Genomic DNA, 288,358 nt, shown 5'->3' with positions numbered 1-288,358 from the left:
TTATTAGGTTCGCCTTCAACTTTATTTGACATTTTCCGTAGTTTTTTCTTCTTACATAGGAAAGGAAAGAAAAAATGCCATGGGAGGAAAGAAAAGCTACACAGCAGCAGCTTGACGGAATTCTTGCCCCTTTCCTTGGCAATCAGTTACAGCAAATACAAAATAGACAAATGAAGTACAGAAGTGCAAAACACATCCACAGCTATACATATGCAAACATATATATTTAAAAAATGCATTGACCCGCACATCTGGGGCGTAGCCAGGGGAAGAGGGGGGGGGGGGGGGGTCTCATGCACCGGGAGCCACATATCGTAACGCAAGGAGCTCCATCCGAGCACAGTTTCAAGGGCGTTTCGAGGGCGAGCGGGCTCGTCGCGGCGTCTCGAGGAGGCCGAGGAATCTACGGAGCGCATCGATTTCAATTCTGAAACTTTATGGGTATGAAGTTCTCATTAACTTTTGACGCGAAATGTGTATTGACATTTCCAAAGTCGTGCTTTACATTTTCAATTCCGGAACTTTGTGCGTTTAATGTTATAAACATTTGACGCCAAAGGTGCATTGACTTTCCCAAAGTCGTACATGGGACCATAGAACAAGCCAAGCCAAATCAACACACTGTCAGACAAGTTGACAAAGCACGCAGCGAAGTCCGATGAGACGAAGCGTTGTGGTGGTTCATCTGTGCCATCATGTCACAGAAAAGACTATCAACATTTTTTTTTCACCTGCGCCAAAGCATCCATGTCGAGACACTAAAGCCAGCAAAGGTAACTACGTTCTTATTAATTTTTCTACTTTGGCCTTTATTCGCGAGGACACATACAGCATCTTAAATTTTATTTGCTCTCGCTACCCGCGGGCTGCCGGAACCAGCCAGAGTGCATGCGTTTTTTCTCGAGTTGCCCCAGCCATCACGCGGCGAATTTCGATGCGCGTTTGTTTTTCTCTGGCCGAGTGGATTTTCGCATGGCAGAGCTTTGGACGCTTTATTGCTAGCAAACGAGAAAAAGAAACAATGGTCGCTCGCCACCATCACTGTGGGGGCTCGACGGATTGCAACGCGTTCGTTTGAGCGCAACCTCTCCGGAAAATTTTGTCTCGCCGGTGCATGCGTGTGGTTCTTTGTGGACCAAGCGTCTCGCGTTTTCTTCGATATTCCTTCGGTAGCCACACTAAGTGTCCAAAGTAGGCTTTCTACTGCGGCCAACATGCTTTCCTTGCGTTTTTTTTTCATTTCCGTGCCCCCGCCCCACAAAAGAAAAAGACATTGTTGTGGTGTAGCAAATTGTCGCATGGTGAAAGTTCAATTTTGTTACTTCTTTTGCGGAAAGTAATGGGCCACGGTACGCTACAGTTGCCGGATACTCTTATTATATTATTGCGATAGCAATTAAGTGGACGCTCCAGGCGCATTCTTGCCGTCGCCGTCATGTTCCGTGTAAAGTCCAAGGGCGATATCATCGTGACCGCGCGATGCATGCAGTCTGTGCGAGGGAAAGTGTAAGGGAGGGGGGGTGGCATGGGTGAGCATACGATAGTGGCTCAGTCTTGTGTGCGCAAGGGAGAAAAGCGAGGAGAAAGCGCGCCGCCTTCTGTCGCGCGCGATAAATCAGGGGGAGTGGTGGGAGGGGGCACTGTGATCTGTGAATCTGTGGTTGCGCAACATGTTCATTTGCGTTGCTTGACGCATTATACACAGTTACTTTTTCTTAGATAAGCATATTTGTTGGAGACTGACGGTTTTGTGTATGCGCGCAGCGAACTTTGTTTTAGTGACGCTTTTTGCCCTTTGTCAACCTGTATCTTCGCATTTCTCATGTACGAGGGCGACTCAAATGAAGGCGAGCCAACCCACCCCGCGCCATAATGGTTCGGTTCATTATGTGCGAAGCATGCGCGTAGCACAGGTGCATCTCTCATTTACAAAAGTGACCCGCAGGTGTGAGGATAAATGTTCTTTAACGCTCTCATACACTGGGTTGAACATGGTTTCGTGACATATTGGACACTCCAAAAGTCGAACAGCGTGATGTTGGGAGGTTTTTGACACCTGAAGATGTTTGTGAAAAACAAATTAGCCGCCGTATAGCCGCCGTGTACGTTGAACATTGCATTTCATTGGCCACTCTGAAACGTTGGAGGAAACGGTTCAAAGAAGGACGTGAAAGTTGCGAAGACAATCCAAGACCAGGTCAAAGCCATCGTGCAATCACCCCCGACACAATTGCAAAGGTACATGAGCTGATTAGACAATAACGGACGATAAGCTTCGATCAGCTGGCAGAGCTTGTGAACATCAGTCACAGTTCGGTTCACACCATAATTCATGAGCATTTCGGTTATTGGCTTGCATGCGCAATGGATGCCCAAGATTTTGAACCACCGCCATAAGACGGAGAGGTTCGGCGCTACCTTGACTCATCTGTCCGATACCACAATGAGGGTGAATACTTCTTGTCTGCAGTTAGGACCGCGGACGAATCATGGTGCCACTACTACAAGCCTGAAACACGACGGCAAACCTTAAAGTGGAAACATTCGGACTCACCACCACCAAAGAATGCAAAGGCCGTCATTTCCGCCGGAAAGCTGCTGTTGACTTGTCTTTTTCGATCGTCAGGAGCCATCACTGACCGAATTTGCTAAAACCTAGATAGACTATCAATCGTTTCCAATATTGTGAAATGCTGGATCGCCTGCGTGTCGCAATGAAGAACTAACAACGTGGAAAATTTTTGAGACCATACTAGTATCTTCTTCTATGAAAAAATACATATTTTACTTGTGTTGACTGTGCGTAGCGTTCAAGAATTCGTTTGCAGCATTTTTGCTGCAATGGCAACGCAGTTATTACTAATGTATTTGATCGCTCGACAAAATCTATAAGGAGGAGGTCGAGCTGCAACGTGATCCCCCACCCCCTCAACGCGAACGAAATTTCTGGCTACGCCACTGCTGCACATACATAAGGCTCTTCATGCACAATCGATAGACATATGTAGATGCATGCGTTGGCTTAAGCTATACAGGTATTTATTGTGAAGTATTGGCATTATCCAGCGTTACATAAAAAAAAAGATGTGGAACATAGAAAGAGGTTCGAGACATGGTAAGCACAATCGCAAATTTAATTTTTATAAAATTTTACCTTTATATATTAAATTTGTTTTCAGCGTCTTTCTTGTAATTGTGTTCAACTCAGTATGAGAGCCATATAAGAAGTTTAATGTTCTCAGCACATAGTTTTGCAATCGCTTCAAACCGTAATACTTGAGAAAGGCCACACCCACTTATATCGGTTTCTAAATTCCTACGACACTCGCGCTGATTCAGTTAGGTTGCACAAATTTCTGAAAATCGTATTGTTAGATCAAAAAAAATTTTTTTTTTTACTTTTCAAGACCAGGTTATATTCAGAAAAGCGTTCAATAGGCAACACGTTAATGGCGAGAAATATTTCGAGTGTATGTGCATTAAATGAAGCATTAATAATATGCCGGATCGCTTTATTTTACAGTGTTTTCAAACTATGTATGTTTGTTTGCGATGTCGCATCCCACACCAGCTTACAGTAATTAACACGTGGTAGGAACAGACCGTTATATAATAAGAGTTTTACTTTACAAGGCAGCATGTGTCGTAATTGGCAAAGTATACTACATCTTCTTGCCAGGCTAGACATAATACGTTCTACGTGTGCATTCCAAATTAAATGTTTGTGAAAAATTACCCCTAACGTTTTTTAAATTATCAACTAATTCTATTCAATCTACGCCGAGATAAAGAGCAGTGTTACAGATTACGTGATTTTGCGGTGGCGTAAACAGTCCAGCCGTAGTTTTGTTTCTATTAATCGCTAATGAATTTGAATTACTACAATTTTTATAATAAGTTTAAAGTCGTGTCTGCTAAAGCTAAAGATGCGCAATGCCAATCGATCGAGGAAGAAAGAAAGGATAGTATCATCGGCGTTGACTATGAACTGTGCATGCTTACTAATATTTGAGGTATCGTTAATATAAGGATTAAATAGGTCCAGCTACACTTCCCTGGGGAACACCTTGTGTTAATGTTGTTACTGATGAAAGTTTCGATCCAAGAGAGACGCACTGTTTTCTCTATTGAAGATATGAACGCAAAAGTTTAAGGGAGATCCCGCGAAAGCCGTGATGCTCTAATTTTGCAAATAGGGTTTCGTAGTTAATATAATCGACGGCTTTGAAAAAGCCTACGAAAATGCCTAGTGTCAACACTTTGTTCTCAAAATTATTAGGAATTAATTCTTTCAGCGTTAGCAGAGCCAGCTCTGTAGACATTCCATGCCGGAAGCATAACTGCATATCTGATAACATATAGTGTACCTATAACAAAATGACGAAATTCTCTTGCAAATGATCTTTTCTAGGCCCTAAAAAAGCAGAGTAAGTAGAGATACCGTCCTATAATTTGTTAACTCGTTCTTGATGCCGGACACAAATAAAACGATCACTTTCGCGTGCTGCATTTCCTCAAGAAAGATCCCTCTAGATAAACAAATATTTGAAAATATGAGTAAGCGCTTGCAACAAAAAAGAAAAGTCGAGCACAAATTTAACGGGTCGAATCTCACGTACATTTAAATCGCGCGATGTGCTGTTCCATAATGACATAACAGCCGAGTGTACCTCTTCTACTGTTATAGGTTCGAAAAATGCTGTGTGTCTGCTTTTTTTTCTGTTTCTTTTTTGGAAAGGAAGTCGCATTTACGTCATGCGTGCTTAAGAGGAACCGTTAGCTCGGGCCCAACTCCGACGCGGCCTATTCAAATGCACGTAAAACGCAAAAATGTTTTTCCGAGATAACCGCTGGGCTGATATTAATGAAATTTGTTGCATTTGAGAGAGAAAGTTAAATTCTAGTGACTGTCACAAGCGGAATTTCGATTTAGGGCCTGAATTCTGTTAAAATAATTTTCAAAAATTCGAAAGTTTCACAAAAATAGAAGCACGACGTTTACATATTAATACCTCTGCATCAAGAACAGATATCGCGATTCTGTAAACGGCACCCATTAGATCATTCAAAGCGGACGAATTCCATGCGTCATTTTATACCTCACGTGAATTCGTTACGTTGTGTACAAGGGTTCTGCAAAAGTTCTATTTTCATATTACTAAATTTTTTTCAGATTCATGTGTAACATATCAATTTTGTCCGCTTTACATGTACTATTCAATGCAATTCACAGAATTATGATATCATTTTTCATTGCTGAGTGACATAGTTGTAAACGTGATAGTTTCGTTTTCTGAAAATTCGACACCAACAGTCACTAGATTTTAAGTTCTTTTTTTTTATGCAACCAAGCTCCTCAAATTTGGTGCACTGGTTGCCGAAAAAAACTAATTCTCCTTTTACATGTATGTTTTTAGATAGGAGCACCCGAGCTAAAGCTTCCTCTTAAATTTAGTGACGTAAAGTATTAGTTAAATTTGTCAGCTAAATCTTCACCACTAAATGTTTTGTTATCAACTGTTAGCTCTAACTCTTGCTGTAATGAGATTCGGGCAGTAGAAGTTTATTTACTTCGCGCCACACGACATCGCTCCGAGTTATTGCTCTATTGAAGACGTTTTCAAAACGTTTGTTCTCAGCGTTACCGAGAAATGTATTCACAAAGTTTCGGTTTTTTTTAAAAGATCAGCAGCTTTCCGAGTCTTCACGAATTTTGTATACAGCATTTTTTTTTTCGAGGATCATTCTGAGGCATTCATCTGTAAGCCATGGCTTTCTAATTTTTTTCGATTTTCTTACTTTTTTATACGGAAAAACTGTATTCGTAAACGTTTAGAAGTGTTAGAAACGTTTAGAAGTTGTAACATATTCATACGCATGAATATGTTACAAGCTTCATCTGCTTCTGTGCAATCAAGCGCAGGCTGAAACTTATTTTTTCGATTTCTATGCGAAATTATTTTAGCGTTTTCAGATTAATTAACTGAATCAGAAGTGAGCAAGAATGATGCGAGCTCCTAGATGCACGATTCACTTTACGGAACGTATACACGGATGAGTTGTCGCCTATGTTTCCTGCAATTACACCAGACTGCAGACAACTGTCTGGCAATTTGTGACTAACAAGTCAAGCCAGCTCTCGGACCTGAGCTGCATGTGGCTGCTGTAATTACGTTTCTGCATACAGCTGAATCCTGGAGAATACGCAGTCTGCGTGACTTCGGCACATTTAGTAAGATGTTAATATTGAAATCACCGCCACTCACAAGTCGTTTCAATCATTTGTGCACACAAAGCACAACAATCCTTCGAAAAACGTGAAAAAAGCTTGGAGATATGCATTCCAGACTTAATGCTTCATAGTCTATTGTCAGTGCAGAGTAAATTGGAAGCATGCTACATGAAATTCGCGGAGAATTGGAAAATCCCCGAGTAGCGTAGTCAACTTAGCAGGGCAACGCCAAAGCCACTACGCCACCACGGTGAGTGCTTCGTTATTAAACCTCGAAAAGCGCTTCGCGACTCGGATCACATTTATATATCCATGTTTCGGCACTTAATTTTATGACTGCATTATGAAAACAGACGCTTTTGGGCAATCTTGTGACGAGACACGCTGCTACAGCGAGATGAAAGCTGAGTTTCTGAACGTGAGAAAGTCACTGAAAATCTATTTCAAGTAGCAGTGTCAGAGCAAATTACCATTCTTTAAAAAAAGAAGAAAGAAAGACCGATTTCCTTACAGTCGCCATCTTCGAACACGCATGCAATTTCGGGATAAGTTTTCGGCCGCGAGAAACGATGCCACTCATTCGTGAAATGCAGCTAGGCGTGGCAAATATGCTTCGACATCAGAAAATTTCCGGTTGGTCGCCTGAGTGTACACTCAGAAAAAAATGACGCTCTATCATAAGAACCGCGCTTGTTTCCCTATTACGGCCTCTATAGGCGCTGTTTAGGGATGCTCCAAGTTGTATAACACAAAGGGCAGTGCATTGCTTTTTCAGGCCAGAGGTGACTGCCTGAGGAAAAAAAAAATTGGCGGTGCGCCCAAGGTAATTGACGATGTTAATACGATGAGAAATCTATCTTGTGACGGGTGTGCAATTCGCTGATGATATGTTTTATTTTTTATGATGAATATTATGACGATTAATGTGATAGTTATGATGATGGGCGTAATGAGAAACAGCTGTGATATCTGCAAGTGTATTGTATCTATTAAAGAGCTTGACGCGCTACATTTAATTGTTACAATACATTTTCGCTCTATAAACATTTCTATATATACATTTTCGCTATATACACATATGTGCACACACTTCAGGATGAAGCGTCGATTGGTTCACCACTAGCAGCACTGGTCGAAAGCGCAACATCGTCAGGTAAAACAGCCGTTCGGCTGTCGGTGATGGCCTCGACGAATAGCTATTGCAGTGAAGTTACGTAGATGAGGGGTTATTGCTTTAATACATTTAATAATAATAATAATATTTGGGGTTTTACGTGCCAAAACCACTTTCTGATTATGAGGCACGCCGTAGTGGAGGACTCCGGAAATTTTGACCACCTGGGGTTCTTTAACGTGCACCTAAATCTAAGCACACTGGTGTTTTCGCATTTCGCCCCCATCGAAATGCGGCCGCCGTGGCCGGGATTCGATCCCGCGACCTCGTGCTCAGCAGCCCAACACCATAGCCACTGAGCAACCTCGGCGGGTTTAATACATTTAAGGTCACATACCTTGGCGCATCCATTCGAGCACATATCTAGAGGCACATAACCAGTTAGCCAAGGTGTCTACTACACCAGACAGCAGCCAGGAGCAAGTTGTCTATTCGGAGGCACAGACCCAGTGGTCCATGCCTGCTCGGCAACACAGTAGCCAGAACATACCTAGTGGCCAAAGCTAGCACACAACTTGGGTCACTGGATATGTTAAAGAGGCTCTATATGGACAGCATACCGTAAAGTAGGTGTAGTGAACAGGTAAAGTGTATCGATGCATCTCGAGGCGCTGGTGCCAAATGAGATGAAGGACGTCTGAATCAACACCCGCAAGAATATCCTGTAGAGCATGCGGCCGTGTCAGAGACCCTGAGTTAGGTCACCAACCTCGCCGGTATGCAAGTCCGCTCTCATTTTCTGCCCGGCAAGGAGGTCACCAATGGTATCAGCTGCAATATCGAGAAGGCCATTATCAACGCGGATTTGACGATACTCATTAAGTCTGTTACAGGTGCAGCTGTTATTACGCTGTTATTATGCACGAAGCCACGTCCACGGTGTAATATAACGTGAAGGTTATAGTACATGGCGAATTGCTTCCGTCACAGATCTCAAGGACGGCCATTTACGGCATACAGTTTGTCTCTTCATACGAGGACTACTCTAGTGCAGGAAGTGCACGAAGCTTGGACATGAGTGCAGTTTGTGCACAACCGAGACGTAGTGCGAGAGCTGCTACAGCTTCGATGTCATCGTTCTGAAATACTTTGTCTCGGACCCCTTGGTACGGCTTCCGAGGAATGTCCCATTATTCAAAAAGGAATAGTCATATTGAAGCAGATGGCGCGCAACCACTCGTATCACGGAGAAGCTGCTGACGTTAGAAAACAACGTCGACAAACGCTCCTTTCGCCAACATTCACCAAGGACCTACACAGCTTCTATTACGCGAATGACACGCCCATTATCGCCACCTCCTTTGTCACCCAGGCCAACTAGACGTGACTCTAAGGACAAGGATGCCAAGAACAAGGAAGCTTGGGAGAGTGCGGCTGCTGCTTCCTGGCCTACACTCCACGATCCATCTTCTACCTTGCAGGGGACAGCGACAGCACGGAACTGCCCATCAGCTCTCCAGAAATTGCCAGTGCAAGATAGGCAGATCGTTTTCATGCTGCAGTTACTTGTTAACGCTCTTCGCATGCTTTATATTAGGCTGCGGGCACCGTCAGCTTAAAGTGCCTTACATGTACTGGGCGCACTTCATCAAACGCTTGCACGCCTTCAGCAGGCATCATTGCTCTTTGGAAACGAATATCGTTGGTCCTTCGCTGTGCGCCTGGCCGGCGCAGACAGTGATGAAAACATTCCTGCAATACCACAAGTGGGCAGGTCTCTGCGGCCCTTTCGTAGACTTGCTGTTCACCTTCAAGTGTGCGCCCAGTTAGTGCTCTCTCTCTCTTCCGCCCTTTCCCTGTGTTCACTTCTCCCAGTGCAGGCTAGCAAAATGAGCGTGAATCTGGTTAACAGCAATGTCTTTCCTCTCCCTCTCTCTCAAAGTGAGTGAAGTTCCCAAAGAGTGCTAGTCGCATTAAAACATACATAAGCAGATATTCGCCACAGGATTATACTTTAGTGTGTTGCAGAAAGTTTCAGAGAAGACTCGGCACATTTAAATCGAGTGCCACGATATTCACCTAGAAGTATAACCATAGGAAACGTCCACCTGCCAGAAGCGCTGGGGTTTAAAGCTGACCAGCGCGGGTCAGCAAAAAACGATTACAGCATTGGTGAAAAAAAAAAGCAGGACGGGATCGTCACAGGCCTCCATTAACCTTACGGAATACAGCATAGAGAGGCAGACTTCTACAGTACGATATGGTTACGCGTAAGGAACTAGCACGGGCTAGGCGACTATTTGTCGTCATCCCGATTCAAACGAAACGTACGCGAGGAGCGAATGGTTGGCAAAATTTTGATGAATTGCATCACAGCTGCGGCAGCCTCTGACGGGCTATTCTTGTGGGATATCTCGCCATAAAAGGTTTCTGCCTTAGAATTTGAAAAAAAATGCTGCACGGCCTTCTTGAGCAGCTGGAAAGCCGGCGAGAGAGGGAGGCCAGAATCCCGCTCCTCGCCGATGTTCCGAACTGCTCGCCAGACAAGCAGAACATGACAGCCTTTTTGATGCCCTAACATGCTATAAATCAGCGAGTCCATGAAACGGACGTGTGCAAGCGTACCTACGTGTTCAGTAATGAGAAAAAAAAACTTCAACGTTAAATGAGTCGTTGAAAGCAGTGTTGGCGTATAGAGTGTTGAAAGGGAAGTACGTAATACTTGAGACGCTAATTAGTGACCGAAAGCGTGCAAACGCAGAAACAAAGTGTGCGAAGCACGAACGTCTTTTACCAGAAGCCTACACAGCGCACGTCTACATCTCGAAGAACATTCATCGCATAGCTGTAGGTAATATTGAAAAAAATATACAGGGTGTTTCAGCGAGCATTTTAAAACGTTTTGAAAATTGCTTGTGGCAGACGGCACAGTTCTAGTCTATGAGCTGCTCTACACAAAGAGGCGGACATTACTTGCACAATAAATGGAAATTCGTAAAGGACTAATCGACAAGAATTCGCTAATTAAGTTTTTAACTAATTACCCTATGGCACATATTGCAATTTACAAAGGCCCCATTGCGATATCTCCCGCAACGACCTCGCTGACGAAGCTGCTAGGAAAGCACACGAAGGAGCAACCCTTGTTTCTGTACCTTTATCGCGGACTGACGCGGCCCAACACTTAAGCAAGCTGGCGCACCGCATGACATTGGAGAAGTGGCACACACCTGAATTCACCCAGCATCGATTGCATTCCCTCGATACACGTATGCAACTGCGGCTGTTACCAGGGCTTCCGCGTAATGAGGAAACAGTGCTGTGTCACTTATGCTTGGGCATCGCATTCACCAATGCATATACGTTTTTGATTGAAATGGTTGACAGCGCCGAGTGCAATGCCTGCGGTGTAGAGGAAACTATAGAACATCTACTGTGCTGCTGCCCATCTTTTGAAAATGAAAGACATGACCTCTGCACAGCTCTCAATCAGTTAGATAGAAAGCCGTTCACCTTGAACAAGATCTTGAGACCATGGCCTCGCATATCGCAGCTACAAAAGGCCACAAAAGCGCTGCTGCGATATTTGAAAGCTACCGGTTTGAGTCAGCGTCTGTGATCCTTACTGAGGATGTCCGAGTGGACTTTCTCTTCTTGTTTTAATCTTTCCGTCCCCCTTTCCGTTTCCCCAATGTAGGGAAGCCAACCGGGCTCAGTCCTGGTTAACCTCCCTACCTTTCATTTATCATTTGTTCTCTCTTTCACCAATTCTAGTGGGTGAGACTGCAAGGCATATCCACTTGAAAAGAATTGTGCAGATGACGCCATTTACGAAATATGCGCGGTCAAACATGCGGTAAAAATGCACAGTTGTTCCATTTACTTCCTTAGCAAAACGTCGTTTTATGCATAGAAGCACCAAAGTAACTGAATCGCCAATGCCTTTCTCGGGAAAGCTCGGGAATTAATACCTCGAAACTGGTGTCATCCTGAGAATTCGTTCCAAGTGGATCCGCCTGGCGAACTCCACGGCTAGAATTTGTAAACTGCAACATGTGCCACAAGTTAATTAGTGAGAAACCTAATTGGTCTTTTTTGTTAATTCGTCGATTATGCATTTCATTTTTTTCCCAAGTAATGTCCGCCTCTTCGAGTAGAACAGCCCATGGACTAGAATTGTGCCATCTGCCACAGGCAATTTTTTTTTAATGTTTGAAAGTGTTCGCTGAAACACCCGGTATATAAATCAAGCTGGAAGGCACCGTCATTCGCGAGAGGACTGAACAATTTATCGACCTAAAGACCCAAGCGTTCGCGCTAAGCGCGAAACGAGGTCCTCCGCAGCAGAAGAAAGCAAAACATGGAAAATGGAATCTTCGGCCCCAAAATAACCCCGCAGTTTCCGTCAGACCTCCCAATCTGATGTCGGAAGTAGAACCACCAACCAGACTGAAACTTCGGAAAACGTTTCGTTTCATGATAGACAATGTGGAACAAAATGTTGCTCCTACTGTGTTCTGTATAAATGCCTTGACGCGCTGCTGCTGTAATTGCAATACATGCTATTGAAGTAATGTTCTTGCGGTGTCCACCGAACTGAAATTCTGACATGTTATACGCTTGTGAACAAAGAATAATAAAAATATTAATAATAACATCGCTTGCTCAATCTTTACTAGTAGATTGTTTGCACATGGCCGAGCAGGTAGTGACGACTGACGACCGGACAAAAATCGCATTGAATATAAAATGCCCACGCTGGTTATCTGTTATGCGACTTAAAGGTTGACATTGCAGGTGGTCTCTCTTCAACGGGAACACAAACTGAGAAAAGATCAACAGAACTCCGTTGCGAACTAATTGGTGCGTGTATACATACATACATACCCTGTATGAAAGCGGAGACGACCAAAAGGAGGCAAGACAACACTAAGGAGGCAAAGTGACGAGAAATACAACGGAGCTTTTTTTTCTCTCTCTCTGTCTGTCCTTTCTTTCTTTTTTTGACTGGATAGATTTATGACTAATGTAGCTCAACTGGCTCGCATAACGTCTGGTACATAATGTGCAGTAACGGTACGCTAAAAGAGTCCAACCAAAACCAAGCCCCTCTACCTGACGACGCTCGTCTTCCCTGCTCGCTGAGAAAACGCAATGCTAAGTTTTGGACGACATGTGCGCGCTTATACGATCCCTCGCGTTTGTGAAACGTTTGGCGGCGTCAGACAATTTTCGGAGAAGCAACTGGTGATTTGCATGCGTGGTTTCTCAGCAGTGTGTTCGGCTTTCCAAGCATCGCGAAGAATAGTAACAACAGGACTTGACAGGTTCACCAACAAAGTACAAACTTCGGCTGACCGGTGTAGCATAGTTCAGATGCGGGGGGACCAGCACTTCGGCCAAGTATAGAGAAATGAGCAACAGAGAGGAATTGAAATTGTAATTTTTATTGCATATGCTATAACTAAATTTAGGTATGAAATATATACAGAAAGAGGTCTTATAGTAAAAAAACTGTAAGGGCGAGACGTCCTGTTAATACTTCCAACAGGAAAATAAGATTTGTTGATGTATTACACACGATTAAAGTACTAGCCTATATACGTAATAATAAAACATAGGCATGAAAGAAAAGGAAAAAGAAAGATACATGATATATATAATAAGTCAATTTTACGCATATTGGAAGAACGCGCGCAACTCGAATTTGTTTGAACTAATGGCAGAATATTCTTTAAGCTTAGTGGGTAAGAGGTTCCATAGTGAAATTGAGACAATGTTTGCGGAGAATTTTGCATAGTTAGTCCTTGGTTTAGGCAACAAAAATGGTAGGCGACCCTAATCTTTGACTTAGGTGTCTCTTAGTCGCACTCGCCCCTCGGCGTTGGTGTTTAAGCCAGCGAACGCCTTTCCCCTGGCACGATATGCGAGCGACGAGCGAGGGAGGGCGAGGAGGAAGTACAGCGCGAGCCACCTGGCGGGGCGTAGCCTCCTGGCAAGCGGCTTGCGCGCCCTCTCCGGTTCTGACGTCAGAGCATATAACGAGCGCCCGCGCGCCCGCAGCTGTTGCCAGCAAGCGAGCAAACTAGCGAGCAGGTGAGCACCGGGAGAGGAGAAGCGAGAGGCGAGGGAGTGACGTCACATCCGCTCTGCTAGGCAGATGTTCAGTCTATGCCAGGAAACGGCTTTCCATTAATTAGCCGGTTAAATATCAAGCTACCAGCTTGTGTGTGACCTAATTAGTGACGTCATTACTTCCGCTTTCTATTTCCGGGTTTTCAGGAATTTCGCCAAAGTCGTGCTCCACGTGGCGGGTCTCTAGAGTCTGCGATTCTGTGCTTTGGTGTGCGGTAATCGGTGATTTCTAATTGAATCCAATTTTTCCAGACACTTCAGTAACTCAACTTGTAACTAAACTGATGCTCTGATATTATATCGATAACCCATAAATTTTGTGCTGTACGATTTTTTTTTCTGATTAATTTCAGTTTCGTCCCCAGTCGTCTCAGGAGGTGAACCGGAAGTTCTGCGTAAGAAACAAAAGTGTCACTCGATGCCCGTGCCACTAAAAAGTTATTCTGTGCGACATTGTGTGTGTTGCCGAGATACGAGGAGTGGATCCTACCGGTGGGCGGAGCGCTTCGCATCCCTGGAGTCACCCCAAACGTTTGCCAGAAAACCCGGGCTATTAGTGCACTGGTTGTAGATCCGGCTCTTCCCGTAGCGTCGCCTTCCGCTTACAAGACACGTTACTCTTTCCCCTTCCTCATGTTAGGCCAAAGAGTGCCCCTTCGCGAAACAAAACATTTCATCACCCAATCAATCAATGCGTGGTTGCTACATATGCCCTACACTGTGGAGAAGATATTTACAGACATTTGAACCGATAACTAAATTGACCGTTTAATATACTTGCATCTCCTGCAACATAAAATGTTGCAGTGCTCTCTTTTTAGTCCCTTCCGTCCATTGTGTTATCGCGAAGAAAATTTCATCGAACACCCTATCCGTTTGCCCAATAATGCCTAGATTTTCCCGTTGTCCTTTTGAGCCTTCACAAATGAGAGACGTCTAATTTTCCCGGGCTCCCAAGTTTTATAGCTCCGAAGTCCGTATTGTTTGTGCCCTACGCCGTTGCGTGCCACGAGTCAAAAGGTCAGAATGCTTTACTAATATCACAAAAAAAAACCAAGCTGATATTTCAATATCATCCGCGTGTTAAGGGACAGCAATGGGTGCGTCTGTTTCTATGCGGCGCGCCGGTGACAGTGCCGCATCATGGGGAGGGAAAGCGGAGGGAGAGATGGAAGACAGGCGCTTGAGGAGATGTAGTTAACATCGCTTGTGTTCCGCTCACGATTGTTATTCCGCTTCCCTTGATTAAGAACGCGCGTACACAGAGAGGTGTCGGTGGGTTGACATGTCGTCCTCTCATCCTGACGGCCGCTTCTCCTAGCACATCGTAGAGCCCTTGTTCGAGTACTCCGCTTTCTCTTGAGCTCGTTGCCCAGCAACTGTTTCTCGTCATTTTTATTTTTCTCTCTCACCTTCTACACGGATGAGCCCCGCTGTTTGTGTCGCAATCGCCTTTCGCAAGGTCGCGCTCCCGTCTGATTCGCCACCTGCCAGCTGTCACCCACCCCAAACCAAAACTCATGCACATTTCAAGGCAAAGAAAACAGGTCAGCGCTCCGCTGGCTTACGCACACTGCGTGTTTGCGATTGGTCGTCGCACTTCTCTAGCGTGGCGACATCAGCAGCCATGGAACGAGTGCGCTTGATTTTGAATGTGTCCCTATGCCCCATGGCAGCTCCTCTTCTCGTCCGTACGGTTTCCTCCGCGTCGCCTTTATCGAACGCTCCTTTCAGCCAGTTTGCGTCCGGGCGTTCTTAATAAAGAAGGTAATGCTCACGAGCCTTGCAGCTTTGCACTCTGCACTTGTTCTCGCCTGAATGACTTTTCTGCACGCGCCTCCGTCGGAGGTTGCTCTTTACGAGGGCCCTGTACTGTCCCAATCACAGGAAGAAGATATGCCTTGTCCACTGCTGCTCTCTCAGCTGCACAATAACCGGGGGATCAAAAGCGTAGGAGCAGAAAGAAATATAAATAAATATATATATATATATATATATATATATATATATATATATATATAATACTTGAACTAAATAAGCAATATATACGGGGAAGTGGACGTTCAAGAGAAGAGAGACAGAGAAGCGAGGAAGGAAAGGCAGGGAGGTTAACCAGACTTTGTCCAGTTTGCTACCCTAAACGTGGGGAGGGGGATGGGAGAGTGAAAGAGAGAGAGACGACATGAGTCTTAATCGCACTTTCACATGCAGTGAGCTAGGTGAGGCATATCTGAAGTCGGGCATTCACGTCTGTCGTCTTCAGGCAATGTAGAAGAGCTCGAATGGATTTAGGGGTTCATGAGCTGTGAAGTCAGACACCCGGTATCCTTGCTTCTGTAAATGGCCTATCGTCCAGCCTATTCAATGTACACTGGAGAGTCTGCCGTAGTTTATTGAACCGAGAGCAGTAGCCCAGCAGATCGATGGGCTCCTCACACTTGCACTTTGCGTACATGAATGTGTCCGACATTCCAATAGGATAGCTGTAGGAGTTAGCGAAGGCTACTACTACCCACGGCCAACGCAGCAGTGTTGCGTCACGTCGTGAAAGGTTTGGTGGTAGTTGCAGTTTCAGTGATGGGTCGAGGCTGTATAAACGACACTTAGAGTTCTGTGGTGTATGCCAGTAACCTAACGTGATGGTACGAGCGAGACTGCGAAGCTCTCTTGCAGCGTCGACTCTGGATAAAGGTATAAGGAGTGTCGGCGCTCCAGCCTGGCACGCCGGGCAACGTCATCGGCGAGGTGACTACCAACGATGCCACAACGTCCCGGCAGCCACTGAAAGATTATATCATGTCCTCCTCAGAAACGCAATGGCAAATTTCGTCGGTTTCGGACACCAGTTGGTCGCAATTTCCATGTCGTAAACTTCGCAGGCTTTAGGGGGCTGCTTTCGGGTCACAAAATATTGTCCATTTGCTAGGTGGTTCTTCTTGAATGTCTTCCACAGCAGCGCTAAGAGCGACCAGTTCGAAACTTGTAAATGTTGTGACGTGTTAAATCTTAAACTTGATGACGACCGATTGAGATGGTATAACAATAGGGCCCGTCGAATTTTGCGAGACGGAACCATCCGTGTAAACATGGATTCGGTTAGCGTATGAACGATGCAAAAGTTCCAATGTGATGTGCTTGAGAGCCGTGGAGGTCTGGTTAGCTTTCTTCGCAATTCCTGGAACAGCAAGGTACACAGGAAGCTTTTTCAATCACCACAGAGGGGATGGCGTGTATGCGGGCGAGTATGTCAATGACAAAGAGTGCTGGTGAGCCGCAACTGATCTGGAAAGCGCTACCTTCGGTCTTTTCTCACGCAAGCGAGCGTGATGGTGGTCAGGAACTCTGGATATATGGCGAACATGCGCCCAGAGTGCGTAGACAGCTGTATAAGTCGTTATTGAGTGGTCTCTTGCAATGGCAATGGTTGCTACGGTTGAAGCACATCGACGTAACCCCAGACATGCTCGAAGGGCTTGGCCTTAAATGCTCTGTAGGACACGGATGTTAGTTTTGCTAACATTGGACAGCACTGGTGTGCTATATCGCAAGTATGCTAGGAAGATCATCCTGTATAGTTGAAGCATAGATGTCACTGACGTGCCCCACCTTTTAAAATTAAATTATGGGGTTTTTGCGTGCCATAACCACTTTTTGATTATGAGGCACGCCGTAGTGGGGGACTCCAGAAATTTCGACCACCTAGAGTTCTTTAACGTGCACCTAAATTTAAGTAAACGGATGTTTTCGCATTTCGCCCCCCATCGAAATGCAGCCGCCGTGGCCAGGATTCGATCCCGCTACTTCGTGCTTAGCAGCCCAACACCATAGCCACTAAGCAATCACGGCGGGTATGCCCCACCTTTTATCGGCGCGAAACATTAGTATATGGGCGATAGAGGTAAGCCTCTTCTTCAAGTGTGAGATGTGGGCGCTCCATGAAAGGTCTCTGTCAATAATAACGCCTAATAATCGGTGAGATTTTGTGTGTGAAATTGTTTGGTGGTCGATAGAAATGGGTTAGCAGGTCAAGGGCTTGTGGGTAAAAGCGACTAAGGCGCACTTCTCGGTCGAAATGCTGAGGCCTTGAGCAGGCAGGTACGATGTCATGGTCACTGCTTTTTGGAGCCATTTACGCAACTGGGGCCGTGTATCTGGCGATGCCCAGGTGCGCATGCCGTCAGCATATATGGAAGGGTTGACAGTGTGTGGTACAACCTCAGCAAGTCCGATGATTGCAAGGTTGAACAAAGTGTGGCTGAGAACCCCGCCCTGCGGGATGCCACCGCATGTGTAATCGTCAGCGGATCGGCCATCCGCACTTTGCACAAAGAAATACCCTTGAATAGATAGCTCCGAATCTACCGAAACATTCGTCCACCAAATCCATTATTTTCTAGGGCATCAAGAATGGCTTCATAGGTTACATTATCATGGGCGCCTTTCACATTGAGGAAAAGCGCAACCGATATACGTTTGGGGTGCTTTTCTTGTTGTACCGACGTCACGTGGTCGATTATGTTGTCAACAAAGGAGCGGCCTCTCCTAAATTGAACCATGGCCTCGAGCTATACATTGTGGCGCTCAAGACAACTCAAGGCGCGTAAGAACCATTTTTTCCATTACCTTACAAGCACAGCTGGACAACGCAATGAGTCGCTAGGATGCTAGGTGAAGTGGCGCCTTTCCAGGCTTCAGCAGTAATACCAAGCTACTGGACTTCCACAGTTGATGAATGACGCCACCATTCCATGCCTGGTTGTAACATTCCAGAAGTCGACCTCGGCCATCTCCACCTAGGCGGCATAAAGCGGCGTAGGTCCAGTCTTACCACTCTGGCCCAGAGCAGCGTCCAGTTCCTGAAGGGAGAAGGACACATTTAATTCTGGGAAGCGTGTCGCAGGAACCTCACCCATAATTTCGCCATTGACGGTGACCACACTACCCGCTAACTTCAAACAGAAATCTTCGACTATATCAATCTGCGAACGGCCTTGATGGAGGGCTGGGGTGCAGAATGGATGCCGTTGTTGTGGAGACAAGCCAAGGCCGCGCACCGTCCTCCACATGATAGACAGTGGCTTGTGAGGGTCAAGTGATTCGCAGAATGTCTTTCACCGTTGCTCCTCCAGTTTGTTCATACGACGTTGCAATTTCTTTTGTATACGTCGAGAGTCTCTAAGGTCATGAATTGACTTGGTGCGCCTGTATCGCCTCTCGGCCATTCGAATCCGTCGAAGTGGCTCAAGTTCCATGTCGGAATTAGTAAGTTTTCTTGTGCACGTAAAAGTGTACTTAGACGTTTCCAGGACACTTGTGTATGAGGTCCTCAATACTGCAGGCAAGACCTTCTATGCATGCCTCTTCTACCTTTGTCTTATAGATTGGCCACTTTACTTGTCGGGAAGTAAAAAAGGAGGAGGTGCTAAACCCTGTGATACTAAGTTAGGTCGGAACCATCGAACATTTTGACCAAGACGTCGTGACACCAAACTCAAATCCAAGCAATTGTTATAAGTCGAGCCACACAAGTACGTGGACTGCCATCATTCAAGAGGCTCGTTCATGGTCGGAAGCAAATTCCACAAGTTTCCAGCCCATGCAATCAATTCCGGAGCTTCCCCAAAGCAAATGGTATGCATTAAAGACATCAGTTAAAATGCAGCGTTCAGGAGTATCCGTCAGGGTGTATCGTAGTCGGTCGCCCTCGAACCGACTAGATGGGGAGATGTAGGCGCCGATAAGGGCGAAGGCCACTTTATTCTTTGTAATGCTGAGACACATATTGGTTTTCATCATGAGGTTCCACCAAATGAGTAATGTATAGTTCTGTGTGGCTGTAAACAATTACTTTGCTGGATTCTCCGCACGTCGATGCCATAAAAGCTTCGTACCCAGAGGGACTGATCGCTTTTGACACGTTGTATTCACATATTACCACTACAGTAAATCGGTTGGTAAAAACGTATTGACGAAAACATGAGATCCGTGATTTCAGTCATCTGGTACTCCACTAGATTATCGTCGCACTACGCACTCCATCACGGAGTGAAGGTGGTGGAAGACCCATTGTGCCTACGCAAGATTTACAAGCACTGAGATCAGGGCATCCAACACTTGCTAACACTGTTGGCGTATACGCCAACACTGTTGGCGTATTCGAATTGCCCACAAGCATGCGAATGACATTCATCAAAAACTTGAGAATCTTCACAATTCGGCGGTCATGCTCTGTCAGCTCATATGGGTGAGGTGTGGAACATTGTGGTTCCACTCGTTGTTGCAGTTTATCCGCAGGGCTTATCCTTGGCAATGGTGGCCATGCTTCATCCACGGCATTCTTTTCAGCTGCTGCATTATCAATGCGCGGGTTAGCTACATTCTTCAGCGTTGGTGGAGTGAAGTCGACATCAAGAGGCTTTGCGAAATGTATATTCTCTGTGCACCGAGCTGAATTCCGTGATGAGCCGCTGCGACGAGAACGATGTCCCCTGACGTCAGCAGCTGCTTCTCGATGAGTCGAACAACCCCTCACCATTTTCTTCGAGACGGAGAGTCCCCGCTTAACTTTTGGGCATCCTCTGACGAGGCGCCGTGAGGCCCCTGACAGTTTGGACACTTATAAGCTTTAGCCTGGCAGTTGTCTGCAGAATGTTGTGCTCCACAACGGCAACATATCGTAGACTTTCCACGGACGGAGCTCACGCAACTGAATTTCTGGCATTTTCTGCACAGAAGTCGCCTGGGAACAAAAGGCCGGACAACATGTCGGAATTGACCTACCTTGGCATGCAACAGAAGTCATCCACCTTTAAAGATGAGTTTTGCACATTGGGGAGACGAGCCACCTAGAGTACTTGGGTCCCATCGTTGGCAGGCTTAATCAAAAGTGGCAGATCCTCGCTTGAGATGACCACATCAATGTCATATATGATGCCTGTATAAGCTCTTTTCCCAGCGGGATGATGGCACGAAGATTCATGCCACCGAGGACAGTGACAGCACTCGGAGAGTTTAACGCTGACGCTTGAGTGACGTCTACCGCAACAACATTCTTCCGAGAGTTGACTCTGACGTCCTCAATGCCATTTGGCAACAGTGTCTTGAGCTCAACCGATGCAACTTGCTTGTTGAGGAGCCTCATTTTAAGTGGAACACTGTTCCCTGTTCGACGGGAATGGAAATGGAGGCGCCCGCACTTCCACCAGACTTAACGGCGTCCGTGTTCGGAGCCTCAAGGAAGCGGAACTGCCTATCGAACGATAGCGAGGCTACCCTGATAGACTCGACCGAGAACGATGACAGCTCCGACGACGACTATGTGACTGTCCTGAGCCAGAACGCAAAGCCGCGGATGCTCAGGGCCTCTGTGGACAGACCTACCATGAGGGCTCAAGAGAGTTCACCGAAGCACACCATCCTCTTCTTACCTGCGCTACCCTCGAGAGTAGAGTTTTTTGAGGTAAGAAGCGCCTGCCCCAAAGATGTTAAAGTAGGGATTCAGGATAGCATTCGGGCAGCTGCATCGCGGGAAAAGTTTCGCGAGCGCTAGCTATAACCTAGATAACCCAGGCGGAATCTCTCTTAGATCTTGCAAACTTACTTGAAGATTGTTTACCGATACCTATATTTGCTTTAGAACGCTGCACGTCCCGAGCTTAAATTCAGCTGCGGTGGTCTGTGAGCTAGTACGCATTTATAAAAGGGGACTTCCTGTTAAGAAAATTAAAACTTTCAAAAATTTATGACCCTCCCCTCCCTCATCTTATCAGAAGCAAGCCACGGCTAGGAAGGTATAATGTGATGTTTCAGTGGGTTCTGCTCTGTCGTTATTGCACCACCAATCACGAGCCACCGGTCATGGGGATAAGGTAAGCAGAGCGCCGTTCGGATTACTGAAGATAAGCGAAAAGGAAAGTAATTGCATAAAAACGTTACACTTTGCTGGGCCCTATAGTTCCTGCTGTTACCATTGTTCACTGAAATGCGCACAGTTGGGCTATCGGCAAGAAGCAAATCATTAGTTCGCTACCTGTGCACAAAGTATAGCAACTGGGTACAGCACGTCAGGCATTTTGCTGGGCTAACATCTCCGGCTCTCATTCAAGTTTTTCTTTCGTGGTATACCGCTCTATCATTGCCGATACGGCTAACAAGAATTAATCCAAGTTACTTCCCGTTGGCAAGGTCATCGTTTACACAAATTGACGTTCTGTGACTAGAAGGGCTTCGCCAAATAGATAAATGCTGATGGCTACGTCGCAAACGTAAATTTCGCTGGGTAACTGTTAACGACTTGTGGTGAAAAAAAAAAGATAAGCATATTGCGCGCAATATGGTGCCTCTTTCTCGACTGCCGTCACCCAGGCGTACACATATCAGCATTAAACAAATATTCGAGTCATGAGCAGACAGTGCGTATGGGCAGGAGAGAGATAGAGAGAGAGAGAGACAGAGAGAGAGAAATTACCGCCATATAGTCCCGCAAACACCCAGAGGCGCTGCCAGCATTCGACGAACTAGTCACGATTTGCGAAGTGCAGCGTTGCCGAGAAGGAAAGTGACCCAGGCTCTTTCCTCTACTTTGTAGCTCGAACTGAGCATATCTGGCTGAGCATATTTTTTTTTTCTTTTCCTCTTTGTTCTTTTTCCTCTAGTTTTGTTTCAGGGCCAACACAATGACCATATACAGAGTTATCTATGTACGTAGTGCCCAGCAACGCACACAAGCCCTTGTACTTATGCGGGCTGACTACTATTGCACTGATTTGTTTTGGAAAATTAATTAATCGATAGATTGATTGCCCCCATTCACAAAGCTGGGGAACATCACGGCTCGCTATGAAGTCACCACCCAATATTCTTTACAGCGCGTTGTAATTGCCATCTTATCTCTCTATTCTAGTCCTCGATAATTTAATTCTGAATCCAGGACAGTTTGTTTTTGCCATCGCGCTAGCAGCACTTGTTCCGGTAATTAAAGTGCACGACAAAGCGGGATCTGTGCGGAGCTGCAGTGCAGGCTGGCAGTGTAGCGCAACCAAAAAAAAAAAAAAAGAACAGCTCTGATCGCGCCCGTGCAGAGGCGCCGTGGTGGGTGCGCGCCGGTCGCGGCTAGAGGCGGCGAACAGCGCACTCGAGAGCCACTTAGAGCAGAGCCAAACCCTCGGCGCTGCTGTTTGCTGCGAACAGCCAGGAGGTCGACATCGCCGGAAAAACAAAGCCTAGCGGAGAAACACAGCGCGCGGAAATCTCGTTTCTGCCTCTGCTGCTGCTTCGGCTCGCGGGGCTCTCGTAGACGCGGCAAAGCAGCAGCGCTATGGCCTCTTGTTTCTTTTACGGGCGCGTCGTAAAATAAATCCGGCGGCGTGTACAGCCGCGAGCTGGAGGCGGCGCGCAGCAAATCGATAACAATCGCTGCGCGCACCACCGGCATGACTCGGGCTGGCTGTCGGCGCGCGAGAGGAGAAAACTGGGGTGGCGATTTCCGGCCGCCTATGTACGACACTCCGCGCACCGCGGTCCTACCCGCGGTGCAAGTTGCAGCGTTTTGCATTATCACTACAAGCGGTCGACAATTGCGGCGTGATAAAACGCGACCGGTGACAAGTTTTAACAATAAAGGCAGGAGGTCCGATGCAGGGGATAGGCTAGGCTATATCCCGTTTCTCTTCCTGTCCCCTCGGACAAATTATCGCCGCCGCCACCTCTCGCGCTAGCATTACAGATGCGACCGATGAAATGCGGATGCTATCCTCTTGGCTGATATAAATTACTGATGACGCGCGGATTGACCACCTGCATAAGCTCCAGCGAGTAAATGTGGTGTGGTATTCACGGTGCCAGAAAGAACTCATGTCGACCTTCTTTTTCGTGTCGGTTAACGCCAAACGTTATAGAAACATCGAAAAAAGTATAGCGCCTGCTTGCGTAATGCCCCAACCACTGGCACGCGCCGGAAAGCTTCGGCGCGCGCCGAAGGGTCAAATGCGTCAAAGCGTCGGTCGGAAACGCGGCGAAGCGGAACGTCGCGCAGCGATTATGTCTACTGCCGATGCTAGAAGTTTGCCGACGCGCGGCGAAGCTGCGCCGGCGTGCACCAATGAGATGCTGCGACGAGTCGCACGCGTCAACCAATCGAAGGCTGCGCAGCCTCCGGCTGCTATGCCTGTAATGGCCGCCCAAGCGGAGGCTCCGGCATCAACGATCGTCCGAGTTTTTTGGACGCACGACGCGCGCGACAGTGTTCCTGAAAGACAGTGTTGTAATAGTAGGCCGACAACGACACGACCGACCGACCGACGACAGTGGGTTGTGGCAGTGCGACGTGGATCCGAAGCGACTTCGAACGACGCCGACTAATCCAACCTGCCCACTGGGTTCCGCCGGGCTCAGTGCGATCGTCTGCTAAAACAGCCAACCGAATCACGATTACCGCAACGTCTGCGCTTGTTGTGTGTGTATTTTGTTGTGCCCAAAACGAATGGAAACATGTTTACGAGTTCCGAAGTCTGGATAATCAGCACTCGCCTATCGCCGATGTTGTTTACGTTACGCGTAGGCCTAGCGGGTCCATCGAGTTCGTAACTGACGAGTGAACGAGGCCAGCTAAGAAACTCTGTCGAAGGAAGTGAATTTTCAGGTCCGTTTGGTGCTGCTGTAATTTAAAATATGGCACTCCTGACTTCGTGTGATGTGTGATGTGGTGAATGAACCGTGTGGAAGTTGGGTTGGTCAACCGCGGCGTGTTTCGTGTGGTGTCGGTTGACTCAAGTGTCACGGCCAAGCTCTGCGCTGTTTCCAGTGGTAAAGATAACTTCCGAAAGCGAAATACACTAGTAGCCGAACTATTACAAGTACTTACATAATCAGCTGTGCCGCCTGTTTCAGCTGACACTGCGCTCTTCTATTCGGCATGTGAATCCAGTTCAGTACAAGTTCACTGTACTCATTCACTCACTTCTTTCTAGTGCGTCCGTCTTTTGGGCTAGTTGGGCATAAATTGCTCGTGTAGCAATCAAGAACACTGACGCACTGAGGCATACGTGACAATGCAGTCATGTTTGAGTCAGTGTGTCGTTATAGTTGAGCACTGCAAAAAGAAATTATCTGTTTGCAACGTGTGCCCTGTGTGCAGTGCATAGCAGGACCTGCATCATGCAAGACCTATGCGTGTAGCAGCGTATACCACGATTGCTTCGATTCCCGCTTCAGAAGCAGCAAGTACTGAGTCAATGAAACTGTAATTGAGTTTTTATCTCACTTTTTGCTTATGAAAAGTGTAGATGGTGTGAGTGCATTGTGGGGAAGGTGAAAAGGTGTCGTCAGTGTTTTGTGCAGTCAGTATGCTTAAACTGCTGGAATCCCTTCAGCTTCTACTAAAATGTTTCTTGCTGCGATACTATAAATTGTAGTCAGGACAAAGATCTACTCAAAACCAAGTTACTCATGCATTTGCGCAGAATGTGTTTGATTAACAAGTTAACGCTTCCACAACAACAATATGCCGATGCACAGCATATGTGCTTACAATAAATACATTCCGTAAAGGTGAACGACTGGGATCAAACTTTGTAGTAGCACCGTAAAAAGTGCCGCCATGCGTATCAGCCACAACGAAACTGCTGCACGTCCAACCTTCTTCCTTGGAAACACTTCTATAAAGACTGTTCGGGCCCTTCCCATTCTGGGTGTAGCATTTAGCTGTTCTCTCAACTTTTCCGCATATGTCACCAGCACTGTATGTAAGCACCGGCCCTTTCTTGGGTTTGTGTCGCGTGTCTCCCTTCCCTGATGACCTAAGGTTTTCCGAGCACTCTACACTTCTATCATTCTGTCATGACTTGAGTACTGCTCATCAGTATAGTTCCCGTACCAAACTCGCGACGCTAACAAACTCAAGCTTGTTCAGCGCAGGACAATACGCACCCTTTACTCCCGTCTTTTCGGTTGTCACAAGCTCATGCCAGCCTTCGAGGATTGCCTCAAACCCCTCAAGTAGCACACCCTGCAATACCAGTGCAACATTGCACTAGTCTATACTACAGGGTGCTTGACGACTCTCTGGACAGCACTAATATTTCTTCAGTTTGTCTGAACAAGTGGTCAGCACAGTCTGAGCCCTCATCGTGCCTCTATGGCCCGACACCACAACTCCATGATTATATCTGGCATGCAGAGCTTTCTCTCCACCCCCCTGACGATTTGGATTCTCCTTCCTTGGAACCAGACTGAATTGGCACTCGTGTGTGTTGTGCACTTGTGAAATGTGTGCGTGTGTGCCGTGCTGTGTTATTGAGCAAGTGTGTGTGCACATGGAGAGGAAGGAAGTGTCTTCTGCATACTGCAAATTCCTGCTCTAGATGGCTGGTTATCAGATGCTCTAACATACAGGCATCAGCCTTCTTTTTAGTCTAGTGTGCCAAGTTACCACTAAGATTATTATTGTTGTTATTATTATTATTATTGTTATTATTAGAATCATCACTTTGACCACGTTGATTGTGTTGAAGCCAGCGTGACACATAATTCAAAATATTTCTGGAGCTTTGTGGGCTCTCCCTTCTAAAAAGAGTGCCAAAGATGTACGCCTTCTTCATGAAAATAGTGGTGTTGTCTCGAACACTGCTGATGCCTTTGCAGAACATTTCTGTTTGCTATATGGTGTGAAATATGCTTCAAGTAACCTTCCTTCTCAGTCTGGCGCAGTGTATGCTAACAGTCAATGAAAACCTCGTTTCCAAGTATATGAAGTGCCTTAAACTTTGCCTTAAACTTTCCCTTTCTTGTGGTGCTGATGGTATTTCCTCCACAGAGCTTAACCCTTTGAGACGCTGTCTACACAATTGGGCACAGCAGGAGCGTGCATCAATAGCAAAAGCACTGATGAAAGTAATGGTATTTAAAATGTGTTTCGTACATCTTGAAATACTTATTATTGGAACTGTGCTGCAATTTTGAATAACGTGCAGAATGTTTTAACAAAATGAGTGGGAAGGTAGACGGCTGGGTGTTGTTACTCTGTGTCAGTACGTTGTATGTAGCGAGTTCACTTCTTTCATTGTTTTTTACAATGTCGTGCACCAGGCATAATTGTCAAGTGGCTGGATAAGTGCTTTTCAAGCTTTTCAAAACAAGATATAGTACATGTTCTCATATTTTGTGTTCCTGTAGTGAGTTTTCGCATGGAGTCGAAATTTTGTAAACTTGACAAAACTCGCTAAACAATTGAAAATTCTTAATATTTGCTGCAGCTGTACACTTCTACGATTCTGAGTATGCAAGAGATGTGTTGAAAGGAACTTTTCAATCAACGGGATAAAGTGGTGTCTGAAAGGGTTAAGACGTATGGAAGCATACTTGTTCCTCATTCTCACAAGCATCTTCAATAGTTCCCTAAAGTCTAGTACCTCTTTTAGCACTCGGAAGGTAGCATGAGCATTGCCCATGCACAAATCAGGTGCTGGATGTGCAGTTACTAACTGCCGACCTATATCTATCCTTTTCAGCACGTCAGGTGTTTGAATCGATTCCTCGCTTTCTGTTAGTGCTAAGAGCATTTTAATAAATGAACAGCATGACTTTGTGTGCCGACAACTTAAAACTATTTCAGACTGTCAACAGTGTTCACCACTGCATCGACTTCCAAAAAGACATTTTTTCACTCTCAAACAGGTGCAGAAAAAATAAGTACGCTTAAATGCTTCCAACACTATGGCATTAAGTTATATGCACAAAACGCACCATGTGAAATTTTGATACACCCTACGTGATGCTCCACTCCTTAGGGTCGATGAAATGAAAGATCTTGGTGTGTACTTCAACAAAATGCTAAGCTTCTCTTCACATAGATAATTACACTAGATGCCCTTCATGCTCTTGGAATTGCTTGCCGTATATTGCATGATTTCCACTCACCTGTTGTGTTTCTGAAATTCTGCTGTGTGCCTCCAACTACTAGAGTATGCCTCTGTAGGAGGGGGGTGCAATGAGCAAATCTAATTCTGACCTCATTGAACGTATCCAGAATAAAATGATGTCTATCTTCAAGCACCACTTTTGCCATTCTGGCAACCACAGTTGAGCCTTCTCAAATATACTTCAACTCGCACCTCTAGATTCAAGTCTTAATTAATCGCACCTTTTGTTCCTGTATAAGGTGGTCCATGACATTATACATTCCTTAAAGCTCGTTAAGTGCACCAGTACAAAGGCTCTCTAGCTGTTCCTGGGCACTACAATGAAAATTTGAATGATTGATTATTATCGTAGTATGAAACTGTGCTTTTTAAGTATGTACTAGTATACTATTTTAGTGCAGTAGCTTTTGTGCAATTAAAAAAAGGGCATGAATTAAGAAGAGAGAGAGAAAATGATAAATGAAAGGTAGGGAGGTTAGGAGGCACGATGGATGCTGACCTTGTTAGAGAAGGACGCCTGTGGTCGTCGTTCTGGCATGAATTAGGAAAGTGCAATAATATGCTATGTGCCTGATCATATGCATTGTGCTATTAATTTCTTCTGAGTTTTAATAATGGCTGGCTACTGTATGCAGTTTTGTGCAATAAAATATGCCACAGCAATTATTGCGTGCCTCGCAGAACGAATTGAATATATCTTTCTCAGTCAAGACATCATAGCAGGCTGAAAACAATAAACTGCAATTTTTCTTTTTGTGGTGACGAAGTGTATAAATTGTGAAAATAACCTGTTTATATATTTCTTATACTATGCAAATGAGCTGCTCCCATACATGCGAATAAGTGCTTCAATAGTATGACTTGCAAAGGGCAACGAAAGACTCCTATGAAAACCCTCTAATTCTCAAGCTTGTATTATCTGACGGTATGTCATTTCGTTAATGTAAAGAAAGGCAAACTTGATATGTGGAAACCAGTTACAATAGAACATGGCCCTTACACTGTGAGAATGTTTTGTAGCAATAAACTCAATGTGAAGGCCTCCAGATGCGGTGTTGATGCATCAAAACAACCTAGAATAATAGAGGTGCTCCATGGGCTAGATTTGGCAGAATCAAGAATTGGGGGGAGACAAGATACGAATTACATACATTTTAGCTATTCTAGTTTTTCTTTTTTTTTTTTTTGAGTGCTACAGGTGTTTCAATTCTGTTTTGCTGATTTTCTCAGAAGCCACTTTTTCACGTTTCTCTCATGCACCAACAAGCATAATTATATTGACACGGATGCTTTATCTGTATCCGGTTACCGTATTTCACCGGCTAAAAAATGTTAAAACGTTATCGCTCGGTGCAGGATGCGCCTGAACGTATCGGAAGTTTCGCGAATGTTATCGATGGTTCTGTCTGTTGTCGACGAACCTTGCTAATCTGATTGCACACGAGACACGAATTGTGTTGTAGTTTCTGGAAGGCGCGCGGGCACCAGCGAATAGGCAGTAACTTTCGACGACTGACGTATGCAAACCGACGCGCTTGACCCGCAGATGAGATTTTCTACGATTGCCGACATTGCTCGCCGCTATCGTTGTGATTGAGCCGGCACTATTTATTTACCGTCACTACTACGTGGCAATATTTCCAACACAGATTTTTTTCAGTTATACCATTGCACGCCTAATTCTTACATAGTTGGCTGTGCAATAAGCTACCAAAAAATGAAATGGTACAACAGTTTTTGATATATGGCATCGTCGTGCAGGTGTTTGCAAAGCGATCTTGCAGACAGACGACGCGCGAGCGCTGATGTCGATATTTTGTACACTATTGTTACTTCAAAAATAAAAACGAACTGTTGCGGCAGGTGTATATTCATTATGCAAACGTGTTTTTTGTATCTAAAAGCACATACAGATCACAACCTTATTGTTTCAAGCTTAGTTTACAGCAGGCTGTTTTAGGCCGGACTTTGACGGATGAAGACGGAATAGTCCAGCAACAGTGCGCCGCAGCCGAGGAGCGAGCTTCGGCGCGCATCGGAGCTTGTCTCCAGTGGTTGCGCGTCCTTTCCCTCCAGCCGAAGCGAAGCGACGCGTTCGCTTGCCAGCGCGCGCCGAAGCTTTCGGCGCGTGCCAGTGGTTGGGGCATAAGGCGTTTTTTATTATTTAATGCTATATTGTGAGGTTGTACCAAATGACTCGTGACAGATCACTCCTGAGAATAAAGTAGAAAGTGAGCCCGTGAGAGTGACCTAAATAGGTCGCAGCTTGGTATGAAAAGCGTGCCATAACCGATCGCCAGAGATATCAGTTAGTGGTACACGATTGAAGCGCGACTAGGTGAGAGGGGGACAAACACTGAAACTAGAAAACCTATGTGAAAAAAGAAGTCCGAAAATTTTACATCAGAATACTCTCATACGAGCAAATATTCAATCTCAAATATTTTTGCTACACTAAAACACCAAATGTTAATTTTTCTTCTATTTCACAATTCATGAGTTCGTTCTTCGTGACCCCTACGAACTAGTGATTGGCAGTTTTCATAAAAAAGCGCTAAAAACGAAGACGAAAGAACACATACGACAGGACTGGCTCTGTGTTCCTTCGTCTTCGTCTTTAGCGCTTTTTATGAACTCTGTCAAGATGAACCAACTCGCTCAAATCAAGGTATTGTAACCAGTGATACTGGCTCAAGACTTGGCAGGACTGTGCAAGTCAGCTATTATATCGTGCGGAACGGCGTTGCTCACTTGAACGCGGCGATTTCATCCGAGGTTGTTTTTCTTTTTTTTTTTTTTAAGTGAGAGCTTTACTGGGCCGCGAACTTGCGATTTCGCCGTGGCAGTGCTCCGAGGAGGCCCATCACGTCACAACGCGTGCCTCGCCGCGGATACTTCTCTCTCTCGCTCGCTCGCTCCCTAGTCGCTACTGCGCATGCGCCACTAGTAGCACCGAGCCACAGGTGTTCCGCCGCTGCGCAGCGCCGCGCCTTTCCGCTGCCGCCGATTGGTATGACGTCACACCGCGTTCCTCGTCGTTGCGCTCGCCTCCGCTGGCTTCGCCAGCTGCGTCGCATGCCTGATAACATGTCGGAGGATTGAAAAGGAGAGCTCGCGTGCGCCGCAACCACTGTTGAGGCGGCAGTATGGATGGCGACAATTCTGATAAGCAGGAGGAGACCTCGGAACGTGATGAAGAGGAAACGAATCGCCCAGGAAACAGACGAACAGCGCGCCGAACGACTGGCTAAACGCCGCAACATAGCTAGACAACCAGACTAACCTGGACTTGCAATCAAGAATAACCAAGGCTAACCATGCTATGCCTTTCGCTACGTATAGCTTTCGCTACGTATATCCTGGCATAACCGAGCTAAGCCACTGCCAATTTTTTTATTATTATTTCCTTGCGTGTTTGTTACAAGTGTGGCGGGCGTTTCAGTACAAATTTTGTCTGACCTAGCGCACGGCATTCATTGGCGAAAGGTGTGAGTAAGTATTTTGTTATCGTGCAAGTTCGCGCTGTGGAATCCGACGGGCTTTGTCTCGTTGTGACGATAAATGCGGAACGCTCCGCGAAAAAACGTCGCGCTATGTTCGTTCACTCTCCGTAACACAGGCTCTGAGTGTTCGACAGGCAGCAAAATTAGTCGAATGTTTTCTAAATGATAATGTAGGCCAATGTTGTCTTGTCGAATAACTGTTGGATATGAATACATGTTGTCGAACGGAATTACGAATGATTCTGTGAAAAGGTTTCGCATATGTTGCTATATATCACGACTGTGTGCTGGCCATATTACTTTTCATCCACTGAAACATGTTTTGTTTCGTCAATTATATTGGTTGCATTATTCTAGACCAATAAAAGTGAAGTTGCTTTAGAAATCTCTGTGGCACTATCATTTATTCCGGTCCTATTCGCTCACCTTCCTAAGAAACCTACTGGAGCAATTGCCGTCAATAACAGCCTAATTATGTTCACATTAACACATACGCCACTCCTATAGCTTAATGACACGCTGACGCTTCAGCTGAGGCGAGTCACAATTCCGCCTCAAAAAAAAAAAAAAACTGCTGGCGTAGCGGTCGAAATGCCTGACGCTAAAGAAATTCAAACATTCGCGCCAAGCAGCAAAAGATATTGACGTCACTACCATTTCTGGTTGTGACGTCACTCTACTTTTTTAAATTTTTTGCTTGCTATTAGCTGTACCCGGATACGTAGACGATGACGGTTGCAACGAGCCGCCATTTTCTTGCCATGTGGGCTTCTATGGAAGCTTCGCTACCAGTTTACGTATGCCTTAGTAGAGGCGGCATCGTTCAACAGGCACAACAGGCACGTTCATCACCGCCTCGCGACCTGTTTAGCAAAAAGTCTCGCGTGTTCCCTGATGAACGCACGCACGGTGTATTCTGCGACCTACGTAATAAGCTAGGAACTCATAATAGCGGGCGTAAGAGCCGCAAATGTCACAGCCGTAGTTGCTGCTGAAGATTGCATCGTCGCTTCTTTCTGTATGTGACGCAGCGAGCGAACAGCCTCGTTCGCTTAGTGATGCGTCATGCCTTGAACGCCGTGATTCTGTGCTTGTCTCTGCTGCCTACACTCGCCATAGCAACAATAAGGCACAAGCACTTTTTGTTCTAAGAACCTGTCCAATTTGTTCGCGTGCAAGCGATGGAGGGACCCTGTTCCGACTGCGCCGGCATATGCATCGAGCGCAGGGGCCGCGGAGCTTTTTTTTGCAGAACGGAAAGGGCATAGTACTCTGCTCGTCGCGTTCCTCAGCCTCTACACTTGGGGCGCATGTGCGAATTCGTGCGACCAGAAAAATTGCTAATGAGGTTACCGTCCAGAACAATGGCACACAAATGCCGATCCGAGGTCCCTTAGGGGTCCTCGAAGGCGTTTCTGTACCTTCCGCACAGCCCACGAGATTTTTTGAGGCCCGCTTTTGTTTGTTTGTTGCTGTTTGGTTGCTATTTGTTGAGGGTCGTCAATGCGAAGTAAGGTCGTGTGAGTGCAGCCCCACTGCGGCGGTTATGATTTATTCATGTTACCTTTCTATTTATTTCGGCACCTCCGCGCACTTGAACGAAACGGGACTAAATATACAATCTTGCGCTACTGCATCAATACGCATGACTATAGCTCAATTAGGTGATGACAGGCTATCCAGAACAGTTTCCGCGTTTGCGGATCGAACGCTTCCATTGCACATTCACAAATAATTAGCGTCGCCCGTGTTATTTTTGCTTTCGTAATATATTTCCCCGTTTTCCCTCGGGCTCCCTTTCGCCGGTGTGCAAGGAGACCTCGATGCATTCATCGTCGAGCACCGCTGGATACTGAACCATTGCTGAGCGCGGCACTTGATCTGCGCGCCCCTCTTGACCGATAAGCAGTGATCGTACAGGCCGCAAACCATACATCACTCGGCAGAAGGCGTTAGACCCGCGTGTACAGCATAGGAACAAGTGCGGAGCAAGCGTATCATTAGTCTGAAAGCTGGATGCTTCCGACCCGAAGCTGAAAGTGCGCGACAAAAGACAATGGAAAGACCTTTCCGCATTGTGGCGAAACGAAGTCCAGATTAAGGCTGCGAGTGCAGAACTAAAAAGGTCGAAAATAACGTGCTCAGTTTGATTCCCAATTAGCAAGACAACAAGACAAACATTACGAGCCTCCAGATTCGTCTGACTGTATTACTTATGCCTAGACAAAGTCGTGAAAAAAAAAAAAAGATGCATCACGTCACAGGCATAAATGTCGTTCGTCACGTCATCGCCTCATAATCAGCTTGCTTTGTCCAGGAAGTGAAATTTGTTAAGGAGAGCTGCAACCAATGACGGATGATGCAAGAGTCGTTTGCCGAAGAAGACTGCCTGTGTTTAAAATTAAGAGCGGCAGCGTCGTGACTAATATTTAAAAAATATCATCCTATAAAATGCAGGGAAGAATATGAAATTAATATATGGGGTTTTACGTGCCAAAAACACTTTCCGATTATGAGGCACGCCGTAGCGGAGGACTCCGGGAATTTTAACCACCTGGGGATCTTTAACGTGCACCTAAATCTAAGTACACGGGTGTTTTCGCATTTCGCCCCCATTGAAATGCAGCCGCCGTGGCCGGGATTCGATACCGCGACCTCGTGCTCAGCAGCCAAGCACCATAGCCACTGAGCAACCACGGCGGGTAAGAATATCAAATTATCGAGTTCAACGTCCCAAAACCATACGAGAGACGCCGTAGCGGAGGACTCCGGAATAATTTAGGCCACTTGGGGCGTTCTTTAACGGACACAGAGAGGTATACGTATACGAATACAGCCGCCGCGACAGAGAATCGAACACTCAGTCTCATGCGCAGCCGGACATCACAGCGACTCAGCCACAGAAAGGTGAGGAAGACGACACGAAATGAGAAAAGTAAAAATGCCCTATTACTTTGAGTTTACGGAACAAAAAGAGAAAAATACTGTGGAAAGCCAATCCCGGCTGCTATCCAAGAATGCGTTTAGCATGCTTTGTAAAGTGATCTTTCGTGGCACTACGTCGCATTATGCATTAGGAGTAGCGCTCCCTTTACCACCGTGCCTACCCATACGCGGGAGCCAACCGGAGCTTCGAGCTCCACGTCTTCAAAAACCAGTTCGCAACCCCGTGCAGCGTCTCAAACAGCAGCATCTGCGTCTTAGACCAAAGGCGCAGCGTCTCTCAACGACAGCGTCTCCAAACGTATACCAACGCTGTTCGTATCACCGGTACGACCACATGGTGGTACCATAACCACCATGCGGTTTTTCCCACTCTGTTATACTGCACTATGTTCGAGATCGGCCCGCAGAAGCGGTTATACGGTCACAAGGAAATCGCGGTTTCTTCCGAAAGAGAGCGAGACGCTTTAAAAAAATATGTCGCTGCAACGAATGTTGTGTTTGTTTTTGCGCATTAAACTGTGATAAATCGCTTTTTCCATCGGCCACGTCAATCAATGCTAAGCCAAACCAGATTCCAACCAAAGAAACGTAAGAACTTGTTTGGTTTGCAACGAGGCACTCATTTTTCCATTCTTTCGCTCCTCGTCATTGGCTCGGACGCCAGTGCGCCGCCATTATTGGATAAGAAAAGAGTGGGAAATAGATCCTTACAAAATAATGCTTAGGAATTGAAGTCAACTGCTGACGTGGCAGCGCCCAGTAATAAATGAGCAGTTCATCTGTCTATCAATTCAGCGCTCTGATGTCCTGACGCCTTCAAATCTTGATACGGTCAGGGCGTTGCTTGCTGTTCGAAAATGTCAGGCGCAGTGGTCCTAAACAAGTGGCGGGTGGCACTGCAAAGACGAGCCACCGATGAATTGCTACGCTAGCAACTGCGGCGCTCGGCCAAATAGGCTAAATCATTTTGTATCGCCAATCGAGGGCATTTCAAGCCATGCTAGAAATCCTAGAAGACATCACACAGGCTAAACTTTTCCTCTTGGAAAAATACATATTCTTTAAATTGCAAGCACGGGACTGATCACGAGTGCTGCGTGCTTCAGTATATTTCTCAATCAGGGCCATTTTTTCTTTTCTTTTGCTGAAATATATTTACACCGATGTATATCGTGGAAGAAAACATCATAAGCGAATAGAATACTGCGCTATTTGTTGTCCCTAAGCGCTCGTTGGCAGCACCATGCGTGTCACTCGATGTAAAGGCCACAATAACCCCCACAGCCGCGGAGGCGGCAAGTTTAACGGCACTACAAACCGTAAGAGCGATGCAGTTGCTTTTTACTACGTTCAAACTACGGTCCAATCATTATCAAGGCGATCATAAGCTGTATCATTACGCTGTATCGTTACGTTAAACGCGGCTGATCGTTTACGTTGGCATCTCAATTACTCATATATATCAGGACAGGCAAATTAAGTCGACGTCTACAATGTCAATCAGTGTCTGCCAATCGATGTCTGCAGTGTCAGCTAGGTTGCACAAATAAATATTTGAGAGTCGACGCACGGCAAACACAAATAGACAACGCAAGCAGAGGGGCCACCACAGTTCGCAAAGCAGCGGCTCCCAAAAGTATACGTCGCTTCTGTGGATTAGCCGTCGCTCTAAGCGGGAATGCCGGAAGTTCCAAGAGCGGACAACGAAAGCGAAAACTTGAACATTCATTGGCCACCTAGCTTCGTCGTAGGTGGATCCATGTAGCAGTTGTTCGGCATCTCAACAAGTACGTTGGTGCCTGTTTCGATTGATCGCTCGCAAACGCGATAGGACGCTTTGACCGAAGACCTCTAACAGAGGAAGTTATATTAAAATGCCGCCATCACAAGCCATCGCAGCAGAGGGCGACGAGGGCACTCTTGCAGTATTTAAGGGCTACAGAATTGGACAAGCGGCTGCAGCATGAAAGATGTTCATAGTGCTGCAAGTGCTACTGTGCTGTCCGGTGACAGTGTGCGGCGACAGTGACCAACTGTGATTGTATGTCTGTGCTCCTTTCTTTATCTCTACTTTATTATCACTTTACCTCCCCCTCCCCTCTTTCCCCAGCGTAGGGTAGCAAACCGGATCCTCCCCTCTGGTTAACCTCCCTGCCTTTCCCCTTTCCTCTATCTCTCTCTCTCTCTCCTACGGCCCATAGGCTGAATAAAATGTTTGCGCTATTTACGTTTACGCGTGCATTTCTTGTGAAATATCTGCGCATTATGTACGTAGTCTGAACTTAGCCTCACTCGTGACAGAAACATCACATCATTGCGGTACCAGCGTGCTTCACCCGTGACCACTCAAACGCGCTCTTGCGACGCGTCTGGATTGCTAGATAAATTAACAGGCATGGTGTCACGCACGCACAAGCAAACGTGAACACATCTCACTGGATGATCGCCGAAACTCGCTTTTAAAAAACTTGACTGAGAAGTGCGGCAGCAGCAGCGAACGAATTGACCTTCGTGCTGCCTCTCTCTTCAACATGAACTAAGCGGCGAAAACACAGCGCACATGAAGCTATCAGTACCTGGTGCTCTCTGTCCCCATCGCAGATGGTTTTCAAATAGGGCACGCGCTGCTGCGCCATACGAGAGTCCTTCCATTTTTCGAAGGACTCAAAAAAATGGAAGGACTCTGGCCATACGCAGCAGCCGCCGGAGTAGAACGCCCACCCTCGGTGCCTTGCGCGCAACCGAAGACGGCGCGCTTCCTCCCCCCTTTTCTCCTGTGTGCGCATGAGACGAGTCGCCATCATTGGCTCACCCTCGCGCGCTTTCACTCGCACATACAGCATACGGCGTGCAACGACTGTTATCACCCTTGGACTTTATACGGAATGTCACGGCGACGGCGATGGCAGAAATGCGCCTGGAGTATCCAGATAATTCCTATTACAATAAAACTAAAGAGCGCTGTGCTGAGACAACCCGCATGTTGTTGTCCAAGGACCCCAATCTTTGATGGTGAAGTATCCTCAACGCTCGAATCCAATTTTAGGTGGCCGCCATTGCTAAGTAAACGGAGGAAAGAATACGGCGAACAATTTTACACTCCTTCGCGAAGTCATCTAATTTCGAGCCTCCTTTTTGGGCTGTTTGCTGCGTCTTACGAAACGTCTTCCCCTATTTGTAAGACGGCAATAAGAGGGAAAGAACAGCAGGGATTAACCACCGCACCGAATCGCGACGTTCGCTCGCCTTCACTGGCTGAACGTTTCGCGCCAGCGGGCGCTTTTGCGGAATCCACTCTGTCGTGCCTACCGTTTCATAAGACGGAAAGCACGCGCGAGAATTGCTCGGAAACGGCCCCGTCCCGTCAGCTTCAGCTGCGAGACGAGAGGCAAGGCGATGTCGGGAAGGGGATTTAGATGGAGCCGGCGTTGCTAAACTGGGCTGCAACATTGGCGGCAGCAAAAAGGGGCAATGCAGATAAGTTGGAGCGAGCACAATATGTGCCAGCGCCTTTCTGCAGATAACAATAAGGGTTAGGAATCACAATATTCATGCGGCCGTGAGCAAAGTTTAAGGAGTAATCCTGTCTTTCTGTTCCAAGCAGTGGTGTAATTTTCTTTGTTCTTCCAGAAACACATTTCTCAGCAAATTGCATTGGGGGCGTTTGCTTCAACATCGACATGGCCCGGTAAGCTGATTACTTCGGCCGGTTGGTGCATGATTCGCGAAGGCCTAAGATGACAGCTCAAGGATAGGACGCGAAGCAAAGAGGATAAACAAAATGCCAACTTAAAACACTTTATCGATGGGGAAGTGTAAACATTACAACCCAAGCAATCGTGTATAACTTGAACGTAATGAACATAATTTCCGACAGTGAGAAATCACTCCGAGACGTCAACAAGCTCCTTATCAAACAGGATTGCCGACGTTCCGCTGATGAGTGTATCTCCCTACCTTGTTCTTCATCAAGTATGCCTGATATAGTCCACTGTTTAGTCAAGCAACTATATATATATATATATATATATATATATATATATATATATATATATATATATATATATATATATATATATATATATATATATATATATATATAAGAGTGCGATATTCTTTCACGGGATATTCCTGATTCACAAAGAACGACAGCAGACCATGATTGATCTTGTTCTTTAATGCGCTTGCATATCTTTCACAATGATTGCCGTCGGTGGATTGCATGCTTCCCTTGTGTTCCAATAAATGGTTCTAACTTGGGGCTATGTTTGCCTTCCATTCACTTCCATATGCTTGGGCGTTAAACCTTCGCTAAACAAAGCTCGGAGCTACGGTGTTATTTAATCGGACTCCAAGATGTTCCTGTTGTAGCCCTGATTGGCTCGACTGTTTTATCAGATCCTCTTGGTATATTTCTTCGTGTCCCCTGGCTTGAACTTATTCTCTCCCCTAATAGTGTTCCACTTAGGACAGCACCTTCTGAATACAGCAAATTTTGCAGAAACGGCCTAGGGAGTCTTCAGTTTCCAAAAGGACTTTTACCAGGACCAGGAAAATAATTGCACTGTTCAACTAGGCAGGTTTTCTGTTCAAATAACAGTTCAAGTGCTCTTTACTATAGCCCTCGGTCTCGCAAATAGCCATCGTAAACACTGCGTTCGGCATAATGAAGGCCCTCAAAGTCTGAATTGATTGATTGATTGATTGATTGATTGATTGATTGATTGATTGATTGATTGATTGATTGATTGATTGATTGATTGATTGATTGATTGATTTTTTACACCACAAAGGAATGCTTAGGCTAAGCGATACGTCGTACCGAAGTGGAGGGGGGGGCGCCGTAATAAATTAGACTACCTATGGATTTTCAGTCTACACTAAAATTGTCTAGAAATGGCGCTTTTGCATTAAGTCCCTGTAGAAAAGAACCCACGGAACCTTCAGAAACATAACATTATGATCAACACATCATCGCGACGACGAAATGCAATGTTAAGGTAGTGTTGCGACCGCCGGACTGTGGACGTCAGACTTCATGCATCGTGTTGGAGTAAGAATTGCAAGCCTTCGCCATACACTGAGGACCTATTTCAAAAACAACGTTTATCTTTACATTATGCTCCAATATGCACACACAAGAACATAGGAATGACGATGAGAAGCGTTCAAACTCAAATTGCCGATCTCTCAACAAAACATTATATATATATGGAAGAGACGAGGAACTTTTTGGAAGACTTACTCAACGTTTTCGGCTGGTGGACCAGCCGAAAACGTTTAGTAAGTAAGTCTTCCAAAAAGTTCGTCGTCTCTTTCCTGCGTATGTTACGTCGGGTCCTGCGTGCTGAACTTCGAAGAAACCATATATATATATATATATATATATATATATATATATATATATATATATATATATATATAAACACTTTCCGGCTTCCCCGTCATGTCGTCTTCCTCGATTTCCGATTCTAGAAAATAGACGACATCTGCGGCCAATTAGACGCTAGGAAGACAGATGATGCCATTTTTTGGACAATCTGGAGGTCTGCAGCAATCTTCATCCGAGGAGAGCTTGACCCAAAGCACATGCAACGTCACTGAACCCGGAAGGAGGGAAACACACCGAGGACCTAGAATATCCGAGATCGGTGTGGCAGTTTGGGCCCGTTGGTATTCCGTACTTGTCTTGTCCCAGAGACAGGCAGGGAGAGACAATAGCACACGCACGTCATCGACTGTAGAGCCCGTCCCCCTCTCAGTTCACGCGCTTTGACTTGTTACGGGCTTCGCAATTCACTTGCCCTCCTTGACTTGGGCTTCTTGTAGCAGCTGCATTATCTCCCCACGACAATCCCTTTGCTAGCAGCTGCACCTCTCGTGGTTTGAGTTTAAAGGCGAAAGTCGTCAATCAACCGCCGCATATTCGTGCCCCGTGATGTGGGTCAGTGACTGATACCGAGGGACCAACGCACGATCACTACAGTGGCCACAAATTATCCGGGAAAATTAAAGCTGAGCGTTGAGTCATCGATACCCATATATGGATAACGCATATTATTTTTCTTCAAAAGAAGAAGGGAACGTTGATATGTTGACGTGAAATGTTAATATGTTGACAGGCGTATTACTTTAGAAGACATACGTGTAGGAAAATAGCTCGAAGTCTCGACATGCTACTGTGGCAATATAGTTTTAAAAAATCACAGAAAACACTGACTTCCGACTATTGCTTTTAAGATCCCTAGAATAAGAATAGAACACAAAGAGAAAAAGCAAAATGTATTTCGCCACAGTTCCCCAGCACATGATTAAGGACCCTTCTCTTGAGTTCCATGAGTTCTCAACACTGATTTCTTCACACATTGAATTCTCTCATGGTTTACTTCAACCGCAAAAAAAAAGCAAGAATAAAAGCGAAAATAAAAACCTCACTCGCTTTTGTAAGAGCGCCCGAGATTATATCCGAACGCACGAGAACGTGCGCGACATTAGGCGGTCCGAAACCTTCCGAACGTTCCGCAATCGCCTCTAGCTCACTGTAAAAGCTGACACGGAGCTTAGTGAAGCACAATGCCCGGCAGCCTCCTCCATTGTGGCGATGTTGTCATCCTTGCGCAAGTCGATGGACGGCGCATATGGAAGCTCGACCCTCGGACGGCCTAGCACAGGGAGGACGTAACGCAAGGTACGGCAAAACAAAAGCTGTTTCTGCAGAAACGCATCCAGCGAACAAACTTCGCATTCTCCTGCTGCCCCTAGCAGCGGTGGCACCAACTTAGCGTCTGAAGCACGGCTTGAAACGGCCAGGGCGTAACGCTGGCCGCGTAAATCACTTCCGCCTGTCGCCTCCAACAACGCGTGTCTCAGCTGGAAAATCATCGCCGTTATACGCAGAGCGGCTATGCGGGCGTTGCCCGCAGCTGTCCACAAAAAAATTGTGCCCCCTTGTTAATCCTCCGTCCCTTTTTCTCTCTCCCGGAACAACGCGGAAAGAGCAATAAAATTGCCGGTCCTGCGGGTGACACTGTAATTGCCGTCAGAGCGCGCGAGTCAGCGCGCGACACGGCTTGTTCGCTGGATGCATGTACCACCGCGAGCGGCGATTCAAGTGTTGGATAGAACCCGCACGCTAATGACGAAAACGATGAGGTCATACTTGTTCTGCGCGTTTTAGAGCGCAGCTCTTATGGGTGCCCATTCCTGCGGCGAGCGTCGGCGTTGTTTCGGCGTAACCGAGTGAACGAGCGCCGCGAAGAATGACAGCGAACGCGGAGCGCAGCGGGAGATGAAAGAAAGGCGTTCTCGCAAGACAAGGGTGCAGCGGAACCAGGAGGCAGAAAGCGGAGGAGAGGAGGGGAGACGGGGAGGCACATGCGCTGAGTTGCTGGCGGCCTAGGCAACTCAATGCAATGAGGATATAAATCCCATTTATAAACCATATAAATCGAAGACAAGAATACTAACAAAACAAGAAAAAGGAAACCGCGAGTAATTTTTACCAAGGTGTCTAGAGTATCATGGTTTTTAAAAAAAATCGACTACATTGATGAGTACAGAACATCTTATTATAAAGCCATACCAAACCATACGTTGGATGATATACATTGGAACACTGCATACATATCGCGTACAAATACCGTAAATAAAAGGAAGACAGGCAGATACAGGCAAGCGATGTTTATCACTTTGTGAATAGCCCAGCAGCGCTAAGTGAAGCGTTGAATGATCTGATACCTCGGCGATGTTAGACGGAAGTGAGTTCCATTCGTTTACACATAATGCTAAAGGTGAATTTTGGAACTCCTTCGCCAGGCCGAAAATGGGCGTTACCTTGTGCGCATGATCGAGACGGGTTTAAGTAAGAGGGGCTGGAAAATTGTGCCATTGGGCGAACGATGCGTTGCTGTGGTAAAGTGCGGGAAAGAACGATAGGCCGAGTATGTTGCCTGCGCATGACACGTGTAGCAGGTTCTGCTTTTAGTGATGAAACGCTTATGAAACGTGAATAGGATGATGGGACAAACCGCGCGGCTTTATTCTGTACCCTTTCGAGCATGTTAGTAAGACCTACCAGTTGAAGATGTCATATGATAGCGTATTCTACAGAGCGCCGAATCAATTAATTGAGAGCGCGCAGTCTTATCTTTATTAGCGAGATGCAAGCGTCGTTTAAGGAAGCCAATTTCTTGAAAGCATTAGTACATGCTCGATATGAGCAACCCGGCTGAAATGGGAAGTATGACGCCCAAGTACTTCAATGATGTGGACTTTTTCTATTACAGTGTTATTTCTTTTATAAGAGATCGTGAGTGCTCGGTTTTTCGACATTAATTTTCATTTGCCAATTACTGCCCCATTCATTCAACCTTGAGAAATCAGACTGCAGTTCTACGACGTCGGCTGTGCAAGTTATTTACTTATAAATTACAGAATCGTCCCCGAAAAGACGGATTGACGAACATATGCCAGATGTCATGTCATTCGTGTAAACTAAAAAGAGGGCCCTGCACGTTCACTCGTGGCACCCCAGATGTTACTCGAGTCGGATTAGCCATGTAAAGGTTAAGTTCAACTGACTGACACCGACTGTTTAGAAATTCTTTGATCGATGGAGTCGTTCTCTCACCGAGACGCATATTACGCATTACGTCGATTATGGGGAACGCGGTAGAAAGCCTTTGAAAAGTATATGAAAATGACATCGATGTAGACGGGCATATGTAGAGCAGTGTCAGGTTTGCCAAAAGTTTGAAAAGTTGTGTCTGACATGGTAATTTTTCGCGGAAACCATTCTGGGTATTAAGAAGTCAATTGGTACGGCTGAGATGACTCATCACCTGCGAGTATATGAAGTGCGCTGGTATCTTTCACGAAATGGACCTAAGTGACATCCCCCTGTGGTTGTTAGGGTGATTGCTGTTTCCAGATTTAAATTAAATATAGGTACTACATATGCAGATTTCCAGTCGGTCGGTATACAGCCAGAATCAAGGGATTGCTGGAAGATTGATGTGAGCAGGTTAGCTGAATGATGTCAGGTTAATTTAAATAGTTTGGCGCTGATGCCATCTGCAGCAGGACTGGTTTTGTGTGGATGCCGACTGATAGCGCTAGCTACGCCGTGTTCCGTAATTAGCATTGCTGCGAAAGGGTGTGAAATGGACAGCTGTGACAGCAACAGCGAATCATTTAGTGGACATTTGTTAGTGAATTCTTCAGTGAAGTGTTTATTAAATTTTTCGGCACAGTTCTTTACCGGTAAAGTGATGCCGCCTTCCCTCGTCAATACCGGTACATCGAGTGGATACTTTTAGGGTTCAGGATATTCCATAGTTCTTGGAGGGTCCGTTTTCATAAGAATAGGGAGCGTATCATTAAAGTATTTGTCTTTAGCTTGGGGATGACACTATTTGTTATAACAGTAATGTTTTAATAATCCGCAATGAACCTTCGCGCTTTGGATGGCGTTGCGAATTTGGTTATTCCGTTATAGCTAGCTTCAAGTTAGGTTCTAGACGAATGACTACGATAGAAGAGCTCGGCGAATAGCGTTCCAGATTCTCTCAGCCACGTTTGAGGACCTTTTCTTGGAGCGACGAGTATAGCCAAGATGCCAATCAAAGCTTGCCGTATCGATGGCAAATTCAGTCCACAAAATCGATTTCTATTGCATTCTGAAACTTGCATCCACAGTACTGTATCACCGTGATGTAGACACATGCTGTTGTTAAAAGCCACAGCTAGCGTATGCTTCGACAGGCATCTTGGAAAGAGAAATTGCGTCATTGTCTCCGCGAATAACGTGCAAGTACCTTTAACGTCTATCGAGCACGCATGCTGCAGACGACATTTTGAAAACTCATGCTGAAAAAAAAAAGGGGGGGGGGGGAATTCATGGGCCGTCGGTCACCGAGATTTGCTAGCGTGCTTACATCGCATTCCCTGCTTTACTGCAATACATGCAAGCCAACACACATCTACGCCTGTATGCGTGCTGCCACTATAAATGCAAATTCGCGCTGAAGCGCCTCTTTCAGAAATATCGCATCCAGAGGCATGTCCACCTTTGCTCAAAGCCGGTGAGTAAGCCAAAGGGTGCCTCTTCTCCTGCCGGCGGCATTTCTTTTCCTCAGCTCTCTTGTGAAATTGAACATGGCGCGGCCCATACACGAGAGCTGCAGACTTAAAAGGTTAGGCGACGAACCGTAAGTTGTCGTGTTCGGCAATGGCAACCGAAAATCCGCGTTCTCCATATGCTACCGACCAAGTCCTGCCCGGATTAGCATGACGAGCGCGCACTGGCACATTTTGTTTTATGCCCTCTCCCACACCTTGTACATATTTATCTTCAATGACGGAATATATATATAAACAAAAGATAAAGAAGGTGCAGAGCCATTTTTAGTGGTCTTTTGGTATCGTGAGGGGAAAAAAATCAAAAAGATCGTTTTAAGGAGACCAAAAGAACACCTTCGAGAAATTTTCATTAATAGAGCATACTTGTGTCGTGGGGAAATAAAGGTTATTTTGCCAGGTTTGTTTTCTCTCGCGCCGTATTTGGCCATGTATTTTCCCTAGCTGCGCTTTCAATTTATCTTAAGATTTACCTTAGCAAGTCACCGTCCGCTCACACCAACCTTCAGGGCCCGAAACAAATTCAAAGACAAGAGGTTCATAGCAAGACGGATACGAAGTAATCAACAATGATCGAACAAGTAATTTCGCTAGAGCTAACTGTTCATACTCATATATATATATATATATATATATATATATATATATATATATATATATATATATATATATATATATATATATATATATATATATATACTACAGTTTTACGCGGCAACACCACGATGTAATTATGAGGGACACCGTAGTGGGGGGTCTACGGATTAATTTTAACAACCTAGAGTATTTTGACGTGCACCTGAATCTAAGTATATACGAGCGCTTTTGCACTTCGACCCCACCAGAATGCCGCCGCCGCGGTCCGGTTTGAACCCGCGACCTCAGCAGTACAACGCCATAGCCGCTAGGCTACCGCGGCGCACGGTTGACCACTTAAACGGACTAAGTTATACGCAGAAAATAATGTACGCGATGCCTCGGTTTAAAGCGGAACGCTTGCATAAGTGGAGAGTGAAAATCTACAGACAGCGCAGCGATAACTGACACTCGGCGTGTGTTTACGACATGTAACTGGCAGACGCGCGGTTTTGGCCGCAGGCAGCATAGGTAAACAATAAAAATGCAGTCTTCGGTAGCGGCAAGCTACCTATGGTGCGTGTACTTCGACAGTGTGTGGCCTTCTGGACTTTCGAGTTTCTCAGTGCACTTGTGAAATTGAGATGGCGGGGATGGAGCTTAAATCTTAACCAGGGTGTCGCGAACCGAAATAAAATATCGGTTTGGTTCGGGTTCGGCGCGCTCCAATTTCGTTTCGGTTCACTTCCGGTTCGAAGAAATAAAAATTTATTATGGATCGCGAACCGGTTCGCCACACTGAACCTGTTCTCGAACCAGTTCCGCACAGTAAATTTTATCCTGCCACATATGGTGAATTGCTGCAGAGTGCTATCGACTTGCATGGCCGTATCACGTGTGCAACGGCTTTGTCAGGAGGTGGAAGAAATGAATTTTCTGGCACGTGAGCAAAAAAAAACGATGTTTCTTAGATAGATCAAAATGAAGTTTAATGCTGCACAGATAAAGCAGCCATGCATGCACATAAAGACGGTCATCTTGGGCAGTCCCGTCGCCAGAGGATGTGACACGCGGTGCGGTGCCTCGACGCGTCCTCCCTCTGTCGCGCTTTTACTTTGATTCTCATTCGTAGCGAGTACGGGCAAAACGATATAAATGTACACGGCTGAGCGAATACCAAAACTTTTGAATCGAATCGCGAATACGAGTACTTGAGAAAACCGACCGTCCAATGTCAAATACAGTATCGCATATTTCCAATTTCTGAAAACGTAATGTTAAAAATTTTGAGGAGACTGTACTGGAACATAAGGCTTGTTTACATTATTCGGTACATGCGCACCGTGATACAGTGCGATCACATCTGGTGTACGGTGACCCTGAAATTAATAAAAAACATGGATCCCAGATTCATGTAGCCGTGTGTATAAGGCTCACTGACAGCAAAGGACAATACTACAGCAAGGTGCATCATATTAATGGAATACAAACATGACGAGATTGGTCAAATATATGTTTATTTGCCTAAATCGAAACAGTGAATTCTTCGGCTGCCTAAGATGAGACATGCTTGCTCAAGGACTGGTAATTATTATGCATAACTAAACTCCTCCGTGTGTTTGTTGAGGAACTCGATCGTCTGTACAACAAATGAGGACTTGCTTAAATAAATAATAACTCCTATGAGTCTTCGTTTGCATCAGGCTATCTTGCCTGTATACTACAAGGACTGTTGTCGTCCCTTATAGTATTCAAGCGAAACAAAGATTCGACAACTTCGAATAGTGAATTCTCGAATCGAGACTACTCGATTTGTATTAGAAATTTCGAATACTCGCACATACCTAGCCTAAAGTACTAATCTTGCGAGACGTGTAAGCTCACGAATTTTTGAAAAGCAAATTCTCACGATCGCGGGCAAATTATCGTAAGAGCTTTTTCCCTTTTTCTTTTTTGTGAATGCCGCATTGCAATTTAGGGATATAACACTGCAAACTAGAAACGAGGAAAGCATTGTCGTGAATATATCAAACAATGAAAGACATTACGTCTAATGTACTAGTATAGCGCATGCGCAGGGATTACAAACGACAATACTGAGGTAAATTGCCCTAAGGATGCAGTGTAGATCCGGGTGTATCATCATCATCATCATCATCATCAGCGTGGTTACGCCCACTGCAGGGCAAAGGCCACTCCCATACTTCTCCAACTACCCCGGTCATGTACTAATTGTGTTCCATGATCCGGGTGTATAGATGCCGACAACGCGAACAGCGGTCGCGCTGCTTCCGTGCTCGGTCCTACTTTACATATTATATATATATATATATATATACACACACACACACACACACACACACACACACACACACACACGTTCGAAGCACGATGCGCGCTACTTAGGTAAACTTCTCGCATTTCCGCTATCACCGCAATTCTAGCGATAGCTTTATTGAAAGTGACCTATTGAAAAGCAGCCGAGGCACCTTAATAAGAATGAGTAACCACGTCATTATCAATGACCTGCAGTTTACGAATTGGCTGCACAGATACGGAGAAATGTTAATGTACGTATCAAAAACAAAGTTAATTAGTGAGCGCGCCTGTGTCTGCATGAAGGAGGCTTAGCTTCCACGCCTTGACAGTAGCTTAGTTAGTCTTTTTTTTTTTCATCTTCGGTATATATAACTGGACTGGTGGTAAGAGAATTGACAAAGCGCGTATTCACATTGGATCACCTAGATTACAGCTCCAAATTTCTGTAAGAAAATAGTCAGAATGTCACATTTCTCTGAGTGTATTGCTTTTTTTAAAAAAGACCAGGTGAGGATATTGACGCATCTGAACCATTAACAAGGCCAGCTTTTGCTAAGCATCGCGAAAATATTTTTACGCAAGTACACTGAACGCACCGTCTTGCGCTGACTAAGCGCAAAAAAGAGAGAAAAGAAGAAAAAGAGTCCGAATCGCGTATTTTGTGCCCCGAGACTGATTTCAAAAACCTAGGAGGTTAGTGCTCTGCTTGGCGGCGCCAAACATTCACTGAAAGATAACGCGCAACAAAAGCACATTTCTCGTACCGTTGACAGCCGCTGATTGCGGCGCCTGAGAAGGTGACGGTAATTATTATCGACGGCAGTGCTATTCTTTTAAGAAGCCGTGAGAATGAACTAATTGGTTCTCGAGTACACCGTCTTTTTTGCGTTCAGTGTGTCCTAACGTGTGCGTTTTGCGGTGTACCTAATGATAATAGTGAGCTGGCCGAACAGCCGAAGTTGGAGCTTCAACAGAAGCGGTCATCTTGCGGTGCCCTTTGGCGTGGCACCATAGAGTTTCGTGCAATAATTACTAGAGAGAACTCCGACGCTAGTGTCTATGGGAGATGCAATCGGGACGTTTCAGCCAGCATGGTAAACATGGGAAGTACGTGGATTTGCCTAAACTTCGTCTTTATAGCTTCAAACGGCTTCGTGACAAAGTACTGTGTAATAAATAAATAAATAAATAAACATTATTAGAGCTGTCCGGCGGCAGGATTCGAGCATAAAAACTCTGGTACTGAAGCCCGATATTGAAACCATTACGCCAAGGACGCATGCATCGACGATCGGCATAGAACTAACCCCCTTGTGAATTTCTTGCGGGCAAGTCAGCCCGTCGAGACGCTGGGCGCGTTTCGATTTGGCTACCTTGACAGGCTGAAACGCTGCGATTAGTAGCAAGTGTGTTGTGGTGTTCGCAGATAACTCTGCACTAAGAAAAGTATACATTGCTCTGAAATTTAGGACAATGAAGGCAGATAAAGCGTGCAGTAAACAAAGCCACAGAAGCGTCTGAATCCACAAGCCCTAAGAGCAGACAAATCCATGTATTTCCCATTACATGGTGGCTGCACGATCACAGCGCCAGGGTTCCCTCTAGTAATTACTGTGGGAAACTCGATGGCGTCGCAAGTGAGGTGACATGTCGGGGGCGAATACCAGCTAACCCCAGCCAGGCTACCCCATCTTAAAGATATGATTGCCATTGCAACAGTGTTGAGCAAGTGACCCCCCACGCTTCTTCTGATGCAACTTTGCCTCCTGTTGGCGATCGCTGGGACCGTCAAGGCGAAAACGTCTCTCGTCTTATACTTGCGTCACACCTGAACGAGTGCCTCACGCTATATTTTGCGCGTTAATTTCTGGAAGTATGTGCAAAGGGAAATCTGGATTTAGCGTTTGCAGGAGTAAGGCGGGTTGACCAGCTTGGGAATACACTGCAAATGTTGTATATGGTGGTGAATGTATTAATTGAACCTCTTATGTGGTGGATAGTGGAAATCTAACATAAAAGCATTTGTCTTCTAACCCCTTTTACATTTCTTCTTCTCACTGTAACATGCCATACAGCAGTGCAACAGTGCAGCACGAGGGCCTTCTAAGCATCACCCACATTCGATTCTCGGAGCTCTGCACAAAAAACAAAAATCTTGTTGGTATCCAAAGTAACTCCCCCGTGAATAATGCTACTGTCCGCGATACCTACAGGTAAATTAAGCGAAACGTAAGCTGAAGATTTGTATTTGTTCAGCGCGTTAAACACTCCTCTGCAGTAATGGAACATGCAGTGCATACAACAAAACGAAAGCTACAAAGAATACGCTGACATCGAAGCCTACGATGAAGTGGAAGATAGTTTTATGCACTAGCCATGATGGTGAAGGTTCATCTTAAGACGCTTTGATCAGAGAGCACTTTAACATAATATCGCAGAACACGATCATATTAAGCCAGACGATTCCGAGCTAAGTGTGAACGCCATCAGGAGGTTTATACCAAGGTCACACGAGACACTTTCGATCGCGATCGATTCTGATTGGGCTAGACCACGATATAAAGTGCCCCTTGTGACACCGGTATTACTTTAAGTGAGGCTCTTACAAATCGTACTTAAGAACATCGAAAAACGAAAGCGGAGGCCCTCTGGCAATTTAGTACCCGTTCATCTCGTACTATCAGCACGTAGTATAAGCAGAGAAAACGAATCACTTCTGGATGGAGGAGATGGAAGTGCGTTTACTATGAAATTTACATGACATTTATTTACTGTGAGGGCTGGTCATCTTGCCACGAAAAAGAATCATGGACGAGGAGAAAATAATAAAGGATCAGAAAATGTGCAGTAAGAACCAGCGAACAAGACGAGAAGCGCGTATACAAGCAACGAACAAACATATGGAACTTTACACTTGGATGTAGAGCTGAATGAACGTTTTATTAGGTCATAAATGTTACAGTAGTGCTGCTATCCCCACCAGCGTCCTTCCCGCTGCGTCGATTACTAGCCAACGCCAGTCATCGCTGGACACGGCGAGCAGGATACCATAAAGTGATCTCGGTTTTCTTGTGCTATATCAATCCGTACAACTCAATAGTTATCGGCGAACTCGTTCACTACTAGCAGGAACTTTACTAAATGCGGAGTAGTTATAACAGGTCCATGCTGTGTCAAAATATGCAGGCACCACGAACAGCTAATGCAAACTCAACTGATGCCATCAAACCAGCGAGGCAAAGCCACTTTTGTGCAGACTCTGCACTCTAGACTGACGGGATTTAACGCGCAAAAGCAGCCCTCGGACTGTGAGAGACGCCGTACAATGAAGGGCCATAGAATAATGATTACCGCGTGCGCCGAAACCACAGCGCAGACGGGTTTTAGTAATGAACGCCCATTGGAAATTGGTGCCGCTTCAGCTGGACTCGCGCCACCTTGCTCAGCAGCGAAATGCTCTCCCACGGCGGGCAACTCGACATTCCACTCAACGATAAGTAGCATATGGGTGAACATTGCGTCATAGTTTTTCCTTATTATCTTTTTTTTTACCTAGTTTATGCACTGAGCTGAGCTTCTCGCCTGAAAACTAATCGGTGCGCCCGCTCGAGACATATTGATGCACTTGCGCTTCGCTTCAATAAAGGCCGCCTATAGCAACCGTCCGCTCCTAAAATTGCTTCACTTTACTCTCTCGGGGATGAAAGGATTCGCGATAAAGCAAGTACCACAGTTTTCGCTGATCAAAGCTGTATAGAGCACACAGGGTCAAATGCCCGCGCAAGAGGGAGCGAAATTCGATGCCCGAAAGGCATCGACTGCTTTTGAGAGGTTACTCGTAAGAGCTGTGTAGCTTCATTTCACCCGGAAACGCAGAGAGTCCGGGAAGGGACTTTGTAGAGGTGGGTCCCCGCAAGCTCCCGGCATTCGCGCTTCACCGGAGAAGCACTATCTGAAACTGATGCGCACGGAACGGTGGATAGAGTTCACCGTTCGTGTATAGCCTACCATGTGCACCCGCATCTAAACTCGCTATTTATGTTTACTGTGGTTCTTTCTTTCGCCACATTGAAACTACGTTGAATTTTATTATTTTATTTTGTATCTAACATACTGATTTTGTTATTATTTATCATATATTCGCTATAGTAGTGTTCGTGTTCTGTTGTATTAATATAAGTCCCCTCGACGGCTGCTAACCTTGGGAACTTCTTCTGTATAGAAATTCCTTATGTATTACGGCTACTGTGTCGCTAATTGATTGATTGATTGATTGATTGATTGATTGATTGATTGATTGATTGATTGATTGATTGATTGATTGATTGATTGATTGATTGATTGATTGATTGATTGATACTCGTTAACAACTTTCTGTGGAAATTAAGGGAAAGCTACGAATGTAAGCGCACACAAGTGAGAGCGCTTCTGAAAAAAATGCTATTCTTATCAGCGTTAGCCTAAGCTGGAGAAGAGAAGGCGTAATCATCGTATGTACAAAATCAAAATAGGACAAAATAAACCACCGAGTGTTAATAAATGGAAAATCAGACATCCACCCGTTCGTAGCAATTGCTACAAAGGAAACCCATACGGGTTCCTCGAAAGAAAAGCCTCGCAGTTGAAGAAAAATTCGTCCTCGTCCGCAACTCGAACCCGGGAGCACCGCCTTTCCGGGGCAGCCGATCTACCATCTGAGCTAACCAGGCGGCTAGCAGATGGCAGGGCGAAGTCGAATTTGTCAACAACTCGAAGCAAAGGCAAGAGTTTGACGCAATAGTTCTGCGGAAACCCGCAGGGTGGAGAGAAGTAATTAATAAAGGGAAAATCAGACATCTGCCCCGAAAGGCGGTGGTCTCGAGTTCGAGTCCTGGACCAGGACGAATTTTTCTTCAACTGCGAGGCTTTTCTTTCGAGGAACCCGTATGGGTTTCTTTTGTCGCAATTGCTACGAACGGGTGGATATCTGATTTTCCCTTCATTAATTACTTATCTCCACCTTGCGGGTTCCGCAGAACCATTACGTCACACCGAGTGTTAAATGCGCCTCATTTTTAACACTTTTCTCTTCCACGTTTGGACAAATTCGAAATCATCGCACGCGGAAGCTACGCTGATTCAGTATCTGAATCAAGAAACCAGAAGCGCTGTCTAACGCTGCCGGAATACTTGACGCAGTAACACACAAGCAGCAGCTCCCCTCCAGTAGCTTTCCCTTCGTTGCCACACGCAGCTGTCAGCGAGTATGGCTCTTGAATATCAATTTGGGGCAAGCTGCATCTCGAATGCGATAAGAAAGCGTCTTTTAAAAAAATTCTGAAGCGTACGAAAAGTGCTGACGCCAAAGTAGTGTATACATTTTCTATTCTGATAACATATATTCAGATTGGCACGTTGTTCTGTTTGTTTTAACGTTAACGGATGAATTTCTCACAATTAGAAAAAAAAAGTGAGGCGGAAACGTTCTCTGCATGGCAACTGAACGCAATTAATGATTGCAATCGGTTCGTGAAGGACAGAAACGAGACGCGTTCATTTATGTGGTTTTAGGTTTAAAAAATACTGTTTTTAGTGGACACAGAGCCAGATAAGCGTTTATGACAATTAGACCTGTTCAGTGACACATGAAGTGACGCGCGTATTCTCTGTACTGTGGACGGAACTTGAACGAAGGTGTCTACCATCTATTTAGTGCGTGGAGGACTCTTGCGCCAATGTAAGGAGTGCTAAGCGTATGTACTATTTGGGCGGTAGCAGAGAGACTTCAGTGAATTCTCCGTTGCGATGTTCTCTTTATCTGTTTAATTTTATTTGTTGTTCATTTATTTTAACATTATAATTCATGCCGCTATTTTCTGGTGCCTAACTGAGCAGCCGAGGTACTCTTTACCACATCATCTCCACAGCAACACCCGTATAACAAAATAGAACAGAACATGTTCTTTTAACTAAATCGTATTCGTTATTGAGAACACTATCACCCAGACTGTATAGCAGAAACCATTTCATATCGTTACGCAAGCTCTTCCGCAATGCAAAACGCCTACATCGCGGTGTGACTGATGTTTAAAGCTATATATGCGCTCGCCTATCATTTATCGGGAGACGTCGCATATGTCGATACAAAGCTTGTAGAATGCAGCAACTCGGGATGAAAAGACCGTCGTCATCGTCGTGAACTCATAAAATGTAGGACACACGCCGTGCTTTCTCCTTCCATTTCTTTTTCTAGTTCGAACAGGTATTGCTTAAACTCGCCCGGGGCGTACAGCACAATTCCGCCTGTTCACTCTGGAGACGTAGACATTCATTTCACGACGAATCGCAATGTTCAGTCACCTGATCATGAAACTTTTAGTAATTAACTTTTTAATTACTTACCGTAGGATGCATGTTGAAATTGAGAGATTCAAGCCGAGTCGTAGTGAAGGCATGTCTGCTTAGCAGAAACCCGTAGACTAGTGCCACTTTCTGTCAACTTAAGTGCGTTACGAAAAATACACTGGCGCTACAGCTAATATCCCCAAAATTTAACTCTACAGAAATTCTGGACACTATTAATTGCAACGCGCAACTTTTTGCCAGATTCTGGAGATCGAAACTGATACCAGTTTCAAAATATCCGCTCAGTGAATACGACTTCATTATTACGTGGCTTCAGTGTATGTTTAAAACCTACGTCCTAAAATGAATAACTTAGCCAGTTAAAAGCAAGTAAAGGCTAGAACACCGTATTTTGTGAATATCTTATTACAGCGTCCACTGACTAGTAACGCCATATAGACGATACATCCTACTTAAAAAAAAATCTTTCTGAAAAAGAAAGAAAAAGTACGGCAATTTTTGTAACGTATATTTTCTCCTCCCTTCTGTTTTCTGTTAGCTTGTTTTTCTGTGATTTCACCAAAATATTCCATTCCTTTACGCAACTTTACAGAAAAAAAAATATTACATCGATTTTTTCATTAATGGAGTAATTTTTACTCCGCTCATGACTGCAGCTTTCACGTAGCACGAAAGAGTCAAATGGTGGAATGCAATTGTATATGTACAGAACATAGATATACAGATAAGGACGCTACGTAGAACATATGACATGTGAACATAAGACATCTGGCACCAAGACACCAGGCACTATGCGACACATTCAAGTAACCATTCTACGATTTTATATAGTGAAGCTCCTAGCGTCAATACTCGCTCTGATTGTAGCCGTATCTTGTTCAGAAACTACGACCAACTGGCTTCGCGCGTACAAGATATGCCTGAACTTGCGTGGCCGGTGTAGCTGCGCACAAATGTTAATTGAGGATAGTAAAGGGATGAATAAATCTAATTTCGCTCACAGTATTGATGGTATTTTTTTTTTCACTTTATCTTATGAAGGGTAAATGATTGAAAATCAAGAAAATCTCTGTCTTTGACGATAAACAGAAAAAAAGTAATTTTTTCCAATGAAATAATCTCCATTTCTTAACTTGAGACATTTTCTGTAGTAGAAATAGAAAATATTCCCTTCTTCCTTTGTTTCCACATTTATTTTTTACATTGTACACGTAGCCGCACGCCACAAATAAATCGATTTTTTTTTTCTTTTTTGCCAGAAACTTGGTTTCTAACGCTTGGGAAGTTAATACTACGGGAGAGGATGTAAATCGACAGATTTTCGCGCAGTAAGGGACCGTTTGCGATGAAGGCCTCTGATAGATTGAAATAATGAAAATTCATAAGAGAAAAAGGTATCTGCTTTCATTTTTTAAAAACAGCGCCTCTCTGACATGCATCGTACGAGTTCTTGAATCGCAGTTTTCCTATAGCATAGTCGCACATATAGATCTGCCTCTACGAAGAACATGTCGTGCGCACTACTGCGAACGTCATTCAGCGAAGGCCGAACTTATGTTCGCTAGTTAAGTTTTGGCATTGGGGCGTTATTTTTCGTTGCGTCACCGATTGAGTGCGTCGATCAATCGAGCACAGTGATCCATGTCACTGTTTAAGTTACTGCAGAAATGTTAAAATATGAGCGCCATGAAACTCGTATTGCGCGGTGTGGTGGCGGAGTGGGCAAACTGAATATCCAAATGTGCATAATATCAACGACTGACAAACAGGTAATACATGCAGCACTGTAGCTGCAGCATGCAACAACCATTGCACACGGTTCGCCAGTCAGCCCGGCATTTCACTGCATATGCAGTAACCGTCAGTGGCGGTCGCCGCGTTCATATAGCACTCACTTGCACTTTTCGAGTTGTGAAAACAGGTGGACGGGGCCCTAGAGAAGGGACAAGCCCCCTCCTCCTGGCTTTCTTCAACGTGGAACAACAATGTATCCCAAATAGCGTTCTGCTTGATGATGATAAACACGTTCTTTCCGAAAACAAGGAAAAGCAATAGTGTGTTGCAACGCACATTCTTATGCAACTATAGGGTAGTTAAACCGCCTTCCCAGATTCCACGAATGCCCGTTCACTCGGTTTCTGTGCGAAGCAACAAGCTCACAGCATTGAAACGAAGACTGCAGCTGCACGCGAATAGTATAGCGTGCAGGTGAGTCCCTATGAGCAGCTTATCGGTATTCAGTGAACAGGGGGAAGTGGCCAGCCGTGATAAATATAAGCATGTATTATTTTGTTGAAGTACTGCGGGATAGAGGCGTCAGTGCGCTGCATTTAACTGTAACTAACGACTGCTTCTCCTGCGGCGAGTTTGCGATTGTGCTGTTGCCAATGGCGCGCTGCACTGCAATTGAAAAGCTATCCACCAGCCTCCTCTTTCCCTTCCTCTCGCACACGCGCTCTTCCTCAGCTGCCTCCACGCGCCTGGGTAATTAAACTAATTGCTATCGCTGCCACCGTCGCGGGGCGCACTCGAAACGTCGCAGTTTCGTTCTCCAGGTTGTATCGCGCGCATCAGTGTAAGTGCCAAAATGTGTTTGCGTATCTTCTCTGACGTTTGCCTCCTCGCCGGCCACTATCGGAACCATTCAGAAGTGTCATCTAAATCCCATGACTGGCGAGGCCGACCTTCGAGAGTCGAACTATAGGTAATAGCGCTGAGCTTTTCGCTCCGCTGCCTAATTATTCTTCGAGAGCCAAACGCGCGATTGTTTCCGCGAATGATGTGCAGGCAACATCTGTGCCATCAAGAGCCTCTTTTAGCGCTGTTGCAAGTCTCCGCTGTCTTGTTTTATTTTGCTGTCTTTTTTTTTATCGGCCCTCATGCGACCTGCACGGGATCTGCACACTATTCCTCCGGCCACTCCGCTGCGGCACTGTCTGCGCCCAGTGCGAGTAAGTGCGCCCACCCACGACGGGCGAGTGTGCCACTATTCGACGTCGATTCGCACGCAGAAGGCCTTTGGCGGGCGTTCGCGTGTGGATCGACGCAGACGAGAAGTGTCTGCCATGCAACACTTTGCGTTTCCTCTGCAGAAGGGACATCACACTCGGCTTGTACTCACAGTAGGTTTCCTTGGCAAGCCGGGCGACGACTTCCCCTTTGAGCTTGCTGTTCTTCTTGCCCATGGCCTGCTTCGCGCTCGAAGGCGGGGAAAAGGTCGGGCCTCGACGGTCACGGACGACCTACCGCCGCCGCGGTGTCACGGGGCCTGCCTGTTCGTCGGCTTCTCCTTCCCGCGGGGGCTGTTTCACCTCCGGTCGCTGCGGCAGGGCCGCATCGCCCGACCAGACACAGGAGCGCCGGCCGCCGCACTCGAGATGTGGTCTGCCGAGCTCTTGTCCCGATATCTGATGGCGAACGTTCGGCGGCTCGAGTGCACCGGTGGCGGACGACGCGAGAGCGCGACGGGTGCGGACACGGGCCCACCAGCGGCGGCTAGCTACACACGGTGTGCGCACCGCGCCAGCGCCGACTGCCGCCGTGTGCGGGAGCGAAAACCTCGGCTCGGGCTCCGACGGCGGCGCGCGCGTAACCGAGCTGCCGCTGCTGCCGCCGCCGCCGATTCCGGGGGGAGGGGGGGGGGGGGGCGCGAACGCTCTTTCCCCGGCCAATCTAATCGCGATGAGAGAGGGCGAGGGAGCGGCGCAGTACGGCCGAAGAAAAAAAAATCGTTATATTTTTCTTTTGTCTGTGTGTGCGCGTGAAAGCACCACCTCACGACTAACTACAGAAGTGCGCCGCCGGGCGGAGCCACGGCGCCCCTGCCGCGAAGTCCTACTTTTAGCTAAGCTGCACTGTCGCCATCTCTCGCTGGGTATTACCGGTACACAATGAGAAGGGAGAAAAGGAATTGCCCGTGCGCGGCACGCTACTAGCCGGAGCCGCTGCGACAAAGCTGTTCGAGGCGTTTCCATGCCTCCGTTCAATGAGCGAAAAAGCGCGCGGGCAGGAACCGCAACTCCAACGTCGTTAAATAGGTGTCGATGCGTCGTCGCAACGTATTTCATAAGGTGCGAGGGATGCACCTAAATCAAGCACGCAGACTGTAATGTTTAAAGTAATAAGCGCACTTGGCATCCGTCTTTCGTCGGCAATTAGGTTCACTCAACTCAGTGGAGGTTGCTAAATTTACTTTTCCCGCGACGAGGAGACCTATGTCGCCTCGTTACCTTGTAGCGAGGTTTGCACCGCGCGCTGTAATTACAGTAGTCATTCGCGGTGCCTTGCGTCCGCCTAGTTATCGGTAATCGAGAGTATGCACGCAGACGTCACTACTGTTTCTAAGATGTGGTGTAATTATCACTTACTATTGAAGTTATTAGATGCCGATTATCATACGGTAGCCCTACGGTAAACCTTTCTATGCTACAATATGGAGCAAGTAAAAGACAGAGGATTACCGTAACGGCGCGTGCGCAAACGAGGCAGCGTATTGGATTTAGCACACGTACGCGCACGTGCATGCTCAGAACTATCAAAAGTGTGCTGGTTAGGGACCTCAAATCGCAAAAATAACAATGTCCCTTTTATTGAAGTAATAATGAAATTAAGATATTTAGCCAAGGTATAACGGCAGCGGCTACACCGTTTCACACGGAAGAAATTGAAATAATTAAAAAAGAAACACCACGTGGTCGGAAAGAAGGGGAAACAAGAGGCCCAATTTTCGTTAGTCACAACCATATGAAGCCAAGAAAAGCGCAAAGAAAATTATTGGACGTTTTTAATTGAAGTGTAGCAATGCTAAGGTAAAGAAAAAATAAAGGTGGAAGAAAAAAACTTGCCGCCGGTAGGAGCCGAACCCACGGTTCACACCCTCCGCAGCATGTTTGGAAAGCGCGAAGAAAGCCATAGTGCGTGAACGCGGTCCCGACATACTCCAAAACAGACTGGAGCATGCAGAAACAAATAGCTGAGTCTGATATTGTTTAGCGTTGGGCTTGTTAGTCGTTTCATCGTTATACAAGAGAACAGCTAAGTAATCTGACAAAGACGAAGGGAGGCACAAACGAAGGCTCAGGCGGCGTTGTGTGTCCGTTTTCTCTTAGCCTCTCTCCATCTTCGTCAGATGCCGGCGCTGTTCCCCTGCAACGATGGTAACGACGTACGCTCGTGGAAGACACGAAAGGCACGTACGCAGTTCCACTTTGTGCCCGCGCAGCGCATAGAACGTTGAACTGACATGAAAACAGCCAACCTCCATGCAAAAATATTCGGCTAGTAATAAAAGTTCGTGCTCAGTCTTGCACGACAAGACATGGCACAAGCTCGACGCGTAATTTGGCCGGTACGACATCACGGGCTTTCCTCGCGAGCAGAATGGGCAAGGATGCGGAAGCAGCGCGCACTTTTCTGGAGCTAGAAAAAAATATGAGGACACTAGGAGAGACATGACGGAGACACATCGAGCATCTCAACAAGATTTCAGCGCGAACGAGTGAACAACGCCTAAATAAAAGAAAATCTCAATATCGTTAGTGTAAACATTATTAGGTCGCATGAATAATTGCTTATAATTCCCACCCACGTTCCAGTACAAACAAATGGTCTGCAGGAAGGACCAACGTCGACGTCGAAAACAGAAAATCGGACCCGCGAAAAACATGACAGTGCCTTCACTGAACTTGTCGCACGTACAATACTTTGAGCTTAAAAGTGAGATGGAGTCATGCTATGCAAGCAGACGGTTCAATTTACACGCAGTTCAATGACCATGATTCGTGAACCACCACTATTAAGTCGATCTGGCAAAAAGCAAGTCCCGTAGACAAATTTTTACGATTATTCAAGGGGACACAACGTGGCCATTCAAGAAATGATAGAAATTGTGTTATTCGAGATTCTTTATGGCAATCTTGACGCCTTGCTGCCTAGTTATTCAGAAGTACGTTATCCCTGACGTCCCCGAATTTCTGCACCATGCCGAGGAGTTGCTTGCTCAGTTACAGATTACAAGCCAACAGCCAACCGACTCTATGCTGGCGCAATTAACACATTTAGTAAATGTGTTTTTGGCGTGGAACTTTTTCATGGACGAGGAAATGGCGAAAAACTGCTCAGCTGGTGCTTTGGTCCTTACTTGACGATCCTGTTGGTCCTTACATGACGTCAACAAAAGTACTAAAATCATACCAACGCGTCAGCCTTTTAGCGTGTCACAATATAAAAATATTGTAGCCCACAGCAAGTGAAAGGACTTTAATAACTTTTGAGTAATTTTTTCCCTTTTCTTCTTTCTTTCTTTTTGCAACTAGTCCACAGGGCATCCTGAAAGTTCCGAGAAATACAGGCACCACGTTGTAAACACCATAGCATAACAACCACTCAATTAACAAAACAACACGCTGGAACATTCCTGCCTTCTTTTACACATTAAATTAATTGCCCGTTGAAACTAGAAATTTAGAACCCTCAGTACCGTGGAAGTAGGCGCGGCAGCTAGAACCCTAAATAATTTACACACTTGGCTTTAATGATGAAATGAAATCTCAATACATATGTAATCGAAACATGTTTAGGTAATTCAAAATATAAGCGGTTACGCTGGCAATCCTTTTCTTTACTAAAGTGTGGATAAAAAAGACAAACAGCGAATTTTTATGCTTGCTTCATAACGTGCCTTACCCGCCGTGGTTGCTCAGTGGCTATGGTGTTGGGCCGCTGAGCATGAGGTCGCGGGATCGAATCCCGGCCACGGCGGCCGCATTTCGATGGGGGCGAAATGCGAAAACACCGGTGTGCTTAGATTTAGGCGCACGTTAAAGAGCCCCAGGTGGTCGAAATTTCCGGAGTCCTCCACTACGGCGTGCCTCATAATCAGAAAGTGGTTTTGGCACGTAAAACCCCATAATTTAATTTTAACGCGCGTTTTAACGCGATAGTGTTAAGGGCCCCGTGTCGCAAAAAATTCGATGTCGGCGTCGAACGTCATTGGCGAAAAATCATTCCAAGCCACACCCACGCAGGCACTCCGCGGGGCACAGAGGCGTTACCGAACTGATTGAATTCCTCAACGTAAGATGCGTCAGAAAAATCGTAAAGTACGCCTTAAACACCACCTACAAGATATGATAGCGTCGGAGCTTAACTTGAATATACCAGAAAACACAATTCTGCTACGCGGAAACTCAAATGCAAACCCGTTTTCCGTGCGGCGCGTGCCGCTCGTTTCCTTCCAGCAACGCCATCGCGCTCGTCTCCGCGCATCCGCAAGAAAGCTGCGGTTGCCGGGAAGCGTGACAAGCAGTGAGGGATCGTTGAAATCTATCGCGTTCCACTCGGCGAAGCTTAAGCGTCCTCCAAGTTATTTTTACCCTTATGTGTGCGTTATGGTGCGCCTGTAAAGCTGGCTTTTTTCTTCTATCGGTCATACAATGGCAAAGCAAACTTATAGGTTAGGGTAGACAATATAGACAAGTTATGATTTTTAATACTTATGAACACCTGTTACATCCCTGTACATTGAGAACGCTACCGACAGCGAATCTCACGCAATTATTACTACGATCGTGACCAGAAAGTATAACATAACGCCATGCCACAGTGCTGCCAATAGCACTTCTTTGGGTCGGGCTTTACTGCGAACAGAGGAAAACCCTCACAGAGAAATTACCATTGAAAGGCAGTCGTTGAACCTGCGGCTAAAATGTATTAGAACCCTCTTGCCGTTATTTAGTAAAGGCCGGGGATAACGTATTACGCAAAGTGATTCATAATTCGGCCCTGGCATGTCAATTGACAACATTATAGAAAACTTCCCACACAATTCATAATACAAAGTAAATACGAGTGCGAATCAGAAAGTATTTGTCCTTATTTTTTACTGGCCATAATAAGGTGCATACAGGTAATTACAAATATACGTACTATTCTACGTACCTTACACTATTTTTCCACGTAATCCCCACACCGGTTCAGGCCCCCATTTGTCCCATCGCACCACTAAATTTGAAATGCCTCCGTGGTAGAATTCGCCCGACTGACTGTGAAGCCAACGTGGCACTGCTGTCCTGGCTTCATCGTCACACGTGAACCGCGGTCCTGCCGGGAACTTCTTCAGCGGACCGAAAACTTGGAAATCGCAAGGGGCGAGGACTGGACTGTATGGTGTGTGGTCCAGACTCTCCCAGTGAAATGACCGGAGCTTGTCGGCAGTTCTGATTGCCAGAGTTCGTTGCTCGTACGCCGTGGACATATGAAGCACAATCGCCATCTTCAACAACGGACAGCAGCGCCGTGCCGCAGAACAACCCGCAGATAAGGCCGGGCCCCAACAAGAAAGGTCTACCGCTGGGAATGGATATTTTGACTTCGCATTTACAGCCGTAATTTGGCTAAAAAAATAAGGGCAAAGACTTTCTGATTCGCCCTCGTGGAAAAAGTTAAGCGTTCGTCCGGAAGCCAGCGCAGATTTTAGGCAATTGCCAGAAGGTCGAATAGTGCAAGACAGCAATTATTCTGCGGTAAAATCAAACAAAAAAATTCTACAGTAGCAGGGACGCACTTAATTTCACTTTAGGATGTCGTCAGCGCCAAACAACTTGGACATCTGGCTTCATAATTTTATTGTACAATAAAATTATGTTGAATAGCTGCTCAATAAAATTATGCTGAGTAGCTGCTCAATAAAAAAAATTATGAGCAAAAGATTTTCACTACTTATATAGAGCTCACTATGTGGTGTGCAAATTTGACGCCACCAGAGCTCAGGGGTTGTAAAATTGAGATTGGAAGTAGTCAGTTTGTTTTCTTTCATATATTTCCCGACGCGTTTTCTAGAAGCATAGTGGGTATGTTCGTTGTTTTCCGATATGCGCACTCGTTCGGGGCTGTTATTTAGCTGGAATTTTGATAAGACCCGATATGACGTTCAGGTGCATGTAGATTATTCACCCATAAAAAGAAAGAAGACTCACTGAATTCGTGTGCCCAACCTGTTCGCTAGATGAAAACGAAACTGAAGATCGCTTCGGAGTAGCTTGGCCAACAAATATCTAGAACTCAGCGCGTACCGCGACTTCGAACAGGGGGTCTCGGCACCTGTGATAAGTTTCTTTGTATTTGGCACAGTTATATTTCTTTGTTTGAACATATTGCAATAGCCAACATAACGTTTGACGGAAATAAAATCCATCTCTTTTCAGTTGCTTCAATTTAAAACAGAAGAAAGCTCTACGTCTTTCAGAGAATACATCACACCCGTTGATTCACAACTTTTGAGCCCTGGTGGCATCATTTGACGCAATACCCGTAACACTGCTAAAAATTGTCATATTGATTCTCTTTCTTTTTGAATAATGCTTCTGAGAGCTTTTCCACCCTAAATATGACAAGCAAAAAAAATATCCTGAAGGAAAAATTTCAGGGCCGAAATGGTTTTAACCTTAAAAAAAGGGGCGGGGGGGAGCGGAATTCTGTTGCGCTTTCTACGATGCGGGGCGCACAGGAATACCCTCGCCGGGCACACTCACCGCTCCCAAGACCCTACAAGCTACAAGCCCGACTCATGCAATGACGTCCCAAATGACCGCGGAAATCCGGCGATTGGCTGAAGCGAGCAACGACAGAAGCCGCCGGAATCGGGAGCACAAGAACGGGAGAAGCGATCGGGAGCTCGGTTAGGTCAAAGCTTGGAGGCAGTGGCACGGGTCAACGGTGAATACCTCAAATCCACTCATGCTTGCTTTCCTTTCTTTGCAGCCTCGCCCACTGTCAGGATTCCTCGCTATCTCGCTCGCTAGCACGCTTTACTGGAAATACTCAATAAATCGTTGTGCTCGATTTAATTGTCGTTGCGTGTGCGTTGTCTTCGGTGTTGGAGAGCCGGTCTATCTCCGGGGTTGACAACACCGAGATGCGCGCGTATTTGAAAGCTTTACTACTGTCACGCGTACGTTGTTATAGGTTTTGTCGCTGGCTAATCTTTACCAGATTATTCTTGTTATCTAGCTATCGCTCGGCGCAAAACGCGCCTAATCAGCTGGCCCAAAAGGGAATAATTTGCATACCCACCCTTACCTCTTGCTACTATCAGGCACCTAATCTATGAAATTCCAACTTGCAGGTGCAAGTTGGAATCAGCTAGCCCAAGACAGGGGTAATTCGTCCTGCAGTAGACATTAAAATTAGGCTGTTGATGATGACTTTATGAAATAAGCTCTATACAAGCACGAACGACGTTCCATAGTCACAAGCTCACTTAGCAGTGGTTGCCTGGATATGGTGGCGTTATAGGAAGCGCCAAGTCAAGGTTGTATGGCCGTACATACATTTCCTACTCTGCATATATGGCAGTGTCATGAGTACATGTGCGGTTCACAAACGCTTCCAGGATACCCATCGACTTGAAACAATGCGTCTTTATATATTTATTTTATTTCTTCTTCTTCTTCTTCTTCTTCTTATTATTATTATTATTATTATTATTATTATTATTATTATTATTATTATTATTATTATTATTATTATTATTATTATTATTATTATTATTATTATTATGACGACCCGATACCCTACAGCCTCCGGGATCGGCCCACATTTTTTGCTCACTGACACGACAAATGCATTTCGGTGCAGAGGTATACAGCTTCGCTGTGAAAGCGCCTGTGCAGTCAGTATTACCGCCCTGTATTTTGTCTCGATGGCACCATCACCATCGGCATGGTCCTGCGAGGAGCTGCTAGCGGTTCGCGTTCGTTATCTTCCTTGCCTCGGCGGCAGCCGATTTTTTTTTTTTTTTTTTTTTTTTTTTTACGACGATGACGCGCTAAATCTGCACCATCATTGCCTCGTACATGCATTCCTTCTGCGACCAAACGAGCTTTCGGCGGTACACGTTCACTGTTGTATTGACATTAAAACGTTAAACCGCTTACTTTTGAAAAAAACGTGAATGCGTATCAAAAACGGACTAGCTAGCCGCAAGGAACATGCTCACGCAGCGACGCCATTGATGATACTATCACAAAAGGCCGGACTCGGTCAGGTCGCCCTTACAGGCGTTCTTTTTGAGCGTCAGTTATGCTTTCAAGGAGTTTACCTGCAAAACATTAGTGCAAAACAGAAGAATGTTTGGTATTTATTCGCTTAGCTAGATGATCTCGAGGGCTGGCTCCAAACTACTCATTTCCGTTAGCCACCTAAGATCAATTATTGAAAATTTAATTATCGTAGCTTCCTTTATTACGAAAACAACTGCTCAACTTACTCAGTATCTAGAAGTGACCAATTTGAACACTCGAATGATAAGGATAATGTCAACAAGATTTGCAGTGTTCTATTAAAGTTTGGCGCCTATAAAAATAGCTGCCTGGATACTCATGGTGCAGTACGCTTCTGATAAAGCAGGTGGGATTGCTTCGACGGGTTTTCTTGGCGCAATTCAAGTTCATCGACTTTAACACATGTGCCCAACAGTACACTTCTGCTTTTACGACGGACTCTCCTACGTTATCTTTACCAGATTTGTGCTCGAGAAGAAGCAAGAAGCACTTCAGCGCTGCGGTATATCACACAAGGTGTGCTAGAACATTTTGCGCGCTCCCGATTACATATATGAGTGTTGGTGGCATCAGGCTCGGTTTCCTGGCGTCATTAAGAATAAAAACAGCTGCCTAGCGGAAAGCAATGGATAATTTTTTTAGTAGATTGTATCAAATGGAGTAGCGCACATGTGTGTGTTAGAACAGAAAGTACTGAAGTATTTGGATGAGTGCTTTGCGGAACATATTTTAAGTGTCTATTCTTAACACATAAAGAAAAGGCACCGCGATTCTTTTTAGAATTAATGGGGATATACGTATGCAGTCAAGTGAAACATGAGTTCCGACCGAGTGCCCGTGGTGGAAGCCGTCCCAAACCGCACGGCTACATTGCCACACCGAACATTGGTTAATTAAGGCGAAGGCCTGAAGTGGCTCGTAGAAATGACTCATAGCTGAAAAAAAGCGGCGTCTAGTCCAGTGATACAAAGTAGAAGAGGGATACAAAAAAGTAGATGAATGGTGCAAAAAATACAAGCAATAATGGCTCATACCCGAAAAAAATGACATGATCAGGAATGGCTAATACCTACACGCCCCCCCCCCCCCCCTAAGCAAGCAAAGATGCAATGGCTGAATATGTATGAAGAAACAAGAGGGAAAAAAAAGAAGGAAGGCAAGAAAGAAAGAACAGCATAACGAAAGAGAGAACAAAGAAAGAAAGAAAGAAAGAAAGAAAGAAAGAAAGAAAGAAAGAAAGAAAGAAAGAAAGAAAGAAAGAAAGAAAGAAAGAAAGAAGGAAAGAAAGAAAAATCATGAGCCATTCTACTCTGTGAAGGTGACTGACCAGCGAAGCTGCTCAGCCCACGACACGGAGGTGACACATAATTTTGAACAAAAGTACGAACTCATTTATTGTCTTGATGGGTCGTCATTATTTCACTCGCAACTGCAACCAAATTCCTTGATAATGTCAAATCGATGCACGTACGCTACTGGGTGGTCGGTTGGCCCCGATTGGTGTGGCATCGCAAGGGATATGTCTGCAACACGTAACGCATAAACCATTCCCTTTTCGGTGCCGACACATACACACTGAAGTCACTGACAACGACAACACAGGTAGTGTCATCGTAGCTAATTCACGCAAAGTGAGTAGCCATGAACCTTACGCGATTATGAGTCATTGCATTTTTTGCTTGCTTACGGGGGTATGAGCCATTGCTTACGGTGGTATGAGCTATTGATGATGACATTTTTCGACATGCTGTTTTGTATGTTATATGCGTGATTAGAACGAATTTAAGCACTGTTCGCTTCACTTTGCGGAGTGCTTGTAGCCTCTGCCTTACGGGGCTATGAGGCATTGCATTTGTTGCTTGCTTACGGGAGCATGAATGCTTACGGAGGTATGAGCCATTGATGATTGTAGTTTTCGTTCACGGAGAACAAAAATGCACGATACTGTCACCATATAGAGCTTCGCAGTAAAAGCGAAACAGTGCGTTGTGCTTTGAGCGTTACTTCTTTTTCAGAGGTAAGTGCGCGAAATATGGAGTTAGATTCACGACTCACAATTTTGGAATGGTCTTTGTTCTTCACTATCCCTTCTACGTGACAGTAAAGACATGCTACATTTTCATTGAATGAATACTGGCAAATGGACCATATACTTTTGCTCCGCTTGCGTTTACTCTTCTAACACAATATTTTATAAATCACAACCGAATTTTCCCTCTAACAGATTGCAAAATGGAGGAACTTGAATATTAGCAGGATGTCTCAAGAGAGAAGAAGATTTTGTTGCTTATTATTCAGGTTTCACCGGACGGCAGAAAAGGGAAATTCACCAAAAAATATCCTTAGCATATTTAAAAGTCTGTCCACTTCGAAACGATTCATTTGAGTTCCTGCTTTGCACGCTGATACCGACTAGAGAAAGAACGAGGGAAAGATAAGCAGCAAAAAAGATAACAAGAAGAGCGAAGGGATAGCCAGAGTGGACAAACTCCAAGAGCAATGACGGCTAACAGTCGCAAGCGTTCGTGTACAGTCTGAAGTCATTTTCGAGAAGCGCAGTTTGTCTTTGTGGCCTTGAGCATCTATTAGTACTTAGGACAAGTTTCCGAGACATTTTCCTCCGAGCGCAGTCTGCCATCCAAGCGGCTAATACTGAGCTCCTGGAGCCGAGCATGGAGCGTCAGGCGTTGTGTCCAGCCTCCGTAAATCTAACAGACGCGTCGGCCTAGAAACGACAGGATGGTTGCTAATGCACTTTGATTACTTGGATATGTTTGTCAGGAGACCCAAGACAGTCTTCTAACGTCATATTATGCTGGCGTTCCCGTACAGTAAACTCAGTTCTGAAGGGACGCGCACCGTAACATGCGGTAGTGTTGCTTACGTTTAACACATGTAACGTATCCCTCCTACGCACGTAAGCCGAGATACGCTATTCCAAACTGCCTGTTTAGAATAGCGTTTCGCTGAACCCATATCGTTAGTATTCCCACAATCGCAAGAGTCAAAAGCGGGACTTGTTCTCTAAGTTGTAAGCTGTCACGACAATGGAGTTGTAATTCACAGCGCCTGCCTCTAAGAGATACGCAACGAGGTATGGCCGATGACGGAATAATTGCCAAGAATGGTATTCAGGAGGCGTTTATTACCATGAACTGCGGGTGCCTATACCACTGCAAAGGGCGGATGTTGGGTGGTGACTGCAATCGTTTACTCGCCACATGACGCATCTACACTGGAATTCAACTGGTTTGACCAACGCCCTCTTGTATTCTCTAGAATTGGGGCTTCGCCTGCCACCAGGACTCTTCTCGTTTTTTCTCTTGATGTCTCTCACCCCATTCGCGAATGCTAAGACGTGCTTCTCCCGGTGCTCAGTAAGCCAGTTACTTTTGTTATTAATTAATTAATTAATTTCTGTATTGCTGCAGGAAACAGCGCCCTCCTCTTCATCTCCGTAATCAAACTCTCTCTCACGTGGACTCTGTATTTCTGTGGCAACGCAGCGGCAAACCGAGGCCTTAGTTTTGCACAGAGAAATCGGAAATGATGATCTTTAATGAAAAGACGAATAATTACATGGTGTGAATTCAACAGCAAGTCATACCCATAGTCAAACAATGTAAATACCTGTACGTATATAAAAGGTTTCCAGCGTAACTTGAGCCAAAAATAAAAAATATGTAAATGCAACGTAACTGGACGGAACGAAGGTAGTGTTGTTTCCACCTAATTCGACCTAATTAGATAATTAGTCATAATTAATCAACATCTCAAATATTATAATTATATGGACAGTGTCAATGAGAAAATCGTAGAGCAACATGAAAACTCCCGATACAGCTTTCTGTCGCTTCGCCACATAAAAATGTGTTTCCGCAAGTGAAAGAAGCCCACGAATACACGTAAAGTGCCTCGAGCGGCCAGTCTCGAGGCAATTTTGCGTGCATTTGTGGGCTTCTTTCACGCTCGCAAAAACACTTTTATGTAGCCCGTATTTAGCAAGAGAAAGCTGTATCGGGGAGTTTTCACGTTGCTCTACCATTTCCTCATTGATACCTTCTATATAATTATAATGTTTGAGAAGTTGATTAATTAATACTAATCATCTAGTTAGGCGGAATGAAAAAATATACCTGAGTATCTCCAAGCGACGGCAAACAACACTACCTTTGTTCTGTCTAGCTACGTTGCATTTATATATTTTTAATGTTTGTCTCAAGTTTCGTGGGACACCCTGTATATATACGCGTAGGGAGCAAATAATGCTCCCGCACCCCTTTTGTGATGTGCCGTGGCGCTAAGGCATTTCTTGTACAATGTAGGTGAATACATTGTTACGACAGAGGTGCACGGTTGGGCGCATGCGCTCTAAGTTCATCAACTTGAATTGCGTCAAGAAAACGTGCCCAAGCATTCGGACCTGCTTTATCAGATGCCTACACTATCAATGTACAAGCGGTCTTTTTTAACGACACCAAATTTAAAGAATTACATCAATGTAAATCTTAATAATAATAATATTTGAGGTTTTACGTGCCAAAACCACTTTCTGATTATGAGGCACGCCGTAGTGGAGGACTCCGGAAATTTTGACCACCTGGGGTTCTTTAACGTGCACCTAAATCTAAGCACACGGGTGTTTTCGCATTTCGCCCCCATCGAAATGCGGCCGCCGTGGCCGGGATTCGATCCCGCGACCTCGTGCTCAGCAGCCCAACACCATAGCCACTGAGCTACCACGGCGGGTGATGTAAATCTTGCTGACATTATTGTTATTATTCGAGTGTTCAGGTGGTAACCTCCGGATACGGAGCAAGTTGAGCAGTTGTGGGCGTAATTCACGAAGGTATCTTAATTATCTTTTAAATAATTGATCTTGGGTGGCTAAAGCAAATGAGCAGTTTGGAGCTTGTCTTCGAGATTGTGTAGTTGAATGAACTATGTTTATTAAAGATGCTCCTGTAAGAGCTAAGAACAAATATTTTGCAATTAAGTGCTCTGCAAAAGCGTAACTGACGCGGAAAAAGATCGAGGGTAACATCGACCTGACCGTTTCCAGCCTTTTGAGACAATTGTCATGAGGGGTACGGCTCCGTGAGCCTATTCCTTGCGGCCAGACTACTAATTTATATTCACATTGTTTTTCCGAAGGCAAGTCGTTTAAAGTCGAAACGTCAATGTAGCGACAAACGTGCGCTGCCGAAAGTTTGCTTGGTCACAGAAACGATACACGATTGAATGACAGTGCAGATTCAGCGCGTGATTGCACTCAAGACATTGCGCTCCCACCGACGGAAGCAAGATAACGAAAGGGAACCACTTGGCAACTTCTTACGGGGCCGTGCCAGCCAAGGGCGACGATACTGACGTCACAGGCGCTTTCTTTCTTTTTTTTTTGCGTCGGTTTCGCTTTCAGAAAGATTTAATGCAACAAATGCAGTGTCATTTGTTCTTGTCTCGTGGATTTAAATACGGGTTTTAATGGTCTCCACATCGCGTTTGTTTCCAAGAGTAGGTGTAAGCAGGAAAATGTTCGCTCACACCCGCTAACACAAACGCCCTCGCATACAACCATACCCAGGCACGCTCAAGACATGCACACGCATAACCACTCCATACCATCTCGGCTGCCTCTCAAAAAACCTGCGCGTACTAACAGACTTCATAACACTCCCTCTACCATTATACCGTCTTAATGCCAACTGCCATAAATCGATTCATGGTTTAAATTTGGCGCTCTTCAAGTTAATGTGCAATCTGCCGGGAGGGTGCGAAACGATTTCCTCCTGTCGTGGGACTCCATCGCCCCTCTCTTACCTGCTTTAACTGATTTAACGCACCGCCAATGTTCCGACTAAGTGCCAAAATGCATATGTTGTTAGAAGGGACTACCCTTTTGTGGTAGTCAGTTGAAACTTTTTGACTCTCGGTCGATATTCTGAAATATAACTTTGAAAAAAAAAATTCCCATTCAGTTACACTTGTGCATTACTGTGAAGTTCCGAAGGAGAATGTGCAGAATTCCTGGACATGCTGGACAAGCACGCTGAGGACGCCATTCATTATTTGAGACTGTGTGCAGCTCACACGAGCAGTGTAAACGCGATAGCGTTAAGGGCACCGCGTAGAAGAAAATCCGGCGTCGGTGTCGGCGGCGACGACGTTGTCCGTATGGCAAAAATTATCCCGAACAACACATCCCGATCCACGCAGGCCCTCCGCGTGGCGCATAGGCATGACTATTGAATATCTCAAAGTAAAATGCGTCAGAAAATTCGTAAAGTACGACTCACACACAACCTCCACGCATGATAGCATCGGGCTGTAATCTGAATATACAAGAAAATATATTTCTTTTACGCGGAAACTCAAACATAAACCCTTTTTCCAGCTGCCGTTTGAGGTCTGTCTTAGTAGGAGCGGCGCACCCCAGAAAGCCCGCCTTCGTGCATAGTGTTCGCAGCCAGCGTTTACAGGAAAAATTACGGTTACATAAGCTGCAGTTGCCGGGAAGCATGAGAAACACTCAGGTATCTTTGAATACTATCGCGTTCCACTCTTAAGGGCGAAGCTTAAGCATCCTCCAAACTTTTTGTTTAAAATGAAGCAGTGCTGCTGAGCACGAGGTCGCGGGATCGAATCCCGGCCACGGCGGCCGCATTTCGATGGGGGCGAAATGCGAAAACAGCCGTGTACTTAGATTTAGGTGCACGTTAAAGAACCTCAGGTGGTCGAAATTTCCGGAGTCCTCCACTACGGCGTGCCTCATAATCAGAAAGTGGTTTTGGCACGTAAAACTCCATATTTTAATTTATTTTTTTTTAATTGAAGCAACTGAGTTCGTCGTTGAGCACCGAGTGCAAGTAACCTGGTGATATTGAGCACGTGTTGTGTGCCTGCCGTCGCAATAGTACAGCGCGGTTCGCAGCCAGCAAATACTTCACTTGATATACGAGCACAAATACAGACTAGTATTTCCTAGGGCCCTAAGACAGAAGTGGGGACGCAATCCGAGCCATGAAGGCGCCACTGCTATACTTACGCCTGTCAAGACATTATTCGACGTTTTGGCAGTCACATGGGTTTGATTTCTTTATTTCAAGTTATTTTTTTTCTATTATGTCATTTCAAACACACCTTCTGAAGTTGCAAGCGCTGCAAAAGCACGGCTGACATCTTTATAAAGGTGAAAGAACGGGCATGTTGGTAATGTTGTATCTTTGGTGGTTAGCAGCGCGACGACCGAGATAGGAAGTGGGAGACGAGGCAATAATAACGCTAACTTGCAGCAACTCCATTGCGCACATTGACCAGGCTTATATACCATGCCATGGCACAAGAAAAGAGACAGGAGGGTGACACGTGTACGGATCTTGGCTTCCAGTATTACAACAGACAGCTCATGTACGTATCTAGATATTGCAATTCTTTATCAGATAGTGACAGTGAACGGGCACTTACACTGCGCTCGCCGGACTTGTGTATTGCATGTGCCTCAATTATCTCTCTGGTTCGTTTGCTTCTCCGCCGACTGATGATTTGTGTGCTTTCGAAGATCGCTCTGCAGCGGTAGAATACAAAGGCCAGACGCGGCACTGCTTCGATTAATTATTTGAGGAGCATAAGAACCATGTCTTGAACTTTATCACTGCAGACCGATCTTCGAAGGCACACAAATCATCAGTCACCGCAAAAGCAAACTAGAGAGATAATTGAGACGCGTGCAATACACAAGTCCTAAAAGCTCTGTGTAAGTTCCCCTTCACTATCATTTTCTAACAACGAATTGCGCTATCTATATACATGATCTGACTGTTGTAATGCTGGAAGCGAATATCCGTACACGCGTCACCGTCCTGTCTCTTCTGTTGTGCCATGACGTGGTATATTAAACCTGTTCTGCTTGCGCAATAAAATTATTGTAAATCAGCGCTCTTTTCTGTCCCTTCTTTCGCTTCCTACGTCGGTCATCGTGCTTCTAACCAAATATTACATATTCAGCTTTAATTAAACTCTTTCTCTATCCAACTCTTTGTCTCACTACGGCGTGTTGTCGCCAATTCTGCCGCCAAAGTGTCTTGCCTAACCAGATTGCGCGCCCAACAAGAACAGCGTTGTACATTCTCGAATGTACGCGAGTACCTGCAATCACTGTGGAATGTACGGTGATACATGAATAGCGAACGAACATGACCCGCCACTTTAGATTCGACGGCCGACGAGTGTGCTCGCCTCTATATACGGTTGTAATTGGACTTTTGCTTGTTTTTGCGTACACAACTTCGCCCAATGTAGAGTAAGATCCTTAACTCGCAAATATGACAATGCTTAGTTCTTCACCGTCAGCACAGTGTTACATATGGTGCTCGACGAGGGGACGATGACAAGGTCATTTTTTTTAACGGAGCACAACTTCCCAGTTTCTGTTTCGCTAAATTTTTCACCGCAGTGTTGGGAGCCGTCGCTGCCAACCATGCGGCGATAAATCTACAACTTCCCGAAGCCACGGCCGATTCCGTTTCGTCATCTGAAACTGCTTCGAGGAAGCGAGGAAACACGTCAGTTAGCAACGAGGACACAGCATTCTACTCCGCATCAACTGATGCGTCCTCGGAAGATGGCTTTAAGTTTTTGCTGCAAGGCAACGCCAAACCAAAAAGTGTATCAGCATTTTTGTCGTCAAGTCCATCCACCGTCGAAACTGCATTTAAGCGCTGGCCCCATACCATCCCGTTTGTTACGGAGAACGCTTCTTACGTACATGTGCTCAGCAGGCAAGCTCTAGCCTTGTTTCTTATAAACATCCCGCCAAACTAGATCAAGAGTATGAGGCTCAACACCAGCACAAATATACTGGCAATCGATGTCATGAACATCAATGTGTTGAGTACTCAGCAGCATATCACGTAGCTGGCTGACATCTAGGTCCTATCCATAATCCCACCGTACAGTGCACTGTACCAGGCTTCATCTACGATATTGACAGTGACATCCCGAATGCCCATATTTCGTTCCTTATCATACTAACCAGAGACAACATTATTATTGTGTCAGGGGCGTAGCCAGGGCGGGAGCTTATGGGGCTTCAGCCCCACCGAAATTTTTTCGTGCTGTCGTGCACCGCCGACAAAAATAACCCCCGGCACTGGAAATCATTCTGGATTTGGTCTAGAATGTCCTTATCACGCTCGAACAGACATTTCAACGTGAACATTGCGAAATCGGGCTGGATTTCGCGGCAATGCCCATGTGTCATAACGTTATGTTATGCCCAGTCACATAACGCAAGGAGCCCCATCCGAGCACAAAGTTTCCAAGGGCATTTTGACGACGAGCGGGCTCGTCGCGGCATCTCGTGGAAGCAGCGGAATCTACGGAGCGCATGGATTTCGATTCTGACACTTTACCAGTATGAAGTTCTCATAAAATTTTGATGTGAAAGGTGCATTGACATTTCCGAAGTCGTGCTTTAGATTTCCAATTCCGGAACCTTGTGGGTTTAATGTTGTTATAAACGTTTGACGCCAAAGGTGCATTGATTTTTCTAAAGTAGTACATCGGACCATACGACGAGACAAGCCAAATCAACACACTATCAGACAAGTTTACAAAGCACGGAGTAAGGTCCGATGAGACAAAGCGCTGTAGTGGTATGAGAGCGCATGCTCTGGCTCGCGTTGCCCCGACCATCGCGTGGCGCACTTCCATGCGCGTTCGTTTTTCTCTTGCCGAGTGGATTTTCGCCGCGCAATGTTTTCGACGCTTTGTGGCTAGCAGACGAGAAGAAGAAACAATGTATGGTCGCTCGCCGTCATCACTGCGGGCAGGGTTAACAGATTTGGCGATCTGTCGACAAATTGGCTACTTTTATAAGCTCCTGGCGACCGAAAATCGTAATTAGGAACTTGGCTACTTTATGGCTCCTTTTGGAGGTGGTAATTACACTCCCCCCGACGGCGCCCTCTAAGCGTCAGACCTTCAAAGCCACGCTTGTGTGTCTTGCAAGCTCCGGAAGCAAATTCAGGAGCTGAAAATATATCATAGCCACCACATGTTCGATGGGCCTCTCCGACGTGTCACCCTGGGCTCCCCAGGACTGCCCGAGATGCATCATATGCAACGCTCATTGGCTGAAATCAACGTCTCGGGCAGTTCGGGACTGTCATTGACGGATAATGGAACAGGCCCGAGCAGCTCCCTCCGAGTAACAGGAATTAACCAATCTTATAGGCAATGCTTTTGCGTCCTTCGAAGGGCGGAATCAATAGGTGGTGTCCTAATATCCCCTCAGTGACGATTACCTCTATAAAGAATCTCGAAGACCATGGTTATTCACGTCAGAAACGACTGCAACAACCAAAAACATGTCATGGCAGCCATGACATCACAGCTGCCAGTGTCTGTCTGACTTTGCAACTGCGTACCAGGGAGGGGAGAACGTGTGTGACATCATAGAGCTCGAACGGGAAAGTTTAAAATGAAGTCATAGTGGTACAGAGTTTATATAACCCTCTGTGCAAGGACCGCGTTCAGCGAGTTTATTCTACTGAAACTGGCGATATCACTTCGGCTATGAGAAAGCACCGCAAGTGGGCGGCAGAAATTATCAAAGGACATCAGTTGGTCAGACATTATGTTAAGTTACGATACAATATTATGTGATAACTACTGTGTTGTTCTCTTATTTTTGGTTGTCATCAGCGCAGCAGGTAACTACAGGTCTTTCTCATCTGTTCATTTTTGCGTTAAAAATGGACAAATGTTCCTTTGTCGCACCGTGGCTAGATTTTTGGCTACCAATTAAAGCTTTTGCCGCAGTTGGCGACTTTTTTGGCTATTTTCGGGCTTTTTCGGCTACTTTTTCTACCGAAGACCTGGCTACCCTGCTGCGGGGACTCGACGGATTGCAACGCGTTCGGTCGAGCGCAACCTCTCTGGAAAATTTTGTCTCGCCGGTGTAGGATATCGAGCAGTATGCTTATTTACTTTCTTGAACGCATCGGTTTTGCCTTTTCTCAACAAGTGGGTCGCTTCCCGGTCTATTTATTTGCTTTTATTTTGTGCTATGAACCTGTTTTTGCAGAACTTATACACTCTCATGAAAACTAAAACCGTCATTTTACTTTAGCTTTGATCCGAATCAAGTTTTTGGAGCGAAACATAGCTGCTCGCGCACTCTGTCGATGCGGTGCGAGCAAAGCCGGGATTTTGAAACATTCTATGCTATTACATTGCTTTACGCGTTTCGTGAGTAGTCAGAGCGGCCCTTCGGCCGTGTTATGAAGGGCTTTTGTTACCAATGTGATCAGTCGGTATTCACAGACGGATAATAAGTGTGACTTAGAGAGGAAGGAATAGCTGCAAAGCCTCGAAACCTGCTGTTGGTGCTCCTTCCGTATCATTATGAAGGTACTGCGCTATCTCTTGCGGTTTGCGACAGGCAATGCAGTTGCTTTCAATTAACCTATTCGAGTGCGCTGCTTTATGATGCGAGGGGGAGCGCATCCACGTGGCATGTTTCATATTTCGTGAGGTTTGCCAGTCGGAAAAAAATGCACCCAATCAGTACGTCGCTGAAAGCGCAGCAGTTAGATGTCATTTGCGGGTGCCTGGGGGTGCCTACAAATGCCTCATTGACACTTTGATAATTAGGAAAGTACTTCTCGTATTACATAATTAGTTGCATTTATGTAATGCAACGCAAGGAGCGCACAGGCGCCGGGCGCGTGTTTCAAAATAAACACGCAGTCAATCAAAGGCAAATGTAGCCTATATTTATCGCAACAAAAATGACCTCATTCCGGTGGAATGGCTGCACTTTCTAACGCTACACTTCTGCCAATGTCAAAGGTGGTGCCGCCGCCCGATACATGGCCGTCCCCGGCGAACTGCACCGCGTCCCAGCAGGCGCTCCGTATAGACCACTGTCCCTTAAGTGGCGCCAGCAGATTTGCCGCTCCCAGAGCCGTCTCCGGAAGCAGCAGGTCACTAAAACAACGGCGGCCTCACCGCCGTGGACCCACGACAAGCGTTCCCGCCAGAGACACCTGCTAGCGATGGTGGGGACGCAGGCTCCACAGCTGCTGTCGTAGCCATGGGCTGCGACAGCCATGGAATCACTGCCATGGACGCCATTGGACGGCCGTTGCGAACAATTGACCGGAGCAACCCATGCATTCCGCACATAGTGGACATGAACGTGACTCGGTGCAGACTGAGTGTCACCCACAAAGTTCCGCTGCCGCCCACGGAGCCGCACGTGCAGGACGCATCCAGGAATGTTGAATGGGGGAACAGGTACTCGCAGGCGGCCGCGGCGACCGTCACCGGGCCTCTTCCTGTCTTGCTCGGGCCGGTCGTAGTCAGCGACGAGCTCTTCGAGCCGTATCCCGTTGCCAAGGGGCAGACACCCTCCATGACGGCGTTTTCGTTGCGACATGGGGTTTCCAGGAGTAGCTGAAAGTCCAGACAAGGAACGGAGGCAGAGCGCATCGACTGCCGGCTTCCGGCGTTCCAGAGCCTAATGCGCGAGATGCGCGCGCCCTAAGACGTGGCCAAAACTCCGCAGCGCCCCCCTTAATGTATCTGCAGAGAAGAAAACGACTGCAAATAGCCATGAGAAAGAGAACTAGGGTAACACAGAGAAAGAGATTAACGAGAGCGAATGTCCAATTGTGTACCATGTAAGGGGACACTGGCAATGAGTAGAGAATATCACGAGAACAGGACCGAGAATTGGAAAAGTGGAAAGCCGTAATTTTCTGCGCCTGACCGTGTACGGAATGTTGTAGTGGAATCTTCTGGTATCAACTTTCACCGCACGTATATCGAGACGCATAAATGGGCCGGGCTGAATAACCAGCTTATTGTTAAGCCAGTTGATGGTTAAGAATTCCACCTACAATAACCCTCCCTAGAACCCTCTACCTCCCTCTTCCCTCTTCGTTTATCCCTCTCTCTCTCCCCTACAATCACGAGGTCACCTATTGAATGCCCACTTAATTTATTTTCTAGCGAGATAAGTAGGAACATCGCGCACGGGGCTTTACGTGCATCGCACGGGTCGCGTCACCAGGAGGCCCTCTTAGAATTCACGAATTAGAGTTCAGAGTGTTTGTTCCAATAGACAACATCAGTGGTACCCAACCTATGGCTTGTCCATCAGGCATAGTTGGTTTTATGTGGTGGTGAACGTCTAAGAGCACAGAAAGACGGGGTAGGTTTCACAGAAAGGTTTCACAGACGATCTATACAGAAGATTGTCCAAGATATACAGGCGGTGTTAGCCTTGCAAAAGCATGCGGCACTTTCTCCGTTCGAGTGTCTCCATTTAAAATTTGTGGTTAAACATGCCAATTAGTTCATATGGTGTAACCACGACATTCATCGCAAACGCTGCCAACAGCGAAAAACAAGGCGACTAGACACAACGAAGATATGCGACGACTCCACTCCATCAAATCAACCCCACAACAGCTGAGTAGTAAAATCCTACTAAATTAGGTGACTGGTGGCGATTAACAGTTACTACTCAGTGTTACCATTCGCTGAACAAGGAAGTATCCCTAGGAAACTTCAGTAAATTGTAGGGTTTAACGTCACGAAAATGCACAGTGGATTGTGAGGGAGGCCGTAAGAGCCGCCTGGGGTTATTTAAAAAGTAGGCCAAGCACGGCACGCGTGCTTCCTTGCCTCTCGCTCTCGGATTGAGGCCACCGCCGCCGCGATCGAACCCGTGACCTCGTACTCAATAGCGCTACGCCGGTGCCACTGACCCACAGCGTCGGGTGTAACAGGCGAAACATCTCCCTCCTGCAAACCCAGTGTCTCTGAAGAAAAATTTCGGCTGAACCCATCTCACAATGACTGGCGACGGTAATGCGTTTAGCACTGAATAATTAAAGCGGCACGCTGTATTGCCACCGTAGAAACGAGTTCTCTATGAAACGTGTACTTAAAGGTCACTCCTCTTTCGTGCTTCCCTAAGAACACTCAGCGCCATGTAGCGGCGCCGCCACGAAGCCTGCGCGTGGCCCTCGAATTTCAATGCGTGCCGGTATGTGCGAACGCTAAGGAACACGTCATACGGTGACCAGGCTCCTGTTACGCCCTTCCATCTGGACACGCGGCGCCATCTAGTCGCGCTGCCGAGAAGTACACGCGTGGCCTCCGAGACAAGAAGCGATGCGCGCCGGTGCGTGTGAATGCTGAAAATTGTTCCCGCGCTTGCCGCATACTCAGTGGCACTTATTGACCGAAGTTGGCGAGAGGTTCATTGAACAGCTGCACATACCCCGTACATTCATGGCTCAGCTCGCTAAAGCGTTCGCGTGAAAGACGTTCATGAAAAGGTGGCCCATACACAGTGCATTTGTGGGGCAGGTTGCAAAAGCGTCGGGTTGCGGTCGATGAGGAACCCTTCTGACGCGGGTTCGATTTCACCAAGCATCGGAGAAATTTAAAGGATCATTTTCGTCATTGTAGAGCCGCACATTGCTAGTGGCCCATACCTAGTTACCCAAGTTGGCGTCAAAGAAGTTCATTGAAGATTGGCGGGCACAAACTGCCACATACCCAAGCTGGCGTCAAAGAGGTTCATTGAAGAACAGCACAGACCGAGAGACACATGCCCAATGCTCCAAGTCGCAGTCGTAAGGTTTCCCTGAGTACCCGTACCTACCCAGTCCCGCATATACAGTGATCTATCTCGGCGTGAAAGAGGTTCGTTGAAGAGCGGCACATACGAAAGCATTGCCACATACTCACGTGACCTCGAACGCATGCTCGAAGAGCTGTGTTGCCACCCTGCGAGATTCCAGATTGTTAGTACCCCGATCCATGGGTGCATTCGAGACAAGGTCGAAGTGGCACCCTTGCCCCGAAACGTCCATCCCGTCCGCAACGAGGGCAGACGCAAAGCCAGATCAGCAGCGATCCTCAAACAGATCAAGCAATAAGACATCAGAGCAAGCGTCGTCGACGCTGCGGAGTACGGCGATGGGAAGACCTTTGCCGTCGTTGTGGTCGACTCCAGCGGCCAGATTTCCAATAAAGCCTCGATTCGCACTGCAGACCCCGAAGTCGCCGAGCGAGCCGCCATCGCCTAGACGGTCGTGGGCTCGAGATCTATAGCGATTCGAAAACGGTAGTTCGGGCTCTCTTCAGAAGGGTTGCATCGCCGAGCAAACTGCTCGTCTTCTTAGCGTCTGAAGTCCGTATGCTCTCACGCGTCATTCGATTCACGGGTTTCCCGCTCACATAGGGTCGGTCGAGGGTGCTCCCCCTAACCTGAATGAGTCTGTTGACGAGGCTGCGCGCGACCTCACCAACCACGCTTCTTCTGTAAAGGCCAACGAATCCTTTCCCCCCTTTGCCCACAGGGGACGCTCCCACTACTCACAACGAGATTATGAAATTCTTCTACATGTTTAGAAGGGTCTTTCCGCCCCCTCAGCCCAAGTTGAATAGGGCGCAAGCCGTTTCTCTTAGATTGTTACAGACCGGCACATATCCGTGTCTGGCCGTTCTACACGAAGTTTACGCCGACGTATATCGCGACGACGCCTGCCTGTCCTGCTGGTAGACCTCCATTCTTGAACACAGGCTCTGGAAAAGCGGGTCGAGATACCCCAAGTTCAGCAAGGAGAAGTGGGACTCGCTTCTGCGTAGCCTTGCTCTAAACAAGCAAATCCTGGCTGTCTGGCGTGCCCGCGTCCGGGCCAGTGGGCTAGACCAGCCTGTCCCAACGTGGGACTAGCCGGGTGCGCGACGAGTTGCGTCTCTCGCCGGACCTCCAATAAAATTCTTTCAGTCGCTCACGTGTAGGCCACGTTGATCCGATAGTTGGTTTCGAACTCTGCTCCCTCTGCACAGCAGCTCGATTCAACCCAATGACCCAGGTAGGTAAGAAAACGGTTAGAGACATACAAACACACACAGATAGATAACCGCCGAGAAGTGCGTGAAATACCCTAACAATACTAATGCATTAATGAGTCCTCCATGGTGACGCACGGGCCCGCTGTATTCTCTTAGTAATCATGGCGAGCCTTTCGCTGTTCAAAGATTTCTGGGCGCTCTAACAAGTAATATTTCACGCCATCATGATTGTGACATAATGAACAACGTGAAGGTGCTGATACTGCTATTTTTTATGGCCACGCCCTAGTCCTCGCTGATAGCCTGCGAATACGGAATGCTTATCAATGAGACAAGTCACTAATTCCCTGTTGTATCGTAAACATTGTAGCATACTTTAAACTGCGCTGTGATCACTGTAAGCAGAAGTCCTGCGGGAATATCCACTACAGTGCCTCGAGTGCCGGTTTGCAGCCCACTGAGTAACATCACTACGGATGGCCCTCGGTAAGACCCGGCTTCCTCAAGACAGCTCAATTGGAAGAATTTTTCTCATCGTTGTAGGAAATACTTGCACAAGTCGGTTAGCCCGTGGTATATCATAACAAACACCGAGTGGGATTGGATTTCGCGTCCTACACCTTTCATCTTTACGCGTTTTTGGACGTCCTCCATGAGCAGTGACGGCGCAGTTTTGATTGAGATGCGCCTCAGCTTTGGCACCATTTCCCGCTACGATAGATATGTTCCGAAATCTGGGTGAACAGTCAAAGGACGACGCCTCTGGACTCCCAGTGAGCAGTTAGCGTGTTCGCTGCCATCACTATTGCTAGTCGTCACATAGAAGAGACCACTTCCCGGCGCATATTTTCCTATCTCCTGCGAAGCCTGTTTTCGTTGACCGTCAACTAACCATGCGAGCGAAAGATACCACCGTATACGATACCCCCGGGACGTCTTGAACGTACTAAGCAACAAAGTATGGGCGCACGAACAGACAAAACTATTTAATGACAGCGGTCCGCGACGGGGCGGGGGGGGGGGGGGGGGGGGGGGGGGCTACTGATCTTGTTATCGCGTCGGTTTCTATAAGAGTGGTTGGAGCAAGAACACCAAATAATAATAAAAACTTTTGAAGGTGTTTGGTGGTTTTAGCGGTTTCGATGGTTTGGTTGTCCTGAAAATTTCTTGTGTGATTTCGGAATTTCTTGTTTTTTTATGCGAATATAAGCTGAAAATAGGAAAAGCTGAAGATGACTACTGAGCAACAAAATGAAATCAAACCCTAAAATGTTTTGGAAGTACTTAAAACAGTGTGGTTCAGATTCCTTCGGAATACAGGAGTTAAATTACAATGTTAAGATAATTATGGAAGACAGGGAAAAAGCTGCGTGCCTAAACAACTTTTTTCTCTCGGTATTCTTACCCAACGACACCTGTCATATTCATCCCCCTACAATGAATATTTCGCCTATGCTTCCTGTTGAGCTTAGTGTTAATGGACTTGGAAAACTATTAAAATATGTTGATGAGAGTAAATCTAGTGGTCCGGATGGAATTTCCCCACGTGTGCTCAAACGTTGCGCGGGGCCAATTTCTCTAACTTTATTTATCTTTATCTTAAATCTTTATCCACAGGTATTTTGCCACATGACTGGAAAATTTCACACGTTATTCCAATACATAAAGGTGGGTCCAAAAAGGACGTAGGTAACTACAGGCCAATATACAGGCAATACGATACAATATACAATACAGGCACTTACGTCTATCCCATGTAAAATACTTGAACATATCTTATATAAACAAATACTAAATCATTTAAATAAGCATAAGGTACTAATTAACGAGCAGCACGGATTTCGTAGGGGACTATCTTGCACAACACAACTAGTTAAGTTTTATCATGACATAATATCCAGCGTTGATGCACGAGGACAGGTAGATGGTGTGTTCCTGGATTATCGGAAAGCCTTCGACACGGTATCACATTCAATCTTATTGTTTAAGCTTAATACCCTAAAAATCGATGCAACTGTTTTTAAATGGATTGAATGTTACCTTTCCCAAAGAAGGCAATGTGTAATGCTGAATGGAAAATGTTCCGAATATGCAGCTGTTACGTCAGGAGTCACACAGGGCTCCGTTCTGGGTCCGCTATTATTTTTTATCTACATTAATGATGTTTCTGCCGGAATTTCATCTTCTATATTGTTGTTTGCGGATGACTGTGTTGTGTATAAAAAAATTGCCCATCACAATGATACAATTGAACTTCAGAACAATTTATCACTTATTCATGATTGGTGTACTAAATGGAAAATGACTGAACATAACAAAGTGTATACATCTCTCATTTACTAAAAAGAAGCCAATTCAGTCACGGTATCATCTGAACAATGTACTATTGAAGCAAGGCAGTACGTATAAGTATCTAGGTGTGCTACTGTCGTCTGAATGTTCGTGGAAACCTCAGGTAGACAGTATCATAGCCAAAGCTGGTAAAGCTTTGAATTTCATTCAGAGGAACCTGCGATGTTCACATACGAATTTAAAACGTGTGGCATATACAACTTGTGTTCGACCACTCTTAGAATATGACTGTGTTGTGTGGGACCCCCACGAGGTAACCTTCATTGCCGCTCTAGAAAAAATACAAAACCGTTCTGTCAGGTTCGTCTTGGGGCGGTATGCAAGGAGGGAGAGCTGCACTGCAATGAAGCCTGAGCTAGTGGGAATCTCTTTCTGCCTGCCGCAATAAACTGAGATTAAAATTTCTATATTCGATTTACTATAATAAAACTGGAATTAATAGGGAAATTTACCTACGGGAACCTCATTACATTTCAAAACGAACTGATCATAGTTGCAAAATCCTCGAGTACCGTGCCAAGGCGAACATGTATGCCGACTCATTTTTTGTTCGAACAATTAAACAGTGGAATAGGCTGACTGAAAAGCAAGTGCATTGTGTGAATGAAGATGTATTTTATTCCATGTTGTAACCTCCCTGCTGTAACGCCTTTGGACGCTGCGAGGTAATTGATGAATAAAGAATAAAGGAATAGAGCTTTCTGGCCCCGTACTCACCTAGCTGTCCTTAGGTGAATCTAGTTCGTAAGAACACACGCCGGTAAATTGTGATAGGAAACATAGCACTTCCGAAGGTGTCCTGCCAATTACAAACAGTTCTTAACAGCGCAAATCTTTGCGAATTCGACTCCTCGTGTCCACAGCATGCTATTTCTTGCATTGCTGCTATTTTCTTTGCGTTTAAAAGCAAGCCTGTGATGCAAATGTTGCCCTTATGATTCTTCAGCGCACCTTAAAGGTGGCGCTATTAAAGACGTCGCATGTAAGCTATGCCCATGGGCTCGTCCAGCGGCTGTGTATTAAAACAAGGCCGTAATGTTGAATAAGGACACTATGGGCCCAATTCACCAAGTTCTATTGTTCGTAAGTGCTGTCCGCCACTGGCTGGCCTCCTCGCTTACACCATGTCCGACATAACGTTTGGCTGGCACCTGTAATTACGAACAGTTGAATATCGCGAGAACATTTAATAAATACTGCCTATATTCGTATGGGAAGCGGGTTTCGCCTGATGCGATAAACCAACACACGATAATTGCATGCACCAAAGACAGCCAAGCACTCTTACAAACTGACAATTGCAACCAACTTGTCAAACGTGAAGCAAAACCTGTCGCTAAATTGAATTTAGCGGCCTCGCCATTACATTACTTACTTCGTACCCTGTCTACGAAAGGCATCTAAGCTAGCTCCGAATGCGCGCAGCAAAGCAAGCATAGAAGCAGTGAAAGTGAAACATCATATATTTTTCGGGAAAAACAGATTGTCCAAGTTCAGTCGAATGGCTACACCTTCTGCCTAAATTTCCGACGGCGAAGCACATGCGGCCCAGCCGTCGTTCGGGAGGCCGCGATCCCTCGAGTGGCACCAGCGGTCCTCCCGCTCCCAGAACCTTCATCGGAAGCAACAGGTCACCAAAACAACGGCCGCCTCATCGCCGCGAACCCCAGGCCTGACGTCGCCACCGGACACACCTGCTAGCGATTCGGACACAGGCGCCTCAGCTGTTGCCGTAGCACCGGGCGCAATACGCCGCCATGGGCTCCACTGGACGGCAGTCGTGGACAATGGACCGGAGCAACCCATGGATTCCGCACATGGTGAATAAGGGCTTGACTTCGTGCAGGCTCAGCGTAACGGCCAAAATTCCTCTGCCTCCCAGGGAAACGCACGTGCAGGGCCCATCCAGGAATGTTGGATCCACGGATGTTGAATGCGGGAACCGTTTCTCCGTGGCGGCCACGGCGACCGCCACCGGGCCTCTTCCTGTCTTGCTCGGGCCGGCCATGGTCAGCGACGAGTTCTTCGCGTCGCATTGCGTGGCCGGGGGGCCGGCACCCGCCTTGACAGCGTTTACCTTGGTGTGAGAGGCTTTCGGGAGGGGCTGTGAGCTCAGAACGACCGACGGAGGCACAGCGCATCGTGTGCAGGATGCCGGCGTTCCAAAGCCTAATGCGCGAGATGCACGTGTCTCAAGACGTGGGGAAAACGGCGCCCCCTTGATGTACGCACTTAGAAGAAGATGATCGCAGCTAGCCAGGAGAGATACATATTTGGAGAGATATATACATACTTTAATGTTATTCTGGGGACGCAGGCCTGGCTGATCGCGTGGCATGCTACGTACGTGTACTTCCAGGTGCTGGACGATAATTATGATATAATATGGTATACGATAACTAATATTGGAGAGGAAAAACAAAGTGGTTAACGCGATCAAATGTGCAGTTGTCTTCCATGTACTGGAAGACGCGTGCACAGGGTAGAAAATGAGCAGGAAAGAAAGCGAATGTTCGAAAGAACGGCCAAACCCTCCCCTGTGTGCCCAATCTGTGGAGAGGGTGAGACTGCAAGTCACTTTCTTTTTTTATTCTGCCGCCATTTTTCTTATTTAAGGAAAAACATTTTAGAATCAACGTCCAGATCACTTGGTTTAATTTTTCCATTCTGAATATTCTTTCTATATGAGCTTCCTCTCTTGGAAACTACCACAGGGGGGACGTTTGCTCAGCCGTGTATATGTTTATAATTGTTTCAAGCAGACTTTCTTGAATACTGCATACATCATTTTTATTCCTTTCCTCCAGACAGTTTTACCAACTGTAGTTTTAACAGCAATTTCCTAATACCATCCAAATCTTGGCCAATGCCCCGCAGTGGGTATGCGCCATCTTAGAAGGCAAACCAAGCCAAACGGCCGAACCACCCCTGTAGGTACGTGCCGTGATTTGAAGGTACGTCGTCGTCGTTGTTGTCGTCGTCGTCATTAACATCATCATCAACAACAACAACAATAACTATACCTTCCGCACATGCGAGGCGCGTAGAGAGAGAGAGAGAATGGAAGAAGGAAATGCAGGGAGGTTAACCAGACTGAGTCCAGTTTGCTACCCTACACGTGGGGAGGGGAATGAGGAGTGAAAAAGAGAGAGAGGGGGGGGGAGAGCATGAGTCTATACCGCCCTTTTACATTCACCAAGTTAGATGCAGGATGTCTATAGTCGGCCACTCAAGTATGTTGCCTTCAGGTAGTGAAGAAGCGCTCGAACTGCTTTCTGGGCTAATGAACTGTGAGGCCAGGCTGTGAGGCACGTAACTGCACATTCACTCTTCAAACGTCGCTCTATTTGGTTATAAAGCGCGCTTTGTATTCCTAACGGGTGACTCGGTATACGTATTCCTGGTATGTTGCATTTGCTATTTATATATCTGCAGGTTGGATGTCCTTGGTACTTAGATAACATTTATTTATGATCTAGGTCTTGAGCGATCACATCGATATCAAGGCTATCATGGTATTAGGATGGCATGGAACAAAGACAAATTAGTGTGCGCCGCGACACACCTCGCAGGGTGTCCAGCGAAGGGTGCCTTCGCGCTCGGTCCCACGCTCCATTAGCCACAGAAATTTCAACACTGTCGGCCAGCGCTTTAAGCGTATAACGAAATGCGTTTGATGCCGGTCTAAATAAACAAAGTGGTCAGTGCGGTGCGTTAATGCGTGCAGTGGTCTAGCGGCAATGCAGCAAAATGTGAAATTGTCCCACATTTTGCATTATGCGGCAATGTGGCATAACATAAAGAAGTAAAGGATCGGCAATGTAAACTAGTCCGGCGTAATGCAAGGCGAGCGTACTCAATAACGTGTGAAATATAAATTTTCTGGCCGACTGTCATGTTCAAGGTTTGCCTGTTTTTTATGCTTCTTTCTTCTTTTTTCTTTCTTTTTCTTTTTCTCTCATCTATCGCATCCCTTTCCCCTTTCCTTGTATAGGGTAGCCAACCAGAGATATCCTCTGGTTAACCTCCCTGCTTTTTCCTTGCCTCTCTCTCTCTCTCTCTCTCTCTCTCTCTCTCTCTCTCTCTCTCTCTCTCTCTCTCGTGCTTGTTTCAATTACAACAGGAATATTACTTGCCTTTCCTCAAAAAAGAAGAAGTTATGTTCAATAGCAGCGCATTATCAATTCATTGCAAGCAGAGGGTTTCAATACCAGAAAATCAACCTAACTCATTTCGGATCACGAGTAGTGACGACAGCCCATCCGCAGGTTTTAGACGGTTATGGAATATTTGAAACCTCTTGTGGAAGGGTGGACAAACTCAATGGATAGAGCAAACAAGTAGCCATGTGTTGGAGGCTGATCTGCCGCCAAAAATTAAATTTTGTTTCTTCTACCATGATTCAGCTCGGCCCCCGAACGTCAGACGAACCAACGCACCCCGACTCTTATGCATCTCTGGCGCAGAATTCTCTTCGCTCCTGCTATGGGTAGCGGGTACCCTTCGCGGGCGACATTTGTCCAACTGCGCGACGAAGTGCTTTCGTGTAACGAAAACAGGCGACAATCTCAGCGAAGTACTTCGTGAATTGTATTCAATATGTTTTGTCCTATAAGCACGTCCTATTTGCCTTGAAGTAAAAACATGAAGTTGCAAAATTTGCATTCACTGGTATTTGACGAAATAAATAGCTCAGGCGCTAAACATGCGGGGACAAGGAATGGGACGCACAAAAGTGTAATAAATTGTACGCACTGCGTGCGGCGCTACCTTAAAAACATGTTCTGCTGGATTTTCTTTTTCGATCAGTCGAATGTGCTCTCAGACTGACAAAATTATATTTTACCGCAGGTTCCACGTTTTCTACAAGCGCACTGAGCAGAAAAAGACAAGTCCTGCTAACCTAAATTAACACTATACTTCCGTATTGAGAAGTGACCATAACATTAACTTGCCATATAGTGTAAAGCTTGCCTAACGATTGCGAAACATGGTAAAGCGTGGTGCAACTATCGTTCGAGAGTAACCACTTGTTAGTGAAATTATGAGATATTTCTCGTAAGCCAATAAATCTTACGAAAAAAAATTTAGCACTAAATGAATGAAATTATGAGCGAAATGTGAAGTTTGCCTTATCTACACTGTCGCTCATTCATCACGAAAACTTGTTCGTGAGCGCAAAGACCCTGCTTCCTTTTTAGAACTGCACAGACTCGAGTTTACTCACCCGGCGTGATGTTTTGCGGCCAATCAGTGTCCCTGAACATGATGGCGGTATATTATGGAAACTACATAAAAAAACATGACGTGTTGTTCTCTCACTGCTCAAATGTATAAAATAGCACTAACGAATATATAGGTAATAATTCGATATCGAAATGCCTGCGCGAGTACGAATTAAGAGCGCGAGCAATTGAATGAAAATTCATCTTTTCCATTCGGAACATAGCAGACGACAAAAGGGAATCCCCCAGCTGGTGTCACCGCATTTACACTTCCAGCATCGACATCCATCGCACAGGAGGCCAATAGCTTGATAACACTGATAACCCGGCAAATAACGGTCACTGACAAAAACTAAAACAAGCTATGTATACCTACGCGTGACGCCATACATTTGTTTTCTTCTTCTTTTTTTCATTTCGAAGTTGCCTTTCTAAAGCCTAGAAAATTTACTAGAATTACCTCGCTACAGATAAAATTTGTAGGAAAAATCCAAGCAGTTCACTCTGTGAAAAAACTACTTACATCAATTAACCTTTTTTGTAACAAACTTTACGGCATATATGTTGATATTAGAAAGTTGGAGGAATTTTTTCGTCATGAAAGTGTAGTTACGTGTTTCTACGTTTCAAAATGACCATGTACATCGAAGCAACTGGTTCTCTAAACATGCACCTAATTCTAAGTACGCGAGCGTTTCTTGCATTTCACCTTCATCGAAATTCACCGCCGCGGTCGTGATCGAACGTCGCCACCACGACCTCACCGGCGCGACGCCATAGCCACTAAGCTGTCGCGGTGGGTAAATGAAAGGTAAGACCTGTGAAATTTACAAGTGCAGGAATGAGCATTAACTCGTCAACACAAATTGATTTCGCCCGACCTAAACAAGAGAGCAAACATACAAATAGAAAATGCACGGCGAACCACTGAAAGTCAGGCCCGTAAAAAGCCACCTGTGCATTATATAAATTCGAGCACGTTAAGTATGGCTACCGGCCAATCTCGGCTGCCAGAGAGATTACGAAGCTGCCTGCCAGTATATCGCATGGTTTCTTCTCGCGAAAGTTTCTGTGAATCCGGTACCTGAGATGCTTGACGTTTTCGTTCTGCTCACTTTACAGCAATGTCCTTCCGTTTATTGTGGCGGGAAAGCGTTGGCACCTTCGACGCATGCCGTTCGTCTTTCGCGCTTGTAAGCACAGTAGAATTTGCGTCTACTGCTAAAAATAATTTGGCCAACAAAGCGCGGCCGCAAAGTTATAACATTGCACTGGTCTCCAAGCCACAGCGTCACAAATCAGCCTCTGCTTTCTTTTTATTTTATTTTATTTTTTTATTTTTTTTGAAAGCCAACTTTTGGTGTCTCCAACAGTGATGCCACTCGCTGCGTAAATATGCATTGTACTTTGGCTGTGGCCAATTAACAGAAATTTCCTCACGAATCATTTCGAAGATCATAGGACCCCGCCGTGCCACAGCTATACGCCGGCGTGAGCGCCGGTGTATATAGTTGGTAAACAAATCGCCGTCGACGCTAAAGCAGGGCCGGAAACGATGCGCTGCGTTGGCGTCCGCGTGAACTTTTTCGCAGCTTTTGGGCTTTGATGCGAGTGTGCGCGCGTTTTTCTAGTCGAGTGAACAAATTATGGGGACCCGCCACTGGGACTTAGTGGCTATGGCGCTGTGCTGCTAAGCGCGAGGCCGTGAATTCGATTACCGGATTATTTGCATTTAGATGTGGGTGAAATCGAACGACGCTCGAGTACTTCGATTTAAGTGCACGTTAAAGAACCCCAGGTGGTCGAAAAGGGAAGCGAACAGCGCTTAAATTCTTTCTAATCATGCATACAACATACAGAATAGCATGTCGAAAACTGTCATCATCAACTGCAAAACCAAGCATGTGAGCAAATACGTTAAGTGTGCGACACATGTTGTCTACAAAATCACGTTGAAGTGTGGTAAGGTCTATATTGGCCAAATAGGCCGATGCGTCCAGGATCGGACGCGCGAGCATTGTGCGTTGACCAATTCTCAAACAGCTGGTCACCTGGCTTTCTCATTGTCGTAACTGTCGTCAGCGTGACTGGGCACCACTTTTTGAAAATGTGACTATTCTTGGCAGGGACAGGACAAAAACCGAAAGAGAAATACTGGAGGCATTTTATATCAGCATACAAAAGGAAGGAAAATGCATCAGCGTTCCTTCTATCTCTATGAGCGATAAAGAGATAGCTTTTCTAAAAGGCTGAATTTAAAGATCTGGTAGTTAGGGCAAAATGGCGTGTTCATCAATTTAAAAAACTTGTACCTTACTAAGGGCATTGCGCATGCGTCGGCGGTTTGACGTTCGAGGATTGATCCGTGTTTTCAAATGCTTGTCAGTTGCTAGTCCAGCGTTGCGGTGTCTCTTCTTTCTGTCGTGCTTTTGCGTCTCAATTTTTTCGCTGGTTTTCTCAAGTGTCGACTGTCATCATCAATGGCTCATACCCCCGTGAGCAATGGCTCATAGCCCTGTAATCAAGCAAAAAAATGCAATGACTCATAGTCCCGTGAGGTTCATGGCTACTCACTTTACGTGAATTAGCTGCGATGACACTACCCCTGTTGTCGTTCTCGGTGATTTCGATGTGTATGTGCCGGTACCGAAAAGGGAGCAGTTTACGCGTTCTGTGTTGCAGACATATCCATTGCGATGCCACACCGGCCATGCTCAACCCACCGCCCAGCGGCGTACGTGCATCGATTTGACATTATCAAATAATGTGATCGCAGTTGCGAGTGAAATGATGACCACTCATCAAGACAATAAATGAGTTCGTACCTTTGTTCAAAATTATTTGTCCCCTTCGAGTCGTATGCTAGACAGCTTCGCTGGTCAATCACCTTCACAGAGTGGAATGGCTCATGATTTTTTCTTAGAGCGTTTCTAGCACTCAACACGCTCAGCTCCTCAATATATCAAAACTCCAATGAAGTAAAACGCTCTCGATAAGCTTTATTGACTATATACTGCCTCGTAATCCGCACGATACACGGAAGTGGCTCCGCGCGCTAACTAAAAAGCCAAGTACACACAGTCTGAAATGGCGAACAGGCGATACTATAGGACGGGAAACAATGTTCACTATATATATATATATATATATATATATATATATATATATATATATATATATATGTGGAGGGAGGGCGATCGCCCGCCTCGCCTCCAGAACGTCCTCGCTTGTGTCATGTCACCGCCGCGATATGAACAAATGGGTGCAAGGAGCGCGCCGCTTCCGGAGAAGAGAAGGTATGCAAGTGCATCGGAGTGGGGGCGCGAGAAAAATGGTAGAAAGGTCTGCGAAGTGCAGACGGGCCCAAGTGTGGCCAGAGTGAGCCGTTTATGAGGCTGCATATGGCAGAGTCTGACGGGGAGGGTTTGCGTCTCGAAAAGGTTCCTCCCGCGTCGCCTCCACCTCGGTGAAATTTGTGTTTGTTGTCGGGTGGTCTGCTGTTTAGCGGGGTGTTGCCACAGTCTGAGTGATATATAGCAGAAGGGCAGAAGTTCTCAGAAGCCATCTGTCTCGGCTGAAGATGTAGTTGGAGTGTTTTCTTTCCAGTGTGCATGCCGCATATTTCAAGTCAGAAAAAAAACACTGTGTTCGTGGATGTTTTGGACTGTTATTTCTTTTTTGTTTAATACTGCCCTCGTGCATTGCCATTGTCGAAGGCAGAAATTCGCGAGAAATGGGCGGGCGTCAAGTGTGCGCTAACGAAAAGGACTAAGGAAAACTGATGGTTTATGCTAAACAAGCCACTGGTGGCGTGTGCCAAGCACTCGTTTGGGCTGGTGAGGCGTGCAGAGCTTAGGATATACGATTATTTTTGAAGCTTTAATTATTAAGATGTTTCAATGAAGTGAAACCCATTGGTCGTTTGTTTTACGTCAATAAATATGGCATTTCTGAAGTAACTTCTACATCGCTACTAATCTGATGAAAAAGCCCACGCCATCTCATACGTCGGTACATCGGAGTCATCGGTTTCAAGATATGCTTTTCTCCAGGAAGAAAAGGTACATCTTTAGTCGAATGTGACTTATTGTTTCTGTTTACTGTGACCTTTCACCTGCGCTCCCTAGAAGGCAAAGGAACCTCACCCTCATTTGGAGAAGGAAAGCATCGACGTGCTGGCAATATGGCCCAGCAGCGGACGACCGAAGGGAAGCGCGACTGCAAAGCATTGGGGCGCAGAAAGACTATTGGTTGTACGCAAAGTAGAAGATATGCTTATACTGTAGAGATTCAGCTCCTTTTCTTCAAAGTTGTTGTTTCGTAAGCGCGGGAGGGGCACATTGGTGGCGCAACCTTGATCAGACGCGCAGCTTTCCTTTTTCCAACTTTTCATTTTCTTAACTATTACCCTGTCTGGTCTGGTCCGTGCAGCAGGGTCCGTGAGCCCGCTCGCATTGAGTGCTTGGTCGTTCCATTCGGCTGTTAGCGTTTTTATTAGTGCTTGTCTAATTCCGTTCAGTGTGCTTTCCACACGCGGACAGCGCGCAATGTCGCCTACAAAAACAAAAAGCAGTGTAGAGAAGAGAAGGCTCTGAGAGGAGAAGGGTAGCATTTTCCGACAAAGAGTGACGAAGAGTTGTCAGTGTTGTGAGCTGTCCCCGGCTGCTTACTGAAAATGCGGAAACATATGTGTTGGGGAAGTGAGGAGCTGACAGCGCAAACCTAAGTCGTAAAACGCGCGCGCACACACACACACATAAAAAGCAAACTAATCAACCCTACACTTCTAAAAAAAAAAAACAGCTAAGGACCATAGCTTTCGGGGAGCGGCCAGCTTTTGTTTTGTCGCTGTGAGCAGCAGTGTCACAAAGTGCACCAGCGTTGAGATCCTCGGAAGATAAGAAAAACACGTCCTAGCCTCGCTAGCTCAAAAAAAAACACCGTGCAGTTCCCACAAAGCACAAAGGACTTGCGGAAGCAGAGAGAAGGCGAGTAAAAAATAAGCACATCCTGTAACGAAACATCTTTACAGAGCAGCCCAAACACCAGCCAGGAGCGGCCGTGTGCCAAGGGAGAGGAGGCTTTCAAATCTCTCAGAGCTAGCCTTTCTTTCACTGCGAATTGTGGAAGCGAGAATGACGACAACGCCCTATGCCGTAGCTTTGACAAGGGATTCTTCTGCACCGAAGAGGGTCCTGTTTCGGATTGCAGGCCGCATCGTTTCCTGTGTGTGATCAAATAATAATGATACGCGCCGTATGATGAAAAGCAGAAAGGTTATTACCGACCGCAAAGCCTTGATTTCGAGTTGCATCCGGACAGTTAATTGTTAAGCGAAGAAAGATGTCAAGTAGGGTAGCAGGTCATCAAAAAGGAGTGAAACATGTATTTTATCATTTCATGATCCTATGTGGAAGCTCAGGCACAAAGCTTCCCTACTGTGTTTTAAATGTAGACGCAACATGATCAAATTAAAAACGCAGGGAGCACAATTGAGTACACCCGCCGAGATTACATAGTGGCTTTGCCATTGCGCTGCTAAGCACCAGGTCGCGTGATCAAATCCCGGGCGCGGCGGCTGCATTTCAATGAAACCAAAATGCAAAAAAAAATATATCGTGTACCGTACATTGGGTACATGTTAAAGAACCAGAGGTTGTCGAAATTAATCCATAGTCCCCCACTACGACATAATTAGATCGTGGTTTTGGCACGAAAAACCCTAGAATTTATTTTTTTAGTTTTAAACAATTGAGCAATTAATCGGGACCGCAATGTGTCGCGTTGTTCACCGTGGGTTAGTAAACGCAGCTACTTATGTAAATGCGCAAAGTTATAAACAAAATAATGCCTACATTTTTTCTTTCCTATATGAAAGAAAAAATATTGTTTCCCTCCGCTCCCCGCTCGCTCTCCCTCCCCCGCCACCCCTCTCACCAGAACAAAAGAAAGGGCAATATCTAGGAATTTCACTACATTTCCGCCGCCCAAATTTGACCGTTGTAAACGAGATGGACTTGCATATGGTAGGAGCATAAATGAGCTTTGGTACGGGAGGAGCTTTGGGCTTCAGAAGATCAAACACTGGTGTCGAATGATATGTCGAGCGCAGTAGCCTTCTTCAACCCTTTCATTTCAATGTATGCTTTCTGCGAAAAGAAAAAAAAAGCGTAATGACAGCTTTACTTAGATTAAAGTAGGCAGACGCAGAAACCACGCGCTTCTTGAGGTTTTAGAAGACACCTTGCACCAATTCAGCAGCACAAAACTAAAAGGGCATGGCTTTTTTATATGAGTTCGAACATTCGTGTAAGTTCGACTGCAGATTTTGACACAGAGTTTGCGGAGGAGCTATCCCAACAATTTGTGAACCATTTCGCTTGCATTCAAAGCAGTAAAAGCGGCATCTATCGCAAATGTTGTGTATGTAGTAAAAGTAAGGGCACTCTGTGCTTCGCTCAGGAACTGTTGCAGAATATAATCGTAACGGTAGAAGAAAACTTCGCCCATGACTTCTGGGGCAGCATTATAATCTCCTGGACTTCCTTTCAGTCCATTTTCTTGCCCTCAGCTGTGAACCTATGCAACTATAGAATACATATGTGTAACTCACAGAGAACTGCCGCTCTCGTGCTGCTTCTTTTTCTTCCGTCGTTTTCCTTTTAATTTCTGAGTCTTCGGTATTAGTTAATGTCTGTCCCGTACACCACAGCATGCACCGCAACGACCACATCGCGAGGCGGTGCTGCTCTTAGCGCCTCAAATTTTACCAATACGCTGATTCGATTGTCGGTGCCTATGGAATTGTAATTTTCCAGAGCAATAGGTATCATGGAGGCTTTAAATCACCTGAACTGCTTTTCTTTCTTCGAGTGTGGTATTTATTTTGATGCGAAAGCATCAAATGAGCGAAAAAGCCAGCACCTGCAGCAGCGAAACGGCACCTAACACCCCATAGGCTGCGAGGCCACGTCACCAGCGCGCCTCGACAGAGCAGATACGGCAACGCGACAGCGCGGGGCGAGGCGTGTTGTCGTAGGCGAGGCAGTGATGCGCCCGTACGGGCACCGCCGTCTCGCTCTCGAAAGCCGGTGCGCGGTCCCTTCTTCTCACCCCCACTAGCTGTTGCGCGCACCTGCAGGCCTTGGTGGCCGCTGCTGCTTCCTCGGTCTCTCGACGCGCGGGACGTCGGTGGCATGCGGCGTTGGCACGGCAGGCTGCTGCTGCTGCTTGCTGGCTCGGGCAGCACCTACCGCTCTGGTACATTACTCGCAGCGCAAAACTCGAAGGACCGCTCAGCACCGTTCAATTGGACATTAATGCTTTCGCATTTACAAGTCACAACTCACAAGTGCTTAAGTGCTTTCGGACATTTATTTATTTATTTATTTATTGCGACCATCGTTGTCTAATTGATGATAATAATGATAATTTATCAGACAATTATTGTACACTGCCTTTGGCGGTGGTGACGCCACGAGCACAACTGGAAGTGCACGTAACAGCTCTCGCTACAGAATGCTTCTGCTTTGAAACTAATGTGTATTACGAAACAGGACATAATGCAATGGTGAATAGAGAGAGAATAAAGAAAAGATAACGGCAGACAGATTAACCAAAACACACACCAAAAAATGGGGAGTGCGCAACGCCTCGGGGGGCTACTGCGAAAGCACGAAAGGGAACACATCGGGGGACTACATTGGGAAAGTATTATGATTCACTTTTGTTTCCTAGTGTAGTTTCCCAAAGTAGTTCCCCGCGCAAAGTGTCTTCTTGCCGTTTAGTGCACCGAGCCGCGTTGCGCTGGGCCTGTGCTTCTTCCGAGGTGTACTTTCGCGGTCGACCACGTGATTTCGTAGGCGCCGAGGTAGATGCTCCTGGATCCATTTTGCAACACGCGAATGGAGACAAGCCAACGCGCGCGTCATTTTATATACAAGTGGCCAGGCACGTGCCCAGGATTTTTTTCTCGGGGGGAGGCAACCCAACGTAATTTCTATGCAAATGAGGGGGTATATTTACTAGTACAAATGTGACGAATGTGACAAATGTTTCACTTCACTGCCAACTGAAGTGAAACTTGACAATAAATAGTTGCAGCGGAGCAAGCATGTTATTTCAGTTCAATAATGAATTGGGCTTTCGCCATTTCACTTTGGTAGGCGAGGAAAAAGGCATAAAATTACGCGCTAATAATTTTATTTTCGTGGTTGCCGCCTTATTTGGGCAACAGGAAAAGTTTGAAGTACGAATTATTTGCAGCCTCGCGGAGGAACAATGGCTGGCGGTTATGAGGGCGTGAGTTACTGCAGACTTACTTTGTATCCGACTATAGTAGCGTTTTTTTTTTAATTAGCTTTGGAAGAATCATAGAGAAATATATATTTGCGAAATAATCACAGTTCTTTTGGATCCAACCCGCCGTGGTTTCTCAGTGGCTATGGTGTTGCACTGCTGAGCACGAGGTCGCGGGATCAAATCCTGGCCATGGCGGCCGCATTTCGATGGGGGCGAAATGCGAAAACACCCGTGTACTTAGATTTAGGTGCACGTTAAAGAACCCCAGGCGGTCTAAATTTCCGGACTCCTCCACTACGGTGTGCCTCATAATCAGAAAGGGGTTTTGGCACGTGAAACCCCATAATTTAATTTTCTTTTGGATCCCTCGTTTACTGCTCTACCAAGTTAAGTGCCACAAACGACTCGTATTGTTATTTGGGAAGTTACGTAACGATACGTGGCTGCCAGTCCCGTACAACCGTGTAGGGCGCAGGACGCTGCGATTCTAGACGTACTACGCCCACCGCGGAAGGTTAGAAAAACACCTACATAAGCACAGCAGAGAAGTGGCTACGTTACGCGGCTCGAATAATAACTGTAGAAGCATCATTCAGAACACACGAAACTGTTCTCCATTTCCTTTTTCTGCCTACTTCCTTTTTAAATAAAAAGATGTTATCCATACATATTTTCATAAACAACGGTTAAATTTGTTAATTTTCTCTTTTCCTTCCTGTTTGGCTATTGCCTTGGCTCTCTCCCTTAGTAGATCGCTTAATTTCTCAACTCCTTGCAACTCTTGTTTCCAGTTGGCAATTTTGCACGAGAAGAGCTCTACAATTAGGGAAAAACCAGACGAGTTAGCGTGTGACAATCACATTGCCTATGAGTTTAAGGGTTATTGCAAGGTTGGATGATGGACGCTGTCTCGCGTTATCTTATCTTCCACTTTATCTAACCCATATCGCGGGTATATGGTTCCGAGGGTCTGTCAGCGATGCGGCGAGCCGTTACTCGAGGAAATAATGAAGCAAAAGGAAAAGTTAAACGTTATCCTCAAGATTATCCTCAAGATATCAAACGTTATCCTATTATCCCTCAAGAGAAAAGTATATAATAACTGTGTCTTACCAGTACTCACCTACGGGGCAGAAACCTGGAGGCTTACGAAAAGGGTTCTACTCAAATTGAGGACGACACAACGAGCTATGGAAAGAAGAATGATAGGTGTAACGTTAAGGGATAAGAAAAGAGCAGATTGGGTGAGGGAACAAACGCGAGTTAATGACATCTTAGTTGAAATCAAGAAAAAGAAATGGGCATGGGCAGGACATGTAATGAGGAGGGAAGATAACCGATGGTCATTAAGGGTTACGGACTGGATCCCAAGGGAAGGGAAGCGTAGCAGGGGGCGGCAGAAAGTTAGGTGGGCGGATGAGATTAAGAAGTTTGCAGGGACGGCATGGCCACAATTAGTACATGACCGGGGTTGTTGGAGAAATATGGGAGAGGCCTTTGCCCCGCAGTGGGCGTAACCAGGCTGATGATGATGATGATGATGAAACGCAGTTGGCGTTTTCTTTGCGCGTGACCATCGTATGCGCGTGACCGTCGAAAAGACCGTAACAACTGAATGCATCTCGAGTTAATCGCGTGAGCACCGAATCGATGAGGAAACTAGCCTTCACATCCCAGGAGATGCCGGTAGCTACCGCCATCCAAAAGAAGTAAAGAGGGTAGCAAAATGTTGACCGCCGAATAGCTGTCAAGTTTCAACATTGATTTGGCGGCGCTTTAGGAATGTGTGTGAGAAGTGGTGGCGTGGGCGGGGAGGGGGTGGGGGTATGCGTCTTAATTGCGGGGAGAGGCCGCCCCCCCCCCCCCTGCATACGTGCCTGCAAGTGGCGAGGCCTATCCCGTGACGTCACGAACCGCTAGGCACGCCGCGTGAACTACATTCTTTAAAGGAAGCTTTAGCTCGGGTGCTCCTACATGTAATACATGTAAAACGAGAATTCGTTTTTCTCGGCAACCACTGCACCAAATTTGACGAGATTTGTTGCATTTAAAAGAAAAACATAAAATCTAGTGACTGTTGGTTTCGAATTTTTCGGTTAGGTTGTCAATCTTTTGCTAAAAATTGGCGAAAATCCAAAATTTTCAAAAAACAGCACTATAAAGTTTACAACTCCGTAATTCATAAACGAAAAATGATAATACCATTCTGTCAAATACATCTAATAGTACACCAAAAGCGGACAAAATTGATATATTACACACGAATGTCAAAAAATTTAGTAACATGGAAATACAGCTTTTGCAGAACCCTTGTAAACAACGTAACAAATTCACGTAGGATGTAAAATGGCATATGGAATTTGTCCGCTTTCAATGATCTAATGGATGCCGTTCACAGAACCGCGATATCTGTTCTTGATGCAGAGCTATGAATATTTTTCTAACATAACATTTTCTAACATGAAAGAGGACAGAGTGCAGGAAAAGAAATTGGGGTACGCTTAAGGCTTCGCCTTCAAGAGTGGAACACGAGAGCGTTATCGCACCCCGTTCGCACCATCCACTCATTCGCTCTACATGCTCTTGACGAGACGAAGGGGAGAAGCGGGCGAGTGGCGCTCCACCTGTTGGAGCAGCGCCGTACATTGCGAGGAGTGGGTCTTCTGTGTTTGCCGCAAGACGGCTCTGCATGTGCGCCAAGCGCAGAAGAAATGTAGCGGAAACGTACATCGCTACTCCTTTAACTGCGACTTCCATAATTTACATGCTCATAATTACCGATATACAGCGCAGTATAACTTTCTACGGCACGTTTCTAAGGCAACACCACATTGACTAGAGGCGCTTTTGTCTCAGTTTGAACAATCGAACTCATGGCTGAGTGGGGAGACGACTTCCGGCCACCGAGCGTGACGGACGTGTGCTTCATGGGCTCCCAAGGAGCGGCTTTAGCGGCCCAGCCGGGTCGCGGTATCAGGAGCACTGAAATGCCTGCCCAGGATTATGAAATGGTTGTCCCGCATCTGCCATCAGGTTCGAGTGTTTTGAACACAGTATTTTTGCATGGTGATGTCACCGCCAGGCCATATCGCGTCGAGCATTTTCGCGACGCCCTAGCGCGTCTGTCATTGCGGCCGGATGTGGTTGCCCTTGGGGCATATCAGATGAACCACCTGTGGGCCGTTACTTTCAACAGCGAAGGAGCGAAGGCAAAGATTCTGCAGGCCGAAGCTTTCAATGTGAAAGACCACCGCTGCGTGGTTACTGACCCGACCAACCAAGGCCTCAGGCTGAAGCTGTTTTGGCTGATCCACGGTGTGCAAGACGACGACGTGCGAGTGGCATTAGCAGCGTTCGGAAAAGTGACCGAAATAACCCGCGATAAATGGAAGGTTAAAGGCTGCGTCGACAAGGCTTCAACAACACGGTCGGTTACACTGAAACTGAAGGTGGGTGTTACCATCGAGGACTTGCCCCATCAGTTGCGTGTTGGTGAGGACGTTGCTCTCGTCCATGTTCCTGGAAGGGCTCCGCTCTGCCTTCGGTGCCGTGGAAAAGGACATATACGCCGTGAGTGTCGGGTGCCACGCTGCGGGCTATGCCGGCGTTTCGGCCACGATGAGAGCCAGTGCGTACGTAGCTACGCTAATGTTACGGGCCAGGCACGAAGTGATGAAGCGGCCGAACACATCATGGATGAAGTAGACGTGGTCGAAGCAACCCGCGGAAGTAGGGGAGATGATGCTACCAAGGAGTCAACATCCAAGGAAACCGCACCCGCACCCCTTGCAGATACCAGCCAAGCCTGCAAGGACCAAACCCAGCCGGCCGTCGCATCAAAGCCAGCGTTCCTTCCGGAAAAAGTGGACAGCGTGACTGCTGTAAGCCTGGCTACGACTGGGCAGCAGGGCGACAACCAGGAAGACGCCGATACCGAGATGCCCGCAGCGTCAAGTGTACCAGTGAAGCGGGCTCACGAGGATTCGGATAATCAGGAACCGAGATTGGTCGGTGAACGCGGCGAGGAGCCTCCGCCGAAGGCACCTTCAACGCGCCGCGGACCGTTCAAGCCCAAACCGAAATTGCCACCGGAACGCAGTACTGCGTCTGCTCTCCCTCCACCTTAGTGGAGGCTTCTTTTGCCACAACGGTAGAAGCCCGGTCTTTGATCGGGTCAGTACTAAGCTCAAACGCCTTAATGGATATGGATTCACCCTGTTTGACGGTGTGAGTAGACTGATTGGCGTCTCCCTTTTCCTTAGATGGCTACCAACCTCACGTCCAGCCTACGTGTTGCTACGCTTAATGTAAGGAGCCTGTCTGCGCGTAGAAGGCAACTGCAACTGAACCGCCTTCTGCTAGAAAACGAAATAGATTTGCTCGTGGTTCAGGAAACTAAAATTAAAGACGAAGAACAAACAGACAGATTTGTAACGGTCTATCGTATATAGCAGATACAGCGTTTGCGTATGTCATGATGTTGGAAGAGCGGGTGGATGCGTTATATATTTTTTTAAGAAATGGTATTGGGGCTGTTGATACTGTGTTCTCGTGTGAAAGTGGGCGTCTTGTAATGTGTGATTTTGAATCGGATGGAGTGGCTTCGAGAGCTGTGTGTATATACGCTCCGTATGCAATTTCTGAAAGGGAGAGTTTCTTCCGACAGGTGAAGCCTGTCCTGCTTACTGAAAGGCGGGTGATCTTGCTTGGTGACTTCAATTGCGTCTGTAGACCAGAGGATAGGACAACAAACCGTTCCTTTCGAGATCGGAGCGCCGAATTACTTTCAGAAATTGTAGGTGAACACGACCTTGAAGATGTAGGCTTGATATCGACGCATGAAGGCCAGGCAATGTACACTCACTTTCAGGGAGGCAGTCATGCTAGATTGGACCGTATATATGTTCCTGTCGAATGTTCGCTGTTATGTTCTGCCTACCAGACGATTTATGTCTCTTTTAGGGATCACTGCCTAGTCATGGTTACAATCGGTACGAAGAGAATAGCTGCGAAATTTAATTGGGACTTGTGGAAGTTTAATGATATATTACTGGAAGATGAAGAGTACGTGACTTAAGTCAAGGATTATATAGCGAACATGCTGCGAAGTAACTCCGCAAGTTTTATGCAAGTATGGGAGCAGTTTAAATGTGATATTAAAATAGCCGCTATTGATAGATCATGTGCGCTTCGACGAAAAGAAAAAACAACGAGTTAAAGAGCTGCAGAGTGCCCTAGATTTTATGCTAAGTACGGAGTGCTACGAGCCGGGATTGTTCACAAAAGAAATTAAAGAGACTAAAACTAAGCTCGAGGCAATAGACAAAGAAATGTACCGTGGCGCAGTGATAAGGGCGCGTAACGAAAAACTGTGGTCCGGAGAGACGCCCACCAAACGCGCGCTCAGTGATGAAAAAAGGCACGCTCTGCCGAAAGAGATAACGGAAATATGCTATCAAAACGAAATCACAAATCGAAGAGAAATAATCAAGTAGGCATTCGTCAAACATTACACAGATATATTCAGCCTTAACACACCGAACACTGACTACTTCAGAATTCCTATCGCTGATGCCGAGATTAGAGGATGACCTTGTGCGCGCTCTAGAAGCCAGTATTACGGCTGAGGAAATTGAATCAGCGATTCTGGAGCTTAGTTCAAACAGGTCTCCTGGGCCAGACGGTCTCGGTGCATCTCTATATAAAGCCTTTAGAACAGAAATGGCAGTCGCACTTGAAAGGCTGATTAGCGAATTCTATGAAATCAAAGCAAGTCCTCCATCCTTCCGAGTGTTCCACGTAGTACTAATTCCTAAAACGAATGATCCGATAAAGTTACAGTCTGTTGAATCATACCGTCCCATCAGTATAACAAACGTGGACTATAAGATATTTATGAAGATTTTAGCTCGACGCCTTCAAAGTGTTATTAAGTCACTTGTAGGGCCACATCAGACATGCGGCATAAAAGGCAGGTCAATCTTTACCAATGTTCACACAGCTAGAACTCTCCTTGAATGCTGTGACGGAATGTATGGGCGCGTGGCCATGTTGAAATTATATCTGCACAAGGCGTTCGATAAAGTCGTACACGAAGTTCTGTTCTCGATCCTAGACCATATCAATGTTGGAACCGTTATTACAGAAGGTGTTAAAATGATGTACAATGGTTGTATAGCGAAGCTGATAATTATTAGCAAGTGATGGTATTCCTGTGCACTCGTCTGTGAGACAAGGCTGCCCTTTATCCCCCCTGCTTTTCGCTCTCTACCTCGAGCCCTTTTGCTTGCGGCTGCTGAAGAGCCCAAACATCCGGGGTTACACTTCTCATAAAACTGAAGTTCGAGTTGTAGCATATGCTGATGATGTAGCAGTGTTTTGTGCGGACCATGACAGTGTTAAAGCAGTTGTACAAGAGGCTGTAAAATTTTGTACTGCAAGTGGAAGTGTTATTAACTGGAACAAGTGTCTTGGTTTTTGGCATGGGAATTGGCAATACAAGCCTGAGACTTTTTGTAACATGCAATGGGCGGTAACTCCAGGCACCTACCTAGGTGTCCCCCTCGAACATTATCGAGATAGCAAAGAATATTGGGACAATGAAGTAGTGCGAATGAAAACCCAGACCGGCAAATGGGGAGGGCATAGATTTTCAATGTTTGCAAAAGCCGCCGTGTGTAATTTGTTTTTAGTCGCTAAAATCTTTTATGTGATGCAAGCGTTATGTCTGACGAGGATGTAAGTGCAAAAGCTGCATAGAGTATTTGCGATGTTTATTTGGGCCTCAACATGGGAACGTACAAGTCGTAGTAATCTGTTCCATAGAGTGTTGAATGGTGGGCTGGGGTTGTCACATTTGTTCCTCAAACAGAGTGTAAGCAGGTTTCTTTCTTTGCGTGACCAAAAGGATGCTTTTCTGAGAACAATGATTCAAGCTAGACTGCACGATTCATTGCCTGATTATGTAGGGTCGTCCATGTATACGGGGCCAATGCCTTTAAGTGCTTTTTTGCTTGAAGTGGTCGCGTCTTTACGAATACTAAAAGCAAGATTTTCTAGTAAATATCTGGCCGCTGTTACTAGTAAAAAGTTGTATAAAGATCTTGTTGACGTATTCTTGCCTGTACCGTTGTATTGTACAGTATTTGTTTTAGGTTCAGAACGAGATGTTATTAAGAGAGTTAAACGAATGCCGGTAAGAGCTTCTGTTAAATCTTTCTTTTTTCAACTACATACAGGCACTCTCCCAGTGAAACCGTGGATGCAAAGCAAAGGCATTTTTGTACCTTGGTCTGTAATCGCTTTATATTCAAAAAACCGGAGACGATTGAGCATATCTTTTTGGACTGCCATGACGCAGTGTTTTTGTGGAATATTCTAAAACGTAGCTTTAAAAAGGAATTGCCGTTAAGTGCTTTCGGGATATGCTCCCTGCCATGCGCGGAACCAGAGGGAGTGCCTGTCAATCTGTTAATGCTTCTGTACATGCGCAGTGTGTGGCGAACGCGTATGGATATTAGACATGAGCGCATTGTTCAGGCCCCAGCACATGAATACTTCATTGAAAGCGTGTTATATATACGCGAATTTTTCTGTGCACAGAGTGATCCTCCTGAGTGGCTAAGTGCTTTGGACAAAGTGACTAGCCTACATCGTTCTTATCACACCACACTGATCCAGCATTGACTAGTTGTTTTTTTATGGCCATGTAATATTCACATTGTAGTTTCTTTTGCCAAGCCGGTAATAAGAAAACAACAACTCATGGCTGAGTGGTAACGTCTCTGTCTCACACTCCGGAGACCCTGGTTCGATTCCCACACAGCCGTTGTTTTTATTTATGAATTGCCTTCCGGGATTTTTCGCTCGCGGCCAACGCCGCCGATGACACCGGCTTTTCTGCGACACGAGCTCCTTAACGCTGTCGCGTTATGATTGGTTTCTTGCTGCGTAGATTTTTTTACTGAAAAGTTTAGAAGCTGTTTCTTTTCACCACGTTAACGGCAACATTTATTATTGCGTTTTATATGAATTCTTTTTAAATGAATCCTTTTTGATGACATTCCTTAAGAAGCCCACGGGCGATAAAACCGTCGCCGCGCGTCGTATGCTGTTTGTGCGAATGAAAGCGCGCAAGGAAAGCCGGCGATCGCGGCTCAATCAGGCGCGCCCGAAGTAAGAAAGCGGAGAGCAAATGCGCCGCCTTCCGTCGCGCGTAGGGCCTTGGGAGCATGAGAGGGAGAGGGGCAGGGAGCGTGGTAGGGCGGGCGGCGTTGTGCTCCGGCAGCAACTGCGCATTTCGCGACCGGTCGCAAGGGGCCGAGTTTCCTTCCTGCATGGGGCTGACGATCGCAGCTCAATCTCGCGCGCCATATATGGGGGTGGCTTCGAACACTACGATTCCGCCAACAAGTGCGTACTTGGCACGGCCGCGCGCGGGCGGTCGCGCGCGCCGCATCTAGGAAGGGATCTGCAGACGGCTCGTATACCTTTGTGCGCGCTGCGTTCTCGCCGCGCTTGCTCACGCCAGCGTTTTGGCAGCGAGTGTCCACGCACGTCGTGTGTGATGTGTTCATTTTTGCTTGCGCACTGACACCGTGCTTGTTAATTCATTTAGTAAGCGAATGCTTCCAAGTTTATACAGTCGATAAAACTACTAGTCTTACTTCGTATAGCTGTCTACTAATTTGCTATCGCAATCGATGCTTCGCGTTTCGGGCAAAACTGCCACTTTCTTTTATGAAACTTTAGGTCATGATATGCAAGCGCCAATTCAAGAAAGTACCTAGGTGCCAAGATATCCGCAATAGTTTTCTATATTAAGAGTAAGAACAGGCCATATGATGGAAATGTCATTTATGTGAGTAGTTTGCGCGGATTGAGTAGTTTGGCGGCTTACGTCCGTATCTGGGGCACGGTGCGCGGACAGGAATGGAGACAGGTAGGGGAGAGGGGAATGAGTGTGGCAACGGCGCTGCAGCAATGGAGACGGTTAGGGCAGAGGGGGAAATAGTGTGGCAACAGTGCTGCAGCAGTGGAGACAGGTGGGGGAGAGGCAACCAGCGCCTACGTGGTTGTCTCGTGTCTCCTTTCTTCGTCCGTTGTTTTATTTGACGCCTTCGTTGTAATCAACACTATATGCTCCTCGCAGTATAGCGCCGCTGCATCCATAGGGTATGAAACTCTATGCCCGCGGCCGCCTACGGGAGCGAGTGAAGCCGTGGCGGCCATATTGCCAGAGTCAAAAGAGGGCGCGCCTCCAGCGTCCATGTCGAAATTGCGTGTTGCTTGTCACAAAAGAAATTCTGCATCCGGCTCTTGCCGCAGGCTTGTTGTGTCTTTCGTGAGTGCTATTATATGTGACAGCAAATGAAAAAGGCTGGATTCTTGCTCAAATGAAAACTGTTTATTATCTGCAGAGCGTCGGCGTGAAGCGTGTTGCTGCCTTCCTCGGCCGCGTCTCTCGTGCGTCTCCCCTGCCGTTTTTCTGGTTCGGCTGGCCTCCGGCTCTTCTCTCTCGCCTCGCTTGAACCCCCGTGTCTACTCGTGGGTCTCTTCTTACAGTCCCAGGAACCATGGCAGTGCATCGGTGCGAAGAGTCTTTCTTCGTGTTTACTCAAGGGTCTCTTGCGCGGAGCAAAGTACCATGCGAGGCGTCTCGTGATCTACGGGATTGCGGCGGTGGAGCACACTGCCTGACAGGTCGGCGTAAAATGCGTGACGGCTAAGTTATGAGAGTGCGCGCCGCTCACATATGACTGTGGACAATGTGGAGAAACTGAATTTCGCAATTTTTATCTGCTCCCGGTAGTTACAAAAAAGGCCCTCACGCCATTGGATACCATATTTTATTTGCAATACTCTATTAAGAGCTCTTTAATTTTGATACAAAACTGGAAGCTGGTTTTCTCCAGAAAGGCACTGCAAAAGATGCATTTACCATATTAAAACACGTGATATTTGTAATCGTACTTCACTGTGGATGTTTTCTTATAATTTATATGTACCTACATAACTTAATGTCACTCATTCATCGCGTAGAGAACATTTGTAAAATAACATACGCATTGCACTGCCCCCATTTGGAAGTATTCAGACAACATAAACATGTCATTCGCCAATGCATACAACAACATAGAAACAGCAGAAAACACTTTTCAGTGACACTTGAACTTTTCAAAATGAATATTGGTTCACTACAACCTCAGTTTGGAACTTAAAAGAAAGCTTTAGCTTGGCCCAACTCCGAGGCGGTTTATTCAGATACGTGTAAAACGCAAAAACCTTTTTCTGAGATGGCCCCTAGAGCGATTTCAATTAAATGTGTTGCATTTGAGAGAGAAAGTTGAATTCTAGTTACTGTTGCATGGGGAATTTCAACTTAGAGCCTGATTATTATTAATAAGATTTTCAAAAATGTGAAAGTTGGAAAAAAAAATAGAAGTACGAAGTTTACACATTAATACCTTTGCATCAAGAACAGATATCGTGGTTCTGTAAACGGCATCCATTAGATCATTGAAAGCGTACAAATTCGATGTGTCATTTTGTGTCTTACGTGAATTTGTTACGTTGTGTACAATTGTTCTGCAAAAGCTGTATTTCTATATTACTAAATTTTTTTTAGATTCATGTTAACATATCAATTTGCCCTCTTTAGATATACTATTAGATGCAATCCACAGAATTGTGATATCACTTTTCATTACTGAGTTAGTGTTGTAACCTTCTGAAATTTTTAGATTTTTGCCACTTTTTAATAAACAATTTACGGCCTATGTCAAAAATTCGAAGCCAACTGCCACTAGATTTTACGTTTTTCTTTTAAATACAACGAGCCTCGCCAAATGTGGTGCAGTGGTTGCCCAGAAAAACGAATTCACCTTTTGCGTGTATTTAGATAGCAGCACCCGAGCTAAAGCTTCCTCTTAAGCTCTGTGTCAATTGACATTAAAATAATAAATATTGAAAGCAGTGTTGCCGCTCTACACAATGTGCACCATCGCATTTCCGAGTCATGTGGTGTATCCGAAACATTATATAGCCCTCTGCAATCTTGTAATTTCAGAATTCAGCACAATCGCTCTTCTGTTCATGCCATAATACAACATAATGTTTTGCTGCGTGAGTTGGTACGTATTTGCGAATGAACAGGAAGCCCTTTGAGACATGCATGCAGAGAAGGCACAATGGAAAGAACTGGACTGGATTTCCATTTCAATTCACTTTATTTGCCGGATAATTCTGGCTGGATGAGCGCTGCACTTGCAACTCTTTCTTTTTTGTCACAAATCGAGCACGCGTCTTGTGCAAGCGTCTCGATCACTCGTTTCCCTAATACAAACACAGGCATGGCACGATGCGTGCTGTTGCGTTTCGCCTGCGACACGCGGTTTTGCCGGCGCGACTGCGGCGGGGCGGCAGACATTTTGGCCCGTTCGGCGTCGCCGCAACGCTCCCCGCCAGGCGTTTCCAGGCGTTTCCAGGCATGTTCCGATGCCACGTGTCTTCATGTGCGTGTGTGAGTGTATGTGCCATTGTGCCCGAACCAGGCGATGCGACAGCAGGGGTCACCCTCTCCTTCCAGTCATTGTGCCCGAACCAGGCGATGCGACAGCAGGGGTCACCCTCTCCTTCCAGTCATTGTGCCCGAACCAGGTGATGCGACAGCAGGGGTCACCCTCTCCTCCCAGTCTTTGTGCCCGACCGGCGGCGCTACGACAGTGTGCGTCACCATTAGCCCATTGTACAATCACGTGCTCGTCTATTGAGGGGTTCCTTCTTGCCCTCAACTGCGAGAGTATAAAAACAGCTGCCCCCGGACGCCAAAAGGAGGGCTCCGATTTCTTCTGTTGAGTAAAGTGCTCTCCCGTCTCTCTACTTCGGTCAACCTGACCGCCAACTCTTTGCGATGTTAAAATAAACAAGTTGTTTTGTTGTTACCAGTCGACTCATGCTTTGCCGGGACCTTCGGATGCTTCCAGTTGTACCCCAGGCCGCCAGGCCAACGCTACCCTTGGGGCTTGCGACCCAGGTACAACCACGGGCGTCAGCGCCGAGTTCCCAACAACCGATGCCATCGGTGGGATCCAAACATCTGGTTGGCAGCGGTGAGATCGCCTCCGACTTCAAACAACTGTCTGCCAGCGGTGAGATCGCGACAACGGAGGCCAGCAGCGAAGAGATGCAGTTGACTGTATGCTGAGCAGCTCATCGACGATCCGGGAGCAGTGCAACGAGCCCTGTGTGATGACTGGTTGCCTGCAGCGAAACGACTGCGCTGGACTCTTGGCTGCGAGGTTTGGTGAGTGCGGGACTTTCTTCTTCTGAGCTTTGCCAGGCTTTTGTTAGTGTCAGAAACAGAGCTGGTAATTGTGGTTGTCGTTGCTGCCGGGTTAGTTTGCGGCAAGACAATAGTAAGCAGTAGAGAAAGCAGCATTCAGAGCAGCCATGGATTTGAAGTCGTTGCGCAAACCGAAATTGTTGGAGCTTGCAAGAGAGTTGGGTCTGGATGTCTCAGACAAACTAAGAAAACCTGAACTGCTAAAGGCTATTCTTGAGTTAGAGGCTGAGGATGACGAGCTGTCGGAATGCCTTGAGACCATTGAGGAGAGGGAGACTGCAAAAAGACAGGAGCGCGAACTTAAAGAGCAAAAAGAAAAAGAAGAGCGTGAACGTAAAGAACAGAAAGAAAAAGAAGAGCGTGAACGTAAAGAACAGAAAGAAAAAGAAGAGCGTGAACGTAAAGAACAGGAAGAGCGAGAGCAACAAGAGCGTGACCGTCAACACGCTTTGGAAATGAAGCGTCTTGAGGTAGAGATGGAACGCGCTCGTAATGGAAGTCAGGCACACGGTGCAGGAGAACGCGTATTGTTCAAAATGACTGACCTGATGCGGCCGTTTAAGCTTGGAGAGGACATTGGTTTGTTCCTGGTTAACTTTGAGCGAACGTGCGAGAAGCAGGGGTTCTCTCGGGAAACGTGGCCACAGCGCTTGCTCACTTTGTTACCCGGCGAGGCGGCCGACGTAGTCGCTCGCTTGGATAGAGAGGAGGCAGAGGATTTCGACAAAGTAAAATCGAGTCTGCTAAAAAAGTACCGGCTGTCTGCGGAGGCGTTCCGTCGGAAGTTTCGGGAAAATGAGAAAGGCAGAAGTGAGTCATATACAGAGTTTGCGTATAGGCTTATGTCAAACATGCAGGAGTGGCTCAAAGAAGAGAAAGCGTTTGGTGACCACGAGAAAGTTCTGCAGTGCTTCGGGCTAGAACAGTTTTATAGTCGGTTACCGGAGAACGTGCGATACTGGGTCTTGGATAGGCCAGACGTTTGTACGGTGGCTAAAGCCGCTGAGCTAGCCGAGGAGTTTGTGACGCGTCGGGCTCGCGGAGCTAAGGACGGTCAAAAGGGTGAATCTGGCTCGAAGTTTGAGAGGCCGAAGTTCACACCCATGAGATTAAAGGGGGACACGCGTAGTGAGGATGCGAGTGAAAGCAGTCCGACCAAACGTAAGGAGACGGCGGCAGCCAAACGCAGAAAGCGGTTCGAGATGAGGCGAGCGCGCTTATGTTATACGTGCCAGAAGCCGGGTCACTTTTCGGCGCAGTGTCCGGAAACAACACCAAAAGTTGTGTTTTTTTCAATAGGCAGCACTGACGAGAACATGAAGCTTCTCGAGCCTTACATGCGAGACCTCCTCGTGAACGGGAAAGAATGCCGGGTGCTTCGCGATTCCGCAGCTACGATGGATGTAGTTCACCCCTCTTACGTAGAACCCCATATGTTCACGGGCGAGTGCGCATGGATCAAGCAAGCCGTGGAAGCTCATAGCGTGTGTCTGCCAGTAGCAAAGGTGCTTATTGAAGGACCTTTCGGAGCGCTTGAGACGGAGGCGGCAGTGTCATCTATGCTGCCACCCCAGTACCCATACCTATTTTCAAACAGGTCCGATCACCTCCTGCGCGAGAAGGGGCTTTTGTTTGGTGAAGCTAGTGTTCAGGCCTTAACCAGATCGAAGGTTCGGGAGCTCGCTGCAAAGGCGGTAGTTGCGGGGCCGACGTTATCAAACAACGAAAAAGGGTCAGAGGCGCAGCAAGCTGATATTCAGAGCACGCCCGAACTGAATAAACTTGAGTCTGTAACGTTAAAGGCGCCAGATACTGCAGAGGAAACGCCCGACACGGGAAAGTTAGAAGAGCTATCTACTGATTTGCTCATCGCGCCTACGTCAGACGGACTTGATAGGTTGCTAAAAGTCAGCCGGTCGGCTTTGATAGCCGAGCAAAAAAAGGATGGCAGCCTGGAAAACGTGCGCTGCAATGTCAAAGAAGGTATCGCCAGGAAAACTGCGCGTTTTGTGGAAAGAGGTGGAGTCCTGTACCGGAAGTATCTAGACCGCCGAGGAGTGGAGTTCGATCAGCTGGTCGTGCCTCAATGCTATCGTCAGGATCTGTTGCGCTTGTCACACGGGGGTTCGTGGTCCGGACACCTAGGAGTTAAGAAAACTAAGGACCGTCTCTTGCAAGAGTACTATTGGCCAGGGTGTTTTCGGGACGCAGACCATTTCGTGAGGACATGTGACACTTGTCAGCGGGTGGGCAAACCAGGGGACAAATCAAGGGCGCCGTTGAAATTGGTACCTATCATAACGGAGCCTTTTAGACGGCTCGTTATTGATACAGTGGGACCTCTGCCGGTAACAGCCACGGGGTACAGACACATTTTGACTGTGATCTGCCCAGCGACAAAGTTCCCTGAAGCAGTGCCGCTTAAAGAACTCAGCTCAGTTGAGATAGTTAATGCACTACTGTCCATATTTGCGCGAGTTGGTTTCCCTGCGGAAATCCAATCAGATCAGGGCACAGTGTTTACTAGCGCTTTGACGACAACTTTTCTCGAAAGGTGTGGGGTAAAGCTGCTACACAGCTCAGTGTACCACCCACAGTCGAATTCCGTTGAGAAACTCCACTCCGTCATGAAGCGCGTGTTGAGAGCGTTGTGTTTTGAACATCGAACTGACTGGGAGTTGTGTCTGCCTGGGGTGATGTTTGCTTTAAGGACCGCGCCGCATGCAGCTACGGGGTTTTCGCCAGCTGAACTGGTGTACGGTCGCTCGCTTCGATCTCCGCTTCGCATGCTTCGAGAATCGTGGGAAGGTAGGGGCGACGACCCAGTCGTGGTGGAGTACGTGCTTAAGCTCCTCGAACGCTTATGAAGGGCACAGGAGTTGTCAGGTGAAGCAATGTCAAAGGCCCAGCAGAGGGCCAAGGTTTATTATGATCGGACAGCCAGGGCCCGTCGTTTTGAGGTGGGCGATGAGGTCATGATATTGCGCACATCGCTAAACAACAAACTAGACGTGCAGTGGGAGGGCCCAGCACGAATTGTTCAGAAACTGTCGGACGTTAACTACGTGGTAAGTCTGCCAGGAAAGCGGAAAGCACAGCAAGTTTACCACTGTAATCTGCTCAAACCTTATAGACAAAGGGAAGCAGTGGTGTGCATGATGGTAAACGTTCCTGAAGAGCTTCCGGTCGAGCTTCCGGGACTAGGCTCAGTGACGAACAGGGAAGACACCGGTCAAGTCATTAGTGACCTTATCAGTAAAGCACCGCTGTCGCCCGAGCAGAAAACCGAACTACACCAGCTATTACAAGAGTTTCAAGGTCTGTTCTCTGAGAGGCCTGGTAGGACTTCTGTACTTACTCATGATATAGAACTTACCTCCCCAGAGCCAGTACGATCCAAGGCGTATCGGGTGTCACCCCGCCAGAGCGATATTATGGAGGCTGAGGTAAAGAAAATGCTACAGCTCGGTGTTATTGAGGCAGGTGAGAGTGATTATACCTCCCCTTTGATTTTAGTTGAGGTACCGGGCAAGGAACCTCGTCCTTGCGTCGACTACCGCAGGCTTAATTCCATCACTAAGGATCAAATTTATCCGATCCCTAACATCGAGGAGCGCCTTGAGAAAGTTAGTAGCGCTCAGTTTATTTCCACCCTAGATCTTGTCAGGGGTTATTGGCAGGTTCCACTTACAGAAGAGGCTAGTAGGTATGCGGCGTTCATTTCACCAATGGGAACATTCCGTCCTAAAGTGTTGAGTTTTGGTTTGAAGAACGCGCCATACTGTTTTTCAAGCCTCATGGATAAAGTGTTGCGGGGACAGCAAGAATTCGCTTTACCGTATCTAGACGACGTAGCGATATTCTCCGCATCCTGGTCTGAGCATATGACACACTTGCGGGCAGTGCTAACCCGCCTGCGCGAAGCGGGCTTGACAGTAAAGGCTCCTAAGTACCAGTTAGCACAGGCCGAGGTTGTCTACCTCGGTCACGTGATTGGTCAGGGTCGTCGCCGCCCCTCTGAAATAAAAGTGGCCGCTGTGCGAGACTTTCCGCAACCGCGCACAAAGACCGATATTCGGTCGTTCTTAGGTGTCGCCGGCTACTATCAGAGGTACATCCCTAGGTACTCTGATATCGCGGCTCCCCTGACGGATGCTCTAAGAAAGACAGAGCCTCAAACAGTCGTCTGGGACGAGACAAAGGAAAGAGCTTTTAGCGCCCTAAAGAGTGCCCTAACAAACCAGCCTGTGCTACGATCGCCAGACTATACAAAAGGGTTCATTGTTCAGTGCGATGCTAGTGAGCGAGGCATGGGCGTTGTACTGTGCCAACGGGAAAATGGAGAAGTAGAACACCCCGTCCTGTATGCTAGTCGTAAGCTGACCAGTCGTGAGCAGGCGTATAGCGCCACCGAGAAAGAGTGTGCGTGTCTCGTGTGGGCCGTTCAGAAATTGTCATGCTATCTAGCCGGCTCGAGGTTTATCATTGAGACGGATCACTGCCCTCTCCAATGGCTGCAGACCATCTCTCCCAAAAATGGCCGCCTCCTGCGCTGGAGCCTCGCTTTACAACAATATTCCTTTGAGGTGCGTTACAAAAAGGGGAGTCTCAACGGTAACGCCGATGGCTTAAGTCGAAGCCCCTAACGTAGGAATCAGCCTCAAAATTGTTGGTTACTGATGTTTTTCTTCCTGAGGCAGGATTTTTTTTAACATATTGCTTTTGTTTAGTGTTTCAAAGTGATAATATGCTTTCTAGTGCAATTTCCCAATTTGTGGACGCGTTCTGAGTGATGCTAGACTACTGTAAGGAACTAGGCAGTGGTATAAAAAGGGGAAAGAGCCTGGCAGGGCTTAGTGAGGGTTGTGCCGTGCTTGCTGACTGAGCGGTTGAGTTTCAGCGTAGTTCTAACGCTTGCCGGGAACGAGAACAAAAATGTGAACTCTCCCGAAGTCACTTTGCAGTGTCCCGTGCGAACCTGAACGAGAGAACGAGGCCTTCTCTGTGCGCTGCGCTCAAGAAACGTCGAGGGACGCCCGACTTCGGTTATGAGCATCATCGAGCGACATCCCTCCGGACAGCGGATGCAGTCCCCTGTCCATCGGGATCTCCTTCCCCCGGCGGGGCGGTCTGTTGCGTTTCGCCTGCGACACGTGGTTTTGCCGGCGCGACTGCGGCGGGGCGGCAGACATTTTGGCCCGATCGTCGTCGCCGCAACGCTCCCCGCCAGGTGTTTCCCGGCGCGACTGCGGCGATGCGACCGCAAAGGATCACCCTCTCCTTCCAGTCATTGTGCCTGAACCAGGCGATGCGACAGCAGGGGCACCCTCTCCTTCCAGTCATTGTGCCCGAACCAGGCGATGCGAAAGCAGGGATCACCCTCTCATTACAGTCATTGTGCCCGACCGGCAGCGCTACGACAGTGTGCGTCACCATTAGCCCATTGTACATTCACGTGCTCGTCTATTAAGGGGTTCCTTCTTGCCCTCAACTGCGAGAGTATAAAAACAGCTGCCCCCGGACGCCAAAAGGAGGGCTCCGATTTCTTCTGTTGAGTAAAGTGCTCTCCCGTCTCTCTACTTCGGTCAACCTGACCGCCAACTCTTTGCGATGTTAAAATAAACAAGTTGTTTTGTTGTTACCAGTCGACTCATGCTTTGCCGGGACCTTCGGATGCTTCCAGTTGTACCCCAGGCCGCCAGGCCAACGCTACCCTTGGGGCTTGCGACCAAGGTACAACCACGGGCGTCAGCGCCGAGTTCCCAACAACCGATCGCACCAGCGGTGCGATCCAAACAAGGGTGAATTTGGCTCGAAGTTTGAGAGGCCGAAGTTCACACCCATGAGATTAAAGGGGGACACACGTAGTGCGGATGCGAGTGAAAGCAGTCCGACAGAACGTAAGGAGACGGCGGCAGCCAAACGCAGAAAGCGGTTCGAGATGAGGCGAGCGCGCGTTTGTTATATGTGCCAGAAGCCGGGTCACTTTTCGGCGCAGTGTCCGGAAACAACACCAAAAGTTGTGTTTTTTTCAATAGGCAGCACTGACGAGAACATGAAGCTTCTCGAGCCTTACATGCGAGACCTCCTCGTGAACGGGAAAGAGTGCCGAGTGCTTCGCGATTCCGCAGCTACGATGGATGTAGTTCACCCGTCTTACGTAGAACCCCATATGTTCACGGGCGAGTGCGCATGGATCAAGCAAGCCGTGGAAGCTCATAGCGTGTGTCTGCCAGTAGCAAAGGTGCTTATTGAAGGACCTTTCGGAGCGCTTGAGACAGAGGCGGCAGTGTCATCTATGCTGCCACCCCAGTACCCGTACCTATTTTCAAACAGGTCCGATCACCTCCTGCGCGAGAAGGGGCTTTTGTTTGGTGAAGCTACTGTTCAGGCCTTAACCAGATCGAAGGTTCGGGAGCTCGCTGCAAAGGCGGTAGTTGCGGGGCCGACGTTATCAAACAACGAAAAAGGGTCAGAGGCGCAGCAAGCTGATATTCAGAGCACGCCCGAACTGAATAAACTTGAGTCTGTAACGTTAAAGGCGCCAGATACTGCAGAGGAAACGCCCGACACGGGAAAGTTAGAAGAGCTATCTACTGATTTGCTCATCGCGCCTACGTCAGACGGACTTGATAGGTTGCTAAAAGTCACCCGGTCGGCTTTGATAGCCGAGCAAAAGAAGGATGGTAGCCTAGAAAACATACGCTGCAATGTCAAGGAAGGTATCGCCAGGAAAAATGCGCGTTTTGTGGAAAGAGGTGGAGTCCGGTACCGGAAGTATCTAGACCGCCGAGGAGTGGAGTTCGATCAGCTGATCGTGCCTCAATGCTATCGTCAGGATCTGTTGCGCTTGTCACACGGGGGTTCGTGGTCCGGACACCTAGGAGTTAAGAAAACTAAGGACCGTCTCTTGCAAGAGTACTATTGGCCAGGGTGTTTTCGGGACGCAGACCATTCCGTGAGGACATGTGACACTTGTCAGCGGGTGGGCAAACCAGGGGACAAATCAAGGGCGCCGTTGAAATTGGTACCTATCATAACGGAGCCTTTTAGACGGCTCGTTATTGATACAGTGGGACCTCTGCCGGTAACAGCCACGGGGTACAGACACATTTTGACTGTGATCTGCCCAGCGACAAAGTTCCCTGAAGCAGTGCCGCTTAAAGAACTCAGCTCAGTTAAGATAGTCAATGCACTACTGTCCATATTTGCGCGAGTTGGTTTCCCTGCGGAAATCCAATCAGATCAGGGCACAGTGTTTACTAGCGCTTTGACGACAACTTTTCTCGAAAGGTGTGGGGTAAAGCTGTTACACAGCTCAGTGTACCACCCACAGTCGAATTCCGTTGAGAAGCTCCACTCCGTCATGAAGCGCGTGTTGAGAGCGTTGTGTTTTGAACATCGAACTGACTGGGAGCTGTGTCTGCCTGGGGTGATGTTTGCTTTAAGGACCGCGCCGCATGCGGCTACGGGGTTTTCGCCAGCTGAACTGGTGTACGGTCGCTCGCTTCGATCTCCGCTTCGCATGCTTCGAGAATCATGGGAAGGCAGGGGCGACGACCCAGTCGTGGTGGAGTACGTACTTAAGCTCCTCGAACGCTTAAGAAGGGCACAGGAGTTGTCAGGTGAAGCAATGACAAAGGCCCAGCAGAGGGCCAAGGTTTATTATGATCGGACAGCCAGGGCCCGTCGTTTTGAGGTGGGCGATGAGGTCATGATATTGCGCACATCGCTAAACAACAAACTAGACGTGCAGTGGGAGGGCCCAGCACGAATTGTTCAGAAACTGTCGGACGTTAACTACGTGGTAAGTCTGCCAGGAAAGCGGAAAGCACAGCAAGTTTACCACTGTAATCTGCTCAAACCTTATAGACAAAGGGAAGCAGTGGTGTGCATGATGGTAAACGTTCCTGAAGAGCTTCCGGTCGAGCTTCCGGGACTAGGCTCAGTGACGAACAGGGAAGACACCGGTCAAGTCATTAGTGACCTTATCAGTAAAGCACCGCTGTCGCCCGAGCAGAAAACCGAACTACACCAGCTATTACAAGAGTTTCAAGGTCTGTTCTCTGAGAGGCCTGGTAGGACTTCTGTCCTTACTCATGATATAGAACTTACCTCCCCAGAGCCAGTACGATCCAAGGCGTATCGGGTGTCACCCCGCCAGAGCGATATTATGGAGGCTGAGGTAAAGAAAATGCTACAGCTCGGTGTTATTGAGGCAGGTGAGAGTGATTATACCTCCCCTTTGATTTTAGTTGAGGTACCGGGCAAGGAACCTCGTCCTTGCGTCGACTACCGCAGGCTTAATTCCATCACTAAGGATCAAATTTATCCGATCCCTAACATCGAGGAGCGCCTTGAGAAAGTTAGTAGCGCTCAGTTTATTTCCACCCTAGATCTTGTCAGGGGTTATTGGCAGGTTCCACTTACAGAAGAGGCTAGTAGGTATGCGGCGTTCATTTCACCAATGGGAACATTCCGTCCTAAAGTGTTGAGTTTTGGTTTGAAGAACGCGCCATACTGTTTTTCAAGCCTCATGGATAAAGTGTTGCGGGGACAGCAAGAATTCGCTTTACCGTATCTAGACGACGTAGCGATATTCTCCGCATCCTGGTCTGAGCATATGGCACACTTGCGGGCAGTGCTAACCCGCCTGCGCGAAGCGGGCTTGACAGTCAAGGCTCCTAAGTGCCAGTTAGCACAGGCCGAGGTTGTCTACCTCGGTCACGTGATTGGTCAGGGTCGTCGCCGCCCCTCTGAAATAAAAGTGGCCGCTGTGCGAGACTTTCCGCAACCGCGCACCAAGACCGATATTCGGTCGTTCTTGGGTGTCGCCGGCTACTATCAGAGGTACATCCCTAGGTACTCTGATATCGCGGCTCCCCTGACGGATGCGCTAAGAAAGACAGAGCCTCAAACAGTCGTCTGGGACGAGACAAAGGAAAGAGCTTTTAGCGCCCTAAAGAGTGCCCTAACAAACCAGCCTGTGCTACGATCGCCAGACTATACAAAAGGGTTCGTTGTTCAGTGCGATGCTAGTGAGCGAGGCATGGGCATTGTACTGTGCCAACGGGAAAATGGAGAAGTAGAACACCCCGTCCTGTATGCTAGTCGTAAGCTGACCAGTCGTGAGCAGGCGTATAGCGCCACCGAGAAAGAGTGTGCGTGTCTCGTGTGGGCCGTTCAGAAATTGTCATGCTATCTAGCCGGCTCGAGGTTTATCATTGAGACGGATCACTGCCCTCTCCAATGGCTGCAGACCATCTCTCCCAAAAATGGCCGCCTCCTGCGCTGGAGCCTCGCTTTACAACAATATTCCTTTGAGGTGCGTTACAAAAAGGGGAGTCTCAACGGTAACGCCGATGGCTTAAGTCGAAGCCCCTAACGTAGGAATCAGCCTCAAAATTGTTGGTTACTGATGTTTTTCTTCCTGAGGCAGGATTTTTTTTAACATATTGCTTTTGTTTAGTGTTTCAAAGTGATGATATGCTTTCTAGTGCAATTTTCCAATTTGTGGACGCGTTCTGAGTGATGCTAGACTACTGTAAGGAACTAGGCAGTGGTATAAAAAGGGGAAAGAGCCTGGCAGGGCTTAGTGAGGGTTGTGCCGTGCTTGCTGACTGAGCGGTTGAGTTTCAGCGTAGTTCTAACGCTTGCCGGGAACGAGAACAAAAATGTGAACTCTCCCGAAGTCACTTTGCAGTGTCCCGTGCGAACCTGAACGAGAGAACGAGGCCTTCTCTGTGCGCTGCGCTCAAGAAACGTCGAGGGACGCCCGACTTCGGTTATGAGCATCATCGAGCGACATCCCTCCGGACAGCGGATGCAGTCCCCTGTCCATCGGGATCTCCTTCCCCCGGCGGGGCGGTCTGTTGCGTTTCGCCTGCGACACGCGGTTTTGCCGGCGCGACTGCGGCGGGGCGGCAGACATTTTGGCCCGTTCGGCGTCGCCGCAACGCTCCCCGCCAGGCGTTTCCAGGCGTTTCCAGGCATGTTCCGATGCCACGTGTCTTCATGTGCGTGTGTGAGTGTATGTGCCATTGTGCCCGAACCAGGCGATGCGACAGCAGGGGTCACCCTCTCCTTCCAGTCATTGTGCCCGAACCAGGCGATGCGACAGCAGGGGTCACCCTCTCCTTCCAGTCATTGTGCCCGAACCAGGCGATGCGACAGCAGGGGTCACCCTCTCCTCCCAGTCTTTGTGCCCGACCGGCGGCGCTACGACAGTGTGCGTCACCATTAGCCCATTGTACAATCACGTGCTCGTCTATTGAGGGGTTCCTTCTTGCCCTCAACTGCGAGAGTATAAAAACAGCTGCCCCCGGACGCCAAAAGGAGGGCTCCGATTTCTTCTGTTGAGTAAAGTGCTCTCCCGTCTCTCTACTTCGGTCAACCTGACCGCCAACTCTTTGCGATGTTAAAATAAACAAGTTGTTTTGTTGTTACCAGTCGACTCATGCTTTGCCGGGACCTTCGGATGCTTCCAGTTGTACCCCAGGCCGCCAGGCCAACGCTACCCTTGGGGCTTGCGACCCAGGTACAACCACGGGCGTCAGCGCCGAGTTCCCAACAACCGATGCCATCGGTGGGATCCAAACAGTGCAAACCAAATAGGGAAGGTCATGGAGAGCGCGCACCGCACGTCACAACCAGAGCCAGCTGCGCTACATAATAACACACGCAGCCACGTGCCAGTGACTACTTTACGCGTAAATTTCATACGTGTACGTATGAGCACTTTCCTAACTGTTCCCAACTGAAGCAAACGTACGAACAACGTACGGTCGTGAGTAAACGAGAGCCTGTTACAGCCGGAAAGTTATCTAGGGGCGTCTACTTTACGTGACTGGTACTTAAGAGGAAAAAACGAAATCAGGAAAGAAACAATTTATGATAACTCAAAGGGAAGCTCATTACTTTTCGAAGCGAGATCGGGATGCCTTAGAACACGCATAAGAAGGAAGAAGAAGCATGTGCTTGCTGCGGTAAAGCTAGGGAAACGATGGAGAGAGAGAACTAAACTTTTATTTTCTGAAACGGTAATCCGAGTCAGAACCCGGTTCACCCTAGGTGGGAGGATTCATTTTTCCAAGAACCCTCTGGCTTGGGCTGCCTCCTTGTCCCGGGCGACGAGACTGCGTTGCTCGTCCAGGAAACGATGGAGCATGTTTTATGAGAATGAGAAGACGTCTGCCCAGCAGTCTATTCAGGCACTACTGGCCTCCTTGAAACTCTCGGGTTCCGCGAGAGCAGTGCAAAAGTTAACGTGTCCGCAATAGAGATGAGTAAGAGGCGATTGGAAGTTTGGTGGAAGAAAAGTATGGAAACGACAAAAAACTTAGGCGTACAAAAGCAAAGTTCGCAATAGGGGATCAGAAAATTTGGTTGTGGGAGTTCATAGTGTGCGCGTGCGTGTGTGTGTGTGTGTGCGTGTGTGTGTGCGCGTGCGCGTGCGTGTGCGCGTGCGTGCGTGTGTGTGTGTGTGTGTGTGTGTGTGTGTGTGTGTGTGTGTGTGTGTGTGTGTGTGTGTGTGTGTGTGTGTTTAAGACCTAGGTAGGACATTAAGCAGCATAATAGCAAGAGCTTGGTGGCGTAACCCACGGCCCTGTTACAAAGGGGACGCTCATAACATCCATCCATCTATGGTGCAGCCATGACATACTAAGATGTAATATCATCGGAGAGCACGTCACAATCTGTGCCACACTATTCCGACAGCGTACAATCAATAAGCAGGACGAACGCACCGTGCTACCGTGCTACCGCGGATGCGCCGGCTCGGGCGTTTTGCCTCTAGCAAGATGGCGGCGACCGGCGTTACGGGCTTCACTTTCGGACAGCCACCCCCACCGTTTATAATGCTTTTTTAGTTTCTAAACTGCTCCTCCGAAAGCGGGCGCGTTTTGCGCCTAGGCACTGAGATGGCGCTGCGGTCTAAGTTTGCGCTACGCTAACCACGCTGCCATGCAGCAGCGCTGCCGACGTTGCAGTAGCCGTGGGCATTTGCATCGCATTTTCTTGTCGAGTAGTCCTGATTTTTTCCCTGTAAGTGTGTGTGCATTGTCGTGAGTAGTTATCAAGTTGCGCTTCAGCAGCTTTCGGTGTATGGTATGGCGTGGTCGGTGTGGGTGCTCATGTTGCCCCTGGGACCTGCAAGTATGCGTAGGCTGCCGCTCTTGAACGCCAGATTTTTTTATTTTGCGCTGTCAGAAGGTAGGTGGTGCGTGTGATTTATCTTAGTTAAAATGTGTTAGGACTGGGCAACCAAATGCCAACGTTTTTCGTGCCGGGATGTACCAGCGGGTACCGGCGCAACACACAGAAAAAGCACTTCTCTCCGCCGACAGATGCGCTTCTCCTTGCAAAGTGGGAGAGAGAGATACCCCGCGCAGACGAAGTGTTGAGGAAAACATGCAAAGTGTGAGACACCCACTTCCTAGAAGGGGACATTTTGCAGTCATATAAACATATAATCAACGGCAAAGGGATTAAAATCGGGTGCAGAGTATGGCCTTTCTGGAGTGATGCAGTTGCTACCATATTTCCCAATCTCCCGCAGGACTTATTCTCAAATCGTAAGTGGACAAAAACTCCGAAAAAGAGAGCAAGTGTCGCAACAAACGCAGGGGCAACTCAGAGCGACGCTGTAGAGGACACCGTACAATAGTAACCGGAGCCCGTGCAAATCAGCTGTTTGAATGTTAATGACTTGGTGGAGAAGAGCGCGTCTTTGCTGTTGCCTCGACAGTGGAGATCGGCACCTCCTGAAGACGAAAATGGAGAGCGATCACAGATTGTTTTTTACGGGGCAGGAATGGAGGAAGAGGTATACATATTATTGAAGAGTGTCGTAGTTCGCAAAGACATGAGCTACGTAGTATCTGCCCGCGGATAACTGGTGCCGACGTTGCCCATGGATATGGCAATCACTTAAAATTGCATAAAATGATGAAAGTGACATCTTGCATGAAGTGCAAAAAGGATACAATGGCTTCACAAGACTCTCTACCTCCTGAAGCAATGCTTGCGATTGAACGCGAATTTGTGACTGGCAGCCTTGTTTGTCCTTCAAGAAAACTGTTTAGCTGCGTGAAAAGCACAGAAGAAACCGTTGTGCAAGCATAAAAAAAAGCATTTGCGGACCTTTTCTGGAGGGTTTTAGATGCCCTTGCCAAGACAGGGACAAACTGTATCGGTTGCCTAGAGCATAGCTGTGATTTTACAGCACATATCTGCCACTTCTATTATCTGTACACGTTCTAGTATCTGTACAAGTGTACACATATCTGTACATTTCTATTTGGTCACACTAATGCACTTCTTTTTTTCCGAAAGAAGAGCCAGGCCCAGCTAGCACAAAAGAGATACGTAACGTTTTCGTAGCGTTTATCCAAGACGATAAAAACGGGTTAAAGAAGACACGAATGAGAGAACTTCGGCGGGAAAACGTCGGATATCTCTGCTAATGTCCGGCTTAATTGCTTTCTTGAGACGATCTAGAACAGGTCTGCAAGATGTATTCGAAAAGCTGGTCTAGAAATAGGATTGGGAAAGACACAAGTAATCCCTTTGCCAAAAGTATTCGTAACCAATTTCTAAACGTTTTTAGGACGTTATCAAAAAGCTGGTCTAGAAGCGGTCTTGAAAGGTTTACGATCATCTGAAGCTAATTTTCGCGGGTGACGGGCGCGATGAGACATGGTTGTTCAAAACACGCGTTTAGTTTTGCCTCACGCGACTGGCCTATGCCGCGCAGATGTCGTCAGCCGCACCCGTTGGCACGGCCTAGGCCAATCGCGTTAGGTGAAACTGATCGGGTGTTTCGAACAACGATCTCCAATCGCGCCCCAGATGAGTAGAAGCGTCCGTGTTGACTGTAAGAGCCATGGCGCAGTGCCAAGCACTGTTCCCCGCATGGCCGGCGCATCGTCTACCAAGTCGCACGAAAATGAGCCTGTTAGGAATAATAAATCCTTAATACCGCCTTTAGTTAGCTACGATGCTTACAACCACAATGGGAATGACATCCTGCAAAGAACAAATGGCCACGTCTTGGCAGGTGGCCAGAGTGGCAGGTGGCAAGAGTGCATGAAATGAGAACATTGTGACAAAGCAAAAACACTTTATTAAAATGTAATGCTTATGCAAGGTTCGAACAAACTGTGTGAGAAATGCAAATAGAAGTAAAAGTACATCAACAATGACAAAAGTCGCAGAAAGGATTCGTAATGAACTCGAAAGTGAACATTCACTAGCACATAAAATTCCAAGTACACATACAAAAATGAACAGAAAAACCTGGAGTGTACTAAAGTGTCTAATTTATCATAGTAAAGTGCGCGTGCTATTAGATGGACTAGAGTTACGCAGAAGTGACATCGGAGCGAATGGAAGAAGTAGACTGAAAAATGCAAGAGTATGAATTGGATGGTAACTGCCTCCAAGCAATGTTACCAATCATCTAGAAGCTTGAAAAGAGCACAAAAAGAAATACCACCGCATACCATCATAAAACAATCCTGTGACAGAAATAAAAAAAAATGGGAACAATGCAAAATTGGAAATATTGCCTTTAGGATATATCAAAGAAGGTAATGGCGAGAAAAAAATAACCATACAACAAAAAAGCAATCAAGTGAAATTAGTACAGAATACTTAAACGGGGGATTCAGTGTAACAATTAAGTGAACACTACTGTAGTACAGCGAACGATGAGACAGTAATGCTGCATCTTGCCACTCCAGAACGTGAGAAATGAATATGCAAGCCTCATATTAGAAACTTACATAAACATGGAAATAAACTGGAATGCACTGGAAGCTGCATTTGTGTAACAAAGGAAGCAATGGTCATAATAAATAGTAAGTGTTTTATCTAAAAAGCCCTTTACAAGAGGCAAAGTTGTACCTCTCTGGCAAAAACAAAGTTGCAACGAATAATTTGCAAGCCAGCAAATACAATAATTAGCACACTGACATGTCACACTTTGCGCACATCTCCAGTCTCCTAAAGTAAAAAAAAGCACTCTGAATGAGAAAAACGTTTAACACATGTAGCCCAGAGCAAATTCTTTGCCAGTTCACTCACACTTTCACATCCAAAAACATTTGCCACAAAGTCCAGGCACAGTTCCACTGATGTTTACCAATTCACCCCCACTTTCACGTCCAAAAATATTTGGCACACAGTCCAGGCAGAGCTTCATAGATAAACAGCTTGAGAGCACCCTACTGATTATTGTGCAGTCCCGCTGCTGGAAATAGAACTGCCGCACATGCTGGTAGTGGTTTCAATCTAGACACACTTGCTGCCCTGGACAGGTATGTTCAGATATCTGCACTGGTGCTCTATTTTGTCGAAGTAGACACATTGATGCACTACGCTGGTAATTGAAATGTTTTGAATGCACAAGTATTGGCTTCACCAGAAAGACTTGCCCACATACCACCACTGGCATATATATGCACTTGCTCTTCACTCAGTAGCATTGAACTTAAAGTGTTCCCTATGTGGGAGCCATGCGTAAAACCGGTGTCACACGACCACTCTCGATCGCGATCAAGCCCGATCCGGATCGAAATTATCGATGCGACTGGCTCACTCTCGTAGCTTGCGCAGAGGAGCCATCACGACCGAGAAATTCGATTTGTAACGGACTGGATAGCGGCTAAAAGAGCCCCGTGTGAAACCGGTACCAAATAATGCACAGACGTACGCTAGGAAAATGTGTTGCACAAGGACAAAGAACTGCGACATGCCCTGTTGTGCGAAGCGCGCGAACAGAACACATGTATATATATATATATATATATATATATATATATATATATATATATATATATATATATATATATATATATATATATATATATATATATATATATATATATATATATATATATAAAAACTGCGAGAGCGCTTCGCGAACTCCATGCGCACACATGGCACCCGCACGAACTCGGCAGGCCGCCGTAAAGCGCGAAGGGCGCACAGCGTACATTCCGACACATTTCCCAAACTGCAGACAATCGTACTACCTAAAGCATACAAGTTATTTTATACCAAGGGCATACTCGACTCACGTATGCAGTATGCACAAGCGAGTTATGCAGCGTACATGCTGTATCCATTCGCCAAATAGTAAAATTGATAACAAGCACAAAGCTACAAGGGACTCAATACATTACTACCATTTGAGGCGTCAAATAAAATCGAATTTGGCCGTTTCATATATTGTACACAATATATGGACACATGTGGTACACGGTAATACCATGAAATACCCATCGCGTGGGTAAAGGGGGCGAAAACACAATCGAGAACCTGAAGCGCAAACGATAAAAGCACGGTATGGTGCACGCAAAATTCTGTCAGTGCGCTGTAGCGCGAGGGAAGAAAATAGGGTGAGCACTTGACCTCACCTTTTGGGATACCGCACTAGTAGTTAATTATTAAAAAAAAGCCTGTTTCAACCAGTTCCCTTGTCTGCAACACTCTTGCTAAACGGGAGACTAAGATACCACGATGATGGCTCTATTGCGGAGATCGGCAAGGTGCGCACAGACAGAAATTTTGCCGCCTTTCTTTGCATTCTGCAAAATGCTTTCTTGTTAGGATCACGCATAGCGGCCGACCCCGACGCTAGGGACACACAGGCACGATTTCGTCCCTCTAACTTTCGTCCTTATACTGCCCTTAAAGCTTTAATTACAGCGTCAGTGAAAAGGCGCCTCACATAACATGACAGTGAACTTGAAGAGCTGATTAGTGCCCTCCACTTCGCGCCCTCCAATTGAAAACACTACTGATTTCCAAATTAATCTACACAAACAGATCACACAACCCAAACTAATCACAGAACGTCGTTTTCTTGACGGCAAAACCCTGCAACACTTACATGACAAAGGGCAGCGGCAGCACATTCAGAACAGCCGCTATCATACCACAGCGCAATGCAAGTGCGATAACGTTATTATGCCCGGCTCAAACAGATCGCACAACCCAAACTAATCACAGAATGTCGTTTTCTTGACAGCAAAGCACTGCAACACTTACATGACAAAGGGCAGCGGCAGCACATTCAGAACAGTCGCAAACAGACCATAGTGCCATGCGAGTTCGATAACGTAACTATGCCCGGCTTCACGAATAACGTGGCCGCCTTGATCAAATAACAATTGAAAACACTACTGATTTCCAAATTAAAACCACACAAACATATGGCACAACCCAAACTGATCACAGAATATCGTTTTCTTGACAGCAAAACACTGCAACACTTACATAGCAAAGGGCAGCGGCAGCACGTTCAGAACAGCCGCAAACACACCACAGCGCAATGCGAGTGCGGTGACGTGACGACGCCATGACGACGCGACTATGCCCCGGCTCGCCCGGCTGCCCGGCATCACGAATCACGTGGCCACCTTGGTCACATGATTTGACGACGGTATCGCCACCTTGCGCAAGGTTGGATCGCGTTGATAGGTTGTTGAATATTGTAGAAGCCGCTAAAGAGGCTGACGCGCCGTGGCGTGGCGGTGGCGTTTTGAGTCGTTTGCAAAACGTATTCACCCCTCGTTTTTAAGCTGTCTGGCTTCCAACGTTATCAAAACGTATTCACCCCTCGTTTTTAAGCTATCTTGTTTGGAACGTCTTTGATGCGTCGATTTTGGTCAAAAATCCTTTTCAGACGTTGAATCCCTTAATACGACGTTTTCAAGACTTTGTGTGCTACCTGGGGAGAACGAGAGTGCCAATAGAGTTCGGAGGGAACTTAAAAAAGCAAAGCTCGTGTGAATGGTAAATGAAGTGAAAAGGAAGGTCTCTGAAATTGCGTGAAAAGTTTTAATAAACTATAATACGCTAATACAAGTGTACTAAAAACGTCTCTGCAATGTTTTTATAACTATTTACCAGATGTAGCAGAGCAATGTCAACATATCATACCCATTTATCAGGTAGCCCTCTATATGTGCTTTGAAAACGAAGGAGTCGCTTTATGGAACCTCTCTAGACGACCCTGGAGTGTGTATCTCGTCCTTTAAAAAATCGGGGGAAATGTTCAAACTTTGTTGTTTCAATTTTCGTAAATCCTGACTTGCGCGATTTCGCATTCGGAAAACAGGAATAAAAATTACTCGCGATCAGTGTGATTGATACGAAGAGGTAGCGTCACATTTCAAGCGCAAGTGCGAAGAACTCATTTCGCCATACCGATGCGGAAGGTATGAAACGCCAGCGCCGAGATGCAGAGATGATGAATGAGATTCACATGATTTCTACCATTGCTTATAGATGTTTTGATCAATAAACGTTGATTCATACGCCATGTATACGACAGCGTAGTTTTCTACAGCACGTTTAGAGCGTTTAAACACATTAAAAACCAAAAGCGCGAAATGCACACGCACAAAAGCGACTATTAGAGAGTTTTAGAATAGGGGACCCAAGATTTTGGGGCCCCAAAGAGCTTTGCGGGTGTTAGCGTTGGGGCACGCAGGAGTGAAGGGTTTTAGAATTGGCCTCGAGCTCCACCACTGGAAAAGCTGGCGCCACCGTCGGCGTGACGTGCTAGGAGGGATCACGTGGACATTGAGGCCGCGTCGGCTGCTTCGGGAGCGCCGAAGCGAGCTGACAACGAGAGTTTATAAATTCCCTCGTACGCTGCGGTCCTCATTTAGTAGCGAGATTTCCCCGCTTCGAGTGTCTCCTTTACAACGCTTGAAAGCACAACAACAGGTAGTGGCTGCCTTTGAAGGCGCGCAACATGGTAGGCTACTGCTCGGTGCCGCAGTGCCGGACGTACGTAACGGAGGCCGATGTCAGCCTTCTTCACACGTAGGCGCAGGACAAGAAGCCGCGTGAAGCTTGGCTCGCGAACCATAAAACCGGCAAACAGTCATCGGCTACAACTCGAATATCCAGCAAGCACAGACGCGAGGAAGATTTCTGCTACGGCGCCGTGTCTGTGATGTTCGGAAAACGTGCACTGAGGTCGACGCTCGCCCGAGTCCGTTGCCCGAGTAATGTCACGACGGTTTGGTCTATGAACTTGTCGATGCTATAGATACTGGCAAGTTCAGTGGAGTGGAAAGGGAGCGGTAAGAAGCACATTAAAAAGAAAGCATGGCATATGGTCATGTTTGTGTTATGAATTAGTGCACTGGAGAACAAAAAAGGAGCAGCGGGAAATCGTACGCTGAGAACACCGATAAGCATACATTGTGACGCAACTCTAGAAATAATATTGAAAGGTAAAATAATTTAGAATAAAAAAGAAGATTGAATCGTCGCGACGGCACGTACATCACAGTCCCCGTAGGCGTCGAAGTCTCTACAATGAAATTATTTTTTGAACAGCTCTGATAGCGCCCACGCAACAATGGTTGCTTGTATACTGTCAAACGCTCATATTCTGCGGCCTAAAGCTGATGGCACAGTGCGAAAACGGGCACGCGGCGAAAGCGAAACAGTGCGCGGACAAGCATGCAGACGCGCAGTCGGTCGCTGCGAATCTGTGCGATCGCTGCATTGAGGCTTCATTCTATTACGCTCCATTTAGTTATACAAACACTATAAGAGCATATTTCACGTAGTTTGCTCTCAGCGTTTACCTACCTTTCACGCAAGTTCAGGAGACTCCATCGCGGCGACCGCGCGCAGTGGCGTTCACTGTACGTATTCGGTAAAGAGATAGCGTCTGTAAACGATTGTGCTCTTTCAGTTTGCCCAAGATTATTATTTAGACAGTGAAAAGCTTCTCTAGGTCAGGAAGTACTTACAGAAATGCCCGTAAGAGCTCGCGCGTGGTGTTTTCAGTGAGCGCTGACAGCAAAACCTATGAGGAGCGCGCCACGTGATCCCTCATACTACGCCAGCGAGCCGCTTCCGATAGATGGCGACTCCGTAACTCCTCGCCGCCAATAGGGCTTTGCGTTTGCGGATAGCGTCTTGCGCTAACAGCGCCACTACGACGTCTAAGAAAAGCTATTAGAAATAATTAAATAAAATATACCATTTTATGATAGGAATAGTAATTTTGACTTGCGTGTATTCGCGTTTAATTACGATTTAGAGGTTATTCTTCAAGCAGCAAACAATTAGTTGCGCTTAGTTTTGAGCAACAAACCCAACTTTACGTGCCTTCACCAGCCAAGCTTAGTATTGTTAGGCCTACGAGCCATAATATCCACACTCGAATTCGGAATCAGCGGCGTCTAATGAACCAATCTTCACAACACACGCTAGTTGAGAGAAAGCGATAACCGCAGTCACTTCTCCTAGCTTGCGAACTTCACGCGTTACCACGAATCAAACCCACTTTGGTGCTAGGTTAGAGCCGTACTCGCTTCGATGGGTGCCGCCATGTTTGTTGACGCAAAGCTTTTGGGACCGCTATTTGGGCTCCCGCTAAATCGGTGAAATAGCGTTCCCAACGCAAAACCCAAACGCAGTTTGAGTCTCGCGCATGCGCAGTGGCTTCGACGCTATTTCTTTGGGGCCCCAAAACGTTTGGGGCCCCTATTCTAAAACTCTCTATTCTGCCGAAAACGAAATGTAATCGCCAATGCCCACCTTTTTCTAAATCACATATCGTTTGTACGCATACGTGGGCCAACTCCTAAAAATTGTACAGCGCATATAATTGCGCCGTGAAGGGCGAAGTTAAGCTCCGTGCGAAAGCACAACGGAACACTACGCGCCTGTAGCAGAGAAGACCGCCAGGTGGCCGGCGGAGCGAGCGGACGCACCTCACCTCGGCTCCGTGGATTTTCACTCGGGACGGCGGATTTTCGACGTGAAATGGACTGATACCACCCATAATCGGTCAGTGAAGGTGTTCGGCACCCGTTCTCACCATTTTTCGTGCAATTCCGATCGTTTTTGCCCGAAAAGGACTCTACCGCTCCGAGCCAGGCGCGGAACGCTAGGCCTCGCGTTGTACCTAGCACAAGGGCCCCCGCCGCCGCGGCCGCCGGTTAGGCCTACGGCCACCGGTGCGTCTAGACTCGCATCGCCTGCGTATTGGCCTAGGCAACGATGATTTACAGCGTAGAAGGCGACGAAATCAGCCCCGAAGACTTCGCTAACGACCCGCGCTGGTCGAGAGCAATCCAAGCCCGCAATGTGGTCTTCCCCACCCTAGCCACTTCGAATCCGGCTCTGAAGGCTTCCCAAGCTCACCCACCCGCCGATCCGGCCACGTCGGCGTCGCCCAATCAAGGCAAAACTATTTCTACAAAACTTAAACGTCATGCTCCCCTACCAAAACTCCCGGCTACGGATCTGAAAGTAATTTTCCGACCTGGTGGCGGATTGGATCTTCGACAATGTAACGGCGGCGCGCTGCTGCCCATTGTGTGCGCGGCTGTGAAGCTCAACTACCATGACGCCCGGCAGCACGACCGACTCAGAGTTAACCCGCACAATAACTCATTCACAATCAGCACCCCTGCCGAGGTGCGTGCCAAAAACTACGTGCAGCTGCAGACGCTCCAACTCAACGACAAGCAATTCCCGGTAAAGGCTTACATCGCCGCGCCCGACGATGCCGTACGTGGAATTCTCTACAACGCAATCTACAACCAAACCCAAGAAGACATATTCAACGACCTTGTCGAACTAAACCCTAGCCGATCCTACACAATAGCAGACGCGCGCCCTTTGGGCCGCACTAAATCAATCCTGATCACCTTCGTCAAAGCGAAGGAGGTTCCCAAACAGCTCAACTTCTACGGAGCCGTCTATAACTGCCACCCCTTCAAAGCCAAGGTAGAGGCCTGTTTTAACTGCTGGAGACCGGGCCACCGACCGGACGTCTGCCCGCAAGCTGTCAGCAACCGATGTCACAGATGCGGCGACACCCATCCGGCAACTTCAACTCCCACATGCGACTCCAAATGTATCCTGTGCGGTGGCTCCCACTTCACGGGGTCCAAAAAATGCAAAGTCCGGTTCGACCGGGCTGGCAAACCGAAATCCAACACCAATGCTACAACCACCACAGACAATCCTGCCGGGTCTTCATCCACCGAGAGCACGGCTCACCAGTCCCGGTCATCACGCAACCGGCTTCGGAGCAACTCCAGAACCGGTTCCAGGTCCGTCTCACGGAAAAGCCAGCACAGGAGCCGGTCCGGCTCCTTCCCGCCACTACCGAGATCAAAAGCCCAGCCCATGGATAAACAGGTGAGCTGGAAGCCGGGACCTCCCTCGCTCGCTAAAGAGAATGAAGAGCTCAGAGCACAACTCAGACAGCAGAGTCTAGAAATTGCAGAGCTACGTCAACAATTACAACTACTTCTCAGGAGAGAACAGCCTACAAAGAATTCTGTCCCCCCCAACCCAGTACAAAATATCACACCTAAGCAACTCACTCCTTCCCCTGCCCCCACCTCCTCCTCACGCGCTGCGTCACCTACTCGCAACCCCCCAGTTAAGCGCAAGGCGCAAGCTGAATATGACCCGCCCAACTCAGTAGACACAGCTGCGCTCACTCAGCTAACCTCGATAATTCAAAGTCTCGAACAAAACATGAACGCCCTGCGCAATGATACTGCAGAATGGATGACAAACATTGCAGGCCGGATGACTGCCCTCGAGCGACGTCAAGGCGCACATGCGGCCTCTATGGCTCAAATCCAGCCCCACATGCAAGGAACATTCATCACCCAGCCACACGGCCCAAATCTCATAGACTCGTCAGCTGCCCCCCAACATGGCTGCACAACGTAGCGGCATACGAGTGTGGCAGTGGAATTGCAGGAGCTTCCGAGCGAAGCGCAACAACCTGCAACTTCACCTCCAAAACCTCTCAGCAGACGAGATACCTACCGTCATAGCATTGCAAGAAACTCTCTGTAATGTCAAGCTTCGAAACTACACAGTTCATGAGTCAACCAGCGGGCTGCCACGAACACGAGTAGCGACACTGGTTCACCGTAACTTTACCGCAATTGAGCACGATTTAGAGCCTGATGACATAGACAGCCTCCTAGTAGAACTCTTACCCCGCACACGCAAGGGCAGCAGCCTCTTCATACTGAACATATATAGCCCGCCAAAAGGCCCTCCGGCACCTCTCATTGCAGCAATGCGCAAGGCACTCACGATCAGTGCGGACCACCCCATTCTGATAATAGGAGACTTTAACGCCAACCACACCAGTTGGGGCTACCGTAAAAACTGTCGTAAAGGCACCTCGCTTTGGACTTTCATCCAGAACGAAGGCTTATCCCTGCTCAACGACATAGACCAACCCACAAGGATCGGAACGAGTATTCAACACAACACCAGCCCCGACCTAACCCTCTCAAAACACCTCCCCAACAGTCATTGGACCAACACGCAGCACTCGTTCGGTAGTGATCACTTTATACTCAGCACCGATATCAACCTCACAACCTTGGCCCAGGTTAAAAAACGAAGCCTGGAGGTGGTGGACTGGGACAAGTTCCGTCAAATCCGAAGAGACGTCCCAGTCACCATCAAAGATCTGGACACCTGGACACAAACCCTCACCAAGGACGTGGCTGGGGCCACATCCACAATCCCTAACACCCCAAATGCAGAGACGGCAGACAGTCGCTTACTACATCTTTGGGAAGCGCATGCCAGCCTTCAAAAAAGGTGGCTCTCTCACAAACACAATCGACCACTTAAGAGGCGCATAGCCGCTCTCGTAAAGGAGATTGAAGCACATGCAAGCCAACTGGCACACCAACAATGGGGCCAGCTGTGCGATCGTATGAGCGGCAACCTCGGCCTCAGAGACACGTGGACATTTCTTCGTTGCTTGCTCGAACCAGGAGGCACAAAAGCAGAGCAAAGGAAGAATGTCAACCGCATTCTGCACAAGCTTCCTTTGCAGGATGACGTCTTGTTAGACGCTCTTAAAGCACATTACCTTACCACAACTCCACCTACCCCGCTCCCTACTTACACCGGCGGCCCCAATCCTACACTAGATGAGGACATTTCCAAATGGGAAGTTAAAGCTGCCATACAGAAACTACGCACCACTTCGGCCCCGGGGGCAGACAAAATCAACAACAAGATGCTCAGGAATCTGGACGAGCGCTCCATACAGGCTATAACAGACCTCTTCAACAGGTACTGGCAAGATGGAGCACTACCAGCCCAATGGACGCACGCCCGCATAACCTTTATTCCGAAACCTGGCAAACCCCTAGATCTAAAAAACCTACGCCCAATCTCCCTAACATCCTGTCTAGGCAAACTGTTCGAACATGTGGTCCTGGAACGCCTACAGAACCATATGGACGATCACGACCTACTCCCCCACACGATGATTGGCTTCCGCAGTCACTTGTCGACACAGGACGTTATGCTTCAGATTTCAGAAGAGGCCCTCCACCCCCGACATGCAAAACGCACGCGAGCAATACTAGCTTTGGACCTAACCAAAGCCTTTGACAACGTCAACCACTCCGCCATCCTAGAAGCGCTCTCGGCACTAGGAACCGGCCCGCGCACCTTCAAATACATTTCAGCTTTCCTAAGACACCGCACAGCAGAAATCAGCTTCGGATCTCTCTCCTCCCCAACCTTCGCACTCGGCAGCAGAGGCACCCCGCAAGGGTCAGTCCTCTCGCCGCTGCTCTTCAACATAACACTCATTCCCATGGCCAAGGCGTTAAAAGCAGTACCTAATCTCTCGCACTCCTTCTATGCCGACGACATTACCCTGTGGACAACCACAGGAAATGCCGGAGCCATAGAAGAAACATTGCAGTCCGGTGCCGACCTGGTGGCAGCGCATGCTGCAACCGTCGGCCTGGCATGCTCCCCTACCAAATCCGAGTTACTCATTCTTCGACCACCTAGATGTAGGACGGACCTAGGCCCCCCACCTCCAATAAAACTCACGTTGGACGGCACCCCCATCCCAGAAGTGGAAAAGGTCCGAATCCTAGGCATCCTACTCCAGAGTAACGGCAAGAACACCGCCACGATAACCAAACTCACAAACACCGTCCATCAGACAATGCGGCTCATACGACGAATTGCCAACCGACACAGGGGCATGAGAGAACATGACCTCCGTCGCCTAGTTCAAGCATTCGTCGTCAGCCGCATAGTATACTCTCTCCCATATCTCTTCCTCACGAGAGCAGAAGAAGAGAAAATCAACGCCCTGATTCGCCAGGCATACAAGACCGCCCTCAACCTCCCTCGACACACTTCCAACGAACGACTTTTACTCATGGGCATACATAACACACTAGCCGAGCTTACCGAAGCTCACCGGACGGCACAACTTGAACGTCTCTCCTCCACCCCTACAGGCCGCAACATTATTAAGAACCTAGGTCTTAACCCAACCAACTCTCTCCGACCTACATACCCCACCCCCGGGGCCACCCAAAAGCTTCTAACAGTGCATCCACTCTCAAAAAACATGCACCCAGTCCACCACCAAGCTCGACGCGCAGCAAGAGCCCAGGCACTACACAAACGTTACAACCAGCACACGGAGGCTGTCTACGTAGATGCCGCGGCATACACCACTCAGCCAGCCTTTGCCATTTGCGCAATCGGTAACAATCTTTCACCTCTAGCAGCTGTATCGGTCCTAACGCACACCTCACTAGAAGCCGAAGAAGCTGCAATTGCCCTTGCGATCTCCTCAACCACTGCCACACTCGTATTCAGTGACTCAAAAACCGCAATCAGAAACTTTTCAAAAGGACGGACACATGCCGTCGCCCATAAAATTCTCAACTCCTCTCAGCCCCCCACTAGGCCCATTCAACTCATATGGGTCCCCGCGCACGCGGGCCATCCAGGCAACGAAGCCGCCCATGACACCGCTCGAGCGTACGTCAACCGAGCAGGGCAAGCCGCCGAGCCAGGAAGCGCCCGTGACCGAATGGTCACATATCACGAAATTTCACTCCACTACAGAGAGCAAAGACTCCACTATCCTCCGCCTCACAAATCACTCAGTAAATTAGAGCAGGTGACGTGGCGCCAGCTACAATCTCGCACTTTTCTCTCCCCCGCCCTTCTAGCGCTAATGCACCCAGGGTTGTTCTCTCCAGAGTGTACCTTATGTGGAGCCCCAAGAGCTGATTTCCATCACATACTGTACATATGCTCTGAGTTCCAGCCGCCATCAGAATGGCAACTCACTGACCTCGAGCGATGGGAGGTCGCGGTGTCCAGCTCCGACCCAGCTGTCCAAAAGCAGCTGGTGGGCTGGGCTTCGGAAGTCGCCGGACGTCACCGACTGCTGGCCACTTCACGAGACCAAGGGCCAACCCAGGAATAGCTTAAGATACGGCTCAATATTTATTAAAGTTTATCACCACCACCTGTAGCAGACGACGCGCTTCCTTGGCGCAAAGTTCGACAGCAGCGCCGTGGTGGCGGGTACAGAGGCGGACCGCATACTCGCTGCGGGCGCGTCGAGGAGATCCGGAACTGAAAAGGATCTATAAACGGTGGCCACCCCCACTTCAGTAAAAGTATAAGATAGAGTGTACTAGTATAAACCTCTTTTACGGCCGCTAGATAAAAAAAGCACCTTTTTTTATCCAGTAGCCGTGCATCTTTGCATGCCTCTTTGCATGACGCACTCTCCTGACGTCATTCGCGAGCAGTATGCAAGCACACAAATTTGTTGCGATTCGCCGCACAGGTAGAGGATTGTATGCTATTTCAAATACATCGCTCTACTGGAAAATAAGTAAGAACAATTCACTAAGTCCGAAGCTTGTGCGTCCAGCGCTGTTGTTCTGTTTGACCGCTAAAATGAACCAAATTGAGTGACAATAGCGGTGCCGCTTGGCAACCCTGTTCCGGTCAACGATTTTTCACTTTGGCGTTTTGCGCGAGCGAAGGAGCCAGAGTGCGCGCGCCGGTGCGGAGTGGAGTGCGGCGGTACTGTGCAGCCGTAGGGACGAGCGAGAGAGAAGCGGGCGTCCTAATTGCTATGCTCTGTCGTGAGCTGCCTTTTCCCCGCTGATAAACGCTAGACGCTCGCCATGGTCGGTTTCGTCGCTTGTGGGCCCAACGAGGCTCTGGTCGTGTCCGGTAAGTTTTCTGTTTGGCCGCTGCCTAGCTCCGATGCCCCGCCCCTTCGCAAGCTATTTCCCGCAAAACATCAACAATAGGCCTAGGGTTTCAGCCTAGTTTGTTATTGCAGGGTTTTTAAATCGTCGCAAAGGCAACCGCAATGAAGCGTCGGGCTTAAACCTATTTATTGTAATTAGTGCGATGAAAAATGGTTGGCGTGCAAACAGGGGAAGAACTAACCGAAACACTTGTCGTAAAAAGGGAAGGAAAGGACGGCTCATGCTGTTTATTTCTTTACGAGCGTGCAAGTCGCCTTGAAGTCGCGGCGCGTGGCTGATATGCTGCAAAAACTTTTGCTCTGACGATACCTATATGGTGCTGCATAGACTACGTTGTGGTGGTTGTCTGCGTGGCTTGTAGCCCGATCATAGTAACGTCTCCGATGTTCTCAAGAAGCTGCAGTTTTTCATGCTTGCTAATTGCAAAGTGTAGTCTCAATTGCTCGCGCTGCGGCGTACCGCGGACTGCAACTGTGCCCAGCGAGTGGTTGACGTGATGCGTTTATTTTATACCGACACGCTCTATCAAGATAGCACGTAAGATGCTGTAAATAACGTATTCGAGGCGCACGGTTCCTCAAGTACGTACGGCTCAGCATTTTGTGTGAAACCGAAAAAAAAGAAAAAGTGCACGCGTAATGCAAATGCGAAAATTCGCGTACAGTTGAGAAAGATAGTATTAGAGGACGTTTAGGCACAGGAGAGAAACAAATTTGTACTGCTTTGGTGGTGTCAATGTGTTCAGTTATCACTAAATCGTATAGTACAGCAAACAAACTAGGTTTGTTAATTATACATTGCTTACCCGCCTTGGTTGCTCAGTGGCTATGGTGTTAGGCTGCTGAGCACAAGGCCGCAGGATCGAATCCCGGCCACGGCGGCCGCATTCGGTGAGCGCGAAGTGCGAAAACACCCGTGTACTTAGATTTAGGTGCACGTTAAAGAACCCCAGGTGGTCGAAATCTCCGGAGTCCTCCACTACGGCGTGCCTCATAATCAGAAAGGGGTTTTGGCACGTAAAACCCCATAATTTAATTTTAATTTAATTATACATTGCATGTGGTCAGTGTAAAATGTGAAGTAATTGGTTTCGTTCTGTCATGGCAAGTAAAAGTGATTATTGATCTTGATTGTATTCTACTTAGTAAATGCGTAACAGCAAGTGTATCCCCTACTGTAGTCGCCGTCCCTCTACATCGCAATATTTGTTGTCACTTTTCAAGAAAATTTGGCGAATTGCATTAATTGCATGGCTAGTATGTATGACAATTGCATATGTTTCATGACAGCACCACATTCAACCCATGTCATATTTTCACTGTTTTCCACTGCAGCAATCCTGCTGTAACAAGGTGCTGTTGCATATCACCCTAGCTGAAAATGCCAAGAATTTTTTTTTTATTAAGTGGGCAAGGTTTTGTGTAAATGATCGCAAGAGAAAATGCTATGCTGTTTTGCCGAGAGTTGTAAAAAATACACATTTAACAACTCGGTCACCACAATTAACTGAAAGTTCGGTCTTTGGCTATGCACCAAAGAAACGCTGAACTTTAAAAGGAAAATGAAAAAAATGTTGAGCCCGTGATGCATAACTAGAAGCTGCCAAATTGTCACTGCAATAGGATGCTTACAGCCATCTCTAGCTAAAATCAGTACAAAACCACTTGCTTTCTTTTCACATTATATATATATATATATATATATATATATATATATAAATTTTTTTTTATTGTCCTAGGATGCCAGTTAAGCTGTTTTTACTACTGTACCTATCCCTATCCCATGTGGGACAGGGATAGGTATCTCATCCCTCTCCTACGCCATGAACAATTAAATGTTAAATTGCAGCTTCTTGTACCAGCTAGGTTACCATGGTTTATTAATCCATCTTTTTCTTACAATTGCATGCGAATTCGTCAGTGAGCCAATCAAACAACCAATGAACTTGTGTGTGCGTTTTTTTTTTTTTTTTTTGAGCTCTGAAGAAACATTACATAGTGTGAAAAACGGCAGCACTGTGCGCTTGTGTACCTGAATGCCCACCACCATGGCCTGCATTAAGGCACTCCCAAATATGTTTTCAGTGATCAAAGCCCATGTGTTGCAACAATGCAGCATTCTCACTGTTCACTCATTTCTAACCCATTGCATATTTGCAGCTGTAGGCGCATTCAATTGTTGATGCAAACTTTCTGGCTGGCACAATGCAGCAGCCCTTCACTCTGCAGCCAGTATGTATCGTTAGAATATGCTTGGGAATGCCTCAAGTGCATAATGGTATAATTTTTTCTTATTTTGCAGGTTTTTAGTGAGCCTAGAAAAAAAAGCTTGATGTTGGCTGTAGTTATGAAACAACCAGTACTTCGCACTCCCCTCCTAGAAAAAGCTGCCTATGTCACATAACGTCAAATTTGTTAACACTTTGATTGTTCGTTAGACACATGAATGCAGTAGCCCAGTGGCTATGGCATTGGGCTGCTGAGCATGAGGCCATGTGTTCAATCCTGACCATGGCGGCTGCTTTCCACTGAAGGCGGAATGCAAAACCACTTGTGCACCATGCATTGGGCACGTTAGAGAACCCCAGGTGGTTGAAATTGAGCCCCCCACTACAACCAGCCTCATAATTAATTCATGGGCTTTGGCATGTAAAACTCCATTGTTGAATTTTTTTTTAGACTTATAAAGGCTGTCTTGCACATCATGACCATTCATTTGTTCTGATGGCTAATCTGATTGTAAATTTTGGTGTAGAACATGGTTAGAGGAATTAAAACTTTGGCATTGGACTGAATCAGACTGTGCCCAGCTGTTATTTCTTCTCTGGTATTGTAGAAGAGCAATATTGTTGTATTTGTAAGTTGTAATCTGAAGTACTGAAACTATTTTTCTTGCCTACCAGCAGACAAGTGATATGAGAAATCTGTTGCTGTGGCTCAGTCTTGAGAAATGTTTTTACCAGGGTGTCTAAAGTGCAGTAAGAGAGGAGTGTTGTGACCTCAACAGCTCCCTTCTGACTGTAACTATGAATTTTTAGTACATGCACTTGTACAATGTCGCCATGTATTTATCTAAACTTTCTTATGGCAGATGCCTTGCATTCAAATTAAGTTGGCTGAAAGTTAATCTTAGAACCTAGCAGGTGGTATACCTCCCTACTCCTCATCAGCCTGTTTGTCCACTGCAGGATGAAAGCCTCACCCAGCTACCTCCAATTACCCCAATTTTGGGCCAGCCGACAAAATCTTATGCCTTCAAGTTTCCTGATTTCGTCACACCACCTAATCTGCCATCCCCAGCTACACTTTCTTGGTCTTGGCACTCATTCTGTACCTCTAATAAATCATCGGTTATCTACCATACACATTCATGGCATGCCCAACTCCATTTCTTCCTCTTAATAACTGCTATAGTAACTGCTGCGCGTATTCACTCTCTAATCAAAACCACTATTCCTGCACCTTGGCATTGTCCTGCCAAAACTGAGGGCACCTAATCAAATCCTGACCATAATGGCCGCATTTCGATGGGAGCGAAATGCAAAAGCTCTCATGTACCATGCCTTAGGTGTATGATAATGAATCCGAGGAGGTCGTAACTAATCGAGTTCCCCCACTATGGCATGCGTCATAATCATATCATGGTTTTGGCACCTAATACCCCAAAATTTCATTTTTTAATGGTGTGCCTCACCTTCTTTTTTTGTTCAATCACTCCTTGAGCAGTCCTTAACTTCTCAAGCTTCATTGTTAATCAAAGTTTCTACCCCATATGTTAGTGCTGATAAAATGCAATGATTATACACATTTCTTTTAAAGATAGCAGTAAGCTGCCAGTCATGACATAGTAGCACCAACCCATTTTTATTCTGATAATTTCCTACTCATGATCAGGGTCCTCTGTGACTAATTGGCCTAAACATACTCTTGCACATGTTGTAGGGGCTGACTACCAGTCACCAATTCATTCACGGTCACACATTCATGTACTTGTTTTCTTGCCAGGCTATGAACATAACCTTAGCCTTCTGAATATTAATTTTTATACCTACCCTAAAACTTTGTTTGCTATGGTCCTCAATCATTTGCTGCAAGTCAGCTCAATATTGCTAAACAGGACAATTGTCATCTGAAAATGGCAGGTCACTGAGATGTTCCCCATTGATCCTCGCCCCTAATCCAGTCTAACAACTTGAATACTTTGTCTAAACATGCAGTGAATAGCATTGGATATATTGTCTCCTTTCCTGACCCCTTTCTTGATCATTGTTTTTCGACTTTTCCCATGTAGAGTTAAGGTAGCTGTGGAATCTTTCTAGATATTAGCTAAGGCATTCACATATGCTTCTTGTATTCCTTGACTAAACATCTCTGCTAGGTATGACTAAAGTGTGTACCTCAGTGAAATATGAGCTTTGGTGGCTGTGCTTAACAAATATAGCAGACTTTGGTTCTGCAAACTTAGTTAACAAGTCACCTTTCCTGTTAACTTTTTGATTGAGTGTTTTTTCTTGTTCTTGGCATCTATTTTTTGGTTGTGTGGAATATTTTGACAAGGTCACGTCTGCTCTGCTTGTACCTCCCAACAGGGTGCTGCCATGCCCACCCGCTGTTGGTTCCTGGGGGCAGGGTCTTCGTCTGGCCCATAATCCAGAGAGTGCAAAAGTGAGTGATGGATGGGACAGTGCACAGATGTCAGGCTTTGAGGGATGTTTGTGCATGTTGCTTGGATTCTTTTTTGTGCAGAGTGTTTGGCGGCTCCCTGTTGAGGTGGGGGGCTCTTCCTTGTCCCACTCATTCTTTTGTACTATTTATTTTCTTGTTTTGGAATGTTCAAGGGCTTGTTGCCATAGTATTAATCCTTTAGCATAAAAAATATCATGCCACTCTTTTAAAATCTTTTGTGTTCATTGGGTATCACTTCAAGTGTGCTGCATTTCAATTGAACAATATAATTATTGCTCTGCTTCTTCTTTTGAAATTAATTTGCAATAAACAGACTGCAAATAAAGGGTGATATTTTTGAGTAAGTACATTTAAACTGTCCCATGCCTAGCTGCACCTGCCCTGACTACTTGAAGATGCTGGCATAAACTCTCACTTCACTTTTGTTATTTGGGTTGACTTGCGCTGACACTTCCGTTGTACTTTGTATAAGCTGAAGGCCGTGTTCGTTCTTATATGTGCCAGCAGGCTCAAAAGTTAACAGGGTGCAAGTTCACCAGAGGTAAAATGTCAGCCCAGTTTTAGCTTGCAGCCAGTAAAACAGTACAACACTATGTTGTATTTATTAGTACACGTTGCACGTTTGAAATCCAAACTGCATGCCCACACTCTGGAAATATTTTGCTTTTTCTGAGATCCCTCATCCTCTTAACTTTCGACCATGCTTTACAGCTCCATCTACAGCACCATGCTACTTTCTGTCTGCATGTCTATTTCTACAACACATTGAGTGGTTCTTCCTGATCCTTGTAGAATCAGCCTGAACACCATGACGTTGACCATTGAGAGCCCCAAGGTCTACACACAACAGGGTGTTCCTATATCAGTCACAGGCATAGCTCAGGTTAGTAGCCTTTTCGTTTTTTCAACTCCTGCCTGGTCATAGATGTATGTGGTCAAGTCAACCTAGTTTCCACAGTACACTGTTGTGAAGATGTGGTGGCTGTTTATACATAGACCTACTTGCAGATAGCTTCATTTGTATACCTTACATACAGAAAGCAAAGGGCAACACTAACTGGCTGGCCTTTATTTTTCTGCAATAGAGTGAACCTGTGTATAAGTAGCTTATTAACTTTGTATCAAAGTTATACAATGCACATCTCATCTTTTTGCTAGATGTGGCGTTAATTGTATTATGTGACTCTAAATGGACATCAATAAAAACATATTCTTTCTATGTTCACTAAACGTTCCAGCCTTTCTGTTTCTTGTAAAATGTCTTCATAGTTTGCAGTTGATAAATCTACAGATGTAATATACTATTTACATAATGTATGCATCATTTCAAGGAAATATGATGTTACTTGCTTTTGTACAGGTGTTGTAGGCATCTTATGGAACACACATTCTGTAACCTTCAAATCAGTGTTATTCTTCTACATATGTTAATGTCTACTACTAAAAGCTGCTGTAGTAAAATAAATTTTTAACAAATGCTCATACATTGAGGGTCCTTGCTGCAGCAAGCTCATTAAAACTTTTAGTGTTCTTTTGGGCCAATTGATAAAGCACATTAGGAAGAGGTTGGAGTGGAAAATATGGGACCATAAGGAAGACCTCACTGTTGGGATAGGTGCCTTAAAGGGACCCTGAAACAATTCTGACGATATTGTAAAAACATAGTGAGTCATTAGGGTGGGTCCTTCTGATAATTGACACATTTAAGAGCTCCGCATAAAGCGTGTAATTTATTTTAAGGTTTTAAAAATGTGCATCGCTACCAATCGCAGTGGCATGCTCTCATGTGTTTTCAGCCACCCGCACCCAATTGACAGTTATCCCAATTTATGTTAATTGGGCAAGCTATCAGATTGGCCACTCAAGTCGCAACATCGATAATTTTGCTAATTTTATGGTGAATAACTGTTGTTCATAATAGTTGGAATGTTAACTTGTTTCTCTGACATAGTCACACAGGAACTTCTCTGGGAGTTGTTTAAGTGTGTGTAAGCATTGTACCACTTGCTCATCTCCACGCAGCCCAGTGTTATTATTGATGTTAGGAAACTTGATCAGATCAGTATAAACCCTTATCAAACCTTATCAGTGCTTATTACCGTATTTACACGATTGTAAGTTGACTCGAATGTAAGTCGGCTCCCCCATATCACGTGACAGGAAAAAAAAAAAAGAGCATACCCGAGGGCGCATTCGATAAAGAAATTTTATTAGTAGCTGACATGGTCACTGGACTACTCGTCTTCACTCGTGCTGCCATTGTCATCGTTGCTACGTGTCGTCGTCCAGCGAAATTTCACATTTGGCAAACGACCGCACTACGACATTTTGTGGAACAGCATCCCATGCCAAATGCACCCACCCAACCACACGCAGCCATCAGGGAGGCTCTTTTGACAGGTCCGGTTGGCATAATTTCGTGGTAATTTCGCGTAAACTGGGCAAGGGAACAAGAGTTCAAGATCGCAAGTCAGCCTCTAGAGGCTGTGAAGGAGTACATTTACCTAGGCCAACTAATCACCGGGAACCCTGATCATGAGAAGGAAATTCATAGAAGAATAAAAATGGGTTGGATCGCATACGGTAGACATCGTGAGCTCCTGACTGGGAGCTTACAGTTATCATTGAAAAGGAAAGTATACAATCAGTGCATTTTACCGATGCGGACAAATCGGGCAGAGACTTGGAGACTGACAAAGAAGCTTCAGAACAAGTTAAAGGGACACTAAAGCGAAACAATAAATCAGTTTAGACTAATGAAGCATTGTTTGAGAACCCTGCAGGCAGTCATTTCAAAAAAATAATTTGATTATTAGATGAGAAAATGAAGGTCCAAGTATCAGTATTTGAATTTTGCGCCGAAACCCCAGCGCCGGTACGTCAGCGTGATGTCAGGGATTCCAAAGTATGTTTTCGCACTTGGGCCACGTTGGCTGAATAAAGGCTCCCGAAACTTGCCATGTTTCATATTTGGTTCCTTTAGAACACAATGTAGCCAATCTGTACCGCTATAAATAATTAGTAGGCCCTAGAAGATGCCATCAAAATCCAAGACGTCACAGCCCCCAGGAGCGGGAACTTGCATGGTTATATTGCGCTCAGTTTTATACAGACGATATTAATATCGTCTGTGTAAAACTGAGCGCAATATAACCATGAACGTTCACCAACTAGCCCCCTTCATTGCTTTACTAAATGCGAGAACTTAAGTAGGCGTCGCCAGCCGTATTTCATTCTTGCGCTTTTTCTGGCTTACCAAACGTCTTATCATTGTAAGAGTGGTGTTTTTGGTGTTGTAGAAAGGTAATTTACTGATGCAGAAGAAATCATTTTTCACTTTAGTGTCCCTTTAAGGACCGCGCAAAGAGCGATGGAACAAAGATTGCTAGGCATAACGTTAAGAGACAGAAAGAGTGTGGTTTGGATCAGAGAGCAAACGGGTATAGATGATATTCTAATTGACATCAAGAGGAAAAAAAAATGGAGCTGGGCAGCTCATGTAATGCGCTGGTTAGATAATTGTTGGACCATCAGGGTTACAGAATGGGTACCAAGTGAAGGAAAACGCAGTAGAGGACGGCAGAAGGCTAGGTGGTGTGATTAAATTAGGAAATTCGCGAACGCTAGTTGGAATCGGTCAGCACAGGACAGGGATAATTGGATATCGCTGGGAGAGGCCTTCGTCCTGCAGTGGACATAAAACAGGCTGCTGCTGATGATGATATTGATGTAAATATGTATATGTTGCCAACTGAAAATTTAAGGAAGTACTGACAATTTTTTGTCCTTGGTGTGATCTTTTTTTTTTCCTTTATTGATAGCTGTTGATGGCAGTAACTGTAGTATAAAGCCTCCATTCCTTGAGAGTGCAGCAAATACTTATGTTGCCTTTAATGCAACCAGTTTGAAATGCTTACGAAGTGCGGTGTAGTTTCATATGTATTTTCACGGAAGCATACAAACCGCACAGGTATAGAGAAGCATGCTTGGAGCTATCTCCTGAAATATACACCATGGTCACTCACTTGAATAGGAGGGAAAATGGGAGATAGAAGCATGTTGCATCACAGACAGGATGAGCACTATAGAGGAGAGTTCAGTCCCTTAGCTAAAAGAATTCTAGAACAGCTTTGTTGGGCCTATTTTAGAAACTTGGTATTTTGGAAATTTGAAGGCAGTGGAGTGATGCTGGAGGATGGTTACATCATAGACACTGGACATAGTGTGCTTGTGGTACTGCACACCACTGACCACGTTCCTGAAAGTAGGGTGACTAAGCCCTAGGCATTATAGGAGCAGAGAAAAGGGGAAAGGGGCCCCTGCTTTCCTAAAGAAACTGCACAGGACCAGGCTGATGTTTAACCCTTTTCCAAGTGCAGAGAAGGGTGGAATAAAGAAGGAAGGGGTGGTTTGCAGTGCACAGCCTGCTTTTAGTGACATGTCCTTGTGAGGCCTTCAGCCACTATACTGGGTTGACTGGCATGCATAAGTGATTAGTGACACAATACACCACCCCCTTCAATTTTCGCAATATAACCAGCCTTCTGATCAACATTCAAAGCTGCACCGCATTTGGTGTGCATATTGAACTGGTTGCATTAAAAGATATGATTTGTTGCATGCTTGAGAAATCAGGGCTTTGTAGTATAATTATCAAGTTTACAGTAACCTACTAAAGCCAAGAAAGCAAGACATGGTGTCTACATCAGTGCGTAAAATAGCTATTCTGAAACACTTCCAGTCAACCAACACAAAGCCAGTCAACCATTTCTGGCAACAGCTGACCGGCCTTTACATTTTTATGGATTGGTTCTACCATTTGAGTTTCGTTCAGCAGTGTCTGAAGGCTAGGTTGGATGCTAAGACTAGTTGGTTTGACATTAGGAATGGTGAAGTAGTGCAAAAGATGCGGATGAAAGGACCTGTGTGTGACCATACTTTTTCCTATTGTGCATTTCTCTCGTGCTGCTCTCCCATTTATAACGCCTAGAGGCTGTCATTATTCCTACCTTTCACTGAAGATACTCCTAAGCATGAAAGGTGTTGGAATTGTTTTATGAAGTGTGTCATAGTAGTACTTTTTGAATAAGGGTGGTTGCTGTTTTCTTTTGGGTACATGGAAGTAACAAATGTAGAGGACTGTGCTTGTTCAAATACAAGTTAGTCTTTGGCTTTTTTTGCACTTAACTTCAATTCCTTTCTTGCTGGACCAGGTAAAGATCCAAGGCCAAAATGTGGAGATGCTGCGAGCTGCATGTGAGCAGTTTCTGGGAAAGAAAGATGAAGAGGTGATGCACATTGCACGTGAGACCCTTGAGGGACACCAGCGTGCTATCATGGGCACCATGAGCGTTGAGGTGCGTGTTGGTTTCTTCCCACTCTATAGGGCAGCAGCAAGTTTCGTGGGGCTGTGGCACTAGGGTTGAGAAATCTATTTTATTGATTGGTTTAGTGATAAGATATGGGTCATTTGATTGAGTCCCATCGGCTAATAAAGTGTGGCCTTCAAAAATTTTTGTTTGTGCTTCCCTTAAAGAGCCAAGGGCCCCTCACCAGGTTTGGCCAGTTTAACCCTTTCTAGAGCAATGTGTCCCAACCTAACCTAACCAACAGACAAGCGCAGCACATCACAGCTGACGACTGTCTGCAAAGTATTGCAGTGCTTCGCACTGCAGAAACAGCTGAAATTTTAAACCAATCTTCATGCATCCTCCCTCTCCGACAAGTTCTGCTCTCAGCCAGAGAGACAAGGTAACACGCACAAATGCCAGGACTTCAACTGCAGTCCTAGCAATGTTACTTACCGTGACTTGGTACTTCAGTAAATTGTCTAATAAGGAATGTGCAGTGCTGCCTCCAGAAATGTGCCACGCAGTAAAAACGGAAGAAAAAAGGCATGGCTTGTCACGTGAACTCGACGTCCCTTGGCTCTGGTATGTAAGAAGGAGGGGAAGGAAGGTCACTTGTGGACACTACTCGATGTAGAGGTACAGTGTGTTAGCAGTTACACTCACCTCCTGGCAGTATGGTAACAGGGCATTCAATTTCTATCTCCTTAGAAGAAATTGTAATAAACACATTCTGCTGATAGCATAATGCTGCTGTTAGTATCTCAGCTGAATATTTCACTCATGCACTGTGTGTGGGGCTCACAAGTGGAGCACAGTCACCTTTTTCTCTCTCTTTTCAACAGAAGCCTTCTCCTTAATCTTTTCCAGCTTCTTTGTTTCATCATATAGCAGATTTCCGCACACAGCTGCTATTGGCCAATAGCTGACATTAATCAAGAAAGGCATTTGGATCAGTGCTTTTCTTTCTACTGTTGCTGTGTACAGTCAAAACCTGCGATAACGAAATCCCACAACGTATCCCCGGCAAACACCCATGGGATTCAATGCATTTCGTGCCTCTCGGCAACGAAATGTCGCTGTACTGCGATCTGCATCAACGAATTTTGCTGGAACGTAACCACGCATATTACCTACTCGCGTAGGGCTAGCAGGCTCCAAAATGGGCGCAAATGCGTTCTTTTGCTCTAAAATTGCATAAACTGCCACCACATTACACTTGCATGGACGGCGCCATTTTTGTTTACAAAAACAACCAAGCGCCGGAAGTGATTACGTGCGCTGGAAACACATCATGGCTGGCATATTGTCTGTTGATCGCCCGTTTGAAGCAGTATGCATGTTGCTACGCACGTGCGAAGACTGTTTTGCGCACCTACTAGGCGAGATCGTAGATTGTTGTTCGAAATGCGCGTTCATCAGTTTGCCTTCTCCACGGCTGACGACTCAGCGTGAAATGCGCGTTCATCAGTTTGCCTTCTCCACGGCTGACGACTCAGCGTGGCCTAGGTCAATCGCATGAGGCGAAACTGAACGCAAACTGAGCGTGCCTTTTGAACAACGATCGCTAGTCACGGCAGTGCACTGTGTAATATGCACCTTGGCGAGAAAAATACAGCAAAATTAGGGAAACCCACATCCTACCGACATGGAATTATGGCGTTTAAGATGGCGGTTGCAGCATGAAGTGCCACGCGATGGGCTGTGATTGAGTGATCATCCAGGAATACTCATCCCTTGCCTCAAGAACGCTGGTTTTGGTGGCACCCAACAGGCATCGAGTGCGGATTCGGCTGGACGTATATTTGCTCTAAGGGGCCGTAATCATGATCATTTGCCTTCGGGTACACGAGATACGATCACTTCTGCGTTCGGCACCGGATGCGTCGGCGCCTACGAGCAACAGCGTGCGCTGGAGAAATGCTGCTGCATGCACTGTTGCTCTGCGCCCGGCGCCAAGTTACGCAAAATCTTGCAAAAGTAATCGTATCTCCGAAAGCAGTTGACCGAGAATACTGCTCCACGGCAGTGCTGCCACTGCTGATCGATGCATGTGGCGCACTTTGTACTGTCGGCATTGCAGTTCTATACCCTCGAGCAAAGCTTGCCAAAGTAATGTAATTGAATTTCGACAGTAAAGTTTTGTTCTACAATACATTACCTCTGTGCTGTCTCTCTTCACAACAAGAAAATTCTCGCGATAGCGAATTATTTTTCGTGTTCCCCACTGTTTTTGTTATAGCGAGGTTCAACTGTATACCTATTGACGCAGTTTAATAAACAAGCTGAAGTAAACAAAAATTCGTGTTTTGAATTTCTACAAGAATTGCATACTTCCGGTAGAAGCAGACTATCGTCTGCTCATGCTTGGCCGCCCGCATAGGAACTAAACTTTGGCCACACTACTTATCAGTGTCGTAGCCGTCGGGTCTCGCTAATTTAAATCAGTTTTGAACACTCAGTTAGCTTCGAACCATGAGAAACTTAAGGTCAGAGCACACGTATGCTTCCAGCACAAGCTCACTTCTAGCAGTTCCTGGCAAGACACCTTGACAGACATTGCTTCGTATTGAGCTATTGACAGCGCTTCTAAACACGCAATTTTGGTGTGGCTACTATCTGTCCGTCAAGCTGGTGCAGGGCAAAGCAGTCCTTACCTCGTAGCAGGGTCAGACTGAAGCACATGAGTGCAAGCGTGCACTCAGCCCTGCCGTCGACATAGCAAACTCACTACAGTTGCATGCAGTTGGTTCTGCTGTGCAACGTAGATACCTCAGCTGCCACAGGGTATCGTAATGAGCCCACTAGCTTAGCTCACTGCTCCTTCCTGAGGACAGTCATATGCTCAGAGTGGTCTCTGTGCTTCAGGTGCATGGCAAGCCTCCCCATGTGCCAACATACAGTAATTTCTGGTTACAAAGTCAGCGGGATGGCGAAAAAATTTGATATAAGCGACCACACTCGAGAAAAGCTAAAGCAGTCGAGTTTTAATTGTGCCACAACTGCGAGGAAGTCAATATACAATGTATTCAGTGAAGCAAAACTTTATTCAGGTGCAAAAAAGGCAGTGAGCTTTGGCTGTTTCAGGTTCTTAACGGGCGTGAGCAATCCCTGCTCTAATTTGACCACGCATTGCACAAGGCAGCGGTTGCCACCCATGCATTCAACCTTATTTTGCAGCAGGCGTAGGTACTACTGCGTGTGCACCATAGTTGGCACTTCATGTGGCTCTTCGTCCTCCAGCTCTTCATTCTTGTCGGGGCCACTAACAGTGTCAATTATCTCCACATCCATCGCTGGGGCAACTACGGGAACAGCAGCATCAGCCAACGTGAATGTTTCTAAGTCTCCTTCTACCTCTTTGCCAGCAATTTTATGAACAGCCCTGTACAGATTGCTGCAAGTCCGGTCATCATCAGGGTCACTGACGACAGCATGGGAAAAGCTGGCATGTGCAAAGCAGTTGGCAACCTTCGAAGGTGCGAGTTCTTTCCATGAAAAGTTCAGCAAATGGATTGTACCAGGCAAAACATTGTTGTACATCTTGCTGGCATCATATGCTGTGAGCATGCGTTGCAAAAGAGCCTTGCGGTACAGCTTCCGGGTGGTCTTAATTATGCCCTGAACCAGCATTGTTTGCAGGCAAAAATTACATAGCAATCACCTTGAGGTTGTTGATTTTCCGTGGCTCGGACAATTATGAAAAGCACTTGCAAATTCTTTGCGTCGAACCTTCTATCCAGAAGGCGCACGTTGTCTTAAAAAATAGCAGCAGTCATCTATGCTCGCTTGTTACCTCTGTAGATGCATTCCTTGGGAATAGTTGCATTTCAGAAGCACCGTGGCTTCTCCACCTTCTCCAGTATCAACAAGGGGAGCTTGTACTCACCTGTTGCGTTTGCACCAAACAACACCGTGAGACGCTCCTAGCTGTTTTCCACCCGATGAGGATACGCCAGCGGTAGTGAAGGTGCAGTTCGGTAGCATCTTGTATAAAAATGCAGCCTCATCTAGGTTGTAGATGTCTTTATCTTCATACTTTCCATGTAGAGCTTGGAGCCAATGTTGGCACCATACGCCTACAGTGTCAGGTTCACGGCTGCGCTTTCACCAACGATCGACTTTGAGGTCACGTTGTGTTGTTTCTTGAACCGCTCAAGCTAGCCGTTGCTGCACTTGAAATCTTTATGGCCCATTTGGAGAGTGAGAGCTTCGGTTTTTGCAGTAAGTGCAGGTCCATGTATGGGGAAATATGCACTCCTGGCATTCTTCAGCCACTGTAGAAGTGCACCTCTCACTTTGGGGTATTTCGAATTGCAATTCTTCTTTCTCTTTGCCGAGGTCTTTTCAAAGTCATCCAGCACAGATTCCTTGTTTTTCAATACAGTTGATAAAATAGACAGCGGTATGCTGACTTCCTTAGTGATATCAGTTTTCCGCCGGCCACCTTTTCCCAATTCTTTTATCAGCAGTACTTTCTGCTCCAAAGTTGCAATTTCGCCCAGAGACTGATGGAGCCATTTATCACTGTAGACCACAAAAGCACATGCGAGGCACGCCCAACGAAGTACTCCGAATAACACACAATCACATGGCCTGCAGCACGGATCCAAATGCATGCGCCGTCGGTGCCAAAGTGACTGAATGCAGTGGGTGACGCAGAAGGCAGAAGTTTCAAAATGTCAGGGCATCTTGCTTTCCTCGTCAGTGTGCGCTGGTGATGGTGACGGTTACAGTGGCGGGCTTGGCATCAGCTTCACTTGTAATGGAAGAAAGGCGATCGGAGTTGTGGAGACTAAGAAGCAGGAACCGCAGGAGGGCACCCGTTGGTGGAAGATTGTGCTCAGGAGGGCAGACTGGAAAAGGTTAGCTTTGGAGGAGCAGCAACGTCGAAAGTGGCAGTGTGGAGCTCACATGAAGGCGAGAGGAGGGGAAGGCAGTGGCCACATTTATAGGGGGGGAGGGGTGCGGAGGTCACGGAAGACTACGAGAGTATCACACAGAAAAGCACAGCAAATGCAGTGGCTCAAGTCTGAGATTGTTTGTTGTGCTCAAAAAACGATTAGCCGCTCATTGTGGGTATGCAGCACAATCATGAAAACTGAATGCTTTTGCAGTAGGGGCTTTGCATGATCACTGGACAATTTTTTTCTCGAGGTGTGCAGCCATGAAGTTTACAAAAGATTTTCGGCGCACCGTTGTTGACGACACTGTGCTAATTCCACAGTTAAAGTGTCTGTGTTCGCACGCTGTCACTTCCACGCCATTCACAAATGTCTAAAAACAAAATTCAATGACCCTACCACGCATTTAGACTGTTTGTCTAAAATCAGATGGTGCGAATCGAGCCTGACCGGCTCGAGAAAATTGCCAGGGAAACACCAGCTTGCATTTGCCCGCCACGCTGACAGCCTCACTTGCCACTGGTGACGCTCCAATTTTTCGTGTTTTCGGCATGTTATCGGTCCATTTTTGCACCGTCAGAAGTACAACGCAGCTAGGGGCACTGTTTTATTGCGATGCAGGTTGATTATGGTGAGCGACGAGCAAATTTCTAGACCGGCTTACCCAAAGTCATCTTCCCAATTTAAATTTAACATAGCTCCTCGCGTCGAACATGGCACTTACAATCGGAGGGACACCTCTTTAGTGCTTTTCAGCACGTTTCAGTGCCAGAAGCACTCTTTAGAGCGGTAAAACTGCTCATTGAGCGAACCCCATGTAATTCTACGGAGAAAGACTGCCTGCGGTCTTTTGGCCACTTTTCGGCATCCAAGAGACTGCTGTTTTCTGGCATTGCAAAGCGTCGGGAAAACTTTATTTTCGTGTGGATTCTATCACAGGGGACACCAGCGATGTGATTGCGACTGAGATTAACAGTTCGGGCGTGCTGCACCATGGAATTTGACAGCTTCTGTTCACTCCGCAGTAAACAGCTGGGAGCACTCGCTTGGTACCTGTTATAGGCGGTCATTGGTCATGGGTTTGATACTTTTGTGGTGTGTTCAGTGCCTGCTGGAGGTTAATTCATCAGCGGTATTAATTTGACATTGCATGCACAAAAGGGTCGCTGCCGCTTGGAGGTGGCGATGCCTTCGCCGCCTCCGATGTCGGGCGCTTCAATGCTCCGATGTTGGCCGCTTCAAGTAATGCGGCCTAAAATGCATTCATTTGGGTTTGGATCAGAAGAAATTTCGAATAAAGTGATATTTCGAGTCAAGCAATTTTGTTATAACGAGGGATTATTTTACGACTGAAACAGGTCATATGCTACCAGAGTTGCACACCTTCGAGGTGTCACCATCGTGGTCGAAGCTTGTTACGAGAAAACATACTGTTTTCTTTTACCCTCGAAACATGCTTGCCGTAGAGATAAGCGTGAAAGGAAATGTACTACTTGCCACTCGGTGTTAGAAAGCCATGAATCTATCTATCTATACTATCTGTCTATATCTATACTATCTATCTATACATCTGTCTATACACTGTAGCATAGCAAAGGGATGACACATTGTGAACTCCACTGGAAGTTGAATAGCCCCTGAGTTTGGCACCTTGTAGTGTTCGGAATTTCTTTGCAGACACACAGGTTTTTAAAGGATGCTCTTTAATAGATAAATAAGAGTTCGCAACACCGTGACGACTGCCTTCCTTCGCGGCCGCCATCTCCCTCCCCTATGTTGCCAGCCTTGACTTCCGATTCCGCTAACAGTAGGGGCTAAAATTGGAAGTAGTGGCATCTCCGTGAACCTCCAAAATCAAATTTAAACTGCGTGCCACTGTGACGTTGAGTAGGCAGGGCATTGTGGGCACACCCCGCTCCGCCGTTGCCTTCGGTCATCTGGTCATTCAATGCAAGGCATTGAATGACCAGATGCACCGCGAAACAGCATTTTTGATTGCCAATTACTCCGCTTTTGCTGAATGCATTCAATTACTTTCTGTGGCAAAGTATCTCTGAAATAGTCTATTTTAACTTCAGGTGCATTTCTCAACTTCTATAAGAAGTGGTTCCGGGCCCCTTTAGCAATAGCTGACTATAAGATGGAATATGCAATCTTGAAATGCTAGCAAGAAAAATTGAGTAAGCTGTTCAAGACCTTCTACGCCTTATAAAATGAAATCTGTAGATTTGCTGTTTTTGCTTCGTTTTTGTATATCGGAGTAACCAATGCTGCGTTGACTAAAGGTTGGCAACTGAACATGCCTAAAATTTCAGCTGACACCTAGCCCTATTTGGCTTATCTTTTCAACATTGAACGTAAACCACAAATGTTTATTGTGGATAGTCATTGCATTCTGGTAGGATTCCCCAATAAAAGTGCGAGACTCTTATTGGATGCATTATAATAAAGTAGTCTGTTTAATGCTTATAAAACTTAACTGCGGAAATAGACTATTGTAAGTCTATTTTGTGTGCATGACGTGCTCTTTGGCGCTGTATTAATGGATAACTATAAAGGCACTTTGAATGTGCTTGAAATGTAAAAGGGGTGCATTTACAGAAATAATGCTGCATGGCTAATGTCTTGTTAGAAGGCTGGCTCTGACCTACCTGCCAAATTTGCAGACTGGCAAGAGCTTTCACGGGGACTCCTTCTATGTATATCAATTCTTATCCAGTATGTAATGCAAAAAGACATGGAGTGAAGCAAAATGGAAAAAGTGGTTTCAGAATGGCTCTCTGCATTTAAGCCACCTGAAAAATTGTTTACCTCATTTGACTCGCCTGGCTTTGTCGGGCATTGTGACCTGAGGCCACTAGTACTCCTGTTTAAGTGCTGCATTCTATAATGTACACATAAGTGATCAGTAATACCTCATGATCGCAAGCTGTATTTACCACAGGGACTCGCAGTGTTGCGCGTGGTTTGTGCTTTAGTAACACTTGTGATTGCAGTGGACTGGTGGTCCTATACCATAGCTGCTGGGTTAGCAGCCTCTTTTTGAATCAGAAATGGCTAAACAATTTTCCATGTTAGTACTCCACAAGCATGAAGGTTCTTTTAGAGAACCTTTAAAAGATGAATCATTAGTTCGCCTAGTGGAGCAAGTAGCAGTAAGATGCTTATTAAGCTGTAGCTGTCGGCTGTCTCGCCTCCATGCACAGCCATCTGGCTGTGCATGGAGCCGAGTGAATATTGGGAGTTTTCTATAGGGAGTTTTCTATTTTGCTTGTAGAGAAAACTGGCTTGTTGCATTTGAACTGCACTGACACCTATTCTTGCCAATGAATCCACTGCTGTGCACTATGACACCTATTGAATAAAATATCTGGACTGTTTGCATTGCCTGGCCACACTGTGGAAATTCATTGGAAGTATTGGTAGCCTCCCTCATGATTATGTATCACATACACGTTAAAGAGTACTCCTAGCCTAGCACAGTAAATTCTGACAGTTTGAACTAAAGTTTAGAAATACACCTGTTCCAACTGTATAAAGTGTAGTCTCTGGACATCGATAAGGAGTGGGTAATTTGCAATGTCAGCAGGCAAATCTTCTCAGCTATTGTAGCTATTCGACTAGCAATCAGATGCTTTACAGTTGTGAGTGAGCTTGTACAAGCTTGTTATTCTTAACCTCAGGAGATCTACAAAGACCGCAAAAAGTTCTCCAAGCAGGTGTTTGAGGTGGCCTCATCCGACCTCGTCAACATGGGCATCACGGTGGTATCCTACACCATCAAGGACATCAGCGATGACGAGGTATGCAACATTTCTTTAGTTTTAAAACGTGTGTGACTGTTGCAGAGCTAGAAACACTGTTACTTTGCTTAACAATGATTTGTGAGAACATTTGTTTAAATAAGCTGTCGGGAATGTGCTATACTCGCGACAGCTTTGTGTCTATGAAGGGAAAGATATGCGGGCGGAGCTTTTGTACATATGTTACTGCACCAAGTAGTCTGCCAGCATTCGACAGTGCTTTTGGTTGCTCGGAACAGATGAAGCTTCCACATGTGACAGTTTGTTTGCCTAGACGCTGAAAGGTAAAGCCGCAAAATAATAAACCTTTACATTCAGTAGTGTTTTGTCTTATTTAACTGTTGCTAATAAGGTGTTTATGTTTTCCCTTCCCCATCCTAGACTAATGTGGATGAAAACACTGGACTCTTTTTCAGAAGTGCTCTCACTTCTGCGTGCTTTGCCTCCGTAGCTTTTCCTTTATAGCCACAGAAAGTTGTCTGCAAGTATAGCGTTCTGGACATGCATTGGGTTCTCCACAACTTCAGGTTTGCTTTGAGCCACTGGCATTGACTTCATGAAGTGAACGTAGTGCAGCCAGCTGATAATGTGCTCGACCGCTGTCGCTATTTAGTGGTGTCAGACAATGTGTTAAGTACACTGATAAAATGAGATCAGTGCTGTGTTTGCAGACAAGGTTGGCCAATTGAATGGAAGGCTTAGGCTTGGATTGATCCCATTGTGATTTACGTGCATGAAATGCGCATGATACATTCTCATGATGCAGTTTGTGCTATCTTTCCTCTGGATAAGCTTGGTTCTTGCTATCCTGCACAATCAAGGAAATAGTTCTTAAGCATACTGCTTGTAAAATAATCTATGGGATATTCACGTACCATATATTGTGTGAAGACCATGCCCGCACCTCTAATTTGATTTTAAATATGATGTATTGAGGAAAGCATTCATTAATGGGCGACTGCCCCCTTCCTGAGTGTGCACCTTGTCAGCTGCAGCCTGTGGTGAATGTTGCACTATCACACTATCTCTACATAGTATCTGTGTGGTACATAAAAGCACTTAATTAAAACAAGTTGGTGGGCTAGTTGGTTTGGGGAATCTATGATAGAATGTGTAAGCGCGACTGAACGAGGACATAGAAACAGATACACAGAGACAGTGCTGTCTCTGTGTGTCTATTTTTAGTACGTCCTCATCCAGTAGTCCTTACACATTCTATCATGCATAAAAAGCACATCACGCAGCAGATGAAGATCCTGTTCAGTCTTGTTGCTTTTACACTTAGTGGAAAACTTGCCAAATGAAAAGCATTGACATGAGATCCGTATCCTGGTGCGCCTATGGCTTGTCCTGTTGTACTTTCAAACTGTGTGTATATCTTCATGCAGCATGACACCCCATGGAATTTTCTATCAGCAGTGCCTGATGGTGCATGCCACTCTGATTACACATGCACTATTTACCCAAGATTTTCTGCATTCCATTGCATAAATTTGTGCTGTAAGCTTTCGTCACTCCTATGCCTCCTGAAATGTATACAGCTAGTATGAACTGTAACATTTGATTCATTTCACGTGACAAGTTTTTTCATCGCACACAGCATGGCACAATGGGACATCAGTGTGCGGGACATCAGGCTTCACCTTTGAACTGTACATTTCTGGGGTGAACTGTGAAAAGCTTACCGTATTTACTCCAATCTAACACATACTTTTTTCCGATAAAACGGGTCCAAAAATTGCGTGCACGTTAGAATCGAGTGCAACCATAAATCTGCATTACCATATCGTCATCAGCATTTCAAAATGGCCGCTTCGTACGCACTTCAAGCCTAGCTGCCGTAGCTTCCTCCATGTGCTGCGGTACGTGTGCTTAGGCAATGCTTCTTTCGGCTTAGGTTAGTGCACTGTCCGTCTTCCCGTTTTCTGCAATTGCTCTATCAGCATGGAAGTGCCGACTGCAAAAACATGCCGAGTTCATCATGATGCCGCAATTAAAAGGAAAGCGATCACTTGCGCGGAGACGGACGGAAATCTGGCCGCATCACGAGCGTTTGGAGTTCCCGAAACTTGCGTGCGGGACTGACGCAAACAGGAGAGGCGTTCTGCACTGGTAGTTGCTACGTACGGCGTGGCCCCTATCTTTGAAAGTGATCTGCAACGGAGACAAGAGTCTGCGCATCTAGGCGCACCATGCTGTGTTCTCGTCGCTTAGTTCATGTTGGAGTGGGAGGCCACACAAAGGTTAATTCTCTCGCTCCTGCTGCTGCACTTCCTCGCTCCAGCGTTTTGATAGTTTCCTCTGTCATTGAGCGAGACGTGTTCACGTTTGCTTGTGTGCGTGTGACACCATGCTTGTTAATTTAGCTAGTCAGTGAATGTTTAAAAGTTTATACGGCCAATAAAACTATTATCCTTATTTTTCGTATAGCTGTCTACTAATTTGCTATCGTAATCGATGCTTTGCCTTTCGGGCTTCGCCTTTCGGACGAAACTGCGACTTTTTTTATTTATCGCAACTTTAGTGCATTGGGTGTAAATCTTTCTTTTTCCAAATGAGAGAAAGTTGTATTTCTGTATGAAAGAATGAGGTGTGCGGTACTGTAAAGGACTTTTCATTTTTTTAGGTCGCGGCAAACGGGTGCACATTACAATCGAGAGCATTTTTTTCTCCCTTTTTTTTTGGTTGCGGAAAACAGGTGCATGTTACAATCGAGGGCGCACTAGAATAGAGTAAATATGGTATGTACCAGCAATCAGGATAGAGAAGTCAATGGTCATCACACACAGTGGAAAGTACATATGTTTTTCAATGCAGATACCCATTTGGTAACTTTTCACTCGTGTAGTAATCATGCCCCTAAAAACTCAGGCCAAAATTCAGGAAGAGCAACCCTTACACAAAAATCTGCTTTATTCATGTGGCTTACCCAATTTCTTCTGGTCATGTGTGCTTATGAACACAATGTTCATGCACATTTGTACACAGTTGGCATTCAGTCCTAAAGTGTTTCACAAAAGCAAATACCGAAACATTCCTGCTCAAGATGCCTTACTCTACCTACTTACACAAGGCATACACAGGATACATATTGCCAAGCTGACATTTCCTCTATAGTTCAACATGGTGATCATGGAAAACGCTCGTGCATTTATTAATAGTGTGCGCTCTTAATAGCTCTGTACTGGTCGCTTCTTTTTTTTTTCTTCTCTCTCTCTCCTTTTTCTTTCAGGGCTATTTGAGGGCACTAGGTATGGCCAGAACGGCAGAGGTCAAGCGAGACGCCCGCATTGGAGAAGCCGAAGCACAGAGGGACTCTCAGATCAAGGTGATCTCCTATGGCTTGTATGTAGAGTGGCCCTGCTATGTTTACGTTTTCAAGAGGCATGTGAAATGCAGGATTAGCATACTTCAAAGACATGAGCTTTAAAATGTATGCAGTGAATTTCAGCTGTGTTACAAATTGCAGTGCACATCAATATAAAGGTAAGTACTGCTTGTCACGCCTTCTATGAAAATCAGAGCATCTGTTCATGTCTTCCAAATGGATTTTTCTCCCACAGGCAATAATTCACGTGTACAATCGAACCCACTTATAACGATACCGGTTTTAATAATATATCGGTTGTAACAATGAGAAGCTGCTGCACCGTCAACTTTTGTATGTTTTCCATGGTGAAATAACCCGCATACTACAAGGTCCCGATGTGGCATTATCGGTTATAACGATGAAGTCTGGCTGCTGAGTGTCCGAGCCAAAAGGTAGTGAAATGCGAAATCCTTGAAAAGAAAAAAAGAAAATGAGAAATTCGAGCTGCTGCATGATGGGCCGTTGCTCCAACAGCCGCCGCGCACTCATTTTCCAGCCATCTCCGTGCAGCTCTGTTCCTTTGCCCTGCCACCCCTCAGAACACGAATGGGCTATGCCCATAGCTCTAAGCCGCCCCACCCTCCGAAATACGAATGGACCGCACCAACTGTGCCACCAAGCAGATTGCTCGCATGTTGTTCACTGGCTCCTCATTCATCCTTACTCCCCCCGCCACTTCCCTGCTGCCGCTGAACCATGCTCCCGCAAGGGTTGCATAAGATAGTGCTAGCCTTTCCTCCTTCCCTCAAAAACCACTTCTCTCCTCATTCAGCGCAGTTCTGCGAACAGCTTAATCGCTCGCGTTCGTCATAGTTGGTTGTGTCGAAGTCATTCCTGGGCATGCGGTTTCTCAGCCTCGCTTGACTCACTGCCAAAACGGAAGATGGCTGATCCACCTGCTGAGCGTCGGCAATGCACGACATTGCCAGTGAAAAGAAAGGGCACAGCTATAGATTTGGAAACTAAGTGCTTCTAATTGATGAGATGACTGTCGAGAATGTGCCTGCATCAAATAGCAACGGCGACGGCGACAGTGATGACGCGGTTGGGCAGGCTGCCTCAACGTTGTCCTCATAGGAGGCTCAACAGATGATTCAGTCCCTCCGGGGCTTCGTTTTTGCGAGGAACCTTCCGCTGCACTGTGTCGAGCATCTGGATGCCTTGAAGAAGGATGTCAGCAAGCTTCGCATATAGCGTGCAAGGCTGACGAACGTAGGCCTTTCTCGTGCAAGCCAGTGAGAAGTATGTGGCGAGATGCTTGTGGCGATCTCTCCTCATTGTTTCTTATGGATTTCTCATGCTGACAGGCTGCCGCGGCAGCCTTCTCGCACTTTTTAAAAGGCCCCTTTCAGGGCCACCAAAGCGCTGCCTTAGCGGTGCTTGCATATCGCTTGCCACCCATGTCACCTCTTTGCAGTTGTTATAGCAGTGCCATTCTTTAACACCGACAGCCGCAGCTTGTTACGCGCGATTGGAGCACCCAGGAAGCAGTTAAACGAGTGAACACGAGTGGCAGCCAGATGAAGGAAATAGACGGAGGATGGGGAGGGGCATCAGCATCCCCGCCATTATAGTTTTCTCACATCAGCTCTGCCATCCCCCTATTTCGATTTTTTCATGCAACCCGGTTATAACAGTTATTGGTTATAACAATGGAATTTTTGTGGTACTTGAATATTGTTATAAGTGGGTTCAACTGTACCAAGTTTTTGGGTAAAAGGTCTGTACAATGCTGTCAACTTACAATGTTCACAACCTGTAAATCTGGTTACCCCAACTGAATATTATACAGTGCAATCCACTTTAAGTGATATTCTATGTATTTCTAAGAGTCTCGTCAATGTGGAAAGTGGAATATTTGTAGAAGGTTGTAGATAAACACTGACTATTGTGATATTTACTCGGCCAAACCGAACTTCACATGCTATGTATTCTGGGATGTCTGATGCTGCGGCACTTAATAATGCTGAGGGCAGGTCTCTTCGAACACAGATCGCTCTGCTCATTCCTGAAGATCGAGAGGATGTATAAACAACATAGTTAGCTAGTCTAAAAGTGTTGTTTACACCGGCCTCTGTAATACATAACACTGGAAAGGAAAACTGAGCCACCAGTCTTCTAAAATCCGCACTCATAGAACAAAGACTATTCGTGTTCCACTGGAATCTGGTGACATTTTGATTTAATCATGCCCCACGTGTGCTGTGGTTGACGTAGTTTTTCAATATCACTTGTTGCATCGACAATATGGGTTTGACCTCCCGGAGCCTGTGGAATCACTGTAAAAGCTTACTGTGCTATCACCTTGCAGTGTGGCTGACACTGCAATGTGTCAAAAGAGATCTGCCTTTTCGAAATGTGCAGGCACAGGTGTACCAATGATTGCTGCTTCTGCATGGGTACAGTGATGCCTATGTAAATAAGCATCAGAACCCATTGTAATCGCGTAGTGGCTTTGGTGTTGCGCTGCTAAGCCTGAGGGCATGGGATCAAATGCAGGCCACAGTGGTCACATTTCAATGGAGTGAAATGCAAAAACGCCTTTGTGCCGTTCATTGGGTTCACATTGAAGAACCCCATATGGTTGAAATTAATATGGAGCCGTTCGCTATAGCCTGCCTCATAATCAGATCATGGTTTTGGTGTCTAAAACCCCAGAATTTAATTATTAATCTGATATGCATGAGGAGCAGAATGGCGGGCTCAGCAAAGAAGTTGACAGGTGCACCTGGGAGTGTGCATATTCTGTAAGAGTCCACCTAGTCGGCTGTCAATTTCAGCTGCTGCTGATTGGCTGGAACTGAACGAGTGAACATGACACAGGCAAAAGGAGAAAGCTGCTCCTCAATTTTATGTGAAATGGACAGTCAACTTGGTCAAATCTTAGAGAATACACTATGGCCTATTATCGCCAGCCCTATCGCTGTAAAGTATCACTTGTAGTCTCGACAGTGCATTTGATGTAGTGCATTAGTGGAATTGGAAGCATATTGCAGGATTTTACAGTGAAACCTTGTTAAAACGTAGTTGGCGGGGTATGTGGATTGGATATGCACTAAGCGATATACTTCTGTCAAAGCAGTGTAGTATGATTGTGGTGAAAGTAAACTCAAACTAATTAACTGACAATGGCAGATGAGCAGCTATAGACTTACTGACCATAAAATAACTTAATTCTCACTCAAACACACTCAGGTAAGTTTTGTTTGCAAGCTAGCAGTAAAAAATCTGATGTTCGCTTGAGGACATGGAAACCTTGCAACAAAGACGGCATCTTCATACTCAATAAGGCCACGAGCCAGTTTCTCTGAGGCCCCATTTCTTTGCGCACGTGGTCACGATGGTCAACGCATGTGCCGCGTCGGATACAGAAGGGCCATCATCGACTTGCATGTCGTCATTGGGGACGACGTGGAAGCACCAGAACCTATCAGAGCAGGAAGCAAGTCATGGCCACCATGTTTTGACGTCACTATCGGTGGTGAAGGTTTGTGCGCCGCAATTTCATTAGCTACAGTCTGCACAAGCATTTTGCCGATTCCACACTTGTGCGCTCTGAAAAATAAATTACTCACTAACCGTTTGGCATGTGGTAAGCGACTTTGACTTAAGTGATAAGCCAATACGTTAAGTTCAATGGTGGCAGGGTGCGGGATTCATTACGACTATATTTAAACCTGTATTACTTGCTAAGCAGGTACGTATTAATGAGGTTTTACTGTAATAACCAAGAGACAGTGCCGATCTGTTGCCTCTGTGTTGACTCTGCAGTCACTGTGTTGACTCTGCAAGCTAAGTGCTGCAACCATTCACTGCGTGTACAACCAGAAATGGCATGGGCCTGAAGAGGCGCTCACACAAATGCGTATAGCAGGTGTCCCAGCAAAGTATGTTTGAGTTTAGTTTCAGTTTATTATTCATTCAAGATATGTAGTTGGTTGTTAGTAGTATACAGGCGAGGGTCCCAAATTCAGACTGCAGCGGGACCCTTGGTTAACAAGATTGGTACAAAATGATTAATTAATACAGCAGTGTAAAATTATGCAATCTATAAGTAAATAAAAAGTTAGCGAAGTAGTGAAAAGGAATAAATTCGATTTTATACAAGGAGTCGTACATGTAAAATAAAAAAAAAAAATTTGCACATTACCAATCTAAATTGTATAAACCTATTTAACAGATTAAGTACACACTTTCTATACAATGTAATTTAATCAGGACAACTAGTTATACAAAATGAAATTTTAAGTTCATATTTGAATGCATGCAAAAATGTTGATGTAAGGGCATTGGGTAAGTCATTCCACAGTTTAATCGCCGAGAAGGAGGAAGTCATTTTGCCATAGTTCGTGTTGCATTTAGGTAATAGAAAGTTGAGATTATGGGCAAACCTAGTGCTATTGGTATTTGTGAACAACCTAGAGTCTATGAATCAGAACGCGAGCTGTTAGGTAATTTAAATAGTAATAAGTAAATGAAATTTAAACAAGCCAGATATAGGAAGAATGAAGTTACCTTGAAGGAGCAGAGCAGCATTAGAGTAAAAATAACTGTGGGTAATAATGCGAATGGCCTGGTTCTGAATGTGTTGTATGGACGAAAGGTGACAGTTATATGTATTTCTCCACGAAGTAATGCCATATGTGATCTGGCTATGTATGAATGCAAAGTATAAAGACAATAAGGCGTGAACAGAAAAAAATTAACTGGATTTAATGAGAGCTCTTATGCCAAAAGTAGTTTTTTGCTTAACATAAGCAACATGATTATTAAACTCCAAGGTAGGATCTAATTTTATGCCAAGGAAAGTTACACAATCAGCCGCTGGGATTAAACGATAGCGTATGCATACTTGCGGTAGATAAGGGAGAACTCTTTGGGATGTTTTAAAAATCATGAACAGAGTTTTAAGCGGGCTTAAAATTAGGTTGCTTAAAAAACACCATTGAATTACTTTGGTCAATTCGTTGTTCAGCTTAGTGATTAGCGTTAACGATTTGTGCGACATATGCTATATACACAACATATGTGATATAGGCATGTTGCCTTTAAGAAGACAAGTCCACTTGTCGAAACGTTGGCTCCTGCTTTCACCTTGTTCTCGTTTTGCTCGTCTTGAATTTCCATCTCCCGCCTTCACCGTGTTTTCGTTGTTTTTCATAATAAAGTCTCTTACATTTTTTTAGGTTATTCAACAGATTACTACATTTTTATACCTAAGTTTTAGACACACATTGCATGGCTTTTTTTTAGTATTTCTATATAGATTATCTTCCTTTTGCATGCTAGTTAACAAACCTTTTGTTAAGCAGGGATTATGCTGAAATTTAAATATTTTCTTGCATTTGACAGTTTTAGTATTTGCATACACAGCTTTAAGAAACAAGGAACAGAAATTCTCTAGTGCTCTTTGAGGATCACGCAAGTTCCCAATGTAAGTCCATTCAGTATCATGAATTGTATTTTTAAAGTTTCCTGATTTAAGCTAGAAGTAAAATGGCACGTGTTATAGTGAGGTAGTTTTGCGGCGAAAGTTACAAGTACGGGAAGATGATCAGTGATAGTTGGCAATATGTGCTTAGTTGGCAATTTCTGCTCGTAGATTGTACTAGATCAGTGGCGCCACGCAGCAGCAGGTACCGTGTTTCAAAGAACTGCCACCGGTTCTCACTTACCATAAAATCCTGAGAGATAGCCCACCTAAATTCGAGAGAAAATGAGTGAAAATATGAGGTGGGCTAACTTTCAGTGTTGTGGGTAACTTTTAGGTGGGTAATTATCAGTTACTTTAAACCGGGAGCTTAGTCAGGAGTGGGTTATCCTTCGGGGGTTGGGCATCTCTCAGTATTTTACGGTAGTAGGCTGTTGTACAAACATGCACACACGCACTGGGAAATAAGTTCATGCATCGTCTGCTCTGCCGCTGTGCTTCCCTCCCTTAGTTAGGGTAGCCTACACTGATAATATAGCCCACATCAGCATGGCTTGTTTAGCAGAATTTCAGTTTTATCTCATCTGAAACCCATTTACCAAGAGAAAAAAAAAATTGAAACTGGAAATTAGTTGTAGCCAGTGTGATGTAATTAAATTCTTGTTAAATTTGCTTTCTGCCTATCTATTGCAAAAATTGATGTTGCTGAAGTAGCTGACTGTCATCAACAATATTGTTGTAAGCTATTACTATAAAATGGATTGCACTGTACCTGAACTGAGCAGTAACCTTGTAATGCTGAATGGAATGTATGTATGTATCTGACACATTGAGTTTGATGCCTCACAATGCTGACTGAAGAGCAAGAAATTTAATGCAGAGCCCATGTTTCATGCATCTCAATCCTATGTATGGGGTATCCTGGTAGAATGCAAAAACATTGCTGCAACATAGGAGCTGCTGCATAGTTTAAAAGTATTAAGAATTAAGCCTTAAACTGAACGTTCAAACAGCAAATAAATGGAAAGATGCATTATGCATTATTCAAAGTACTAAATTTCAAAATTTATTCTTGGTTTAGAGGACAGATTCAGCTCAGTGAAAATGTACCTTGCCTTTGGTCATGCCACAAAAGCAGACAGCAGCCATTTAGACTGCATGAAAGTGAACACCAAATCAGGCACACTGCAGGGTATTATTTTAGACTGCAATCCATAATATCATATGCCTAGAGGTATTTGTTTATTTGTTGCCAATTTGCTCTGAAAACCAGTTGCACCAAAGTGAGAATTTGATCATTTTTGTATTGGATGAAAATTATGTTGTTATATGCAACTTATTTTTGCATCATGACAGTGAAAAAATTTATATTTTTAATGTGACTGTTATAAGTGACGTAGATTGTTGTGTGGTTTAACGGTAGACAGGTACTGTATGTGCAGCATGTTAGTGCAAACAGTAACTCCAGTACCCTTATTTCTTAGGAAGCCCTGGCTGAGGAAGAGCGCATGGCATCACGCTATCTCAATGACACTGAGATAGCCAAGGCTCAACGTGACTTTGAACTCAAGAAAGCAGCTTATGACATGGAGGTTAACACCAAGGTTAGTGATGATTGTTATCTAGCTTATTTCTGGTGCAATGATGTGCCATTGCACCAAACAAAAAACATGGTAGCCATCAAGCCCCCTACATGTTGCATTTTTATCAAGGAGCAGCTGTTTTTGTTGCTGAGATATTAGTTTGAGCCTGGTTTGATGCCCACATTTTAAGTGCCCTAGAACACCAGCTGAGATCTGAGCACATTAGCTTCAAATGGTTAGTCTCAGTGCACTGATGCCACTTGTGCATGTCAAATGGCATTTAGTGCAGTGCCTTTTACATAAGCTGGTGAACTTGCTCATGAGACTCATTGTGCTTGATATGCTTGGTGTGCAATGGTCTATATTTTTGGTTTGAGACAAATATGGTTCGTTATATCCTTTGGTAGAGCAATTTTACTTTTTTAAAAAAGTACTGACACAAAATTCGTTGGGCTGTTTTTTTGTGCTCGATGAGCAGCTATTGACCCAGTGATCAGGCTAAAGAAACGCATTTACTTCAGCGTATGACGATTGTTTAGCTATATGCTCGTATCTCATCACCAGTCGTGGTTTCGATTTTGGTGATCACATGAGTGTGCAGACCTATGACTCACACTAGCGCGCAATCTACCATGCCATCTGTGTTCCTGTTTTGTCTGCTTGTCTGGTGACAAACCTGTGCATTGCTGCACCATTTTAATGCTTGATTGGACAGAAGTTCACTATGCAGCATGATCTCGGCATTAGCTTTAGCGTGTCCGAAAACTTGCTATTTGTGGTGTGCTGGGTAACCAAAGCAGTGTACGGCAGGCACAACGGTGGTAGCGACATCTGGTGATGCAGTGCCTAACCAGAGAGCACACAAAACTAATATTGAAACTTGCATATTCTAACTGCTGGCGTAAGGGGTTGGTATGTAATCACATAAGGGTGATTCCACGACGGATCAAATATGCATGTTCACTTGATTTCTTTGTTTTGTCTGATCTTTTTATGTCATGTAGGAATATTCAAATTGCAGGGAACTCAAATTTTTATTCCTGAAAAGCGTTCCTAGCAAGCCAAAAAAATATTTCAAGGTGGCGGCGCGAGCGTCCTCCCATTGCTTACTACAATATTTTCCAATTCCATAGCTGAATTAAATGCAAACTAAAACCATTGCGTCAAAAACCTCTTCTACTCATTTTAGTACACTTCACAGTAAATTAGTTCTATGCATTTTGTATGCTGTCCACAATTGAAAAAAAAAATGTAAAAATTCCAAACATGGCCCAAATCAGAAAAATTTAATAACTTTGATGCATCTTGGCACATTTTCTATTTCACACAAAAACTTGAAAAAAGTGTCAAACATAGAATGTCTTCGCAACATTTATACAAAATATTATCTTCCTACATTAAACACAAGAGACGAAGAAAAATAGTTTTTCCAAAAAGCTCAATTCAAAAAATAAATGAGCGGCAGTTCCAATTTTTGAAAAACATTTGGATGGAAGTGCACTTATGTCGGGCATAACACGAGTGCTTTATTCACAAAATATGGCATATACATACACACGGACGCACACATGCGCACAGCACTCACGCGCGCACGTACACACACACACTCGCGCGCACGCACACACACACTCGCGCGCACGCACACAGGGTCCTGAATATTTGGCTGTGCATGTTAAAAAAAAAATTTTGCACTCACCGCTGTACCGTTCTTGCTCAAATTTTGTAGAACGATCGCATTTTGGCGTCAGCTTTGTTGAGCGTGCTGTCTTAGTGCCGCGATGACTCATTCTGTTTTAACATTTACTCTTTCAAAAAAAAGAAAAGGCAAGTTGCCACAAATGAAGGAAGGTTTACCTAGGTTTTTTCTTGTTGCAAGAACAGACCCAAGAGAGAATAAGCTTGACACTACTTGTCATGCATGAACAAATTTAGTGCGTGTCCTTTGCAGTTAGTATTTGAAAGGGTTTAATCACCGTCAGCTGGCTAGCGGCAGTTCTCACAAAAGACAGCGCATGTCTGCTTCACTGATCATGGGCACGCATCCACACATGCCATGACTGAATTCCCGGCACACTCTGCACTGACTCCACTCCACTGACTCCTGCTAACGATGCTCCTCGATGGCTGCAGCAGGCGCATGAAGCAGGGCCACATTCTTGAGGTTGCCGCCAAGATGGGAGACCTTCTCATGTGCCGACTTAATGGACTTAATTCCAGACCTCTGGTTATGCAGGAGAGCTTGGTGCTTAAGGAGTCTACTCACACTGTCACAGGCATTGTTCCCATGCCCGGTAGCCTTGCGGTGGTATATTTGAGTGGCACAGCTATTTTTAAAATGGCTTGCTGCACCATTGCTGACGTAAAAAAAAGAAAGGCAACTAGGAAATAGTGCAAGGATTGCTTGCAAATTTACTGTAAAGCATTAGGCGCAGCCAAGAAGAAATATTATTCACGGGACTTGCCCTCACTTATTAGGAATAATCTGAAAAAATTCTGGCAAATAATGTCTCCCTATAAGTCTACTACAGTCGCTGACCGTTTATTCGAACCTCACGGGGACTGCGGAAATGTCCAAATAAACAAGTATCCGGAAAAGTAGATTAAGCAAAAATAAAAAAAGAAATCCTTTACTTCCACGCACTTATTCGGGCTCGGCAGTAGGCTTGAAGAAATTGTGAATGCGTCGTTGCACGCTGTTTTGTTTACCCGCAATCAGATAAGCCTGAATCTTGGAGAGGGTTGTACAGTCACTGTAGGCGGCTGAAAGCACAATCATTGCATGTACACGCTCCGCATGCAACGGCAGCGTAGCACATAGTGAGTCATCTTCCAACTCGGAGTCATCGTCCGGCGGTGCAGCGGAAACCTGACTAATGATCTCGCCGTCGTCGAGTTCTGCGCATGTCAGTGCAGCAGTATCAGCACCTGTGAAAATGTGAAATGAGACGGTGTCTGGAATCGCAATGCAACCACTGTGCAGGTCTCGGCAGAACATTTTTGGCGTCAGTAGGGACCACATCGGAAGGCGACAAATCCTAGGCGTCCCAGCACTCGCTTGCCGGCATTCCCCAGCACAGTCTGCGCGAGCACTGTCGGCGCCATTAGACACTTGACGCGATGTTTCCGTATGCCACGTTGCATCACCGCAACCTCGACACAGCACACAAAGCAAACATCACCACGCCGTCACGCCGACACCAGTCGCACAAACGAAAAACGCAGCCTACTCACAGCGTCGTGCATGAAGAAAGAAACAAATCAGCTGCTGGTTTGCCTTTACATGGCTTACTAAGCTGAGGCCGGAACTGCTGTAGCTACGAACCAGGCAGAAATGATGATGATGAGCGGGGATTTGCAGGAGCGCTACTTCGTGGCGCAGCAAGGAGGCTCCGTTCAAAACAAAAATGGCATTCAGCAAGTCGAACCATGCACCGGTCAGAGTCGGGGCATGGTGCTCTCAATCGAGTTGGCTCAAGGAGTGTCCGAAAAATCAGACGAGAGGTCGCAAGGTGTCCAAACTTTGGGCAGTTGTTATACATTATGGTCTATGGGGAGAATGGCAGTGCCACGAAGCAGACCGAATAATCGAGCATGTCCGAATTTTTGGAGTCCGAAAAATCAATCGGCGACTGTAATCGCATTACGATACATGATTCAAAACAATTTCCGATTCTGTGGTTGCTTTCAATGCATATTTTGCGTCGGTTTTTACACAAGATTGTTCCAGTGTTCCATTTGTTCCTAAACAGCCCTTCCCTTTCATGACTCAAATCACCATCACTGCCGAAGGTATCGTGATCCTCATCACGAATCTTAAGGTTTCTACTTCAACTGGCATTGATCGCATCAACTCTAAAATACTGAGGAATACTACTGATATTTTGAGTCGCTTTCTGTGTCTCCTCTTTAACCAGTCTGTATCATCAGGGGAGCTGCCTAAGGACTGGAAGATTGGTAAGGTAGTTCCCCTATTTAAGTCCAGTGACAAGCACTCACCCTGTAATTATCGACCCATCTCACTAACATGCATATGCTGCAAATTACTTGAACATATTATAGCTTTTCATATCTATAGTCACCTTGAGTCAAATAACTTTTTTCTCTAATAGCATGGCTTCAGAAAAGGCTACTCATGTGACACTGTTAGTTGAATTCACGACTGACCTTCACTTTAACATGAACTCTAACAATCAAACCGATTGCCTCTTTCTTGATTTCGCGAAGGGGTTTGATACTGTACCTCATTGCCATTTAATTCCCAAATTGTTTTCCCTTTGTTTTGATTCATTAACACTCTCTTGGCTGCGTAACTTCTTGTCTTCGCATCAGCAATTTGCACTGGTCAACAACATTTCGTCTAACCTCTGCGACGTCAGGTCCGGTGTCCCCCAAGGCAGTGTGCTAGGTCCATTACTCTTTTTAATATACGTTGACTTGCTCGCTAACCTTTCATCCTCAGTTAGGTTGTTCGCTGACGACTGCGTCATCTACCGCAATATTAAGTGTTTCGATGATCATCTTACTCTCCAAAATGACCTTGAACTAACCTATAGATGGTGCGTAACTTGGCAAATGTCCCTTAATGCCTCCAAATGCAAGTTAATCTCATTTAGTCAAAAGTGTGTTCCACTATTCAGTGTTCCACTATTTGATTAATAATACCGTAGTTTCGGCTGCTCCATCATACAAATATTTCGGCATTTATCTTTCATTGGACTTATCCTGGACAACACATGTAGCAACTGTCCAATCCAAAGCTTCTCAATCCCTAGGTTACCTGCGTAGAAACTTGCGTAACGTGCCATCTATTGTACGAAAACTAGCATATCTTACTTACGTTCGCCCACAAGTAGAATACGCTTCATCCACATGGTCACCATATCAAGATTATCTAATCCATATGTTGGAAGCCGTTCAAAATAGGGCAGCCAGGTTCATCTCTGACAACTGTGACTATCATTCGAGCATTACCCGAATAAAACAAGACCTTGCATTTCAGTCATTAGAAGATCGCTGTGTCGTTGCTCTTTTATGTCTGTTTCACAGGTACAGTCAACGACCGATTTTTCGGACCCTCTAGGGGACGTAAAAACGTCCGAAAATTCAGGCAGTCCGAAAAAATGAATGCATGCAAAAAACGGACTTTTCTTCTTTTTTTCTTGGATCTAGAGGTAAAGGGCGAAGTACCAGGCTTCCGAAACCCTGCCAAAGCATCAGTGAAGTGGCTATAAAAAGAGGCGTTCAAAAACTCTGTATGTAGCCGACTGCCGGTTTATTATGTAGTACATGTGCATCGTCGGGCAGCCGGTGTTATTGCTGCAGTGGCTTGAAGAACTTGATTGTTGTTTGGACGGCGTTCCGGTTGCATGCGTTCATATTCGCCTCGATCTGAGCAAGGGTCATGTCAGCACTGTACACCGATGAGTCAACAGTGCTCGCGTCAACTCGGCGCAGGCATTGGCTCCTCATTTTCAACATCGGAGTCTTCTGAGTCCACAACCTGATGGACGATTTCCTCGTCAGTCAGTTCTGCCAAGAAGTCGAGCTCGTTATCAGCGTCAACAAACTGTTCAAAAGTTATTTCCGCGGGTATGGAAACCCCAGCAGAGCGGAGCCGATGCCGAACTCCTTGCTCACGTCAGCCTGCAATCGGCCGCTCACGGCTTGCTTAATAACGGCGGCTTTCTTCTCCATCGTTAACCGACGGTACTGCTTTCCGCGCTTCGATGCCATCGACGAGGACGACGAAGACGGAGTGGGGGCCATCGAAGGCAAGCGAAATCCTCAAGTTGCGAACAGTGGAGTTCGCTGACGAGCGTCGAAGCACTTAGGATTAGCGTCGCAGAACACACTTGACACAACAGTACAACCACACACCACACTAGCCAAAACGTGGCCTGCGCAAACGAAATGGCGCCGCTCCGGAAACTCCGCCGGAGGCGGAAGTACAGTGTACTAGAATGGGGCAGTGTGTTCAGGAAGCGCTCGCCGCTGCGGCGCTTCACATAGATAGCACGAGATGGCGCTGTAGGAACATGGGCTGTACGGAACGTACAGCGCAGTGCCAGCGCTGCATGCTGATATTTTGATAATCGTTTTCTGTCACAATCAAATAGACGTGCAAATGCTCAGCAGATGTTAAGATGCATCCCCGAAACTCGCTTCATATAAAAGATGAATTGTATGTGCACTCCTGGCGCATCTCAACGCCCATTAGACGCATTTATTAACCTGACAGCAAAGGTTTTGCAGACACCGAAGTAGTGGCGTAAAGCCGCTAAATTTGTTTTGAGCCACACTGCCACGTAACCAGGTATTATTCGGACGGAAAGCTCGGCTGGAAGTAACGCCGTAGTAAAGGACATCAAATTGATTTAAACCAACTCTGATTCCAGGTGCACACATTTTCTTTTGCGGTTCGCATTCATAAAAAAGCGGCCGAGGCATCCGCGACCCAACGTCAAGCGCTTAATTCCTCAGTCACTGTTCTAGGAGAGAAGACAAAACACTATGTACGTACATAGCCCAAAGCCAAAGAGCTTCCCTGCTTGGCATTTACATTCTTTCGCAATAAACATTTGTCCCTCGTTCTTTCATTCTGTTTCGCGAGCCCCCCGCAACTACATTTGCACAGTTTATTTGTGAATTTTTTTTATTTACATCATGAAGTGTTCCCGAACGTCAGGTTCATGCACGAGTATGAGACACACCGACATCCTACATTTCTATGGAACGAATAAAACAGGTAGGAATGACGCCAAGTAAAAGGGATCTCTGCAAAACTACACACAGTATGCCAAAACGCAGAAAAACAGTGCAAGTACATTCCTATACCCAAAAAATGGAGACCTACAGCGGAATTAATATGCGCAAATAAATTACTTAATTCATTTTTAATGATATTCACAAAATTAGCTTTTTGAATGCACTAGAAAAAGTTGTGCATTCAGACGAAAATGACAAAGAAGGGTCAGCATACATATGTTGCACCAGCCTGCTAAGAAAAGTGCAATTTCTTTTTTCCGTCGTGCTTCTCTTCACTGATTAACACCTTTAACGCAAAAGTGCAGCCTTTTTAGGACATAAAAACGCACAACTGCTGATGTGAAATCATCAGCATGTAATTTGCAGCCTATGGCATAGCCAAATTTAAAGCTTTCACTAGAATCATGACATCAACTATGCTGTCGCTGCAAAGCTCCTCTTGAAAGCTCCTACCTGAAAAAGGTTGTAAATATATTCCCTCAAGTTTCTTTAGTGCTTCGAAAGGCAACTTGGAGGGATACAGCAATCCTCCCCTGTCACAAATTTCGTGAATTATGAGACTGCTACTGACACTAGAGTTCTGCAAAAGAAGAGAGCGGCAGTAGTCACATTTCTTGCGAATAAAAAATTTCTGCGGGACATACCTTAATTGCCATATATAATGGATGAGGCGGTCATCGCTCCTTTCCTCCACATGAGCCCGGTGCTCTGCCGGAGTATTGTTTAGCCTTTGCTCTACCAGCATCAGATTTCCAGCTTCAACTAACTCGTCAATTGTGACGCAATGTTCCCTTGTCAGAATTATCAGGTGAGTGAAGTAGCGATACCAAATCTTTACCGACCTCTGTGTTCCCTGTTTGCATTGCCTTCGCCAAGATATAAAAAAGGCAATTCACAACAATAAAAAATTGAGACAGCATTGGGTGATCGTTGGATCCGCACAACTACCTCACAAGAAGTTCTCCAACTTTTATTGGCTTAGTCTAGATGTCACTATAGGTATTTAAAACCCTTTCCTTCCAAGTATTCTAACAAAGCCAAAGTGCTGCACAATGTCACACGGAGCCTATCTGCCGTCGACTGGCTCAAGCCGCAAAGTCCTTTTGGAATGGAAAGCATATTTAGTGCCAGCGAACAAAGACAGAAGGGAGACGACACCACAATGCGCTAACTTGAACAACTTGATTTTCAGGAGACACCCACCTATTTAACCCATGCACAGTTGAATAGGCGAGTGTTTCCAGAAAATCAAGTTGAAGTTAGCGCATTGTGGTGTCGTCTCCCTTCTGTCCTAGTTCGTTGGCGCTAAATATGCTTTCCAAGTCAGTCTACCAACACGCCCAACAAATGGCAATCCTTTTGCATGCGACTCCCAACGAGACAGAAACTCGAGGAATTCCTTCAGAGCCCTTCAGAGGAAGCACATGGCAAGCACGCTGCAACTGGCCGCAACACACAGAGAATGCGGCCGTACAGCCCGTGCGACTGCAGCGCTGCCGCATACATCCGGGACCTGTCTACGCTTCCGGCTTCAAAGCGGTGCGTGGCGCGCTCCGCCGTCTGAACACACTGCCCCTATCTAGTACACTGTAGCGGAAGTGCGGCGATAACATAGCCAGCGTGGCCAGACCAAATCGGTGCGTGACGTCTAGATTCGGCTAGTTGTGGTTCAAAGCGGTGATATGCTTCGGCTGCAAGTCGATTTCCTTCGCAAGGGCGCTGCGCGAGGAGCCAAAGGACCTTCCGTCGCGTCAAAAAGTCCGGAAAATTGGACGGCGGGGGGTTCGAGCGTCCGAAACTTCAGATGTCCTTATACATTGATTCTATGGGGCTCGTGGCAGTGCTGCGAAGACGTCCGAAATATCAGGCATGTCCGAAAATTTGGGCGTCCGAAAATTCAGCCGTTGACTGTACATTTATAGTAATTACTTTCACTGTTTGCCGCTTCATGCCTCCTGTGCACACATCTAATCGCATTCACAACGCACTTAGTTTCATGTGCATTCATGGTGAAACGCAAGCATTTAACCCTTTGAGGGTCGAATTATTTTGAAAAAAACTTTTCCAGGTGGTCAAATTACTTTATTGCGGATCTTGAATGTACAAGAAGTATAAAGTCGGGAATAAATAGTAAAAAAAAATTAGGAACAGTATTTGGGTGCCAGCATCACTCAGAACTGCAAAATGTTGAATAGTATTTCAGAGTGTGGTACTCCTTGAAACACGGGTCTCCGCGCAGGGCCTTATCGCAGTCTGCACACCTAAAATGCGGGTATGTTCTTCTCTTGGAGCGAAGAGTTGTGTTGGCGCACACATGACATCTCTGCGTGCGGCTGCCTTGGGCTGAGGTCTCAGGCACCCTCTCGCATAAGCGCGTTGCCGCAGAGAGCGAGAATACCTCGTGAGCGGCGGTGATAAGCAAGCTAAGAGGAGCGTCAGTCAAGATAGAAATCAACTTCCGCCACCCCTGCGATAGCGTGGGGACAAAAAGAAAAATCACGTTTCGCGAGCCTCCGTTGCGATTGCGCGGAGGAACCGAAACCGCAAAAGCGCGTTGCCGCTGAGAGCGAGAACACCTCGTGAGCGGCGGTTAGAAACATGCTAAGAGCAGCGCCAATCAAGATAGAGATCAACGTCCACCACTTCTGCAAGAGAGTGTCGACAAAGAGAAAAATGACGTTTCACGCGCCTCTGTTGTGATCACGCGGCGAAACCGAAACCGCAAAAGGGGTGTAGCCGCAGTCTGTGCAACGCGCTGAAGCTAGAAATCAGTTCTGTTTATCTCCCCAAGAAGGTAGCACAAATTTCAAACGCTTCTTCTAAGTCCTAAGACGTGGCAGCACCTCTCAGTAAGCACGCATCGTCATTATGGTGCGAAATTTCAAACGGAGGGTCGAAACCGTACCCGTACGGCAAAGACCTTGCGGGACAGAAAACCGCCACCGTACATGTACGGCTAAAACCTTCAAAGGGTTAACTCATTACTACTACCAAGAGCTATTGCACATTGGAACAGTCTCCCGGATCACATTGCATCCATCTCCAATCGTGAAACATTCTGTGATAACCTGAATTCATTACGTATTGATATTGTATAACGATGTAGCACTTTGCTATTTTTGTCATGTAATTACTTTTGCCCCCCATACTCAGTACCCTTCAGTGGGCCTGTAAGGTAATGTGAATAAATGAATAAATGTATGTTACATGACAGCAGATGTGTGCTTTTTCATCTAACGCTTCGTGCAATCTACCTAGAGCGTAGCAGGTGTGTACTGTGTCTTGATGCATGTTGTCACTTATGACAGCAAAGCTGTGTGTTGCTTAAGGAAGAAAAAAAAAAACGCGGCTTCAGACGGGACGTAAGACGAAGTGGTGCTTTCCTTGTTGTGGCGACGCAGGTGAAAATGGAGATTTGTTTCTTGTGCCAATGGTACAATTGTATTTCATTTGAGAGGACAGTCCAGTTTTCCACAAAATCAAAATGCAGAAAAATGCTTCTGCGGTGCTCGCACTTCTTTGCCTCATGAATTGCCACTGCTTGAGTGCAGTGTATGTATTCGTAAGGAATCAATTTGGTCACCCATTTGCTGAGCTCTTTCATAAAAAGGGTTGGATACATCTCCTTCATCAAATCACCGCTTTCCCAAATGACAAATGTGACCTCGTCCTGGTTGACCATTCCCAAACTGGCCAAAGTGGGGCTTTCACTCCATGGGCAGTGCTCACATTCACCTAACACACAATCTGGGGTGGGAGGGCCTCAAAAGCACAATGCTTTCATGCCTTCCAATGAGATTTCCATGCCGGTTACATTCTCAAGTGCAGAGACACAAAGGTTGGCATTAGCGCAAGAAACGCAAATGCAAACCTTGTTGTAGTGTGAGCAACACCCATTTTGGATGCAGGCTGTAAAACTTTTACAGGGCGATGGCACTTTCAGGGTGAACTGCTTTGGAAAGCTGGAATGTCTCAAGGATGGAAGGTGTCATAAACTGCTTTGAGACATACTCTCTCTGGCCATTCGTGATGACTGACACAATGTCCTTCATGTTAGGAATCTTCTGAGTGCACCCAAGTTCGTCCTTGGTGAAATAGTCGAGCGCAGCTTGATATCCGATGGGCTTAAGAGCTCGTGTACAGATCAAAATCTGACCGCATTCCACGATTCTCGCATCAATTTAGGGCCTTTCTCATTATGTATGTTGTGACAGCTGGGATTGCCTCTTGAATGCATTTGTTTTCAACTTCTCATGGCATGATGGCTAAAAAACGGTGGCGCTCCATACAGGACCTTGAAGCCTCATATGCTTTGTGGGGACGCGCGAGAGTGATATGTTTTTCCCGCATAGCGCGTCTCCTGTAATCCGGCTTCGCGGCGTGGCCTGGCGCCCGCAGCGGTTGGAGTGGTTGAGGCGCAGTACGAGAGATGGCGCGAGTGTTGCGCTGCTAACGCCGCCGACAGGCGGGGTTACTTGGGCGCCGCAAGACAAGGCGCTCTCTCTTGGGGTTCGGGACAGCAAGCAGTCCGGACGTGCCGTGCTGCGCGTGCGCCGACCCGTGCTTCTGCGAGACCGTCTCGCGTGGCCGCCTTGGAACGCGCCACCGTTTGCGTGACCGTACGTGCGAACGACCAGGCGTTGGGATCCAGCATGGGGCAAACATATTCGCTCGCTATCCGGTCGCGGTGAATCGGACTTCTAGATTTGTCGCGCGCCCATCGGCATGTTTTGTGGATCGCAACTCGGCTAGGAGGCATTGATCTATGAAAGGTGCAATAAATGCCCTTGTGATTGTTTGCTCAACTGTGTTGTCGTTCCTTTGTCCCAAGAGCATGGAGGAGAACCCCACAGCTTGCTTCAATTAAGCTTTTTAACCAGCCAGAGCATGCACGACATTCTGTAACAGTTCAGGTGTACTGACGGTTCCGTATGCAGCACTTAATGTTGAGTGTACAGTCGCCGGCCGATTTTTCGGACTCCAAAAATTCGGACATGCTCGATTGTTCTGTCTGCTTTGCGGCACCTCCATTCTCCCCATAGACCATATTGTATAACAACTGCCGAAAGTTCGGACACCTCGCGACCTCTCGTCTGATTTTTCGGACACTCCTTGAGCCAACTCGATCAAGAACACCATGCACAGACTGACTGGTGCCGGGACTGCGCAATGTTCGGTGAGTAGCAGAAGATGCGCACTCAGACGCTCGCCCGCACCCGCTGCCCGGCTAATGTCATGGCGGTTTGGTCTATGAACTTGTTGATGCTAGATACTGGCAAGTTCACTGGAATGGAAAGTAAGCGGTAACATGCACATTAAAAAAAAAGGCACAGCATATGGTCATGTTTGCGGTATGAATTAATGCAGTGGATTACGAAAAAGAAGCAGAGGGAAATCGCACGCTGAGAAGACTGATAAACATACAGTGTGACGCAACTCGAGAAATAATACTGAAATGTCGGAAGAATTTACAAGACAAAAAGATTGAATCATCGCGACGGCACATCGCAGTCATCGTAGGCATCGAAGTCTCTATAACGGAATTATGTTTGAACAGTTCTGATGGCGTCCATGCAACAACGGTTGCTAGTGTACTGTCAAATGCTCGTATGATGCGGCCTAAAGCTTACGGCACGGTGCGAAAACACGCTCACAGCGAAAGTAAAACATTGTGCGCAGACATGCATGTAGATGCGCAGTCGGTCGCTGTGAACCCGTGCGATCGCTGGATTGAGGCTTCAGTCTGTTATGCCCCATTTGGTTATACAGACAGTTCACTATAAGAACATGTTTCACATAGTTTACTCTCATCAGTTGGCTACCTTTCACGCAAGAAGCCGGTTCGGGAGATTCCATCGCGGCAACCGCGTGCAGTGGCGTTCACTGTACGTATTCGGTAAAGAGATAGCGTCTGTAAACAATACTGTGCTTTCAGTTTGCCCAAGATTATTATATCGACAGTCGAAAACTTCCCTCGTATTGAGAGTACCTACATAAATGTCCAGGAGGGCTGCCGCGTGGTGCCGTAAGCGCTGTAAGCGAAACGTATGAGGAGTGTGCCGCATGATCCCTCATACTACGCAAGGGAGGCGCTTCCGACAGATGGCGACTAAAGCCCTTAATAATTTGAAAGTAGCGACACTCTCCTCCACTCCCGCGCTTTCCTCCTCGATTCTCCTCGCCTGCCGGCTGTGCGCGCTGCGCACGGCACGCTTCGCAGGCCATCGTGCGCTCGGCGGCCTGATGCATCAGCTGGCACCCGTGATCGCACCTAACTTCGGGATTTTTTTCTCACTCTATTATTAAACGAAAGCACTAGATAGGGATGCAATGTGCTTGAGTCTACCATGACCCACATTTATCACCTTCTCGTTTGAGCAATGAAAGCGCTAAACGTGCGCGTTTGCGGCATGAATTAACAATCGCAGCGTATTGTATATAGCCCACATTGGCTTTGATATCTTTATACTGGTCACTTCAACAGGGCAGAGCTTTAATTAGCGCAGTATTTAATTTAAATTTGTACATTCTTTAATATTTTTCGACACAGTGACGCTCTGTTAAATGCAATTTCAACTAGTGCTGCATTTTCGCGGAAGTACTTTTTATGACACTATATTTTTGCAGTCGAGCCAGGCGGAGATTGCGGTAATTTAGTTGGACGTCATTGCGTGCGTGAAGCTTCAGAAGCAGGACAGTGGCCGCAAAAATGATGCGAAATTTGCTATAACGTGATTATGGATTTTTTTGGGGAGGGGGGGCAGGGTGGGAGGGGTTCAGTCCTAAAAGGCTTGGGGCCTCGGTGTAATGCATATGCCGCGCATTTAATACCTGGGCTATAGAAATTTCATTCCTGCTTGAAAGAGAACAATTTTTTTCTAGTTTTTTGTGCTCTCAAGAGAGATATATTTTTATTGACTACTGTAGAAGTGAGCGTAGCCAAGGGTTGGCTTGAAATTTATGAATGATTGCTGACGGCAACGGACGACTAGATTAAGAGATGGGAAGGGGATGCTGTCTCTGCGACTTATTCAGTGTAGCCCATCGAATGCATTCAATTAGTGCCTCAAACGCCCGTGGTGATGCAATATTCAGCGCTGTAAAGGACGATAAGAAAGGATTTAGCCCTTCTGTGACTGGGTCGGTTTCAAGGAAACAATTCGTACTATTTTAGAAACACACAGCTTAAGAATCTGACGTTATTTTGATAGCATAACTAAATATAAATTGTAAAGATTTCACCTATGGCGAATGAAAGTCAGCCTTAAAAGGCATCTCTGCTGACTCGCTCCTCACGTGCCGCTAGACCTCGGAATCGCGGTAGACTTTCACAGTCGCGGCGGTCACACAAAGGCCTTCATCGCTCTAAAGATCCATAGCAGGCAAGAAGATGCTCAAAGCTTATTTGTGCGAAGTTTTGGTCCTCCTTTGCGCATTATTCTTCCCATCTGTGGCATTAATGACTCTCCCAGATGTCATTCCTTTTGCAATTTGCCAATAAAGCTGTTTTGTAAGAGCTGGAAAAGCTACCAGCCGCAGCCATTACCATAGATCTGAGAGGGCGGCATGCAGGGTTTTGCCAGTTTTTTCAGCTACTTACTGAAAACATCGTGCCACCCCAACACAAATTTCAGACGCAGAGTACAGGTCTGGAGCGTAGAATACACAGCCACTGTGACACACCAGCACATATCTGGCCAGAGGCAATTTTTATTGCAGGTGACTCCTGAAACGTTACACGGAAAACACACAAAACATCCAGGATGGCACACACTTCGGAAAATAAAAATATTTATATAAACCGCCGGTTAGAAGTAGCATAAGCTCGAACTCAGTAACATGAAACATTGCATGGTGTTATTCTCCAGACGATATGCGTCCGATGTTGTGAATCCACTTTATTCTGCGGCTGATGTCGTTCTTCCCTCGAGGAATCGTGAAAAGCATGAAGCTATTTTTTCACGCCGGCTTGTGCACTGAAATGCGCAGCAACCCGGCATAACGCGGTGCGAAATGCACAGTTCGAATTAGCTGAATAAAGGAACACGGCCTGCCCATGGCGCCGAAGAAAAACAACAACACAAGCAAAGCGACGCTTTCGCGCGCGTTTCCAAGGCGACGGCTGGGGCCGGCCGGAGCGGCCAATCATCGGTCAGAAAAGCGCAGAGTGGAGAGGTGGGCGAGGAGGATGTGCGAGGGTTGGCGGCGCGGCGGCAAAGTTCACAGAATGGCGCTACTTTCAGTATCAAGGGGCTTTAATGGAGACTCCATAACTCCTCACCACCAATAGTGACCGTACGACCATCTTCGAGATTCAGGCTTATCTGATTGCGTGTAAACGGAACAGCATGCAACGGCGCATTCACGATTTCTTCAACCCTACTGCCGAGCCCGAATAAGTGCGTGGAAATAAAGGATTTCCTTTTTTTTTTTCTTAATCTTTTTTCAGACACTTGTTTATTCGGACATTTCCGCAGTCCCCGTGAAGTCAGAATAAACAGTCGGCGACTGTATCTTCGTTGCCATGACGCTTTCAATCTCGGCCCATTTTCCCTTTCCGTAAGATCGTGTGCTGAGTTTGTGGAAGAGAAATGGTGGCTTCAATGGTGAAACATCAGAAAAAAGTCATCAATCGCTTCATGCTGAAGGAATGCCTCGTCTGCTTCATCATGGGTGTCACTAGATAAGATTTCCCTCAGACGCGTAAAGCAGTGCTGGCAGACCTCGCAGGTGTCGCGAATATCCTCAGCCTCTGGCAGTAGCTTCCGCAAGGAGGCAATATCCAAAACATTTACTTACACAATTAAAATTTCTTTCTTGGCAATCTTCTTCGTCTGCTTCATCACGGGTGTCACTAGATAAGATTTCCCTCAGACGCGTAAAGCAGTGCTGGCAGACCTCGCAGGTGTCGCGAATATCCTCAGCCTCTGGCAGTAGCTTCCGCAAGGAGGCAATATCCAAAACATTTACTTACACAATTAAAATTTTTTTCTTGGCAAATCTTCTTCTTGTGAACGAGTGAATAATCGGGACAGAATACTTTGACTGAGCTATGAGCCGCATGCATCGCGTGTAGTGAACAGCTAGACCAAGTAGAAACATTTATACTGAACAGTACCACACCCTTTCTGTCGCTTTTTCTGCGCCGCTGTCGTGAGTGAGCCTTTCATGTACAAGGCCATCTAAAGATATTCAATGTGAAAACATGTAGGCCACACTCGTTATAGAAGGACAACGGCTGTCTGGCACCACCAGTGACCTCTGCTGTTCTTGGCGTGAGAAAGTGCGTCAGCAAGGTGCTGACAAAACATAAATTAGGCAACTTCGGCGGCCTTTGGCTCAGTCATGCTGCACTGCACTTTTTCGGACAGCTGAAATGCAGAGGGGAAGGTCAAGGTAAGACAGAAAAATGCTATCTGTGAGTGACGCTGAAAACATGTGATAATGGGAAACTAAATGAATGGCTCAAGAAATGACTCGGATAAGTTTTTAAAAAGGCGCAGTGAGAGTCGCATGCAGTGGTGCCAAAGGAGGTTCCAGTATGCATTCCACATGAGGGATGGGGAGTAGGCAGTGAAGTAGCACTCCATAATGGCACTCCGTTGCTTACAGATTAGCCTGTCTTGGCACTGCTTACAGGCGATTTACTGTGTGCACCAGGCAGGTTTTGGCAGTCAGCCACAACATGCACTCGCAGTGTCTTGCATACTGTTGACAAGCGAATAATGGAGACTTGAGTGCCATGTCCACAGAGCTTGTAGGCTTCAAACTCGGTATGCATTGGCATATTAGAGGGCAGCAGCCCCCCACCACTGCACACACTAGACAGAAATAAATTCATCTGACAATATATTTTTGTTGAAGACAAGCTGCCCTAGAAAAGTTCTGAAGCAGCAAAAAAATTGCAACTAGAATTGCATACAATGCAAAGCGATAGACAACCAGCAAAGGTACTGAAGCCAGCATGCTCAACATGGGCAAATGGGCAATAAAGCAAATCAGGAAACATAACACCCACGTTTTGCACAACATAAGCAGACTTCCATCCAAAATTTTTCAGAAAAATTGGGACCGGAGTTTTCTTTTTCTTTTTGAAAATTACCTTTTCTAAAAGAATGTTTAACAATTTTTTTTCTTCTCTTTGGTTTCATGTAGGAAGCTTTATTTCTGTGTGAAATAGAAAATGTGCCAAGACTCATGAAAGTTATAAAATTTTTCTGATTTGGGCAATGTTCGGACCTTTCTTTTTAGATTTTTTGTTTGTGGACAGCATAAAAAAGATGCATGGAACTAATTTACCGTGAAGCATATTGAAATGAGCAGAAATGTTTTTCGAGATGTTCTTAGTTCGCATTTAATGCATCCGTGAAATAGAAAAATATTGTGGTAAGCAATAAGGGCGCTCGTGCCGCCACTTTCGCATTTTTTGGTTTGCTGGGAACACTTTTCGGGAATAAAGTTTTCAGTTCTGTGCAGTTCAAATATTCCTAGATGATATATAAAAAACCAGACAAAGCAAAAATATCAAGTGGACATGCACGTTTTATCTCGTGGAATCACCCATAATCATAGGCATACCATACTTTTATGTAATTGCTTTTGGCAATAACACTACCACAAGAAAAAAATTATTTGAATACATTGTAGTAGAATCTTGTCAATTCAAACTCTAATGGGACAGAAGTTTATTTTAATAAACTGAAGTTTGAACTAAGGAAATCCGCTTTAAGTATAGTGGCTGATAATTGTGTGGTACAGCACCCAATACCTGAACTGTCACTGGGCTCACATTGAAAAGGTCCTCTTTCCTCCATCAGTGCACGACATGTGCGGAAAGAAGCCTAGGTTTCGTATGAAGTCCAAGTGCGATAAGATTGTGCCTTGTGCACCGTTTTCTGTGGGTCTAAGGGAAAACATGCGAAGGCGAGCAGAGAATGATGGTGGCTTGATGCACGCCGAATGTTCGAGATAACATGATCGAGCAAGCGCTAGGAGTAGGACAGAAGAGGCATTGGTGGGACGTGCTGTAACATAAGTTCGAGCTGGGGGCTCCTTTCTGCTCCTTTAAAGTCCTGATAGGAACGGAAGGCGTGTGCTGCTCTGCTTACTCTTTCCATCTCAGCTGCCTCTGGCTCTTTCCTCGTCATTTTTATAGAACGTGACATTAGGATAGCTAAGAGCACATCAAATCCGAAAAGCAGGGTATGGGAGAAAGAGTACCATTGCGTGGTTTTCGTAGTTCGAATTCGCGAGAGTTTCTCTATTTAAATACATAGGAATTTGCCAGAACCAACAGAGCAGTTAGAATTATCCATGAAGTTGAATTAAGAGAGTTTGAATTATTGGGATTTCACTGTAGTTACACAAATCTCCACAGGATCTCACCACCATTTTTGCCTATGTTGCCATGGCACCAGCAACTTGTTAATCTGTAAACGCTAAGAAGTTTGGATGTACGGTTCATGCGTGGACGTATGTACTCTTTGTGTGCGGTCACTGCAAGAAACCTAATGCAAACAATGCTGAACTGTCTTCCAAATGGCACAACAAGCCAATGATGTTGCACATGACCAAAATCAATCGTCGAAACTCCTGATGTAACATTTTTTACGAATAGGACCTTTGCTGATGACTGCATCGATAGGTGCTGCTCTTTCCAAGTCGTCGCTCTCACGAACTTCAGTATTAGATTAAAATGTGCTTTAAGCTGTATGTGCTATGGTTACTTTATAGATAATCCCTATGAGCTTGCAGCAGTGTAATTTACCAGTTATTTAAAGTTTTTTTTTCAATACTTTAAAATGAGGTTGATGGATTTCTATGGGGAGTTCAAGGGGATTTACTTCGTTACGTCCTGTTTCGTTACGAGGTTCCAGTGCATAACACGTATAAAAAAAATTTACACGGATCAAGACTAATAGCTAGCAACTACAGTTAAAAACTCTATTAAAGGAAGCGAGGGAATGTTCCTGGCTATGGGGTCCCAATGTTCTACTGCGTGAGGGAAGTAATTGTACTAGTACATAGATAGTAAAGCATAAGATGAATTTTTATAGGGACTATGTATGTGTAAGGAACAGTTTAGCAAAAGTTAATGTTGCAGAAGGGTTGAAATCTGGGCCAGTTGGTACATATTTGAAGAAAAAAACCAGTAAAAAAACGCAAAGGACAAGACAAGTTGTCTTTGACCAGTGACAAGAAGACTTAATTATGTAGACCAAAAATTTTAATGATTCTATTTCGCAATGTGTGGAAAGCGAAGTTAAGTTTGAGTTGTCATATCTTCAAACGATGAAGCAAACAGCCTTTTTTTTTTTTTTTTCACATCGCACTAGTGTCGATGCTACGTCCGGTGTTTCAAGACCAATTTTAGTATAAAATTTGTATGTCATATTTCTCATTCTTCGTACTTACCTAGTTTCATCCTTTCTTACATGCAAGAAATGTGTAGTACGGTTTTTACTACCTCAAAAGTATGTATCTGCATTCCATCAACAGTATTGACATGACTTTCACAGTACTTAAGAGCCCTGTCACACACAAATATTTTGCACCTATGGTGCAAAACACAGTCTGCCATGTGTGATGCCATTACATGTAGGTAGGGCTCTGAATTAAACAGGTGCTATTTACCTACATAGCGGTTTGTACCAATACTGCCTAAACCCTGCTTCACATGCAAGCTACTTCACGGTGGCGGTTGCTGCCTCTGAGCGGCACTGCGGTGCGCAGACGTAGCTTCATTTCACGTGCTCCCTCTTCATGCAACGCCCGCTGCTAGCGATGAATGCCACTTGCCGAGAGCACCCATGAGCAGTAGGTTTCCACGGTCCCCAGAAGCGGTGCTGAAGCTTCACTTATCCATGTTTCAGCACATGTAAGATGCATATTTCTTTGTTCTCCAAGACTGATCGCAGTTCTTCACTTGTTTGTGTAAAAACAGACTGTAGTAATTACCATTAACTTCAGTTTCAGTTCTTGTTCTAAAGCCTCTCCCAAATCACCTTCATCTTGAACAGTCGCAAGAGGATGGCATCAAAATATGGCGTAAAAAGAGTACAAAACGGGTCTGTCAGCGGCTCTTGTTCTCCAATGCTGCCAAGCATTCCGGGTGCTTTCCAGGCGACAGATATGCAAACAGCCTTGTGACTATGCATTATCAGCTTTTAACCGAACTCTTGTCCCCTTCTCAAGGAATTCGAGCAAAAGGGCCGCGGCCTCTTGGTTCTAGTATATCTGAAGTTGGCTTTAACTGAAAAAGCACAAAACCAAACTTTAAGCCCCTACACCTATACAGTGAAAGGGAAGAAAAACAGCTGCGTGTGCCACGAACAAGAAACATTGACTGCCGTTTGTTCCCCTGTATCCGTGTCCATAGGGGTCCCACCACACACAAAACAGGCAGACAGTGAAAGCACAACCATGCACAGTTTATTTAGCACGCAAATACAAGCTTCAATGAGTTCGTTCGTCACTGGTTATCTGCTAAAAAAGCATTGCCAGCTCACGCGTGCGAGATCCTCCACATGCTGACACTGCTACTGTCGTGTGCTCCTTGCATCACTGCCCGCGGACGCTCCGTCATTGGTCGTCGCTCTGGAATTTTTTCTAAACATTTCAGTTTCGATCGCTGCGGCGTACGCTGCTTGAAAAACAGGTTATGGGTGAAGAGGTCAGTTCCCACCACGGCCACCATGCCATTTCTGAGGTGAAATTGCTTGCATGTGAAACAGGCTTAAGATGGGCTGTGCTGTTGAGCTCTGTTCTCTCTGTGCATTTGAGTTTTCGTACTTGAACATATTCTTCAATGCTTTTGATTCCTTTAGCTATCATCTGTTCGGATAATTATGCTCAAACTATACGAGTGTGCTGAAGGAACGCTTTGATTTGAGCTGTTTTTAATGCTTAGTTTTAACATAAGAAATGGTAAACTGCACATGCAACATTTTTTCGAATTCTGATATAATGTGCAAGAATTTGCTGAATTAAAAAGAAATTCGTACACTTTTTAATTAAAGAACTTGAATTAAACTGTTAAAAATATTTCTCAATTAAACTGTGTTCATATTCTATTACTAAATCTTTGCTGTGATGATTAGCATCTTTTATTGAATTGCTACTAATTACATATTTTTGTACTGAATTCACTTGTTGAGCCCCAGACAAAATACCACTTGAAGTGGGAGGCACAAAAGTAAAACAAGGTCTCTAACTACATTGTAAGTTCCATCAGTAAGTTGAGTGTCAAGATTGTGCAATTTCTCGATGCAAATTCCATTCGTTTAGCATAAAGCATCACAGTATGCTTGGGGACCTAACCATTTTGTAGCAATAGATTGTCAATGCATGCCAGTGGCTTGTGAATGAGCAAGTTCCTTTTGAGGTCCATTTGTTATGCAATCCTTAGTTACGACTTGCTGTGTAGGTTCAGAAGTGCTATACTGATAAGTATAAGGTTTGTGTCGGCACAGTAGCAAACTTACCATTTCTTTGTTTGCACTTTCCTCCTACAAATGCACTTGAATACAATAGTCACTAAATCCTATTTTGCAAGAGAAGTTGAGTGAATGCACTAAGCATCAAATTGACTGTCTATTTGTGATAATGATTGGTAAAGAGAATGTGATAAAAGAACTTGATGGTTTTTTTGTTTCTGACATGCAGAAGGCAGACAGTGACCTGGCATACAGCTTGCAAGCGGCCAAGACACGGCAGCGCATCAAGGAGGAGCAAATGCAGGTGCAGGTGATTGAGCGTTCCCAAGAAATCCAGGTGCAAGAGCAGGAGATCATGAGACGTGAGAAAGAGCTCGAGGCCACTGTGCGCCGACCTGCTGAGGCCGAGAAATACAGACTCGAGAAGATGGCAGAGGCCAACCGTAACCGCGTCATTATGGAGGCTGAAGCTGAAGCAGAGGCTATCCGAGTGAGTGTCCTTTTGACTACCATGCTTTTACCAATGCAAGTATTTTTAAAGGGGCACTAAATAAAAATACTGAATTGGTTTAGAGTGATATATTCTTTAAAAGCTCTATATTTGTGAATTTCACAGTAATAGGATGATTACTAGATAAGAAAAATGGTCACTTTCATTTTTTTAATATTATACTCAAATCGGAACATCAGTACATCAGTCATGTTGCAAAATTCAAAGTACTTTTTTTTTCATACTTGGGCTGTTTTAATTCGGTACTGGTGTTCAGACTTGCTAAACTCAGTCTTTAGCTCTTAATAGAATGCAATCTGGTCCATCTTTATTTGATGAAAATTAACTAAGCCTTAGCTGGTGCGTTGTCATCAAGGCCGCATCACCACTTTCGTTCTTGCATCTCTTCTGGCATACCAAGCCTCCCCTTGCAATGTCTCTTTTGGTATTGTAAAAGATGGATTTACTATTACAGTAAACTTCAGTTTATTTGACACCGGTTATTTTGATTTTTTGTTAATTCGATTCCAACTGAAACTCCCGACCAGCATCCATACATTTCTAAATGCCCGAACTTTTATTCTTCTGCTCCTAAAATTTGCCTTCACTGGATAATTTGAACTTGACCAGTCAGCACACACGTGCCTGACCCCTATGGTGACCCCACTAGTAACCCCTTTATTGGCAGTGTCCGTCTTGTTGAAGCTTAGGAGAGAGTGAATGTGTTGAACAAACTTTAAAATCTTCTTTCGAAAACACCTATTTTCGGCCTTCCCTAGAAAGAGCTTCAAGCAATAACCATAGCTCACAATGTCTGATTACAGTATTTACTCGATTCTAATATATGCCTTTTCTTTTCAAGAAAATTGGGCTGAAAATTGCCTGCACAATCCAATCAGATACAAAAACAAAACTGCCTTCGCGACATTTGTATGCTTTACCACATAAAGCCCCAGCCACATCGGAGGAAGAATGTACGCGGTGTGCCACCAATGGTAAAATGCTGCTGCGGCAGTGCGGCCATACCAAGTGGCAGTGTGTGCCGCTATGGCAGTCGCATGCCAACATGAAAATTTCACCTCCTCTTTTACTCTGCATGTATGTGCAAGATGCTATGTGCTCTTTCTTCGTCTGCTGACAGATCAGCACTGTGTTCACATTCTTTGGCCCTTAACGCGAGTTCGGCTGGATGATAACACGCCGTTGCCTCTGTGATCATAATTATGTTGGTGTGCTTCCTTCTGCTGTGGTGTCGCTGCATTGAGAAAACGAAGAATGACGTACTGGGTGTCGCCTTCACGTCCTTGTATTAGGGGTCCTTGTCGTGCAGAATCAGATATGGCGCACTGTCTCCTAAAACTTATCCATTGGGACATCTCGATTTAGACTCATCGTTGTAAAAACAGTCGCAGAGCATGCCAACAAAAACAGGCACAGATCAGACCAGACCAAGCCATTGAAAACAAGTGGGAACAAGAGCTGATGCGAGCAGACGATAGCGTGAATAGTGGTCGGGCGAGTCTGCATGAGATGCGTTTCCCACATGCCTGTCACTGAAAGGGCTGCTCTCATTGGTCTTCTCCATCTATGGCACGTGGCAAGCCTTGAAAAATTGATCCAGGGCCAATCACTCCCGTTGTTTGAAAAAGCTTCTGTCGCATGTTTTTCCTCTAGTGTGGCAGGGGCTTAACACTAATGTATTGCAGCAAAGCTGACTTTAAAACGTGAGGTAAAGCTGAATTTAGAAAACCAGCTGCTGCTATCCAACACACATTAGACCCTTGCCCATTTTCTTGAAAAAAAATTGGGTGCACATTAGATATCTACTTTGTTTAGGAGCTTTAATATCGTTTCTATGCTAGTTTTCTGCTTTGTGAACATTTAAAGTGGGCACATTTGATTTGGGACATGTTAGTATCAGACAAACACTGCCAAATAACCTTTAGGAGGATGTGTGGTGCAAGGTTAAAATTATTGGAAGAAATAAGAGGAGACAGAGTGTTAACCTACTCTGCTAAACTCTGCTGTGCTGCTCTGCTAAACTGCCAAGTAAATATGTGGTGTTTTCAGCTTTTTTCTGCATTTTGTTCAATTTGGCCCGGCCAATTCTATCACTTTCGTCAGTTCCGTCATTGTCGAATTGACGGATGTCAACTGTATACAGCTCAAATTATTTTTCTTTGGTGTCCCTTTAATTAACTGCAGCATCACGTTCTAACCACTGAGAGTAAGGGCAAGTAAGGGCTGTAAATGTCGTCTTGCCCCCTCTTCCCTATTTTTAATAGTTGGTTCTGCATTGCTTGAAGGCATGCAGTGCTGTGAAGCTCTGTAGAAAATGCTCAGAAAGATGTTTCTGGTGTCCGCAGATCCCTCCTTTCATTGGAGCTTTCCATTATAATAGCTTCATGACACAGCAAATGGATCCATATATCTAGGAAGACTTTCTGCACCTCCAATCTTTTCAAGGACAGTTGCATCAAGATAGCCTTGATGTGTAAAGAGCACAATTTACTGTAATGGAAAAATGTAATTTTACCCAGCTAGGTTTGCGGAATAATTTGTTGGCATTTCCAGCTTGTAGCGCTACAGCAATTTTATCATTGTTAGTCACATAAATGTCGACCACAAAGGTACAGGAAGGTCAACTAGCCTATCTCACAGTGCATTTGCACATACGAATTAATGTCTTGAAAACTTTCTGCTGTACTCTCTCTGCTTGCCTTCCCTGCCCCTTTGTTGCATGCTCTCTTGCCATCCTATCTTTACTGTTAGCTCTAAATGTGTGCACCATTACGATTACAAGGCAGAAAGCAGTGTGGTAAAAGGAGCAGTGCCCATCCACCACTGAAACCATGCCACATCATGAAATGTGGCAGTCTTTGTGTGAAATGAGTGCCATTGAAATGTTATTTCGCTCATTTACTATGGCCAGAAAAATGCATGATCAGACCATTATGTTTCAGAGCATGCGCACCTACTGGTCGTGCTCCAGTAGCACCCACTGTAATAGAGTGAGAGAGAAAACTTTAATGGCAGAAGGGTGGAGAGGTTAGCCTGACTGAAGTGCCTCTAGCCTGCTACTCCATAGTGGGAAAAGGGTTTGGGGGAACAAGAGATGGGACGTGAAGAGGAAGGAGGATGGTATGGTGAAGTTGATGATGATGATGATAATTTCACAGTATACTGTTTCTGGGCAAAACGTACTTGCACACTTTACAATACACATGAATCTTCGTGGGCTAGAGCTCGAAGTTGCTGCAGCGTAGCCAAGAAATTGTCTATAGCTTGTATAATTTTCACATCTGTTAGCGCCACTCACCTATTTAATATAAAGAGGAGTAGTTGTAAGGTATCCATTGTCTTCTGCAGCATGGTTTTCATTAGAGTTCTATGGGGGGATATCTCAGTGCTTTGTCATTGCTCACGCTTACATGCTTCCAGGCTTGAGTTACTCAATTGAAGCAACTGCTCAGAGATCAGTTGATGCCACTTCAGCCACCTCCTGCTAGACCTGTGCAATTGGAGCCAGGGAGCGTGAATTTGGGCCTGCACCTGTTCCACGTCGAAATTCTGATCGTCTCGTTAAGTGCTGCACTGCCACCTCTTTATGTGACATATTGGTCTGGCTCATTCGGTTTAGTATTTTTGCCTTCTGTTTGCGGCAGTCCTTGGAATTTGCCTTGTGTGGTCCATCGCAATTCAAGCACTTCGTTTCTTTCACTGTGCATAAATATCATATCAGGTTGCCTGCACAGCAGAGGCATACCATCTGACCTGTGCAGGCAGCACTGACGTGGCCTAGCTTTAACCCAATTGCTTCCACAGCTGGCGATCTGCTGGCCACAATGGCCAAAACCAAAGTTGGAATGACCGGCTATTCACCGGCCTCTCAAAGAGTGGGTGTTTCTGGCTTTTTTCATACATAACAGCACATAAGAGGCTATTTTCTAGTTGTTTTGGGTTTTGCACACTAGACGGACATATTTTTCGACACTTTCAGCAGGGGTTGTTTATACAACAATGGAACGCTTCCTGCTCGCCAGACTCTGCTCTGTTGTTGTAGCTGTTGCAACCAGAGTACCAGAATAGAAAGAAAGCATGCAGGCTTCCGAGTAGGCTCATTTTTTTCTGCACATATCCCCAAAAACTGAAGTGGAACCATTCCATGGTGTGCTTAGTTTTCGAGGGCCAAATTCAGAAGCTCAGGAGGCGTTCTGAGTGAAAAAAATGCAAACCTGCACCCCACATTCCTGCATATTTTAAACTTTTTTATGCTCACTTTCTAGTTTCTTTTGCTGAATCTGACGCCGAAGTGTTTCATAAACAAGATAAATCGAAACATTTTGTAAAAGTGATGCAGCAGATTATAGAGCAATGTTCTTACAATGCAGAGCACACTCAACGAAGCAGGAAAATGTGTCGTAGAACACCAGGTGCTACGGAGCGCCAAACAGGCAGAAGTAAAAAGGTTAAGACATGCAACATTGCAGTGGCTGGGGCACATGAAGACGTGCCGAGTGTCTCGCATAGCCCACTTAGGCATGATCAGGTAGTGTGTCCTTGGAGAAGCTTGATGCATGAAGAGCAGTCTAAGCTATGAAAATCGATCATCTTCACTGTTGAAGACAGAATTCTTTAAAACCCTTCATCGTGTCAGCACAACATTGGAAATGACACCTGCCCGATTGTGACCACCCTGCTCAATGAACAATTGCACTTCTATGTGTCCTAGTATGCACATGGCTTTCACTTTTTTCTACGGTGACCTGTATCACTACTTTCTCTGTTCCTGGTGTTGAACCTCGACTCGTGCCAGGACTACAAGTAAAAACAGTTTATTCCAGACATATCTCGTCGTCTTCTTCAGTCAGAGAGCTCATGGATGCACGTGCCATGCCGATGCGCATATGCACAGTTCTGCAGTGGGTGCGATATGGCACTTCCTTCTCCTAAAATCTGTCCAGCGGTTTTCTTTTCCGAGTTGGTCGTCTGGGTAGGCTCGGGTCTTCCTCAGTACTTGCAGCTTGGCCTGTACTCGACCATATGTCGCTTTGCTCGCAGACTTCATCTGTCTGTATTTGATCAGGTTGTGAACCTCCATCACTGTTGGTGAAGTCGTCACTGTTGGTGAAGTCGTCACTGTTGGTGAAGTCGTCACTGTTGGTGGTCGTCTGGGTAGGCTCGGGTCTTCCTCAGTACTTGCAGCTTGGCCTGTACTCGACCATATGTCGCTTTGCTCGCAGACTTCATCTGTCTATATTTGATCAGGTCATGAACCTCCGTCACTGTTCTCCATTTCACTCTCCCTTTGTTGTGTTATGGCGGTCTCCTGCTGAACTTTGGCGACATGTAGATCAAGGTGAGCGTTCGCACTGTTCTCAGCCTTCTGTGTCGACCGTGATCATGCGTCCACCAACAGTAATAGTCACTGTGTCTGTCCAGTGCAGTTATACATTCAGGACCAGATGTGTGTTCTGGGAGGAAACAGGGTACGTGGTGCTGAGACCTGACTCCTGACTAGAACACTTGGGGCCTCTTGATCTGGGAAGTAAGCACTTAGTCTGGTCCTTGGCTGGGTTCTTAGCAACATCTCTGCAGGCGATTTGCCGTCCTTTGTTGACGTTATCCTGTAGCAAAGCAAGAATTTAGCAAGTCAACATTGCAGTGACCCTGCTTCATTTTTCTTTAGTACTTTGACGGTGCGCACTGCGCGCTCTGCTGCCCTATTTAATTGCGGATAATAAGGAGCAGTTGTTACGTGATGCACATGGTTACCTCAAAAGAATATCTTTACCACTGCACTGGTAAATTGGGCTGCATTATTGGACGTGACTGTGTGAAACAGGCCGAAACGGGCGAAAATGCTCCGAAGCACTTCCACTGTGGTATCGGCTGTCGCAGTTTTGAGTGGCACCGCCTCTATCTATTTAGTCCCTGCATCCACCAAGACATGGATCATATGCCCTTCCACTGGACCAGCAAAGTTGATGCGCAGCCTTGACCAGCGCTTGTTGGTTTCTGGCCAACTTGAAGGAACCTGAGCCGCAGGTAGCAGCAAACACTGCACACATTGCAGACAACTTTTTACCAGGCTCTCTATATCATGGTCCAGCTCTGGATAACCAAAGACCATGCGAGCGAGGCTCTTCATGGCTGTCATGCCCGGATGGGTTTCATGCAACTCTTGCAGCATGAAGGAACGCGCCCACTCGGGCAAAATAATGTGGTGCCCCCAATAAATTAATCCATCACTCACTGTCAGTTTGTGTCTACGAGTGAAAAAAAAGGTTGAAAACCCTGTTGTTCTGCACTCAATTCTCTTGGCCAGCCTTGCAGGATCCACGTGTTTACCTGACAAAGCGGTATGCCTTCGGCAGTGTTGGCTGCTAGCTTACGGGGACACTGCGAAAACTTGTTGAATGCTTGCACGTGCAGCACATATTCCAGACGTATATTCTCCGTTTTCTAGACTAGGCAAAGGTAAGCGGCTCAAGGCATCGGCATTAGTGTTTAGCTGTCCCTTCCGATACTCCAATTCATATTGATATGCGGACAAGAGTAATGCCCAGCATTGAATCCTAGTTGCAGCCATTTGCGGAATAGGTTTATCATGGTGAAAAAGCCCGATCAGAGGCTTGTGATCGGTTACCAGTGTGAAACGGTTGCCAAAAAAATAATCCCGAAACTTGGTCACACTAAAAACTAAGACAACACTGATGGCTCTAAAACGAAAGAACATATAGGTGTGGGGATTGTAACGGAAAATTGGGGAAAAAAGTATTCGATTGCCACAACACGCCTCTGTCTTCACGGCCAAAGTTTTCGCTATATGGGTTGTGGTTTGAAAAGATTATCGCTGATAAACACAAAAATGCAGTCATATACAGATTCTTTAAGCACACTGAAAGCTCTACATCTGAAACCTGATTGTGAACCCCTGATAGGAGACATTTTAAACATGTTGGCGCTTAACAAATACGGGAGGTTAATTCGTTTCTGCTGGATTCCAAGCCATGTTGGGATACCGGGTAACAAAGCAGCAGATAGATGGGCATCGATGGCAACATACAAAGACATAACAAACACAACACTTCCATATAAAGATAGCATCCGTGCGATCAGAAAAGCCCTAACGTTAATATGGCGACACGAATGGGACCATTGTGCTGACAAGCTACATCTCACGAAACCCATAGTTGGCGAGTGGAAGACGCGTTATAGTCAGGAACGGTTCTTCGAAGTAGTTTTATGCCGACTACGCATTGGGCACACACACCTCACACACAATTACTTACTTACAAAAGAAGACACACCAACATGCGAGAAATGTCAACAGCCACTGACAGTTATGCACATATTACTGACATGTACGCAGATTGAAACACACAGACGAACACTTTTGCACAAATTATATCAACTACACATACCTTTACACCCTGCTGTAATTTTAGGTGATGATTCGCTAGTCCCATTATGTGACGTCCGTAAATTTCTAGACGACACTGGATTTTTACATAAAATATAGATTACCACAGCCTTTTCCTTCATAAACTGTATTTTAAAACACCTCGTGTTTGGTACAACATAGACTTAGCCGCTTTTGCGCCATTAAACCCCATTTAACTAACTAAATTCTAAGACAAGTCCTTCTTTTTCCAACTGAGAGTAGTTTCTCTCTGCTGCTGTCACTGTTCTGGACCGGAAACCTATCGGGTAATCTTTACCGTTGATGCGATGAGAGAGCACTGCATCCAAACCATACATCGGCGTGTCACATTCAAGCCTAAGTGGCTTACGCGGGTTATAATGAATGAGAAAGTTCGCCTTTTTCATAGCATTCTTTGCTACCCGTCGTGGTTGGTTAGTGGCTATGGTGTTGGGCTGCTAAGCACGAGGTTGTGAGATCGAATCCCGGCCACAGCAGCCGCATTTTCGATGTGGGCGACATGCGAAAACACCAGTGTACTTAGATTCAGGTGCATGTTAAAGAACCCCAGGTGGTCCAAATTTCCGGAGTCCTCCACTATGGCGGGCTTCATAATCAGAAAGTGGTTTTGGCACGTAAAACCCCGCAATTTATATTACATAGCATTCTTCGCTTCTTGAAATGCACTTTCTTGTGCCCATTCCCATTTCCAGGCAACTCCCTTCATCAACAGGGCATACAGTGGTTAGTTGCATAGTTGAGAGGATGGGCAAGAATTGAGAGGATGGGCACGTTGCAGCTTGGCTTCCTCCTAATAGAATTTGTCTAGGGATCAAATACATTAATAATAACTGCATTGCCATTGCCAAAGATGCTACAAACGAATTCTTGAATGCTACACACTGTCAAGACAAGTAAAATATGTATTTTGTTCTTAAAAGAATATACTAGTATGTCTCAAAAATTCTGCCCGAAATAACAGGTGAATGCTTCCACGTTTTCTGTCTGTTTAATAAGTAAAGTACTATCACACTAACTTTAGAATTATATCAGTGTGAAACCAGCAAAGCAATGCATACCGCTGACATCAAAAATGTAAAAGCCATGAAATATACCTGTTGAGGACAAATATTTTAATGAAACTTTGTTAACCTTCCTGCCTTTCTCTCATTTGCATCTCTCTCTCTTTCTCTCTGTCATTCAGGAACCTTGTTTACAGTTTTGTACATATACAACGACCAGGGAAAAATCTCAATGACGCTGTCTTTTGTTAAAATGTATTGCGTAGGAGCAGCTGTCACTGGTCGTGTAATATAATTGCACCGAAATTTTAGTCTCAACAGAGAGCACACATAAAAAGCAGGAGTTCTGCAAAATATACGAGTGCAAGTCAAATGAAAGTGACTCAATGTGAATATATGACAAACGGGGTACTTTATTTAAAAGTAGTCTCCATGAGCATTTAAGCCTTAATACCACTGACTAACGAGTCGCGCGATTCCAGTCTGATAAAACTCCTTGAGTTGCTGCTTGAAAATGTCTAACTTACTTTCACGTTGTTGTCCGACACGAATCTTGTTCCCTTGAGCAGTTTATTCAAATGCTCCAAAATGTGGAAGTCTCAAGACAACAGGTCCGGGCTGTATGGTGGATGTTGCAGCGTTTCCCACTTGAACTTTGACAGTTTCGTATTAACCACATCACAGATGTGGGGACAGGCATTGTAGTGGAGCAAGATGACCCCATTCCCCAATTTTCCATGTCGTTTGTTCTTGATTCCGACACGCAGCCGGTCCGGCGTTTCACAATATCGGAAACGGTTGATAATCTCTCCAGGTTTAGCAAATTCAATCAGTAATGGCCCCCAACGATAAAAAAAAGCCAATAACACCTTTCCGGCGGAAATGACTGCCTTTGCATTCTTTGGTGATGGTGAGTTAGAATTTTTCTGCTGTAAGCTTTGCCGTCGTTTTTCAGGCTCGTAGTAGCAGCACAATGATTCATCCCTGGTCACAATTGCAAACAAGAAGTCGTCACCCTCATTGTGATACCAGATTAGATGAGTCAAGGCAGCGCCAAACCTCTATCTTCTGGTGGTGGTTTAAAATCTTTAGCATCCATTGCGCACACAAGAGCCGATAACCGAGATGTTCATGAATTATTGTGTGACCCAAACCGTGACTGATGTTCACATGCCCTGCCAATTTATCAATGCTTATCCTCCGTTCTTGTCTAATCAGCCTTTGCAATTATTGTGTTGGGGGTGATTGCACGGGGGTTTTGGTGCGGTCTTGGATCGTCTTTGCAACTTTCACATCCTTCTTTGAAGCGTTTCCTCCAACGCGTCACAGTGGTCAATGAAATGCAATGTTCAACGTACACGGCAGCCATACGGCGACTAGGTAATTTCTTTTTGGGAAACACCTTTAGCTGTCAAAAACCTCGGGATACCACGCTGTTCAACTTTTGGAGTGTCCATTATGTCACGCAACCATGTTCAACCCAGTGTATGAGAGCCTTAAAGAACCTTTATACTCACACCTGCGTGTCACTTCTGTAAATGAGAGATGTCTCTGTACTACGTGCATGCCTCGTAGATAATGAACCAAACCATTATTGCGCGTGGTGGGTTGGCTCACTTTCATTTGACTCGCCCTCTTAGATTAGAAATGCGAAGATACAGCTTCATAAAGGGCAAAAATGTCACTGGAAACAAATTTCACTGCGCGTTTACACAAAACCTCGCAACAAGATTTAGGTGCACGTCAAAGAACCCCAGGTGGTCGAAATTTCCGGAGTCCTCCACTACGGCGTGCCTCATAATCAGAAAGTGGTTTTGGCACATAAAACCCCATCATTTAAAAAAACCTCGCAGCAAGATATTAAAATATACGTATTGTCACGTGGTGGTGACGTTAAGAACACAGTAGCAATACTGTGAAAGGCAAAACTAGATTTTATTGGGCAAACCTGTGCCCACAAAACAGGCTACACTTTTAGCACAACAAGAGCGGCGAACACAGTCGGCGATCGTCGAAAAATCTGATCAGCGGGTCAAGCGCGTCGGCTTTTATAGATCAGTCGTCGAATGTTCCAGATTAACCGATGGGACCCGCCTGTCTTCCACAAAGTTCTACACTATTCGCGTCGCGCATACATGCAATCAGATTACACAAGTTGCGGTGAAATACAGTGGATGGAACCATCAGTAACATTCCAGAAACTTCTTTTGCATGCAGACGCGTCCTGCGCTGCGCGATAACATTTGTTAGGCGGCCAAACGTGGTCGCCCGATAAAGATAAGTACACGTGTCATTACCCCCTCTTAAAAAGCATCGACCCGATGCTGCAAACAAACGAAAGTAATAAAAAAAGCACTCGTAGCAAAGAAAACAACAAAATAAGGAAGTTTGTCAGCGTCCATAAAAGGGTTTAAGGCACACCACGTGGACCACTTCAGATCGTGCGCGGCGCCGCTGTGAATGCGAAATGCCGTCTGGTACGACCTCATAGTCCAGTGCGCCAATACGTCGGATGACCTTGTAGGGTCCGAAATAGCGTCGCAGTAGTTTCTCACTGAGTCCTCGTCGGCGTATCGGGGTCCATACCCAAACATGGTCGCCGGGCTGGTACTCGACGAAGTGTCGTTGGAGGTTGTAGTGTTGGCTGTCGGTCCTCTACTGGTTCTTGATCCGCAGGCGGGCGAGCTGTCGGGCTTCTTTGGCGCGCTGGAGATAGGTAGCGACGTCAAGGTTCTCCTCGTCAGTGACGTGCGGCGGCATGGCGTCGAGCGTCGTCGTCGGGTTGCTGCCGTAGACCAGCTTGAACGGCGTGATCTGTGTTGTTTCTTGCACCGCCGTGTTGTAAGCGTATGTTACGTACGGCAGGACGGCATCCCAGGTCTTGTGTTCGACGTCGATGTACATCGTTAGCATGTTGGCGAGGGTCTTATTCAGCCGCTCCGTAAGACCATTCGTCTGCGGGTGGTAGGCTGTTGTTCTCCTGTGCCTTGTCTGACTGTATTTCAGAATGGCTTGGGTGAGCTTCGCTGTAAAGGCCGTTCCTCTGTCGGTGATGAGGACTTCTGGGGCGCCATGTCGTAGCAGGATGTTTTCGACAAAGAATTTCGCCACTTTGGCTGCGCTACCTTTCGGCAGTTCTTTAGTTTCAGCAAAGCGGGTGAGGTAGTCCGTCGCCACGACGATCCACTTATTCCGGTTGACATCGGAAAGGGTCCAAGCAAGTCCATCCCGATCTGCCGGAATGGTCAGCAAGGAGGCTCGATTGGCTGTAGTAATCCGGCTGGCCTTGTCGGCGGTGTCTTGCGTCGCTGACAGTCTCGGTATGTTCTGACATAACAGGCGACGTCGGCGGTCAGGCGCGGCCAATAATACTTTTCTTGTATCCTCAATAGTGTCCGGGAAAATCCGAGGTGTCCAGCGGTCCGATCGTCATGTAGGGTGTGCAATACTTCTGGACGAAGTCCTGACGGGACAACAAGAAGGTAGTTGGCGCAGGCTGGTGGGAAGTTCTTCACGAGTAGATTGTTTTGAAGCGTGAAGGAAGATAATCCGCACTTAAATGCCCTGGAGACAACGTCGGTGTGCCCTTCCAAATATTCGACAAGGCCTTTTAGCTCCGGGTCTGCCCGTTGCTGTTCAGCGAAGTCTTCCGCGCTTATCATTCCAAGGAAGGCGTCGTCATTCTCGTCATCTTGCGGCGGCGGGTCAATGGGGGCGCGTGATAAGCAATCGGCATCGGAGTGTTTTCGTCCGGACTTGTAGGTTACAGTGATGCCGTATTCTTGTAGTCTGAGGCTCCACCGCGCCAGTCGTCCTGAAGGATCCTTTATATTCGCTAGCCAACACAACGCGTGATGGTCACTGACGACTTTGAATGGCCTGCCATAAAGATAAGGGCGAGATTTAGCTGTAGCCCAAACGATGGCGAGGCATTCCTTTTCAGTCGTAGACTAGTTGCCTTCCGCTTTTGACAGCGACCGGCTAGCGTAAGCTATCACCTGTTCGACTCCATTTCTCCTCTGGGCTAGAACGGCACAGAGGCCTAGGCTACTGGCGTCAGTATGGATTTCTGTATCGGCGTACTCATTGAAGTGCGCAAGTACCAGCGGCGATTGCATGCTTCGTTTGAGTTCTTCAAATGCGTCGGCCTGCGGCGTTTCCCACTTGAACTCAACATCACATTTAGTTAGACGTGTCAACGGCTCGGCGATGCGTGAAAAGTCCTTGACAAAGTGCCTGTAGTAGGCACACATGCCAAGGAATCTACGCACTGCCTTCTTGTTGATGGGTTGCGGGAACTGTGCGATGGCAGCTGTCTTTTGCGGGTCTGGACGGACACCAGATATGCTGATTACTTGGCCTAGGAACAGAAGCTCATCGTAAGCGAAGCTGCATTTTTCCGGCTTCAGAGTAAGCCCTGAGGACTTGATGGCCTCTAGTACTGTTGCAAGCCGCCTGAGGTGATCGTCGAAATTTCCGGCGAAGACGACGACGTCATCCAAGTAAACGAGACAGGTCTGCCACTTCAATCCTGCTAAAACCGTGTCCATCACGCGCTGGAACGTTGCAGGCGCCAAACACAGTCCGAATGGCATAACCTTGAACTCGTAGAGGCCGTCTGGGGTGATGAAGGCAGTCTTTTCGCGATCTCTTTCATCGACTTCTATTTGCCAACAGCCAGACTTGAGGTCCATCGACGAGAAGTATTTAGCGTTGCAGAGCCGATCCAATGCGTCATCTATTCGTGGGAGGGGGTATACGTCCTTCTTCGTGATCTTGTTCAGACGACAATAATCGACGCAGAAACATAGGGTTCTGTCCTTTTTCTTCACCAAGACCACAGGAGATGCCCACGGGCTTTTGGACAGCTGGATGATGTCGTCGCGCAACATTTCGTCGACTTGGTGCCTTATAGCCTCACGTTCTTGCGTAGAAACTCGATAAGGGCTTTGGCGGAGTGGTCGAGCACGCTCTTCGGTTATTATGCGATGCTTTGCGACTGGCGTTTGTCGAATCCATGATGACGTCCAAAAGCAGACTTTGTATCGTCGAAGTAAGCTTCTCAGCTGTTGTTGCTTAATCATGGGGAAACTTGGATTTATGTCGAAGTCTGGTTCGAAAACTACAGTCATCGGGGTACATGTGGCAGAATCCGAGAGGACAAACGCATTGCTGGTTTCCAGAATTTCCTCGATGTATGCGATCGTCGTACCCTTGTTGACGTGCTTGAACTCCTGGCTGAAGTTTGTCAGCAGCACTTTCGTGTTTCCTCCGTGCAGTCAAGCGATTCCTCTAGCGACGCAAATTTCACGGTCGAGCAGGAGACGTTGGTCACCTTCGATGACGCCTTCTACATCAGCGGGTATTTCGGTGCCGACTGAAATAACAACGCTCGAGCGAGGCGGAATGCTCACTTGATCTGCGAGAACACTCAAGGCGTGGTGACTACAAGAGCTCTCCGGCGGTATCGCTTGATCTTCCGACAGCGTTATCGATTTTGACTTCAGGTCTATGATTGCGCCGTGTTGGTTCGGCAGTCCATGCCGAGAATGACGTCTCGTGAACTGTTGGAGGATAAGGAACGTGGCAGGGTAAGTCCGGTCATGAACGGTTATTCTTGCCGTGAAGATTCCAGTCGGCGTAATGAGGTGTCCTCCAGCAGTTCGAATTTGAGGGCCTTCCCATGCAGTTTTAACTTTCTTCAACTGGGCGGCGATGTGTCCACTCATTACGGAGTAATCGGCCCCTGTGTCCACTAAGGCGGTAACTGCGTGGCCGTCGAGAAGCACGTCGGTGGTTCTTTGTCTGGCGTTGCAGTTAGGTCTTGGCGTCAGATCACGGCTGCGTCGTGTTGAACTGAAGCTGAAACATCGCGTCGCCAGTTCATCTTTCCTCGTCGTATTCTTTGCTTCCAGACTTCGTTGGGACGGCGGCATGTCGTTATGTCGTCGAGGTAGTTCGGCGGCGGAGGATCTTCGTCAGTTCGACGAACAGCAACCGCACCTCTATCGGTTGCTGCGTTTAGTTTTCCGGATATGGGCTCGCTGACCGGGCTGGGCCAGTGTATGATCGGCGCTACAGCGACAGGTAGCGGCCTGGTGATGGCGAACGAGACAGTCGTCGAGAGCTCCACTGAGTAGCGGCGAGGTAGTCGGCGATATCGCGAGGGCGTTCGCCTTGCTGCGGGCACGGAGCGTTGACGGCGAAACCTCGCAGTCCCATCTCCCGGTATGGGCATCGTCGGTAGACGTGACCCGCTTCTCTGCAGTGGTAGCAGAGAGGGCGGTGGTCAGGAGTGCGCCAAACGTCTGTCTTCCTCGGGTAGCTACGCTGGGCGACGGGTGGGCGTGCTGGCGGCGGCGGTGGTGGTCGACGGAATTGCGGCGTTACAGGGCCCTGGCGCAGTCGTAGAGGGGGGACCTTGACGGTGGGTGACGGCGGCGTAGGTCATCGCTTGCGGCTGAGGCTGCGGCAATTCAGGGGCTACTCCGAGTTGTTGTTGGAGCTGCTCACGTACGGCGTCGGCAATCGAAGCCACTTGAGGCTGTGATGATGGGAACAGCTTCTGTAGCTCCTCCCGCACGACCGCTCGGATAGTCTCGCGTAGGTCGTCGGTGGCCAGTGGCTGAACTTCCGCGTAGCTTGTCGAGTTCGGGCGGCGGTCAAATTGCCGGTTTCGCATCTCTAGTGTCTCCTTGATGCTGGTGGCCTCGCGAAGAAACTCGTCGACTGTCTTCGGTGGGCTTCGTACCATTCCGGCAAAAAGTTCCTCCTTCACACCACGCATGAGTAGGCGGACTTTCTTCTCCTCTGGCATTTCAGGGTCTACGTGGCGGAAGAGACGGCTCATTTCCTCCGTGAAGATCGCGGTTGTCTCATTAGGTAGCTGCACCCGCGTTTCTAATACCGCTTGGGCTCGTTCTCAACGTACGACGCTTGCGAATGTCTGCAGGAAGCTGCTTCGGAACAGCTCCCAGGTTGTTAAGGTGGCTTCTTGGTTCTCGAACGACATCCTGGCCGCGTCTTTCAATGCGAAGAAGACGTCACAATTTGTCGTCGCTGTTCCAGTTGTTAAATGTAGCGACTCCCTCATACGTCTGAAGCCAGCTTTCCGGGTCTCCGAACGTTGAACCGCGGAACGTTGGAGGCTCCCTGGGCTGCTGCAGCACGACGGGGGACGCTGGGGCTGCCATTGGGGTGGACTTGGTGGCGATCTTCCTGGTCGTCTCAGGCAAAAGTCCGTGCTCCGGGGGCAGTCCTTGCAGCCTGCGGCTACCTCGCTGGTTCTTGGCGACGTTGGTGTTGTCTTCCGTGTGCGGGCTTGGGTCACGGCTTTGTGGGGGCGTCTGGTACATGAATGCAAAGCACCTCCACCAGATGTCACATGGTGGTGACGTTAAGAACACAGTAGCAATACTGTGAAAGGCAAAACTAGATTTTATTGGGCGAACCTGTGCCCACAAAACAGGCTACACTTCTAGCACAACGAGAGCGGCGAACACAGTCGGCCATCGTCGAAAAATCTGATCAGCGGGTCAAGCACGTCGGCTTTTATAGATCAGTCGTCGAATGTTCCAGATTAACCAATGGGACCAACGTGTCTTCCACAAAGTTCTACACTATTCGTGTCACGCATACATGCAATCAGATTACACAAGTTGCGGTGAAAGACAGTGGACGGAACCATCGATAGCATTCCAGAAACTTCTTTTACATGCAGGCGCGTCCTGCGCTGCGCGATAACATTTGTTAGCCGGCCAAACGTGGTTGCCCGATAAAGATAAGTACACGTATCACTATACATTTCCAATAAATTACTTATCTAAAAAAAAGTCGCTGTTTATACTGCGTCAAACAAGGTAAATAAGCATGTTGCAGAACCAGAAATCACAGCCCCCCTCTCCCTCCACTCCCCCTGATGTATCGCGTGCGACAGGAAGCGACGTGCTTTATCCTCGCTTTTCTCCCTTGTGCACACAAGACTGGGCCACCTTCTTTGGCTCACCCATGCAACTCCCACCCCTCTTATGCTTTCACTCGCATATACAGCATGCGGCCTGTGGTCACGATGTTATCGCTCTTGGACTTTATACGGAACGTTAGGGCGACAGTGACGGCAGGAATGCGCCTGAAGTGTCCATATAATTCCTATCGCAATAATATAAGAGTATCCAGCTACTCTGAGCTGTGCTCTAACTCCATACTCTAACGAGCTATGGAAAGAAGAATGATAGGTGTAACGTTAAGGGATAAGAAAAGAGCAGATTGGGTGAGGGAACAAACGCGAGTTAATGACATCTTAGTTGAAATCAAGAAAAAGAAATGGGCATGGGCAGGACATGTAATGAGGAGGGAAGATAACCGATGGTCATTAAGGGTTACGGACTGGATCCCAAGGGAAGGGAAGCGTAGCAGGGGGCGGCAGAAAGTTAGGTGGGCGGATGAGATTAAGAAGTTTGCAGGGACGGCATGGCCACAATTAGTACATGACCGGGGTTGTTGGAGAAGTATGGGAGAGGCCTTTGCCCTGCAGTGGGCGTAACCAGGCTGATGATGATGATGATGATGATGATGATCCAGCTACTGAAGCGTCCCGTGGCCGATTACTTTCCGCAAAAGAAGTAACAAAATCGAGCTTTCACCATGCAACAATTTGTTGCGCCACAACAATGTCTTAATGTATTTTCTTTTGTGGGGTGAAGGCACGGAAATGAAAAAACGCAAGAAAGGCATGTTAGCCACAATGAAATGCTGAATTCAGGACCTAATGTGGCTACCGAAGGAATATCGAAGAAAACGTGAGACTCTTGGGCCACAGAGAACCATATGCATACTGCACAGTATGCTACACCGGCAAGACAATTTTGCAAAGAGGTTGCGCTCAAGCGAACGTGTTGCAATCCGTCGAGTCCCCACAGTGATGGCGGCGAGCGACAATGCATTTTCTTTTCCTCATCTGCTGGCAAGAAAGCATCCAAAACTCTGCAAGGCAAAAATCCACTCTGGCAGAGAAAAATGAGCGCGCATCGAAGTGCGCCGCACTGTGGTCGGGGTAACACGAGAAAAACCCATGCACTCTGGCTGGTTCCGGCAGCCCGTGGGCAGTGAAAAAAATATTTTGAAGAAGCTCAATGTGTTGTCGCAAATAAATGTCAGAGTAGAAAAATATATAAGAACGTTGTTGCCTTGGCTGGCTTTAGTGTCTTGACATGGATGTGTTGGTGCGGGGGGAAAAAAAAAAATTTTTTTTTTTTCAGTCCCATAAGCCCCCTCCCCCCCCCCCCTCTCTACGCCCCTGACTCCCGAGTACCATACTCACCGGCGAGCCAGTGTCAATGATGCTCAGCTTCCACCCTCCCCTCGTCAAATCTTGTTCGAGAGGCCAAGACATGGCTCTGTCAGCCGTGCTGTGCACTACCAGGGCAACCATAAATTCTCCTTCACTCTAGCTGCCACCTTCATTCACGGCGTATGTACCCGACATCTGGAAACGGCCCCTGTGACACACCCTAGCCAGGTGTCCTTTCCGGCCACACTGTCGGCATTTGGTGCTTCGATGTTGGCACCTGTTGGGATTGTGCGGCCCATGTGAATGTTTACACTGAGGGCGACTGTTTTCCACGTTGCTGATTGGTGTTCGTGGCTTCCAGCACTGCTGTGGATGCAGGGTATTAATGATGTTGCTTCCGTTCCCCATGCTATTCTCCTGCATATCTCAGGAGTCTTCTCACGCCTTCTCGGAAGCCCTGGCAAACTCTTCAGCCTTTTCCAAAGGCAGCTTGTGACACGTCAACAAAGAACACCATGCGTTGTTGTCCCGGATACTGCAAACAGTGTGGTCTCGTAACATATGATTCATCGTGCTACCGAAGTTGCAGCTTTCGACAAGCCTCCAGAGTTCAGCGATTCTGTCTCAGACACTCTCTCTTTCATTTTGCTTCCGCATAAAAAATGCGTAACTGGTCGCAATTTCATTAGCCTGTGGTTGTAGTGACCTTCCAAAGAAGTCACATCGTCATAGCTTAAGCTGTTGACCGAGGTAGTAGGATGACGTCCTTGCAGAACACGCATGACGCCGTCGCTCAGCGAAGATATCAGCAAGGTGCGGCGCCTCGCGGGATCTGTTACTTCACGTCCTTCAAAGTAGGCTTCCAGGCATATGTGGTAGGTACCCCAGCTTCCCACAGTTCCATCGAAAACTGGTGGGCGGGATGCCATGCCTGGGTGTTGTCTATCTTCAGCAGAAGGTTATGCCGGAGTAGAATTCCATCCTCGTCGCCACTGAAGTGTCGTCCAGACCCTGACTCACGCCAGCACTACAAGTAAAAACAGGATCTATTCCAGACACATCGGGTTGTCGTCTTCTTCAGTCGGAGAGCTCATGGAGGCACGCGCCGTGCTGATGCGTGTTGAGATTCTGTCTGCATACAGAATTTAAATTCTTTCAGATGTGAAGAGGCACATTGGCAATCATGCAAACAGTTGTAGGCAGTCCGGTGGGGTCCTGCTCACTTCGGTCTTTAGTTCTTCTGCGTGTTTCCTCTTCATTCACTTAGCTTCCACGATAGTGCTGTCATTGTAGTCCATGGGCTTGCTGTTGCAGAAACAGGAGCCAGGCACCATCATGTCAATATGGCAAGCCTCACGTTATAGCACTGTGTCCTAGGTGCATAGACATGTTCAACGCAAAAGATGACATACTTTCTGTCATTACTCTGGTCAGGTTCTCGTCCAGGAAGTGCAATTAAGCCTCCAATGTAACAAAGGTATCTGAGCAAGGCAAGTATGCTTGCTTCACTTCGTCTTCCCTTTTACCTACTGTAGTAAGTATCACCAGCACTTCCCTTATTATTGGCTGTTCTCCTTGTGTTATTAGCACGACCGGCTTTATTACTCGCGACCTGCTCACTACGCCGGCTCCTATGGCGGCGCGTGTCCGCGCAAATACCACGTGACTGTTCAGGAGGGACGGCGCGCCGCAACAGGTGGCGCCACAACTTACCCTCATTTCGGCAGCGCCCGCCGTGCGCTTCTGTTAAATTCAGTACGCTTGCGTTACCGTGTTGCCGGTAGGCCGAGTTAAACCGCATCGTTTTTTAAGCACGCACCGCAAAGACGTGTTAATATTTATAAGATGCAATAATCGTGGACAGCTTTCTGTATACAGTGGTAGTTAAGAGCGCGAGCTGTCAGCTAACACGCTTAAGTCTCTGGCTCATGAGCGTGCGAGAACAGCGCAGAAGCAGGCGTCTCGCGCTCGTAGCAATTCCCCTGCATGGCCACAAAAAGCTGTACCCGACTAACGGCTGATAGCGGTAATATTTTTCTTTCTCAGCGCAGCAGTTTTGCAGCTAAACAAGCTCAAAGAGCGGTTGTAGTGGTGGGCGCGGCTCTGGTGCTACTCGAGCGGCTTTCTTGCGCGTACAGCTGCACAATCTCAACATGATTGCTTCTGCTCTGTACCTAGCAGCATCCCAGGGCGAAGCCGCGCTACTTTCCGCCAATTTACGGCAAAAAGCGCGCCATGCACACTTACTCATTTTCAGGAGCATTCACCCGATTGTTAATCATTTCAAGACGCACTCTACATGAAAAATGAATAAAACCAGACTAGAAAAGCTTGTTTGCCAGACACAATAGCCGGTCGTGGCCAGAACTTTATTTCAGGTCAGCCAGATCCTTACACTTTTAGGACCTTTCGAGATTTCGGTTTGGCATTAATTAATTTCCGTTTGGCGTGCACTTCTGTGAGATCAGAGGCAAAATTAGACAAAGATGGCCTCATAAACTTGTGGACAATCAGCTTTAGCAGTGCCCTTCTGTGAGGCTCTGTGGTGTCCTTCGAGCACACAAACAGCGGATTTTTTGTGAGTGACGGCAGCACTAGGTCTGCAAACTTCTTAAGCGGCGTTGGCCCCCTAACAAGCACAGGAGCCAAACTTGATGCAGCACCTTCCAGGCGGCTGACGAACCCTACGAAAGCTAAGGTAGGGTACGATAGCCCTCCCCGGTCCATGCCTGCTATGATGGCAGTAGTGGTAGACTGAGAAGCTGGTGCCCTCAAATTACTCAGGCAGCCCTCACATGCAATGCAATCTTGCACGGCTCTGACCAAGAAGCCAGCAATCATTGCCAGTGTGCTGGCTCGAAGGCTTCGAAACTGCCCACGAAATGTTCAGGCTCTCAGCAGTAATTACGTTCTTGGCACGTATGCGGGCAGCAATCAGAACAGCCGGAAACACGGTGTTGAGACGCGCACAAAAACACAACGAGGAAGCCGCCACTGCTACCGCTACGCCAGCCCGCACTCGGCGTGGGGGTAAGTTGTAGCGCCACGGAGAGCAGCGGCGGTCGGGCGAACTAAGAATGAACTAAACAAGCAGTAAGAAATCGGGGGCTACGGAGGCGGCGCCGGTGAACAGGTCGCCAAGTAATAAAGCCGGTCGTGGTTATTAGGAGTGTGTGAAGAACAAATGCAATATTTTTTTCCGAATTCATGTTTTTCGAGAAACTCGCAGTTAAATGAGCATACAACCCATCAGGCTTGGTGTAAGGAGCCGAATTCAAATCTTTAGACGGAAAGAAATGAAGTATAAAAGTGGGCCTCTACGATTTTTGGAGTTTTGGCAGCCTGCTGGCAGCCAGACGGCAGCCAGGTAGTTCCGGTCCCTATAGGAAGTCGTGTAAGCTGGGATTCTAAGGCAACCAGAAGCTGCCCGAAGTTTGCAAAATCAAACGCCGAGCCAGCTGGCCGTGGGATTAAAATGTAAACATGCTACCAGCATGGCAGCGGCCGGCAAGGCCAGCACGCACTTGGCGTAGTCGGCTCTTTTATGTGTTGCCAGCTTGAAAATATATATAGTTGCATACAGGAATACGATCACTTTTGCGAGATTTCACTCGACTCGGCACAGGACGCACACCAGGCCAACTGCACTTTGCACAGCGCAACAGATGGCCTCTAACAGGTCCGATGCCAAGACTCGAAATCGCACGTGATTGTATCCTCGAAAACGATTGCTCGAGGATCCCAGCTCACAGCAATCACATCGCCCAGTGGCGACATTGGTGAGTTGGAGTAGTGATTACTTGACAAGGCATGAAAAAGCAGGATATCGGGTACGTCTTCTGTGCATAAAATTTCATGCCGACCTGTTTGGGCTTCGATTTCAGAAAGTTTGTTTCGACTGATGGTGCTTCTCTTATGACCCTAAAAAGCTGGGGATGTGGCTGGCATATAAAAATGCACGCCGCCTTAGACCAGCAAAATGTGTCATGCGAAAGTCAATGTTGATCGTGATCCTGAGAGCAATAACCTAATGTATGTGTGCCTATTACTCAACCAGCGCATTCTTAACATCAGCGGCCTGTGGTTAGAACACATGTTTCGAGCTGCCACCGAAGCATATGACGGAGAGACGGAGGATAGCTGCAGCACCTTCGCCCACTGTAGAATAAGTAGATATTGCCTCGTGTATATGCGAGATACGTTCAAATGAACACCACCAGAGAAAGACGAACCGAAAATGCACTGCAGTGTGTGTGAATGAGCGTTTACAACTTGTGGGGAACACGATGATGCTGATAACATTCATGCATGAGAGTGCGGCGTGACACACACGGGACACACACACACAAAAGGTGTGGGAAGGCACCTTGGTCCCATTAGTCCATAACAATTTGTTGTATTCTAGACAGAGCACTGTGATACAACACAAGCTAAAAGCCACTGGTGTCTTTCTACAGAAGGGCACAGGTAAAGTGCTGTATGCATCACAAATGTGGGTGTGGTTTGCACAACACACCATTGTCATCTGAAGTTATTGTAGCATCTTGTGTTACAGAATAGCATGCTTAAAAATTGTGTGGCCAGCGACTCAGTCGCATCACCAATTAAAATGCCTTCATTATAACCAGCCATTCTTTATATCTGTTCATTACATAGAGGTTTGACTATAGTACAGAGCTGCAGTACCCTGTGCCCACCACTGGTACTCTGACCCTTTGAAGCAGTTAAAGGGGCCATGACACCAAATTTTTGAGCTTGGATTATGCAGTTAATGCTGAACTGTGTGCCTCCCACAGCAGACTGGAAACATTTTAAACACATTCTGTGCGGTATAAAATTTTTATTTGAATATTTTTTGTCCCAGTTGAACTGTAAAGCAGTCTGGCAATGCTTACTGGTGATGAAATGAAATCACAACCTCAGCAGTAGCTCTCCCTCAGTGTAACAGGAGCCAATCTCAAAAGGCCATGACTGTACTCCAAACACTGGAAGCAATTGGCAGAAGCCAGAAATGTCACGGTTGCCAGGCGTCATTTCATTTTCACCTGTGCGTTTATGCAGGTATTTGGTTTGTTCTGATTTTATCACGCAAGTGAAAGAATTGCATTGCTGAGCAAGATATCCATTGTGGTTTTGGACTTTTGGAATGGATGGCACATCCATACCCGCAAGCCATACCAAAATATTTTTGGTGGTCGCCTTGGGTAGGGGGGCTTCGAGGTGGCTATTTCGAATTCAAATTTAGAGCTAAAATGTGTGCTCAGTCCGGCTTACCTTTTTCTTTTTTAACCCCTTTAAATTTCCGAGCATACAAAAGGGCATTGCATCCTACCTACATGCCATTGCTTACTTTCTGAGTGAACCTGAATGCTTTGATAGCAGAAAGCAATGGAGTTATTATGCCAACAGCTGGATGTATAGGATGCATTCTGATGCATTTATATAACCTTCCTTGCTCATGTGACAGCTTTCTTGTTTTTATTTTGCTGCTGCAGCTGAAGGGCGAGGCTGAGGCATTTGCCATTGAGAGCAAGGCACGGGCTGAAGCAGAGCAGCTCATCAAGAAGGCAGATGCATTCCGAGAGTACAAGGAGGCTGCAATCCTCGACATGATGCTGGACACGCTGCCAAAGGTCAGTGCGGCAGTCATGCCATGAATTTCAGAAATGAATTTCAGTGGTAAAATTTTTTTACGATGCCAGTACTGCAGAGAATGCTTTTCTTTTTTTCCCTGTGTTGTCTCTTACAAAATATCTGGCTAAAATTTTGTGGTGGTCAAGGCCGTGGGTACATTTTGAATTCACCTGTCACACAGCCCATTGTGCGTCACCTGTTGTTGCAAAGTGCAGATTGAGCTTGCAAGCATGGCTCAGTTCATCAAAGCTGTCAATATAGGCTATGTTGCGTAAATTTAATTTGGAGCTTTGTCTGCACATGAGCTATGCTGTTGCGTCTCATAAGCAGACATAACTTAGTAGTTCGTTGTTGTTGCCAGCTGATCACCCCCAGATTCGAACACCACTTGATGCGCACAGTTGTCCCTTTAAGGCCTTTAAGGCGGAGGCAACACACCTCTTTGGCCTCTGCTTCAGATAGACGGTACCTCCAGACTGACCCACCTGGAGGAAACTGGCAGTCGTCTTTGCCTATCTTTCTCCTGAAATCTTCGTCTTTCTCTCTCACTTTTCGGCCTTTCCTGTCATCTTCTCTCTTCGATTTACCTTTCTCCTTGGCAGCAAGGGTTAACCCTGTATGGCTATCCAACTTTGAGTACCCCATATTTGGTTATAGTGATGGCGTACGACTGGCGTTATGCAGACTTGTATGCAGGCGTTGCTGCGTCCCATCGTTCTGCTCCATGGTGGGCAATCGGCACTGTTGCCGAATTTTTATGTTTTCATGGAAACTTCTTTTCCCCTGCTTTCTGATCACCCTCAGAAACGAGGGTACATCGAAGATGTCTTTGTTTTTTGGTAATCGTACACAGAACTTTCCCTGCTTTCACGTAATCCACTCTGACAAACCTGAAAAGACGGCAAGAATGATCTCGCCCTTCGTCGTTTTGAAATATGACAGTTTTCAGTCCCAGTTACAAAGCATCGAAAATGGCAAGTGGTGATCTTCTAGAGCTCCGTGATCAGAAACAATGTGAAAAACTGCCGAAACTTGTATCTTTTGGGTGTTCCAGTAACAGCGATCGCGCAGTGTACCATGAATACTTCCCGCGGCATTGTCTCCGATGCTGACATGTTAGAATTGTCTTAAGCCGAACTTCTAGAGGGTTGGAATGGGCAGAACTTGATCACTGTCAAAAGAATTAAAATGAGGCATGACAGAAAAGAAATTGATACCAAGCACATAATACTTGCGTTTGGCTCAAGCAACCTGCTTGACACTATCGGGACACGGTGTGTGAAAATCAGTCAGACCGTACATCCCAAATCCTCTACGATGCTTTAAGTGCCAGTGATTCGGCCGCAGTTCACAGAACTGCCAACGCAGTCAGACTTGTGCAAAATGCAGTGCTAACGAACATCTCCCTGAATCATGTCAAAACTCGCTCCACTGTGTGAACTATGAGGGGGAGCACGCCGCGTACTCGCGGTCCTGTCCATCGTGGAAGAAAGAAAAAGAAATAGTAACACTGAAAGTAAAAGAGAATACTATATCATTCAAGGAAGCACGCAGGCAGGTTTCATACCTGCCCAAGAAAAGCTTTGCCAATGTGGTGCATCAGGGGGCAGCGCCATGCCAGCCAGGCGGCTGTCCGACCCACACGCAGCGAGGCGGCAGTGATGCCGCCGCCCCCCCCCCCCCCCCTTGCGGCTGCAGCTAGCACTGCTCTATTGCCCCAGTAGAAGGGAAGGGACCATCAACCTCCAGGCCAGTGGCCTCAAGGGTCTTGTCTACCAAGATGAGGCCTTCACGTCAAACACAGCGCTCGCAAGAGCACGTGTCCAGCGCCTCTCCAGAGGCGATGGACACAACCACCAGCCACATGGCGCCACCAGCGCCTAAGGCGCGGTGAGATTCTCACGATCACTCCAAGAAAGACAAAGCCCGCATCATGGCGCCTGGAAAAGGCCCATGAGCTAATCTTCGTCTCTTAAACACGCAGCTTTTAACACACAAAACACTTTTATCATAATGGAGACAAATACTACAATGGAGTGGTAGAGGGCTCATTCATAACCTCGACGACATTATAGAATTATTACACGCACAATCCAAAGTTGCTGTTTATTCAAGAGACACTACTGAAACTTATGAACACAAATTTTCTTCGTAATCGCAGCATCTTCCGAAAAGACCGGACGAGGTTAACGCCTCCAGGGGTGTAGCCATAGTAGCAGATAAGTCTGTAGCTTGCCCATACGTCACCCTTCAGACGCCCCTTGAGGCAGTATCAATTCAGGCTCTTCTTTTTAAGATTGGTCACAGTATGTTCCCTCTATATACTCCCCAACCATCATCTAAAAAAAAAACACTTTTATAACCTCATTTATCAGCTTCCTTAACCTTACATCCTCGTGGGAGATTTTAACGCTCATAACGTGATATGGGGAGACTCACGATGTGACGCCAAAGGTCGACTCATTGAAAATTTCCTTTTAACCTCCGGTGCGGGCCTCTTAAATAAGAAAGAACCGACGTATTATAATCCATGTCAAAGCTGCCTTTGTAAGCTTTTTTTGAGAAAATGATCAATCGCCGTCTCGTACATTTCCTAGAGTCCATTTGAATGCTTGACCCATTTCAATGTGGCTTTAGGGAAGGGCGATCTACAACAGACCATCTCATACCCATCGAAGCAAACATTCGTGATGCTTTCATATAAACAGTCCTTCTTATCAGTGTTTCTTGACATTGAAAAGGCGTACGGTACAACCTGGCGGTTCGAAATCCTGCGTGACTTGTCGGCACTGGGCATCCGCGGCAATATGTTAAACATTACAGAAAGCTACCTACACGATTGTACATTTCAGGTGACAACAGGTAATGCACTGTCATGTAAATTCATACAAGAAACTGGGGTACCCCAGGGTGGCGTACACAGTTCCACGCTCTTTGTCGTTAAGATGAACACACCTTGTACATCATTACCACCAGCTATTTTTTATTCCGTCTACGTAGATGACATAGAAATAGGTTTCAAATCCTGCAACCTTACTGTGTGTGAGAGAGAGGTACAGCAGGGCCTAAACAAGGTGTCCAAATGGGCAGACAAAAATGAATTTAAGGTCCACCCCCACAAAAACTGCTTGTGTTCTCATTACAAGAAAGAGAGGCCTGGTTCCAGATCCTTTTGTAGAGTTATGTGGACAACCAATACCTGTTAACAAAGAGCACAAATTTCTAGGTGTTATACTTGACTCCAGGCTTATATTCATTCCACACATAAAATGTCTTAAAGCAAAATGTCTAAAAACAATGAACTTACTTAATCCTATCCCACACAACATGGGGTGGTGACAGGAAATGTTCATTGAATCTTTACAGGAGCCTAATTCGATCACAATTGGACTATGGTGCCGTGGTATATCACTCTGCCGCACCGAGCACGCTAAAGATGTTAAACTCTGTCCACCGTCTGGGTATCCACCTGGCCACTGGCGCATTTAGAACAAGCCTCGTCGAAAGTCTATACATAGTCGGATGAGTGGTCACTCCATTTTCAGAGAATATACATCAGCTTCACCTATTTTCTTAAAGTGCACTTTAATAAGGAGCATCCATGTTTCACAACCGTTAACGACTTGACGCGTGCTACAATTTTTCGTAATAGACCCTCTATGGCACTACCTTTCTCACTGCATGTGAGAGAACTTAGTGAAGAAATGGATGTCCCAATTCTCGAACGTCTCCTATTGCCTCCAGCTAAGCTATTACCACCCTGGGTGTGGCGGGTGATAGAATGTGACGTATCCTTTGTAGAGGTCACAAAGCCCCTGAGCTTGAAATCGCTATGCATTTCCGAGAACCTTAATCAAAGTACTCTTGTTTTGAATTCTACACCGATTCATCAGTCGCATGCTGGAGTGTCTTACATGGCTGCTCGTCTGTCTTTCCCTGAATCAGGCGTATTGAACCCCCATACAAGTATCTTTACTGCAGAAGCCTATGCGGTACTGTCTGCGGTTAAACACATTCAGAAATTAAGACTATTAAGAAAGCAATAATCTTCACGGGCTCGTTAAGTTTGGTAAAAACACTAATATCCTTAAGAAAACAAAAAATACTGCTTTTATTGAGCTTTACTCTTAATTGTGCAATATTTATTCATCTCGTAGACATGTGGCAATATGCTGGGTTCTTGGCCATAGATGCATAGAGGGTAATATGCTAACTGGCCAAATGGCCACATTAATTGCATTGCAAGCTATTAATCCTACCGCATCTATTCCTACCACAGATCTTCAGAGGAAGCTTTAGCTCGGACCCAACTCCGACACGGCCTATTCAAATCGTGTAAAATGCAAAAACGCTTTCCTGAGATAACCCCTGGACTGATTTCATTGAAGTTTGTTGTATTTGAGAGAGAAACTTAAATTCTAGTGACTGTTGGAAGCGGAATTTCGATTTAGGCTCTAAATTTTATGAAAAGGATTTTTAAAAAGTCGATAGTCTGAAAAAAATAGTCGCATGAAGTTTATAAATTATTAGATCTGCATCAAAAACAGATATTGCAGTTCTGTAAATGGCATCCATTAGATCATTCGCAGCGGACAAATTCAATATGTCAATTTATATCTTACATAAATTTGTTACGTTGTGTACAAGGGTTCTGCAAAAGCTGTATTTCTACATTACTCAATTTTTTTGGATTCATGTGTAACGCCAATTTTGTCCACTTTAGATGTACTATCAGTTCCAATTCACAGAATTGTGATGTTATATTTGCTTGCTGAGTTAGAGTTGTAAATGTCATAGTTTTGTTTTCTGAATTTTTGGTTTTAGTCAATTTTTTATAAAAAATTGGCAATATGAATTGAAAATTGGAAATCAACAGTCGCTAGATTTTAAGTTTTTGTTTTAAATGCAACAAAGCTTGTTATATTTGGTGCAGTGGTTGCCGAGAAGAATTAATTCTCCTTTTACATGTATTTAGATATTAGCACCCGAGCTAAAGCTTCCTGTTAAGCCTTTTTTGCAAACGAAGCTGCGCAGCCACTGGCAACGCTTGTGGGACATTGAAACAAATAATAAGCTCCACTTGATTAAGCCAAAGTTGGGTTCCTGGCCCTCCATTACAAAAATACGAAGAACTGATGTCCTATTCTATTGACTGAGAATAGGATACACATATGGTACTCAGTTTTCTGTTGACTGGCAATGAACCTCCAACCTGTGGTAGATGTGAGAGGCTGACCATCCTCCATGTCCTCATGGAGTGTCGGGAAGCCGAAAGAGAAAGAAGGAAACATTTTCCTCTAGCATACTGTTATTATCTCCCTTTCCATCCTAGTATGTTTCTTGGTGAAGAACCCCTTTTTACTACCAAAGCTGTCCTACGTTTCTTGAACGATGTGGTCTTGCATGTTAATAGCTCAATAGTTTCATAGCGCATCCTCTATCCGGAGGATGCAGCTGTGATAGTCGTCCTTGTATAGCACACGCCTTCAGGTCCTTGCGCTTCAAAGGCTGTGTTATGGCAGTAGTGCTTTTCGGAATATTTAGCCTGTGACCAATTTTAGCACATTGTAATTCTTTAACAATGTATCTTTCGCATCCTTGGCATGCTTCATAGTCATTGTCATAGTTTTATTACATGTATCTCTTACGCACTTTACAGCGACAGTCTTTTAGGCCCCTTTACAGCCCTGTCATATCCATTGCTCATAATTTATCGCTTCACTTTGAACTCATTGCCATTAGCCTGGCACTCCTTGGTCATACTTGGCCCTTGCACCACAAAACACTATATTCATCATCACACAGTTGTCGGTCCAGCCCGTGCGTGTGATCTCGTGCCTGGCCTCCGAAGTAGTCTATGGGTACAAACATATAGAGGGCAAGCTTCCTGCAATGTATTTCCACTTACCAACCCTACCTGCTAGGCCTAAACAGTGCTACCTCATCTGAAATTGGAGATCAAAGTTACAGCATGTTGCAGTTTCGCGTCGAGTTTATGGAATGCAGTGGTTATACAACACTCCTGAAGCCAAGGAATCGCCTCGACAACAAAACTGAGACTTTTTACAAGCGATAGCCCAAATAGCAACTTTGTTTACGGCCGTTATGTTTGTGACATTGGCATGCGGATCAATCTAAAAAATTGAGGGACACATCTGTGGCACCCAAAATTTCTGTTGCTGCTATGTATTGGCTCTATTGCATAGATGCTCGTGCCTCAGGGATATCAGACTAATCAAGTAGGTTATAAAGGGGAGGGGCCCTGAGCCAACTTTTATCGAGGTTGATGAATGCATTTGAAATTAAATTATAGTATTTCAGAAATACTTTGTTGCAAAAAGTTCAATGCATTCAGCACAAGTGGAGTTATTGGCAATCAAAGACACTGTTCACAGTGCTTCCACTCCTTCAATGATTTGCACTGCAAAAACTATAGCAGAGTGGGGTGTGCCCACAATGCTCCACCTACTGAACGTCACCATGGCATGCATTCTAAATTTAATTTTTGATGTTCACGTAAATGCCACTGTATTTCAGATTTTGGCGCTTACGACGTGCCAAATGTGGCTTTCCTCAGTGAGCCGCAGTGCGCTCATATGCTCACTCATACGCTCCTTTCTGGCTGTGCTACGTGGTGCAGAATGGCTTTGTCCTGCACCATCTTGACCAACACATAGTAGCCACTTCCAGTTTGCACATTTTGAAGCCCTTTACGTCTGCCAAGTCTGCCAAGGCATCTGACCAGGAGCGGCCAAGAGTGAGCGCACACTGGCAAGCGTGCGTGTGGTCTGTCCTTAAATTTTGTCATCAAGGCTAGCTAGCCGAAATTAACTAGCCCGATGGGTTCTTCAGGGCCCCTTTAAAAATCAGCTGGCAAGTGTCCTTAGCACTTGTGCATGCTTAATGCTAGGGGAAATTGTGCTTGTATTTGAGCTATTGCTTTTTAGAAGGCTAAACCCCATGCATGATGGGTGTATCTGTGGGCCTGGTTTCTGTGGTTTTCTTAATTGTGCATTCTGATTGCTTCCTCATTTTCTGTTGAACTGTGGCAGTGCTTTGTACAGAGCTTTTCAGTGTTCCTTTTAGGCACAAGTTGACAATGTTTGACTGCAAATGAGAGTATGGATACTTGATAGCTGAACTAAATGTCAAACCTCCCAATTGTTTTTGAATGCGGCGCTGGCAAAGGTAGTACTAGTGTTTGAAATCAGTCTGCTGGTTGTGGCATCCTTTTCAGTTCTCATTGCTGTGTGTCTTCTGTTGTGCTTTTTCATGGTATGGCTCATGATCGCAACCTTGCTGCTCATGTAGTAGCTGTGGTACCCATACTTTCACAATAATATCATTAAAGGGAAATCTTACGCTTCATTATTGCTGCAGTTTGGCACGGCTTCATTTAGAAAGCACAGGGCAGCTCTTTATTATTTGTAGTTGAATTGTATGCTAGCCTTACATTTCTTGATAGCAGTTGGGTGTCATGTTCAGAACTCAGTGTTACCCAATTACCAGCTCGGCAATAAACCTTCACACTTCAGCATCTGGGTTGCTTAGTAGGTATTTGGCCAGTAGCATTCGTCATAGGTAATCAATTTTAATGTTGTAAACAATTATTCGTCTAATTTTCTAACTGCAGTCACATGGTAGAAATTATGATAAACACCAGTTATTGTCATAAAGTAATTTATAATGATAAATTAACTTCAAAGAAACCACAGTATTATTCGAAGCCAGGCGGGTGATGTCTAGACAGGTCACAGGTCTATGTTGGCCAACACTTCTATGCTGGCTTAGCAGCCATATTGCGGCCCATACAAACATGAGTGTGACATGTGCCTCTAGTATTATTGGTATGAAACTGTGGTTTCATAGCAAACTAGTGAGCTTGTTTGTGCATTTCAAGAGTTGGAACCACCGCACATGTGAAAGCGGAATAAGGAAATGCTGTATTAAGTTATAGTATATGTTGGAGGAGGCGCCAGCTTTCATCAGACTACCCGCCATGATTGCTCAGTGGCTGTGGTGTTGGGCTGCTGAGCACAAGGTCACGGGATCGAATCCCAGCCACAGCGGCCGCATTTCGATGGGGGCGAAATGCCAAAAAACCCGTGCTTAGATTTAGGTGCACGTTAAAGAACCCCAGGTGGTCGAAATTTCCGCAGTCCTCCACTATGGCGTGCCTCATAATCAGAAAGTGGTTTTGGCACGTAAAACCCAATAATTTTTTTCTTCATCAAAGCTGCAGCACACACATGAACAAAAATTGCAGCCGCTCTACAAAAAAAATTCCCATGTGTGTGTAGTGTGGCTTTTATGTTAAGCAGAGTTCTATGAGCACCTGTATCGTTGTTTTTCAACTTAAGCACAACTCTGCCCAATAACTTCACTTAATCTCCAATGCTTTTGTGACAGGTGGCAGCAGAGGTTGCAGCGCCCATCTCCCAGTGCAAACGCATAGTTATGGTGTCCTCGGGTAAAGGCGAGGTTGGAGCAGGCAAGCTGACAGGCGAGGTGATTGACATCATAGCCAAGACAACCAGCATGGTTCACCAATTGACAGGGGTCAATGTGGGCTCGGTCTGTGGCAAGGACCGAAATATTTCATCTGCAGCTGCATGGGTGAGTCTCGCATCTCCATTTATGATTCTACCCTATATTTACCTATCATTTTGACAAATTTGTTTGCGTTAAAGAGGCCCCTGCTAACTTAGCCTGTTTGGTGCATATTATAGCTAAAGTAACAGCTCGTGGGAAAGGACAAATTGAAGGAACAGCACTTTGTCTGTTCCCTCGATTTATCCTGCCTATTTAGTAATATGAATGTGTAGGTGCGTTGACTGTGATGTATTTCTTTATCACCAAACCAAGGGACTGAAGAGGCACACAAGGTATATGTATACACTACAGGAAACTGTGATCGTCACCCCATTTTTTAACAGTACAGCATCCTAACTAGTTATCATACAGCCAGAGAAATCATGGATGCAGCAAAGCCATATTGTTTGAAGCATCTTTGGCTGTTGTTGCCTTATATCTCCTGCAAGAAAAAAACATCACTCATGGTTTGTTGAATGCAGTATGCCAACCATGTGCACATGCATGTTTGTTTTTCAGGTTTGGTGTTTTTCGGTTGCTTTTTGCTGATCATGACACACAGGGTTGTGTAAAGCCATGCAGTTCTATTTAAGTTCACATTATTTTTTAAATAACTGTTGGAAGTTGGTGCATATGCTTGTTTCTTTCAAGTCCCGTGTTCCTCATTTGGTGCTGAACAAAGAACTAGGCCTTCTGACGTTTCGAATACCAATTATTGCTCTCTGAAAGGCTCCTTGCATGGTTCAATGTTAAGATTGACAGTGAATATTGTGTCTGTGTAAATGAGGAATTCAACTTATAAATTCAGATTAGGAGCAGGCAATAAAATATTCTCCTTCCCCCTTTGATTTTTGTTTGGCCAGAGACAAAATAAGCTGCAAACTAATATTTATTTGTGATTAATCTTCCAAAACATATAACATGCATAGACAACAATATACAATACACAACTAGTGAGAAGGGGAACTGAAGGGCTTGATTTTTCTTAATCACAACCTTCATATGAAGCCAAGGGAAGCAAGGGGAAATTATTTCTTGTAATTGAAGTGCAGAAATAAGGTGAAGGGAAATGAAAGGGGACGAAAAAACAACTTGCCACTGTTGGGGTTAGAACCCACATCTTCCACATTGTGTGCCATGATGCTCTGCCAATTGAGCTACAGCAACAGTTGTTCCCATTCCACATTTTCGGGTATTTACCATACATACTCACATAGTGAACACATCTTTTTCCCTATGTACTGAAGCAAAGTTGGGGGTACGTTCATTATGCCGGGTAGATTTCATGGAGACATTTTCAAAACAGTAAAAATTGAAAAGTAAGACTGTAATGATTTGGAACATGCATAGGATAACTTTGCAGTAAAAATACATGTATACCATTTGCAAACCGTAACTTCACACTGCATCGGAACCACCAGACCTGCCGTTCAGGTCACTGACCGCTTTATCCACATCGTGGTTCCACCATAGAAGAAAGAACCAACGCGTCAGCCATGCTAAGTCGGTGCGGCTTAGGCCAATCGCACGTGGGGAAACCGAACGCTCACACCTACCAGCGATCTCTGATCGTGCCCGAGCTCGTCCTCACAGCCGCTTCCAGCCATCTGCCGTTATCACAAGCATCACGTTGAAGTGCGCCGAAGTGTTGAAGGACGCTGCTTGTGTGTCTTTCCTTGACCATCTTGCTCATTGGCAGGATGGTCGAGGTTTATGTCAAAATTTATCGGTGTTTGATCAGCGTTTCCTTTTCGGGAGCAGATAAACTGTATTCTCCACAGCAGGCGTATATTGCACACATCGAAACCCGGGTGTCACGATGTGCCCGGGCTCGTGAACGAGGATGGGGGCTCAAGGCACCCTTTATTAGAGTGACTTTCCACAGCGTTGTGGTGGTAAACAATGACTGACCATGAGCAGCTATGCTCGTCTGTGTTTATTTGGTGCGGTGACTAATGTCGGCTATCTAGTCTGTCGGGCCAACGAAGATTATGCCCGAGGAGGCATTGAATGCTTGTCACACTGCTTACCCCCAGTTCATTCAGTACAAACAAAATATGTCCAGACTCAGTGTAAAATAAGTTCACGCCTGGTCGAGGCTTGGTCGAGGCGCCAAGTCGACACCGCCTTTTATCCAGGCGAGTAACATTCCAGTGGCCGCCATGGTCGAGTACTTTGCCTCCATGGGCACCAGTGTTGACGGGCCGAGCAGGGCCAGGTGTGGCAAAGCCGGGTGCTGCCTGAGCCAGCCTCGCTCTGTCCGGAGGGTCTGCAGTGGCTGGCCTTGAGAGTGGCGGTGTACTTGACACCGGCCCAACAGGTGCCTCACAACTGGCAACGCTTGCCACCTCCGAGCTGGGTGGTGCTTTACTGGCAGCGACTAGTGTTGCCGTTGGTCCCTCTGTGGTCTAGACTTCTGAAGTGGCAGTCGAGGGTGCAAGCCAGATCCCGAGGCGAGGCCTAACATGGTCGGTGTGCCGGTGCCACGTGGTCTCATCCGACATGCGGACAAGCAGCGATGAGGTGCTGGCAGGAGATACCACCTGTCCGGCGGACCAGGGTGGGCCGGTACAGAAGTTCCTGGCGAAGACTGCAGCTCCCGACTCCGGCAAAGGCCCGGGATGGCACCTTCAGTCAGCAGCCAGCTTCTGCTCCAGCTGTTTCAGGAGCGCTGTGGATCGTGGTCCGGATGCAAGACATCCAAGGGTGTCTTGACCATGCGGCCCAGCAGGAGCTCACAGGGAACATGGCTAGTGACATCGTGGGACGGGGTCCGGTACTGGAGCAGTACCCGGGCAACCTGCATCCAGAAATCCCCAGCCTGGCTCTTGAGCTTGTCCTTGATGGTCTGCACCACCTGCTCAGCTGCACCGTATGAAGCAGGGAAGCGGAACAATCATGCGGCGGATTCCGATCTTCGTCAGCCAGGCCAGGTACTCTGTGCTGGCGAAAGCGGGACCATTGTCGGACACGATGATGTCCGGCAACCCCTGGGCAGCGAAGACCTGTCGCAGCGCCGCAATAGTCGCACTTGCTGATGGAGTGGTGACAGGTAGAACTTCCACCATCTTCGAAAAGGCATCCACGATCACCAGGAATTAATGGCCCTTCAAGGGCCCCCCAAAATCCACATGCAGCCGGGACCAGGGTCTCTGTGGGAACAGCCAGGGGGTGATCTCCACATGACGTGAGGCCTCTGATGCTTCTGGCAGACTTGGCAGCTCTGCTCCATGTGAGCGATGTCCTGGTCCAGGCCACCATTTTGGTCTTTTTCACACTGAGCTGACCCGCGTGTAGCAACTGCACGGCCCTGGACCGGAGACTTTGTGGGATCACCACCCTGGAATCCCACAGTAGGGAGCCCTGCTGCAGGCTAAGCTCAGCGGCCTTGTGGCTGTAGGCCCAGCATAACACTCGAGGTGACGCCTGCACAGGAACCGCCTTGTCAGGCCCCAGCAGCCCCAACAACGGCTTGTGGTCCATGAACGCCTCGCATTTCCGGCCCCGCAAGTACTGGTGAAAGCGCTCGACCACGAGCATGAGGGCCAGGCATTCCTTGTCCAGCTGGCTGTAACGTAGCTCTGCAGCATCAAGCCGGCTAGAAGCAAACGACACAGGGCATTCCTGGCCATCCTTGTCCCGGTGCCCAGAAAAGCTCCCGCACCACACAGAGACGCATCTACGGTCAGGACAGGCTTGGCCGGATTGAAGTGTACCAGCACTGGAGCCTTGGTGATTAGCTTCTTGCTGCACTGGAAGGCCACGTCCTGCTCCTTCTTCCAGACCCACTGCTCCCCATCTCCAAGCAGAAGATAGAGTGGCTGTAGATGTGCCGACAGGTTCAGCAGGGAACTCCTGTACAAGTCGACGAGGCCAAGATAGCTCTGAAGCTCCTTGTTGTGGGGCTTAGGCACCTTGAGTGGGAGCTCAAGGTACCTCCCGCATCGACATTGTGGGAGGCTGGGGCCAGGCCTGCCTGGGAAATGACATGTCCTAGGTACTGAACAATGGGGGGGTGGGGGTAGGGGCAGGAAAACGCACTTTTCCAGCTTGAGCTTGAGACCGGCGTCCTTCAGTCGTGCCAGGACGTTGTGCAATTTCTGCAGGTGGTCCCCATCATCGGTGCTGGTAACCAAGATGTCATCCAAGTACACCACATGCCTCATGCACCTGAAGAGGTTGTCCATCTCCCTCTGAAGAATGGCTGGGGCTGACCACGCCAAACGGTAAGCGCATGTACTGGAAGAGCCCCAAACTTGTAGATATTGTGACATACTTCCGGGAGGCATCCTGAAGCACCAGCTGCTGATAAGCATCTCTGAGGTCGAGCTTCGTGAACTTCTGTCCCCCGGACAACACTGACCAGAGATCTTCAATCCGAGGCGGCAGGTACTTCTCGACGGTAGCGACGGGGTTGATGGTAACCTTGAAATACCTGCAGATCCTGACACTGCCGTCTTGCTTGAGGGCTGGTATGATGGGAGCGGCCCATTAAATGTCTTGACGGGCACCAGGATGCCCTCTCGCTGTAACCATTGCAGCTCCTGGATGACCCCGTCCTTCAGGGCGAATGGCAGTGGGTGAGGCTTGAAAAAACAAGGCCGGGCTCCTTCAGGTACATACATGCCAGTCGCCGTGCCGGCGAACGTGCCCACCCCCGGCTTGAACGGGGGCTTGAAATCAGTCAGGAGGCTTGGGACTCCTTTCACCACATGCAAGACTGCTTCCTGGTACTCCAGCAGGTGAACGCCTAGTGCGTGAGTCCAGTTTCGGCCCAGCAGTGTCGGCGACGACCCTTTGGTTAAGTAAAGGGGAAGGATTGCCTCCCTGTCGCCAAAGCGAACGCTGGCCTGAGCCTGACCCTGGACCTGGGAGAGCTGTCCGGAGTAGCTGCTCAGCATGACACCTGAAGCCTCGACGGACACTCCGCGGAAAGTACGCTTGAACAGTTTCCCGGCCATGACCGACACGCTGGCCCTTGTGTCTAGCTTCCATGGAAGTGGGGTGCCCGGAGACTTTGACAATCAGCACGTATGCTGGCACAGATGACGGAACAAAGCCTGTGTGCCACGTGTCGAAAATCGGTGGGTCCTCCGCCACGACGTGGAACCTGGCCGCAGAGGAACTCGAGCCTGCTGCTGCATGTTCCTGCCGTGTACCGCTGCGACGACTAACCTTCCAGTTGAGTGACAGCACCCTCCATTAGAGATGCTTGACAGTGTGGGGGTGGTGAATGATGACTGACCACAAGCAGCTGTGCACGTCGGTGTTCATTTGGTGTGGTGACCAATGTTGCCCATCGAGCCTGTTGTGCCAATGAAGATTATGCCCGAGGGGGTGTGACATGCTTGTCACACAAAGCAGGCAGAAATTCAAGCCACAGACACGCGAATTCGACACTACGCCCAACTATGGTCACTGTGCTGATCAAGTGCTAGCAACCACTTCTTCACTTACTCCCATGCGCTGCGCCCGGCCACCGCACGCTCTCCTATTATGTCAGCTTAAAGTATGTAAACTGCGTATGTTGCAGAGAGCCAGTTGTGTTTTTTTCTATCTCGAATCTGCAAGTTGCCCTTGCGCCAGCACTGGCAGGAAGGACGCATTAGCCGTTAAGTGTGCTTGCTCTAAGCACATGTGCAAGAGTCAGATCGTAGTGTCTCCGAAAAACTACAGCATGGCCGTTCGATTGTGGAACTGTGCAGTAGCAAAGTTGGGGGCACGTTCATTACGTGAGTAAATACATTATGTATGTGAAGTTCAGTGTTTGACTGAAGCCCGTCTGGTCGGGATGAAACATGGTTAAAAGGTAAACAAAAGCCCGGGGCACTTCGCCGACCAAATAAAGATTTAAAAGAAAAGAAGACGTTTCAGCTCCCACACGGGAGCCTTGTTCACAGGTAAAAAAACCTGTGAACAAGGCTCCCGTGTGGGAGCCGAAACATCTTCTTTTCTTTTAAATCTTTATTTGGTCGGCGAAGTGCCCCAAGTTTTTGTTTACCTTTTAACCACATTATGTGTGTGTACAAGACCTGGCCCCAGTTAGCCAGCCCCATTCATGACAGCAGATGTGGCACAGCCGTTTTAACCGCTGGTGTCACGCTTTCCTCGGCTTCATTATGTGTTGTTTTCATGTGGTTGACACAACTAGGCAATTTCCTGCAAGGAAATACAAGGCATGTGTATGGCACCACTCTGGCCCTGAGAAGGTAACACACAGCACTACAGACAGTTTACATTTGAAACTAAAACATTAGAAGTTATATATAAATTGGTAGAAAACTGAAGCAGGAAAATGTAAAATGGGAGAAGGAAGTGATTGGAATAAAAACAGGCTGTCTGGCGGACAGCCGATTGTCTGGTTCATTACAATATAGGCATATATTTCTATGCTAGAGTAAAACAACAGAAAGAGGACAAAGTAAACACATTCCAATGTAATATATGCAGTCAACCTCAGATGTATGGAACTTGAATGGGATTGCAAAATAGTTTGATGTATCTTTACATCTTTAATCTAATATATGCCTAGCTTATCTGAAATTTCCGCATGCCTCAGACAGTGTCCGGAGACTGTAAAAAGCAGGAACATAAAATTTGCTTTTCCAAGGCCATGTTGAATGTTAACTTATTTGGCATAAAAGTTGGCACAAACATCAACTAATTTTTTTCTCGCGAATGTTGCAAATCACTCGCACTGCTGAATGGGCTTTGCAACACTAACCCTAAATGCCTACGTTGTCTGGACACGAGACCACAGTGCACTGTGCATGCATCGAAGTGCTTGTTGTGCGTTTTATTCAAGATAAGGTCAAAATGGGATGCACCGTGGAAGCAAACTAGCCTCTATGGATAGGCGCTGTGCTGCCATCAGTGAACTTGCACTGCAAATTGTGTGTGAACATGCCCGGCTGCATGTCAGTTTCAATACACCGTTTAAATGGCTGATCATCATTTATGAAAAACAAGCCAGTTGGACTGTTGGGTTTCAGTACCATCTTTTTGTTGGAAGCAGTTGTCCTCGCTTCTCAACCACCCTATGAAAGCCTGCGCATGCCTTGCATGCCACTCTGCGCTCCAATGCATCGCAGCCACTGTGTCTTTTCGTTATCGGCCCTTCCCCTCTAGCCCCAATGTCAGTGACTGCCAACCACGTACACACACAACTATTTATTTCGAAAGCATGGCTTTAAACTTGCAGAACATCCCAGGTTATTCCCACTCACCTGTAACTGTGCTCGGCGCTGAATCTTGTGTGCCACTGCCACATTAGGAGGGGTTTTAATGCCACAGCGTTAAGGGGGGCGTGTTGCAAAAAAGCCAGCGTCCAGCGTCGGACGTCGTTTCAGCACAAATATTTTCTAACCAGCTATACCCAGCCCTCCATGTGGTGCAAGGAAGCTACTGAACTAATTGAATTTCTCAAGCTAAAATACGTAGAAAAATCAAAGTATGACCTGCACACAACCCATGGACATGGTAGCATCGGATTGTAATTTTACTATTCAAGAAAACATAATTCTGTTACGCAAAAACTCAAAGAAACCCTTTTTCCAGCATTTCACCATTCATAGACCGGCCACGGCGTCTGCCATTGCGCGCACCGGTGTGTTAGTATCTCGGGGGCCACGAAGTGGCATGTTGGTTTCTTGCAGTACCTCCAGATGGCGCTCGCCTCCGCCGCATTTCTACCAGAAAGCCCACCTTTGTGCATAGTGTTTGCGGCGAGCGTTTCGCAGTAAACATTACAGTTACATAAGCTCCAGTTGCCGGGAGGCGTGACAAGCAGTCGAAGATCTTTTAATGCTATCACGTTCCACTCTTAAAGGCGAAGCTTAAGCGTCCATCTTTTTTTCTTCTAAGAGCAGATGTGGCGTGTGATGGTTTTGTTAAATTCGAACTGCACTGTGAAGATCTATCTAAGTAGAGGTTGGGGTCAGTTTTTTGGCAGCTCGTGGAATACTAAAATGTTCGCGGAAAGCCTTAGTCTACAACGAGACCAACCCAGCGGTGCAGCTTCTCCAGTTCAGCATCCCCTGCCTGGAGCCACTCGGACTAAGTATTGGTTGTCATCCAGGCTTTCTTATGGAATGCGTATCGGACCGGAAGGCCTTTTGCATTATTGAAGCAGAGTGGCGATCTGCTCTTGAAAATAATGAATGACTGTAGTTTGCATGAGTCATCCATATACGCAGCAAGCAAATCTGAGAGCACACTGCTTGTTTTTCCTCCATGGCACATACCGCCCATCACATTCAATCTGTTTGACAGCGTCTACCAAAACAGTGCAGTTTCAAATTTGTCGGCATTAAATATTTCTGATGACGTGGGAAGTGATCGCATCTCTGAGTTCCATGTACGCTTAGTAAATCACTGTGCTTTTGCATGGGACTTTCAGGTGGATTTTACAATAGTTCAATACAGACAATAGTCAACTTCCGATTTTTCGGACTCTCTAGGGGCGACAAAAATGTCCGAAAAATCGGGCAGTCTGAAAAAATGAATGCATGCACTTTACTGCCCCCAAAGGCTCAAATCGCCACAGGCACTATGGAAATACCTCTGAAGGCCTGCCAGTACAGGGTGATAGTATGATGAGTGCATGGTGACGACATTATGATGATGACACAATGGCAGCAATGGCTTCTTGGTGAAGGCATTGAAGGCTTGACGAAGTCGGTGTGACGACGATGGCGCAACCAGGACAGCATGATGATGTGATAACAATGATGGCATTACAACAGTGGCATAATCACTATCGAGTGACGACAGTGTAAGAGAGAATGCCATCAGCGGAACTATGGGCAGGCAGGCAGGCAGGCTCAAAACAGCTGAAGTAAACAAAAAATGCTAATTGCATTAAAAAGCATGAGGGGGACGTTCAGCATAAGCAAAATATAAGGTATGTTTTGAGATGAAGTAGCAGGCAAAGCCTCTAGTGTCATTTGCAATCTTTTTGATCTTCGTGCCTTTCACATCAGATCATGCTCAACCAACACGTCCAGCTATCCATCCTAACGTCTTTTTGATGTAACATGTTTTTATGTTTGGAAAATGTTGAATGTACAAAAATAGTCGTCTTTGCATTCTTCTGTTTAGTTTAACGGAATGGTACACCAACTGCATGCTCAAGCACACACACACCCAGCTATCCATCCTAACGTCTTTTTGATGTAACATGTTTTTATGCTTGGAAAATATTTAATGTACAAAAATAGTCGTCTTTGCATTCTTCTGTTTAGTTTAACGGAATGGTACACCAACTGCATGCTCAAGCACACACACACCCAGCTATTCATCCTAACGTCTTTTTGATGTAACATGTTTTTATGCTTGGAAAATGTATAAAAATAGTCGTCTTTACATTCTTCTGTAGAGTTTAACGGAATGGTACACCAACTGCATGCTCAAGCACACACACGCCCAGCTATCCATCCTAACGTCTTTTCGATGTAACATGTTTCTATGCTTGGAAAACATTTAATCTACAAAAATAGTTGTCTGCATTCTTCTGTTGAGTTTAATGGAATGGTACACCAACTGCATGCTCAAGCACACAGTAACACCATTTCTACATTTGCTCCCAAAATTTGCTGCAGTGTACATGGTTTCGAAATTCGAAAGGAAAAAAAAATTTGTTTCCCAATTGTACTACCTGTGATGCAAGATTTTAGCTCTATATAATGCGACAGAGGGGTTATTTTCCTGCTGCTATTTAAATGTATAATTAAATGCAAACAGGTATTCAATTTCATCTGGCATAGCTAGCCAGTTAATTCACTTCTATGCTTTTCACTGCATGTTACTCATCAAAATCAACTAGATGCACAGTTCTACACTGTGAAACTTATTATACAGAGGTTTACAGTCAGAACATACTGTCAGAACTAGAACTGTTCATTGTCAGAACTAGGACTTGCTGCAATGTGCACTGTGAGCCGTGCATGCTCTCTTCTGCTGTTCCTGACAACTAGCGTGCCTCCAATAAAAACTCCAGCCGTAACTCTTATGTCTGTTTCCCATGTGAAGTAGCGAGCCTCTCTCTAAGCTGCAGCATGTGTATTTTCATCAAGCGACCACGCTTTTTACTCAATTGGAACATTTGGATCGCATTTCAACTTGGCACCTCAACTGTTCCACCAGCATGCAGATTGTTCTTGGCTATTGAAGCTGTTGGCAATGCAGCCTTGTCTTAAAAGAACTCTTTTGTTGGTGTATTATGTCCATGGTAAAGAGCACAACTACTGTTTAGCATAGCCTTGGGTACAAATGGTGGGCCTCCGTACATTTATTGTAGCCTAAGGATGCAGTGACAGGAATTTGTTCCATTTTTGTAGCCATAGCCATCAGCATCATAGCCACATGTTAGCAAACTTGCTCATACTCAAAGTTACTTAGGAGTTTTAGTGAGTCCCAGTGAATCAGAGCTTGCATGAGCATGAGGGAAAAGAATAACTGGATACAAGGGACAAAGTTTTTTGTTAGCTACAACCATATGAAAAAAACTGAATAGTAAAGCTGAACAGTAAGTCTGCATTCCATTCAATTCCAATTTAATTCCATGAGACTACATCCGACGCAGAGTCCACACGATCTCGAGTCCGTGTATCCACAAATGAGGTTCGTTCGAACTGGCAAGTTTAGTTCTAATGTCAGGGAGGAGCTGAATAAAGGGATTGTCAGTCAAGCTAAATTTCGTTGACGTAAGGCACCAAGTTATACAGTTAACTGTGCACACGCTTTACTGCATAAAGGCAGTTCACCACACCAGTTAACCCTACAGTGCTAGGTGTTCTTTAAATTCACATGCTATTTATTGGCAGTATGTTTTATTTACCTGCCATGGTGGTGTAGTGGCTATGGCATTGTACTGTTAAGCCCAAGGGTGCAGGCTCAAATCCCGGCCACGGCGGCTGCATTTCAATGTGGGTGAAGCGCCCGTGTACCATGCATTGGGTGCACATTAAAGAACCCCAGGTGGTCAAACTTAACCTGGAGTACCGCTACAGCATGCCTCATAATCAAATCATGGTTTCGGAGTGTAAAGGAGGACAATAAAGGGGAACAAAAATAAAATTAACAGTACTGTATGATTCCAATTAAAACAATTTACAAGTTGACAGTGCAGACATACATAGAATTCATGAAAGGAAAGAAAAACGTAGTAGAGCAGAGGCAAAGTAATGTAACCATCGAACATGCAAACACAAACATATATAAGGACAATATCAAACTTATCAAATGAGAATCGTTCAACATAGACAATACAAGTACAAAGTAAGGAAAAGGCGCTGTACAAAAATATAAAGTACAGCGAAGTGAATACAAACAAAAATATTCATGGGAACATAACGAGAAATAAGCAAAATAGTTATGTAATAAAGCACACTGGGGGAACCAATCAGTAGAGCAATTAACAGGGGTGGTTGCCTGGACATCATGAATGAGGTCTTGGAATTTGCTGTTGTTAGTTTTGGTGGCAATGTGTGGTGGCAACTGGTTGCAGTCCTTTATTATGCATGGTGTGAAAGATTCTGCGTAATGTCTAGAGCGGCATATTACGTGTTACTTTCTTAGGGTGGTCCCAACATGGAAAGGTGGCTGCTGGTTGCCGGATGATGTCATGGAAAAGTGATGAGTGAGCAAGTTTGTGGCAGTGCGAAAGACACAATCGTGTGCAATGTTTTAAAGCTGTTACACTACTGAAGTGTGAATGTTCTGAATATATGAAGCAAACTGCAAGATTTTGAAGGGCTTCGATGTCGATAAAAATGCCGAGTTTATACGGATCTGAAATGGCAGATGCATATTTAATTTTGGGTCGGATTAATGTGGTGTAAGCAAGTTTACATAGGTGACTAGGTGGCTGGCTAATGTTACGTTTAAGATGTCTGAAAGAATGATTAGCAGAAGCTAGAGTTGGTGTTAATGTGGTACTGCCATGGTAAGTCTGATTGTAAATGAAGTACTAGGGGTCCATGGCAAACATGGTTAGTAAATGACAACCTTTTTTTTAGTATGGTTAAGTGGTATTAGCCAGGCTGAGCGCCATGCACTTATCACATCAAGGTATAATTGTTATAATTGCTGGCCAGTATCGCAGGATACCGTACAATATATAGTGCAATCATCAATAAATAGTCCATTTCTGGATGACAGCAAAGGTGGAAGGTTAATATAGAGTAGAAGTAGTAATGGCCCAACCCCTCTGCCCTGAGCTACACCAGAAGTGATGTGTTTGAATAATGAGGGAGTCATTAACAGAGGTTAATTGCACTTTGCTGAACATTTTGCAAATTTAGCCCCTTGATGTCAGATTATTAAACGGGAGCAAAAAATTTCAGACTTTGTTGTTTATTTGGCTTTTGCCCCTATAATAAAAAACTACACTGGCAAAATTGATAGCACTGCTGTATTTCTCAAAACCCTAGCCCATCTTCGACAAACGCTGACAGTTTATGCAGGGGGCACATAAAGAAATTGAGCTTTATCTTGAGAAAATTTATAATTTCACTCTTGCTGACTCAAATGCTAGTGGAAATTTAAGAATGTGTACTTGTGTTTTTTGAGGCAGAGATTAACGTTGACTTGGAGCAAGTAAGAACAGTCTGTTCATTACAGTTAGGTTGTTTGGACTTCTGCAGCATGTCATTTACGAGTGGCCAGTGGTGCGCACTCTCGTTCTGACACCCACAGTTGAAACTGGCTTCGCGAGGCTCTTCCTCTTCGCCACTAAGAATGTTTTCATGGATGAAAACAGCTTGGTGCTCTGCTTTGGAGCAGTGTCTCTTTCCTGTTATACAGCATGCTCCTTCATAGGAAAATTCTGAAGTGTTCAACCGTAGCCTTCACTCTCTTACCTTCGGGCACTTCCTTGGCATTGCAGCACCTTGCATATCACTGCAGGGTGTCTTCGCCCAGTCCATCATTTGTACTGCTAAGAAGCATGTATTCGGAGCGATTGCACTTTTTGTCTTCCTCGTTCTCGCTATGGGTGTGGATTATTGGAGATGTGTTTTGAAGTCTGCACGCACAGTTCTTGTGCCTGTCGTTGCTGAGACTCCTGTCATCAGTATTGCCTTCCTGTGGAATTCGTGTCCTCAACCAACTTGATCCATCGAAAAAAGGGTGTGATTTTGTGGATTCGTTATATGAAATGAGCACATCACCTTGAGATTAGTTCAAACCCTTCTCTAAGCTACGCACCCACAAACAAAAATAAACAATGCATGTTGCATTGTTTGCAAGTGCTGCATTGCAGCAGAATCCATAACACTGCCAGCATCGTGACAAAAGGTGTCAATGGTCTAAATTTAAATCTGCTAAAGCTGCTAAATCATGCATCTGTGGTATTTGTTTACTTATTATACAGTCCATTGTCGCCTAACCATGGGAGTACAAAACAAGGCACGAACTCCTGGTGTTGCAAATTAGCGGTATAGAGAAAATCCAAGCATCTCACAACTAAAACTAGTATGGAAGGTTTATACACATAATAGTAAATGTTAAGGTGTGCAAGAACAATAGCCAATGTTATTTTACGACCAGTCTCATCTCCTATATTGGTAAACAACGAAAAAAAATTTGAAATAGCGCATGCTCGACTACAGCATAGTTATCTCGGTGCACGCTTGCTTCTCATTCAGGTTGACCAGATATGGCAATTGAAAATTTTCGATCAAGGTGCTGTCTAGGGAGAGCACAGACCAAAACCAGCCCATAATTTCATGCAAGACTACGATTGCAAATGAGCCATGCTGTGCCTGATCTTCGGGATCACTTATTTAGTGGAGCTCACTCCGAGCCCAGTTTGTTTGAGCTAGCCCGAGGCAAACATTTTTTTTTCTTTGCGAGCAAGTCTGAGTGACTTCTGTTTATTTTGCCTAAAAGTGGCCATAACCTGTATGAACATTGTGACGGTCACGCCAGTTATATGTGCAGAGCAAGTGTAACTAATTGCGGTCATTAAGTTGGCGCTTATTTGGTACTATGCAAAGCTTTTGCAGGTGTCTTCACTAATGATTAAACTGTCAGTTGGTAAATGCTATGCCAACTCACCTGCTCAGGTGCAGTTTTCACAATAGTTAGTCATAAAATTGTGGGCACTACGTAGATGTGCTCATTACTCTGCATAATAAATAAAATTGGATAAAGTACACTTCCATTTTTCATCTAATTGTACTAGTCACGTGAGCCTTAGCTAATTGTACTAGTCACGTGCGCCTTGGCTTCTGTTCCTAATGGTGCTTGCATCTGTTTTGTTTGCTTCAGAACACCAAGACTGCCCAAGCTGCCATGTGAAGAGATGCCACCAGCTTCAGCTGAAGACTATTGAATACCGTTTTGCGCTGGCCAATCCAACTCATGCACTTTGTGATGTTAGCCTGTTAAGCCATACCTTGAGGTTGCACACATTGCCTGTTTCTGCTCTTGTTTTCTTGTGCACATGCTTTGAGAGATAGGTCACCTTTTCTTTACTGTTTTATTTTATAACTATTTTTCCTTCTCTTTCCTGGAAGCTTGTGTTCTGGCATTGAAAAGCCTAATAAGTAATTTGTGTGGCGATATCTTTCATGTGTGAGGCGCTTTGGCAAGATCTTACAAGGCAGAATTTTTTGTGGCAGTCTGCAAATAGTAATTGTGAATTTTGTGTTGACTTACTTTAAAGGCTTAGCTAACTGGATTGCTTCAGCTTAACTTAAACGAATGTCTGCATGTTAATGTTTCAAGTGTCCTGTGACAGTGTCTTTTAAAAAAAAGAAAAGTTTTACAGCTTTGCTAACTATATTAATTATTTACAACAAACAGTTTCGTCTGTTTATTGTTTTGTTCTATTTTTATAGCTATTAGTGAATTTCAGAAGTTCTGCTAACAAAGCCTTGCATTATTGCAGTGGAACTTTACGAAGCCCTGTATATTAAACTTAGCCGTTCGCAGCTCAATGTAGCTGCCAGTAATGGTAGCAGACATAATCTAAATGAATGCTTGAAAATGAAGTACATGTTCAATGTCATGAGCTGAAAGGCAACCTGCATTGGCATGTATCATGGTCTTATTCCTTCATTGCTAAAAAAAACCTGTGGCTTATTCTGCCTAGTCATATGTGCTTTGAAATTTATTATTTAATGATGTCATCTTGTGTTCTTTTTGTAGTAAATTGGTTTAGCCATAAGCATATGCAAGTTGTCGCTTGTTGTTCGCATGCTACAGCTTGAATTGTATATAATATAGCATGTCGCCAGGTACACGTTACTCGTGGTCCTGCAAGCATGCAGTTTGTTTAATATTAATACTGTACACCGCTGCTCTCTGAAAAAAAAAAATGATTCTATATTTCTCCCTTAATTTTGGTTACGTAATCCACCAAGCTTTCGTCCCTTTTGTAGCATGTAGCAGGAGCTTGTGCTGTTCATTCTTCATGTGTATTGTATAGATGTGTTCAAGGTGATTCAGGCAAATTTAATGAAGTGGCTGATGTATCACAAAAGGGTCAATATTTTAGTCATATTTTGCTAAGAAAACAATTAAAATAAGATTAAAAGCAGAGGTATTGTTTCCTAAAAGCTATTAAAAATGATAGCTCACCAGTCAGTATGCTTCCAAGTTCCTGATGTGACCAAGTAAAGCTTTTCCTGCTTTTTAGTTCTTCGAGGTATAAATTGTTTTTAATTCCATTTTATTACGTGCCGATTGGAAGCTCCCACACCCGAGAGGCAACATCACGAGAAATCTGCTCACTGAAATTCCTTTAACAACCACCCCTCTCATTGTTATGTATCTCGGGGTGTAGCGATTTTATAGCGTCTCCATTAAGAGCATTGCTGCTGACCACTTGCTATGTGCCGTTGGAAAGTGCACACATTTCGAGGATGTGTGAATAGTTTGCTGATTAAATCTTCATAGCAAGAAAAAGGCCATAATAGACTGTCCAACTTATCCGTGCTTTGTGTTATGTTTAGAACAATGCCTTTAAGAGTATTTCATTGTATAAAACTTCCCTTCATGACCCCCCTTTTTTTTTTCTTTCTTTTGTGATAAAGGTTTTATGTTGTGTTCAGTTTCTGTTCTTACTCTAAGAATGTTATGTCAAGTTTTAATGTCATTAAAAGGTGACCTTTCATTCTGTGTGAAAGGTGTGTGTGTGTGTTGCATTTTCATGCATGCTAATTGCGCCATATGCATTTGCACTGTGGTTGATGTGAAGTGTTTGCTCTGCCACATGTATAGGATGGTAAGCGTCCTGTTCATCTCCTGCCAGTGGCTTGTGTTCCAATGACATGCAAACAGACTGGTAACGAGTTTCTAGAATCATTTCAGCCTGTGTTAAGAACTAGCTCTGCAATGTTGTTCTTTCACCTGGTACATTCTAGTGCTGAATGCCAGTGCTTTAAAAAAAACTGTTCACATGCTTGTGTGTCTCCAGTGATGCATTGTAGGGCAAGTTGACACATATTTTAGCATATGGCAGCTTCAGTGTAACAGCAAGTAAGCAGTCGTCTTTGCACATTCTTCTGTGTAGCACTGAGACTATTATGCCCAGCTACTGCCAAAATTGATCTGCTGGTATCTAAGATGGTAGATTTGGTTTTCGGTTTTAGAATGTGCCAAGTTTCAGAAGCATTGCATTCTGAATCTTTTTGAGTGCACATTTAGGATTGAGGTTGGAACAGACATTGCAAATATTGCATGCCTTGTAGCATGTTGCACCAGTCTTGGTGCAGGCTTGAAATTAAAGCTGCAGTGAAAGAGAAAAATGGTGACTTTCATCCTTGGTATACCAAACTGCTGCAACAGCTTAGCGTTAGCAGCACATGTACAGCTTCAGACACATTTTGCCTGCTCAATTTTATGGGTGCCATCCAGTGTTGTAAGATGGTGTATTTAATGCAAAATCTTCTGCCACCCACTTTTCAAGAGTAGTGACAGCAGAGCTTGCTGTACGTATACAATTCACAGCTCCTTGAAGACAGCCTAATGGAGCCAACTCTTTACAGCATCTACAAAATTTATAAGCTAACATGTTTTCAGTTAAGTCCAAGTGCTATGTAAAACTGACCTGACATTGCAACTTGGCTTGCCACAAATGTTTCTTGGCACCCTGTATCGCTACAGTGACACTTCTGGGATGCCACATTCTTCAGTCACAGTGAACTGTACACATCTTATGTTGTACATTCTGCATCATTAACTAAAGGAAAAGGCGTTCTTTCAGTCCGGTGTGATCACTGGGAAATGTCCTTACAAGGACTAAACCTAGCAGATTTGTAACTTGCAGTTCAGGGCTATTTTTCTTGCCTTTTAGTTGAATTGTCATAGCTGTGCATAAATGTAGCCAACTCTAACACTTGTTTCATAGCACACTTACTGCTCTCCAAATAATCATTCCTGCCATGAAACCTTTGTGCAGCCACTGTATGCAATGTTTAAATAAAGGTTCCATTCATGTTATCTGAAATTTGACTACTGCATATCTGTGCTATACTGCATTGTGTTATGCTTAACAATTATGTTCTAACTTGGTTTTGACTGAAGTCTGCACAGGCCTGAAGAGTATTAAATGTGCATATATATATTCGCACTTCTGCTATGAACCCTTTCGTTGCTTTGAAAGCTTTTAAAAATTGAGACCCTGCATCTGTATGGCAGATCCTGATATGACAGTGATAGTCTAAAAGATGTGGGCTGTGCTTATAAGAATTCTTAATTGTCTAGCTGGAAATGTTGTGCTAATATGGGGTGAATGGGTGTAGCAAAGTCACTGGCAACAACTGTAGTTTCACCTTTGTTTGTGCTTTTGTCAGCAGCTGGGTGGTAGCATCACTGGAGGTAACCAGTAGTAGCTAAACAATCTGCACTCTGTGCCACAGAATAGGAAACATTTTCCCAATGTGATGCCCGTAAAGCTGTCAGTACCACATTCATCCAGTTTACTTCCAGTATTCATTAGGTCTTCGTGATTAATGCAAGAAATAACTTGATAGCCAGTTTTTTAGAGTAAGCAAATTGCTAGGTGTGTACACCCAAATTTGAGTAATGCAAAAATGGGCAAACATTTGTTGTGCATGAACTGAGCAGCTCCATCAGTGCTGGAATTCTCATGGCCTGCAGCATGAAGCTTGCAGGCCATAATGATACATGGTGTGCTGGTAATTCACAATGCTTCATGGAGTATGCTTCGTGTATATAAAAAAAAAAAGCTATTTTAGCATCTGGAGCCGAACTGGAAAAAGCCAAGTGTATGCTGCTAAAAGCATACACAAAAAAAAAATGAAAAATTAAAATGTCTTTGAACTTGTCTGGGTGCTGAAAACAGTGGATACAGGTACCCAAAAACATGTGCTGATGTACCCTATAGTAGTGGAAACTCCAGCATTCAGTGTAGTATGGACTTGCTTGTTTGTTCAAATATGTCGAAGTCCAGTCAACTGTCGGCTACCCAGCTGTAAGAGCAGGTGCATCACATTCCTTTTGTAAGTTCTAAAACAGCATTCCATGGGTATGCTGGGACAATAATAGATTCCTGTGCAAATTGGTTAAAAATAACCAGTGAGGTTACTCTCTGAAACTTGTGCAAGCGGCATGCCTGTTGTGCATGTTTAAAACTGGTTTCATGGAGAATTAGGCTGAGAAAACTTGTTCAGCTCATGAAAACATTTGTGGGTAAGAATGCTATGTTATTTCTAGAACTCAACTAACAAGGCGTGATTTGCTCTATGAAGCACACCTAAGGGGAACTGAGTGGTACAAGATTGTTTACCACTGCCATTGCTACTTAAGCTGTACAGACTAGTACATCACAAAATGTACACTATGTAAGTGATTAATGCAGACTGATGCTATGAACTAATGCCAGGGGATCAGGTGGATGGGCTTAACAGCTCAAAATTTCAGTGAGGCTTTATAGTAAAGGAGTAGCAGTAAGCACAATGGTGCAAGCCTGGTGCACTGATATTGGTTCATCTTCAGGGATAATTTTGGGAAATTTGGCTAGTACCGAACGCATTGGTGTCTGTGGGTGACAGCATTCCTGACACTATGCTGAGGCACTGTGTCAGGAATGCTGTAGCCATAGATGCCAATGCATCCGGTGCTAGTCATGAGAAATCTTGTGAAAGTATCCCCAAAAGTGAACGACCGAGAATACTGCCCCTGTTTTGCACACTGGTGTACTTAGATCTGGCACTGATTGCTCACTTTACCTAACTTCATCCAAGATGGACTAGTGTTCAGTTTATGCCTACAAGGGTGCTCTTTAACCCCTCCAGGTTCTACAGGCACAATTGTGCATGCGTAGGTAGTCACTCAAAATTAGAAGGGCTGATTCAAATTATATTTAAATGTATTGCAAACACCTTGAAGCACTTCTGATTGGGCCTGCACTGCAAGTTTCAAAAATAAGTGAAAAGCGCTTTAGTAAAATAAGTTGGAAGGTAGACTGCTGGATGTTTTCATTGCATGCCAGTTTGTCTTCATGTTGTGGGTTTGCTTCTTTGTTTTCAGCGTTTTGTATCAGGCATATTTTCAAGCATCTGGACAGGTGCTGCCCAAGTGTACTAGACTTGAAATAGCTGAGATTCTAATATTTGATGTTCCTATAGACTTCTCACATTCTGTGAACTTAAGAAAACGCTCCGAATAATTAAAAATTCCTCATTTGTTCTGCAGCTGTATAGTTTTCACGATTCTGAAGGTACAAGAACTGTGATGGAATTAAATTTTCAGTGCACAATTCATTGGTGCCCGAAGGGGTTAATCTGATTGAAAAAAAGGCACATGTCCTCCTGCATGGCTTTTCTAACTTGCACAGAGGTTTTTACATTGAGCAGCAACCTCGTAACATGTCAAAGTAGTTGGCAGCCCTGTGGCAACATGGAAGCATGCCGAATCCGTTTCAGCTGCCAGTGATGAGGTTTTGAATGCTCGGAACTACTGTGAAGGGAAAAGTGGCTAGAAGTATTATGCAGCGTGTTCATGTGCATTCAGCCTGCATTTTTCACTTGTAGCTGTCTGGCAGCACTTATGTCTGCTGTGAGTGTGCTCTGCTTTTGAAGCAGAAAAAAGTCCATCCTTCTGGAAAAATGGTAGAAGATAGTCTCAATACCATTGGTAAACTTGTTGACTATCTTGTCTCCTGTCCCCTTTATTGATAAAATGGGGGAGGGGGGAAAGTATTTTTATGCTGTTCCAGTTTTGGCAGATGTGCCCTTTTCTTTGTATGGGTTGGTTGTTGCATGTTTGCAGCCAGTCTATTACGGTGCAAACACTGGTAACGTCCAGATGTTAGCTTATGCATATGGTAGTTATTTTATGTGCATTGTAGTAATAGCCTTTAGTCTAGTGTGCTGTGGATTGACATCTTGGTTTTATTTTGTCAGCTGGTGCTGTATGTCTTGTGAGGAATAAAAATATTTACAAAGACTGTCAAAAGCATGTACTGTCCTGCTATATGTCACAGTCCAATTAGTGGCAAAAAACATCTGGAAAAGGACACTGAAGAGAAGCTAAATTGGTTTAGACTGATCTATTCCAAAACTCGTTTTCTTAAGCTTTTGTAGGAAGAGGTTTGTTACTGTAACAGAATACCAGTGTCTTTTTTTTTTCATTATTGTACTAATTCATCAATGCGATCTCATTGATTTAAATTTATTTTCTGGTATTTTGACTTGTTATGGTACAGTAAAAGTTCTGTAAACTTAAGGTCAGTGTTTGGCTGCTTTAGAATTCAATATAGTGCATCTCTACCAATAAAAAATTAAATAGGCCCGAGCAGACACCATCAAAATTCATGACCTCAAAGCAAGCTGGTGTGGAAATTTCAAGGTAGCGTTACCAGTCCATCTTTAATTTGTTTTTATCTTTTCCGACTTATTGAGCCTCCTTTCAGAGTAAGAGGATTTTTTTTTTAGTTTAGAAGTGTTATAAAACTGAACATCTTTCTCTTTAGTATCCCTTTAATGCCATAGTCCATACCAAAAACTATCCCACTATGTCCTGTCCACAGCAGGTAACATGGATGTTGTCAAGACGGTAGCATTCAAAGAAGGCACCACAACCTATCGGGCCAGGGACCATCCACTGTTAAAATTGGCTGTCTGGCTTAGTGTGACACGTTAATACTTTTTCTTTCTCTCAAGTGTATTCATTGCAAGGAGACTGAAATATGCACTGAGTGTGTACTTGGCAGCTGGTAGCCAAGACAGCCATAGTTACGCCATGACATCGTTCAAGTGAAGGCTAAAAGCAGCAATGGCTCATAGTTCGTGCCAGATTGCATGACATTATTAAACCAAAATTTTGATGCAAATCTCGCCATCACACACCATAGCACAAGAGCTTTCCTTCACCTTAAACCACCGCGTTCATAGAGTGAAGTTTCACAGATGCTCACAGAATATGTTGGCGCTGTATATGCATGGAGTGATTGGTTAATGGGTTTTAATGGCGCAAGGGCGAGTTCTGGCCAAAGAGTGCCAAACTTTGTATGCATAAATGAATTGCTGCATATGTGCAAAGTTCAACCACCACGTGTCCGCACTACTGCGAAACAGCTGATCACTGTCTATAATGTAGCTGCTTCAGTTGTGCAAATGTCCCAGAATTTTTTATTAAAGTAAGTGTAGAACAGTAATGTGACATATAGTGTTTGCCAGATATAGTGTTTGCCAGGAAACGAGAAAAAAGTGCAAGCCTGGAATTATGTAGACTTGAAAAACTTTGTTGAATAACAATTTATCTTTTGCCATATTGTGCTACCCAGTTTTGTAACTGTAACAGTGATGTTCTATTCATGCAGTACAACAAACTTATTTGTATACCAGAAGATAAAACCATTGTTTTGATGCAGCTGTGTGAATTCCACTTCGTGAAATTTGAAATATTTTGTTACAATAGGAACACTATTTTGCTTGTGCTGTTGTGTGCAATATTAATTTAGCAAAAACATGATGCAGCAGACAAATTAGATTAAAACTACTTAAAAAATATCAAATAAGATAATCAGAACTGCACATGGGATGGGAGGCCCACAAATGGAACAGAAATGGTGCATGGCTCTGGCATTGTGATCTGTGAAATATATTGCTCTACATGCTTGCCAAATCTTCCAAATTTTTCATAAAGTTTACGAATTAGGGATTGTTATAAGATTTTATGGATGTTGTGTCAATTGCGAAAAATCTTTTTCACTCTACAGTCTTTTCAACTTTCCATTGGAAGTCTTCTGATGCTGTAAGGATGCCAGATGGGTACTTGCTTTAACCAAGTTTATACAGGCGAGTTCCCTTAAACAGGCGAAATTGGCAACAGCAATGTTGATGAAAAAGTCATTGTGATCTACAAACAAAGTGTTGCTTGTCAGTCTCTGCTGTCCATAGTTTTCTACAGTTTCTGTGTTGCATCTAAAGGTAAATCATCATTAATAAAAATGTGCGTGTATCCAACAAAGGAGAACTGCTTAGGGCAATCTTTAATTAAAGATTAGTTCTATTCCTCCTCTCTTCTCCCCTTAGTGTCTTGTTGGCAGGATTTTATGAATTGTAACATTAATGGGTTGGTAGGTATGGTTGTGTGGCACATTTGTATGCAAGCATAGTGCTAACATTGCCCCAACCAGGCCCACCAGGGCCAAGACAGCTTAACGATCCTCTTCCAGCCACATTATTGTTGGCTTTTGTCATTGCCTGAAACACTGCAAGAAGGCTAGTGCGACGGAATAAAAGAAACATGCTGTGTTTCAAAAGCCTGAAAAAGAAAGAGGGTGGTGGGAAGCAGGAAACACCATTCCTTTATTTTTTCTCCTCCCTCCCCCGACCCCCCTTTTTTTTAACATCTTGGCCTCTTTCACCTTACTCTATGCACCAGCTTATTCTGCTCCCCCATTGAGGGCCGGGGAGAGCGAGCTATGTGTGCATAGATGCTGCTAAGAAAAGCAGTTGTTGCTTTCACGAAGACAAGTCCCCTTGTTGATATGTTGGCTCCAGTGACATTCCTTGTTTGACTTGTGCTCATCACTTCTATCTTCCATCTTCCTGTGACCTTCTGTCTTGTCTGGACCACCCATGAATGTTGTTTCAGATGAGCTCATGCCAGTGCACCTTAACTGGTAGCATAGCGTGACTTGAGAAATTTTATAGGCAAAGCCATTATACAAGACATCTTATGGGCATATCGAGCTGCTTGTCTCTACGTAACGAAAAAAAAATTAATTACAATAAAAAGACTATGTTTCAATACCATCATATGCTCAGAAAACATTGCATAAATGTAAAAATGCGTTAAACATTTCCTACACTTTTGAAAAACTGTCCTGGTTAATAAAAACATTACAAAATTGCATGATGCTGTATTTACTAGTATGTAGTCACTCATTTGTTAAACCAATTCACATTTAAATTCACCAAATATGTGTGCTGAAGACATATTTTCATTTGTGAGCCAGCTGTTCTAACCAGTGTACTGCAGCAGTTTCATTGAGGTGATGGAATTACACATAGCAAAGCTCATATTCCAGTATGGATTGTAAGAGGGAAGGTTTGACTGGTAAAATTGGAAGCTATCACAGCTGAATGACATACAGCATTGGCATTGGGAAGCACAGCGTGAACGTTGAGCATCGGAAACCCTCAAGTAGTCCCGGGCTCACTTAAACAGCGCAGCTGAAGCTCCGCATTTGTCACGTTTGATATCCTAAAGGAGCCCTGAAACAGCTTTTCACAAAACTTGGGCAACACGCTGGAGTGAGTGCAATGCTTCTCAAGGAAAATTTCAGCAAAGACAAGTTTGAAAAGGAAGTAATATGAATGGAGATATAAAGAATGCAATGTCTTCATTTTTCCTCAGCTCACCAGTTCCTGTCAGCCAGGGTAGTGCCCAATAGCAGTGCCTTCCTTATCGCTTTTTTCTTCTTTTTGTATTGAACTAACGGTAGCACTTCCAGGTTGGCATCTAACAAAGGTGCCAAAAAGCTACAAAGGAGAGGTTACAGGATAACTGGGATGCATTAAAAAGACACTAAAGGGAGAAATAAGTTGAGCTGTATATTAGTAGATTACTCTTCTACAATCCAAAAACATTGTGCAGAAGCCATCGACAATGAGTGTCAATGTAAGCGAATAGCCCTAACGAATCAGCAAACAAGCGAACAAGAGAGAGACCACCAATCATAGACTGACCCTTGACCACTGACCAACCACAAAAATGGCTTGAAGAGCCAAAGAAAGCTATTTGCTTTAAAAACCACTTACCGTGAGGGGAGGCTTGATAAGGCTAGAAAAGACACAAAAACGAAAGACAGGTGGCGATGCCACCTTGAAGTTCCCGCACCAGCTTGCCATGATGTCATGAATTTTGACGGTATCTGCTCAGGCATAGTTAATTTTTTATTATTAAAGATGCACTGCACTGTACTCTAAAGGAGTGAAAGAATTAGCTTTTCTTCTGCTCCCCCATGGTGCTAATACAAGAAAATGCTTTGAAATCCATGACTGTGCACTGATCATGGTATACGAGCGCTGGGGTTTCGATGCGAAACTTCAAAAATGGACATTCAGCCTTCATTTTCTCTTTTAGTAATCAATCTCTTACCGTAAAATTAATGAAAATGAAGCTTTCAGTGAATAATTTATCAGTCTGAACTGATTCAGTGTTAAGTGTGCAATCTTGCTTTACCGTTTCCTAGATCTGGAGGAATGTGCATGCGTGCGAGCTTCTGCTCGCAATTTATGTTCATAAATGATCGCCCAATGGCTAGCGTCTATGGGCCATCATGCCTGCTTTAATGTCATCGTCTATGCCACCTAGGGAGTAAAAAAGTGGTGGCCTCAAAAGTCGTAGGAGAGAGAAAGCATCTATTATGCAAGATTGTAGATTCGTTGATGCATGCAGCTGAATAATATCTGGTTTGCATTGTGCACAGATTGAGAACATTTTTTTACCATGTTTAAAGGTGTTTCACTGCCTCTGTAACATTCAATCAGATTTCAAGCCCTCTCACTGTGCAACCGGACTATGCAATTCCATTATACAGTCAAATATTTTACATTCTTATCAGGCAACCATGCTTTGGGCTCTCTCGTGCGACCAGATTTTGTAATTTCATTGCACAGTCAGACTTCGCGTTCTCAGTGTGCAACCAGATTTAGCAAAAGTGACATTTGGGTGAGTTGGCTTAGCTTCATCTTGGGTAAGCAGCGCAACACGACTTGGCACCCTCACAGCTCCCATCATTGCACCTCTTCTGTATATTATGCCTGAAGAGTCACATAGCTTTTGTTCAGTGTGCACACATATGTACTATAGCTTAGCTGAATGTCTAGAACAGAAAAATGCAGTTCACCACAGCAACACTAAATTTTGAGTTATAACCCATAAGAGTTAACCGTGCCTTATGGAAGCTGCATTAACAATGGTCGTCTGACAACAGGCCATTGATAACAGAAAGGCCAAGATACAGGATGTTGATCTCCAGCTACTTCTGAACCATAATCATGCCTTATGGTGACTACCAATTCTAGTGGTGGCAGTTGGTAAGCACAAGCATTTTGCTGCAAGTGTAGCCTAGCAGTATGTCAAAGTGAGCCCATATGTGGGCTTCTTGAAATGTTTAGCTTCTACTTGTACACGAGCTATCATAAGCACTTGCATCACAGCAAGTAAGTTACACAGCAACAGTTGCTCTTCACAAGCACGAACACTGGTATATTGTTCAGTGACCGTTGAGCTTCGACATGTGACAGCAATATTTACAAGTTCTTGAGTGCTCCAAATGGCATTAGTATTCGCTTTTTTTTTTTCAAATTGCAGCTAAACATATGGCTCAAAATGCAACCGTACAAGACTAGCACAAATGATTTTTCTCCCATTTTCATGCCCCTATCTCATTCTTAAAATTAAATGTAGGGCAATGCACATTGACAGGAAGTACTCTCCAACCGTTATTCATGAGCTACACATATCCACGATATTGGCACTCACATGCATACAATAACTCCACCCACAAATGCTCGTCGATTCCGGCCAATGCAGCCATGATGTTTGTACAGTACACCAAGATTACATACGAGCTTTAGCAAGTATAAAAAAATCACTAGAAGTTGTAGCCACTGATAAAGCGGAAGTGCTTGCACTGATGACCACCCAAGGCCTACCACATACAATGTTAAGTAGGCACTCACAATATTTATGCAGTCCATGTGAAGTATGGAAGAGCATTATGTTGCTAGGTCTTAAACCATGGAATAAGCTCCAGGCTTAACAATTCAAGGTCATGGTAAATCATTCCATTTGCATGTTCAAAAAATTTATGAAGGTAAGCAGTCCACTGCACATCAACTTGAGACTTCTGTTACTTTGTGAGAAACACTATTTCATAATTGCAACTATTTTACAGAATGTATAAAAGTGAATCGCTAACATTTGCACATGTTGGTTTGATACTAAAGGAGGTGACTAATCAACATTCAGGCAGCAGTTACTGCACAATTAAATCATTTGCTGTAACTAGGTAACAGAATCTACATTCAAACCTATTTTAACACTAAAGAAAGGACAATGGAGTCAGCTGCTGCCTTTCATACTAGTACTGCGAGTCCACACTAATGTTGCTGTGGTTACAGTCACAACAATGCATTTCTTCAGCTCACTTTTGTTGTTTCTGTGAACCCAACAGGCAATAAGCTCAACAAATGCCCCCATTTGCTGCACCAGTCTTCATATGCAAATGAAAATTCCGTGAGGCCAACACTTAAGTTCCATTCATGCAACTTTATTCACGGATGCTGGTGATTTACAAGATAAACGACGCTGCAAAGATGAATGACTCAGCAGCATGACAAAATTACTTCACACAAAAGTGCTCCCTCTGTGCAATGGTCAAAAGATTTAAAATTTAGATATATCAGTTAAAAAGAAATAGTTCATCCTCTTGACTACTTTCGAAGTCTGTGTCCTCCACTTCTTCGTCGGAGTCTTCACAGTTTTCTTTCAGCCTTTCTTTCTCTAACATGGCCTCCAGATTCCGGAGTCCTTTTGCCACCACGTTTACATTCTGACTTTTTTTTATATACCTAGACTTTGGCGTTGAGGATTTCATATTGGCAGCATGTCCTTGCTTACGGAGTGCCTGCATGATCGCAGCTGCTGGTATGGGCGATTCTGGTGTCGATGCACTGCCCACACTAGAAAATGAAAACTGGCTCTTCCCAGGGCTGAGATGAGGGGAATTTGGCACAGGTGTTGTCATTCTAGATGCCCGGAAATCAGACAGATCATCCCATTGCTCCGACATGACAAAGTAATCTGGGATGTTGGCAGCTGAGGCCCGAGCCTGGTAAATGTCGTCGCAAGCTTCCTTTGCTGCCAGTGCATCTGTCAGCTTCTTGATTTGCGCCTTGCGTTTGAGAGTGCCCTTCCTAGCTGTTATTGCCAGCAGTGCTTCTGTGGATTCGCTTGCTTTGGACTTTAGGTCCTGACTTGGAGCATTTGTGCTGTGACCTCGCTTGCATGGTTGTGGTTTTGCAAAAGGCTCAACTTGTTCGCTGCGACCCATTTTCGATGTACTTGGGACACCCAACTCAGATGTCCTCTGACTTTCAGATGCTGTCTGCTCTACTTGTACTTCACTTTTGGAGGCGTTAGTACCTTCACCACTGTGCTGTCTGGGAGAGTCTGCATGACTGCCTGTACTATGAACTTTTACTGACATTTGTTGCTTTCGTGAACTCCTCTTTTTTCTGCCAGTGCCATTACTGTGCTTTTTGACACGATCATTTTTCACAGCTTTAGCTTCAGAAATATCTCCAGTGGTTGTCTTCTCAGGCAATGTTAGAGGTGAAGATGTGGCTACAGATTTCATTATTGGTTCTCTTTGGTTCTTGGAGTGAACATCCTCTTGATTTACATCATCTTGAAGTCCTGTGGAAGTCTCACTTGGCTTCTGCTTGCCTACTGTAGCCCTACTAGACATAGTGCGTGATGCAACCTTTGCTGCAACATTGGTTTGAGAAATACCTCTGGATGTTTTCTTGGTGGGCAACAATTCAGGTGAAGACGCCAGAGAATGTTTTCTTTTTGGTGCTCTTCTTTGACTAACAGTGCCATCCTGACGTCCCGATGAACCTGTACTTAATTTCTGTTTGCGTGAGGCTGACTTAGAATTAACATCAGTTTTGCAGCTGGTCTTAGACATACCAGCTGAACATGTGCTAGCACGCTTTCTTGTTGATGCTATTCTTCGGTTCAAGGAAACACCCCTTTGTCCTGTCACCTCATTCTGATGTCCTGATGAACTGTCACTCAATTTCTGTTCACCTTTGCCCGACACTGACCCTGCACTGCCAGTGTTAAACTTGGTGCTTGAGGCACGCCGTGTTCTGACTATGGGAGAACTGCGCGGTGCTTCATCCTCGGTTGCTTTCTCCTGCTCTGCAACTGTGTTTTTGCCCGATGTGCTACTTCTGCGTAGAGCAGCTGTTCGTTGCTTGCCAACTGCAGTGCAGTGAAAAGTTCCCAGGTTCAATTTGTGCTTAGCTGACAAATCAATGCGCGATTTGCCAGCGAGTGGACTGGCGAGTGCACAACTCCTTGTGCTATACCGACGTTTTTCCTGCACTTCAGGGTGACGGTTGCTCTTTCTTGCGGGCTTGTTTTGGGTCCCTGATGACTTCTTTCCATCCAATTTCGGTTTTACTGGTATAGACTCTGCACTGTCCGTTTTACTCCTAGTGTGTGATGGACGCTGCTCGTTAATGGTGGAACTGCACTCTCCCAGACTATCAGTTGCTTTCTGCTGCTTTGCAAACATGTTGTCATGGGATGTACGGCTTCTGTGTGGAACATCTGTTTGCTGTTTCCCACTTGCTGTACTCTGAACACTGTCCAAGTTGAGCTTATGCTTAGCTGGCAACACATGTAGTGACTTGGCTCCAAGCTTGCCTTTAGATTCAGTGTTCTTGCTTGGAGAGTAGTGCCCACTTCTAGTCTGCACACTTTCACTTGCACTGTGTCTGCATTCATGTTCTGTACGGAGAATGCTATCTTCTGCAACCTCATTCCGGTGCTCTGACAGTGAACTTTTGTTGTCCACTTTTTGCCTGGCTGAATTCAACTCAGTAATGCTTGACTTATTGGTGCGCAATGAATACTGCTTCCCAATAATAGTGGAAGTGCACTTTCTCAGACCTTTGGTTGCTTTCTGCGGCCTTGCAGATAACATGTCACGTTTACAACTTCTGAGCTGCATGCCTGTTTGCTCCATGCCACAAGCACTCTGGCGAGAACTGTCCATGCTAGACGTGCACGTAGCTGGCAAAACGCATGGTGACTTTGCTTTAACCTCGAGTTCACTCTTTCTAGCAGGATTACGGCCGATCCTGGTCTGCACACTTCTACTGCTTTTGCATTCGTCTACCTTCTCTGGATCATAACCACAGTGCCTTTGTTCACCTCTGGAAGACCTTTGGCCACCACCTAATTTCAGTTCCTTTTTCTGCTTTGTGCCTTTCTTCTGTCCTTGACTATATTCCTTTCTGTGCATCCGTGTTGCTAGTACTGGTAAAGCTAGTTTGGCTACAGGCAATGCAGTAACACTGGCAGGTTTTAGGAATGCAGTTTTTTTATCTGTGTTGCCAGAAATGCTCTGCTCCTTCACTAGCATTTTACAAGTTGAAGCTGTTTTGATCTGTTCATTCGCATCACGAGTAGCCTGCTTATCTTGCTTTGTGCTCCGCAAGTTTCGCTGTGCACTAGCCGGTCGTGCCCGTGTACACTCTTCATCAGTACGTCCCCCTGGTACACCACGGGCCTGCGTGGCAGGGCATGAACGACTTCTCAAAAGTGTGCCCATAGTTGGTTCAAGTTCCTTCTGTACCTTGCTCCTTGCTTTGCCAGAAAGTGGTACTTGAGTGAAACTTGACTGGTTTCTTGTTTTCGTCCCAGATCTCGACGCACGACTAGGCGTGCTGCTGCTCGGTCCCACCGCACTGGCTCCGTCCACTATTTCCAACAATACCGCCGCAGGTAGTCTTTCAACGACAATTTTGACTTTCTTCAGGAGCACAGGAGAAGTTTTGCTACCGGCAATGCCCACGCTGCTTTTGGGAGTCGATTGTTGCTTGGTAGACGAAGACGCCGAGGCGAATGTAGCACGGCTCTGTCGTTGATGTCTGTGCTGCTGCGAGTTGGACACACCGTGTCGCTGCATCTTCTGGAAACTTTCATCAGCAGGACAACGCTGACGAGGGTGGGCTCGGTCCTTCAACGTGATTTCGGCTTCACGGCAACCCCGGCACTTCGTGGTGAATTCCTGCTCTGACCAACCCCGTATGACTTTTCTCCAGTTCTCTGGCACGCCATGCACAAATGCGTCGAGTATTCTGGATGGAATGTTTCCTTCCATACCCGAAACTCGGTCGAACGGTCCCACAAGCTCGTACCTCTTGCCATCAACACACTCGATACGTCTTCTACTCAGGCGATTAAGAATATCTGCTGTAGCCACGAACTTGCCACTTATTTCACAATAACCTTCGATCCGAACATCGCAGGTACTAGAAGGCGCAATTCCCCAGTCTGTCAAGCGCATTATTTTCGAAAGCTTGCAGCGGCCGAACGTTCGAATGCGAGACGCCTCGAGCCGGCCCTGCCAGAGCTCGAACAAGCATTCGCGCCTAAACCAAAAACGTGCGAAGTAGCGCAGGCCCCGCACACTCTCAAGTTCCAACGATCGCCACAGAGGGCAAAAGATAAACCGCGGCGCGTACCAGCATAAGCGCGCAAGTGGAGCTACTGTAATTTTTTCGCGTACTTAAGTTTGTATTTTTTCTGCTAGAGGCGCTCAACGCGGCGGAAAATTGTATCTATAAATGTACATATAATAACCGTCAAACATAATTAACATGCCATATTTTTGCAAAATAAGCAGATAATTCTTTTTATTAAACCAATATTATTAAAACCTGTGCTTTATTAGTTGAATAAAGGTTTTTGACATAGAGTTTCTAGTGAGAAACTCTATGGTTTTTGAGACCTCACTGACGTGTGATAAGTAGCAGCCCACTGGTATCGATTGCAGTTCGTGCCGTTCATGGCACCGTTTATTCATGGCATAGAGTTTCTCACTACATTACCTAGAGGGAAATCTGGCGCTGCTGCGCTGTAAAGCCCCTCAATCTCCCAAAGTAGCGCCATTCACTTCCCTCCTCCTCCGCTCGGCGCGGCCTCGACGGTGGCGCCGCCGGTGGTGGGCCTGCCGTAGCAGACGACAGATAACACGCTACGGGAGGAAATTTGCAGAAAAGTTCGTGCGAGCCCTGCGGAGCAGTTTTTTCAATCGAGATGTTTCTTTGTCAGTCGGTAACTGGCCTTTAGAATTTCGTGTTGGAATTGCGCAAGAAATAGAGAAAAGGCGCGCGACGTTGAGAGTTCGCGCGTTGCTGAAACACGACGCAAGCACGCGGTGTATTCAAACACGCGCGTAATTACCAAATTTTCAGGTGTTGTCAGCGTAGAAGTATGTGTACGTGGTTTCGTAGGTTCATTTACGTACCTGCAGGATACTTTTGTTTGGCCGGTCCGTGAGAGATTCCGGCTGTGTGCGGTCAGCAATGCCTGCCAACAGGGCCGTTTTTTTTTATTGCGGGGTGCTTTGGTAATCGTGACGATATACAGTTTTTTTTTTACAAGCACAGCTCCTGGAGGGCACATGTAATGGCTAACGGAGGCCTCTGAAGAGCACGTGACATTACAATAATGCAGGCGTCGCAGGGGGTGTTCGCATACAAAATTGGCTGTCCGCGATCTTATACCCTCTTGGCATGCACACGCTTCGGCGAGCCCCATCCAGCCATGGTTCTAGCTTTGGTGTTCCCGTTGCCGCTTTGGTGCCCTGGAGGCGCCGTCAATAATACGAAATAATGACAAGTTGTTACAACTAGCAAATAAAATTTATTGGAGAAATACAATCGCGCGAGGCACCAACTTCTAAAGCAGCGCTAGCGCGCCCGCGCGGGTATTATGAAACGCCAACGAGGAATTTACCGGCCCACGTACGACTCTACGATCAAAGTGCACGTTAAACATCCCCAGGCGAGCTAGATAAAGTTATCCGGAGCCATTCACTAGGACCTCCATCCTAGCTTTAGTGGCTTGGGAACGTTAAAAACGTCAACCACCACAAACCAAATCAATACATGCGGGCGTACATTCGAAGCTAAAATACTGCATCGTAAGTCATATTGAGCCTTGCAAAAGCGTCGAGAATGTGCTAACTTCTGGTGGAGCTCAAAACACACCCTGAATAATGTCGCTTTTATGTCACAGGCCAGCTGCAGATGCGTGCATTTCACCGCAAGACGAAACTACATGAAACAATGAGAGCACATTCGAAAAAAAAAAAGTCGAACAACGCGCTAAAGACCACGCAGAGCATGAACACACACTTTTTCGAAGCGGTAGGCGTGAACTACGCTCAATATAAGAGGCTGTGAGTAGGCGTGGCCCTTACTTCACTAAGCCGTGCGCTCTTTGCCACTTCCTCGAAGTCAGCCCGCCCGATCCTGCGAATCCACACTTCTTTTTGCCTTGCGCCCGCCGGACGGCAAACCAAAAAGCTTTTTGCCCTCACTGTGTCTATTGCGGTAACCGAAGGCGCAGCAGCATGGCACCGCAATTAAGTTCTCGGCCCTACACATTCTATTACGCTAACGCACTCCGTCAGTCCGCCTGCCGTACTTTCGTCGCGCAGGCCCAACAATGGAGGTCGGCGCGCGCTGGAAAGAAAAAATATACAAAAGCGCGGCGCCTGCTCCGCACTGGAAAGAAAAAATATACAAAAGCGCGGCGCCTGCTTGCACGTGACACAGATTGGCCAATGGGGGAGCGGAGGAGGCTGGGGCGACAGGAAGTGTGGAGGAGGAAGCGCCAGGGTGAGCGCGGTGGCGGAAAGATCTAAGAATGGCGCTACTTTTGAAAAATTGAGGGGTTTTAGTGGTATGCATCATAGAGTTTCCTACAAGAATTACTAGAGGGAACTCTGGCGCTGCAGTCGTTGTCCTACCATGGGAATGATGGGAAGTACATGGATTTGTCTGATCTTCGTGCTTGTGGATTCAGACGTTCTTGTGGCTTTGTATATTACGCTATATAAATCTTATTGTCGTATATTTCGGCGCAATCTATATTCTTCGAAGTGTAGAAGACGCCGGGGAACGCGTACAATTGCTATTAATTGCAATGATTGAGCTTGTTTATGTGCCCAAATCGAAACGCACCAAGCGTCTCAAAGCACTGGCATGCCCGCGATAAATTCATAAGTGCGTTTCATTCGCTTGTCGATACATGCATCCGTGGCTTAATGGTTTCAATATCAGGCTTCTGTACTAGAATCCCTGTGTTCGAATCCTGCAGTCGGGCAATTTTAATGATGTTTATTAATTATTTATTATGCAATAAACTGTTGAAAATGACGAGTTTACTAAGTCACAAAGCCGTTTGAAGCCAAAAAGGACGAAGTTTAGGCAAATCCATGTACTTCCCATAATTCCCATGCTGGGACAACCGCTCCCATTGTAGCTCACGTAGACACTAGCGCCAGAGTTCCCTCTAGTAATTTTGTAGGAAACTCTATGGTATGCATGGGAATGCCGGTATATTGTGGATTCGGATTGGCATCGTTGTCGTAGAGACTAAAGCCCCTGCATCTACGCGCCACCGCCGCTTTCTTAAGTTACAGTGGCTAGAATAGGGAAGTGTGGCGACCAGCACGGAGCGCCTACGAGACGCAGTGAAGCCGCCCACAGGGGAGCCGCGAGGGGGCGCGCGCTGACGTTTACACGTCGCCCGGTGCGAGTTGCGCCAGCTCTGCTGCTTCAGCAACGCCACGCGCCCTGACCTCTGGGAAGTAGTGCTCGTTTCTTTTTCTGCTGCAGCAATTTAAAAACATAGAGGAGCGCACGCACAAGCCACTTGCCGGCTCAAAGCCTAGCTGTCACTTTACACTCAAACTATTGAGAAACTGAAGAGACAAAAATGTAGAACTTGAAAAGGGCGTCCTCGCAGACCGGTTACACGCCCTTCCACCGAAGCAAAGACTTGCTGTTATGCAATGCTTTCAAGCTGCTCATCAAAAATCAACGAAAGGTATGTAGTACAATCCGGACTGGTTGCTGGATTGCGTGATAATGCTAATGAAAAACTCGAGGCTCGACGAGCATGTCGGGCGGGAAGGCATACTCATCCTTCCAAGCGGAAGCTGTTTGAAGGTGCACATGCGGAAATACAAGGATGGGTTTGGCTTCAACCCTGCTATTATCACAGGCATTGAAAGAAAAACCAAATCTATGGAGGTATTCAAGTGCCATGGTGGCCTGATTGTGGACGAAATGAAGCTGTCAGAGTTCTTGAATGTTGGCGCAGGAGGGAAAGTAGAAGGAGTGGTGGACTTGGGGAAAATTCACATTGAAAAATGACGAACATCTTCCCTGCAATCACGGTCTTGTGATCATGTTTCAACCTTTCACTGGTTCCTATCTGGCACCAGATATTCGGCGTTTTCGCTTCCAGGGGGGATGTGAAGGCTGCTTTTGTACAAGATCTTAACAGAAGCCGTGTAGCTCGCAGAAAAGGCTGGGCTGAAGGTAAATTATATCACGGCGGACGGAGCTTCATGGAACCGTTCAATGTGGCGGCTTTTTGTGATTTCTGGCTCCTCGACGTCCATGAAACCATCTGCACCATATCCTGTTGACACTGGAAGACGCCTCTTCATTTCGGATTTTCCGAGCCGGATAACATGCGTTCGAAATGGCCTTCTTAAAGCAAGGTGCAAAAGGCCTGAAGGGTCTGTTTATACTGAGCATATCAGAGCAGCACACATAGAGGATAAGTGTCCACTTACCCTTAAAGTGATGCCGAAGATCACTCTTGCTCACGTGAGACCTAACAACTTTGAAAAGATGAAGGTAAACCTGGCATTGCACCTTTTCATTCCCCAGGTGCTTCGGGGCCTGTTTTTCTACAAGAAGCAATTAAAGGAGCACTGGGGTGACCCCGCACCAAGTCAAGCCTTTGTTCTGCTAATGTGGAAGCTAGTAAAGGCAATGACAGCACGGATTCCACCTGAGGGATTGAAACCTGACTCTGAACATGAAAGGCACGTCAAGGATGTCACCAGGAGGATTTCTTTCAGCAAGCACTGCCAAGGGACTAAGGGTCACCCTTCAGGCCACGCTTGATCTAATGAAGTACCTTCGTGAGAAACTTGGCTTTAAGTAGCTGCTGACGTGCCGGCTGAGGCAAGACTGCCTAGAGAAATTGTTTGGTATCATTAGACGATTTTCTGGTGGCAACGGCCATCCCCCTCTTCTGCCCAATTCTTGCTCGTTGTGAACTGTTTGAGTTTTTACGAATTGGTCAAAGCGCCCAGGAGTGGCAACTGTGAAGAGGGCGATCTGACCTTTCTCCTCAGTGGTTAGGATGCAAGCCATAGCGGGAAGGTAGAAGAAGCTTCTCACGTGATAAAGAAGTCCGCAATGCTTCCATACAATGTGTACCTTGAAAAGATGAGTGATCCGCGGCTAGTCTTCTACATGGCAGGGCATGTTGTACACGAAACAATCCTGAGGACTGCGTGCAAGGAATGCTTTGACGAGCTCCTTGTTTTCGCCGACGAAGCCAAAGAATAGCTGGCGATGTTCATCAAGTTCTGCGGGGCTTCATATACCCTTCTGAGAAGCTCTTCTCATATGTATATATAGACGCCCTTGAAACTACTTTTTTCCGTGTGGTTCAGTTACAACGAGCTGCACAGTGACTTCTTGGAAAAGCTTGTCTTCTGCCTGCAAAAAAAAAATGACGCCATGCTAGGCTGTGCACAGCATGGCCCCAAATTCACCAACCAGGTTACAAAATTTATTTTGGTCACCCGTTTGCACATTTCTACACGAAGGCACTCAACAAAGAGAGCGCATTTTCCTGTGAAAAGAAGCACCTGAAGCTCAGGCGCGTCACTTAGCAGAGGCTGACAACGTTCTGTTTGAACTGCTTGTAAACTATTTAAACAAAATGTTTTTTGTTGTTGTTGTTGTTCTCGTGAAAAAAGAGCACCAGCTCTGGCTTGTCGCGTATCAAAATATCGTCAATGACTGAGAATGGTTTGCTTTCTACAGATTCTAAGCAATTCTTCAAAATATGAGTTGTTTGTGCAAGCAATGTGTTGAAAATAAAATGTTTGCTTCCGAGTTACCACTGGGAATTTTCTTGCTTTGCGTTCGATAACCAGACAAAACAAGGTGCATTCTACCATCGATGTGCGCTCAATCGGATTGTTACGTTGACGCCCTGTGATTCGTAAGGAGCTATGCTACTATATAGCAATTTGTAGCCATGAACGAGCGAGCATATACGTAGTGTGAAGCTCTCTTATTTGTTATTGCATTCCTGACCGCGCGCGGATGATCGCATTCCGCGCAGGGCCTCTGCACTGCGGCTGCTAGCCGCCGTCGCTGCCGACGTGTATGCGTGTGGCAGCGCCCCCTGGAAGTTTCCTTCCAAAGCGCCACGCGCGAGCTGGCGCGTTCAACACACTTCCCTATTCTAGCCATAGAGTTTCCTACAAAATTACTAGAGGGAACTCTGGCGCTAGTGTCTACGTGAGCTACAATGGGAGCGGTTGTCCCAGCATGGGAATTATGGGAAGTACATGGATTTGACTAAACTTCGTCCTTTTTGGCTTCAAACGGCTTTGTGACTTAGTAAACTCGTCATTTTCAACAGTTTATTGCATAATAAATAATTAAATAAACATCATTAAAATTGCCCGACTGCAGGATTCGAACACAGGGACTCTAGTACAGAAGCCTGATATTGAAACCATTAAGCCACGGCTGCATGTATCGACAAGCGAATGAAACGCACTTATGAATTTATCGCGGGCATGCCAGTGCTTTGAGACGCTTGGTGCGTTTCGATTTGGGCACATAAACAAGCTCAATCATTGCAATTAATAGCAATTGTACGCGTTCCCCGGCGTCTTCTACACTTCGAAGAATATAGATTGCGCCGAAATATACGACAATAAGATTTATATAGCGTAATATACAAAGCCACAAGAACGTCTGAATCCACAAGCACGAAGATCAGACAAATCCATGTACTTCCCATCATTCCCATGGTAGGACAACGACTGCAGCGCCAGAGTTCCCTCTAGTAATTCTTGTAGGAAACTCTATGATTCTAGCCACTGTTTTTAAGTAGCGACAACCTTTGTTGTGCGACGCCTTTTCCCCTCACACCAAATCCGGTTCCGGTATTTCCAGTTCCGGCATTTCCGGTTTAAAAAGTTCCGGTTCCGGCGTTTCCGCTTCCTGTAGTTGCGCTGCGGGAATGTCTGCTTTGACTGCTGTTAGACGATGGTGAGACGCCCGCGCGTGCTTAGCAGAGCTGTGGCAGTCACCATAAGAAGAATGCAAAGGGGACAAGCTGTTGTATTCCGCTGAAGTAGTAGTTCGCGGTCGCTGTTGTCCAAATGCACGAAAAACGGCAGTGGTCTCCAAGCGCCCAGGCACTACATTCCACTGTACGTTGTCACTTGTGCCACAACCCGTCGCAGGTTGACGCGAAGCAGCGAACACGAGCAGATCGCTGGTTACAGTAGGCGGTGGTTCTTGGATGGAATCGCATTAGCAGTTTCAACCGCAGCTCGTGCAGTTAAAGCCTCTCCAGCGGCGCGAAAGTAAACAACGCTAAAAAACAAAGTGTCACTTCCACTCGGAACAGGAAGCTGCAGCTACGTAAGTTCCGCTTGACGCCGGAAGCTAAGGGGTTGAGTGGGAGAGGGGCGTGGAGGAGGAGGGCAGGTTGGCGGTACTTAACCTGGTCGGCGGAAACGTGTATGGAGGGGCTTTAGTAGAGACAGGACACCTTGAAGACGCGCTTGGCAAGTCCCATAGAGTTTCTCACTATAACACCTAGAGGGTAATCTGGCGCCACCGTCTATGGGAGTTTCTTAAGGGGGCACCGTGCCGTCATGGGAATGCCGGTATATGTGTCTGCGAGGCTCGTGTTGGCTGGTGTTGTAAGAGGCTTCGTCTAAAACGTGGATATGGCTACGCAAATACCGCGTTCTCAAAGTAAAATCTTCATAAAATGTTTCCATTCACGCATATTACATCTTTACTCACCTACAATGCATGACCAAGCGAAAGAAAAGCAAGAACAGACGACCAACTGTTTCAAAGCGAGCGCGAACCTTGTTGTTTGTCCTCCAACTTTAGCGGCCCGCTGATACTTTTTAAGTAACATGTAGTCATACACACAATAACAAGTTCTCATAGTTAAACAAAACATGTTTTCGCGTAATAATAAAGCTAAAACAGCTTTCCATGTGCTGTTCTAGTAGAAAATGAATCATTGTGACAGACGGAACGGTACTTGCCAAGCGCGTCTTCAAGGTGTCCTGTCTCTACGAGAACGATGCCAATCCGAATCCACAATATACCGGCATTCCCGTGCATACCACAGCGCAGCAGCGCCAGATTTCCCTCTAGGTAATGTAGTGAGAAACTCTATGGCAAGTCCAGTTCCGTCTGTCACAATGATTCATTTTCTACTAGAAGAGCACCTGAAAAGCTGTTTTAACTTTATTATTACGCAAAAACAAGTTTTGTTTAACTATGAGAACTTGTTATTGTGCGTACGACTACATGTTACGTAAAAAGTATCAGCGGGCCGCTAAAGTTGGAGGACAGACGACAGGGTTCGCGCTCGCTTTGAAACAGTTGGTCGTCTGTTCTTGCTTTTCTTCGCTTGGTCTTGCATCGTGGGTGAGTAAAGATGTAATATGTGTGAATGGAAACATTTTATGAAGATTTTACTTTGAGAACGCGTTATTTGCGTAGCCATATCCACGTTTTAGACGAAGCCTTTTACAACACCAGCCAACACGAGCCTCGCAGACACATATTGGCCTCGAGCTCCACCACTGGAAAATCTGGCGCCACCGTCGGCGTGACGTGCTAGGAGGGATCACGTGGACATAGCGGCCGCGTCGGCTGCTTCGGGCGCGCCGAAGCCACGGAGGCCGAAGAGAGCTGAAAACGAGTTTAAATTCCCTCGTACGCTGCGGTTTTCATTTAGTGGCGAAATTTTCCCGCTTCGATGTGTCTCCTTTACAATGCTTGAAAGCACTACAATAGGTAGTGGCTGCCTTTGAAGGCGCGCGACATGGTAGGCTACTGCTCGGTGCCGCAGGGCCGGACGCACGTAACGGAGGCCGGTGTCAGCCTTATTCACACGTAGCCGCAGGACAAGAAGATGTGTGAAGCTTGGCTCGCGGAACATAAAACCGGCAAAAAGTCATCGGCTACAACTCGGGTATGCAGCAAGCACAGACGCGAGGAAGATTTCTGCTACGGCGTCCGGTCTGCGATGTTCTGAAAACGCGCACTGAGACGCACGCCCGAGTCCGCTGCCCGACTAATGTCATGACGGTTTGGTCTATGAACTTGTCGATGCTATAGATACTGGCAAGTTCACTGGAGTGGAAAGGGAGCGGTAAGAAGCACATTAAAAAAAAAGCATGGCATATGGTCATGTCTGCGTTATGAATTAATGCCCTGGATAACAAAAAAAGAAGCCGCGGGAAATCGCAGGCTGAGAACACCAATAAATATATAGTGCGAGGCAACTCGAGAAATAATATTGAAACGTCCAAGAATTTAGAAAAAAAAAGAAGATTGAATCGTCGCGACGGCACATCAAAGGCGTCGAAGTCTCTACAATGAAATTATTTTTGAACTGCTCTGATAGCGCCCACGCAACAATGGTTGCTTTTATACTGTCAAATGCTCATATTCTGCGGCCTAAAGCTCATGGCACGGTGCGAAAACGCGCGCGCGGAGAAAGCGAAACAGTGCGCGGACAAGCATGCAGACGCGCAGTCGGTCGCTGCGAATCTGCGCGATCGCTGCATTGAGGCTTCATTCTATTACGCTCCATTTAGTTATACAAACACTATAAGAACATATTTCCCATAGTTTGCTCTCAGCGTTTACCTACCTTTCACGCAAGAAGCCGGTTCGGGAGACTCCATCGCGGCGACCGTGCGCAGTGGCGTTCACTGTACGTATTCGGTAAAGAGATGGCGGCTGTAAACGATTGTGTGCTTTCAGTTTGCCCAAGATTATTATTTAGACAGTAAGAAACTTCTCTCGTTTCGAAAGTACTTACAGAAATGTCCGGGAGAGCTCGCGCGTGGCGTTTTCAGGGAGCGCTGACAGCAAAACCTATGAGGAGAGCGCCACGTGATCCCTCATACTACGCCAGCGAGGCGCTTCCGATAGAGGGCGACTCCGTAACTCCTCGCCGCCAATACCGTCATTCCCATGACGGCACGGTGCCCCCTTAAGAAACTCCCATAGACGGTGGCGCTAGATTACCCTCTAGGTGTTATAGTGAGAAACTCTATGGTTCATGGCATCGTAGAGTCAGGCTAGGGTGGCTAGAAGGGGAGGTGTGAATACCGGCGGCGAAAACGTGACCCCACAGCGCACCGATGCCGCGGGGCGGCGCTGTTGAGCAAGAGCTTGGTGGCGCAAGCCACCGCCCCGTTCCAAAGGGGACGCTCATAACATCCATCCATCCATCCGGGAAGCAGGTAGCCGAAATGAGCGCCTCGCCAGCCCAGTGATGCCACGGCTGCTGATTTATCAGTAGATCTACTGATTTTTAATATTTTCTGCTGATTCAGTGATAAAGCGCTTGAATCTGCTGATTTTCTTGCTCTTCTACTGAAACAAAAGCGGAATCTGCAACTTTTTCAGTAAAGAGGATGGATGGATGGATGGTTATAGGGGTTACAGAGGTTATATTAATGTGATGCCACCTAGTGAGAGAAAAAAAACGTGGTTGGCTCCGAGGTTAGCATACATTCTTGCGTTTCCAGACTCTCAAACGTGGCGCTAACTCTGTCTTTGAGCAAAGTGGGGAAAAGGCATAGAGTTTCTATGCTCTATGGAAAAAGGTGAGGCGGTGAGTTTCTGAAAGTGGGTGCATAGCGAACCCCACAACTATAAAACCACCATTATCATCATCATCATCATAACCAACCTATTTTTATGCGCACTGCAGCACGGAGGCCTCTATCTCCAATTGGTCTCCAGACTCCAATTACCCCTGTCTGGAAGATACTATACTCTCAAGCTTTCAGGTACTAACTACCATCTGACGCCTTTGAATAGGCCATTGGAGGGCTTCACTGTTTTTAAATTCGTGCTTGACAATGGCTCTCTGGATCCCCGGGTTTTTCAAAAGTATCGCTAAGAATGTCGGGGTAAATTTTGTACTATTTCCTGGAAGCTACAATACTTCAACAGAGTACTAATATAAGCGCTGAATTCGTGGGCTCATAAACTGAGTGCAAAAATTGAAATCTACTGATTTCTACTGATTTTTCGCGAAAAAATCTACTACTATTTTTTAATGTGTCGTCGCAACACTGTGCCAGCCTCGCGTCGGCTGCATCTCTAGCACCCAAGTGAAAGTGAGCCCGTTTCGAGTATCGCGCGCTTCCTGCGAGCGTCAAAGAATTAATCTTTATCATGAAAACGATGTTATGTCAGCCCACATCATTACTCCTGTGAAATTTTACGGGTCCAGTTCACACTGAATCGAGATTCAAACGCGTTTTGTCTGTGCACACTTCGTGAAGCGGCTCAGGGTGTTAGGGGCTAGTGGGGGGCTTCGAAATAATTTCGACCACTTCGGGTTCTTTAACGCGCACTGACATAATACGGCACACGGGCGCCTTGCATTTCGCCTCTCTGAAAATGCGACCGTCGTCCTCGAGATCAGCAGTCAATCACCCTATGCGTGACGCACGCATAGTAGTCAATCACCCTATGCGTATCAGGTAATGTCTGCAGATTAAGAGACATTACCTGACAATTCGTCTCGACGTATTTACAAACCACTTTCTGTCTGCACTTGACCTGTAGCATAATTTTGATGCTCATTTAAGCAATTTCCCATGATTGCAGACAGTGAAGCAACAGATCTGGTCATGAAATCGTTTATTTACAAGTGAGGAAAAAAATTGTCATAACTTTACAACACACAAAATTCCAGTGTTTTCCGTTTCTTCTCGTACCTTGCTGACTGACACCTTTAAGCAAATAGTAAATCCTTGTGAGGCGATAAAAACGTATAACTGAGGCTGTCAGGGTAACAGAACGGTCCAGGCAACCAATTTTTGGCACGTCACGAATTGACTGCAACGTTTCGGCCACAGCTTTGGCATGCAAGTGTATTACACTGAATGAACGAGTGAGTTTCTTTTCAGGGGCATTGACCAGCTTATAGAATTATTCTGAGGGATATAAAATTATAAAATACCCCCAAGGTCCCGCTCTTTGGACGCCTCTGATGGATGTTCTCTGGGATATTGCCTTTATCACTAAGAGATGCTGCTTTGTAGCCTCACAATGTGTGGGAAAAACACGCCTTCTCGCCACATAACCTGCAATGTAATAAATTAGCCGTGCGTCGCTGCGGTGCTCTACATAACTTTGGTGGTCCAAAGCCACTTGCACGGCATCAGTTGGCACAGCCTTCACGCTGTCTTCACTGTGGCTTTCTTGTTCAGCCAGCGCCTCTTCAACAGATAACAAGAACTCCAGGACATCCGACGGCACATTGCCGCCTTGGGGCTCCTGCTAGACTGTAGAAGCTTAGACACCTGGATGTGCACAAGCAACATTTGTTACATAAGCAAACCGAACTTCTGCAAAACATAGGAACTATTTACCAAGCTTGCACGTATACATGCCTTATGACTAGAATGAATTGAGTTGTTTGCCCCACTCGCTTGTCTCACAACGCCAAAACATTGCTTTAGGCGGTCTTGGCTCAGTTTCGAAGTCATCATGTACATGAAGTCAGCGTTTTCTGCAAGGTACTTTAGAAGGTGTTTTGTTGAATGGATGTTCATCCTCAGCCCTTCAGAAGTACTGTTTCTAAGAAAGCCGAGCCCTTTGGAGTGAGCCTCACATTCATCAAGAAACGGAAGAGTTTCAAGGGTGGCCTCTTTCTTGCTGCCCCGTCTAAAATACCAAAGACAACAATCATGCACCATTTTGAGCGAAAAACTATGTTAAAATAACGTCATGACTTCTGCAGTGAACCTCGATGTCATAGCTTCAATGAGCCTGGCCCTTGGGATCGCTCGATCCCGTTCGGCAAACGTTTGTTTGCAGGCAGGGGAAGGGAAGAGATACTTTTTCTGAGGTTTTCCTGCACCCAGGATCACATCCGGGCACAAAGCGCCAACGCTCCGTCTTCTTCTTCGCTGCCGACTGCATCTCGCCCTCGAATGACAGGTTGTCGCAAGGAACCCTCCAAAAGAGGCGACGTGACCAAGTGACAGCGGAGGCACGGAGGCGCAGGCCAGCGAGGCTACGAGTACTCCGCCGCGAGCGGCAGCGCCACATTCCCCCTGGTGGCATCGGTGCGCAAGGGGGTCGCGCGCTCCCAAAGGAAAGCGCCGCCGGTATTCACACCTCCCCTTCTAGCCACCCTAATGGTGTTCTGTGGTAGAGTTTGCAACTCTATGCATGGCATCTTCCTCCGTGCATGGCATAGGCTGGCATAGACATGCCATAGAGTTTCTGGTTCATGGCATAGAGTTAAGGTGCCGTTTATCGATTCAAATTGTACGGCGGCTATATTTGCGAACGGGGTGGTCGTTTCCTTTGTGCCGCTTTACGCATGTTCGTTTTAATTAACAGTAATATCTCGGCCAGTTTGTGCGTCCGACATTCGATAGCCGCTACCAGGCGAACGTATTGACGACTGTTGCCTACAGGCAACATACCAACAAAAAATTTTTTTCTTGCCGAGTTTAAGTGTTGAGTACGAAGTTTCTAGCTAAATGTCTTCGGCCAACACTGAATGACAGGCAGCAAGCGTGGTTTGTTGGTTTAGGGCAGGACCAATGGACGAGGAAGTAGAAGTTTGGCACGCGACTCACCGTCTTGTGCAAACAAGGTCAGAGGAGACAGGCCGATGTAACATATGCAGCTGCAGTGGTGTCACTGCATGTGATGTAAAGCAAATGAAATGTGCACCTATGGTTCACATATGATGACAGCTGTCTATACAAATCAAAAATAAAGCCTTAGGTGGCTTGGGGTGAAGCCCACTTCCAGTTTCCTGCCTGGGGTTTTCCCTCTATTGCTGAAAAACTTCTGCAAAACATTTTTTTCTCTTTGTTGGTTAGGCTCATTCTTGACGCGTTTTGCCTATTTAGATAGAATAATAAACATTTTTTCTCGGTATTTATATGTCTCGTCATTAAAGGGTTAAAGAAGGTGAATTTTATCAGCTGGCGGCGTTTCACTGGCGTAATGGCTACATGCACGGCTTCCGTCGTCAGTGATCTGCCGCCTCTGGCCGCGTAATGACGGGTTGCTTGAAAAAAGTTTACTAGCTAGCGTGAAAACTCATCGCTGGAACCGAGCACGGTCTGTCTGGAAACTACCGAAGAAAGCGGATTAACCTTGCAGCCTCTGGGTGTGTGCACCGGTGAGTAAAAAAATACTGCTTCGCATTTTCAACTTTAAATTTCTTCGGGTTCGAGGCGGATAAAACAGATTCCTGTAGCCAATTCTTTTTTTCAAAGTAGAAAATCGTAATAAAGTTATTGCTCTTCAAAGGCAATTCAAACAAGGCTCTTGTTATTCTGCCACGTTGCTAAAATTCCTAACACGGAGTACAGTATAAAAAATAAATCGTATTGGCTAGTCTGCATGAATGATACACTGCGATAAATTCACAGCACATTAGTACAAGTGTACTTCCGGTACAGTTTGATTAATATCATTTGATACATAATAAAATTACTGTGTTTGTTACCTACTAGCTGGCAAAAAAATTAATCGAGGCTTCACTAAGCACAGCCCGCACAAGGACACCATTCAAAGAAATGCACACTCAAAACAGTGCTGTGTGTGTTTGTGTGTGCTTTTCTGTCATGGAGTGTTTTGTGCACTGTTCTTAGCCATACATGAATCACAAGCTCGCCCACGCTTCCACCATAGGAATTGAGGCTTTCTTCTTTTGCCTCCAGCCTCCAAGATGCTGCTCATATTTGATCGCCCCCTTTGGACTCTATTGTCTCTGGATGTACAAGTCAACAGTGAATGTGTCGCCACAGAGCCAGAATCCTCGCAAGGTATGTTTCTGAACACTTCAACTAGAACTGTGATTTGTTCATTAATTGGACAAGCTTTTATTGTTTTACCATTTTTTGCTTGCATGTTTGTCATGGCTTCATGATTTCTCTTTTCAGGAAGAAGAACAAAAGAGAGATTATTGGTTTGCAAGCTGCCCACGCTAAGCCACAAGAAGCTCAACGGTCACCATAATGACAACAGGTCCTCTTGAACTACGTGCCTCACCATGAAATGTTTGCAAGTTTACCAGATAGAGGGCTGTGAGCGCTATCGGGAAAACAGCAGTTTACAGTTTTGTATCGTACCAAGCAGGAATGCTAAAATTTGACATAAAATTTAAGGGCATTTTATGACAATGTGAGAAGTAACGAGTTGAGTCCCAGCTTTTTTTTTCTCGTCATGTAGCTAGCTCCTACTTGGTAATGCACAAACTCTGTCATCTGCTATTTGCAAATCAGATTGACGGGCATCACCACCAAGTATCACATGCTCCCTCATAGCGTTAATTTTTTACATGAAACTGCAAATAATTTTAAAGCCTTCAAAACCGCTCAGTGCAATCTTGAGGAAATGATGCTTCATGTTCACTGAAACTCTGGCAGTCACTTCACTTTATTATTCTATTTTTATTTAAAGTATGCTCAGGACCATACGCCATTAAAGAGGGGAGTGGGTACAACGCAGTAGAGTAAAACAAACGAACAAGAACAGTGAGTTCTGGTAATACAATGTTAGCTAATGTTTTGCAAAAAAAGGTTGTTATCGGTGATGGCTACGATACTTGAGGGAAGGCGGTTCCATTCCTGAGTTGTGCGGGGAATGAAAGATTGAAAGAAAGACTTCGTGTAGCAAGAATCAATCCCTGCGTTACTGCGATGATCGATGCAGTTTGAAATGTACTTGAGGTCGCGGTATGAAGTCGTCGTGAAGTGTGATATGACGGAAAATCTTATAAAATAGCGAAACATGGTGACTGCGGCAATTATATAGGGGAATAAGTGCTGGTTAGTTTCATTAAGGTTATACTCACTGTACGGTTATAATTAGAAAGAATGGAAAGAGCAGAGTTATATTGTACTAGTTCAAGTGAAGTAGTAAGACTAACACAACTGGGATCCCATATTGCAGATGCATATTCAAGTTTTGAGCATATTAGCGTCTTGTAAAGGTGTAGTTTTAAAGTAGACAGTGCTTTGGAAAAGTTGCACTGTAAGTACCCGAGCAGGTGAATAGCATTGTTAATGACATACTCCATATTGGTCCAATTTAAATTATTTGTAGTGTGTACACCAATATATTTATAGGACATGACAAAATCTAAGGGAACATTGTTAAGATGGTAAGTGATAGGATTAGGTAAGTGATAGGATGATCTGGATATTGCACTTTTCATTTGCTAACTACAAAAGGCTCATGTACACTTTGCATGAAATCAGTAACTAGGCTAGCCCTGCACCATAAGAGATGGCTAGAACAGGCAACTTCACACAACTGGCCTACTCCACACTTCTCAAACATGACAAACCAATAAAATCAATTTTTCTTTCTCTTCAAACAGCAGATGACATACGTGAGGACAGTGTGTTCACAAAGTTTTTGAAATACACTCGAAGTTTGGCTTAACATTCAGCCAATCAGCAATGGACGAGCATGGGAACTTATCTTCGTCACGGCCCTCACAAATATGCTTGATTGTTGAAACATTGGCTACAGGCTGAGGCTTCCCTTGCTCACCTCTGTTACTCAACTGAAGTGTTCATCTCCTCGTAACCTTTTTGCATTGTTTGAACACGCCAACCGAGATGTTTTTTCAGCATGAAACCGTAAATTGCATTTTACAAGAATGCAATTTACAATTTACAATTTTACAAGCAGAAATATCAAGAACACACAATATGTGATTTAAAATTTAGCATAACGTTTTTTCCCCCTCTACACATCGTGCCTATCTCCAATGTGTTATGAAAACAATGCGACATTGCAGCTCGAGCTTACCTTACTGCGTGGCCACCGCTACGCTTATTTCTATAGAATTTTAAAATCAATATTATTATACTGATATGAAACTCTATGCTTATTCCCGTTGCACTGTAGACGGTACAGTTTCCCTTCTCTAAGTTTATATGTTCTGTGGTATAGTGATCTAGGACACCATATCTGTGGCAGCGCCCGCAGCGGCAGCGTTGCCAGTTGCGTTTTTGTCACGTGACAGAATAATACTAGCGATACAGATGGCGTCCAACGACTACGACATTTTTCCTGCTCCGAAAAGTCATCAGGCGCGTTCAACCAGCAAAAGCATAACCTTTAAGATCTGCATTTTAACTCTAGAGGACGCTACCCTATAAAACGTACCTACACGTCATTATACTGCAAGAACTACTTCAATTAAATGTTACCGCACAGAGAACGTTATCAATGTGATCTTATTGCGACAGACGCAACAGCGAATATTATTACGATCTGTGATTTTGTAAGTTTTTATTTTGATGATTTGCGTAGAGCGTAGACCACGGTTACAGACAGTTGTCAACTGCATGGGAACCCGAGTGGCGCGAACGGCCCTCTCCCGCTGAGGCATCGCGTGTGGAAAAATTTTGCGAAGGCGCTGCGAGCGAACTGGATTGGGATGGAGACGCGCTTCGCGGCATATTCAACGCAATTTCGTTGAGGGTGCTGAGGCCGATTGCACGCGTACGCTCTTATAATGGTATTTTATTTCAACTGCAAATTTATATTTACACCTTTTTTGCTACGTATACTTATTTGACGCATAGGTTAAACTACATGACGTCTTCAATTTTACTGTGGTTAAGTGCGTCGTCTGCCAGCGAGCGCGCGTTCGTTGCGCGGACGCTAGCCGGCACACAGTTTTTCTCGCAGAAAGTCTGTGCAGTAAAATGTTAACGCGAAAGCTTTAAGGGGCCCGTGTCGCAGAAAATCCGGCACTCAGCGTCGGGCGTCGCTTCGACAAAAACAATGTCGAACAAAATTCCGAACCACGCATACCCAACCATTCTTCTACCACCAAAGTTGCTCACACTTTGCCTTTCATCCTTTACAAAGTTATTACCTGGAATTTTGAGAAGGGCAGCCCACAAACAATTGCGTTGGGGAAAAAAATACTGGCAGCGCATATCTTTTATGTTAGCTCTTCTCAGACTAAAATATCAAAAGTGCAAAACAATAACGGGAGATCAACCCACGCAAGGGGCCGCATTTCAACCAGAAAGCTTGCCTTCGTGCATAGCGTTCGCCGCAAGCGTTTCCCGGTAAACGGTTCGGTTACATAAGTTGCGGAGTTGCCGGGAAGCATGAAAAACAGTAAGGGGTCTTCACGTTCCACTTTTAAAGGCAAAGCTTAAGCGTCCTTCAGATTTTTAATGGTTTTACTTGCTTTAGTGCGCACGCAACTATTGTCGGCCGGTACCAACTGTAGTTTTAGCCAGGTGAACTGCTATTTTTAACACTGTTTTCTAAAAGTAACACGTCATTTTTTCCACAGACGCCGCCTATCTACAACATGAAGCTAGGAAAGAAAATTTTGTAGCCCCAATAGTTTGGGGCCCAAAAGAGCTTTGCGGGTGTTAGTGTTGGGGCACGCATGAGTGAAGAGTTCTAGAATAGGGCTCTGCGTTTGCGGATAGCGTCTCGCGCTGACACCGCCACTACGGCGTCAAAGAAAAGCTATTAGAAATAATTAAATAAAATATACCATTTTATGATAGGAATAGTAATTTTGACTTGCGTGTATTCGCGTTATTCTGTAAGCAGCAAACAATTAGTTGGGCTTAGTTTTGAGCAAACCAGCTTTACGTGCCTTCACCAGCCAAGCTTAGCCGTGTTAGGCCTACGAGCCATAAAATCTACAATCGAATTTGGAATCAGCGGCGTCTAATGAATCAATCTTCACAACACACGCTAGTTGAGAGAAAGCAATAACCGCAGTCACTTCTAGCTTGCGATTGGATTGGAGCCAACTTTATTTGTGCCTGCAGGTGGGCGCTCACGCGCCCCGACGAGGGCATACGCCATCTACGAGGTCGCCGTTACTCGGCGCGGGTCTCCGCTCGCCGTTGCCGGCTCGCTGGCTCCCTGCCTTTCGAGCGCCTCGAGGACCTGCTGGACGGCCTCTAGCTTGCTAACTTCACGCGTTACCACTAATCGAACTCAGTTTGGTGCTAGGTTAGAGCCGTCGCTTCGATGGGTGCCGCCATGTTTGTTTGCGCTAATCTTTTGGGGCAGCTTTTGGGACCAAAGAGTCGAGCACTTCGTGGTCAATGGCCAGGCCTATGAGACCAACGCATACGAATCGGCACCCAACTTAACTTCCAAAGGAGTCATCAGGGGTGTACCTCTCGAATATTCACCTCGGGACATCACCGCCTAGGTCGTTACCCCCAAGAATCCTACGGCAATCGCTGCGAAACGACTCAGCAATACCACCACGGTTATCGTGCTGTTTTCCGGACTGAAATTTCCCTCCTTCGTCCGCTACGGAGGCGCACTTATCAGGTGCGCGTTGTACAGAAAATAACTCGACCTGTGCTTCCAATGCGGCAGACTGGGCCACCGCATGGACGTGTACCCCAGTCCGCAGGACCGCATCTGTAGAGGCTGCGGCACGGCCAACACAGGTCTCGACCACCAGTGCAATCCCCTTTGGAAACTTTGTGAGGGTGAGCACTTAACGGCCGGTAAGAATTGCAAGGCTCGCTTCAAGACGCCATATGTAGTCAAGAGACGACGTTGAGAAAGACAACGGCAACAGGACGAAGAATTCGTAGCATCGTAGGCTACGAGGGAATCGGACGCCCTTCCCGGGAGTCTAGGCCCCGTTCACGCTCGAGGGCCCGCTCGAGAACCAGAAAGTCCAGATAACGTAGCCGCATACCCGGACCGACCCGAACCAGATCCGGGAGCCGTACGCGTTCGCGGTCCCGCCGCAGCGGGGGCGGCCCGGCGGTAGAAGAGGCCACCAACAAGGTGAGCTGGGCAGACGCGGTCAAAGGCTCGTCGCGCCGCGGCGGATCTGAGGAGACTGCAGCTTCTAGGGAAATAGCAGAAATGAGACGGGAAAATGCACAATTGAGAGAATTAATCTCACACCTCACGAGAGAAATCCAGGTTCTAAAGAGTAGTCGAAGGGTCGAGATATCCCCCCGTCTGAGTACTTGTAGTGCAGGTGCAGCTGCGGTAACCCCTGATAATCGCATGAAGGAGGACGACAACCCTCCGCCACCTAAGAGAAAGGCTCCGGCCGCTAGCAGCCAAACCGGATCACAACTGGCAGATCTAAGGCAGAAATTAACGGAAATGCAAAATGTATTCAAAGAACAAGCGGAAGCCGTCGGCAACCTCACGCTGGCGGTCTCGACCATAATGTCGAGACTTGACAAATTCGAAAACAACGTGGCCAGTCTAAGTCATAGGGTAGTCAAACTGCAGCCAGTTACCACCGCAGGGACCCCCATAACTGGGGTCACATCTAATCAATTCCACGACGTCGCTGCAAACACCGCATGCAGCATCTGGGGTCGTTCAGACCGCCACCCCAGGACCAGACCAATATAGGCAAACACGGTAAAAGAGGCGCGCTGACGATATGGCAGTGGAATTGCAGGAGTTAATTACGCCGCAAAAGGGAAGACGACGAAGTGCCTTCTTGGTAGAACGCGCTTCCGATGGGCTGCGCGAATTTCGGCCTTTTTCGGCAGTCTTTGGATCTTGTTTTCCTAGGTTTTGTGCTCAACCGACGACGGAACTCGTGAGAACCACGAGGATACCGCTTTCTCCGCAAGGGGGACCTTATTTCCTCCATTTTTGGACTTTGTGTGTTCAACGCAGCACGTAGCTGAGGCGCTGAGGCTACCGCGGCCGACCGGGCCCGCGGCGTCCCCATGGACCGAAGGATCGTTTGCCGCTCGTGGTCGCGCGGAAGTTGCGAATCATGGCCACTATGGAAGGAGCGACTACACCTGACGAATCTTCGGTTCCAGGACAATGGTACGCTAGCGAAGGAGGAAGGTACGTGCCACTAGAGAAGAGCGGACAGAAAACTGCGAAACAGCGAGCCCGGCAGAGGCAAGCAGGCAAGAAAATGGCGGCCAAGTCGATCGAGCGTCAGCATACGCGCATTCCAGACGGCGCCGAGAAAATTGTTCTCCGACCACGTGGCGGCTTAGTTAAGCTTACCAAATATGGAACAGCATATCTGACTGACATCATCAAAATGTCGGCGGGGATTAACCCACGCGAAGAGAAGAAAGATATAATAACTCCAAATATGAAGCAGTACTCCGTTCTCGTCATCACTACGAGTGCGGAGAGGAAGCTGAAGTACGCGAGCGTGAAACACCTCATATTCGACGGTGAACAAGTGGAGACTTTAGCCTACGTGGCCACCCCCCAGCACTGCGGAAAGGGAGTCATCCACGGGGTTCCACTCGGATACTCCACCGAAGAAATTCTGTACCGCCTAGACCGCAAGGATAACCCCGATATTCGAGGCGTCCGCAGGCTGGGCAAAGATTCACAGTCGATCTTTATTCTCTTCAAGGAGAAAAAAGTGCCAAGATGGATTTACCTCAACGGGGCACCGCACAGATGCCAGCTGTACCGTGAAAAATACGAAGTGTGCGTCGCCTGTGGCCGACTCGGGCATCGCGCTGACGTGTGCCCGGACCCGACCAACGTCAAGTGTCGTGGCTGCGGCCTCGAGAACCCGTCAAGTGACCACAGGTGTGAGCTGAAATGCCAGCTGTGCGGCAAAGGCCACGCCCTAGGAGACCCCAAGTGTCGAGAACTCTTCCGCACTCCCTACGAAGAAGCGACAGTGGGAGAAGATGGAACAAGCAACGACGACTGGTGGGGGACATCATAGTCGACAACGCGAACCCAAAGGGGGAAAAGACTTCAAGTTCCGCGAGGAATCTTTCCCAAAACTGGAAGCAAATCAGAGCAGACCATCGCCGCCGCCCAAAGGACGCTCCGGTTCCCGTGCCAGGAGCCAGTCCAGGGGGCGCTCGAGCTCAAGGGACCCTGCTAACCCATGGAGACGAGGTAGGAGCAAGGAGCGTAAGGGTGTGAATTTTGCGGGCAAGGTCTCCAAGGAAAGTAATCAGAGGGATAAACGGGACGAGGAAATTGAGAAATTAAAGAAAATGGTCGAAAAATTAACGGAGATAGTCGATTCGCAACGGTCCGAAATCCAAAACTTAAAGAAATCACAGAGGCAGGCAACCCCTCCTCCGCAACAACCCATTAGACAAATGACCCCCCCCCCCCCCAGCGGCACGTCAACAGCCGCAAGGAGAGGATAAGATGGTCACAGAGGCGTCCCTCCCGCTACCAACGAAACGCAAAATTCAAGACGCCGACCCTATTCTGCTTCGCAAGGCCCTCAAATTTCAAGCAACCAGCCATTGTTGATAGTGGGGGACTTTAATGCACATCACCAGGATGGGGGTACCCGCACCAAAGCCCGAAAGACAGACAGCTGTGGGAAGATATGCATGACATAGGGCTCACTCTGCACACGGACCCTGAGAGTCCAACGAGGCTGGGCAATAGCGTTAGTAAGGATACATCTCCAGATCTGACATTCTCGAAAAACATTAAAAATCTAGAATGGCATAATTCAGGTCAAAATTTTGGCAGCGACCACTACATAATTGTTTCCATACTGAAAGAGCGCCTTCAAACGCGCAGGGCTCGCGCGCCGGCCGTCGTTGAATGGGATAAGTTTAGAGATATCAGGAGAGCGCAGGAACTGGGGCCCATCAGAAACATCGAGGAATGGACGACGGCGCTCAAATCGGACGTTAGAAAGACGACAAAAACGCTCGAAGGGGATAACGCCCCGGAGATAGCGGACTGCCGTCTTCTGCATATGTGGGAAGCTAAGCAAAGCATGGAGCGTCGTCTCAAAAATCAGAAATGGAACCGCAACCTCAGAAGAAGGATTGCTAGGCATAATAACGAAATCAAAGATTATACTTTTACATTATGCGAACAAAATTGGGCCAGCAAGTGTGACGAAATGGAGGAGAGGATGAACCTCTCCAAGACGTGGAACATCCTCCGGCACTTGTTGGACCCCGCAAGCTCGAAAACTCAATCCGGTATAAGATTGGCAAAAGCTAGGCACGCGTTCGTAGGGAACGATGATTATTTCATGAAGAAATTAATTGAGACGTTCGTGGGGGAAACATCGCGAACTCCACTTCCTGACTATGGTGGAGCGCCTAACGAGGCGTTGGACGCCCCCATCACAGAAGCGGAAGTGAGGGCAGAGATTGTAAGACTCAGAACGAAGTCGGCCCCAGGCCCTGACGGGGTAACGAACAAAATGCTCAGGAACTTAGACGATGATTCCATTAGTTATCTAACGAAGTACATGCAGGAATGTTGGGATAAAGGCGAGCTCCCACAACAGTGGAAGACGGCAAGCATTATTTTAATACCGAAACCCTGGAAGCCTCCGCAATTGGAAAACTTACGGCCAATTTCCTTAACTTCATGCGTGGGGAAATTGATGGAGTACGTCGTCCAGACCAGACTGATGGGCTTCATGGAGCAGGGCGATCTGTGGCCACATGAGATGGTCGGGTTCCGACCTCACTTGTGTACGCAGGACGTCATGCTCCAAATCAAACATAATATAATAGACTCAAGGTCTAAAGATGCAAAAGCAATTCTGGGACTGGACCTCACGAAGGCTTTGGCAACGTAAAGCATGAGGCGGTCCTGGAAGGGCTGAACAAGATTAATGTAGGTACCAGGACATATCGATACATCAGGGACTTCTTGACGGGAAGAACTGCCTGCATGAGGTGCCAAACGTTGGAATCACCCACAATTGAGCTTGAGAGTAAGGGTACGCCCCAGGGATCAGTGCTGTCTCCCCTACTCTTCAACGTGGCTATGAGAGAACTCCCAGAGCAATTGGCAAAGCTCGAGGGATTAAAATTTAGTATATATGCGGATGACATCACCCTCTGGGTCAACCGGGGAAGTGACTCAGCCGTCGAAAGCCTGCTCCAGGCCGCCACCGACATCATAGTCGATTACGCGGCCGAGAGAGGCCTAGCATGCTCGCCGCAGAAATCAGAATTGTTTATATGCAATCCGAAACACTTAAGGTGCACGGCACCGTCGGAGATCAAAATTGAAGTGGCGGGTAAAAAGGTATCAATAGTAGAGCAAATTAGAATCTTGGGCCTGATTCTCCAGTCACACGGCCACAATGGCGAGACCGTCAAGAGGCTGTAGAATAATGCAATACAGACCCTGAGCCTAATTAGGCGGGTGGCCAGCAAAGGCCGAGGGATAAAGGAGAAAAATTTAATTAAACTAATACAGGCGTACATTTTCAGCCGGGTGAGCTATGCAACTCCATATCTCGATTTGAAAGTGGTGGAAAGAGAAAATATTGATTCTCTAATGAGAAAATGCGTAAAAGGAGCGCTGGGACTGCCCATGTGTACATCAACAGAGAGACTAATGGCTCTAGGAGTGCACAACACATGGGCAGAACTGGCGGAAGCGGTGCGAACCTCTCAAATTGAGAGACTTAGCACCACGAGGACAGGAAGAGCCATATTGGCCAAAGTTGGAATAAATCCGGATAGAGGCCCCACCCAAAAGGTGGAAGTAGATAGGGAAGGGAGAGGAAATCTGATTATCACCCCCCCCCCCCCCTGCCAAAAAACATGCACCCGGAACATAGCAAAGACAGGAGGCATAAACGAGCCGAAGCATTAAAATTAGATTCGGTAATATTTCGGAACATGAGGTGGCCTATGTAGACGCGGCGGGAGGTAGCGGCAGTTTTACGGTGGCAACGGCCGTCAGAGGCCGGGGTATTCCCGTGACCGCTGTCACTCTGCGCGGGCGCAACATAGAAGTTGCCGAGGAAATTGCGATCGCATTAGCTTGCGCTGGAACGAACGCGAAATTTGTGATCAGTGACAGCAAAACTGCCATACAAAACTTTAGCAAGGGAAGGATCTCGCCCTTAGCGGCCAGAATCCTAGGCCAGAGAAAGTTAGATAGAAAAATTCAAATAATTTGGACTCCGGCGCACGAAGCCGTCCCCGGCAACGAGGCGGCCCACGAGCTGGTTCGAGATCTCTACCGCCGAGCCGCTACGGGGCCCCTCCATGACCGAGGGAGCGGAGAGTGCATGCTAAAATATGGGGAGATCGCGCAGCATTATAGATTGGCTCGTAGACTGGTATCCCCGCCAGACCCAAAATTAAACAACAGACAAGCAGTCGCGTGGAGACGACTACAAACTTATACGTATCCGCACCCGGTTGTGGCGAACCACATGTTCCCCGAGGCCAGGAGCGATAGATGTAATCTTTGTGGGGAGAGAGGGACCTTCGACCACATAATATAGGAATGTTCGTACTCTCCCTGGGGAACGCACAAAATAGGTAGTAGAGACACCTGGGAGACCCTGCTGCGCAGCTCGGACTCTGAGCTCCAGCTACGGCTCGTCCAACTGGCTGAAGAGGCTGCTGGGACCCAAGACCTCGCAGCCTGCATCTGAGGCGGCGGCACTCGCCCCTGACCTGCGTGTCGGGGGGTGGGTAGACCACCTTATCCGTTGGAAAATAAAGTTTATTCTATCTATATAAGCCGCAAAAAAAGTGGTCCTGCAACAACACCTTAAAAGCAAATGGAAACCCGATGTAGTAATGCTACATGAGACACACGAATTAGCAAAACTACCCGGTTACCAAGCCATCGGTCCACCATCCGGGGAGAACCGCGCGGTAACTACTTTGGTGAGGAAAGGCTTAGTGGTCCTTCGTCACGACGTTAAGGTAGTGCAGGTTGAACAAGTATTCGTAAAAATTATACCCAAAAGCAAGAGCCAATCCAGCACGTTTATCCTCAATCTATACAGCAAACCTGCGCTCACACGACGGCGCTTCCTAACCCTTTTAAGGAGGGCCACCGACATTGTGGGCTCCCATCCCTTACTAATCGGGGGAGATTTTAACGCCCCGCACGGAGCGTGGGGCTGCGCCTATACGAGAGCCAAAGGCAAGGCTTTATGGCAGGATATACAGGAGACAGGCCTGACCCTCATCACCGACCCCAGCTCCCCCACCAGAATAGGAACCTGGCTGACAAGAGACATCACGCCCGATCTAACATTAGTGAAGAACACGAGAGGAGCTAGTTGGAATAACACGTTCGAAGACCTTCTGACCACAGAATTCTCGAAACGATATTATTGGAGAATTTAAAGATTGAACCCAACAAAACCTTCAACTGGACGGACTGGGACCAGTTCCGCAAGAATCGAGCCGGAATGACGCACACGCCCATCACAGACATTCAACAATGGGCCGAAAAAGTGATGGCTGACGTCAATAAAGTAACAAAGGCCGTGACGCCAGAACTTCCTGTCGAGAAGATCGACAGCCGCCTGGTGCACATGTGGGAGGCCAAACGATCGCTTCAAGCCAGGTAGCAGAAACAGACACAATAGGAAGTTGAGGAAACGCATAGCGTTACTTAACAAACAATTAGAAGAACACTGCAGAACTATTAATAAACAACAATGGGATGAGATCTGCAACGCGATGGACGGACGAATTGGCACCGGTCACACATGGCGCCTGCTCCCTCACCTGCTAGACCCGACAAAGACCAAGGCAACACACAGGGAAACCATGCGCAAGCTAATACACACACACACACGTCAAGGACGAGGAAGAAATCCTTTCCGAACTCTGCGACAGATACGCTCCGCAGAGCCCGACTATTCAACACGGGGAATACACGGGAAAACCCAATTTCTCTCTGGACAGAGACTTTGGCGAGGCGGAAATCTGGGCAGCTTTGCAAAAGCTCAACAGCAAGTCGGCCCCGGGACCGGGCAGCGTAACTAATAAGACGCATCGTAACTTGGACAACGAGACCATCTCCGAACAGACCAAGTACATTAACGATTGCTGGACCCGAGGATCCATCCCCGACCAGTGGAAAAAAGTAAAAATGGTGCTCATCCCCAAACCAGGGAAACCCCCAGATCTCGCCAACCTTGGACCAATATCTCTTACATCGTGCGTCGGCAAGTTAGTGGAGCACGCCTTCCTCACCCGGATCAACGCACACTTGGACGACGTCGAAGCGTATCCGGACACCATGCTCGGTTTTCGAGCTCATCTCTCGACGCAGGATGCAATGTTGCAAATCAAACACCAGATACTCGACAACAAGACAAGAGGTACCAGGGCCATTCTAGGATTAGACCTCAAGAAAGCCTTCGACAAGGCAGCTCACGCAGCCTTACTACGCAGCATTGCCGCACTCAATCTGTTCAGGATTTCCTCACAAACAGGAAAGTCTCCTTAACGCTGGGCAAACTCGCATGGGCAACGTCGGCACCACACAAGGGTCGGTCATCTCGCCGATGCTCTTTAATCTCATTATGATCGGCCTCCCCGAGCGCCTCAACGCCATCGAGGGAGTGCATCACACAATATACGCAGACGATATTACGATCTGGGTGTTATTAGATTCGTCGGACGATCTCGCCGCTGCCACCATTTGAAGGAGTTGAAGGTCGTAGAGAGGAACTCGGTGAACAGGATTTATTTACATTATTTACATCTTAGACAAGACATACATCGACAGTCTAGCGTGACTCCCATATGGAGCCCGCAAGACTAACATACAGCAAACAGCTTACGAGCACACAGCTCACGAGTTCATTTCTAGCACGACAACGAGCACACAAGGAGCACTCAGCTCACTACGACGAGCACGCACTAGCAGCCGACAATCGCTGCTTATAAGCACTTGGTCCCCCCTTGATTCCAAGCGGACGGAAACGTTCGTCCAGTCATCGTTCGACGTCACCGTTCGACGTCACCGTAGACCAGCCCTTTTGGAGGATGAGGGCTGTCATACATGTGCCGCACACACACACAGGTGTAAAGGTCCGGAGCCGACGTCAGAGGGGCTTCGTAGAACTCCTTCACTCGCAACGGCGACGAGGCTAGAGGTTGGCGGTGGCATTCCAAGATGAGGTTACCACCGCTGGCGTAACTGGCTGGCAAACTTGCACTGCAGCTGGCCGTTCTTAACATTGTGCGAGGGAAGCGACGGAGAAATCGAACAGCGGTTACAGACCGCGGTCGAGGTGGTGGAAGGGTACCTCGTCGGAACCGGTCTCGTCTGCTCGCCAGAAAAATCGGAACACCTCCTCTACCGCCCGACGCTTAGGGGAAGACTCCCCAAGGCTCACATCCAGCATGCTGCATACGAAGAAATTTGCATGCGCACCAGAGACTGACAAAAAATACCCTGGGTGAAGCAGATTAAGGTGCTCGGACTCATCAAAGAATCCAACGGCACCAACGGAGAAACGGTCAGGCATTTGGATACTAAGATCACGAACACGATGAGGCTCATCAGAAGAATCACCAACAGACACCAGGATATATGAGGGAGGCCAACGTTGTCAGACTCATACACTCCTTCGTTATTAGCTACATTACCTATGCGGCCGCCTATCACAACTGGTACGCGGCCGAATATGCCAAACTGAACACCCTCATTAGAAGAACACACAGGATTGCATTGGGCCTTCCAGACAGCACAAGCACAGAACTTCTGCTACAGCTGGGCGTCCACAACACGCTCGAAGAGTTAATTGAGGCACACCAAATCTCGCAACTCGAGAGACTAGCGAAGACACGAACGGGCAGGAGCATCCTGGACAAACTCGGGATAAGTTATCACAGGCAGCACGGCGACAAGACATCCCTTCCAAGCGCGATCAGGGAAAAGCTACAGGTGGCTAATCTCCCCAAGAATACGAGGATCGACGTGCTTTCGCAGTGGCAGTCCTCAATACCGACAAACAATTAGTCAGTTCGCGTAGTGTACGCGGCAAAAACCCCGAGGTAGCGGAAGAGGTGGCATAGCCCTAACCATTGTTAACCCCAGTTGCAGATACGTACTCAGTGACTCGCAGACGGCGGTCAGAAACTATGCACAAGGCAGAATTTCGCCGAAGGCTGGGGCTATAGTAAAAGCCAAAGGAAACTATATCACCTCCGAGGAGACGGAGGAACGACACATTATATGGTTTCCGGCTTACACGTCCCCCGACACCCCCATACCCAACCTCAACGGGGAGGTCCACCGAAAATCCTCTCTTGGCGTTGGAAATCCAACTGAGGCATGGACAGAGAGAGACAGAATGACCAGGTACTGTGATATTACAAAATTTTATCAAAACTCCAGGCGTGTTTATCCACCCCCTAACCCCAAACTCGACAGGGCCCAAGCGGTAGACTGGGGGCAGTTACAAACCAAGACCTTCCCCAACCCCGTCCATCTCGGGAGGATATTGGCGGTGAGGAGTTACGGAGTCGCCATCTACCGGAAGCGCCTCGCTGGCGTAGTATGAGGGATCACGCGGCGCGCTCCTAATAGGTTTTGCTGTCAGCGCACACTGAAAACACCACGCGGGGGCTCTCCCAGACATTTCTGTAAGTACTTTCAAAACTAGAGAAGTTTTTTACTGTCTAAATAATAATCTTGGGCAAACTGAAAGCACAGAATCGTTTACAGACGTTATCTCTTTACCGAATACGTACAGTGAACGCCACAGTGCGCGGTCGCCGCAATGGAGTCTAACGAACCGGCTTCATGCGTGAAATGTAGGCAAGCTCTGAAAGCAAACTATGTGAAATATGTTCTTATAGTGTTTGTATAACAAAATGGAGCGTAATAGAATGAAGCCTCAATGCAGCGATCGCACAGCTTCGCAGCGACCGACTGCGCGTCTGCATGCTTGTCCGCGCACTCTTTCGCTTTCGCCGCGTGCGCGTTTTCGCACCATGCCATGAGCTTCAGGCCGCAAAATATTATCATTTAACAGTATACAAGCAACCATTGTTGCGTGGGCGCTATCAGAGCAGTTCAAAAATAATTTCATTCTAGAGACTTCGACGTCTACGGGGACTGTGATGTGCCGTCGCGACGATTCAATCTTCTTTTTTTTTCTAAATTCTTGGACGTTTCAATATTATTTCTCGAGTTGCCTCACACTATATATTTATTGGTGTTCTCAGCCTGCGATTTCCCGCGGCTTCTTTTTTTGTTATCCAGGGCATTAATTCATAACGCAAACATGACCATATGCCATGCTTTTTTTTTAATGTGCTTCTTACCGCTCCCTTTCCACTCCAGTGAACTTGCCAGTATCTATAGCATCGACAAGTTCATAGATCAAACCGTCATGACATTAGTCGGGCAGCGGACTCGGGCGAGCGTCTCAGTGCGCGTTTTTCGAGCATCGCAGACCCGGCGCCGTAGCAGAAATCTTCCTCGCGTCTGTGCTTGCTGCATACCCGAGTTGTAGCCGATGACTGTTTGCCGGTTTTATGTTTCGCGAGCCAAGCTTCACGCAGCTTCTTGTGCTGCGGCTACGTATGAATAAGGCTGACACCGGGCTCCATTGCGTACGTCCGGCACTGCGGCACCGAGCAGTAGCCTACCATGTTGCTGGCCTTCAAAGGCAGCCACTACCTTTTGGAATGCTTTCAATCACTGTAAAGGAGACACTCGAATCGGGAAAATCTCGCCACTAAATGAGGACCGCAGCGTACGAGGGAATTTAAACTCTCGTTTTCAGCTCGCTTCGGCGCTCCCGAAGCAGCCGATGCTGTCGCTATGTCCACGTGATCCCTAATAACACGTCACGCCGACGGTGGCGCCAGCTTTTCCAGTGGTGGAGCTCGAGGCCAATATCCGGACATCTATTCAGACGATAACTGCAAACTATGCGGCAGGGATCACGCATCTCTTAGACACATTCTCTGGGAATGTGAGGTTATATGCAGAGAAAATGCAGTTTCCCCAGATGAAGCTGCGGCGCGATGGACGGCTGCGTTGCGCAGCTCAAACCTCCAAGAACAACTATGGGCCATGCAGCAAGCCCGTGAGGCGGCAAGGAGACAGGATCTCCGGACTTCCTCGGGGCGGTCTAGGCCCAGGCCACGAATTTGCCGGATCTTCAATAAAGTTGTTACCACCACCACCAGCTTTTGGGGCTACCGCTAAATCAGTGAAATAGCTTGCCCGACGCAAAACCAAACGCAGTTTGCGTCTCGCGCATGCGCAGTGGCTTCGATGTTATTTCTTTTGGGGCCCGAAGCGTTTGGGGCCCCTAATGAATTAAGCAATTAAAGGAACGGCATGTCTCACATACACGTAGGGGTATTTGTAGATCTGCTTTGTTCTTTGAAGAAGGTAAGTGTGGTACCACATTGGGCACCCAGTTTTAGTGGGTTGCAGATATGGGGATACATGGGGCAAAAGGGTGTAATTTTGCTTAAAGGGAAGCTGAAGAGTTTTTCTATTCACATGTGTGTTGCGAAACATCCTGCATGCAGCTACCATAACGCAGTGCATGTATAAAGTTTGCATGTGTTGGAAAGCCGGTTCACGCCAGGGCGCTGCGCTCCCCCTTCTCTCGCGCACATAGAGAAACCGACCATCTCACATAGCCGACGGAATTCGCCGGTTACGAGTAGCGTGCGGTTGGCGCGCTGATCGAGGTTCTATACTACACGTGCTACAACAGCCGGTAAACTTTTCCCGCGTTTAAACCATCTGTGTTTAAACCATCGTTTAAACCATCCCAACCAACAGATTTGGGACAGCGCACAAATGCCGAAGGTCGCTTCAACGCTTACGTTCTACGAGGAGGCATGCAGGAGCATGCCTCCTCGTAGTTGTTGTTTTCCCGGAAACGAACTCACTGGATCACTGAGTGCAGCTTAGAAAAAAATATACTCATCGAAGAACATTTCCATCCAACACGAGGTGATGCTAACACTTAATTCGCCTTCGTTCGCGTCGAAAGCACTGCTCGCACCAGCATTTTTTGCTTCTTCGAGAGGCCGGCTCTTCTCAATCGGCTCGTACATGTAGGGAGTAAAGTATAAACCGCATACAAGCGATATTGCACGCGACAGCGACAAGCGAGGCGATGGCTGTCGCGTTCACTCGTGGCCTACAAGCCGAACTCCACGCGAGCGACGGCTTTGAGGGACGACTTCCCGGTATGAGGGCAGCAGTATACGCGCCGAAACTAGCGTGACGCGTGCTTTATTAATTTAAGTTGATGTATTTTACTGTAAAAAGGAGCATAAAATATTTCTCAAGATCTTGCACTAGGCTCTTATTCTCGCACGTGTGAAATTCAATAGTTTGCTCGTTCCGTGCGACAATCAGTAGTATTTGAGTTATGTACATCCAGTTCCGGCTTCGCGCTATTGGCTAGTTGCTCATAGCACTTCCGGGCGACGAGCGACGAGCTCTAGATTTCTAGAAACGAGCGATCCAGCGACAACACCGAGCGATCTGTTCAAGCGAAGGGCCATTTTGTCGCTCGAAGCCGTCGCCCGTCGCCGTCGCGCGCGACATCGCTCTCATGGGGTTTGAACTTAACGCCGAACTCCTCAGAGAAACGCAAGCTCTCGAAATTTTCCATTACCGTCTCAGCAAAACAGCACCAAACTACCTTGCGCCGTGCTTCATGTGTAGCGGCAGCGGTTGGTCCGGATGAACACCATTGTTGACGTCACGAGGCGCCCGACCAATCACAGGCGGAAACGAGGCGCGCGAGCTGCCCCGAATATGCTGCTGCACTTTTCGGCGAAATAAAATCTGTTTGCGCTTTCTTTCGCTCTATTTCGATGCGATATTCGAATTCGGAGGGTTGAAAAGAATGACGTACAGCTCTTCACTCATTTTTTCTGGTAAACCTTTCAGCTTCCCTTTAAGAGTGTATAATAGCAAGAGCTTGGTGGCGCAACCCACAGGGGACGCTAATAACATCTATCCATCCATGCTATCCGCAAACGCAAAGCCCTATTCTAAAACTCTTTACTGCTGCGTGCCCCAACGCTAACACCCACAAAGCTCTTTGGGGCCCCAAACTATTGGGGCCCCTATTCTAAAACTCTTTATTGTCCTTATGATAATGCACTGGATAACTGAAAGCAGCCGTTTATAATGCAGAAGCATGCTTAGTTGAGCGTACGTACAGTTGGGAACGGTATTAAATTTAGGTATGAAATATAAGATAAGCGCAACTTGTTTTTGCTCAGAAATCTGCCTCGACAATAATTTCTTTCGTTTACACCCCTAGAAAAAAGCCGACGAAATTCACGCAGCTATTTTCTTTATTATTCTTTATTTTTTTTCTAATTAAAGAAATTGAGGCGTTTTACGTCTGGCGATATGATAATGAGGCACCCTGTTCAGTTCTCACCGCCTGCATGAGGTTCTTTAACGTGCACCTAAACAGAAGTACACGAGTGTTTTTCCATTTCGTTCCCATCGTATTCCGCGACCTGGTTTGAACACGTGAGTTGGAGTTTAGCAGCGAAACGCCATATCCGCTATGTAGCCACTAATTAGGCTACATAGCGGCCCAAAGATTAGCATATATAAATAAAACTGTTTTCGGGGCCCGAGGTCCGACCGCATTAAAAAACCCGTACCGATTGCTCCGCATTCGGTTACGCAAGGAAGACGGGAACCTGAATGGAATGATGCACTGTAGTTTTTCTTTCTTTTTCTGTAACAATATTTCCCGTAAATCTGAGTACAGGGCGCCGGATTGGGTACTTATGTTTTATTTGTTTGAAGCGGCGAGCATAAAGTTTACATATGTTTTTCCGTCTGCGTTTCGCAAGACGTACTGATGGAACACTGGATGCGCGAAAATACACACGAGAGATACAGGCTGCTTGACAAACAAGAAAAATATTTCTTCTCCAAGGGGAACCGTACAATAACATAGAATGAAAGCCGACACTGCGGCCGCCATAAATAAACTCTACGGCGGCCGCATTGCACGCGCAATCACCGAGCTTTCTGCAGCTGACGGCAGGCGGCGACATAAGGTTATGCTTGCGCCGTCGTAGCAGCAGCTTGAATCCTCATAAGCGCAGGTAAATTCGCACTTTTTTCTTAAATACCAGCCAATGAACTCAAGTGTGACACTTAACGTAGTAGACGCCAAAATGCGATGGTTCTGTAAAATTTGAGCAAGAACAGTGCAGCGGTGAACTCCAACCGTTTTTTCGAACACGCGCAGCGAAATATTCAGGATCCTGTGTAGGTGGCCGCGGAATACGCGCGGCACTCGAGTGCGTTTTAGATTCCCCGATCAAAAATTGCACACAAAAAATATTTGTTTATCTTCTATAAACAGTTTAATTGCGATTAGGCAATTTAGTTACAGTAATATATGTGATGTTACATTTATTTTTTCGGTGCATGAAAGCGTTCTAATGATAAACTTCTTTTGATGCCTAATCATTCTTCGGCAAGTACGCCTGCTCCGTCACACGAAAAGTGTAGTGCCTTGTACCTGCGCAAAACTGCGTAATTTGCGAAGACATTTAATCGTTATAATAGTGTAAATGTATATGATTGGATGCTTTATAAGCGATTAGGAACTATTTAAACCAATAAAAAGATTCATCGGAGAGAATACCCACAGGGGCGCGCGCCATATACACCGTTTTTTTATGGGCGCCACCATATTGGCGGCGAGGAGTTACGGAGTCGCCATCTATCGGAAGCGCCTCGCTGGCGTAGTATGAGGGATCACGTGGAGCGCTCCTCGTAGGTTCTGCTGTCAGCGCTCGCTGAAAACACCACGCGCGAGCTCTCCCGGATATTTCTGTAAGTATTTTCGAAACGAGAGAAGTTTTTTACTGTCTAAATAATAATCTTGGGCAAACTGAAAGCACAGAATCGTTTACAGACGCTATGTCTCTTTACCGAATACGTACAGTGAACGCCACTGCGCCCGGTCGCCGCGATGGAGTCTCCCGAACCGGCTTCTTGCGTGAAAGGTAGGTAAACGCTGAGAGCAAACTATGTGAAATATGTTCTTATAGTGTTTTTTTTAACTAAATGGAGCGTAATAGAATGAAGCCTCAATGCAGCGATCGCACAGATTCGCAGCGACCGACTGCGCGTCTGCATGCTTGTCCGCGTACTGTTTTGCTTTCACCGCGTGCGTGTTTTCGCGCCGTGTCATGAGCTTTAGGCGGCAGAATATGAGCATTTGACAGCATACAAGCCACCATTGTTGCGTGGGCGCTATCAGAGCTATTCAAAAATAATTTCATTGCAGAGGCTTCGACACCTACGGGGACTGTGATGTGCCGTCGCGCCGATTCAATTTTTTTTTCTTCTTCTAAATTCTTGGACGTTTCAATATTATTTCTCGAGTTGCGCCGCACAGTATGTTTATCGGTGTTCTCAGCGTGCGATTTCCCGCTGCTTTTCTTTCTAATCCAGTGCATTAATCCATAACACAAACATGACCACATGTCATTCTTTTTTTAATGCGCTTCTTACCGCTCCCTTTCCATTTCAGTGAACTTGCCAGTATCTATAGCATCGACAAGTTCATAGACCAAACCGTCATGACATTAGTCGGGCAGCGGACTCGGGCGAGCGTCTCAGTGCGCGTTTTCCGAACATCGCAGACCCGGCGCCGTAGCAGAAATCTTCCTCGCGGCTGTGCTTGCTGCATATCCGAGTTGTAGCCGATGACTGTTTGCCGGTTTTATGTTTCGCGAGCCAAGCTTCACGCAGCTTCTTGTCCTGCGGTTACGTGTGAATAAGGCTGACACCGGGCTCCGTTGCGTAAGTCCGCCACTGCGGCACCGAGCAGTAGCCTACCATGTTGCGCGCCTTCAAAGGCGGCCACTACCCATTGAAGTGCTTTCAAGCGTTGTAAAGGAGGCAGTCGAAGCGGGAAAATCTCGCCACTAAATGAGGACCGCAGCGTATGAGGGAATTTTAACTATCGTTTTCAGCTCGCTTCGGCGCTCCCGAAGCAGCCGACGCGGCCGCTATGTTCACGTGATCCCTAATAGAACGTCACGCCGACGGTGGCGCCAGATTTTCCAGTGGTGGAGCTCGAGGCCAATAGCTACGCGGTGGCGCCATCTATGGGCCGTTGGCATGCTGGCTTGGGCGAGCGCTCCATTTTGCATGGCAGGTATACGTTCGGCGATAGTTTCTGGTGTCTGTTTTCGCGCTCGCGCGGTCTATTTAGCATAACGTGCGTCTTCCACGCACTAAACGGTTCTGTGAGACCTACTGAAGTGGTTTAAGTCGGTATGGCCGGACTTTATGATGACATTGAGGCGGACGGAGCACGCAGCGCGATGTGTGCGCGCATATATTTGGGCCTATACAATCAGCCTCGGAGATCAATTGTGAATTTCTGAATGTTCAATCCACTAATGTGACCTTATTGCAGTATTATCCTCTAGTTCTAAGCTGCAGTTTAGGAGAAATGTAACCTACGCTACGATCGTAACAGCGGGGGTACCGTTCTGCTACGATAGGAGCTGTGCTGTTATACTTTGACAAGCGTTCAAACTGTTCGCTGCAGGTTATATTGCGTGACTACTTGGTTCGATGGATGAGGTTTCCACCCATGAATTAAATAGTTTTGGGTAGTAATAGCAGCATACCTTACAGACAGGGAATACATCTACTTAGGATAGGTAGTGACCACGGATCCGGATCATGAGACTGAAATAATCAGAAGAATAAGAATGGGTGCTTGGCAGGCATTCTCAGATCGTGAACAGCAGGTTACCATTATCCCTCAAGAGAAAAGTGTATAACAGCTGTGTCTTACCAGTACTCACGTACGGGGCAGAAACCTGGAGGGTTGCGAAAAGGGTTCTACTTAAATTGAGGACGACGCAACGAGCTATGGAAAGAATGATGGGTGTATAACGTTAAGGAATAAGAAAAGAGCAGATTGGGTGAGGGAACAAACGCGAGTTAATGACATCTTAGTTGAAATCAAGAAGAAGAAATGGGGGGGGGGGGGCATGGGCAGGACATGTAATGAGGAGGGAAGATAACCGATGGTCATTAAGGGCTACGCACTGGATTCCAAGAGAAGGGAAGCGTAGCAGGGGGCGGCAGAAAGTTGGGTGGGCGGATGAGATTAAGAAGCTTGCAGGGGCAACATGACCACAATTAGTACATGACTGGGTATAGTTGGAGAAGTATGGGAGAGGCCTTTGCCCTGCAGTGGGCGTAACCAGGCTGATGATGATTATCTTGCAGACTGAATTAAGCTTGTCCAGCAAAGCGACCGTTTACGAAATGTGCGAGCGTCCTAAGCAGTGGTAGGTGCTGGATTACAGATATATTTGTTCTATATAGCGCATGGTCCAAGCATACGGCATCAGCGGTTGTGTATCGTTATATATATCAGCGGTTATAATAATAAACGTTGTGCGGCCTGACTGTGCGAGGTGGTATTGCTGCGTTTGCCCGATTTCTCTTGCTTTTTCGAGAAAGAGTATGATAACCGAATTTTTTTTTCGGTTGTGTTCGTTCTCTACGACGCACTCACACGTATTACGGAAACTTTGTCCTCATAAATAGCCATTGCATTCTTTTTATGCGATCCCTCTCATATATTATGACTGTATACAGGCCAAAAAGGCAATGCCGGAGCACACAGCTTATATATGTATCTTGCTGGTTTGCCAACCGCAGTGATTGCTGTGTTGAGCAGCGCCATCGGCCTCATGCAGGAAGGCTAGCGTAGATATACAGTAATTTCAAGCCTACTAGTCTTGAAATGCACGAGAACGATGCCGGTGTATAACAAAAATTTGATAGCGCCTGCCGCTTAGATGTTTCGTGGTTGCCTTATATATAGGTTGGCCGTGCACAAGCATGTTTTATGTTTTGCCCCCTACGCCAAGCGATCAGACAGTGAACTGATTTACGATTTAATGCTGGTAATAAAGAGACACCGGTTTTCTTTGTTGAATTAAAACCGATATAAGCAAAATAGTTCACAACATATACACACACCGCGACTGATAATGCGCGTACACCGCGGTTGGTTATGGGCGTCACATTTTTGCGGCCCCAAGACATATGTATTTCTGCCTACTGTAGTTACCGATGCACCGAAAGGCTTCCCAGACGACCTTATATGAACGGACATGGCATAAATTTCACAACGTACAATCTAAAACATTCCGAAATCATTCCGCAGCACGCGACAGCAATAGGACAGCCAAACATTTTGGGGCCCCAAAGAAATAGCGTCGAAGCTACTGCGCATGCGCGAGAGGCAAACTGCGTTTGCGGCACCCATCGAAGCGACGGCTCTAACCTAGCAACAAAACTGGGTTCAATTCGTGGTAACGCGTGAAGTTCGCAAGCTAGGAGAAGTGACAGCGGTGATATCGCTTTCTCTCAACTATATAGCGTGTGTTATGAAGATTGATTCATTAGACGCCGCTGATTCCGAATTCGATTGTCGATTTTATGGCTCGTAGGCATGGCTAAGCTTGACTGGTGAAGGCACGTAAAGTTGGTGTGCTCAAAAGCGCAACTAATTGTTTGCTGCTTACAGAATAACCTCTAAAATGTAATTAAACGCGAATACACGCAAGTCAATATTACTATTCCTATCATAAAATGGTATATTTTATTAAATTATTTCTAATAGCTTTTTTTTTACGCCGTAGAGGCGCTGTCAGCGCAGGACGCTATCCGCAAACGCAAAGCCCTATGGGGCTCCTGCTTTGCCCAGGAGGCGCTGCGAAAATGGTGCTAAAGAGCGGCCTCTGTCGAACTAGGTAGTACCTAGCTCGGTCGTCTGCTTCGGAAAGCACGTTTACTATATGGACCCGCCACTTTCAGTTCTGTTGTATCACGTATTGCAGCCAATATCGGGCGCCGAAGATTTTTGCAGGGGTAGCACGATGCGTAAAGGCAGGAAATTATGCAATGCTGAATACGTGTACGCCGTTCAAGAAGTAAGCGGCGAAGTTTTAGCACGGTGTCAATCGCAAGTGAAGCGAGTCGCGTACAAATTTGAACTTCAGGTAAGGTTTGCACGCTGCTAGATTCATGCGCACAAACGCGAGGAAATACTTGCTATAACTGAATTCACAGCAGCGATAAGCAGACATGTGTACGGAACTGCTCGAGCGCACGACGGTACGCGCCGTGACGGCAACGGTCTTTCGACATGCCGCGGAACGGCGGGCTTCCTGAAATCTTTGTTGACTGCATGCCGTTAGACAAGTAGTTATGCCTGCGCTGTAGTAGCGGCCATCTGTCCCTTTAGCAACTGATAAATAACTGATGCAATGAATATGAGCTCGCAGTAACCTACGAGCCAATCGCGCTGCAGCGCGTGCTCGTGCGCTGCTCGATTGATGTAGCTTTTAATGCTGGAAGCAGAAGGAATCGGCGACGCCGATCCGGAGAGACCGAGCTCAGCCTCGAAAAAGCATCACCGTCGTTACTGCTGCGTCGTGGGCTGCCATGAACAAGAAGGTCTGAATCCCAGCATCAGATTCTACTGTTTTCCTTCAAGGCCTCACGAAGCGGAGCGTCGGGCGCGCTGGGTAAGCGAAACTTCGCGCCATGCTGACTGCTTCGCCTGTCTTGAAGATTGCTTCATTATCTGCGTTGCTAAAATTCGGTCTTTTGCACCTACACTCCCGACGGCAGACCGACATAGCAGCAGGCATGGCTGGTGATTCACGATTCGGGAGCCGGCCACAGCGACAATTAACAATTCGACCGGTGCGAAGCGGTGAAGTGAACAGGTGTGTGCAAATGACCGCAAATGGTCGGGCTGATTCGGTGACAATTCACTACACCACTACGAATAGCACAGGTTAGAGAGTTAAATGTGATCATCCTTGACTTCAATCCAGCACGTTGAGGCAGCGCAGCAATGTAGTATTGATCGCAGCACATCGATGTTCGAGCGATGTCATTAAAAGCTACATCAAG

At 46.2% G+C, this 288,358-nt stretch overlaps 3 protein-coding genes across 3 annotated transcripts in view; 1 reads left to right on the top strand and 2 right to left on the bottom strand.

The window, feature by feature from the left end:
- Positions 1 to 56,836, bottom strand: part of LOC142581548 (frequenin-1-like) — a 325,333-nt gene extending 268,497 nt beyond the window's left edge. The window contains exon 1 of the mRNA XM_075691216.1: positions 56,345 to 56,836. Within this exon, the coding sequence (XP_075547331.1) occupies positions 56,345 to 56,408 (64 nt within the window). The 5' untranslated portion in view covers positions 56,409 to 56,836. The remainder of the gene's footprint in view (positions 1 to 56,344) is intronic.
- A 78,394-nt stretch (positions 56,837 to 135,230) lies between these two features.
- Positions 135,231 to 238,343, top strand: Flo1 (flotillin-1). The gene is made up of 11 exons (XM_075691215.1): positions 135,231 to 135,446; positions 140,076 to 140,151; positions 140,965 to 141,055; positions 145,386 to 145,529; positions 154,108 to 154,227; positions 157,460 to 157,555; positions 164,513 to 164,632; positions 186,041 to 186,301; positions 209,534 to 209,671; positions 218,082 to 218,288; positions 232,536 to 238,343. Exons 1-11 carry the CDS (start codon positions 135,398 to 135,400, stop codon positions 232,563 to 232,565), a joined length of 1,332 nt encoding a protein of 443 aa, XP_075547330.1. The 5' UTR covers positions 135,231 to 135,397; the 3' UTR covers positions 232,566 to 238,343.
- Positions 238,344 to 245,004: 6,661 nt separating this feature from the next.
- Positions 245,005 to 248,937, bottom strand: LOC142581516 (uncharacterized). Its single transcript, XM_075691214.1, has one exon. The coding sequence runs from the start codon at positions 248,839 to 248,841 to the stop codon at positions 245,158 to 245,160; it is 3,684 nt and encodes a 1,227-aa protein (XP_075547329.1). The 5' UTR covers positions 248,842 to 248,937; the 3' UTR covers positions 245,005 to 245,157.
- Between the last annotated feature and the right edge of the window lie 39,421 nt (positions 248,938 to 288,358).

This window comes from Dermacentor variabilis, chromosome 1 (assembly GCF_050947875.1).
Source record: "Dermacentor variabilis isolate Ectoservices chromosome 1, ASM5094787v1, whole genome shotgun sequence".
NCBI classification, from domain to species: domain Eukaryota; kingdom Metazoa; phylum Arthropoda; class Arachnida; order Ixodida; family Ixodidae; genus Dermacentor; species Dermacentor variabilis.
This window is presented reverse-complemented; position numbering and strand designations above follow the sequence as displayed.

What these genes read in the sequence shown, in the direction of transcription:
- Flo1 (XM_075691215.1), top strand. Translation starts at nt 135,398, where the DNA reads ATGGTCGGTTTCGTCGCTTGTGGGCCCAACGAGGCTCTGGTCGTGTCC. An exon ending in ATAATCCAGAGAGTGCAAAA is followed by an intron (nt 140,152 to 140,964) that starts GTGAGTGATGGA and finishes TGATCCTTGTAG; the next exon opens with AATCAGCCTGAACACCATGA. An exon ending in TGCTGGACACGCTGCCAAAG is followed by an intron (nt 209,672 to 218,081) that starts GTCAGTGCGGCA and finishes CTTTTGTGACAG; the next exon opens with GTGGCAGCAGAGGTTGCAGC.
- LOC142581516 (XM_075691214.1), bottom strand. Translation starts at nt 248,841, where the DNA reads ATGCGCTTGACAGACTGGGGAATTGCGCCTTCTAGTACCTGCGATGTT.